The sequence below is a fragment of the Manacus vitellinus genome, unplaced genomic scaffold (genome assembly GCF_001715985.3).
Source record: "Manacus vitellinus isolate BGI_N305 unplaced genomic scaffold, ASM171598v3 scaffold_22_pilon, whole genome shotgun sequence".
Taxonomy (NCBI): domain Eukaryota; kingdom Metazoa; phylum Chordata; class Aves; order Passeriformes; family Pipridae; genus Manacus; species Manacus vitellinus.
This window is the reverse complement of record NW_021939632.1, coordinates 12,849,227-13,071,373: the sequence shown is the minus strand read 5'-3', so window position 1 is coordinate 13,071,373 and position 222,147 is coordinate 12,849,227. Positions and strand designations below refer to the sequence as shown.

The window sequence follows — 222,147 nt, the reverse complement described above, 5'->3', positions numbered from 1 at the left end:
CAGGGACTGACAAGTCAGTCCTGCCCCACTTCGGTTTCACTGTCACCTCCCTGCAAACTCCCCCCAGGTAGCCACAGTGCATACCCAAAGGGCAGCTCAGCAGCAAGAATGAACCTGCCAGGATTGAGCTTCTCACATAAATTACTAACACAGCCATGTCTGCAGGATTTCTTTGGCTCCTGATAGTTTAGGGCAGGAATTCTTTCGCCCACAGACACAGAAAGGATGAGAGTCCTTACCTCAATGTTCCTAAGCAAATGGCTCTGCAGAGATGCAGGATGCTGACCTGGGCTCGCTGGCAGCTGCGGTGCCCTCCCCTTGCTGGATGCTCTGTGAGGAAAGGAGGGAGAAGTTGGGCTGCAAGCTCCTGTGAGAATCGGTGTCATATATCAGGAGGGACCAGCAGACAAAGGCAAGGAGAAAGGCAAAGAAGAGTAATCGTGGATCCCCCTTCTCTGCACCCACCCACTCCTCTCCTCCTCCCCAGGCTTTGCATATGCATCCGAGGTTTATTCTCCCACAGCCATTTCCACAGGAACATGTACAGAAGAGGACTATTCTCACCCTAACACACTTCCCTACACACCAATGCAGTTCTGTTCATTCTCCTCTCCCATAACTACCACACACCTTTCACCCTCATACCTCTGCACATCTGCCATGTCTTGGCAAGGCAGCTTTTCGTACTGGGCATCATGTTTTCAACATCATCTTAGCAGTTTGTGTCTGTAGGATCCCTTTCAAACCTGAATGAATATCCTCATAATGAGGGATTCCTGCTAACTGCTGTAGCAAAAAGATATTTACTGTCCCATGGACTTAGCAAATTGAAATTTCAGTTCCTGGTGAAATTGCCCAGCATGAGATGGTCAAAAAAGGCAGACCAGTCTGAAATCCAGTTTCAGACTACAGTTTCTCCAGGTTTGTCTGTCACATCTGTCCTTTCGAAGACTGTAATAGGGAACAAAGACTGACACATAGTATGATGCCTTCAAAACTTAAGCTGAGTGGCTAAGGATCTGGAAGACTATCTCTTTTACCAGTAGTTGCATCTTGTCACCTAATTCTTCAAATATCCTCAGAAAGCTTTACATAATGAATTAATATATTAAACAAGTAGCTCTTTTTCACACAAATGCCTTTTTTCTTTTCTTGTGGACTCATCATTTTTCATCTACAGGCACACGAAGAGGACCCAGTGCTAACTGCTGTCCTTTCCATCTTAAGTGTCCACCAGCTCAGCCCACTTATCACAGTCACAGCCAAGGTAGCTGAGGGGAGTGTGGGGAAAGGATACAGCGTTGGTTCCAATTTAGATAGGTGAGAGGGACTGGTAGGACAATGCAGCTGGATGCTGAAGCCATTTGCTGTGGTTCTAACCCTGTTTTCTATTTTCCATCTTTGCTAGTAATTAGTGCTAAATTGGTGAACTAGGATGGCTGAATGCAACTCTACATATTGTATGACTGCTGATCCTTACCTAAGCTGAAACTAGCTCAGCTACAGCTACTTGTGCTATAGTTACAGCTAAGAAAGAATCTTCCTTCAAGGCTGGAAAGAATTGATGTTTATTCTGTTGAACCACTTTTATTTTTCTGTCCTTACACTGTCATATTAAGATTTTGATTAAGACAAGGAATGAAAAGGCAATTTCTTGCCCTTTGGGGAATACAAATAATATGGTGTTTAACTGAAATAGGTATAATAAATCTCCCATAGCCCCTAAATCTTACCGAGGAAAAAAAAATCTAATTTCAGCAAGAAAAAGCATGTTATCTATGGCTGGGATTGTATGCCTCCAAAAAGCAAAACATTGTCATTCTTTCATTTTCACTCCTAATTCCTACCTTAAAACATAGCTGGCAAATAATTTTGTAATTAAGTAACTATTCTTGTATGTTTAGTAGCAAGATCTTGGCTTCAGGATATTTCCTCTTATTAATGAGTAATGCTTACCTTCAGGACAAATTTTTCTCTTTTTTTTTTCTTGGCCAGGTGCAACTTTAAAAGTTTAGTGAGGCCTCCACATTTTTATACCTGTTTGCGTGGGATACATGATGTTATTCTATCCAGAATTCCAAGTATGTGACATAACACACAGCACACTTCTAGACTTGCAGTCCTCTGAAGTTGTGATGTTCTCAATAACTGCACTGTTCTTATAGTGACAGTTTATCAAAACCTAGATGATACCAATGTAAAATATATATGCATTGATGCATCTGAGATAACTCTTAAAAATAACAGCAAACTTTCTTGCCTCATTTACAGCAAACTTTACCAAGTGCTTATTTAATATTTTAATGGCTTTACACTGTATTTTTAACGTAGAATAGATGCCTTAGAAGGTATGGTTAGGAACATTCATGCTGTAGTTTAAATGTTATAAATTTACTGCTGGAATTCAATTTTTTTTGTAAAGGAGTAAAAAAAGTATTTTATTTTAAGGAATCTAGACATTGTATACTTCAGCACACAATTTACATTTCCATTCAACTAATATTTAAACATACTTAAGTATCTTTGCTGTCCCTGGGAGATGACACTACAGGTTTCTGTACTTACTTAACTAAGTTGGGCCCAGCTACCCTAGCTCATATATGCTTCCAACATGACAGTAGTTGGCATTAAGACTGGTAATCTTTGCAGGAATCAAAGACTGAAATGAATATAAAGGCTATGTTACAGTTGCCCCAACTGAAGCTGAGGTCACAGATGTTGCTGCATATTCAGATCTTTGCATTTTTTCCATCACTGTTTGAAATCCAAGAGTTCTCAGCTGTCTGATCTCAGTATTTCAGTCAGAGAAATCAGATCTAGTGTTCTTTTCAAAGAATAAAGGGGTATATGAGAGCTGTTTAAAACCACATCTAAATAGGCTATACTCAGTCAAAGGGAATTCCTTATCATTTTAGAGTCATGAGGAGAGGTATCCTGAAGAAAGATCTGCAAGATCTCTTTGCAAGTGAGTGTGTTTAAGCACTACTAAGAAAGGAAACAAAGGTGATATTTACACCCCTTTGTCAGTGCCATTACCATTACATAGGTGGTGACAGCTTCAGAGCTACATGAGGTTGCAAGGTCACTTTGAAGGGACACTGAGTGAAGAACTGGGGCTTAGATGCCAGTTGCTGTGGTGTAGCATGACCTCTTGAGTCAGCAACAGCCCTCACTATCACTTCCCAATGGCCAGAAGTAGCAGCAAGCCTGACTGTTCCAAACTTCTTTCCTGGTGCTCTCTTTGTCTGTCCCTCCCCTCTGTATATGAGTATCTCTCCTACAGCCTCGTCTGGCTCAACTGTGACCTCTTCATCGACTGTTCAGCAAAATTCAGTATATCATTGAGAAGCCTTGAGTAATTTCTCTTAAGATGGATTAACTAGTCTCTTCTAGCATGATATCATGTCACTAGAATGTGAGAGAGCCCTGACTACTCCTTCAGCTGTCCAACAAATCTACAACAGCACTGGAGATGGAGTAATCACGTTTTGCATAGCTAGCAAAATACCATCTGAATATTTCTCTATGCTAAAGCAATACAGAACCACCAAGGAGGCCAGTTTGTGGGAGCAGCATTAAGCAGACAGACCATGCCTTCAATTTTCCTCTGCTCTGATGGTAATTTTTTGGTCCCAAATAGCTTGACATGGTGCTCCTGAAATGTATTTGCATTTTTTTTGCCACCTCAGTGTGAATAATTCACATATCAAGTCTGCTGTGAACTGTTAAAAATGTGCACATTTCACACAAGCTTCTTCTAGTGTTTCATGGCCTCAAGATAGTCTTGACCATTTAACCTGACTGCATCATGGTGTAATGGTATTTCAAGAGTATTTATTTCATTATACTATACATGTCAGTACATGACCAAAGTGCCCAGAAGAAACAAAAACCTACCTGACTCGAACTCATAAAATAATGAAAGCACACCATTTACAATATTTTGAATCCTGATATTAATGAGCAATGTTATAAAGAATGTGGTTCACATGTAAGTTGTATCACATGTGTGAGTTTTAGGAAAAACAGTTCAAAAGTTCAAATACTCAAAGTAATCGAACAAGAAAATTTAAAACCATCAAAACTTAACTTCACTCGGGATTGTATCTGAAGAAGGATAAAATAAAATAAAAACCTGTATTTCACCTTTTGATTGCAAAATGTATTCCAGTGAACTTGACAGGATTCAGGCTGGATAGTTTGCTAAGTATGGTAAGTCTTGACAAGGTGACTTCTGTTTGTCAACTGTTGAGGCTACAGTTTAAAAAATTTTTTAATATGGACCTATGTTCTTCCACAAAACCTGATGGTTGGTTCTATATGAAAAATTATCCCTTAATGACACAATCTTATAAAAACTGAGAATGAAATAGTGATGTATGTCACAGTAGTTGTGGAACTATTGATTCCAGCAAAGAGTTTTGTCTTTGCTTTTTGGTACAGATCTTGAGCATGTAGTCTGAAAAGAGTGATCAAAGCAGATCAGGTTTATTGTGTTTTCATCTAAAGTCACTGTCACAGAAAGTGCTGTAGCAAGGACTTTGATGGCAAAGACTTAGTCTTTGTGTAGCTCCCAACAGATTTTAAAGATTCTTGGATATTGGAGTATAAACTTGTCTCTTTTTTTTTTGCAGCTAGTGTGAACATGGCTCTCCATATCTCCGTTTTCTAATACTGCTCTTCTGCAACATTTTTCAGGAGGTGCAACAAGAAAAAAACAAAGCATAAAAGAGAGCAGACTGTCTTCAGTACTTTCCCATATTAACTCTAGACAATACAGCCAAAAACTCGGTCTGAGCATTTTGATGGTAAGTAAATATTCATAATCTGCATGCAATAGCAACCAATATCAAAACTTTTGTTTTAAGATATTTGCTTACTTCTGCTTTTATTCTGATAGTTCTCCTTTCATTTTCAGTTTCCCTCACTAAGAGGTATTTTCCACCTTACAACCTAAGTATGTAAACACATCTATACACGAGTAACAGTTATTTTCAAAAGTATTCATAGCATTTAGACTAACAAGGGAATGAAAGCATACAAAGAAACAGTACAGCTACAGTTTTAACACACCAAATATCTGACTTAACATTTGATGGTATTGAACATTTAACTGGATCAGAATACTCTGAAAATTAAAACTAAACTAAATCTTAAAGATTTGATTTGCTACATTAGTGCCAATGAAAACCTACTTTGACAAGTACACTGTATTTTGAATTTACTGTTACATCTCAGTTACTTCTTATTGTACAGTTTACTTTGCATAACAATTTTCTTCCGCTTGTCTGATTTTCATGATGATAACTGTAATTAGCAATACAAAACTCTTTCACACTATTCCTCTTTAAATACAGTAATTACGTTTTTCAGGAGTGGAAACTCATATATTTTGAGGAAGTTGCAGTAAAGAACCTAACACATTTTGAGAAGATATTGTCTGATAACTGTAGGAGGAATTACTCTGCTGGAAATACAATTAGCAAGTTAAAGCATGTTGCTGTATATAGTACACAGCATTTTGCAAATGACAGAAGTTTGGTAGAAAAAGTCATGTTCCATGTAATTCTAAAGTCATAATCCTTTTCGTATTGGGAATAAGTTTTGTCTTTTGGAGAGGTGATTACTTATAGCGTTATAAAAAGACATGCATTTATATTACAACCATTGTTGTCAGTATAACTCTAAACTTGTGTAAACATTAGCATTTGCATCTTTTGACCTATGGATTTTTAAACTGCTTAAAATATGCATTAGACTACTTCCACAAAAAAATTACTTCTCTTGGTGTTAGATTGAAATTCAGTGGGTAGAACCTGTGTATTAATACTGCAGTTACTACATAATCCCTTGAATCTAATGCCATACTTACAGTTTGTAATCCTTGTAAAAAGGATTATGTGGAAATACATAAAATAGATGTCCCTTTCTGAGGTAGTTAACCTACCATAGTGTTTTAGTATCAAAACATCTTTCTCCTCTCCTTTTGGTATTATCATCTATTAACAGAAATGATTAGGGAGGTGGGACTAGATTCTCTAAATTTGTTAAAGCTTGCAGTATTCTTAACTTGTTAAATGCTTGTGCATAGTGCTACAGAACATATGACTTATTAGGGGCTCTTAAGACAACAAGTAAGTTTATATATAGTGTGAGTTTTCAGTTTTCAATTATTTTTGTCTTATGTATGCTATTGAGGAACTGAGGCTTTTCATGTGTTTTTCAGAAGAGAAGGCTGATGGTCTTGAGTGGAATCTCAGTCCTTAAAAAATAAGGCTGGCATAAAAAAAAATCTGTTAAAAGATATGGCCACGGGGTGTCAGCCTTGACTCACGTATGAACACTGCATGGGCATTGCTGACTGCAGAGGTTTGCTGAGATGACTGATAGAGCAAGGCTATTATAATATCAGTATTGTGGCTAACAGCCTTCTTTAAAACTTCAGGAAATTGAGGTCATGTAGGAGTAACAGTGCTATCACTATAGCCACTTTGGTTCAAAAAGAGACCAAAACATATAATCTGGTGGGTTTATAGCTTTGTTTTCCTGTTGAGTGGTCTGTTTGACCATTGCACATTACTTGTGGATCAGAAATATGAGGATGGGAATAGCTATTTATCCTCCTTTCTGGCTTGTAATGAAGTGTGGGTTACTGGAGGTGTCCCTGAAGTAGAGAAAACGGGGGCTTGAGTAAGATTTCTTGTGTGAATAGCCTTGCCTGTTGGAATGACTGAATAACTGTTTGTTAGTTAACCTAGCCTGCTTAGTATATGGCTACACTTTCCCTTTATATAAGAACTTAGTCCTTTTCAGAGTTATTGTCATGTGACAGACCTTCAGCCTTCTTTTCTGAAAACTACTTGAAAAGGTTCAGTTGTTCTTCACTGCAGAAAATAAAGTGGGGTTTTTTTAATTATGGCATTTCTACGCTCTCTCCACAAAGATATTTTTAACTGAGCTTTGGATACTGCATGCACAATAAATGTCTAAGGCTATATTACATTTCCTTATGTTAGCCATATCTTCACCTGACAGACATGGAAACAAAAAAATTACTTAGAGAACATCAAATAGTAGTAAATCAGTTTTGCCAAGCTCTGTTTGTGAATGGGGCTCAGACTATTAGTGATTCAGCTAAAATGAAAATACTGATTCAAAATATTTTGTAATGCTTTCATTGTTAAAATTAATTCAGTTTTGGATCATCTCAGAGTATGAAGACTTTCAGAAAGCAGTAATCAAATTCAAGCAAATGTGTAAAGATGTACTATACTAGTTAAACAAAATTCATTTAAGAAGCTTTCCAAAGTGAGCAAATTACAAGCTCATCTTTTCTGTCTTTTTTGAGATCAGAAAGTAGCCCAAAAGTCTGCTCCTTCCTCCACTTCTTTTGATTACCTGCATTTATTGCTTGTATTTTCAGGAAGTTTTTTTCCCTAATGAATCTGCTTTTCAAGAGGGAGGTGATAGTGCTGACAAAGCTGACATAACTGGGAAAGAATTTTCCTTGTGGTTAAAAAGCTTCTTAGAGCTGTATTTCTTATATTCCTGGGATTGAATGTTGAACTGAGATAACCTCAAATGCATGCTAGCTGAATATTAGAACATTGAAGTACCTACCATCTGTGAGGAGGATCCTGAAGCATCTTCATCACGTCTTTAATGTTCTAACTGGGCAGTTTTTTACATGGACATGTCAACTGAAGATATGTATTTTACAGATTAGTAGCTTTTTTTTTGTGGAGCATCTCTAATTGCTTCACCTTGGTTTGTAGATGTGCTGGGAGCACTGTGTGACAGAACTACTCCAAATACAGTTCGAAACTTGCTTCCATGAGTTATGTAATGACAACTACCATATGCCTATAGAGGCTGCTGAATTCTGGGATGACAGTTCTAAACTGTAACTGGGAACTGGGAGATGATGGATGATGCAGTAAGATTAGGCTGAAGAGAACAGCAGTACTTTTTCTTCTGCATGCTCATAAAGCCTGACCTAGACAAAGCAGCAACCACTTACACAACCAACCTGCCCGTTACTTGTAGTGTGGTGTAAAAACAGTGGATCTTAGACCTTTTTGCCTTCTTGGCTTGAGAATCTCTTGAGAACTCTGGTCTGGAGTTGAACTTTTTACCTCACTCTAAATATATGAAATTCTAGTGGAAGGATTTTAAAGTAATTTGGGAAAAAAAAAAGGGAGGTTTCCTGAAATGTAAATGCTTGCTCCTGGTTCTGACTGTTGTATACTGTGGCATAGTTCAGAGTTACCTTGCCAAATGTAAGCAGGAGGAATTTGCAGATTTTACAAGGATTTTGGTGCAAGATTCTTTGAGTATTGTGTGTTTCTTTGCTACAGTCTTCACTGTGTCAGGTGTTTGGTTCATCTCAACCCTGCTGGTTACTATCAAGAGGAAGATAAAGTCAAAAATGAAGAAGTCCTTTTTCAAAGAATGAGATGTTAAGTGTACTGAATGCATTACTATTTTATTTGCTTTTAGAAGTCATTCGTGCCACAGACTCTCCTGAATAGACCATCACAGTTGATATGTGTTTGCCAGGTCTGTTAAATGTCACCTCAGAGATGAGGAAAAATTTCTCCCCCTCCCTTTAAACTCTTTTAGCCAGGGGCAGCTCAAATAAAGATCACTTCAAAGGCAAAGCTTGGCTTGTAATTTTTTTTTTTACTTGGCATTGCAGTGGCAGTAGATAGTAGCCCTAATTTTACTGTCACAGTTAAATGTTATGACTATGCCTGGTCCTTTTCATATTTGTGCCTATCAGGAGTGTCTCTTGTAAAGATGCTGGAATTCCAGTAGCTTAAAATTGGTGTTATAGAAATGGGATCATTTTCCATGCACAATAAGAGCTCTAAGGCTGAAAAAGCATGTGACTTGACATCCCTTATCTTCAGCTGCAATTCCTTGCAGGAGTGCTTAGATAAGATTAAAAGAACCAGGCTTCCTACCAACCATCTCCCACTTTTTCACCTGAAGAAATTTGCTGAGAAAAGGAGCAGACTCTAGCTGCAGAATTTGAGTAATTCTAACATATCACAACACAGATGCAAATTCAAGGAGAATAGGGCTCATTTCTGCAAATGTATGTGTGAAACTGAGCACTTTTTTGATGTTGCATTTGAGTTGATAGAAAAAATTCTGTTGACTCCTTTTTGTCATTTATTCTCTGTGGAAAATTGTGTCAACCAAATATTAAAAGAGCTGCAAACCAAAATCTGAGAGGATTCTTCCAGATAGTTTAAATAAACCAAAACTAAATTCAACAGACTATTTTTTTTTTAGAGCTGTGAACTTCAGTAGTCCGAAAATGTAAACTATAATGTTCCCCAGAATATTTTATTATCTTGTAAGGTAAACCTGCCAAAGGGATGTTTAGTGTATTCAAATTGCTTATGGGTATTGGTGTTTATTTTTGGGCTATCCCTCTGTGACCGGATTCTAAAATGAGCAATGAGTTACGTGGATGCTACAAGGGCAATAGCGTGTGATGAAGTCCCCAAAAATATTGAACTCTTTTATATAGAAAGCTCAATACCTACTGTCAACTGATTTTTGTGCTTCTGCAAGCATGTATGCCAGCAGTGTATCAAAAATCTCACAAATGCATTATTCCTGTAGGTGTTTAAATCACAGGCAAAGCTTCTGTTTGGGAATCTGACATGAGAGTCTCTATGCGATATATAGTATGTTCAGACTGAGCACATCTGAGAGAGTGGGCTGTGGTGGAGACACTTGAAGATGCACCCACATTTTTTCTTCTTCCTTACTTCTCTCCCCAAATAATCTACAATAACACTGGATTAGTTCTATGCTCTTTTCTGTAGAATTTACTTGTATGCTGAGTCAACATCGTATTTGTCTACTCTTGTTCTTCACAAATACAAAACTAATCAAACCCAATGAAGCTATTTTCAATTAAACTGCATGAAATATAGGCATGTTCCTGAATTGTTTGTAGCCATAATGCACATAATAAAGTCTCCTTACAGCTGAACCCTGCTCAGCAACTGGGTAGGGAAATGCCAAGGAAGAGAGGTAGCAAGAAGAAGGAAGGGGAAAAGAACCTCTGATTCCCATAGTCCCTGTAAATTGTACCAATTATCTTGTATCTTGGAGCCTGCTTTTCTATTACTGATTTGATACCAGAATTAAATCTTAGTGTGTGGACTGGATTTTCCTACCCTGCTTATTTGGTTTTTAGACACTGGTAATAATTCTTTAAAATATAGTGCCGGCTTTTGAAATTTTGGAAGCAATAGATGGAACTTAGCTAGCTAGCAATTGCTATGATAGCAGAATGGTTTTATCATAAATCTGCATAAGTAGGTTGCAAGCATGAGTTAATATATTACTGTGTTTTCTACATTAGGAGATAGCATTTAAATTTTGTATTTAGAATTTGCATGTCCACACATAAAAACCAAGGTTTAAATTAATATCTAGACTACATAAAAATAATGGAAATAATGGGTTCCAGTGCAGTTATTCTTCAGACTTTAGTAATAAAACAATTATGAGAATAACTTTACATGCTCATTTGATAGTGGCATCCAAAGGTTCAATTAGACTGAAGAATTAACTGAATGGAACAGTGTAAAAAATATGATTAGGCTCCTAGATAGTAGGTTTTAATGAAAATATTACTTGAAATATCCTTATGTCCTCTACATTTAGAAACAGTGAAACATGAGCAGGGATGATAGATTCTTTAGCCTGATTTTGGGAATGTGACCCATGAGAAACTACCTTTTGCTATGGGAAAAAAAAAAAGGCGTGTCCTGCAGCATATAATTGAGGGCATGGAGTGCAGTTGTGTCCCTGTAGAAACTGCTCAGTTGTGACAGGTTTTGTAATCTCAAAAATAATAATGGTTCTCTTTGGTATTCTAGAATATGGAAAATCCTGTATTCTTATATTCTAGCCCTTAAATGAATCCCAGAGAGAATGATATTTTGAATAGCTTTCTTCTAATGTAACCTTATACTGTTAAAACCTAAGGGGCAAACTAAAATGAAAAACTGCCCACAAATCCCTGGTCTTTCACTGTGTTTAACTCAGGATGAGCGTGAGATGATGACAGGTGGTTTTAAAGTACCTTTTGTCCTTTCCTAATCCTGGTTTATGGGGATTTAAACATCACAGGCATAGTAAGTAGTCAATGAACTGCTCTATCTCATGCATAGTTTTCCTGGGATCACTGTGAACTAGGAAAATATACAGGGTGTACTGTCGTACCTTCATCCCTTCCTGGTATGCACTCTAGTTGTGTGCCTGAGTAAGATCTGCTCTGGTGACCCTAAACCATATTCAGTTTGTATGGGTTTTTTTATACTGATAAGTTAGTTCAAACCAGCAGCTTCACAGCTGTAAATCTGACCTTGCATCTCGTACTGCAACTTGATCACTATGTCAGTTTTCATAAGCAGTAATTGTTTTGCTATAAGAAGACTAGTAAGAACTACTGCTTATATTTATTACATTAGTTTTGTTTGCGTTCCTCATTGCTCTCTCTTGTTTCTTAATATTTAAAGAATCAGATTAATACCTGCAAGGAAATATTAGGAAGACCAGAAAATACTAGCAAGGAAGGAAAAGGAAATGTCCATGTAGAAGAATATATGATCCATACTAAGGTAAGTGCAGGTATAGCAACAGAAATAAATAAAGGGAAGAGCAAGATTTGGGTTTAATGTTCTCTTTCATCAAAAAGACTTTTGTGCAGAAATGGAAGAGTGCTGGCACTAATAGTGTACATAATTTGAATCTCTGCTGATTGTAGTCAGTGCTTCAATATTTGAAACTGTTATAGTGTGATGACATTTGGAAAAGTTGGATGACAGTAAAACATAAGAAGAGTTTCATGTAATTTTGAATGTGTTCTGTAAGTTTTATTGCAGCTCATTTATCTGGGTTGATTTAAAATATGAAAAAGCTCATCTAAAGATAATGTATTACTACGCTCATGAGACTTGTCAAAGCCCAAGCAAGATGGAATCAACAGTGACTACTGGCAATGAGGTGCATAAAGGAACAGATATGACTAAATCATATTACAAGGATGGTGTGGGATGCCTTTGTTGATTACAGAAGATGTAAATCTTTGTCTTGAATTTTCACTAGGTTTCTTTGATTGCTGGATATAAAGAGAGAGATGTATTTCTGCTGGAAAAGGTAAATATGGATCAGCACACTTTCTATTCAGTAGTCTTCACTTTGGTTATCTCTTAGTATCATTTTCTGCCTGTTAGATGATGGCAGCTTTTTAAATGAGAACTTCACCATTCATATATATGTGCCTTTCCTCTTTGTGTTCAATCACTTCATTATGCTCAAAAGGTAACAAACCTTGAAGACCACTCAGAAACAATAGCTCATAAAAATTCAGGGGACTGATTGTCTGAAAAGTTGACTGGAAAAACTAACTATTGACTACAGTAGGTCCTGCCTTTATCTAGGACAACTAGAAACCTAATTTGTAAAGTCAGGCATGAGTTTTTGTCATCTTTTATTGAAGAACGCCCTCTTTTCTTCCTGCAGTAGATCCAGACATCTTGTGTTTCATTTGAATAATGGCTATGGGTAGCTGTTCACTGATTGCTGATGAATCTTAACTGAAACTACTGAACTTTGGACTTTTGCCTCTAAAGTCTAATGGAACCTCAGTTTAACCTAATGTCTGATTTTTTTAAAAGATCTAGAAGAAATCTTTTCAACTGTGACCTGTGGAAATAATCTGAACACTTTGGGAATGGAAGACACTCATATCTATTTCATCACCCATCAGCTTTTCACAAGTAGATGGCCATTGTAATATATCAGGAGTGCTGAGTCCCTACTCCCCTTTTTCCATTGTGCAATAATTAACTGGGTATCCAGCTTCATAAATCAAAGGTCTAAAATTTGAGGCTTGTCCTTTTAATTATTTCTGGAGTTTTGACTACAACACTACAATATGAATAAAACATTACTTTCAGGTCAGTATGAGGTTTCAAGCTAATGGCTTTCAAATTAATGAAACAACTTCTTCTACTGTACCTAATCAGCCACAGAGGATTATGGGGACCTAGGGCACTTTCATTAGTATCTCTTAAAATGCCTGACACAAAGTGACATAGCTTCAGTTTTTCAAGAAGGCTAAGCATTAAACAGTCATTTTTAAGGAACAAAATAAATTTTAATATCTAGGGGATGTGGTATGTAACTTTAATAGCTTGTGGCTCTGGCTTACAATGACACTTAAGCACAATTGTTTATCCTAAAGAAGAAAAAAAGAGCAATGAACAACCCCTTCAAAGCCTTTTAAGACATCAGTAATTACAATGGGTATATTGCTTAGCTGTTCTCATACATATTTTTCAAACTTACAAACTACTGTCCCAGTGAAAATTTAGGCAAAATGAGTAAAGAATGTGTTCTAGTTTCTTGAATATGCCCTTCATTTTATAGTACTGTGCAGCTGCACTAGAAACACCAGTGTTGCATATCTGAAATTTCTTAAAGTCACTTTTCTTACAAGAAAAGTAACTCTCATGTTGCTTTTAATTTGAGATCTCATCCTGCATGATGCTGATCACCATGTATTCAAAACAGTAAAACAGCAGGAGGTACCCTTTACTGTGCTGAGGTCCTTAGAAGTACACTAATCAGGAAAAATCTTAAATCTTGGAACTTCCAAATGCAAACAGGAATGCATAGAGGAAGGAGGAATTCAGTTAGCCATCTTGCAAAACACAAGTCATGACATCAAGCTGCTTTTCAATGGCAAACTTTGACCTCACAATTTTGTATTCTGTGAAGTGACTATAAAAATAACATTATATACTCTCCTCGTGGTAGCTCAGGTGGACCTAACTTCTCCAGGCACGCTATCCTGTTCCTCCAGGGTAGTAAGGTGCAATCTGTTGAGATGTTGGTACAGCAGTACAGTCAGAGTGAGGGTGTTGTGCCCCCACTGCCATTTGCAGCTCTTTGGCTGTGGGACTGTGCTGTGAAGCAGGCACGGCCAGCGCTCTCCTGAAGGGACAAAAGGGAGTGTGAATGGCAATGCTGCAGCTCTGAGAGAAAGTGGATAAAGGGGGAAGGGTGGACTGCTCAAGCCAGTCACCCTGCTTAACAAAGTTTGTGCTCACTGAACTGTCCTATATCTCATTCCTGCGAACAAGTCCCCCAAGGAGGAGAGAGGTGGGGTTTTTTAATTATTGTAATCCTTTTGACCTCATGCATTCATGAGTTTGGTCTCTTCTTGTCAAAGTAGTTTTGCAGGTTGGCCGAATCAGGTACTATTTTCAAAGCAAATATTTTGAGTATTGTTCCTTAGCAATCAGGTAAGAATTGCCAAAGTGTGGCTTATCTTGAGCTATCATTTTCTTCATATTTTTCCATTTAATTTAACATTAAAAATACATTTATACTATACAAATCAATACACTGTAACTTTGTTCTTAGAAAGATTGTGTTTCATATGCCTATTGATGTCTAGTCCTCCTGTCCAATGAGCATTCAGGCTTCTTCACAAAATCCAGTTAGACCATATTTTCAACTTTAGACAGCGTTTAATCACTGATGTTCTGTAATACATATCAAAACTGAAAATCTGTCACCTGCAGTCCCTGTACTGCTAAACTATGTTCTCATTTGTTTATTCTTATTACCCTGGATTTGGCTTGGGATTCTAATTAATACTACTGATATGAAAGCTTATTATTTAGCTTTCCTCAGGTGCTTTGATTCACTGCTCTCATGATCTCTCGGGTGTTTCATTATAGCTGTTGGCGGAATGAAACCTAACAGTTTTTAGTATGTAAGAGTCACACTTACGAAAGTGTTTGTCCTGAACAGATCTGATATGTTATTAACAGGAAAGTATGTAAATGAAAATAGTAAAAGGGACTCAGAGTTATTGCAGCCTATCCTATTTCCCTTGTTAGTACCCTAAAAAGTTTTTAGAACAGGAGTCATTTGGAAAAGTCTCTTTACCTCCCGTTCCTTTTCAAGTACAAATTCCTTCTGTTGCTTCCTTGCAGGGCAGAAATGGCATTGAAGGGCAAGTGAATTGGGCAAAAGTGAGGACCTTTGTTCCTCAGAGACAGACAAAGGGCCAAAGAAATCTGTTTGCATTAAGGCAAGTACCAAGATCTTGGGTAATTAGAGATATAGTTAGGGTAAAGCACACTTTCCTGTACTTTGTGACTGTGTCAGAATGGGGCACAGGGACTTACAGGCTGGACCAGACAGTGCTGACCAAAGGGTTCAGAGGACAACTGGAAGCTGTTTAATATTTTTTCACTTTCTTCTGCCTTCCAGGTAAATGAACTCTCTCATCTCTATATGATTACTGTTAAACTCCACCACAGGCCCATTTCTGCAGGCAAAATACACCTGGGGGTTGTTTGGGAGCGTCTTTACTGGCTGTCTCTCTACTGGTCTTACTTGTTCAGTGGCAGTCACCAAAAAAAGCACGTGGTTCCCATGCACTGCTTCTTGTTCCAGGATGCACTAATAGAATTCCAGGTTGAAAGAGAGAAATTGTAATGTGGCACTAACCAGAAGACCTTGAGGAAATTTTTGGCCACAGTGTCAGCTGCATTGTGCAATCCTGACTCTGTGATTTCTGTTCTGGACCAATTCACATCTCCTCAGTTTAATGTTTCTCACATTCATGTGGTCTGGGGATCCACCTTTGATCCAGTCTTCTGGAATTCTGTGCTCTAGTTATGAATAGGCATTAGATGTTTGGGAACTATATGAACTAAGACTCTCTTTTTCTTAGTTTGAGATTAGGTGGGTTTGGTTTGTTCTTTAAATCCTTGGAAGAAATTACCTTCCTGGCAAATAATTTCCATTGTTTTAGATACTGTGAAATGTGATGTGGCTTATATGAGAAACTTGGTGAACTCAGTGCTATTGTCTGTTTTTCTTTGTTGTAGAGTTGAAATTAATATTGGTTCCTTGTACAAGATGTAACTCAGTCCCTGAAAATGTGATTTTCCTGTTTATGGAAACTTCTGCTCACAACATATGTATTTGGAAAGATTAAGTGGTGAAATGCAAATACACATTGCTACTGTGGTTACCCATGAAAAAAACTAAGTCTGTTCTGCCTGAAGTCTGATGGTTTTGATGCAAACTGAAGTGGGCCTTAGGTGAAGGAAATGTCTCAAGAGTAGTACCTCTAAAGAGACCCTCCTACCATTAATAGCTTCTTAATAATGGAAGCCTCTAACACACACACACACATACACACACACCCCTAAAGCGTTGCTTTCTGTAAAACTAAGGTTCAGTTAAAGAAATAGGACACTTTAGATTGTAGAGTAGCAAAGATGGATGAAATCTGAATAATTACTGCAGTTGGGTACTTATATTATTACCCAGGCAGAGAGACTGTCCTTAGTTTAAATTTGTATGACTTGTCATTACCAGTCTTCCCTCAAAAAATGAGCATGTTTAGTATGTTTAAAATGTAGCCTTGCTTTAGTATGATTACACAAAAATAACAAAAAAAGCTTGTCATCATAAAAGCATAGGATTTAATAATTAAACTTAAATGTTAAATTGGAAACACAGCTTGTAACTTAAAATATTTTCTTTGTGGAAACACCTGGGTTTATCCACAGACAGATTGACCACAAGATTACTGAACGCCAACGGCAATTACAGCTTTATTGGATAATGCACTGGGCAGATCCTTAGCCTCTGTAAACTGTCCCAAGAAGTTCAGAAGAGACAAATTTACAGGTGCAAATCTGACCCACAGTTTCTTTAACTGAGTGTATATATTTTTTTTCTTTTCTAACTATCAGCTTTGTATCTTTACCTAGTCATACATCAACCCTGATGTTTCTGTCTGTCTGGTAAGAATTGCATGAGTTTGGACACTGACTTGAGCTGAACTTTGGTCAAAAATGAAGCCTTTTAAATTTTAACTTCCTTGCTTAGTGTGATCTTTAATATTTAAGCAGTGCAGTTGTTAGTTCTAAATTACACCTTTAACTGCTTTTCTGAGTGCTTGCTTACAGCAAAACCCAGGCAAGCAAAGACATTGCAAACTATATTTTAAATTAAGAGTAGAGTTTAGTGAACAACTGCATTGCCTGTGTTTTCTCCCTCTAACTTTCTAACAGATATACTCTGCATCTTCTTAAACATGCAATAATTGACTGAAAATCCCTCAGTCTAGTTCACTCAGAAACAATCAGCTGCCATTTTAGTCAACAGGAAGCTGACAGGGAGAAGCGCATTGCACCCACATGGGCAATTTTGGATATATTTATGGGAAAGCTTTGAGGAGTTTTGATTCTATCTTGCAGCTCTAGTCTTGGAGAAGTCCTATTTACTGGTGTCCAGCAGGACAGAGTCCCTTTAGTTGGATAACGAGGTGCCACGGTAAAGTGAGTGGAGAAAATTTTAGATGAAGTTAACAGAGAACACCATTGTCCTGTACTGGCTCCTTCATTACTATCATTCTTCAGCAGTAAAGCATCTGGGCTGATCTGTTCATTTGTCTCTGAATGCAAATTTTGTCTTCTGAGTGCAAAGAATAATGGGTGGGAAGGGCTTGATCCACTGTCTCAGTACAGGGCTTCCCCTCACTATCAACAGCATCTCCAGCATTCCTTTTTGAGAATCCCTCTTGCCTACCATCCTGTGGGAAGTACAGATGAGTAGAAATGGTGATAGTGAATGAGGCAGGAGCAAACCTTTGGCTGCCAACTGTTTGGGAGTGAAACATAGGGAGGTGCCTCCCAAAGCTTGTATCCAGGTCACCTAAAACCTACGGTGGTGGAAGACTGCACACAGCTCCCAGTCTGGGGTTGCAGCTCCCAAGTGCTGTTTGCCCTGTCTGCGTGTTGCTGGGGTGTGAACTGATTTAAACAATTTCTCTTATAATTAAGAACGGTCAATCTGTATGTTGGCTTTACAGGCACCCATCTGTACAGAGCAGATCTGCTTGCTACCCTCAGAGGATCCCTTCCTTCCCTCCCCATCGGCCTTGTTGGGGGATTAAAGCAGCAGTGGCCCCATACACAAACGCAGCTGGTTCCGTTTGGTCAGCCTGAGCCTTGCTGTGAAACCACGACAAGAATTCCAGTAAGTTGGCAACACTGAAACACAAAGAAAACAACAATAGGAAAAGTCCTTCCGTGCAGAAAGGAATGTTTCAAGCACTGTTCCCCTACAGTGAAAGGAGAGAGGGTGGGAGGGAGGAGAGAGATTTGAAGAGGGCATGTCTCCCCCTCCCCCGGCAGCTCTGGATCTTGTGATGGAGAGATCTTATCCTCTCTTTGTGATTCAGAGGTGCCAGGAAGCTAATTGAATATTCTGATCTGCCCCCAGTGTTTCTTGTGGCTTGACCCCGGTGCTGTGTCGTACCACTACACCAAACAGCCCTGAACCTGCATAAATCACAACCTTGCAAAAGCCTGTGCTCCACATCTTCTCTCCCCACCCCCCCTTTTCCATCTTGATAGATAGAAAACCTTTACGGAAAGGTTTAGAGGGATTAGCGTCCTACAGGACCTGGAGAAAAATCACAGTCTGCTAATAAGCAGCAACATGTTCCTTTGCAACTTTTGCAGGAACAATACAAGCACCTCTACCCCTTAATTGAAACTGCCATCCATGGCAAAAAGAAGAAGAGTTAAGCTTTGAAATATTGCTTAAGTTCTGTTGCAGCATCAGCAAACAGCCATTGCAGTATAATGAGCATAGCATAATGTTCATGCAGATGATATATGGTTTCTATAATGGTGATGTTATTGAAATTAACCTGACAAAGCCTCTTGCAAGACAAGTAGACCCATTCTTCTCCCATGGTATGTATGTATGCACAGTAGTCATTGTTGACATGCATGTGTATGTGTGCACACATGCAGAGAAGGGAACAGCTCGGCATAATTAAATGTTCTACATGGAAAACTATTTCTGACTAATATAAAACAAAATAATGATTTAACTTCACACAGCTTATATATGATGCTTCTGATCCCACAAGCAAAGCCTCCAAAATGTTTGTCCTTTTACCAAGGCTGCATTCCAGCCTGAAGTATTAGGGTATCTTTATCTTTCCCCTGTGATCCTACACACTGCTCTACCCTTGTTAAGAGGGTATATGGTTCCTGAAATGGCAGCAGTAAAACACAGGCAGACATTTCATGTGTGCTGCACACACTGTTGGAGATTTCGAACTTGAGTAGGGTGTCTCCAGCTGATATCTTAAGAATTCACAGCCAAAGCACTTTACTAAACTGATTTCATCAGCTAAGAAAGTGCAGAAGTAAGTTTCATCCCTACAGTTTTCCTTTCACAGTATTTATGTGAGGAGTACTAAATTCTTAGCTTTACCCCTGCATTGATGAGTAGGTGTTGTGACGTTTTTCAGAGTTATCAAAACTACTTTTCTTGTTTGGAGCGTGCCTTTGGGACGCTAAAACCTGGGACATATTTAACTTTCTGTCTGCAATTCCCCGACCTACTCAAACTACTTGAGTACTCAAAACACAGTGTAGCACCAATGGACTCTGATACAAAGTCTACAAAGTGCAGGGACTTGGAAGCATCTTGCCTATCCTGCAAAGTGTGGAAGGAGGGGCAGAGGCAGCCTGTGGCTGCAGGGCCTGGAGCAGTGCCTGATTCCCTCATGCTAGTTCCGGGGCCGCCGGGTATAAAGAGCTTTATCCAATGTCTGGAGGGTGGGAGTTTATAGAAAACGCGATGTCTCAACAGGCGAACACGCCTTTCTCCTGGAACTAGCGGGATAAGAAAAAGACACCAGGCTCCTTGTGTTGCTGCTGTGCAGATCAGCACCCCGACCCCGGAGTCGAGGAGCCAGCTTCTGAGGAAGCTGGAGCATCCCAGCCCAGATGGGACCTCACCATCGGATGGATGGAAGAGCAGCAACTGCTTGCAAACTGCTCATATTATTCACTGCATGCATAATGCGGGGCAGTTGCCAAGGTAAGCGCTATGCTCCAGACTCTCCGGAATGGGACTTGCACCGCAAGGAGCACATCCCTCTCCGGGGACTTCTATGAGAAAAAACAAAAGTGCCTGAAAGTAGAGGGTTAACGGGCGCTGACTCAAGGAGTTCTTTCTAATAGCTAGGGAAGACAGCTGGCTCTTTCCAGGAGTCATTTGATGGAGTCGGTTTCTTAAGAATACCACAAGCGCCACCGGCTCCTTACCTTCACTTTATCTTGGTTTTAAATTACCCCAGGATGCTTTCTCTGATTGTTTTTCTGGTTTGTACAAACTTTTTTTTTTCTGATCGTACAAGACAGCAACACACAAATAGGGCTAAATTTGGAGGTGCAGCTCAGACATTGCAACTTCACTGTATAAACTCGCAGTTTTCCAGAGATGCAAGCGGGCAGTTTTTCCTGTAGCGAGTACTGCTTATGGGCTGTGGATGAGGCAAAAAATCCCCCCGCCCCAGACTTTTTGCATTTTTTCCTTGTGATCTTTGTGCCCTTCTTGCTACTGGAGTATGGGTGATTTTGCAGAGCAGAGTTCACCTGCATTCCAAGAGCTGGTTTGGTGACCACTAAAGTTGTACCTAGAGTTGTTTTTGATGAGTGCACAGGCTGCGGCACTTGCACGTAGACAGGTTGGGCTGGGGGGTGGGGGGCGGGCTATGCATGGACACGCTTGTGTACGTGTGGTATATGCAGTCATTTACAGAAGGCTATAAGAAAGAAACAGATGCTTAGTCTGGAGCACAATAAGCTCCCCTCAGTCGGTCTCAGACGCAGATTTGAAGTTGAGAGAGGGAGAACTTTTTCTCTGGGCTTTACTGTTGCTAGGCGACATCGAGGAGCATGTGACGGGCAGAGCAGGCTGAGTGCTGCTCCTGTGGTACTAATCTGGCTGCTAGGGATGGAGTAGCTGTGTCCCCAGGTCCTCTCTCCGGCCTGTGACTGCAGCCCATCTTCCTGCCTTCCCCTTCTTCCCGCACTTTAATTGCCTTGCAGTGCCAATCAAGCCTGTCTTGTTGGATAGAGTGGCTGAAGTGCATTTCCTCCACCCTGTGTATTGACCTGCAGTCCTGCTGGTTCTGTGTGTCTCTGTGTATTACGTGTGTTCAAATTGTTAATCTGCTTTCCTTGCTCAACTCTTAGTTTAAGCTCCTTAGACAGAATCAACCAAGTAATTATACTGCAACTGCTGCTAGCAGCTCCCACTTCTGAGCAGGGAAATAAGAGATAGCTAATGTGCAGCAGGAGACCTGCAAAAACTCTGGCCAAGGAGGTCACACTGGGCAGAGTTAATCCTATGCACTGTTTTACATTGGATAGAATGGAGGCTGCAGTGTAGATTAAAACTTTATTTCTTTGCTGTACAGTTGCTTGCGATTGTTCAGGACGTGGCTGGTAAATGACATGACAGAATAAGCAGAGAGAAGATTTGAACTAGTATCCATAGGTAGTGGAAGTACAGAAGTTTTTTACTTTTATAATGTCTCCCTGTTCCCCTGTCCCTTCCCCCTGCCTTCACAGTAGAATAACTGTTGAAATGAAGCAGTGTAAATGATAGTGCTTTTCCTTGATTTACCTAATTCTGATTTTACTGGAATTGAACATACAGCTTATAAACTGAGTAAAAATGCTGCTTCTCATTATTGCTAGGAGTACAGAGTCTGGTTCTGCAACCTTTGTAAGTCTTGTTGCCTGTGGGGTAATTGTTCTCAGAAAAAAATTGCTTCTGGAATCTCAAAAACTGGTTAAGTGAGGGTAGTGTCAAGCAGGAGCATCATGGGACTATGGTTAATGTTTGTTCTGAGGAATATCAAAGTGCTTCACACTCATAGTCATAAATTAGAGACAATGGATGGATGTTGTAGGTCAGCACTTTTGCAGAGAGCAAATGAGATCATTAGGGCAACTTCACATTTGAACCATGAGTTCTTTAATGTTACTGCAAAGCATACTAGATCTACATACTCATGCAATATTCTACATAGTATCTGTTACCTTGTCTAACGTGGAAGGCCTGCTGTACTTTTTTTTGATGAGTGAATATTTTTTTGTTAATGGTTAAACATCAGAGGTACTGTTATTTTAGTTTCTTTATAAAATCATTAATATATACAATAATATATAATTAATAGAAATATGCTTTTCTTTATAAAAAGAAGCTTTCTTTCTAGACACAAAGTATGAATAACATTCTTCACAAATTTAATATAGTTAGTATTTCTGTAACCTGTATAATTCAGAATACTTAAATTTCGTTCATTGCTTTTTGGTGTCCCTCAGGTCCTGATTACCTGCTTTCAACTGAGATGATGTAAATCTTCCAGAAAATAAATGTATTAGTATTAAAATCATATTAATTATTTAATAAAGGACATTGGTGTTAATTTTTGTCACAAATTCTGTTAAATTAGTGCAAGTTACAAAACAGCGCCAGCATCATCTTTTCCAGACTTGCATGTACTTACACTGAAATTCTGGCTTTGCTGCAATTTATTGCAAAATACCAAATTGCTATGTAAAGGCCAGGATTCCACTGTATTGTGTAGTTTACAATCTTTACATTGCTATTTGCATCTCCTCTCTTTCTGGCGGATACTTCTGAGGATCTTTTTATTTCTTTAGCATGCTTCATGTATAGAATCATAGATGATAAATTCACTTTACTTTGAATTACATGAGATCAGTGATTGCTTAGCCATGCTGTGTATTTTCCTTGCTCATAATCATAATCATGGAAACTTTCAAATTCTGGGAAATGCAATTGGAAATGCAAGCATTTCTATTAATGGTCTTTCTCACTACATATATGGAAATTTTTTTGAATTGTACATTCTCTATTAAGAGGCCAGAAGATCATAGCTCTGTTGACTTCTAGTGCTTATTTTTTTGCTTCTCTTTTCAATAACTCATAGTTTATGATTTTTTTAAAGGTTTCTGTTATTGATTTTTCTTGGGGGTTTTTTGTTTATTTGTTTTCTTTTAGGAAAGCTGATTAGCTGTTCTGTATGCATCCTGGCAAAATGTGACTTGTCCAGAAACTTTGCTGTAACATGAAAGTTAGTGTATCAAATTTGATTTGCATCCTAAATCTCCGCAATGATAAATCATCAGCTTAATGCATCCCAGACCAATATGAGTAAAATTTGTTACCATTATAAGGTCTCTGTTAGTCTGAGAATGAAGGCTATTCTAAGAATGAATGCATATGGTGTGATATCTCAGAGATCACCATGAACATTTGCACGAAGTGGGACAGGCCAGAAAGGAACAGGTATGATAAAACTCGAGTAGAGAAGAGGTACAGCAACTCTTTCTAGAATGGCATGGAGAAACATACTTTTCTATCAGGCATTGTAGTAGTTTAATTTCCAAATTAATAATTCAGTGGTTTTTAGACATTGTCTTCACTCAAATCTATTTAGTTTGTCTGTAGGATGATGTACAGTGACGTTGCTGTAGGCGACAGGCCACAGTCAGCATTCATACTTCCTTGTACAGCACTGAGCACAGTTAAATGACAGAGAAGCCTGTCTGTTAGATTCCACCCCTGCCAAGACCTAGTGTTTGAAGACCTTGAGTGAGACTTTCCTTGGAGACTGAGGATTTGGAAATAATGAGCAGGGAAAAAGGATGGCAAGAAAAACGAATATTGCAATGCAGTCATACAATTGAAAGGGTATTGTGCATGACCTGTGGGCTGCAGTGTTCATAATCCTGCACTAGTGCAATTTTCTTGGTTTGTCTTGGAGATGTTCTCACACAAAATCAAGAGCAAAAATCCCACTGAGTGTCCATCTACCTGGCTTTAAACTGGTTTATTTCTTGGGGTCTGACAGTTTAAAAGTACCTATCAGTGAAACACATTATAGTCTTCTCGCGTTTTAATTCATGAGTATTTCTGTGCTCTAACAGGTTTGGGTTTTTTTTTTTTTGGTTCCTTTTAATGAATAGCCCACTTGTAGTACATCTCTTGAATTTTCTTAATAATTTACCCTTTTTCTGTATTCTATTCAGTGAAGCATATCAGGTATTTGCAAAGTAATCAGCTAAAGCAAAGAATTAAGCAAACCACAGAATTTTAGTTAAAAATTGAAAGCAGTAATTGGATGACACCTGGTTAGATTTAGGTTCTATGCCAAATGCTAGGATTACAGTAGATAATTAAGCTTACAGGAGTGAAGGCAAATAGAGACAGAGCATCTAAGGAGATTTTAACTAAGATAAATGTGTGATGTGTACGATGCTTCTATTTGCCTGTAAGACAAATCAAAACCTTCTTTCATATATTGAGCTGATTGGAAATTTGAGCAATGAAATCCTACTTTAATCCAGATTTACTTGCCATGTGTTTTGCAGGAAATGAGCAAAGATTCATTTGGGGGAAAGGTAGAATGCAATTTCATTAAAGCCTTTTAATTCTTTTCCTTTTGGGCTTCCTGGACTGACATGAAATCAGTCATACTATTTGGAGCCTTTCCCTTCCGTATACCTTCTTGCACTCTTAGATTATTGCCAGATCAAAGTCTAGTGGTATTTGGGTTTTTTAACTTCTCATTCTTTAGCACTGAACCTGGAGATTTTTCTGTCAATATATATATTTTTTTTAAAATCTGAATACTCTTATTTTTAATTGAGCTGTAAGCAGGCACATTGTAGAGGAAGTTCAATTTATCTTTATGAATATTGGATCAAAATCTGTTTAGTCTTCCTACAATACTTATTTTTAGGTCTGAGAGGTTGTGATAACTTTTCAGATAGACAAATATGTAACTTGAATCATATTGTACTATCACTTTTTTAAGCTGGAGTTGTCTCTTCTTTTCCAGAGCTCTTCTTAAAACATACTGGAACCATATAGGACTTTGGATGCTTCAAAGGAAATTACACTTTCTAGAAGTTGTCATTGTTGACACTAAAGGTCCCTTCTAATTAATGATTGACAGGTTGACTTCTATTTAAAGAGAAGTGGATGTTTTTATTCCACTGCGGCTAATCAGTGATGATAATCAGATAATTTGCCAGTTTCTTTTTAGTAACTTATGCTGAATGTGGCAGATAAAGCACAAAGATACTTTTAAAGTTATTTAAAATTAATGTGCTTCTTTATATAATTTCATGACAACACATTATTCTTAAAATTTCTTGAGCTGTTTCTAGATGAAGGAATAATAAGTTTTCTTTTGAATCAACCCAGTGTGACTCCTTTAATTTAAAAGAAACTACCCTGAGTTGTACTGGTCTAAGACAGAAAATAGGATTCAGGAAGACTAAACATCTCTTTTAATAGCTTGGTATTATTTTAGATCAATTTTGAAGTCCACTTTATTATGATAATGTTAATTTTATTAATCAGTTTTTGCTTCCATATGTCAGTGCACTTTTAGAACAGTTTAAGACAACGGAGTTTCATTAGTATGCATAGAAATGCCTAATGGAATGGATAGCCTTTAGTGGATTCCTTAAGCTTTTACTGTTGGTTTCAAGGCTTTTAATGTTTTCTTTGTTTTGCAAAGCTTAAAGTGGATTAGAGATCAAGGATCACTGTTACAAGTTTTGGTTTGGATTAATGAAATGACATATAAAAGTTGACTGAAATTGTCCTACTTCTGTGACCTGTTTTATTTTATATTTTTAACATGAATAAATTGCCTTTGTTTTACAATCAAGAAGTCAGATCTTCAGCAAAAGGGCACTGTTTACAGCAGCAGTGTGTCAACCCAATTATTTCCTTGCACAAGCAGGTCATGATACTACACCCTGCTGAGTTGAGTCAGAGAATGGGGGTCCATTCCAACTGGGACTCCCTTTGATGGGGATTACAAGGTCATTCTTTTGTGGAGCAAGAAGATTGGGGGTTTCGTTGTCTTCTGTGGCATCTCTTTAAAAAAAAAAGGCATAGTCCACAAGATATCTGAGGAACTGATACATTCATTGATGTATTTAGGATCTAGGTAATGGTTTTTATCTTTATAAACCATGGTGCACATTTATCAACTCAGATAAATATACCATATAAAGTTTAGTTTATTTTGAGGAAGTATAAGACCTGCAGAACTGGAGTAGAGACATACATCAATAATCCTCCTCAGATACGTCCCGAAGAATGGGGGCATAATTTGCTATGTAAAGTTCCTGTCATTCAACACCAGTGGGAGACCCCATTTAGATCTGATCAAGCCCTTTGCCATCTAAGGGCACAGTTCTGAGAAGTGATGAGCCAAGTGAACAGTTCAGTGCTGCTTGAAGTAGGATGCCCCACTATCCTTCCCTCTCTTCTCTGATATCCCATACCCATGTTGCTGCCAACCTAGAGTTTTTGGTGTGTGCTTTGTGCTAGCGTGCCACTGCTCATCAGACCTTCTCTGAGGTGCTTTCACTTAGAAACCTGAGGGAAAACTAAACCAGACCTAGGGAATTAGGTGATTTCCTAGTGGCTTAGTGATTTTGAGCAGCATGCAGGTAGTAGTGGGGGGGATAGTTACTGGACTTTGGAAAAGAAAGAATAAGAAGGAGAGCACAAGTGAAAGAAAGAGAGGTGTTGGAAAGAGGGAGAGAAAGAGACACTGGATTCTCCTGTGATAAGTCAGTGAATTGTCTCTGCTAGCCATGCAACCACTGCCTACTGCTACTGCTACAAACTTAAAGGCAGTGCTTGGCTAGCATGCTGGTATCAAGAGTGGTCCATCAGGGCTGTAGTGAACAAGTGTAAGTGCTGCCAGAAACCCTTTTGTAAAGTTGTCTAGTGTAAACAGATGGCTTGGCTTGAGTGGGACTGCTCACATGTTCACTTTTGAGCAGGATTGTAGGGCTGTTCTCAACCTGCAATGCAATAAATGAACTGGATGATAACCAACGACATGGAATGCTGCTGCAGTTTTTGTTGGCCTTCTAGCTGTGTTATTAAAAATAACTTTTACTACTGCAAGGCCTAGTGGTTTTTAAAACCATTTCGTATGAAAGAAACAAGCTCGAGTTTATGTCTGAAATGAGTGACAAAGTCTGTGGTATCTTCCATAAAAATATTTGAACTGTTTGTATTACCTTTGCAGTTTTTAATTTTCTGCATGAATTCAGCCACAGAACACACTTTAAAGCCTTGCTGAAACTGGGTGCAATACTTTTAAACTTGTTGGCCTATTTAACTTTTTCTAATAGGAGACTTAAATCCTAAGAAATTTCATGAGGCAGTAGAGGGAGAGAGAGAGACCCAAATTACCACCCTGCTAAATGAAAAATCTTGTCATTAAACATTCTGTATGGAGACACTGACTCTCTGGCCAGCAATATAACAGGCATGGTTGCAATCTTCTAGCAGTTGTGAAAGACCTATGGAAAACTATTGCTATGAGGAAGGGATTACAATTTCAAGGCTGCAGACCTGCAGGCAAATGCCTGCAGTTCTCTGAGCAATGCTATTTGTATGTTGTGTGCTACCACTGCCATACTTGGGAGACAATGTATACCTTTCCTGTTGTTTTATGTACTTCCTTTTGAATGTAAGGACATAATGGGCAGTAGACAGTGTGCAGTAGTTGTATGTGCTTGTGTTTCCAGGGACATGGCAAGTGTAGGGCTTATGGAACTACACAAGCTAGAGCAGTTCTTCCCTACTATTCACCTCTTTGCCTGGAATGCTGCTTAGTGTAACTAGCTAATATAATGAAGGCAATTACTTAAAATATTATGCCTAGCAGCCACCAATGAAAGAAAGTAACAGCAGAATCAAGCATCCTTAAAAAAATCCAAATGGATGAGTAAATCTGATAGAGAGTTTGGATGGTTAGAGAAGATCTGACTAAAATGCTTCCATTGGTGTTGGGGAAGCAATAATGTTTCAGTGGGAGATGGTATTTCTTGTAGCTGTCCTCCTTTGATGAATTAAAGGATTTTGTCATTTTAATGTGACACATTCATTAATATTACTATTTGTGTAAAAGGATTTTTAAAGTTATTTTAAAATAGAAAACTGTAAAGAAAATATACTACACTTAGAAATGAAATAGGCAAAGGATGATTTAGTTATTACTGTTCATTTTCAGGTCTATTAAGATAAAGCTGCATTTTGTGTGAGCATATTGGACAACAGTGTTGTTTCAGTTCAGGTGATCTTGACAGGGGGTTTGGAACTAGATGATCTTTAATGTCCCTTCCAACCCAAACCATTCTGTGACTCTATGATTGTTCATTTACTCAGGCCTTCCTTAGCATATGGAATTTGCTTTTCAGGAAGCTTGATAAGGAGTGATCAGCCATTAGCTGCGAGCTGAAACAGTCTCACTACTGTATAAGGGAGAAATGTGAAGTGACAACACATCCAAAGAAATATATGTAGTTCCCAATGTCATGGGCAGTAGTAAGCAGCATTGGAATGTCTATCTAGGCACACTAGATGCTTACAGTATATAGTTTATCTGTTTACTATACTGAAACATCAGTTCTGCTTTTTTGAAAATGTTCTCACATTTTTAGCTTGCAACAAGTAACAGTCGCAATTTTTGAAGTACAAAATGATGACTAATGTCCTGTAAAGCTTTGGGACACAACTTGTCTTTTTTTTAAATCTAGAATCCTACTAATATGCTGGTGAAGAACTTTGTTGTGGATATGTGTTCTGTGGTGAGAAGACAGAAATAGCTTTCATTTTATGTGCTTACTGTATTTTATTATCTGTAAGGGAAAATGGTTTATTTTTTGCATGACAGGTTTCATTTTTCATTGAATAACTTGTGATATAATATTATAGTAAAGCTTATGATTTGGCAAAGTGCTATATGTTGCATAGCAATTTTCACTGTCATAAACTGCATTGGAAGGCTCTTACTGAGGCAAATTCTTACTGCTGCAATGACTCATCAGATTTCAGGAGTGCATGACTGAATTGAATGCAGGTCCTCATCTCAGCATGGGGTCTAATTTTGAGAAAAAACAGCACACTAGTTGGAAAATTTACTTAAAAAACAGTACAGCTCTCAAAATGAGTAGAACTTCCTGAGAAGTTTATCTGCATCTATTGGACTTTCTTAGTGATATGTACTGTACATGTTCTCTTTAAGTTGTTTAAGCACTTTTTTTTTCTATTTCCACACACTGTAGTTGTAAATACTTCCTAGTCTTGAAGATTTGCCTTGTTTGGTCATATTCCCCCCCTCCTTCTATTACCCAATTGTTATTCTACAGCAGCCTTGGGGCCATTAGCAAGATTCATTCTTATGAAAATGCTTGGGATGCTTCCTTCTGTGAGTAACTGAGGGTGTCTTTATTTCTACTGTGTTTGCTTGTTCTTCTTCCTTTTTATGTCATTTGGTCAATTAGAACAGATTTTTGCATATTTAGTATGCCATTCATGAAAAAGAAGCTTCTGAGATTTAGGAGAGCTCCTACAGTGTATGCTTCCCTGGAGTTCACAGGGCTTGCTTCACTTATGCAGCTAACACAATCACAACTGATTTGTGTGGATTAAGACACCTAATGCCAAGACAACTGGTTGAGGTTATCCAATTTAGTACAGAACATGTTCTTTACATGTAATGTGTCTGAAATACATTTTTATATTGAGAAAGCTACTGGAGGTACTGGTTCTCTTGAATTTGGCCATACAGATAAGGCCTTTACTAAATTCTCTAAGAAAGGAGTACAAATAGGTTTTATTAGTCTCATCCTGGAAAATACTTATATAAAGTTGAGATTAAAGAAAGTATCCAACAAAAATTAATGGCTGATCCTCAGTTATCACTGAAGTACAAGAAATTTGACAGTGACCTAAATGGAAGAAGGAACCTCGTCTGTTCTGTAAAAGGAATATTTACTTTATCAGTAGAAAGGAGTATCACCTCCTGTCTATTAGAATTAGCCCTTGCTTAAAGGGAATATTTCTCATTCCTGCCTTGTTCTAGGACTAAGAAGATAGTAATAGTTTATTTTTTGCTTTGAAAAAGTGTGTGAGTTGAAGCAAGATTATAAAGGACCAATTTTTATTGATTTGCTTATAGTACTGTAGGATGTAAAAGATGCATAGTATGGATATGTTCTGTTTGTCAGCACGTATGATAAATAAACTCTCATGGTTTTAAATTTAAGGAAGTTTATTTTTTTTACTTTTAGGGTCGGTGTGAATAATTTTAAAATATTAAATATCTTAACTTTTTTTTACTTTTTACAGAATGATTGGTTTTGAAGTGATAATGTAGAAACCATGCTTATTTTGTTCTGAGTACCAGAGTTTTAAGGAAAAAAAAATTAAAACAGATTTTTTTTCTCTAAGAGGTCCATACGTGGTTTATCAAAAAATTAGGAGCATTTTTTCTTTATTATTAGTTCAGGCTTATACTTTAAAAAAATAAAATTGAGTAGATTTATTAAAAAATAATTAGTAAACCATTTCTATTTTTATCAGGCTGTTTGCAGTTGTTGCTTTTTCAATTAATAAAGCTGAAGTAAGGTAGAGAGCGTGAGGATTATGAATATCTTTAACGTTGCTAGGAGGCATTTACAGTGTCATTCCTTTGAACTTGTTGTCTACAGGAGACTTCGACTCTTTTTATTTTGCAGGAAAGCTTTCCTGCTTAGTTTCAGTAGGTTAAAATCCTGAATTTCTTTAATTCTTGGATTTATGTTGAGGCATTAGCAGAAATTAATCTTTAGTCCTTTTATAACTGTATTATCTGAAAACAAATAGTTTAACATAAAGTACACTAATTTAAAGTATTTTTATGAAAGATTTTGCATGTGAGCATTACTAAAATGAGATTTGATGCTTTAGTTTTAACGATGGTTTTAGTTGACATGCAGACACAAAGCATAGACTATAATGTACATTTTCCTGGGTTTTGTTACTGCTTGGCAAGTAAAGGGAAACCATATAAATCTGCTGATGCTGCAAGGAAATGTGATATTTCTAAGTCCATATTGAAAGACAATATTTTCACTTTTGGTCTTGAATTTTAAGGTGCTTTTTATTATAAATCAGTAATTTAAAATGTAGGTATTGGATCTTGCCTATCAGAGTAGAACCCATTTATTACAGCTTCTGATACCTGTCATTCTGCTGAACACAGAATGTGGTTTACTCAAAACTAAGTCTAGCTAGTGTCAGTGAAGAACCAGATCTGTTGCTTCAAGTTCTGTCCTTTATCATTTCCACCACTGCCCCCTGACTCCCACCCCCAAATAATCTGAAATGTGCCTTGTTTCTTGTACTGTCTAATAAATGTACCAGCAACACAGAGTGTGCCTCTCATGTATGGTGCCTTTCTGGAGTGCTAACAGAGGGACAACAGGATATATGTTGGTGAGGGGAAGAACCAGGGCCATTTGGCCTCTTGGCATTGGGGCACCCAGGTGAGTTCAAGAGTCTGTCGTCTTTATGCTGCAAACTGTCTGGGTATGGCCCTTCTTTTTGTTACATCATTGTACAGCACAAGGCACAAAGAGTTCTTGAGCAGCTGTATTATTTACTAATAATAATCTCATTATATGCAATTGGATGACAATTCAGTAAAATAAATCCTACACTTCCCTATTAACATTGTGTTTCTGTCTCTCTGGCACTGCAGGTATTCTGCTACAGATTGTCCCTTGACTAGTCCCCTGTCTGCCTATTGATCTGTATACTAAGATCTTGCAGCCATGTGAAGTGGGTGCAGACACACATATGTACTGCCTTTTTGTTGATATTGTCAGTTAAAATTATTTGTCGAATATAACCTAGTTTAGAGACACATAGATACAAAAGACATTTTGTGTTGCAAGGTCTTGAAGACTGCAGATAAATCTTCTACTGCTTTCTGTAATAGCTATAAATGCTTATGTGGTCTTTTTTTGTAGATTGGAATAGTTTGTATTAAATAAAATGAAGTTTGAAGAGTGTAGAAAGATTGAAGGTTAAATATTGTCTCAAGGTATATGAAATTTAGCATAATTTTATCAGACTATTTTTTCTTATATTTTAAATAATATTTGTTCATTTGCCAATTGTAATTGCTAGCAGAATACTGCTTTTCAGTATCATAGGATATTATTATACAATAATAAGCTAAAGTTTTTCCTAAACTATGGGTTTTGTTTCTTTCTCCATTAGTGTGGGGGAACAGAGATGGAATTTACAGAGGTTCAGCTTCCCCTCCCTGAGCATTCCAAACACTTGTGCTGTTTGGCATGTAATTAAGCAAGGCAAAAATAGGATATCAAAGTGTATGGAGGGTGATTCTCCAGGATTCTTTTACCTGCAAGGCCATTGGAATGGGCTGCTCTGTTTGGGGGCTGAATGGGAGCAGAGAATACCCTTAGTTGGAAGACAGAAAGGGAGAAAAGAGAGCTTGTCACTTATTTTTCTCACTTACTTTTCTTTTTGTGAATTTTATGTGGAAGAGGTTTGTAATGCCCAGTTTGTTTGCATTTACTTGTTGAAAACCTGAAGATGTATTAAAAGTGGAACTGTTCAGTTGAAAAGATATTGCCTTGAAGAACATTACTCTTTTAAATTAAAAAGAAAAATCTGTAGAGGGAGTTGATTCCTAAAGTGTAAAGTAATTGCAGCAGTGTAAGTTTGATTTTTGAGTGGACAGTTTGAGAGTGGTACAATCTACCCTGGGCTTAATACATTCCTCATTACTTTAAATCCTTCATTCAGGCTTAACTGTTAAAGAAGTGTTAGCAGTTCTCAAAGGTATTGTGAGTACAAGGAAGGGAGAACGAATGAGGGGGGGTTTGGCCTATTCTGTGGAGTCAGAATGAACAGTCATGACCCTTAATCTGTGGATGACAAATGTAATTCAAAAGATTTGTAGTCAGAGTTAAAAGTGTGAGGGACTTCAAGGTTGAATGGGCAGGTAGAAAATGTGTGAAAAGAATAGAAAGGGCTAGAACTGTTCAGGAAGGAACTGCAAGGACTCTAAAGTAATGCAGAGTAGCAAAGAGTAAGGCTGTATTGGTTTCTACTGTAAGTCAAACATAACATTCTGGTTTTGATACAAGATGATTGAATTTAAGATATTTCTACAGAAACATTGGCACAAATGAAGCCCAGTGAAGGTTGAGAGGGTGTGGTGGACTGCCTTCCTATTGAAGACTGTAGCCCTATGGGTTAGAGCACTGTGCTGTGAAATGTATGAAGCTATTAACCTCTCTCTCTTCTGCTTGAGTTCCCTATGACTTGGAGTTCCCCGTGACACTGAGTAACATTCATTAGCTTCTAAAGGTTGACTGTCATCCTCTAATGGCAGTGGGGTTTGTCTTAGGCAGTGGTTTACCATAGGATACTTCATTCGTATGCAGGCAGCAATTGTTGCAGAACAGAAGGTGAATAGTGCTTGTATTGCATTATTTCCTTTGGTAAAAGATGCATTTACTTTTAATAAATTAAAAGTGAAAAAGATATTTTATTTAGTTTGTGTTTTGTTCAATCTTTGCTCTGGCAAAATCGCTATCATGTTACTTTATTCCAGTGGAAAATGACTACCTGACATAATCTTTGTTCAAGCAGCTTTCCCAGAGCCAGTAATGTAAGACCTTGTTTTACCTGAGCAACTTCTGAATCTTAAATATCCACTCAGAATCTCTTACAGAAGAATCCCAGACACAGAGAACAATGGAAAGTCTAGTGACACAATCAGCATAAAGTCCAAATATAGTAAGTGTAGGAAGAAGTTTAGAAATAAGGCTTTGGGCTATATTTTTGCAATGATGGTTCTGATCTTTGATTTGCATTTTTCAGTATTAGACTGGCTTATATTAAATATTATCTCATATATTTGTTATAGCCTTGGTGTCTTCCTGAATATTGAGCAGTCGAAACAGATCTTACCTTTCCAAATTATTTTTGTTGATGCCCAGAGATTCTTCATATATATTCTGGTGTCATTTTAAGGTCTGCCATGCATTTTAGCCTGTATTTTACTAATGCTTTAATGACAGTGAGAATTATGGTAATAGTAGAGCAACACCAAAAATTCAATCATTTCTGAAATTCAAACTTTCAAAAGTCACTCAAAATCTTTTCTATTAGCAAATTTTAAGCATGACAGTGAAGACTGATTATTTTATTGCTCCTTTTAAAACTCAATGGTTATTTCCTCCGGCAATCTTACTAACAGGATTCTGTTTGCCTAAAAGAAGTGTCTGGTTTTATCAGCATTTGTCAGAGTAAATCTGAATTCCCATGTAAATTAGGTCATTAGTATTAATTTTTATCAATATCTGACTGATAATTGAGCTGTCTTGCCATTAAAAAAAAACCCACAAAAACTCTTATGAAAAGGAAAACCTTCAAAAAAATTACTAATGACTAAATCTGGAGTGAATTGAGGCTTCAAATAACGTCCATAAACAAGCTAATATCCCTTGTCTTCTGACAGTCCCCACTCTTGCTGAAACCCAGGTGCTGCAGGCTCACGTTGCATAGCATATACCAAACCTGGTTATTGCTGACATGGTTATTTTTCTTTCATTCTGGGTATTTCTCCTGGGTATTAGTAGGAGTAATTTTGTAATCATGCATTCTTCTCCTGATTACTTTCTCCTTTATCAAAGTTAGAATTGTTTTTGACCACAGTTGAAGCATAAGCTTTTTAGAACCTTTGTGAGAAGTGCCCTTGATATTTTTACTTCTTTCATATTATTTGTTTTCAAAGATTATCTCTTTAATGAATTTACATAATTATCTGCTATGTCATTTTTTTTGTTCTGAAGATAATATAAAACAGTGGTAAGTATCAGTCTTTCATATTTTTATAGGTATTTCAGAGCTCTTTGCCTTCAGTTATAAGTAAGCGTAGAAGACAACACTGTAAAGCCTAATGCCATAATTAAATGAGTTATAACAGTTCTGCTGAAGAATTATATAATGGACATTGATACAGCACTTACTGTATGTAGGTGTGAGCAACTTAAACTATGATTCTGCAAAGTATTACAGAGTGTAGCAGAACTGTGTGATTCTCAGGTTTTGTGTTAACATTCACTTACCATTTCTCATACTGTACAAAGGCTGCTGTGTTTATAATGCTTTTAAAAAAGTTTATCAGTGTTATCTTCTCATTTTAATCACTAGAAGGGTATGTTTAACTACAGGAACTTAATACAAGATAGGCAAAATAAATTGCCAGTGTTGTACATAGTGCTTGAATTTTTTTAGCTAATTATTATTTAGAAATAATGTACAAATTACTCATATTGATTGCTTATAAGCATGTGTTTATTTAAAAATTCTAATCATGTGGATGCAGATTTAATTCTCTATTGTAACTTCTTAAGTAAGTGACTATGAATATTCCAGTAGTTTTGAAAACAATAATATATTAAATATACAAGCAGATTTAGTGTTTGCTTTGCTTAGTAATTGCAATTGATAAATGGTGGTTTATGTGTTGTGTTTATTAGAGCTTTAACTGCTAATCTTATATGAAAATATTGCTTTGTAGGGCAAAATTCAGGGAGAGGGCCTGGGATTCCAGAGTGAACTTGTACATTCCTTCAGGGCATTTTTGCAAGGGAGGTTGTTGTGTTTTAAAGGTAGTTGATAAGAGACCTGCACCACCAACCCCAGACCTGCACCACCAACCACCATCATGCATTAGTCTATAGAAGGTATTTGGGTGAACATACTCCTGTACCACTCCGTACCACCATTTATCCAAGTGAAATTTTTGACCATTTGCAGGATACATTATAAATCAGGATGTCACTACCAGACAATCAGATTTGAACATTCCTTGCATAAAGTAGCTTGCCTATATCCCTTAGGAATACATCACTTAACTGTGTTTATGTGACAGTGTTGATATGCCTGGTTTTACATGAAAGTTAGGGTAGTGTGTTATTTATGTCATCACAAATTCATGAAGTAGGTGGTTGTGCTTTATATATACTGAGGTTATCTTCTCTGGACAAATCATTCAGAATAATTGAAAGATGTAGTTTTATCTTATGGCTGTTAATTAAATCAGGAAACAGGACTTTTTTTTCTTCAGAGTTGGACTTTGCTACTACCTCAGGTTTTTTCAGTGTTCCCTTCTCTGAGGTGCTGACAACAGATTAACATGAAACAGAGCCGCTGTTGAACCTAATTATGTTATAGCTCATTGTTTTGGGGACCTATAAAACTGTTCACTCCCTTTTTATGAGGCCATAGTCACAATGAAAGGCCATAAACAGTGCCTTTTCTCTTTCCTATGGGACTGGAGATTTCATTAGTTGACTAATAAAGGCCTGATCGAGCTGCATTTACACCTGGGAATGAATGATTCTTTATCAGGTCTTAATCCTTAGTAGATCAAGCAGGAGGGAATGACAGCAGGACAGCTTTTGATCAGCCATAAATGGCTGAAAGCTTAATTTTTTAAAAATTATTTGCTATTCAGATCTTGACTGGAGACATGCTTCCTTGTTTTTCAGAGAAAAGATTTTAAATATGTGGACATTGTTAAAAAACAAAACAAACCTGAGATCTTTCTACACTTTGAAGCATTTACTGCTGAAACAAGATTTCCACATTAGCTAAAAGGATTATTATCATTATTATTATTTTAAAATCCTCATAGACTTTGGAGACCACTAATGTTTAACATGTTTAGTCCTTAGAAATAACATGCAAAATGATTCCCTACCTTTATTTAAAGTCTATACTGCTTGGGAATTTAACATTGATACATTCCTGCTAAATAGGTTTTTATAATGTAGGTGCTCTTCTGAGAGTTGTTTAGGTTAATTTTCCTTTTTTAAAATTGTTTTTGTTTTTTTTTGTATAATATAAAAATATAAAAATTATTGAAATTTTCTAACAATTTAGTTGGGAATGTCCTGTAATGTTTAGAGATGGTTATTTACTTTTTTTGTTTGACTGAGTGTATAGAGATCTTTTTTACCTATGTACTTTTTAATAGTTTTTGTATTATTGTAATATCATTTTCTCTCCTTTCTGTGCCACAAAGCAGTGGATAGATGACAGTTGTTTAGCAGGAATGAACGTCACTGTCTGTGTTGATGTGCCTGTGCTGCTAACCTGCTCGTTCCTCTGGTTTACCACAGGCTGTGAGCGGGGGCAGTTTCGCTGTGGGAATGGCCGCTGTATTCCCGCGGATTGGAGGTGTGATGGGGCCAGAGACTGCTCGGATGACACAGATGAAGCTGGTTGCCGTAAGTGAAACAAATACAGAGCAACTGTTTTGTAATATAATTATTAAGATCCCAATGTACATGGGGTACAAGAATGAATATTGAAGAGGGAGAAAACTCGTCTTGAGATACTGCAGGATCTCTTTGAGTCATATGTAATGAGTTTATTTGCTTTGGTAGTCAGAAAATCAAGTACTGCTCAGCTTCTAACATGACTTAATCTTTTCTTAAAAATCTGACTGTCCAATAATGCAATTTCATTTTGTGACTAACGTTCTAAGTAGATGTAGAAATGTATTGTATTCTATTACTGCAGTAATCCTGAATATTGCATGTGTACACAGCTATATCAGCATCGCTTGTGGTCCAAATCTTTGGATTTTTCAAGCCCTGGAAAACAAACTCTGCCTACTGCACCTGAAGTAGAGTTGTGCTTAGCTGTCCAGAGTTGGCTGTGCTGTGCCAGCAGCTCAGGGACAGTTGTATTCATATGGACTGTAATATCCATGCACAAAGATTCTCTCAAGCTAAATGGAAAAGTGTGAGGATGAAGAATTTTCTTCCACAGTCTGTTTTCAGGAACTCACCTGCATTTTACCTTCTTGGATACAGTTTTTTTTTAGGTCTTGTGTGTTGGTGCAGTTATCAGCCCACTTACAGTTTTTGCCCCTCAGCTGATGGGGAGTAAGAAAGACTACTTTATGTCAGTTCTTTTCACATTGTATTATTTTTTTACTGCTTGACCCATATAATAATTGGAGGTCATTGACATGGCTTGGCAGTCTGATTTGTTGCATAGCACTTTAGTTAGCCTAAAAAAAGCAGTGCAGTTCTGGGTGAAGAATGCCTTTAAACTGAATGGTGTTGTCCTATAGCCTTTTTTTTTTCTTTCTAGCTGTTTCAACTAGACATAATATTATGTATCAACTTAGTTCTGAGCTGCAACTGAAAAGAAGTCACTGGGCTTTGAAAAAGGAGTAGATAAAATTCATCTTGACTTTGTGAAAGATAAAAAAAAAACCCAAACAAAAAAACTAACAAAAATCAGGACCCTTACTACATTTGTCATAGTTATAAACATGAAATTTTTCTCGTTTTAATTCATGTGATGAATTAGGAAGACGAAAATTAAACTTTTCAATTTTTTTCAGTTAATTGTACTTCTAAAAACAGTATGTTAGTGTGCCATAGGTAGTAGGGCACATCAGGTGTAGCAAGATAGTTTTAAACTGTTTAAAACTGGTCTGAGATTAAAATAATATTAAAAGATTATTCTTTGGTTCCCAAAGCAGGAATTAAAAAAGTATGCAAGAAGTATATGTCTAGTATGTGATCTATTTTATCCCTCCAATTAGTTTACCTCTAATGTTATTTTGTTCTTTGCAACTCTAAATCTACAAATTTTCTCCCTTGATGCTTTAGTTACACTGGGAGTTGTGCTTACACATCATCCCATGAGCACAAAGTGTTTCTAGTTAACCTTGCACAACTGCAAAAACACAATCCTGAGAAAAAAAGATGGTTAAGACCAGGGTCCTGTCTACTGGACTGTGTTATGCTAGTGATTCTTCCCAGGGTTATTAACTAGGGACAGAGTAGGCTGTAATACAGTTTCAAACATTTATTTTGATCTTTCTCTTTGATGGGTTCCTTTTTGTTTGTCTATTTGAAAAGTACAGGGTGGAGCTGGGACAATAATTCAGATTGTTCTGACCTGGCCCTCACTCTTTCCTCATGAATTCACAGGGAAGAATCACAAGCTTGTCTTGAAAGGCCTTCTTCCTACCAGGGATAGAGCACCTGAGGTGGAGTGACAGCAATTGAACAGACCCGTGTGAGACTAGGGAGGCTAGTGGGACTCCATAGATTACTGAAAAAAAAAGGGGCTCTGCTGGAGGGCAGTTCAGAACCTGAACCTCTTTGGGGCCTGCCTTCTAGAGGAGCCTGGGTTTCTAGGAGAGGATATAAAGCTGAACATTCCCGTGCAGAAGTTCACTAAGCTGAGTTTTGCCTTTGAGCATCCTTTTGCTGGTCCCCTTTCCCCTCTTGGGTCTGTCTGTTTTCTTTGATCTGTTAAATGCTTCATGTGTTTTGTGGAACTTAAAGTTCATCAACACTTGAACTTTAAGCTTTCTTTTCTCTTATGCAATTATTTTCTCTGAAAGTGCCTTCCCAGGTGTCTGTGAAATGACTTTTTTTCTTTGCTTACACTAGCCCACCCTACCTGTGAGGGAAATCAGTTTCAGTGTCAGACTGATGGCGAATGTATTCCACAGTCATGGGTTTGTGATGATGAGGAGGACTGTGAAGATGGCTCAGATGAGCATCAACAATGTCGTAAGTATTTTAAGTTTTATGTTATACTAGCTTTGTGAAATAAGGTAATTTACATAGCATCACATTGAGAACATACACAAACAAGCCTGCTGGAAGTATTGAAGAGTCTCTCTAAAGTGTTTCTAGAAATTAAATGATCTGAAGTCTGAAGTAGATAGAATACAGAAAATACGTCCAAAAATACACCCCCAGATATTGAAATCTGAAAATTACTGATGTTTCAGTTAATTAAAAAAAGAAAAATAAACAGTGTATATTAGTTTTACACTTGATACAAAATTTAGTAGTTTTAAAAACAGTGAAATAGACATAATACTATGATGTCTGCTTTATCTGTTACCTAACAAAATTCACACTGGCATCTTAGAACTATATATAAAAAAACCTGAGAATGATTATTGCACCAAATTACATTCTCTGCATTATTGCATAAGATGGGGTGTTCTGAAGAACTGGTTTCCTGCTACTTCTAGTATTAGAATTTACTTTAATTGATGAGGATAAGATTAATTTATTTTCATTTTGATTCTATGTATAATTTTTTTATCATTTCTTTAAACTGAACAACTCTGGAGCAACTCACCAACCCCTGGGGAGGTTCAAAGTTTTAAGTTTGGAAGGATTTTGCTCACAGACTTGGTTTGTGCTTTTATATCTTGATACTTGTTCCCACTGAGGATGGAAAAATTTCGATGAAAGTTAACTGCCTTTTGCTCCTCTCTTCTTCTGAGAAGGTGTCAGCACAGCTGCTGGTTATGTTTTAACTAAGGAATCTGTAGATAGAAAATGCAAAATGAGCAAAAACTCTGACTTTTGAACGAGGTCACTGTAACATTGTTCTCCATGTACTAGTTAATCATGAGTGTTAGTAACTACACAGTGGCACTGTGCTGCTGCCATTTTTGAGTAATCTCCTGGTATTTGTCTTTGTTCTTCTAAAGGGACTTTTTATCTCTGTGTTTGGGAAACCTAGAGGAGCTTTTCCTCCTTGAAATATTAAAAATTTTTCCTGAGAAAACTAGCCGACAGCTCTGGAAGTCATATGTGCAGAATTAAAACAAATTGTTTTACTTTACTGTCTTGCTCTTGTTTTCCCTCATGACCCTAGTATCCCAGTAGCTGATCTTACTTTGAGAACACTGCTGGCAGAAGGCAGCATAGAGAGCCCCTGTAGAGCAGCAGATGCCCAAATGTCCGTGTATAGACTGGGATATGTTGAGATATAGCATGAGTTTGAAGGAAACATGTGCAGGTGGCAGAGGGAAGGAAAAGTTTGCTGTAAGTTTGCCCTTCAGCTATATCTTCACATATTCAATTACTTTGCCTAAAAAGAACTGAAAGTTTGATTTAACTGTAGTGGAATGAAGGTGGAATTGAACAATTTTACGTGGTTGCTTGTCACTGACACCTGTCATCATAAGACCGTCATAATCATTCTTGATCCTCTCTTAGTTATAAATGTAAACAATTTGTGCCTGTTGAGGCCCTGGCTGTATTAGAAAGCAGTGCCTTACCTTCAGCTCTGCTGTGTTTTATGGTGTGACATTCTGATTGACCAAATAACTTAGTTACTGACAGATTTTGACCCAGTAAATAAAATAATAGAGAAAACTTTAAATCATTGAGAATTAGTAATTTAATGTTTTTGGCAGAACAATTGTAGGGAGGTAATTTTTAACCTGGGGGTCAACCCCTTCAGTGAGAAAAGCAGTGAACTTGCTGACTTACAGAAGGCCTCACAGAGCTATCCTATCTGCCATGTACTTGTCAAATGTTCTTCAGTCTCCCTGAAATATCAGTACATGAGAGGAGAAAGTGCTGATATTTATGAGAAAGATTAAGAAGTTAAAGAGGAAGAAAGATAATGCTTTTCTTCATAAAAAGCCTTGGTTGATGGAAAAGACTGATGGAGTGCCTGTTTCTTGCAGCGGGAAGGACGTGCTCAAGTGAGCAGTTCACGTGTTCCAATGGACAGTGTGTCCCGAGCACATACTGGTGCGATCGAGTAGAGGACTGCATTGATGGAACAGATGAAAGAGCCTGCCGTGAGTGTTAATTCTTAGCATGAGATCTGGTTTCATCTCATCTCTCTGGCATTTTAATAAATTTGTAAGATTAAAGGGCCTGTTGATAGACAAGATGACCACAATATGCTTCTTGTTACAAGAGTTTCATTTCAGATTCTCTTGTGTATTGAAACTGGTGTAGTGATACAGATCCTTTATCGCAGAACTCAAATGCAAACTGCCACCACAGGATTGGGGCTTCTTGTTTCTCATCATTTGAAAGATAATTATTACTGCATTGGGAAAAAGTAACCATATTTAATTGACTTATAGCTTTGGGACATTCAGGGCTAACTTTGCCAAATTTTTTCATATTCTTTTTTCCTGCTTCTTGTGAAATCAGTAGTAGTTATAACCTGTGTAGAAAATCAGAATTTGACTCCAAATCATTTTTTTGAGGAACTTTCACCCTTTCAAAAGCATTTGTATTCTAGACTGCAGCTTCCTGTGGAGATAATTTGGTCATACTGTATTCAGACAAGTTGTTTATATTGTGCCAACAACATGTAGATGGACAAGTAGTTTTTTTGAATCTAACTTCCTCAGAATTGAGTTGGCCTAACTGGTGACAGTCTCCCTAGATCCTGGCCTAGATTAAATACTGATGGAAAGGAAAGCTGGCCACAGAATAGAGACCAGAAATGTTTTTGTCTAATATGTACACAGCAGTGTGTAACAACATATCTGTTCATTGTTAGTACTAAGGACAACATTCACACACCCTGAGTGACATCTAACACATAAGCTGCTATTCCAGCTGTTAGAATTTAGTGTGCCTTTGGGAAAAAGACATAACTGCGTAGTTCGCTCAGAACCAGACCCAGGATGGGAGGTGAGGAAAAGAGGATAGGATGCTAAGGGATGGATAAAGGAGCAAGAAATAAAATGTTGTTAAGGCTGAGCTTAGAGGAAAAAAGGTCATGTGCACATGCTGTATAAAGGAAAACTAGAGTATTGCATGGTCAGCCAACTGCTAGTGTGTTTTATCCCTGACTCACAAGTGACTAAAAGGTATACTATGTAGATTGAAAAGTGATTTAGAACTATATGATAGTCTGGAATAAAATGTTGCTGAGTCATCCAGCTTGGAATTTATTATGTGGTAGACCCACAGCCAGTTCTGAAGTCACCAACACAAATGCCTAAAAGATTCCAAGTACCCCATATCATTGCTGGAAGAATATCTTCTGTAGATTGGTATTTTTTCTCTCAAAGTTTAGAGGAAGAAAAGAGATGGGTAACTTTGTTTAACAAATCTATGACACATTAAAAAAAATCCTGAAGAAAAGATATTTTTTTAAAAAATGCAGTATCTGTGATAAGAAAGGGGAACTGCTGAACGTCTCTGAGAAACCTGTGAGTAGTCATTGAATAGAATGTGGAACACTCAGATGCCACAGTGTGATTGTTATAATGCAGTAAACCTATGGCAGGCTGGGAGTGGAGTCCTAAGGGTAATAGTTTTTAAGACTAGAAGCTGCTGTGATGTTTGAAAATTGAAGTGTGCATTTTATTTCATTCTCATCTAAGTAAATTAAAAAGGCAGTTAGGAAGGGGCCCTCTAGATATGTTAATAGTAGCACTCTACTCCTGTGTGGGAAACCCACTGCATCATTGCTGCATCAGCCAGTAGGCCCCGTGACTGTTGTGAAGACAGCATATTTAGCCCCAGGGAGAGGGACTGTCTCCTATCATTCAACAGCCTCTACTCTGGTTTATTAGGCTATGTGTTGACAGTCCCTCTAAGACAGAAGAATGACTGTGACTTGGAACACTGAGAGTAGCTGTGTTGGACTAGTTTAAAGAAATGTGACAGTGCTGAAGACAAGAAGATCAAGAAGAATGTAATGACAAGACCCTTGAGGAAGGCTGATTAATTTTATTACCTTTTTTTCTTTGCAAGGCCTGGAACTTTAAACAGAAGCCATAACATGGGATTAACAGTTTGGTGATTTTATGATTAACCGTACAGTAGGGATTAGTGTAAGTGTTCGATTTTTGCAGCAGATTCTAATACTTGCTTTGACTATTATTTTTCCCCACTGTTTAGTCCATTTCCTTTTCCACAGTATCTGATATAAACAAATATGAGGAATATTACTATTTTAACCTTTTCATTTGTCATTAGTTTTTCCTTATTTAATATGTACTAAAAGGTTTCATAAATACAAATGAATCATCTATGAAAAACAAAAGAAAAAAGCTATTTATAATTGATTGTTATTTCATGGAGCATAACAAAATGCAAATGTATGTCCATTTACTTATGCCTTGCACTCACTGATCTGTCCTGAAGCAGATTTAGATAGTAAAGAAGATAAAGTTTTGTTGCCGAATAGGTTACACTATTTAAGAAACTAGTCAAATGCAAAATGTCACCAATATAAAGTAACTCTGCAATTAAATGTGTAAAAAAATAGAACAAAGGAATTCAGAGCCCTAGTCCATTTTACTGCTAATAGGATTAACAGCAAGGGAAAACTGCCCATGCAGGGGCTAAGATAAACATCAGAACAATGTTTCAGCTACAGGTCATTTAATTAGTGCATTGAAGCTGTTTTAATTTCATAAAATTGTGGGGTTTAATTTTCTTTAAATACATGTATCAGGCTGTTTTTCTAGCTTTTTAAAATAGTCAGCAGCTAGCAAATATTTTAATTTTAAAACGTCAGAAACATAAAATGAAATGGGAGACTATTTGGGGTAGCAAATACTTTTTGGGAGTAAGTAGTCAAAACTGGTGTCATTTTTCTGTGTTACATACTTTATTTCTCTCAGTTTAAGGTAGAATTCTCTCTCCTGCCTCAGCTTCGTAGTTGAAAAATGAAAATCCCAGCCCTGTCCATTTTGCTTTGCTGTGACTGACAGAATAATGTATCCTTCCTGGATACAGCTCTGGCAGCTGAGCACTGCTCTGAGGCTGTAAGGGAGGAAGGGGAAGTATGTTAAAGACATGTTGTTTGAGGCTGATGGGCTGAGTGTGAGCCTAGAGACTCTATATTTTTGATTCTAATTTTCATGTTGAGTTGCTACCATAGGTCAACTGTTGAACCTGTTACTTTTTGCCTCTTGTTTGCTGTGCTAAATAGCTGTTGTGGTCAGGAAGTAGGCAGCCAGCTCTGGGATTAATTTGCAGAGATCAGGGTGAAAGTGAACAGAGATCAAGAACTGAAGAAATCATAGGGGATGTAGTCCAAGAAAGAAGAAAAAGGCCATGGCTTTTTTCCTACCGGGAAGTAGCAAAACTGGATTGTGGTAAGAAAGGCAACCAAAGACTAGAGTGTCAGGGATCAAAATCAGGAACTAAGGCCAGGAATGAGAGTCTAGTCTAGTCAGTCTGCCAGCTCTGAAAGCATCTCTGCTATGAACACTGCTTAGCATCATCTAGCTCACAGGATTCTTGGACTTGGAGTAAGTCCTCCTCCTGGTGTCTCCAATAGTCCGTGAGCTGTCTGGGCAATGTTTTGCCACCTGTAAGGTGGTGGGTGACTCATGGCAGTGAGTCAAAGGGATTTAATTAATTTTATTTTGTAAAATGTTTTGGAATGTTGCTGCAATAAAAGACACTTGTGAGTAGGAAATTGCCATTTATTATTATTTTTTTATTTCTCCTACTTGTAACATGGATTAGGATTACAGAAGGTTACACTTTTTGACTATGTGACAGAAATTAGCTTCTGCTGAATCAAAAACCATTTGCAACTGTTTCCTGTTGCTGTTTTCATATGGACTTATTTCCAGCTTGCAGAACAAAAGTGTTAGACAGAAAGCAAAATAATGTAGGTTTAGCAAGTCCTGTGACATAAGTTTCAAGCATCTTCCACGGGTCAATGGAAACATGCCATTTCAAAGGGATTTGCAGCTGTTGCCCCAAAACAGTTAAAAGGAACAAGGTGCCTCATCTGTCACTTGTGCTGGCGTTTGCCAGTTTGTGTTTTGCAACTGAAGTGCTGGCATGCCTGGGGAGACAAATTGTGTAGAAATATTTTGGCTAAGAAAGAGATGCCTGAGAGAAAGGGAGAGAAAGAAGAGCTCCTTTTCTTCCTGAGCATTGGGAATGAACATAGGGGAAAATAATTTCCTTCTGTTTTCACATATTGTCTTCTATAATTGTGATGACTAGGGAAACATTTTTTCTTTTTAGTTTTCTGTAAAATTATCCACAGGTTCTTGGGAGGAAAAGATAAAGGAAACAGTTTCATGTTGGAGGCTCTTGACCATTAAAACCAAGGTGAAAGAAAACAGTGTTTATGTTTTTTCTGTCCCTTCACTTTTAATGCCATGTTCAGTCTTATACTGTCTCCTTTCACTCTCTCCTCTTGTACAGCTGTATTCTCAGACCTCCTTGGGTGCAAACTACCTACCTTCTTGTCCTTTTAACTCAGAACCTTATCCTTCCTTTTTAGCTCTTTCCAATTCAACTGTCACCAACGCAGAAAAAAAGAAGTTCAGTTCCCTGGAAGAGAACCCTTTCAGGTCACTCACAGAGCACAGAGACTTTTTCCATGTGCCCCCTACAACAGAGGCAGTATCATCAGTTTCTCTGATTGGTGTCAGTTCTTGCATAGCAGTGGGTTTTTATACTCAAATAAATCAATCTTGAATTGGGTGCGTGCAGAGAAACCTTAGTTTAAACAAAAATTCAAGTAAAAGCTAGGAAATGTTTATTGTGCAAGCCCCAAAGCAGTGCCTAATGTAAGAGCTCCCCACTTAAATTCAAAATGTCATGATAATCAGTTTCCAGACTTTGTTTGCTAAAGAGCTTTTCATTAAGCTAAATTGTATAGGTCTTCTGGTTTAGAGTTCATCCTGTTCCTACCCTCCTCACTGCTAAGGTTCAGATTCTTTTTTTCCTTTTAAGAAGTTCCCATTTGGTGATAGGAGTAGAAGAACTAGGCTCATTCATTGCTGATACTTTCAAAATTTTGGACAGAAAGAAAGGGAGTTTAAGTTCAGTTTTTTTGCAGTTGAAGGACAGGCATTCCTTTGTTTTCAGATATCCTAGCAGTGTTATGAAGTTCTGTTTTGGCTTCCTTCAGTCTCTCAGCATCGACACCACAAACACAATGCCATAGGTGCATCTTGTGTGTGATTTCCATAGGGGCCTTAGCTAGACACCACTGGAAAGTGGTTTGCCCTCACAGAAACCAGCATTTCTTGCTTAATTCTTTTACTTTTGCTACTTCTCCTCACATAAAAATAACCCAGCTACTGTGGAACTGTCCTGATGGCACAGATGCTCCCGAAACCTGCAGTGCATTGGCTACAGCCTTTGGTGTAGCTCACAACTTTGCCATTATTCATGAGGATTAGTTCTTAATGCCCAAAATAATTAAAACCATTTTATTAAGATAATATGCTATAAGGTACAAAGAGTACAATGTACAATGCATAATGCAGTGAAAAATATCTTTCAGATCAGTGAGCAGGCCGTGATCAGAACTATAATTTACTAAGCACCATCTTTTGACAGAGAATTGGGAATGGGATTACCTGTACAGAATTTAAAAATTAAATTAATCTCCACTGGGCTTTTCAAAGAATATTCTTGCTTGTGCAAGTACAATTAAAATAAAGAATCTGTATGCCAAGTAGATTTGAAAAGAAAATAAGGAAAAAGAAGCTTTTGTTCACATTTTGGTAAAACACCAATTTAGTCAGAATGTATATTTTCAACTGTCTTCAAAACATCTTTATTTATTGTTCTGTTTGATATTTTTACAGTAATATGCATTTATACAATACACTAGATTATATAATATAATAAAGATTTTTCCAGGCTGAGGACATTGCCAGGCTTGTTGCTGGAGAGAAGATGTTGACAGTGTCTTCCTTCTTCTAAGGGAGTTTAGTATAGGCTTGAGAAAATCTCATTACTGACTAGATCCTTAGTTTGCCTGTGCATTCTTGAAGAAGCAGGTGCTTCAAGGCAATGGGTTCAGCTGTCTATTTGCTTGACATTTAGTCCATCAGAAACAGCATAGAGCATCACTGGAGGTATTTCTGTGGCATATGAAGAAAAATGGAGAAAATCACAAAGCTGTCCAATATAAATCCCTTAGAAGCTTTTCTGCTTCAGTGCAGTTACGAGCACATACCTTATATTCTTCTTTTTCTTCAATGTGCCCTGTAATACTAACAGTATTCTTGTACTGCCATAGCTATTTCCCCTGGGAACTAACACCAGAAGGCCACAGGTAGCATGTTTTGAATTCCAGGGGTATGAACGAAAATGTGCCTAGATGAGATCCTGCTCCATCTGCTTTATTAACTCTCAGGGAAGTAAAATGGGATAAGAATTCAAACTGAAAATCTAAAAGGTACAAAATGTAATTTGGCTCTTCTGTGTCTTGAGTTCATTTATCTTCTGTATAGAGACAAGGGTTCAATAAAACTCACTTCTAAAATCAGCAATTATTTGCTTTCATACTTGCCATTTGGCCAAAATAATTAATTGTTGTGTATATGGCAATGAGCTAAACTATGAGCTCATGTTCTCCCACTCAGCTCTACCATGTACCTATGCTTAGTTTGTTAGATAGTTCCACTGAACTCACTGACTGCTTGTATAAAGAGGTATTTTCAGAATTTGTTTCAGATAATCCCTTGTATTGGCCTGTAAGTCATCTACATAAGTAGAATATGAAAAAACTGAAAAATCATTATTTCTGCAGAATCTGTTTTCTTTTCTGAAGGAGAAAAGCAAGTAATAAAAAAGAGAGGTCCTAACATAGACCATGGACCTGGAAGTTTAGTATCCTTGGCTTATTTAGAACAAGTCCGTAAAAACCTGAAATATCTGAGTTTGAGAACTCATGACATTCTAAGTGGACCTAGGAACTGTAAATTTCTGGAATTCCTTTGCTATTTAAACACTTTTATAAAGATCAAGAAAGTGTAAAACAGAGGTACAAATAAATTAAACAAATGTTCACTGCTTGCTCTCTTGTTGTGTTGCATTGTTTTCTGTCATATTGTGAACTGTTTGCGTTGCAAATCTTTTTGGGATGTGGGAGGGCATCTAATTTTTCCCTTGTTGCTTGCAAGGTTTTGTAGCATCTGTCTAGAGGATATTTTTTGAATATCTGTTGGGGAAGAGAGTAAAGGGATTGTTAGTCAGTACTAGTACAGGAAGTTTTGTATTACCTTTTTGTTTTTCTTTAAATCAAGATATTCTGTTGACACTGAATGTGTATGACTCATTAGAGTCTAAGATTCATGCTAATACTAAAGGATTTTTATTGCAGACTACCCAAGATGCGAACAGTTATCATGTGCAAATGGAGCATGTTTTAATGCAAGCCAGCGATGTGATGGCAAAGTTGATTGCAGAGATTCTTCTGATGAAGCTAATTGCAGTAAGTACCGTGTGCAGAGTGATCCCAAACAAATATGCTTTATAGACCTCCTTTTAGAGTTAAAGACTGTAGTTTTCTGACAGATTTTCTTTATGTCTTTTTGTGCTAAAATGTCTTTCAGCCCATGGCTGTACCAGCACGCAGTTTCAGTGTGCTAATGGAGAATGCATCCCTCGAGCCTTCATCTGTGACCATGATGATGACTGTGGAGACAGGAGTGATGAAAACTCTTGCAGTATGTTTTGGGGTTTTTTTCAGTTTCTTTAACTGTTTTACTAAGAACTGGTTCAAGCAAATAGCAGGAAGTAGATTGCTTGGCTATACAGCCATCAAAAGCTAGTCACTCTTCTACAATGACTTTTTTGTATAGAAAGATCAAAATTGCAGTACTACTTTGATATACTTCTTTCAGGTTGTCTTTGCTGCTAAGTCCCTGGGTGTAAGGTTACTATTTGAATTTTCTGGATTCAGTGACAGTTTGCTTCTTCATACAGTTTCACTTCTTCATTCTGTTGTCATATTCTTAATTTCAGCATGACCCAGAGATAATTCCTTTGCTCTGAAATACCAATTAGCTGCAGCATGCTATTGTTTTTTGTCCAGATTGATTTGACTCTTAACATTTTTATTTTCTGATAAATGGAATGAATATTCTAGAATTATTCCTAGTGACTATAATGTACAACTTTATGGACTGATAACTGTACAGATACTTGTCCTTGAGATGTTCATGTGAGGTCTTCAATTGACTGCTCCATTTCTGGAAATTTCTTGCTCATTCTTTTCTTCACGATCAGGGTATCCTAAAATACTGCATCTCCAGCCAGAATCATGGCTGTACAGTTATCACTTGTGTGAGCTATATAGAAAGGTCCCTCACTGCTTATAGGATCTAAGTTAGTTTTCTATTTTGTGTTGCAGGAAGGTCACATGTTATCATGTAGTTACTCTGTGCTACCAAGGGCATCACACCAGTATAATCCCATGCCACCTGCCCCCCCCCATACTCCACCCAAAATATTTCTCTTTTATGTCTTTGGCAATGCTTGTCCTTTGGAGTACCCATAAATGTTTCTGAACTCTTAGAATAGAAGGCTTTGACATAAATGCTCTTTTTTTTTTTAACTGTGAAGGCATGCAGATATTTTACTTCCTGAAGTCTTGAGTATCATCATGTCCACTTTCAGGAACCTTGCTAATAAGGTGTTCTGCATCTAGTTGCACAATTAATTGATAAATTTAGCCTTCCCTTTTATTACTGTAAAGACTTAGAGCAGAATGAAGTTCCCACCTACAACTAGAACAAACCAACAGTGTTTGCAATATATACAAGATATGGAACTACCTCAGTTTTTCAGGAGGTATTATAAATGACTGTTCATTGCTGAGACAGTGTTGCTATTTTTAACCTTTTAGCCACTTAGAACAGTTACATTTTCTCATGTTTCTTTCCTTAGCTTATGCAACTTGCAGAGGCAACTTCTTCACTTGCCCGAGTGGCCGCTGCATTCATCAGAGCTGGATATGCGATGGAGATGATGACTGTGAAGATAATGAAGATGAAAGAGGATGTGGTACATGCTATTACTAACTTCTAATGGTATTTTCAGAGGAAGACCACACTAAGCTACATCCTTGACATTTTGACCAATCAAGATGTTCTCAATATAATTTATTTCTGTTAAAACCTTAGAATTATATCTTGTTTCTTCTTTTTTTTACTTATGCAGTATTTTTACTGCTGTGTGTGTGAGAATTATTGTTGTGATACTGAGTATGATACCAACTAAGTTTTTACATATAGCAATATCTCCTTTTTTACTTTTATGTATTCTCTTTTATATTTTGTTTTGGTCTTCCTATCTGTGGAGATTTTTCAGGTCATCCCTAAGGGGACATGAGGCATCTAATAACCAAAAGTAACTGATTGAAAATGAAAATAACTCAGTTCCTGCCAAGATTTTTTGTGTGAGAAACAGAAACTTTTTAATGAATGAATGTTCTTTTTCATTGGCTTTTTCTGTGATGAGCATTATTCTCTGTATCCAGACAGCATTTGTGTGTTTTGAAACCATAAAACTATAGTTCCACTTCTGGTGCAACAGTTAGTTTAAAGCTAAATGGTTTTACTGTTTCTAACAAAACAGAAAACTAAAGGGATTCATGTGTTGTCTGCACAAGTATTGTTTGCATGACAAGGAAGTATAGATGATGTTTCTTTATAGTCTTTCCCAGCTGTGTGCCAGAAACAGAAAATCAAGGAATAGAGAAGTTTTGCAAAGTTGTTAGAGAAGAAATTCTAAGTAATATTTGAAACATAATCTTCAATTACTCCTGTTTTTCTTTTCCATAGAAAGTGGTCGCCATGAGTGCTACCCAGGAGAGTGGGCTTGCCCTGGGTCAGGGCATTGCATTCCAATTGGAAAAGTGTGTGATGGGACTGCAGACTGCCCAGAAGGAGAGGATGAAACTAACATCACCGCAGGCAGACATTGCAGTATGTGTTAGAATCAAAAACATACACAGAACTGCAGAAACACCAGCATTGATATCTTTTTATATTCACCTTTTGTCTCCTAAAGAATACTGAAATTTTGGAAGCTTGCTATTTTCATTGACACTGTTCTGATTGGATGATCTGAAAGAGGCATATATGCTGCAAAAAACCCCATTCCTTTTGTAAAACAAAATTTCACAAATAAGGATTTTAACTCACTCTCCATATCCTAAAATATGTTCACAAAGACAGAGAAAGGTGTGCTATATGCCTTTTTTGTTTAAATATCTGTGGTTTTCCCTTTGTGTAAGTGAGAAGGAATGTTTTGTACTGATCAGAACACAGGATTGAATCAGTGTATCCTGAGCTTTGGCTAATTCACTTTAAAGATTAGAGTTTTCAAAAATATCTTCACCTGGGATGCCTGTTTCTCCAGTTGGTGGTACACTGGGTTTTTCTCTGTTGGAGGCAATGAGCATGCATAGTTCCTCTTAATTTCTTATGAACATTGAATCCCTCTGGGAATAAGGACCATGGTATTTTTGGTTTTTAATTTCTAGGAAGATGAAAATTCTTATTAACAAAATCATGCTTTTTGGAATAGGAGGGTTGAAAAAAATAGTAGCAAATTAAACTTTATTGTAAAAAAGCACTCTTGCTTTGCTCAGTGGTTTAGTAGCAACAGCAGATATGGGCTGCAAAGCAAGGTGTTTAACAGAAAAAAACTGAGGAAAAGGAAGATGAGAAAGAAGGAGGTGGAAGTCAGTCAGCAGTTGTTTTATAATCATAACTTGTTCACCTATTACTGAATTGTTTATTAAATAATAGTACAGAGAAAGGCAGAAATAGTGAAGGAAAAAGGAAGAGGGAGAGAGAGAGAAGGAAAGGATAAAGAAGCATTCATCCATGTACACAATCCAGCCAATATATTCTAATATATTGGAGTAATATAGATATTCTTCTTAATATAATATAGTAGGTTTTCTTCTGTATAAAAGAGTAAATGATGAGGTTATGTGCCAATAGATGGAGTTCAAAAATATGTTGTTCACAAGTAGGTCTTGTGGAACAAGGTATGATGCATTGCAGATGGCTTCCTCCGTGCACCTTTTTTACACAGCCCTTACCAGTGATGGTTCATATAAGATCGATGCTTGTGCTTTAACTCTGTTCTAAAACCTATTAAAACCATTATCTTATCTTCTGTCTTCCATGTCCTTGCCTGCATGTAAGTGTATGTGCTTTTATGGAACTTCAGACATAAGCTGTTCTTAACATTGTAGGCTCACTGCAGAAAAGACTATAGCTTTGTAACTGTTAGTGAGGCAGAAAGCTGTTCTACTGGTAATGTGTGTGTTTCTGAAATATTTCATTTCCTTTTCAGACGTATCCCGCTGCCCTGCTCTGAGTTGCCAGTATCGCTGTCACTCTTCTCCGTCAGGAGGGATGTGTTATTGCCCTGCAGGATATACAATAAGTAGCAATGACAGTCGTACTTGTATTGGTAAGTGAAGCACAGTGATTACAGATATTTTACAGTCATTACAGGTATCTTGTACCTTCTCACAGCTCATCGGGAAAGTCTGAATTCCAGGAAGGTGGATAAATTCTAAGTGGGTGGATGTACTGGCAAATAAAAAAATCTCAGGAGTCAGCAAAAGAATAAAAATCTTAGTAGTATAATGGCAGCATGGTGACACAGAAACAAACCAGAGAGATATCATGAAGATCTCTTTCACTTAGACCTTAAAGACATAGTGACAGCATGATTAGATTTCAAAAGATTAACTATTGGATGGCTGTTTTATTATCAAAATTTTTTACCAGTTTTTTAGTGGTTGGATAGGAAGAGTTTGTTTCTGCCTCACTCATTTGTGTTGTATGCCTGGAAAAACAGTTAGTGATGTCTAATTGTCTAATGATGTCTAATTGTTTGGTACTTTTGAAAAGTGGCTGTATATTAAGACAGTAGAACATTATACTTGAAAATAAAAAGGTGCTTTGCCTTTGGAAAGGCTGTATCTTCAATGGGATTTAAGTATATACATGATTTACATGAAAATGAAGACTATTTACAAGAATGTAAAGGTAAGTGAGGTGTTTTGGTATTGCATTTGTATTCTGCAGCTGCTGTAACTTGGTAGTACAAATGATTTATCTCAGTAGCTGGAAACAGAGTAACTTCAGAATCATGAAGGTTAGCACTGCCTAATAAAAGAAATGGGGTAAATACCCGTTATGGATTTTCAACCCAAGCTATGCTGTTTGTACTCTTTTAAGTATTCCAGATGCTCAACCTCTAATGAAATTTTTGTATTTTTGGGAATATTGAGTGACCTAGGGCTGTATAAGCTGCAATGGTAGAATAGTTGCTCTTTATAGAGACAAAGGAGTAAGGCATAAAATTCCCTCCATTCTTTCACTCTTATGTGGGAAGTACATGAAAGACACATTCCCAAACCTGGTGCAGTCTCAGGGAGTCTTCTGTTTTTCTTTACCCTGTAAACCTAGCTGTCTGATTCAGGCTTGTGAATCTGAGTCAATGTATTTTGGTTTGCTGAGATCTAGACATATATTTGTATTGGCAGCAAGACTTGGCATGGAGGAATGGCTGATGGTCAGTAGTGTGTAATTCCAGATCTTAATTTAAATCAAAATTATGAAACTATAGTGTTAATGAAGTGTATTACTTTTTGAAACTGTAATCTTTTCAGTTGTCTTTATTTGGTTCTGGATCACTACAGATTGAAGGTTTTTAACACATGGAAGCTGGAAAGCTACAGAGGACAACATTTTTTCAGTACCAAAATGTACTATCCAGGAAATATTTAATTTTCACTTATGTGTTAATCAGCATTTAAAACCAGAAGTTCAAATAGGAAGCATATTTAAGATCTCATTTTCACCTTTTTATTGGCTTAATGGTAGAATTACCAGTTTCCAGCAATGTAACATATTCTGTTCAGATTTTCAAGTGAAGTAGGGCAGACTTTTAGTGTCAAAACTGTGTGTTAAGTATTTTCAGAAATCTGAGTTTAAATAACCACTGATAGGATGAAACACTAGACAGTGTTCAGATCTGAATGCCTTTTTTTTATGAAAGTAATTTACATTTAAAAATCCTTGCTTTAAAAAAACGGCTAGTTAAATATTTCACAATTTTATACGTAAAAGATTCTGCAGCAACCCTGTAAATTCCTTGTAGAGCACATCTGTGAGTTCTTGCTGGGTCATCCTAGCTGTGCACTCTACTTGTATGGTATTTTGCGTGTCAAAATTAACTTCTTTGTACTTTTGCTGTCTGGTTCTGGTCCACAGCCAGCTTTTAATTGTAAATCAGACACCTGCTAGCATGGTACCAAGTCTGAGCTAATAAACACTGCCTTCTAGCAGGACTTACTGGCCTGAGCACTGCACTAACATAAAGGTAGGGCTCGCCTTCAGAGTGGGCTTAAATCCTACCGTGTGTGTGTGTGTGTGTGCAAAGTGTAGAGATCTGTTGCAGGAAGAATACTGCACAGACATGTTTTGTATTGTGAAAAGTAGACAATGATGTCCCTTCCAATGATTTTTCTCCCAAACAGATGTGGTTTGGGTTTTGTTGGTGGGTTGGTTGGTTTCTTTTCACAAGGGCAAGGGTGCACGTAGGTCCTCAGGCAGGAAACATCAGGGTTTTTGTTATCCAGAAATAAAAACATTGAAACATTGTGGAAAAACATACCAAATGTCTTCTTCCATGCTATAGTTCTGCAAATAGATATAAAGCAAGCAGAGAGGACAAATTTGCAGCTTCCTAATTATGACATCTGTTTTATACAGAGCATTGTTTATTAATATGCCTTATTCACTTGACAGATTTTGATGACTGTAAAATGTGGGGTGTCTGTGACCAGCTTTGTGAAGATCGTGTGGGACATCACCAGTGCCACTGTGTGGAAGGTTATTTCCTAGAGCATCATCGACATTGTCGGGCCAACACTTCAGGTTAGTGCAGAGCACTTCAAGTCTCCTGCTGTTGTTGAGCTAATAGATAGATAGGTAAATAGATAGGTGAAATGGGGCAGTTTTCATGGCTTTGCTATGCAACTGTGTTTAATTTTAACTTAACTCTGCCCTTAAGGACTTATGGTCAGGATAGCATTCAGAATATCAGCAAATACCAAAACTCTCCATGTCCTGGCATCTGTAGTCTTTTGTGGAGCTGACCCTCATCAGGGCTGCTTCTCCTCAGATCAACAAATGTCTTCTAGGCTCCATTGCTTTCTCAGCACTCCTGGCTTCTGCAGAGTTGGGAGATCATTGCCAGAGCCCACCTGAACTAAGAAAATCTTGTTCTGTGGGAGGCAGTTTCCTGACATGCTCTCTATGGAAGTCAGTGTGACCAAGAAATCAGGAAACCTTGTTTTTTCTGGAACTGCACCAGAAGGTGGTTTTGCTGAATGGTGAGATGAAGCACTTGCCTGTGACAGAAGCCATGCTCTTGGCTTCCAGTGTTCCAGAGCCTGAACTTGGCAAGAACTTTTGCCTCTTAGAGTGTGGTTCCCCATCAGCTGTAAGCAGCTGCTCCTGGCCTCCTGCTCTGTTCTGAAGGCACGCCCTGGGAAACCCTTCCTTTTGGAGATGTAATGTCCTAACAAGCTTTTGTGTGAGGCAGGTGTTCCTGCCTGCAGGAAATCAGTGGGAAGCTGAGTCCCTGATTGGCATAGCTGATTAGCAGCCTTGCTTCTTAGAAAACCATAAAGTGCTCAGTTCCCTCATCCTTTTTTCTTCAGCCACATCTGCAGAGCAGTCATCTCACAATTTTCCAAGTATATCCTCAAAAAACATTTGAGATAATGAAGCTTTTTGAGGTAATGAAATATGTCTGTATTAAAACATGCATGTCCCAGCACTTGGAATGATTGTTCTGCTTCCAGAAAAATTCAGTATGTTTCACAAGAAGCTTTCCATTCAAATTAATGTCTTTTGGGCGAGTGTGTTGAGTTTCTATCTTATTAATGGGAGAATTTCATACTTGCTCTAAATCAGTTCCACTGGATTCATTTTAGCTTTAGTAGAAATGGTCTTTAGCATTTAGATGCTTTGAATACGTGTTTGTGCCTGGTTTTCTCCAAGTGTAGAAACCAAAGGCAAATCACAGGAAGTTAGTACTCACATAGAAACATTTATACAGATTGTAGTCTGAGCATCCATTTAGACTTCTGTGTTCAGTGTGTGTGAACCAGTATGTATATATTTCAGTGCCCCTTTGCAAAGTATCATGCCTGCAGAATAGTCATATATTTGTCACCCCTGCTTTCAGCTGGTGTTGCATCAATTATTTTTTCCAATGGCCGTGATTTACTGATTGGAGATCTTCATGGAAGAAATTTTCGTACTTTGGTGCAGTCACAGAACCGTGGGGTTGCAGTTGGAGTGGACTTTCACTATTACCTGCACAGAATCTTTTGGACTGATACGGTGCAAGATAAGGTGGGTAGAAATTTCAAGAAGAATATATTTCTGTGTATCTGGAAGGAGAGAGCTACAAGAGGCAGAATGTGTTGATAGGCCCTCATTTTTGAGAGCCAAAGCTGGCTGTATTTTTGTTTTCTAACAAAAAAGCTCCTTGAAATGTTTTATGTTAATGACTGCATTTTTTCAACTATACTATTACATGTGACATATTAAACAAAGAATCCTATTATATGGGAATGTCTTGAGCAACTTTTAGTTTTACTTGAGACAGAGTCCAAAAAACTAATTAAGAGAAATAGTAGACATTCCTTCAAAACTGAACAAATTTTTCTTGGTAATTTTTTGAAACATGATCATTTAAAATGTAAAACCTGTGTGCCTTCCAAGATGATAAAAATCAGATTTCTTCATATACTTCAAATGGCACTGTAATTGAGCTTGGATAACAAATATTGACAGTATTTTGTGTAATGAGCCAATATTGTGTTACTTTTTTTTTTTAAGAGAAATTATTTCAGCTTCAAGATACAGTAGAGCAAAGCAACTTAAAAATAGTCTGGAGACTCTTGTGGAAGTTGGATGTCACCCTTGTTCTTTTTCTCTGTGCATAACTTATGGAAACCAGAAAAGTCCTAGGTCAAATGCTGAAACTCCACAATCTTCCACTCCATGTTGATTGTCATGCAGAGTGAGGGAGGATCCATGACCTAGCTTGTGCTGACACTATGAATGGATCAGTTTGGTGTCACTGTCATTATGCTGAATCTATACATAAGAAGTGTAGTAAAAGCTGTAGTTTATACTACAGTGCCATGCTGGTTCTGTTGGAAGGCACACTCCCTGCACATCTGTCAAGTAGGACAAGATTTGTATGCACAATTTTTGACTTGTTCACAATTCTGGCATTTTGATTTTCACTGTAGTAGGTTCCCATTGCTGCAGTTATGTTGCCAATGGCTGAATTAAGTCAGAGTCAAATCTGCACTTTCGTGAGACAGGAGATTTATATACTGTCCCTTGGTAAAAGGTATAAACAAAAGATAATATGGAGTTTCTCACTGTACACCCCAGATGCCAGGACTGCCTTTTATCTGCCCCAATATAGTTTAATCTTAATTAATTAATTACAATTAATCTAATTAAGTCCAAGCTAGTATATCCAGATGAAAACAACATTTAACATTTAGAATTTTCTTAAATGATGTATTTTTCTACCTGGTGTCTTAAAATAATAACATTATTAGGGCATTTTTGGTTGTCCTTTTTCAAGATTAAGATGTAAACTAAGCCAGAAAATTGTGGGTTGTGTTTTGTGTCATCTTTATCTCATTTAGTGTACTGCCTGATAACCTAATGCCCATAAGCTCTTTCATCAACAGGGTTTCCAAAGAACAGAATAGACTGTCAAGTGGCTGTCTAGATTATTGGTACCTGAATCTGAAGAATATTTTAAATTATACTATTTCAGCTCTTATTTTTCTTGCATATATTTACTTGTGGTAATCTGTGTTTTCATTTCAATGCATTCCACGCCTCATGCTGTTGTTTCAAAAAAATAACGATTTCTAGCTTTTCATGTTACCCAGTGTTATAATCACATGATTTGTGTATTTGTAACACTGTGTTTGGACTGTTTGCTTCATGTAGCTCTGAGCTTGCTGATAAAATAACAACACTGTTTCTTCTTGAGCATGATGCTGTTAAAATTAGCCTTAGGTAAAGGAGACCACAAGCTGAGACTTCTCCTTTCTATCAGGACAGAGAGCTTTCACTTTCTTTCTGCATTTTGCAATTTCCCCTTAATGGTTGGTGTAGTAAGAGCTCCCCCTCTTGTTTCTGGTCACTGTTGAGAGCTTTGCTAAAGCATGTTCATTTGTTGTCAGTCAATGAAAGTACTGGGTTTTTCTTGATCCCACAAAAGCAAGATGGACTTTCCTCTTTTTTTTTTTTTTTTGAGGTTTGTTTTTTGTTTTGTTTTAAATCCAGCAATTAGGCACATTTGCTAAAGCACAAGGCTGCTTTAGTCTGTTACCTTGGCAATTTTGCAGAAATGCTAGTTGAAGGCAAGCTTTTTCTGTAATTCTTGGATTGTTTTCCAAATTTTTGCTAAAAACTCTAAGCTAAAGGGTAGCTTAGTGGGTAACTTGGTTGTAGCTGGTGGCCAATTATGGATCTATGCTCAATGTGATGATAAAGGACAAGTACCATGTGCCTTGTCATTAGCAAAATATCATGTGGGCACTGACAATATTTGTATTGTTTTCAGGTTTTTTCTATTAATATTGATGGCTCTGATTTCCAAGAAGTATTAAATGTTTCAGTTGACACTCCTGAAAACCTAGCAGTGGATTGGGTTAACAATAAACTATACGTGGTTGAGACCAGTGTGAACAGAATAGATATGGTTAACTTGGATGGAACAAACCGTGTGACTCTTATTGCTGAAAATCTTGGAAATCCTAGAGGAATAGCACTTGATCCAACTGTTGGGTAAGTGATACTTGCCAGGTAATGGTAAAGGGTGTCAGAAATTCCTTTATACCCATGCAAAAGGAGGACAACTAAGAACAACAAAGTGATCTTTTTAGAATCAGATATAAAATATTTTAAATATTTGCATTGTATCCTAACCTGTTCTACACCTTAAGTTATGAGAGAGCTCTGCACTGCTTTTATTGGAATCTGTTTCATGGCTGGAGTTGTACATGGACGAGCAGCCCTGAAAATGGGAACTGTGGAATTGCCCTGCAGAGGAGCAGAAATTATCCTGAGATTTCTGTTGTAATACCATCCATAGACCTCCAACTATATTAAATAAAGAGGTGGAATGAAGCCAGGAAAGTTAGAGTCTCCTAACTCATGCACTTCGAAAGTGTATGTGAGCCATGAAAATGTGGATCCTCAGAAAATGGGAAGAGGAATTTCATGTGACTTGTAGTCTGGGCTGCTGCTTTCATAATGCATCTACTTGGTTCATTTCTGGCAATAAACTTAAGTATGTAATTTAATAAGGAAACAAACAGTATTTCTGAGGTCTTTGGGGTGAAAGCATGTTTCTTTCTGGATTTATTCTTTAAAAGAAAATGTAAATTACTTCTTGTGTAGAAGGTACAAAGTACGTTTTCATAGTATGCCAGCTGAGAAACAAGCTCTGTCCCGAAAGGGTACTGGTTTTAAATTCCATGTAAAACGTTGGAGTTTCTTGTAAAATCTCCAGGAAACATGTCACACTTTTCTTTTTTCTTTTTTCTCCCCTCTATAGTTACCTGTTTTTCTCAGACTGGGACAGTCTTTCTGGTGATCCAAAAGTGGAGAGGGCCTTCATGGATGGCACAAATCGTCAGGATTTGATAAAAACAAAATTAGGCTGGCCTGCTGGAATAACTTTGGATATTGTGTCAAAGAGACTTTACTGGGTTGACAGCCGGTTTGATTACATTGAGACTGTAACTTATGATGGACTTCAAAGGTAGGATCAATATTGTTTCTTGGAGGTTACAGATATACTGATCATTTTGTATCCAGTTCAAAGAAAGAGTTGTCTAACAAAATGAGATACACAAAGGAGGAAAATTACAACATGAAGAATGTGATACACCTTCATCTCTGTGGTGTTATGCTTCTTCTAGACAGTCCTTAATTCATGATTCATTGCCTTTTTTCTACCTTGAATACCCTTGCACTTATTTTATAATGTGCATTTACAGTCCACCACTGCAATACACATTTTTAGAGCATTTACTTTTTACTATTTTTTCAATTATATTAATTGTCTTCCATCATAATTTCTTTGCATTTTTTTATGAATGAATTTATCTGAAATATTCCACACCAAAACACCAATTTATGGCTATTAAATGCTCTTCTTACATTTTATAAATCTTTGCTGTCAAAAATTAAGTCATCACTCCCTTATTGTGGTGCTGGGGAGTCTAAATCACAGCATGCAAGAAGGGAGTTCTTGAACTTTTATGGGACTGTGTCATACAGTGTAGTGTTTAGAAGCCTACTTATCTCTGCATCTGTGATTAGTGTCAGTTATTCGAAGAGAAGAAAAAAAATGTCCTCTTTTGCATACCTTCTGTATACTGACTTGAAACACAGTCCCCTGTTCACTTGGCAGGTTTATTGTTCAATGTATTTTTTTCACTTACAAAATGATAATGTTGTTATCTTTTCATCTTTACTAGGGTTTGTAAGATATATTTAGTAAAATAGATAAGACATGTTTAGTAAAATCTCTGGGTTTTGGTGATAAAAACTTATCCCTCACAGCAATACCAAAAATTGTGTAGGTGTTGTGTAAGTGGGCAAGAGGCGATGGCATAGTCTGTGAAAAATGTTAAAATAGATCTTACTGTCCACTTGTATCAAATCTTACATGTCTACAGCATGAACCTAAATCACCCAGGAAACTGTTAGAGTAGTGCTGTGGAGTTAGTCTGATTTCATAGGGCTTTCTTCATGACTCTATGAAAATAAAAATGTGGTGTCATTTTTATGTGTTGTGTGAGGACTTACATGTCTGTTTTTATCTCCTAATATTTGTCCAGAAAAATATTGTCACAATATCTTTCATAGAATAAATACAATTTATTAGCATTTGGTTTTCATTGGTTTTGCATGGGTGAGTAATTAAATCCAAAGGAAGTTGTTTGGTTTGTTTGTTTGTGGTTTTGTTGTTGTTGATTTTAGCTGGTTGCTTCGGTTTTTTTACTGCATACATAGGATTTTATTTTTGGCCAGTGGCTGTTGGGGTCATACATTTTTTACATTCAAGGTTTCTTGAATATTTCAAATTGCTACAGATGTCTTTGATTTCCTCTGTTTGGCCTCTTTCTCCAATTTTTTCTCTTTATGAATCTTTTTCTGCATTTGTGAGTCATCACCTTTATTCACTGTGTTTTCTTGGAATTTGCTACTACTTTTGCTGTATTGTCACTGCTGTATCCTTTATGTTTATGAATCCTGTATGTTTATCTTCATCTCTTCAGTTTATTTGGTATTTTTCATTTGTACTTTGGTAGCATCTCTGTTGAAACAAAAGCCAACGAATGAATTAAAAATATTGTATCTTTTCTTCTATTAATAATGTTATTTTCTAGATAATATCTTGTAAATAATTTTCAAATCAACTTCATAACAGGAGAACTGTAGCTCATGGAGGCTCACTGATTCCTCATCCATATGGAATCACTTTATTTGAACACAATGTTTATTTCACTGATTGGACCAAAATGGCAGTGGTGAAAGCTAACAAATTTTCGGAATCTAACCCTCAAGTGATCTACCAGTCTTCACTGAGACCTTATGGAGTGACAGTTTACCATGCTGCCAGGCAGCCATATGGTAAGACCAAAAGTAGATTATGAAGGGAGATATAGGAACTATGTTACTAAAAGTTGGTAAAAATTATAAGACTGTTATTTTGGTATAAAGAACTAATAACTACGATACATAAATTTCTGTTTTAAAACTGGGCTGATTTTTGTCACACAATGGTTTCATCCAGCTTCTGTAGCTAATGAACTGTCAAATGCAACATTTAAGAGTAGAGGGAGCTTGGAGTCATATTTGTTAGAGTCAAACTTGCAGTTTGATATCACTTGAGTGATATTGATGTTTGGGGCTTTTTTCCTCAACACTGCAAAGAATGCAGTGGGAAAGGCTATCAGTATTCAAGGAATTCTGTGAGATATAATTCTGAAATAGGTCTATATGCAGAAAACTGTAGCCCAAATTATAACCTTTTTACTGTGTACTGAGTGTCTCTGCACTGAGCTGAATACCTTGAATGATGGTTAACTCTGACATGATTTCAGTGCATTCCAGGCTAGAAATGATGAGGTGTGTTTTCCTTGTAATGTAACTCTCACATGGTCCACATGACTTATTGCGGATGTTGAAAAAAATCCTGAAAAATCAAGATAATCATGCAAGCGGGTTAATATAGGAAGTTATAAACCTATCTTGCTGTATTATTTTCCAGCAAGAAATCCTTGTGGAAGTAATAATGGAGGATGTGAACAGATCTGCATTCTCAGCCACAGAACAGATAATGATGGACTAGGTTATCGCTGTAGGTGTATTCTGGGCTTTGATCTACATGTAGATGGACGACACTGTGTTGGTAAGAAAATGCCTTGCAATTGTTGGAAATAGCACTATTCCATTAGATCTAGAATTATGTCTAGAACATCCTTCTTTTCTTCAATAGCTTTATGGGTTCAGTATCCTGAGGACTTCATGGTTTTTCACCAGAACTCTTTTTGACAGCATTAAATGTAATCATTTCTGCTGAGGTTCATTTTAAGCCACAGCAACTTAAACTCACCACCTTTAATGAGTATTTTAAGAGAGTTACGTACAGAATATGTGTAGACAGCTGTATGATAAAACTCTTTATCCTGAAATCAAGCATGAATGCTTGCTAATATGTAGCTTTTGCATTATTTTGAACACATGTGTTCAAAGCCTGCTTTCCTGTGCAGTAATGTGCTGATGAGGTTGGCCTTTTCCCTTTGAACACACATGGCAAGAATAAGAGATTTAGTTTTGGAGCTGTGGGTATCGATCAGTGATATTCTGCTTCCTGTTTGAGTGCAGATGGAGGCTTACTATGACTATTGGCAAATTAAGACAGATATGTTGTCTGTAGTTTATAGTTTTGCTATTTGACCATGTGTTTGTCTGGCTAGCCCAGGTATGGTCTGTTTGTATGGAGGCTCCACAAAGCCTGTGAGTTATTTTTTTATTGGTAACTGTAAAGAGGCGAGCACAGAAGATGATTTCTGCTTCCATAAGGGTAATGTTTGCTGTAAAAGTGTATTAGGACCACAGTAACAATGCAAGAGGAACACCTGACCACATCATGTAATATTCTGGTTTGGATTTTGTTTTTCTTCAATTTTTAGGTCTGTGAGTATTTAATCTCTGTTTTCCAATTCTTCTTTTTTCCTACTTGCAGGCTATTAGCATGGAAAACAAAGCTTGTGAATAAGTAAATACTGTGTCTGATCTTTTGCAGCTGTGCGGCAGTTTCTGCTGTTTTCATCCCAGATGGCAGTGAGGGGGATCCCTTTCAATCTCTCCAGCCAGGAAGATGTGATCATACCTGTAACAGGGAGCCCTTCATACTTTGTTGGAATTGACTTCTGTGCTCAGGATGACACCATTTTTTTTTCAGACACAAGTAAAGATGTGATCTATAAACAGAAAACTGATGGTTCAGGTGAGAAACATACTTGGGAATTGTAGAGTAATTGTGGTAAGAAGAGTAGAAAATTTGTCTTTCTGAAGAGAAGCTTGAGAAGTCACATTGTGAGATAAACAGACAAATCTCAGTGCCAACCCAGTAACCTGGAAAATGTTTCTCCAAAATGTTTGTACAACTCATATTAGGCTTTTTGAAGTCTTCTGTTCTTTGACAAAGTTGCTGGATGTGTTTGGGAATTAACTATTTGTAGCACTTCTCACAACTAATTTTTACCCTCACCAGCCTGTTTATGCAAACAAGTATGCCTTTCAGTAGTATGAAACTCAGTTTCTATTTTCATTTCTCTGTCTGGAGAGCAGGATGTTTTTTATGACATTGTAATATAGAAAAAGAACATTATGTTTGTGAGACTTCTGGAAATCCTATTTGTGCTAGTGTTTCTCTCCTGTTTATAATGATCATCAAATATATATTAAATCAGCATATAGTCTTCTGAGCTTGCTTGCTGCCTTGGCTCAGGGTAATGGTAGACTGCAACTGACCTTTGGTTTACTATGCAAAGAGTAGGTAAAGTCTGGCTGTTGAGCAAGATGTCCTTACTGCATTGACCTTACTGACCTCTGACCTTCATTCATAAAGCTCCTCTCAGTGTAAACTTAGTGACAGATTTTTCTCTCATCTTTGGCTAGTCCGTATTTCCCCTCTTTTGTGCTCCTGAACATACACCTTCTTTATGTGGAACAAAGGGCACCCCTTCCTCCCCTTTTTTATTGTTTTTTATACTAAGTAGCACCGAGGCGACATTTTTATGAAAGGGAGCCACAAGTTTTGTCAATAGAATACTGCATTCATGTTATTTCCTCTGTTCCTAAACATTTACAATCATCACATGTGTTAAAAATTCTAGGAAGAGAGATCTTAACTGCTAATAGAGTGGAAAGTGTTGAAGATTTGGCCTTTGACTGGATCTCTAAGAATCTGTACTGGACAGACCCTCGATACAGGAGCATTAGTGTTATGAGGCTGGCAGATAAATCTAGGAGAGCTATTGTTCAGAATTTAAATAATCCTCGATCAATAGTGGTTCATCCTGTTGTTGGGTAAGTTTAGCTTTGATTCTCATTTTAACCTATATGTACAAATTTATGTTTTAAGCAGAATAGGTGAGATTAGATTTATATCTGATTCTGGATTTCTGTTCTTTTCAAAATACCATCTCTTTTCAGTTGTCTTGTCTTTTTTTTTGTTTGTTTTATTCCAGCCTAGGATTCAGCACCCAGAGGAAGGGGCAAGGTGAGGCAGATTCCACATGACAGAAGCACTCAAAAGCACCAATTTTTTTCCTTATCCTTTTGTTCATTGATAAACAGGCAAAAGAACTTTGTTTCTTTGTATCACTCAGATTAGAAAGCTATTTCTCATAGTTAAAAGATAAACTTTTCTAAATTATTTTTAATATATTTTCAATTCCCTTGTACTGCTAATATTGGTACCGTAATTTTATCTGTCTGAATTTCTTTATTTGAAATATATTAGATACTACTGGCTGTATTTGATACAAATGATAAAAATGAAGCCCTACTTTTCTTTGATGGAAATGCTTACCTTCAAAGTCTGTACTCTGTGTTATTTGCCAATGCCAAAACAGTGTTTCTTTCACAGCATTGTTTGGCTTCCTAATGCCATACTACTGAATTTCTTAATTCCTGGATGTTGGTTTTTCATGAGTAACCAAATACACTATTTTGGAAGTAAGCTCATAAAAACAGTGTTGAACTTAAATCCATGGGTATCCCAACGTTTTTTGTGTGCTGCTTTGTGAAGTTATTTAACACTAGCTTCAACTCCTTGGCTATAGGCATAAATCAAATGGATCAGGAGAAAATTCTGTGTAATATTCATGCATACTTTTAAGTTTTATCTCTAAGATGTGTTTTTCTTGATTCTTTTTCCCTATCAGTACTTAAATGAGAACCTTAACAATTTTAACCAACTTATGAATAATTAAATATCTAAAGGGACAAACCACTTCCAAAGATTCTGAAAGTTGTATAATTAGGATAAATATTAATTGTTGGTACCACTGACAATTGAGGAGAGGGAGAGGGTCAACATACAAATGTACTTTTTTTAGGTATATGAAGGATGTGGTACAAAGCAAAATGTTAATGCTGTTCAAATGTTTTCTCTTGTTTAATCACATTACATAGTTTGTTTTATGTGTCTTTTGACATGTGTCCTTTCAGGTATATATTCTGGACAGATTGGTTCCGTCCTGCAAAAATCATGAGGGCCTGGAGTGATGGATCCCATGCCTTGCCAATTGTGAATACAACGCTAGGCTGGCCTAACGGCCTAGCCATTGACTGGAGGTAAGGGCAACACTGAAGGCAGAGGAGCTTTTTGAGCAAACATTTTCTTCCTTTAAACTGTTAGGGATTAAAAATAAAGGAATTGTGTCAGGTTGCATGCACTGGCACTTTGTACTGAAGACCTGAACTTTCCATTGTTTGAAAAGCCTTAAAATGTAAGGTTTTCTCAGAATTCCTCCTCATACACCCCAATAACTTCTTGTCAGGTTTAAGATTATTATTTGAGAAAATATTAGAGCTTCCCAAGTGACATAATACCATTTGAAGAAATATGACATCTTCATTATTTTTAGCTCTCTAAGGCTGTACTGGGTGGATGCTTTTTTTGATAAAATTGAGCACAGCACCTTTGATGGGCTGGACAGACGGACTCTTGAACATATTACTCAGATGACTCACCCATTTGGCCTTACTATTTTTGGAGGTAAGTCTAGCATTGAAAAATATTATCTATTATTATCACAGACTTTTTTTTCATATGGTGATCTGTGAGTATGTGAGATAAAATAACATAGCCTTTGTAATACTGCTTTTCCTAAAGAGGCATTGTTGAAGTTTCTATTAAAAATATGTATTTAGTACTTCTTGCTTCTTTTTAGAACTGGTTTTATGTATATCTGTGTAGAAATAATTTGAGGTAGGTCAGTCAACTCATTTAGAGCAACAAGTCAGATATGCTGTACTAATTATAGCTTCCAAGGTGGGCTACTTATGCTAGACAAAGTAAATTACAACTCTAGGGATGGTAAAAAATTTCAGGATTTTAATAATTGTATGTAGAGTTTATCACTGAATGTCAGTATATGTCTCCTTTGGTTTTGTATAAAAATATTTTCAAAGATACTCTAAAATTTTCTGGAAAGTAGTTGTAATGAATACTTTTGAAATTGTCTTGGAATTTGAAATGTCAGTTGAGTTTGTTGTATTTCAATTTCAGTGAAATCTGAGAAGGTTTGATTTTTCTAAGTTCTGTCTGCCTATGACTGAAAGGCTGACTTTGACTGCATTAGAGTGATAAAAGTCCTTTTTTCTTTTTCATGAAACAGTTATGAAAAATGGTTAAATTTATATAAAAAGTCTTCCAGGGTTTTTCTCATTATGTTTGATCTTTTATGTTATATTGCTCTATAATATGTTGAACATTTCTCAAAACAGGTTATGCCTATTTCAGTGATTGGAGACTTGGTGGAATAGTTCGAGTGAGGAAGTCTGATGGAGGTGAAATGACTATTATTAGGAGGGGCATTAGTAACATTATGCATGTTAAAGCCTACGACGCTCATTCCCAGATAGGTGAGCTCTTTTGTTGTACAGATGAAAGACGTGGAATAGGGAATAAGAAACAGAATATCAGGACAGCAGATTTCCACTTTCAATTCTAGAAATGGCTTTACTGAATCGTAAGGGACATACAGGGGAGGCAGCATAGGCATTTGCAATCACACGTTGGATATTTCACTGTTTTGTGACTATTCAGTTTTCCTCCACCACCTCTGTTACTTTACTTAATAACCTTGTAAAACGAAATTATGATTCTGTTGTGTTTTGTGTAATTGTATCACCAATTACAACTTTGCATTTTTTTTTTCTGGTAGAAGTTTCAGTTAAACTAGTCTATTTATTTTGAGGAATTGGGTAAATGTTTATTAATCAAATTACTATCCTTCAGGCGATTACTATGCTTAAATATCTAATTTTTTTCTTATTTTCACTACTGAAATCAATGCAATTGCATGATCTAAACCAAGGATTTGGTATTGTAGTTAATTTAGTAAAGCACCCAATGCCTTTGTCAAACATACATACCATGTACTAAGGCTCACTGACAATTTGGTATCCAAAGACTGGGTCAGGTCTCCCAACCTTGGTCAGACAGATCTTCTCATTTGTGGTAGTCTACTTGTTTCCAGACAGTTGCTGAAAATTGTCAGAAAATTGGATGAAATTGAATAGTGTGTTCTTATCTTCCATAAGCATTTGTGTCAGTGAAGAGTGTACAGAATGGGACACTTCTTATTTGTTACTACTACTATTGTTACTACTGTCCATGAACCTGACCCTGTTTTGTGGTGTATGCAAAACCAGGATTTGCTACAGCATCTTTTCTTACAGTGACTATGCACTTTTAATAGTTCCCAAGCTGTTACCATCAGTGTGTACATTGATCTTCTCTATGACTTTTTAAGGCTCTAACTACTGTAATAGAGGAACAAATCCCAATGGAGACTGCAGCCATTTCTGCTTCCCAGTACCAAATTTTCAGAGAGTTTGTGGTTGTCCCTATGGCATGAAGCTGGCTTCAAATCAGCTGACATGTGTTGAAGATCCATCCAATGAGCCACCCACTTTGCAGTGTGGCTCCTACTCATTTTCCTGTGGTAATGGAAGATGTGTGCCACAATACTATCAGTGTGATGGTGTTGATGACTGCCACGATAACAGTGATGAACAAAACTGTGGTTCTTCAAGTAAGTAATCCCTGTAATTTGCAGTTAGTGTTCATTATTTGCAGTTCAGGAACTTTGAGACAGTATGGCTTTGTTGGAATAAACCCCAATTTTTTAGGGTTGCGTCTGTGAATAAATCCTGAAATCTACCTGGGAGATTAGTTAATTTGGAAATTATTTGGAATAATTAGTTACTTTGGAAATTATATCACAGTATTACAGGATTCAATACTAGCTACCTAAACAATGCATGAAAATATTCAGATCTCACTAGTTCTCAAAATTCAATTTACAGTGTAAAAAAAGTTTATCTTCTAAATAAAAAAAGTTGTCCTTAGTCTTAGTTTTTTGTAAATTTTGAAAGATATTGGAATATCACATGCTTGCCTTATTGTGATGCGTGGGGAGAAACAAACTGTCTTCAGAAGGTGAAGAGAATAAAAAATAACACTGTAAGGAATATAACAAAACCATATGCATTGCCTAACCTTCCTCTAAGATTAAAGTGACACCTTTCATTTCACTTAACATCTGAATAGAAATTTTCTGTTTTTCGTTATATTTGGGCACTGCTGAACTATTTGTTACATCTGGAACTTTTATAATGAAGGGAATTAAATGCACATTGGTTCATTTCCTGATTTTACTGTGAAGTGTCTCACACAAAATATTTATTGATCAAGTAAATTGAGAGAACAATTGGATAATTAGAGTTGATAAGATACTGAAGATATTTATGAATCTTTTATGACATAGCTGGTATTTCTTTCTTCAGAGTGTTAATTCTTCTAAATCACAAACAAGAAAGTGGGACACAGTAATAAAATGTGCTCCTTAATGCAAGGGATTAGCTAGTATGACTAAGGTATAAACTCTTTCTTATTAGTGGGCTATTTAGAATAACTAGAATGTCTTTTGGGGAAAAGGAAAGTATAAAGCCAATGGCTCCTTGAAGAATTTACTTTTCTTGTTCTTTAAATTGTTTCGAAGGGCTTAACATTTTAATTTTCTTATTACTTCTTGCAGTTTATAAAAAGTTTGTAAGTATTCTGTCCAGTTCTGCGTCATGTTGCATAACAGACATTTTAATTCTAAGCACTGTGCATTTTAGAATTTGATGCATGTTTTAGACATTCTATAAGTATACTGAATGTCCTGATTGCTCTGTCAGGAATGGCAAGTTTTGGAGATCTTTATAAAAGTGTCTTCCTTGTTTTGTTTTGTTTTGTTTTTTTTAAGACAATACTTGTGCTTCATCAGCTTTTACCTGTTCCAGTGGACAGTGTATTCCAGGTCGCTGGCATTGCGATAAACATAATGACTGTTTTGATGGCAGTGATGAATTGCATTGTCCTACACAAGGACCCTCTTCATGCCCTGGAACGCAGTTCACCTGTGATAATAAAAGATGTATTCCAAGAATCTGGCTTTGTGATACTGATAATGACTGTGGTGATGGCTCAGATGAAAAAAACTGCAGTGAGTATCGTGACTGTCTCTTGTTTTTATAAACAACTGTGTATATTGACATAGATATGTCTGTTGGTGTAAGGATGATAAATGAAATTGGGAAGAAAGAACTAATATTTAAATTAGACTAATATTTTGTAGTCCAGAGGATGTGGAAAACTTGTCTAATTTGAACTACCAGAGCCAAGTAGAATGCAGAAATGTAATTCAGAAAACTAGAAAGGTGCAAATGTGATAGTCACAATCACGGTGCCACATAATGTCATCCACTGTAATTTGCAGAAAAAGCAGCTAAAGCTTAGATGTTCTGAACGCTTACTTCATGAGTGATCTCAGTAATGACTAATGGTGTAGTCAGCTAATCTAGGCTGGAAGTTTTTACCAGCAGTAAGATATTAGGTTTTTCATATACTTCCTTTAGCATTATTTACCACTAAGTGGAATGTTCTGTTTATTTTTTATGAGTCTGAGCCTACATACGAATGGACCCGTTATTAATATATAAGTGCTTGTAATTTATGATTGCTAGTTGCTGCATTATATGCTGCAAGTTAGTGATAAAGTTTTTCTACTGTTTCAGTATTGTGCTGATCTCAAAAGAGAAATAAAACACATCTGCATGTATTGTCATTATTAACAGCTTTTGCAGGTACTTGTGAACCCAGGCAATTTCAGTGTCCAGACCATCGCTGTATTGACCCGTTCTATGTCTGCGATGGAGACAAAGATTGTATAGATGGTGCTGATGAGCATGACTGCAGTAAGTGTAACTTTATTTGTTGAATGCCTCTTTATTGTTTCCTCACTCTTGCCCCCTGAGGAGTCTGATGGTGACCTCATATTACCAGCTCCAACACAGGAGAATGCATAATAAGCCTATCCATAAATTAACCCTGTTTGTAATGCTTGCTTTAGCATGTTAGTAAACCCTTTGATCTCTAGGCTGGTTGTGGATGGTTGAAATCTGTTTCCTCTGTTTTCTGTAAATACCAAAGTCACGGCATTTTCTGTGTCTCAGGGAAATTATGGTCTTCAGTGGAACTGATACCATATCAGACTTGTGCACCTGTAGGTAAACTTGGTGCAGTCTAGCTCTGTAAAATAAATAAATAAATAACATCAATATTCTTTGATTTTGCAGTATATAACTGCAGTGCCACAGAGTTTAAATGTCTAAGTGGAGACCAATGTATCAGCACTTACTACCAGTGTGATGGTGTTTTTGACTGTAATGATCACTCAGATGAGACTGATTGCCGTAAGTATATTGATGCTGAAAGAAAGACTTCAGTTATTAGGTGATGCTTCTGGAGATTTCCTTTATCTGCTATATTGAGTACTATCCTTAAAATCTCAATTTTTTTTTAGGGAAACCTGTCTATAAATCACTTTCCTGAGCAGAAATTTCAAACACAGTAGGTTCCTGCTCAAGAGTATCATAAAATCATAGAGTTGCTTGGGTTGGAAGGGACCTTAAAGATCATCTAGTTCCAACTCCCCTTCTGTGGGCAGGGATACCTTCCACTCGACCAAGTTGCTCAAAACCCCATCCGACATGGCCTTGAACACTTCCACGGATGGGGCATCCACAGCTTCTCTGGGCAACCTCTTACAGTGCCTCACCATCCTCACAGTATTTATTCCCAGTATCTAATATAAACACACTCTCTGTCAGAACACATATGTGCTTGTTCAAAATATAACAATAGTTAAATTGCCTTGTTTACCACATTATAAAGTAGGAGTTAAATTGCTCAGATATTGAATTGTCATGTAAACTGATTAACTGTGACTCTGTGACCTGATCTAAAAGCAACACAGTTCTTAATAGTATTGTAAGTAATGTAAGAAATTAACTGAACATAGTGATTTTGCTTCTTTGTCAAAAATGGAAACAGCTTCTGAACTGTTGAATGTCCCTGTTTTAGCTACAAGACCACCAGGGATGTGCCACCAGAATGAATTCCAATGTCAATCAGATGGCAGTTGCATTCCTGATAACTGGGAATGCGATGGTCATCTCGATTGTGCAGACGGCTCAGATGAACACCACAGATGTCCTGCCAGAACATGTCCTCCATCTCTTTTCCGCTGTGATAATGGCAACTGTGTCTATCGGGCGTGGATCTGTGATGGTGATAATGACTGCAGGGATATGAGCGATGAGAGAGATTGTCCTACTCAGCCTTTTCGATGTCCCAGCTGGCAGTGGCAATGTCCAGGTCACAGTATCTGTGTGAATCTGAGCAAAGTGTGTGATAATTCTGCTGATTGTCCCAATGGAGCTGATGAATCCCCACTGTGCAGTAAGTTACTGTTCAGGCATCTACTATAGTCTGCTATGTGTTATGGCTTCAGAAAGAAATGGAATATTCAGCATGCTTTATTTAGTGTTGCAGTGTTTCTATCAGAAATGTAAACACGCTGTAATTAGAGCTCAGATTACTCAGTGGAACTTGCTTGCAATGAAGGAGACCACAATGATTGATGAATTCATTAGCTATGTCCAATCATGTGCTCTGAATTCCAGTGTGACTTCTACTGACTTTAAGTATAGGATTTTATACAACTACATTGGAATGAGCTTTGTGTTCCTGAACACATTCACTAAAGCATAGTATGCTTTAAATGCAGATGAAATGTGATTCAGTCCTTAAAATTCTCTTTTAAATTTCTAACTTCAAGAATCATGAAAAAAATCTAGAAGCTCATGTGTAGCCAGAATTTGTATTTATGTTGATTATGAGTTGATTAAAACATAATCTTTTTCTTTCTTTCCTTCTTTCTTCTTTCTCTTTAATCAATGCACATTCTCAGATGAACCCCAGCCAGGTATGATTATAAACGATTTTAAATTATTATTTATTTATACAATTTTAGGTTTGGAGTGGCACAGTAAATTTTTGTGTATTTCTAGCTATTTTTGTAAAATTTGTTGAAATGGTTGGACAGCATTCATTTGACTGGATTCGATAGTACATGTTTTGTTGGTACCTGCTTTTATGTGCATTGTGTGTGTTACATTTTGCGTGAGGGTGGCAGTCCAGTCTCACACTGCATAACTGATGGTTCTGCAGTCATGTTTTAGCAGCAGTCTTAGGCCAGTAATGCAATTGTAAAGAACTAAATTTAGCATAAGAAGCTTTTGTTGACTCTTTACTTGTTTCGTTTCTCAACCCAATTTTAGATCAGGAGAGCTGCTCTGACAATAATGCTGGCTGCACTCATGAATGTATTCAAGGACCCTTTGGAGCTCAGTGTACCTGTCCTATTGGATACCAGCTTGCAAATGACTCCAAGACCTGTGAAGATATTGATGAATGTGACCCTCCAGGCTTTTGTAGTCAGCACTGTTACAATGAGAGAGGGTCTTTCAGGTGTTACTGTGATGAAGGATACATTCTAGAAACCAATGGGAGGACATGTAAAGCAGCAGGTGAGGAACATTGAGGTCAATCTAAAAAATGACAACAGGGTCTGGAAACTGTCCAGCTTTGCCATTTTAATGTTGTTTTCTTTTAAAAGAGCTATTGTAAACAGCCACTTAGAGTTGTTCTTGGCAGATGACCTTGAGTATTAAAGCTGTCAGCTGAGGAGTTAAATGGAAAATATTATTTCCTTGAGATAATATATTTAAATTAACAGCGTAATTTTTAATCCTGGAATCATCAAAAATAATATTCTGGAGAAAATCAGTGTCAGACACCTGTAAGCCTGAGGTTAAAGTTTGTAAAAACCTCTGTAAAGTTTGATGCTCACAAAATGTTTAAATCCCAGTGTTTCACAAGCCTTACCTAGTGCCTGCGCTGCACTTCGCTCATTTCGAAAGACCAAACATCACTGATACAGCCTTGCTGCCAGTTGTTCTCTGTCTCTTACGTAGCATAGTGGCAGTATGTAGGAGTTATGTACCCAGTGGAATTTGTCACCACAGGTTTCCTGATTTAGGGGTGTACTCAGGTCGTGGAAGACACTTGAATTTTACCTGCGTGTAAGTTTGGCCCTTACTAATAGGGAATTTCTCATAGTTTGCTGTCTTTAGGGTTGCTGCTCTTCAGCGGTTTTTCAGCATCTTATCAGTGTAAGCAGCTGCACAGCAGTCTGTGGCTTTCCTGTAATGTTTCTTGTTCCCATGCAGTCTAAAGGAGGGGAAAAAAGAGCAGGCAGGTTACAGAGGAGGAAGAGCCAGGCTACATAGATTAACTTGTGGTACAAAAAACTTTAGGGGGTTGAATCAGGAGTGGGACATAAGAGAGGTTTATGGAGAAATGAGTGTTGGATGTCAGCAGCAAACTGGTTAGACAATGGGGAAGAAGACCTGAGGTCCAGATATGAGCCTAGAAAAGAAGTCTGTAGAAAGAGTGATGGAGAAAGGATGGAGAAAAGCCAAGGTAGATTAAAAAGTCAGGATGGACAGACTGGGTATGATAATATATCTTGGCCTGTGAATTGATTTGAATTTTTCCTTTCAATATGTATATATTGATGCTATAAAGTCATGTAAAATTATTCAGTGTTTCTTTTTCTCACAGAATTACTGTCGAATAGCTTATTGTTTTATTTTAATTTCTATTCCTTCGACAGAGTCTGGGAATCTTCTTTTGCTGGTGGCAAGTCGTAACCAAATCGTTGTGGATAACATCACTTCTCAGTCACACAGCATTTATTCTCTGGTTCGGGATGGGACCAATATTGTGGCTATTGATTTTGATTCAATCACAGATCGTATCTTTTGGTCTGATACAACACAGGATAAAATTTGGAGTGCTTATCAAAATGGGACTGACAGAAAAATAGTAAGTTTTGCTGAGTTTTTCTTTTCTTTTGTGTAGAGAAAATTAAGACAATGTTTCTTCATTTAACAAAGGGGAAGAGGAAAATCCAAACATAGTAAGAAGAGAGGTAACATAGACAAATTGAAACAACTTTGTAGATGCTAAGCCTACATTTCCTACAGCTTTTTGAAAAAGAAAACTGAATGCTTTCAAGAAGCCCTTTTTAACATCAAACTATGAGCTGATTTTCCTATTAGTAAATGATAACTTCTTCAATAGACCTTAGGAAGTTAGTAGGAGTGTTTGGATTTATGCTTTGCCAGCACTTTGAGTATGTACATCGTGACTCATTCTGCATATTAGACCTGGAAAATGTTGGAGATTTGGTTCCCCATTTTCCATATCTATAGAACCGTGAAGGGTAAAAATTTATCAACTTCCCCCCTCCTCCTTTTTTTGTTATTAAACAGGTGTTTGACAGTGGTGTCACCGTGACTGAAAGTATAGCAGTAGATTGGATAGGTCGTAACCTTTACTGGACAGACTTTGTTCTGGAAACAATTGAAGTCTCTAAACTGGATGGGAGCCACAGGACTGTGCTGCTCAGTGAAAATATAACAAACCCAAGGGGACTAGTGTTAGATCCCAGAACTGAGTAAGATTTTTTTTTTTATGTTTTGTTCTGAAAAGATTAATATTTTGTGATACAACTATTACAATTTGAGATCTACCCAAATTGTATTGTAATTTTAAATTATAAGCAGAAGAGAAAACTTAAAGCAATTTTTAGAAATAGTGTGTTTGCAGAGTTGATTTAATATTTAAAGTTATGCGGTAATTATTGGTGATCTGTTACTCTCTTTCACTGTGACAAGATGGCTTTTTTCCTATAAAAGATTTTCCTACATTTTCTTCCTAGTTAAGAAATGTTAATTCAAAATTATGATGTATCATTTCACTTAGTGGTATAGCACAAACTTATATGTGATTTAATGTCATATGCTTCCCTTCATAGCCCCAAGTCTAAAATAATTATCTATGTTGTATTAATGTTATCACAGAAGTACCTTCCCATTTCAGACATCAGGTGGCATAGAGTTAATGAAATGTGATGATTTGAACTGTCCATGGGCAAACTTTTACTTTTTTTTACAGTCTTCAGTGCCTTGAACTCTGTTTACTGCCAGCCACTTGGGGCTCTTCATTTTTAGTGCTGTTAACATTGTCACTAACATTATAAAAGTACAAACCTGTATCAAATTATTATATAGCAACCAGAGAATCAGATTATAATCAACAGTGAAAAACAGTGACACCGGTAGCTTCTGTATGCTGCTATTACTGACAAATGGAAACAGCAGTAGAAGTGTTAAAAGAATTTTTACAGCAGGAATTACGGTAGTATCTCAAGTAAGCACATTGGTGAAATAAATAATTTCAGTATCATTGTGTAGGACTGTTCTTAAAAAGGTTATTTCTATTTTTGATCTAGTGAGTCTTCATGTAACATTTCTCAATAGGCAGCTAGATTTTTTCACAGACTGGTAACCACACGTTACTTTTTTCAGTGCTCATGTAATGTTCTGGACTGACTGGGGCCAAAACCCTCGGATCGAAAAATCCAGCATGGATGGCAAAATGCGCACAGTGATTATTAATAATAAAATCTACTGGCCCAATGGACTTTCCATTGATTACCCAAATAGACTTCTCTATTTTGCTGATGCTTATCTTGATTATATTGATTTTTGTGATTACAATGGACACAACAGACGACAGGTGGTTGCAAGCGATCTGGTAAGACATTAAAGAGAAACTGCTATTTAGATCATTCTTATCTGTTCTGTCTGCACACATGAAGTCTGAAGGTGACATCTGGCACTGCTTCTACCAGGTGGTGCATTTGCTGTAGGCAAATGTACAAAAAGCCTGAAAGAACTTTTCCCAGTCACTTTTTGTGAGTGATTATTGGTACTGTTCTTGGCAGTACTGAAGGATTTTGTGCTACCAGGACTTGCTGTGTGCAGCATCTTCATGAAGGCCATCCCTCTTACTGGCTATCTCTCAATGAAGTGCTGCTGGCAGCTTGTAGCCCCATCTCTGTACCAACACAGTGGTTCACATGTTCAGTTGGTACACAGAAACTTGTATAAATAACCACATGGATGTTTTTAAGAATTGAGCCTCGGGGCTTTTACTGTTGACTGGAGAGACAATTTGTATGAAATGGAAGCCAAAGCAATCTTTCCACCCCTAGTTTAGCTGAAATTTAGATAAACCACCTTCTCTGACCCTCTGGTAAATTTTAGGGGAGCGTATCAGGGATGCAAGTTCTTGAAATGTCTGTAACTCTCACTAGACATTTCCTATTGTGCTCCTGAAAATCTACAGTGGGGTCTTTACCTGTTGGTTCCCTGTGTTCTGCCCTGTAGTTAGACTACTGTGGTAATTCCTCATTCTATTCATCTCACAAGGTCCATATAGCATTTTAATTTTTAAAAAAAAATATATTTTCCCCATAATTAATGTCTTGTTTTCAGACAATAGATGGTATTTCATATTCTTTTGCTGAAAAATATCTTTTAGACATGGCTACTTAAATATTTATTTATTTATTTAAAAAACATGCTAGGCTCTGTTGTTACTTCATTGCAAGCTTTAAATATGCAAATCTCCAGAACTAAACTGATGAACAACCTTGCCTTTTTAGATATTGCAACATCCACATGCTCTAACTGTCTTTGAAGATTTTGTGTACTGGAGTGACCGCTATACTAACCGAGTAATTCGAGCCAATAAATGGCATGGAGGAAACCAGACAGTTATGATTTATAACATTCACCAGCCTTTAGGGCTTGTGGCAGTCCATCCTGTAAAGCAGCCTGATGGTAAGTTCATCAAAACAACTTCGGTAATTGCAGAAATAACATGCAGTACCATCATGCATTGGCACAGTGAGAATCAGCCTTGTCAGCAAATGGGCTGGGCTAAAACAAGCAAATAATTCAAACAATTGACTTGCAACTGGCCAAACTGGTATTAGGGAAAGTAACCACCTAGGCAGCATCTAAGGATAATGACTAACCAAAAAGAATAATAGGGAAATAGTATGTGTCATCTTTTTGCAGTTTGTTCTGAATGTTTTTGTAAGACAAATGGAGCATTTTTGGAAAGTATTTTAATTGTAAAAATTTCTGTGTTTGACATACTGGACTCAATTTCTTGTGTGTTAATAATACAATTATTTTTGAAAAGATGACTGTCATCAACCTTCTCTGAAAGTACTTCTGCATTATTTTACTCAATGAAATAATCATAAATACTCAATAATCATAAATAAACCCCTTCATTGCGTTAAGTATTCCCTCTAAGATCTTATGCAGGGGATCTTTTGCAGCTGAAAGGATGTAAAAAAATTTTTTTTTCTTTCTGTTAGGTAGAGATATCCTTCAAATCAGACTTTTCCTCATTTCATGGCATGACTTGAAGTGTGCGAAATATATTGATATGAATATTGTCTTTCAGCTTTTGTTATATTTCTTGTGTATGAGGTGTTTCCAATTAATAAATATTACAATGGCTTACTTTTTTTTTGCCTTGAAACACACCCCCATACCAGGGAGGGTAGAGACTTGCATTTGAGTAAGGCACTAGTAATTTCAGTGCTGTATTTGTTTTGGAACAAAACCTTCCTCAGTCATGTTTAGAGCTAAAGCCACTTAGCATTCTCACTGCAAATTGTTCATTTACCAGAGAGTACCATTAATTTATGGATCATAGTTATGGTTTAAGAGGTTTTATTTTACAACCCAAGGTTTAAAAACCTTTCTATCGCTGGTGGAGAAATTTCTTTCTTTTTCTTTGTTGCTTTAAGTTAGTACATTTTATGATTTTTCATTTTAAATTATTCTGTTGTACTTTATGTGACCAGACAGAGAAGGGAATAAATCACTTGCAGAATAGCAAAACATGCTGATGCTTACAAATGAAGAAATAGTTATTTGCAGATTGAAATTCCAGATGCAGTATTAAAACTGTCACCCACTTTCCTTTTTTGTAAATCGTTGGATCTTACACCAACCGGCGTTTAGTTTCATAATACTGATGAGGTGAATAATTTTCTTACAATTTGATTTCTGAGTTTATGCTATGGTTTTATTGTCATGCTAATTTGTTTTCAGTTCCTGTTAGTTTTTATTTTAGGAACAATTGCACAATTTCCTGGAACTTCCAAGCTTCTTAAAATAAGGTCTCCTGCAATTGCTAAGGATATACTCAAAATCTGATTTTTGTTTTCTTATGAAGATGGCTCATCCTGAAAAATCCTCTTTAGCAGCAAGTTTGTGGAAGTGATCTAGGTTGAATTTTAGTGTATAGTAATAATAGCAGCCAGGAGAGATCCTCTTCGCCGTCTTTTTTTTTTGGCATTTTACAACTTAAACTGGCAGTTTCAAAGCGATCCAAGAAATTTGGCATTGAACTCCCACTGTCTTTGAACAAGACATACCAACTATTTTCTCTTTGGTTTCTCCAAGAAGTCTCAGTAAATAATTTAAAACCCCCATCTAGAAAGGTTATAATAATCAAGGACTGAAAATCTCGTAGGCCTCCTGGTGCAGTTAAAAAAAGTCTGAAATGGAGTTTGAAAGATTTTCTATGATGCATAAAATTTGAAAAGACCACTATGATAATAGTCCTTATTTTACATGGAAAATTGTATCCTGTTATGAGTGTATTATATAGCTTGTGGTTCTTGGACATTATTTCATTTTTTTAATTTTAAAGAAATAGCAAAATTTAGTGCTGAGTTGATATTACCAGGAGCAATGAGATAGAATATTCTTTCCAGTCACTCCTATTGTTACAGTTGCTAATAGTTCCTTTTTAAATTTTAGGTATTAATTCCTGTGCATCGTCCCCCTGTAGCCACCTCTGCTTGCTTTCTTCATCTGGACCGCTTTTTTTTTCCTGTACTTGTCCCTCAGGATGGATCCTTTCTCCTGATAACAGGAACTGCATGAGAGGTAGGGCAGTAATAATGAAAGACCCAAATGCTGTCAAGTATATCTCTCTCTTAGGCAAAAAGCATACTTCAGTGGGCTACTGCTCATGAAATCAAAGTTTGGGGCCACTTCAGGCAGCCTTCATTTAGGACACATGTAATGTACTTGGCCTAAAGGTTTGGAGACAGGTTTGGGAAACATCTGAGTCAGAGATTCAGGTGCTTCATTTGGGGAAAATCGATGAACTCAATTTTCTTATAAGCACTTTAAAGAAGCCACATTTTAAAATTTCTCACCACATTGAATGTTTTGCTGTTGGAATACATCTGGAAGGAATTTATTATCAGTTAAAAATGAAAACATACTCTGGCAGATCGTTGTGTTCATTATAAGTATTCAGCTCAGAAACATGTTTTTAAGAGTTGTAATTGTAAGAATGTTGAGATGCAGGACTAGAGGGGACTCCCTTGGTTACTCAAGTTTGTTTCCTTCTTGCCCTTGACCTCGTGTCATATGTCCTCTTTCACCAGTCAAGCTCTAGTTTTAGATTAATGTGGGTTCTTGCCAGAAATTCACTGAACTTCACAATTTGGTATTTGGAAACCTGATTTTTTTTGTTCAAATGTAATATCTTCCCAGTTTACTCCCATTTCTGATGCCATTTTTGTCCTTCAGGATAAGTAGCATTAGTAGTTCTCCTTTAGCATTGGTATGTGTTTTGTTGTGTATATTTGAAGTGGCTATCCTATTCTTTCTCAACCTTATTTTGCTAAGAAGTAAGTTATGATCTTTTGGTTTCCTCTAATCAGGAGAGATGTTCTCCCTGTTTCTTATAACTCTCTTCAGCCTATCTGAACTAATGCATTTTGAAATTCATATCAGAATTTCTCATTTTGAGCTTTTTCCCCTCCCCTGTTTAAAATATTGGTGTGCCAAATGCAGAAGGTCTAGAAACACAGCCTAAAATTACGTGTACATACATGCGATGCAGCTGTAACAGAACTAACCTTTACAAACAAAATGTGGTGTCAAAATGTTCTACTGAACTTTCTTTGAATAGTCCACAATGATTTGGAAAAATTATTTAGCCTGTTCATTTAAAAAGAAAATTCAAAGCACTGACAGGCAACTTGTGACTAGAAATTTAACCACATTGCTGCTGTCAGATGAAGCATTCATTATTAATTTTTTCATCGTTGTACAGATATCAAGTGTACTGGTGTCTCCCTGTATAGGGAAGCTTCAAATCATTGAAATTTAAGTAGAAATTATCTTTGGGAGAAGCTAACATTAGAAATGTCTGTCCATCAAAAAATCCTTTTCTTTTAAAACTATCTAAATGTTAAAGGCCATATCATGCTCTTTTCCTGCTCGTTACTTAGCTGTATGTTCTTGAAGGGGTTGTATTGCATTCATATTTTTCTGAACAGCAGCAAGGGAGTTACCAATTTATATGATCTGAAATGAAGTGCAAATTTGAAGAGGGTTTCTTTTAGAAATCTGCACTCGTTTTGTTATGTGTGGGTTTATAGAGAGATCATAATGAAAGAAATGGAACATGGCAGGGATGAAGCACATGCACATGTAGAGGTTGACCCAAATCTGCCACTGAATTGAACTATTGACAGTTGTTTACTTCTTGCATGTTGTAAATTTCCCTTTGTCTGCTTAGGTACAGTTGTGTCCCTTTTAAAAATTACATAATTGTTCAATATAAACTGTGTAAGAAAGAGACAGAAGTATCCTTCTGTAAAGCACAGTTCTTTTAAACTATACGGGATTATTTTATTCTTTTTAGATGGAATTTATACAGTTAAAACAGTATGTAGAAAACATCTACAGATGTGGGGAATTAAAAAAAAGGATATTTGCTGAAGGTCAGTACATCAGCAAAAGTTAAAAAATATATATTGGGTTTTTTAATGGTAAAATATTTTAATCATTGCTAATGACTAATGTCCCTGCTGATAGCAGGAGGCTTGGAACTAGATGATCTTTAAGGTCACTTCCAACCCAGGCCATTTCATGATTACATGGGAGTAGGCAATTTTATTTCTTTTCTAATTTTTACTGTTGTCCTTATCCTTGCTGTCATTGTTTACTTTATTAGACCAAAACAGTCTTTCAGAAGAGAGGTTAAACTGCACTGCATGCATTTGATTGCCCAGTGTCTCTACAAACAATGATATTGCTGGTCTCTGCCTACTTAGTTTGCATATTAAACACTACTAACTTCATGTGGATGGAAAGGCATTTATTCTAGGATTGTACCATTTTTTAGCTTTATATAAGATGAAGAAATCTTGCCTTTGCACTTTTAAACAGCATTTCAGGTTGATTTTAAAGATGGTAATGTAGCAAGCTGCCTTGGAAACAAAGAAGTAACTTTGTGTATATTAAAATATTATATTAAAATGGTACATGTGCATATTTCATATAATACATGAATTTTATATAGATTATAATTTGTCATGTACATTGTTTAAAAATTGCAGAAGTTATATTAATGTCTATCTGATGAAGCTACACAGGTTTTTAAATCTCTACAGCTCAGCAAATTTGCTCTATTGTCCATCTTAAAAGTGAGGAATAATCAGATTGTATAGATTTACATAGGTGTAAAACTCAAAGCAGTAAATCAAATTTGACAAATACTTCCAGCAGCCAGAGAGAAGTATGGAGAATAATTTTTGAGATGTGCAGTGATGCTGTGATTTGTGGGTTTTCATGTCAAAATTTTCACTGCAAAATTTATATAAATATTGCAATTAAGCAGCCAGTGAAGAAAATCCAATCCAAACAAACAAGTCTTTGGTCTGTTATAAAAGAGGAAATGGGTTATTACTACAGCAACCCATTTTCCTTCTAAATGGTAACTTGTGCCTATGGGGAGAAGAGGCTAGAATTTGTTCTCCAAAGACAAAGGACAAGGAAGAGGGGAATCAGCGTTCAGAACATTCTCTTCCCCTACTCCTTAGCAGATGAGAAGTGCAGTTACTGACTCTCACTCTACAGCTCTCCAATGCATTTTCTCAGATTACCTACCTAGCTGCCCGTTGTTAATAAGATATAAGCATGACAGCACAAGTTTACCGGAAAGTAAATATACTATAAGGGAGTATGTCTACTGCCTTAGAGATAAAACAGGAAAAAACACAACACTGCAGTTATATTTAATAATGAAAATCAGCAGTTGCTGCAGTGACATTATTTTATGCTTGTGAGTCCTGCTTAATAGCCATTAGAACCCATCACAGGCAGGTCCTGCAGAATCTCAGAGCTTTGCCTGGCTGGTTCCCATCAGGTCATGCACAATCATCAGAGCTTTGTCCTGATGGTTCCCATTCTCAGAGATTTGTAAAAGCTGCTTAGAGCAGCTGCATTGATGTCCTTCTTCCCTTGGCTAGCAGTGAGTGATCCTGCTTTATTTACTTCCTTCCTCTCAGAATTTGCATTGTGATTGCCCAGTGCTGAAACTTTAAATGTTACAACAATTTCAGTAATTGATAACCTCGCTCCTAGTGAGGGATCAAACTTCTAGGTAAGTGGTTTCAAAGCACCACTGGTAAAATTGAACCCTTCTCAGCACCAGGGAACTTCTGTGTGGGAGTGGGAAAGCATATTATAATGACATTTTCTTGAGCAGAAGCAACTCTGAGTTACACTGTATGTTTTCACAGTTGAACACCCTTTCCTTATTGCTGTAAGAGATAATATAATTTATGGAATTTCTCTGAACCCTGAGGAGAAGACAAATGATGCTATGGTTCCAATAGCAGGAGTTCAAAATGGTGTTGATGTTGACTTTGATGACTCTGAGCAGATGATTTATTGGGTTGAAAATCCGGTAAGTTAGTATTTGGGTTCCAAATGTGCATTAAATTAAGACTTCTTATTTTTAAAAAGTGTTTTGGACTGCAATATATTAGCATTGCTGATAATTTTTGATAAAAATAATAGAAAAGAATGCAATGGTGGGGTTTTTAGGTTTTTGGTTTAGTTTGGTTTTTTTCCCCACTAGGACAAAATAAAGACACTTCATCTCTCTTATAAAGTAGTTCTTATCTTTGGCAGCAGAAACATTTGATTAATGTTTTTTCTGGCTCAGAGACATGAACAGGAAATATTGGAAAGCACTGACAGACCCACACTCTCAGCCCTGCTGTACTATAGTCCATTCTCTCTCCTCTCTCTTGACTTAGGACTTAATTCTGCGAACACGGCCACAGCACTTCTCCATGGAAGTAGTACACTGGACACAGTGGCACTTAATATTAGAATGAATGTGTATGCATCTGATCTGAGCACTTAATGAAGTAACATAGTAGAGAGGCACCTTTTCCTTTAAACAGAAAATTGTTGCAAAGTCACAACAATTTCCAGGTAGCACATATGAGGCTTATAGATCTAAAAAATAATTTGAACTAATTTTTAATAGTTGATTATAATTGTTTGATGAAGTGTTTTTATTGCTGGTCCTGAACAAGGAAATTATATGTGTTCCCTAAGCCTAATTTGCCACTTAAAAAAAAAAAAAATCCAAATTTTTGCAGGATGGACACTTAAAAAGAAAAAAATCTATGGTAGTCTGGGAAACAGATGAGAGAGGATGCTACTGATTCAACAGTACGTGTTAAGTCTTGGAAGCATAAAAACAATTCTTTTTTTCAAGAAAAACAGTGCTTAGGTCCTGGAGAAGTATGATGGTAGATAAGGAGATTTATATAATTATATAATTCACACAAACCTGTAATGTTTCATCCACACCCAATTTTTGTGGTTTTTTTTCCCAACTTGTTTTCTTTACATTTTGCATCTTTGAAGTAAATATAATTTTAAAAACTTCTAATTAATAAGCCTATTCCATGTCGCTCATAAAGAAACCACAATTTATTTAATTATTTATTCTTTTAAAGTTAGAATATTTAGTTCCAATGAAGTATTTGAATAGACCTATTTAAGCAAACTTTTGCCCAAGAAACTAGGTAAATACTCAGGAATCTATTTCATTCTTCCTGCAGTCTGAAAAAATGTTTCTGACAGACCTCAGCCAGCACATACAGCTGACATATACAAAAGCCTTTTCAGTTCTGTAGGAGGTCAAGGGCTGATACATCCATTACCAGCGCTGGCAAGTGAAATGCCAGGTGCCTTTGCAGGCTGAGTGTGGGTATGTGCTCTGTTTTAGTTAGGTCTTGACAAAGCCTGACAAATGTGTGACTGTATCCCTGACCTGCGGACCTCAGGCTTCTGTTGCTCCCAAACAGTGCCGAGACACCTGTGTCAGTCATGGCTCACTCTGAGAAAAAGATGTTTCTCTGTTTTCCAATGACAGAAGCATATTTGCCTACTTTCTTAATTGTCCATTACCACAGGGCCTCTTCCTTAGCACCACATTTTGCCTCCATCTATTGCATGTTTGGCTTTTCCTGGGGTTTGTCTACACTTGCATAGTTTGTTGCTGTAATTTCAGGGCCAGTGTTGGCAGTATTTGAAGCTGTAGTTAGAGTTCAAGTGAACATCCAGCTTGTTCACTCTTTCTGAAGCAAACTCAGGAAACAGAGATAAAAATAGGAGTGCCCTGCTATTCTACTTGTAAACACTTAAGTTTTTTTTCTTTAGCCATCATATTCCATAGATTGTTAATTGTAAATGTCAATAATAGGCAGGATAACTGTCTTTAAAGTGCCTATCATATTAGACACTGTTGTAAACATCCAACATCCATCAGACTCTCACAGTAGGGTTTATAGAGTACCAAAAATTATCCTGTTTTCCTACTTTTTTTCTGAAGGCCTAGGGATTCAAGGGCAGGATAATTTGCAAATAGCATTATATTGTTTGGATTCAGCAAGCAGCACACTGCTGGTGTCTAAGAAATTTTAGTTATTTAAGTCAACAGTGAGTTTGGCCTGGAGCTCAGTTTTTTACCATCTGAGGTGCTGATTCCTTTCTGAAGCACCATTTTCAATTCTGCACTGAGATATTTAGGCAGTAGGCTGATATCATGGTAACAAAGCAATTAAGATTATACATGGACCGTATGATCACTGGGTCCTTTTCCTAAAGTTGTTTCTACCTTGTTCCTGTTCTAAGTGGCAACTGCAACCTGTTGTCCATTTTTTACTCCTGGATCTGCTGTATTTCTGCCTCTACCTCCTCCCTCCTTGAACTGGGCTAGCATTAGAAAAGATTGCAATATAGAATAAGTACTCATATAGTTGGAATAGAACAGTGGTTTCTGCTCTTGACATTATTTCACTTTTGTTATCTTTTTTTCCAAGGGTGAAATTCACAGAGTGAGGTCAGATGGAACCAACAGGTCAGTTTTTGCTCCAGCAGCTGTTATTGGTTCTCCTGTTGGTCTGGCACTGGACTGGATATCTGCAAACCTGTATTACAGTAACCCAGGGACACAGTCAATTGAGGTAATTATTTAAGAGGGACAATTGGAAAGCAAGAACCTAGATTTTTCACTGCTATGTATACAGGTTTAAAATAGTAATATTTATTTAATGAAAAGATGAAATTAGATTTATTTTAAAGTGCAATCAGTCTGTAGAAAAATACTTTATAAACTTGAAAGATAAAGTTAAATTTGGGCGTAGTCAAAGAGATACAAAGCAGGAAAATTTATTTGTGCATACATCTATTCTCTTTTTTTTTTCCTTCAACTCATTAGGCTTCTAGCGTTTGACACACCTCTCTGATGACTAGAGTTGCTGTTGTTACATTCTCACTTCAAATCAGTGATCCCAATGCAGTGCCTCTGATAGTAAAGGAATGTTGTCATTGAATGCAGTAAGGTCTATTCCCAAATGCTTTGATAGCATATTAGGTAGCTTTCTGGAGACTAACAATCTCATGGTATGTGAAGGATAAAATTGCCTTTTAGTGTAGGGAAATAGAGGATAAGTAATATATAATGCAATAATGACTGTGAATAAGCCCAGTCATTAGTGTCCTTGTCCCAAAATATAAATACGTACTATTAAATTAAACAGCAGCTAATTTGAGCTAATGAAATGGGATACATCCTAAATCAGCATTTCATCAACCCCTTCAGGCTGTAATACTTTGAAGATATTATGGAAACTGAAAAATGAACTATTTTCATACCTAGGATACTTGTTAACATAGACAGGTTCAGAGCTGCAAGCAGCTCATTCGAGGGATGCACGTAAGAAAAGGGAGATTTTAGAGTAGAGAAAGTTTGAGAAAGTCTTCTGCAATTTCAACTCCCTGTTGATTTAGGCTTCCTTCCTGTAATTTGAAAATATACCGTAAATTCTGTATTACATGCTCTTATGAGTTCAATGTTTGCATAGGTCCTGAAGCTGCATGGTGACATAATGTACAGGAAAACACTGATTACCAATGATGGCACCCCTCTGGGAGCTGGCACACCAATTGGTTTGGCAGTTGATCCAGCAAGAGGGTAAATTTCCAAACCTACTGTTGTCTTTGCTCATTAGTGTATTCTCTGTATTTTTCTTAATTTTTAGGGTCTTCAAATTTCATCCTGGATTTGACATGGTTTTGCTTTTTTTCATGTTTGTACAGAATTTATTTACTCTTTTTAAGCTCTATACAATAATTGCATAGCTTCATAAATTGTTGTGTAGATGTTCATTCTCCTTAATTTACCATATGTTTGTATGGTAACATTTTTTAGTTAAAAAGAATCTCAGGATATTATGACTGTGAAAAAATCTCAGAAAAGTGGGACTCTGGTCCACTGATCTCCCTTATCAGCTTGCTAACAAATGTGGTAATGTCTGTTATAGGAGGCTGTACTGGACAGACCAAGGAACTGACAGTGGAGTTCCAGCAAAGATTGCCAGTGCAAACATGGATGGATCGGGCATACAAACACTATTCACTGGCAACCTGGACCATGTAGAGTTCCTTACCATTGACATTAAGGAACGAAGGTTGTACTGGGCTGTCACAAGCACAGGAGTGGTAGGAGATATTTTTTTATAATAACTTTTTTATCTGTCTCTGCATCTGTGATTCACATGAGTGATTCAGTTACTTCAGTTTTCTCTTGTAACTGGGAGTTGCGGGGCCAGGCAAAATTCGAATAAGTGTTTTATTAAATACCATTACAAGTATATGATCATAAATCATATACTGCTGGCCCTTTCCTTCTTACCTTGTACATAGAGATTTCATGCATAAGAGATTTTAGTAACATGTGTTGCATTTAGTTTTATGTAACATTTTAGTTTTATTATAACATTGAACTTTTATTATAAAAAATGTAATCCTTATCTTAATCTTTGAATTGATTTCACAGATTGAGAGAGGCAATGTGGATGGTACAAATCGTGTGACCCTGGTGGTTCATCTTTCTCATCCGTGGGGAATTGCTGTGTATGATACATTTCTGTACTATACTGACCGAGATTATGAAGTTATTGAACGAGTTGACAAATCCACTGGTGCAAACAAAGTAGTACTGAGAGATAATGTCCCAAGACTGAAAGGCCTGCGGGTGTATTACCGAGACAGTGAGTATTTGCAAGAGAGATATTTCAGGATATTCAACTTGTGAAAACTCAAACTTCCCTTAGAGATAGAATGTATGCCTTTTCAAAGGAAATGCTTTGATTTAGCTTTCAGGAAAAGTGTCAGAAGCATTTTGCCTGGTTTTGGTAAAGAGATGGTCCATCATCTAGTTAAAGCATCTATTGGGTTATGTAATTTTACTAAAATATTACCAATGTAGTGTTGACTAAATAAGAAATTTTGTTACTTTAGCTTCAAATCTGTTTTATCTGCTTCTTGACCCCATTGATCTTAGATGACAAGAAACCAGCAAATCTATTTGCTAACACATCTGTGCTAAAATGAAAAATGATTAAGATCTTTATTTTTGTCATCTGATTGTTAATACTGTACAAATGTATGAATTTGGATATATATCTGTGGGTGTTTGGGATGATACAGTTCAGATTTTTATGTCTTGCCATCTGTGTCTTTCACAGATTCTGCTGGTTCCTCAAATGGCTGCAGTAATAATATTGGAGTTTGCCAGCAGCTTTGCTTGCCTGTACCTCATGGATTATTCTCCTGTGCCTGTGCTACTGGCTTTCAGCTAAATCCTGATAACAGAACCTGTTCCCCATACAGTTCATTTGTAATTGTATCTATGCTTTCTGCAATTAAAGGATTTAGTTTAGAGACATCAGATCACTCTGAAGCCATGGTACCACTGGCAGGAAGAGGTATGTGAATATTGTAATAGGAAAAAATCTTGTAATGCCTAGTATTTTGGCGTTTCTTTCTGGCATAACACATTTTAAATAAGTTAGCTTATATAAAAAATATTAATTTTTACTTTTCAAAATATTTCAGGACGAAATGCACTTCATGTGGATGTTCACATGCCTTCTGGTTTCATTTACTGGTGTGACTTCAGTAGCACAGTTTCTTCTCAGAATGCAATACGTAAAATTAAACCGGATGGTTCTTACTTTAGAAATGTTGTTACAAATGGAATAGGACGAAATGGGATCCGTGGCATTGCAATTGACTGGGTAGCAGGTAAGCACAGCTGAATTTAGGAGAATGTTACTCTTTATAGATTGTAAAATTTTAAGACTAACATAAACAGATCCTAATGGAACTATTTTGAATGGAAGTACCATGGTTCTAATTTGTGTCTCTATGGACTGATTTGAAAACAAGAGGAAGTAATGAATGGCTCTTATTTTTTTATAGATGTGTAAAGATGAAAGTTTATCAGAATAAATGTATGGAGTCTTTTCTCTCATAAGGATTTCATATTTGTCTTAGGTCTTTCTTCTTGTCTGTACATTTGTAAGTTGCTGTTATCCAGTGTACTACCATTGTGAAAAACATGTACCAGAGAAGAGTGCACAAAACTTGTCTGAAGACATTGTAAATAAGAAAGGACTTTTCGTCTACCCTCAGATTGCTGTGTATAAATACTGTAAATTATAATGAAAAGTAAAAAAAGCAGAAGATATACTTTGTCTTTGAACTTTAATTTCCCCACTTTCATTTCTTGTTTCTATTTAAACATATTAGAGATTAATTCAAATATTAACTCTTCAGAAAGTATTAATCAAACATTACTACCTTGATTTTATATGTATATGTACTGTATATATGTTTTGCAAAAGTTCTTCAGTTGATTGATAGGCTTGTTGGGATGAGCTTCAGGACAACTATCTTCTATAAACACTTAATTTAGTTACTGTATACAATCCTGTGTCATAACATGGATTTCATAGTTGTGTGTTGTAAAAGGTAAAAATATATATATTTATATATATATATATATATAAGTACACCTAAATGACAACTTTAGTTAATGCACTTTGGTCTTTTACCACTGATACCCTTGGCAATCCATTAGGATTTAGAAATTATTTGACTGCTGTCAGTTTGGGTGTTGTCTTTCTAATTCCTCAAATTGTAGGCAAGTACTTTATGTTTCCAACTACTAAGATATTTATGATGGCTATTCATTTTATGGTTTACTATTTTTTTAGCAGCTTGTGTTTCTCAGGTATTGATGTTAATATTAACTTTCTTTTTTTTTTTTTTAATATACAGGAAATCTTTATTTTACAAATGCATTCCTGACGGAGACTTTTATTGAAGTTTTGCGCTTAAACACAACTTATCGTCGTGTGCTGCTTAAAACTTCTATAGATATGCCAAGGCACATAGTAGTTGACCCAAAAAACAGATATCTGTTCTGGGCAGACTATGGGCAAAATCCAAAGATAGAACGTGCATTTCTTGACTGCACCAACAGAACAGTTCTTGTGTCTGAGGGCATTGTCACACCTCGTGGGTTGGCCATAGATCACAGCAATGGCTATGTTTACTGGGTGGATGATTCCCTAGATATGATTGCAAGAATTCAGCCCGATGGTGGTGATGTTGAAATCGTACGCTATGGCAGCCGCTATCCAACTCCATATGGTATCACTGTCTTTGGCAGTTCTATGATCTGGGTGGATCGAAACCTGAAAAAAGTCTTCCAAGCCAGCAAGGAACCAGGCAATACTGATCAGCCAACAGTAATAAGAGATAACATTAATTGGCTAAGGGATGTTACGATTTACAACAGTAATTTCCAGTCACGTTCACCCCTTGATGTCAACAACAATCCTTGTTTGGACAACAATGGAGGTTGTTCTCACCTCTGTTTTGCCATCCCTTACGTGCAGACACCTAAATGTGGTTGTGCCTTTGGAACACTAGGCAGTGATGGCAAGAGATGTTCCATTTCAACTGATGATTACCTGATTTTTGCTCTTGAGAATGCCCTCAGAAGTATCCACCTGGATCCCGAAAATCACAGTCCTCCCTTCCGCACAGTCAACGTGTTAAGAACTGCTGTGGCCCTGGATTTTGACAGCATAAACAACCGAATATATTTTACACAAAGTTTTCCTTCAGGGACAGGAAGAATCAGTTATGTTAATATTTACTCAGGAATTGGCTCTCCAACAGTAGTTGCATCTGGTAAGTGCACTGAAATGTGATACAAGGTAATTAGGTGTTAAAAAAATAGACTGCAGCACCTAGAATTAGCTAAGGAGGTACTTTTGTGCTGATGGTCAAGGTAGACTATTTAGTTAAAATGTCTAATGAAATGTACCTTTTGCTTCCTCATTTTTTCCTCTCCTGAGAGTCTTATTTCATCTTGATCACAATGAAATGGAAATATAAAACTGGATAGATATTATTCTGTATATAAAATGATAAGTAATAAATTAAAATGATGTATAGTAAATTAATATTATGAAGTGAAGGAGGATTCCTGCTACTTGGAGAATAGCAATCAAAACTTATGTTTATGTAAGGAAAAGGTGTTTGTAACCCTACGGCATACACAGGACTGCCTGAGTGTTAAGTATTACTACTTGGGTTTTTTAAATGGACAAATTTGCTCTGGCACCAGTGGCATTTCAAAGAAGTCTTTGATGTTGCCAAATTATAATAGATGAAGGGTGTTGCAGTATCTAGGAAATCATACTGAGCTGTGTGTGTTTGCTTGCATGTGTCTAAGACCTGGGGACTCCAGATGGCATAGCGTTTGACTGGATCAACAACAGAGTTTATTACAGTGACTACCTCAATCAGACTATCAGCTCCATGTCTGTGGATGGATCGAATCACACAGTGATTGCCCGGGTGCCACGACCCAGAGCTGTTGTATTAGATCCCTGCAGAGGGTATGTGCTATTCTTTATTTTGACTGCAGGTGAAACTACAATTTAGACTTTGACAAAGACTACCAGACACTTCCTGTAACCCTAACCCTTAGCCTTTTATTGCTGTATTCCCTGAATGCTTCAGAAGAATTCTTGTTTCAATATCAAAACATTTCCTGAGAGGCTGGGGGCATTACTGTATTATACTGTACTTCTAATTTTGTTATTAAATATGATGTATTTAAAATTAAGAAAGATAAGAAAGGGATTAATTGACTTCACTGGATTCACATAAGAGCTTGAAAAAATTTTCTGAAGTTCACTTCAGCAGACCCCAGTTATCCCTGCTAGAAGAATCCCCTGTCAGTGTGTCCCAAAAGAGAGGAAGAAGTTCTTTTCCAGTTGTTTTGCACTGCACACTTCAGTGAGGGACACCAGGGTGGAAATATCCTGGAGCAGATAAGAGCTTTGTGAGTTTTATTTGCTGAAAATATAATCATGTTATTGACAGGTATATGTACTGGACTGACTGGAGTTCAAATGCAAAGATAGAGCGAGCTACACTTGGAGGAAACTTCAGAACACCTATTGTAAGCACCAATTTGGTATGGCCAAATGGGCTTACCCTGGACTATGAAGAACAGCAGCTGTACTGGGCTGATGCAAATCTGTATGTATTAATAACACACTTGTTGGTTTACATGTGGTTAATTTTTTAATAGCTCTATTATTTATTTTTCCTCATTTTTAAATTGTTTTTTGGCATTTCAATTGAATTTGGTACTTGACAGTATAGAATGTTAAGAGTTACTTAATAGCAATGCTATGTCAGGTTTTGATATTGATGTGAAACTACTGTGCAATAAGAAGTTTCGTTACGCCATAGTGTAGATTTAGTCCTCTGCTTTATGCATTTGTACCTGCTGGCAGTTTGTTTATCATACATGCAATTCAGGACTTCTGTAGGTATCTTCTCTAGCAAATACAGTCCCAGTACACATTTTACATTATTCATGGTTAATGCCTGTCACCTGTGGAATTTGGCCTGATGTTCTTGCTGTTGCCTACCAGACAGACCTCTACCCTTGAATTTATGCCATCAGAATTTCTTCCGTCATCGGGGGAGTTTTTAAAAATTATTTAATTTTCTGTCCATTAAATTCACTTGTAGTCTCAGAGAGATCACTGCAGCAGTCATACCTTTCCTCTCTGGCTCCTTCAGCATAGCAATTCTTTTTCAGACTTCTCTTTTGCTGTGTCAGAAGAGTGTTGTCTGTAATGGAGTAACTTCTATGACCTGTGCCCTTCTGGGAAGAAGGTGTTATTTGGATTCATCTATGTGCAGCAGGGCAAAGCACTTGTAATGGGATGTCTGTTTTAAGGGGAATGCAGGATGTTAAATGAAACATATGCTTTTCTGCTTCAAACTCTAGTTAATGGAGGTGGGGCAGCATAATAGCACCTTAGATATTGGTGAACCTTACTGAATTGCTGGACTAATTAGGGCATGGATTTATACATAAGTTAAAAGACTTTTTTCTTTTAAGATGTAATAATTTCTTTGTTATTGTAGGCAGAAGATTGAGAGGTGCACTCTCACTGGTACAAATCGTGAGGTAATTGTTAGCACTGCTCTGCATCCATTTGCAATGACACTGTTTGATCAGCACATATATTGGACAGACTGGAACACACGAAGCATTTATCGAGCTAATAAGTACGATGGTTCAGATCAGATTGTAATGATCATGAATCTTCCACAAAGACCGATGGATATTCATGTCTGGGCAAAAAGTAAGCAGCAGCAGTGTACCAACCCTTGCAACCAGTTCAATGGTGGCTGCAGTCATATCTGTGCACCAGGTAAGCTGTTATGCTTGATGACTGTAAGCTATTACTATTCCCTGTATAGAGTTTATACTATAGCAGTTTTAATCACATGGGAACAGCTGAAATAATTCTTAGTGTTCCCAAATTTTTAATATTTATTTTATTTATAAATGCAATCAAAATGATTGCCATTTAAGACAATGGTATTTTACCAACACACCTAAGGGTTGTGTCTGAGAATCCTCACACACAAAAATTATGGGTTTCTGTAATTCAAACCAAAGCATTCTTTTCTGGGGTTTGAACTTTTCTTTCTTCTTGGTTGAGACACGAAGTGAGTGCTGTAGGATATGCTTACCTTAGGAATATATATTCATACACTGTATACTGATCAGATACTTCCTACAACATGTTTAAAAAATCTTTATGGTCACTATTTCTTTATTACATATGTGTTATAGAGCTGTTTCATATGTTGTAAATTTTTGAGAGTTATGATCCTTGACTTCGAAAAACTCATTCAGGGCCTGTTTTCATCTGTAGCATCTTAAATGCCTTTACAAATCTGTCTTGCCTGAAAACAACTCAAACTTCTCATTGATTTTCAGAAGCACAGTTTGTCTAGTGCAAGCAGTTTTGAACAGCTGTTTTGATTTTGAGAAAAAAAGTCTCAGTGGGTATAGCTGTGATAATTGAAAGCATCACATGCCATCTTGCTGCCACCAAAAAGCTATTTGGACAACAAGCAAGTACTAAGACACTCCAAATTCCAATCTCAGTTCCTCTGAGGAACTCTGAAATAACTTTTGTGGGATTTAATGAGTTTGCATATGCTTAAGTAAGATAAAAGCCTGGCTAAGTCACCACAGTACTATCTAAGCAAAGAGGTCATACAGGAATTGTGAAGATTTCTTTGCCTTTTCCAGTGCTACAACTATGAATGCTTTAATAGAATCCTATATAAAAAAATCAATGTTAAGTTTGTTTCAATTTTTTTGTCCTTTTTTTAAACTGTCAAACATAAATTTAGGTCCAGCTGGTGCAGAATGTCAGTGCCCCTCTGAAGGTCGCTGGTATTTAGCAAATAACAACAAGCACTGTGTTGTGGATAATGGTACCAGGTGTGATCCTGGTTTCTTCACATGCCTCAATGGACAGTGTATCTCAGAGCGATGGAAATGTGACAATGACTATGACTGTGTTGATGGCAGTGATGAGTTGGAAAGTGTGTGTGGTAAGCATTTAAAATAACTGCATTAGAAAGTGGTTGTATAGTCTGTCTTGCCTGTTCTGTATTCTATGTCAGTTTTGTGGCTTTATGATCATGGATCTTATGGCTGTAGTTTGGAAACAATCCCTTGCTTGCTCATGGGTTTGAGGTCCGAATAACTAGTGATTTGCTTTAGAATCCAAAAGCACTGTAGTGTGGAATTTTTATCATGTGTAGCCAATTTCTACTTTTTTAATTCAAATATGTATTTTACTTTTCATGCAGTCCGTTTTGCAGCTGTGTTTGCCCTGGCAGGTAAAAATATTGTGATTTTACTTGTTACTTTGTCAGAGTTTAGATTATGTTTTATCCACATTTTTTTTTATTGTAATTTTCTGCAGCTTTCCATACTTGTCAGCCAACAGCATTTACCTGTGGCAATGGGCGGTGTGTACCCTACCACTACCGCTGCGATCACTACAACGACTGCGGAGATAACAGCGACGAGCTTGGCTGCTTGTTCCGAACCTGTGACTCCCACACGGAGTTCACTTGCAATAATGGAAGGTGCATAGCTCTTCAGTATGTCTGCAATGGAGTAAACAACTGTTATGATAATGGCACATCAGATGAGAGAAATTGCCGTAAGTTTAGCCCTATTACCTACTGCCTGTTTGAGTCTGGCTCTCTAAACGAAGGAAGAGGGAAATGTGGCTTTGTGTGAAGAATTGTGACAAAATCAGCAAATAGGACAAAAGATTTCTTTATTTTTATTGCAGATGATGCTTTGTGTTATTTGAAGCAAATAGAATTGTTAAAAGATATTCTGGAATACATAATATTTTATACATATATAAAATATTATTACATAATAAATGTCGCTTTCGGAGTCTGCCTTAATGCAACAAATGCTCATGCAGTGCTTAATGTTAAGTTTTGTGTGTGATCAATCCACCATGGATTTCACAAGTATTTTTTCAGATAAATTAAATGCAGGGTTTATATTTTAGCAGGATTAGACTGGAATTTGACAATGGGCTTTGTGTCATGCTATATTAATTATACTAGATTTAATCATCAGGAGTGTATATCATGACTCCGTAATGGCACAGTTTAAAACTATATGCCTTATGGGTCTCAAAAAGATATCAGTCGTGTTTGCTTTCCTTAAGATGTAAACTGTGATTAACTCAATATTGACTACTATTGCAGTTCCTCAAAATAATCATATCTATACACTAAGATTAAAATCTTTAGTGGAAAATTTGTATTTGGAGTTGAAGAAATTAATGAAAATGTCTTTAGAGAATTTTTTTTCCATTTTGTGTGTGCACTGATTTTGTTTATATTATTTGTGACAATTTTATTTTTGATCTCAGAGAAATTTGAATATTTGAAATTCCTGGTCTATTAGTCATTTGTAGTTGGTCTGATGATTCATAGCATACCAACTGGTTGCAAATGCAGGCATTACAGTGCGAATACATGTCAGTTTTTGTTCCCTCACCTACAAGTATTGGCACGTAGTATTGGCATTTTTGGATCATATTTTTGTCAGGACTTCTGCAATAAAAGCAATGATCTAACTGTTCCCATATAGCATGAGCAGAATGAGTGATGCACTTTTGAAAGTGAGTGATGTGGGACTCTAACAATGTTAGGTATCTCTGAATGAGATGCAGCATAACAGTATTTTAAAAAGCTCTAAAGAACTTTTGCTTTTTTTTCTTCCCTCCTTAAAGCGGAACGTACTTGCCAGTCTGGTTTTACAAAATGCCAAAGCACAAATATTTGCATTCCTCGTACGTATTTGTGTGATGGTGATAATGACTGTGGAGATATGAGTGATGAAAGCCCTACTCACTGTGGTAAGTTAACAGGGCCTTCCTTACTTAAGTAATTTATTCTACTGCTCTTTCCTTTTGACATAACTCACACTGTTCTCAAAATATCTCTTTTTGTAATACTGAAGTTAATGCGTTGCCCTCTTATCTCTCAATTATCTAAATCATGATTTTATCTAATAAAAAAGGTGATAAATTTTTGCAGCATTTTCATAAAGCGTTTGAGAGGTTTTTCTTTTTGCTTATTCTGATCTGTATTCTTTATGGTTTTACATGGTGTTTTGACACTTAAGTATTATAGTGAGCTGTCTTTTCTAAAACTTTAGCATTGGAATATTTTTTCTTCTAAACAAATGAAATTGATACAGTCTCAAATGTAGTTTCTTTTAGCCCTTTCATGTGGTTATGAACGATTCTTTAACATATGATTCGTTGTTCATTGGAGCTTCCAGTTAGTGTACAGAAATATCTAGTTTTCCATCTGCCTTAATTACAAACCAGCTCAACTTTTCTAAGACATTTATATTAGGTAGTAGTTAGGCAGTACTTTTTCCATATGAAATGTTTTGGATCAATTTATGACACATAATGGATATTTTCAGATAATGATTTGGTTTTAGTATTGCCTGAGTATTTTTGCTTTCACTCATTTTCCTAAAGTTACATGCCTTGAACTAGCTATGCCACAATTTTTCTAAAATATGAGTTCAATTTCTGTAGCCAGAACATGGCCACTTTTATCTATGGGCCCCAACGTGTCAAAGATATGTGGCAATAGTGAGTTTGTGCTGGTCGTAAAAGATGTACTTTGTCCCTTCTACTGTTAATGTTCCTGGGGAATTACTTAAATTGACAATTATTGAAGAGCAAGAAAGAGGGAGAGAAAGAGAATGAGAGGCAAAGAAACCCCAAGGCATTAATGAGCAATAGTTAATTGTCTTTGATTTCCATCATCAAAGGCACAGGGAAGAGCAAGTTAAAAGGCCAGACTGTCCTTTTGGTATTCTGAACCCGTCAGAGGGTACAGGAGAGTATCAGTAACAACTGAAGAAATTATGAAACCCATTATATATGCCAGGATTGAGGGGCTCAGCCAGAGTGCAGGAAGAATATTTGTAGCATGCTTAGCTGGAACTACTCAATGTTATGGTTTGTTCTTCACTGCCATTAAGAAAAGATTCCTACCAGCAGGTGAAGAAAAATTGGTGGGAGAAAAATGAAAACATTATCTACCATGAGATATTACTTCCTTAGTGTACATTTTGATTTACTGTAAACTGCTGAGTCTGCTACACCTGGTTTGAGCACTGGAAAAATAAGTATATTGGACTGTGGTCATTTTCCTGCGCACAAATCTCAAGTATAAATATAAAACATATTGCTGCATGCAATCCTATTTCCAAGGCAAATTCTGTCTACTTATTAGCTGATATGTATATCCAAGGAGAGAAGTAAACCCATTTTTTTGCATACAAATATCAAGCTACTTTGTACTATGAACTCTTTACAGATAGGCTGAGAAAAGACATCCTTCCTAGCATACTTTTTTCTCTTTCCTTTTTGGGGACTGTAGTATTTTTTTGCATAAAATGGACTCCAGAGCAACTTAAAACAAGTTGGAAAGGTAACAGAAAAAAAGAAATAATACATAGGTTTTTTCTTCCAGTCTCACTGACTTGCACGAATAATGAGTTTCGCTGTACATCGGGACGTTGTATTCCTGCTCATTGGTACTGTGATCAAGGAATAGACTGTGCTGATGGCTCTGATGAACCTGCCTCTTGTGGTAAGTCTGCACTCAGAGGGTACAACTTGAGGGGTTATAGCAAATCAGTAGTTTCTCTTGTAGGCAGTAGCTTGAATCCAGACTGGGTGGAAAATAAGTATCTTCTGGGCTTTATTCACTGATTAAATAATCTGAGTCACTGAATATTTTGATCCTTAAAGCTGTGTATGGAATATGAAGGCTTTTAATTGCAACAATTGATTACTTGTAGTGTGATTACTCTTACTATGTAACCTCCTGTCTCTGTAACAGACTGTGATAGCAGTGAATCAAGTGGCAAAAAGAAGCAAGTATTTTGATATTGTTTTGGATGTAAAAACAGATGTCATGCTGTACAGAAAGTGTGCATGCAGTATTGCATTTGGGGAAAAAAGGAATGTGGGAAGCAGAGGTGAATAGTGTTGACACAATATATGACTGTCTCAGTATTACAGTAAACGAATCCTGTATGTACAATAGAAACTGTTAGGAATAAGCAGAGGAGTGGGGTAGGAGGTGAAAAAAAAGGATGCTAATCTCCAGGGAGGAAGAGAAAGGGCTGACTGAAGTCACTGAGAAGTGATATTACAAGATCATTATTATTCTCATTGTAAAAGTAAGCATAACAGAAGGTAGAATAGATTATTCTATTTTTTAAGCAGGGTTGGTAGTTCACTTTGCACGTTGCTGGAGTTGCACCTTTAGCTTAAGAAAAAGTCTTCAGATTGTACCTTAACTGTTTGACGCCTAAGCTTCTCCCTTACATTTCACTCTCATAAGCTTCTCTCTAAAATACACTCCTCAGTAGATTTTCATGGCAGTTCAGATTGGTTTAACAAGCAAGGTGATTGTGTTCATTTTTAAGTGCCCCAGTTGCGGACTTGTTCAAGTGACCAGTTCAGATGTGATGATGGCAGATGTATCCCAGGAACTTGGATCTGTGATGGTGATAATGACTGTGGGGATATGAGTGATGAGGATCAAAGACATAATTGTGGTAGGTGGTTAATGCAAATAGATACTGCACTTTATTTGTCCTGTGGGCGTTTTTTAGAAAACAGCCAACCCCCAAACTCTCACCCACTACCAGTTTTTCTGCCCACAAAGGTGCACATTAAGCATGAGGTACAATCTTTCTGTACCTTAATTTTCATTATATTGAATTGAAATTGAATATTTTACAGGTAAAAAAACCCCCCAAAAAACACTGTTATAATTTTGCGATTACTCTTCTTTGAATTGATGTGTTCAAATAGAGATACAATTAACCTGCATTGTGTGTATGATCAGGGCAGCAATAGCAGCTTCAGTGGAGATATTCCCTGATGGTCATGTACTGCATCTTCTGCATATTAATAACCACATAGTTTTGGCATAATATCTTTAAAATCTAGTTAGCAAAATAAATATGTCTGTTTAGAGAGTGAACAAAGGGAAGGAGGTTCACCAAGCCTCGTCCTGCTTCTTGATACTTTTGACAGCAGCTGGATACACTTTCAATCCTTGCCCTTATTAACTGCAATGATGCTCACTCTGTTTGCTCCCTGGAGAACAAAATACCTTGAAGAAAACAGGGAATAGAGGCCCTAGGCATAATACCTGTTCAGCTCCCAGAAAATGTGGCCAGATACATGAAAATCTTGTACTGAGAAGCTGATAAGATCCAGATTTCTGCACGTCAGCATTCCCTAAGGAATGCTTTGGCTCCCAGTCAGCTTCCATGAAGAGTAATGCACAGTTTTGTACACGAGAAGGTGCAGTGATATCTATCTGTGCATGTGCAGCAGAGCATGGCTGTGTTATGGATTATGGGTGGATATCCAGGCTGTTTGGGGGGGGGGGGGGGGGGGGGACACACACAGAGTGTAACTTGGTTAGTGGACATGCTTTTCCTTCAGCAAACCGCAACTGCACAGCAGCAGAGTTCACATGTGCCAACAATCGGCCCCCACTCAGGAGGTGCATCCCTCGGGCTTGGGTCTGTGATGGTGATGCTGACTGCAGTGATGCTTTTGATGAACACCAGAACTGCACACGAAGATCTTGCACAGAAAATGAGTTCACCTGTACTAATGGCTTGTGCATCCGTAATACGTACAGGTTTGTAACTCCCTGGGCAGCTGTATAAATTCTCAAAATTTGCTTCGTGTGAAGCAGCTAATTCAACCTTTTTTTTCCACATCATTTAGTTCTAAGTACATCTACATATTGTAGTGAAACTGTTTATCTGCTCTTCATTCATGCATTAGCTTTGACTTGAAAATGCTCCAGAATTTTCTATGTTAATATCCCCAGTGCTCACCACTAGCATTTAATACTTTTTTCTGTGGCTAGTAACATATCCTGGGGTGACTCTGTCCAGCCTGTTATGCATACAGGGAATACAAGCAGGACTCACAGGATCAGACTATATAATATGACCCCGGTTTCTGAAAGTCTCTTCTGTTGGAGCCAAAATATACACCTTCTATATCACACCTTCTTTGGAAACCGGGACAGTGTATCCACCCATCTGCCCTAGCGACAGTGATTGCCTTCTTATATTTGAAGAAAGTGTTCTTCTTCAGGTGTGATAGGCGGAATGACTGTGGTGACAGCAGTGATGAAAGGGGATGCATCTATGAACCATGTCAACAGCACCAGTTCACTTGTCAGAATGGGCGCTGCATTTCCAAAGCCTACCTCTGTGATGGGGATAATGACTGTGGTGATGAATCTGATGAGCTGGAACATCTCTGTAATACACCAGAAGCGACCTGCTCTCCCCACCATTTTAAATGTGACAATGGAAACTGCATTGAAATGGTTAAAGTCTGCAATCGGTTGGATGATTGCTTAGATAACAGTGATGAAAAAGGATGTGGTATGTATAGATTTATTTGTACTGTCTAATTTAATATACATAAGCAGCTTTAAAAAAATGAACTCGTAAGACAATTTCTTCATTACAATTGTGTCTATCCCATGGCTGTCTCTCAGAAATGAAAATTATAAGAAATGTATATATTTAATTTTGGTTTTGTTTTATTTAAGTCATACTTATTATGTGCTGTTTTAACAGACTGTGACAATGAGCTCATTATATGAACTACATATAGTTCATTCGTTGTTATGTATTACCCTTACTTTTCCAAAATATGCCATTCAGAAGTCCATGCTTGGTACTCAGGGTGTTTTGTGACAGACCTCAAAGATGATAGAATAATTTCGTATTTGATTAACTTGTTTTCCTTTTTCCTTTATTACAGCAGCCCACATTCACATTCAGCATTTCAGGGGGTAGCAGGGAGAGAGAGACAGAGTACATTGGAAAGTGACTGCCCTAGTACTCCATCCAGTTCCTTGAATAGAACTCCTTTCCTTTCCCAGGTATAAATGAATGCAGTGACCCTTCAATCAGTGGATGTGATCACGACTGTACAGACACACAGACAAGTTTCTACTGTTCTTGTCATCCTGGATACAAACTTATGTCTGATAAACGGACTTGTGATGATATTGATGAGTGCAATGAAACTCCATCAGTATGTAGCCAGATTTGTGAGAACACAGCTGGCTCCTACATCTGTAAGTGTGCCCCAGGCTATATCCGGGAGCCTGATGGAAAAAGTTGCCGGCAAAATAGTAATATCTCCCCATACCTTATTTTTAGCAACCGTTACTATCTGAGAAATCTCACAGCAGATGGCCAGTCTTACTCTCTCATTTTGCAAGGACTGAGAAATGTGGTGGCACTGGACTTTGACAGGGTGGAAAAGAGGTTATACTGGATTGATGTGGGGAGGAGTGTCATTGAACGAATGTTCCTAAATGGAACAAATAAGGAGACAGTGATAAGTGATGGTGTGCCCAACGGGGAAGGTATCGCTGTTGACTGGGTTGGCAGGTAAGAAAATATGTTTTCTATCTTTCTGGGCTCCTAAGGAAATGATGTGTGAAGGAGTTTATCTTAAGGTTTTTCTCCACTTCATATGAAATTTCTGATGAGTCCTGAAATCGTTTTGGATTGTGAATGCAGTGCACACCACTGCGCTGAAATTGTTTATCAGGGTTTAATACGTAACACTTTTCTTTCATTACTCTCATCTAGTATACTGAGGTTATATCAGACTTGCTCTCTCATCAATCAGTCCTTTGCTAGCAGTTGTTGGGGTTGGGATGCAGGATTCTCTCTTTGCATAACCAAAGTGTTATATCAGGTAACTAGGTTCCAGTTAAGTGAGGAATAACAAACATTAATGAAATTTACCTGCTGTACCAATGTGAAGAGCATATTTCTTTTGCTCTTGAAAAATGTACCTTTAACTGATAAACGACGTGATCCACATCATTTGCTGACAGGAGACCAGTATGAGAGTGAGGGATTTGGAAAGCACTTTGCATTATGGCAAATTTTTAATTGCCTGCTATGGGTCAAAACATAGTCTAATTGACTGCCACAGAAACTCTGTCCTTATATGGTGCCCTCTCTGACAGTGTTCTTGGCTGTGTTTCATCATGTCTTGCTTTCTGAGTGCAGTACTATAAGCATAAAAAGTGCATCAGACTGCAAAACAATGAGAATCATTCAAAAAGTCACTTTGGAACTTCTATGAGAGTGTTTATATAAATATGTTGATATTTTTAAACCACTTTGTCTCTAAACCTAATGATAATTAATGTTGCCAACAGCCTCAAATGCTTTATGATTCATGGATAGATGAGGAAGGAAAAAGCTAATTTTAGCTGAAGTGGTTCTACTGTTTCATTCTAATACAGCTGTTGAATTACTTCAGCTATAATTAGCTATGTTTTAGTTTAGTTGGTTTTTGTTTAGGTGTTTCAGAAAGGCTGAAGGACAGTACAATGGTTGAATTTTTCTGCTTGTTTTCAATGCAGAGAGAGGATTGGAGGATGCCATGAGATGCAGGTTGGGGAAGACTACTTTGTCCTCCTCCCTGGTGGGAATGGCACTGCTTAGGGTGGTGTAGGCAGGGATTATATCTGTCAGGCTATTTCTAGAATGACCCTGTGGATGCTGGAGCTGACCAGCTCTGCAAAGAATTTCAAAGTTCCCTGTTGCAGGTCTAAGTGAATTAAATGCTTTGTTTTGATGCAGGCTTTTTAAAATCATCACTTTTGCTTGTATGATTTCTTTGCTTACAGCTGTGTATATTCCTAGGCAAAGTAATAGAAGTGTTAAAAAATTCTAGGTGAAGTTTAAATTAGGGTGTCAGATTACTTAGGAATTTTCTACCTGTTTGATGAGAGCAGAGGTGGAAGAATGGAACAATGATGTTTCTCTCCAGTATTTTACACCCCTGGTCACAATCCATTACACTGCATGTCTGTTTTCCTGCTCCTGGCCCTTGTTGGTAGGACAGAAAGGGAAGAGGGGTTTAGGAATTTATAGGTAGATGGTGTATTATTACTCAACTAGGCAACTGCAAGTTTGAATTGGGCAGTAACAATCATGGTTACAGGAACAGCCAGAGTGAAAAGGGCAGCCTGGAGCATGGTGTAGAAGAGATGTCAGTGGAGTACGCATTCCTTTACAGTGGATATATTTTTTCTAGGAGAAAAAACCTGAAATTTAAATATTCTGTGAAGCAAAATAAAAAATATAATTAAATAATATTAAATAACTCTGAAACTTAATTTCAGAAAATTGTACTGGGTGGATGCCTACAAAGATTGTCTCTATGTCTCTGAACTTGATGGAAGATTCCGGAAAAAACTGGTGGATCGGTGTGTGGATGCCAACAACACTTTCTGCTTTCAGTACCCCAGAGGAATTGTTGTTCATCCAAAATATGGGTATGACATTTCAAGAGTACTTTTCCTTTCTTTTGCAAATAATCCTACACTGTTCTGAAAATCTGAAGTAAATTTTGCTTGCTTGCATTTGGATTTGCATGGCGTTAGTTCTTAGTTGCAGCTTAATAGCTAGCCTGTTCGTAGGTATATATGCAGGGCACTGTGGAATTTGGTTCCATATGGAACCAAATAGCAAGTTTTGATTGCAATGCTAAAAAAGGTTGCTAAATGTGTGTGTGATTTGGCAGATATTGGGTCTGACAGTTGCATTCTTTGAAGGCAATTATGATTGCACAATTGTCTGCTGTAGCAATTCAAGTAATGAATATATTAGCTTTCTTCTTCCTTAATCTCTGCTTTAATTCTGTGACAGGAAATACTATATTTGAGACTTGGCTTCTAATATTGATTTCAAAATATTTTTACTACAATTCTGACTATAAGTATTCATTTGAACAGACAGGTTTACTGGACAGACTTTGCCGATCGAGCCTATATTGGACGAGCCGGCATGGATGGCAAGGAGAAGACTGTGATTATCTCTACAAAGTTAGAGTGGCCCAATGGACTTACCATAGACTACACCAATGACAAGCTCTACTGGGCAGATGCTCATCTAGATTATATTGAGTATGTACACAGAAAAGGTTAAAACAACTGAATAATTGCTCATGTCAGATTTTGGTGGGAGCATTTATTGGTGCTGTAAGCATCATATATATTAAAATGTCTGGAGTAGTAGGTGATAAGTATCATTAGAAGACACAGTAGCCTAGTTGCTTTATTCGCATCCTAGATTCCACTGGAAGTGGTCCAAAAAGTATAGTGAAAAGGTTTACACTCTGTACTCAAATATGCAACTTCTCTGTATGTAGTATACAGGCTGAACCAAAGCAAAATTGAGTATAAAATACCTGTTTTTTTATTCTCTTATTTCTGCCTATAGATAAGAGATGAGCTGTAACTACACTAGTTATGTGCTAATAAAATAGTATACAAACTATTAGAAGATGTCTGAATGTCCCTAGGTATGACATGGAATTTCCTGTTAGCACATGGGATTTTTTTGCTAATCAAGAAAAATCTATTATTTGCTTCTAGTATTAGAGAATTAAATATCAGTAAAAATGAGTAATAGTATTCTGACTGTTTCAATGTCATGACATTGAAATACTTTGAAAACAATAATTTGTATTTATGTTAGTGTTTATATTTGTATTCATATTTCCACCTACATTTATATTTATATTTACTTTTATTCTTCTCTACATTAATTCTTCTGACAGCCTTTTCTACGATGAAGTGTTAAAATGTCTTTTAATGCATATTAATTATATGTATGTTTCTCTCTTTTTCTCTCTTGTATTTCATAATTTCCCCATATAGCAAGGTGATAGTAAAAATGTAAAATCTTATCAAAGACAGCTTATCAGAGGAGGCTCTAAATAAGAAAGATATATAAAATTTAGGAATATAGGAAGCCTATTATTGTCTTAAGTGTTCCGTTATTAACAGTCTGAATCATCCAGGCAAGCTAGTCTCGTGTGACAAAAATAATTTGCTATAAGGCAGTAAATGTGCAAAATTTCATTGGACTAGCCAGTGCGCTTCTGTGGGAAATATACATTTCAGTGGATGTTGCTCTATTCCATTTATTTGCCTAAAATAGCCTGTTTTACTTTCCTCCATGTATTAAAATGAATTTGCTGAGGACGGTGCTCTGTCATTACTGCATAAAGTAGCTTGAATTCTACATTGCATGATTCTGGTCACCAATGATGAAGTACCATAAGCATACATAATAAAGATGGGAAGATGTTTTAGCATTTATCTGAATGTTTTGCACATATTTTTCTTTGTGGAGGTACTCTGACCTGGATGGACATCATCGTCACACAGTATATGATGGGACTTTACCTCATCCATTTGCAATAACAATTTTTGAAGACACAATATATTGGACTGACTGGAACACAAGGACAGTTGAAAAGGGAAATAAATATGATGGATCAGACAGGACTGTTCTTGTGAACACCACACACAGGCCATTTGACATCCATGTTTACCATCCATACAGACAGCCATTTGGTGAGAAAACAGAATTAGATTTACATTTAGAGGGTCAGCTGTATTCAGAGACTAGTTGTAAAGGGTCCTGAGTGCACCCAGCTTTTACCTTTGCTGAGGGGAATAAAATGCACAGAGTGAATGTAGGCATCTACTTTACATTTATAAATTGCCCTTTCTTTGAAAAGCAATGAATGGAAGTGCCTAATCGTTATATTATTTTCTAAAATATCATGGCTTAATAACATACATTTCCTGCATATGATATCACATGTATTTCTCTCAATAAGTGCCTACTTATCTAGGTTTTGCTTTTCAGTCTCTCACATTTAAAGTTTCAGAACAGTGTTAGAGGAATCTATTGTAGATTGAGACCTTTGTGTTCTGGAAGTTACAAATTATGGTAATATTTTTCTTCTGTTTTACCAGTTAATAATCCTTGTGGCACCAATAATGGTGGCTGTTCCCATCTTTGTCTAATAAAAGCTGGTGGTCAGGGTTACTCCTGTGAATGTCCCGATAACTTCATGATAATACGGTTTGGTGATACAGCCCACTGCCTTCCTATGTGCTCCAGCACCCAGTTTCTCTGTGCAGACACTGAGAGGTAAGTCCACAGCTCACTGTTGCTTTTTCAAAGTCTTTTTAAGGATGGATGTATTTTAGAGTTTAGTCTCTTCAAAAGGACATGAAATTAGGGATTCTGTCTGCTCTTACTATGAGTTTTTGATGTGCTTACAAAGACAACACCAAGACAAGACAGGTTTACATTTCGGAAAAGACTTCTAGACTGGTTGCTTAAGTAGTACTTTTTTACTTTTCTTGATGTTATATGGCATTACTAATGTAGCAAAGTTTTGGTTATTAGAAACATGTACCTCCAGATACAGCTTCCTGTTGAATTAAAAAATCTGCAACCTTGTCTTTTTTTTTTTATACATCTTTTGCAATGTATCTGCTTCTGCCAAATATATGCTGTCTGCCTGTGGCTCAGGAAAGCCATTTAGCTGATGTGAGGGGACATTTCCAACACTTCTCTGAGACAGCAGTGGAGGGAGAGGAATGGTGATACAACAGCTCTTGTGCTAATGTATCACTCTGATCCTGTGAGGCAGGTGTGCTTATTTGAAGCAGTGTTACAATGATAATCCCTGGTGAATTTCTTGTGCTAAAGTTCAAGTGAATTACTGAAATGCTACACCATTAAAAATACAGTTGAAGAGCGATCTAAAAGGCATGAGAGAGTATGAGCACAAATATACATAAAAATCAAATCCCTATTAATTTTTTGTGAAATTCCTCCTAGAGGCCTGCCAGTATCCTCTGGTTATCATCTGTTTCTGGTGACAGTATTATGGCATATTTTATTAGCATTTGGCATATGAAACAGAAAAAATTAAGTTCAAGATGTTTTGGACATTTCAAGAAATACTGAGACAAGGCTGTATTTTGTGCTGTAAAAGGATAGTTGTATATCTATAAAGCCATATCCTCAACAAAGAAAACTGTTTTCTCTTTGTAGGTGTATTCCTATCTGGTGGAAATGTGATGGACAGAGGGACTGTCGAGATGGCTCCGATGAGCCCCCAACCTGTCCGCACCGCTACTGTCCTGTTGGGCAGTTCCAGTGTAATGATGGGAACTGCACAAGTTCACATTTCTTGTGCAATACCCAGCCAGATTGCCATGACGGATCAGATGAAGATCCTGTACTTTGTGGTATGTTCCAACTAATAAATTTAAGTGTTTTGCCAGTATAAAATGAGTAAACAACATAAAAATTTCAGAATCGTTATCGCTTGTTTAAAGATGAAAAAGTGAGATAAATATAGTCTTTTTAGTCTTGCACCTGCTAGAGCAATTCACCTCAGTGCAAGCAGGATAAAGAAGAGCAAAAATATACTGTATCGAAACATAAACATTTTCTATACTTTTAAGACAGATTTACGCTGTTGTAAGTTACGATCTGAGGTATAAAATATTAGAAACAGGACTCACTTTGTTTTGTTCTAAGTAAAGCCATGGTGAATAAGAGGAATTTAAGGCTTTCTAATGTCCAGGTCAATCTAACAGGTGTGCTAGTTTTCCCTGTATTTTAGCACTTAGTGTGATGGGACAAAATTACTGCACCCTCTGCATTGTACAAAATGCAGTGCAATGTGGGAAGATTTGTTTTAGAAAGCTGTATGTGATGGCAGTATTATAGAAATGTAGCATAATTATGCTTATGAAATAATGTTATTTCCTTAAAAACCTATGCTGTTCCACATACTTATGTCTAATTTAAAAAAGCACATCCTTAGTTCTCTTTTTGTACATGACGTGGTTCTGACAGTTGCAAGCTTAGTAATAAAAAGTGGAGGGGGAAGCAGTGTGGTTGTATAATTGATAGTTTGTCATTGATAGATAATTGATAGTTTAGTCATTGCCTTCCATTAGCAAAGTGTTTCTAAAAATGACCAAATTAAATGAAATGTCAATTTTACCTGAGTTGCAAAAGCTAAGCTCTTAAGTATGCCACACAGGAATTAAAAAAGTAGGAATGTGGCAGCTGTGTAATGCAGTGATTTTAACATAGTGGGTACAATAAAAATCATTTTAGGTCTATGTAGTTCCTTCTGCTCATTGTCTTGTGCATGGCAATAGAATCCCTTGGTCTAGAACATGTATGGAAATTATAAGACACTGTTTTCTCTGGAACAGTTTGGCAGTATATGTTAAAAAAGTAGTAGTGTAGTACAGTGAGACATACAAAGTCTGAAAGTAGAGGTCAGTGTTGACTCCTGTTTTCATAGACCTTCAGAGCTCCCCTAGTTTGCCAGCACTGCTGACATCAGCTTTCAGTGCTTTGCTTTTTGGGAACAGAGACTACACCTTTGCAGGCTGTGGAGCTGGTATTAGTGTGGTCTGCTGCTATCTTTTCTGACCTGTTCGTTCATAGAGGAACAGGCTCATCAGGCAGTGGGCATCCAAGTTCATAGAATGGCCAGAGCCACAATGCTGCTTATCTCCTCTGTGAAGTGACTGATGGCCCCTGCCTCAATCATGTTGAATGCTGGGTTTATTCCCCTCTGCTTTAGGAGAAGGTAGTATCTGTCTTGCTCCTAGAAAAATTTAGAATCTTGGTGAGCTGTTCTAAAGATGCCTGAGAAAAATGTGACGTGACATTAGAAATGTCTACCTTAACTGGGCAAGTAAATGGGATGTTTTAAATTTTTACTGGCTTTCTTTTTAACTTTTGGTGTAAACATGATAGTGACTCAATAGATATCACAGCAGCAGACCATTCCTATAACTTTTGGTATCCTAACAGCTGATTTGTATTCTCCCAGCTAATCACCAGTGTGAAACTCATCAGTGGCAGTGTGCCAATAAGCGATGTATCCCAGAAGCCTGGCAGTGTGACAGAGAGGATGACTGTGGTGACAACTCAGATGAAGATAGTACTCACTGTGCAAGTAGAACCTGTCCTCCAGGCCAATTTAAATGTGACAATGGCCGCTGCATCCCGCTGTCCTGGAAGTGTGATGTGGATGATGATTGTGGTGATAACTCTGATGAGCCATTCCACGAATGCAGTAAGCACACAGCTGTGGGCCATTCACTTAGGAGTTGGACCTGATGATCCTTGTGGGTCCCTTCCAACTCAGAATAATCTGTGAACTCTGAGTGCACCAAAAGCAGAGTAAACCACATTACTTGATTTTCCTGAGACTGAAAGTTTATTGGAAAGGAATTTTCTGCAAGCTAATTGCATACATGTAGTAAAGAGTTAGAAAACACTCTGTGTGATAGCATTTGTGTGATAGAAATTATCACAAACTGTGTGATAATTTCCTATTTACTCATTCTGGAAGAAGATAAATCTTATTTATGCTGGTCAGACTATCAAAAACTAGCAGCATCTCACTTTGACTGTCTTGATGCCAGGATTTTCCAATGTGCTCTAGCATGTCTCTCTGAACCACTGACCATCTTGAAGAACTTGTGACCAAGTTTTGCCACCTGAGGACAAGCCACCTCCTCTAGCTTCCAGATTTGGGGCTATTGCCATTGTTACCAGATCTAAATAGTCAGGGGAAAAGACTATGTGTGTGCTTTGAACCTCTGATGGGTTTGTAGCATATGCAGAATACAAGCAGCATAGATTGGAGAAGATAGTAAAATCAATACATTTAATGCTTTTTCTTTTACAACACTGAAGTTAGCAGAGAGCTCTTTTTAGTTGAAAAAATTGACTATAACTCAAAACAGGTTTTGAAAGGCAGAATAGCAAGGACAGTTTAATGGCTAAGTAACTCAACTAACATTGACAAATGCCTCTTTCAGTGGGACCTGCCTATCGATGTGACAATCACACACAATTCAGCTGTAGAAGCAACTACCGTTGCATACCATTGTGGGCAGTGTGCAATGGGAATGATGACTGCAGAGACAACAGTGATGAACAAGGCTGTGGTGAGTTTGGAGAAGGTCATTTCAACATAACTTTGTACCTAAAATATTTATCCAATTTGCAAACACCTTGATTTTCTGAAAGTCTTCAATAATAATGTACCTGGGCCTCTTTTGTTTGGTATCACTTAATTGCTCTGCTAGTTATTTGTCTTCAGGTGAAATTCTCTGTGCAGCAATGCATTGTGCAGCTCACATGTTTATGAGCTCTGAAGATCATGATTTAATTATTTTGCCTGATACGTCATCAAATGAAAAAGAAATACTGGTGCATGAGCTGAACTATTAAAAGTATTAAAACTGCCAGTGTTTTCTACATTTATGTAACTTACCTCCTGTGCTGGTGAAACCATCAGTGTGGGAAATATAACAGTACCTTTTGGATTTGTGTTGAAACCACTCACTTATACAGTTATACACAAAGATCACTGGATCACTGTAGCAGAATCAGAAAACACTTGAAAATGTAGCACACCATGATGTCAAGATGCCCTCCTTTGACAGTACTGAGTTTCTCTTTGTGCTTCCGTCTCAGTTCGATGTAATTTCAGCCATTTCTTAATCACTTCTCTATTACTTGGCCCAGTTTGTGGTGCAGAGATTTCTGTCTACTTCAGTTATAATCTGTGCACATTCTGTCTTATCCAAAGACTGTGCTAATGTGTGCTGTTTTGTTGGCAAACTGTCTACATTACAGAGGAGATGACTTGCAATCCTTTTGGAGATTTCCGTTGTGACAATCATCGATGTATCCCACTGCGCTGGAAGTGTGATGGAGAGAATGACTGTGGAGATAACTCTGATGAGCACAACTGCAGTGAGTTCTTTTTCAGCTGTAATGACACAGTCCTGCTTTTGACTTAACTATCCTTGTATTTCTGATGAGAATAAGGCAGACAGCTCTCAACTGCAACCATTCTGTTATTTTACACTGTAGCCTTTTATTTGCTGATACTGCACTGATATCACAAGGATGCATCCTGGTTACATAAAAACAGTGATAAATCCAGTCATCACAATAACACAAATTCCTGTTTTCCACTGTGACATTTGAATTCTGTCCTATATGCAAATGTAGTATTATATAGTTTCTTAAACAATGACAGTGGATTTTTTTTTTCGAATTTGTATTAAAAACTCCTGTATAATTCTGTGATGAAACAAAGTCCACAATGAATTTCCTTTTTTCTAAGTCAAGGGGGACATAGAATGTGTAACATATTTAAAGAGTATTGGAGGAGAACGCTGTTTTAACATCATTTAGTTTTAAGGATTTTACCACATTATCTGCCCACATTACATTTGTCTGGTTTAGTGAGACAAGTGTGGATGTTTAACTGTGCATCTGGGAAACTTTTCATATTTGTGTATTCGTTTTAAATGAAGGTCCTCGCGAATGCACAGAAAGTGAATACCGGTGTGACAATCTGCGCTGCATCCCTTCCCGGTGGATCTGTGACCACGATGATGACTGTGAAGACAATTCAGATGAACGTGACTGTGGTGTGTACTCTCTTACATATTCATACCCTCGTTTCTAGTGTGATAAATTATTCTGCCAAATAATCTTTTATGGGAAGCATCTTTAATGAAGTAATGTTCACCAGATCACTTTAGTCCTTCCACCAAAAGTAGAGGATACTACAGTTTTAGTGGTCTGGAGTTTTGCAGCATTTTTTAGAATGTTGTTTTCAAAAACAACATCTGGATTTGGAGAAGAAGACATATCAAAAGTTACTTCTGAATCTTTTCAGAGCTGAGGACCTGCCACCCAGGTTATTTCCAGTGTGATAGTGGACACTGTGTTGCAGAACGCTTCAGATGTGATGGAAATGCAGACTGCCTTGATTTCTCTGATGAAGCAACTTGTCGTGAGTTTCAAACTTTGCAGTTGGTGCTCATTGTGCTCACTTCCAAAAAGATTTGCACTTTTGTCTATCTTTAAGTGAGATGACTCCTTAGAGGTATAGAATTATGCAGCATTCAACGATGTCAGTAAAAATTCAGGATAAGTATAATATTTTGAATCAGCTTTTTGATATAATAATAGGTTGCCCTCTCTTATACTAGTTGTAAACACATTCCTAATGGTAGGAAATGAATGTGTTTACAAGGTCCAGGAGAAGATACATGTGTGATCAAATTAAAATTTTTGACCATCCCATGGACACTGCAAGATCCAAACTGTTTCAGTTGTACCAAATTCTAATAAGGTTCTGTAATGAGATTTTTCTTTATAATACCCAAATTTCTGTAAAGTTTCCCAAAGTATCAGTGAAGCCAAGGAAATAAAATACTTCTCCATTTCTGTTTTCCTTCTGTATATTAATCTACTGTGAAAAAATATCTGTAGCTTGCATGGAGCTCCAGCTCCATCTGTTAAACCAGAAAGTACTGTTCACAGTTGGAATGAAAATATCACCTCTCTGCTCTATCTGCATTGACTGACATCAGCTTTTTAGGTGATACTGAAGTATTGGTTCTGACTTATATATTCACATGATTTTAGGCTTCAATACTTGAGAGAACTCTATGTTGGTATCATGGCACTTCTGTGCATCTTTACATTTTAACACGGGTGCTTCAAGTAAGAAGGGGCATCTGCACACTACTATCTGTATTTTTCTGATGGTAACAGCATCCTGGAATGTACATCACAATAGTTGTCTTTCAGAACCTGAGTTACGCAACATTTGGCTGTTCTTAAAGGGAGGAAAAAGTGTATGAGAAGCCCTTGAAAGAGCAAGGGTATGGTTTATTTATATAGGTTGGTAGAATCATATTGTTTTCTTTCCTTTAGTTCAGTTTCTTTCACAGTTTTTACAGAATCTGGGTGGGGTTTTTTTCTATACCAACATGAGTCCTTTTGGAATTGGATATCTTAGGTACTTTTTCAGTCATTCACATTTTGTGCCAGTGATGTTAGTTACCTTTATTACTGAACTAGATTTGTCAGGAACAAATTCATGTAGCATTTGTTAAGTTAAAATTTATTTTCAAAAACTTCTGTAACTTATGTTGTTTCACTATTTATTTAAACCTGAGTTAATTACATTATTGCTACCAAGAAGTCCTCAGTCCTTGCAGTCTGTTGTTGCTGTACATCTTTGCAGTGCCTCATGTAGTATCTCCTATTATGGAGAGAGGGGTTTTTAAAAATAACATAGGACTGGGCTGAATATTTTTCAGGAAAACATAACATTTTTATTGTAAATGCAAATGTCATAATCATTTTCCTTTCTTCAGCAACACGGTACCCTAATGGTACATACTGTCCGCCCATGCTGTTTGAATGTAAAAACCACGTCTGTATCCAGCCATACTGGAAATGTGATGGTGATAATGACTGTGGAGATGACTCTGACGAAGAACTTCACCTTTGCTGTAAGAGAGAGAAATTATACTAAAATGAACAATACGCTGAATAAATCTACCTACAATAGACAGAACAATTAAAAAATAAATTTTGATTTTTCGGGATGAGAACTTCATATGCAAGTTCACTTCATCCTCCAACAATGTGTTTCTCACTGCTTTGCAGATATTTGTATATGTGGTTATAAAAGTAGGGAGAAGCATAGCAAAGAGATAAGGACACAGCATTTTGCAGTTGGTTATCTAAAATAAGAACATCAATTTGAAATTAAAGATTAATTCAGATGATGTATATTCTCAAAGGTGCTGAGCTTTTAAAGCTATTGGTATTGTCACGGTGTCTTTGTAAGTATGGTTGAGAAGTCCTGACTTCAGCTCTAACAATTAGTTATTGGAAGTGCTACTTGAACAGGTTTTGTCAGTTGTACACTATATAGCCACTAATAGCATGTTGGATTTTCAGTCACTATACTTCATGAACAAATCTAGAAACTTCAGTGTTATATGTAGTAGAGAATATGCCTTTGGCCAAAGATGATGTACTGTCTTCTGACAAAAAAATGTGTAATATCCTAACATACAGTCACCAAAAGAAAATATCCTTTTGGGTCTGAATGCCTTCTCACCTTTTGAAATATACAAAGCATATAAATGTTACCAGATAAAAGTGACTGAAATAATTTGTGTCTCAATGGCATCAAGTATCAAAGTGTGATTGACTTGATCTCTGATTTCAGTGGATATTGCTTGTGAATCTCCGTTCCGCTTCCGATGTGAAAACAATCGCTGTATATACAGTCATGAGCTGTGCAACCAGGAGGATGACTGTGGAGATGGAAGTGATGAGAAAGAGGAACACTGTATGTTTACACAAAATTGAGCATCAAATTCAGTAATTGTGATGTGATTAATATTTAATACCAAAGAAATGTCAAAATTAAACATAAACTATGAAAGCAGTGGTATGAAATAATTTAAACTATGGTTATTGGTACTAAGTACTTATGGGTCTCTGTACAAGTAGCAAAAATCTGCAAACATTTGTCTGAAAAGTAAAGATAATGATTTTCAAAACAATATTGTATTTTAATATGAGCCAGCAGCTAAATTTTATCATCTTACTATGAACTCCACTTAAAATGAGGAAGAAGAAAAAGTCTGGCTGTATCATAAAATTAGGATGGGATGGATAAAATAAAGGAATGGCTACTTCTGAATTTGTGGCACTGTTGTGCACATATTAATAGTGTTGATATTTAGGTCCACACTCTGCAGAAGCTCTGTTAATATTCAATTGGTTTTTGCCCTCAGATATCTTATGTAGTTCTCATTGACTATGTTGATTTTTACATTATCAAGTTTAATCATATTCTTAGTTGGTTAATGATATTATTTGCTGACTTTATGGCACAAAATTCTAGAAGTTAATAGATTACTAGTATCTCAGTAGTCTCTTGAAGTCTCCAGTAGATGTATGAAGTATATCACTAAAGGATATTAATAGGCTTGCATTATTTAAAAGAAAGTTTAATCAACTATTAAAAAGAAGAATTTTCCTTCTGTCTTTTTAATAAAATAGTGGAACTTCTTTCAGTTCAGGAATGTGACTAGAAGTCAGGAGGTTTATGTCCTTGTTATGGTTTTAGCTTTACTACAGCCTTTCAAAGTCACTCTAATCATTGTTTTACCAGATTGTATCAGCTTCCCCATTAGCAATGTGGAATAGTGCTGTCTCTTGGTACTTTGTAGCTGAAACTGTGACAGAGAAAAGTTTCTCTTCTTGGCTGTAGGTAGAGAACCGACACCAAGACCGTGTACAACTGAAGAATTCAAATGCAATAATGGAAATTGCATTCCTCTGCATTATGTCTGTGACAATTATGATGACTGTGGAGACCATTTTGATGAAATGGGCTGCAGTAAGTAATAATATCAGTAGAACATAAAATTGCAATGCTATTGAAATAAAAATTTCTGAAACTGATAACAATACATCTTCTTGAACAGCATACTAAGAAGTATTCCTTTTTAATTAGCCTATGTGAATTATTTAATTTTTTTTTTTTTGATTAGCCTGTGCTAGGATTACCCAATGATAATATTTTCTGGTTTTAATCTTTTTCTATTTTCATTCTTTCATTATTTTAATTCATTCTGGTTTAATTCTTTTTTGTTTTCATTATTTTGTACATGACTGTACAAAAATATGTAAATGTGGCACTTAGGGCCATGGTTTAGTGGGGCTTAGCAGTGTTAGGTTTATGGTACAACTTGGTGATCTTAAAGGTCTTTTCCAACCTAGATGGTTGTATGATTCTATGAAAATCAGTTCTCTGAACAGTCTTTTTTAGGCTTAGGGTATTTATGTATCACCAAAAAAAAAGGAGTTTATCTTTTTTTTTGATCTTGTTTTAAAATGAATTATATTACAGAGGCAAGAACATCCAGCTGTTTCAATCATAATTGCAATAGGCCAACCTGTGGAATTATTCATGGGAGACTCTGAACTGCTATACATTGCTCTAGCCCTGTTAAAAGTATATTGAGATGCTATTTCCTTTTTAAAGACATAACCACAGAATTCTATAAGGACAGGCAGTCATTGGCCTGACTGCCTTCTTGAATGCCCTGTACAGCTTTTATTAACTGTGTATTATAAATTTACTAGCAACCATTTAGACGCAAAAGCTTTGACTTGAGCTTTGAAGGAAGAGAGATTATTCCATGGAATCTGGAAACAAAAACTCCTAACTTTTTATATCAATGTGCACAACGAAAATATGAGCATGTACTTGCAATTTCAATTTGTCAGGCTGTGATGGCTTCAAGTGAAAGTGTGCCAAATGCTGCATGGGTGATTTGCAATCCAGCAGACTTGCAGAACACAAATAACTTGGAAACCTATAGCACAGTCTATTTTGAAGCAGCTGGTTTTTCTGTTTCACTTACCATCCCAATGGTCTTTAGGTAATGTAACCTAATGCAATGACTTGAGGAAAATATAAAAGTATAAATGCTGTGAAACAGACACCTTCTGGCAGTCAGCACTGTACTGTTTGGGGGTGGATGTGAATGCAGGTCAGATGGTAACATTCAGAGCCTTCCCAACTTCAAATACCTGCTGTAGAAAAAACACTATATATATGTGTATATGTGTACAAGTAATTTATGCTTCTACACATATATGTGAAATTGAGCTGTTTAAACTTAAATTAGTCAGCAGTGGAATGTGAATGTATAAAGGAGATAATCAGCTTAATGTAATGTTTTTGCTGTACATCTGTATCTTTTCTTCATGATCTGTCATTGAACATATTATTTATCTTTTCTGCTTATATAACAGATACTCAAAGTATTCAGTAAAAATACTCAAGTATTTTGTGCATATATACAGTATGTCAGAATCAATAGAATTCTACATGTACTTTGGGAAGAGTATCATTTTCATTATCTGTTACAGACTATCTATTATCGCTGACTTGGCTTTTCCATTATAGGCATGTTTGAAAGGGCAGTGCATTCTGTGCAATGACCCGTGCTGACTTTAGGTTAGGTATGGCATGAACAAGAAATTCTGCAGTTGCTGCAGATTGGTGGTAATGTAGAATGTAATTTCTGTTATGGAAGGTGAGCTTTAATGATTATGGCTCTTTATCCTGACCCTGTTCACTGCTTCTTAGTTGACAGCCCTCTTGACCAGTGGTTACCATTCTCTTCTAATTTTAGTTAGAAAAAAGGAAAGAAAGCTAACTTTGTCTACTTGAAAACTATTTTCAATTACAGTAAAAATTGTTATACCTTCCCCATATCACTTCATTTTTTGGTTATAATTGCATAATATACTTTCTTTTTTTTTTTCCCAGATCCTGGAACAGAGCGAACTTGTGCGGAAAATATCTGTGAACATAATTGTACCAACCTGAATGAAGGAGGCTTTATCTGTTCCTGTAGGCCAGGGTACAAGGCCAGTGAAACTAACCGAAACTCCTGTGATGGTATTTTCAATCTTATAAATGTCTTCTCACTGATAAGTGTTCTGTGACCTGTCACTTCGTGATTCTATTGTGACCATCCATTTTCACATCCTAACAGCGTTTTTATACATTTAGCAGATGTTTCCTGAAAAGTTTTGCTGCTGAATCATGTTTTCTAACACAAAGGCCTCATTCAACAAAGAACTGGCTCCACAGTTCAGACTTGTTTTAAGCTTTTGGTGGCTGTAGATACATGTTTTTGCTCTACAGCATATAGGTTCTGTCCTATCTTTGCAATCCAAGGGACAGAAATTTGATGGAGTTTGATCCAGATGCCTCCTAAACACCTCCGGGGATGGTGACTCCACAACCTCCCTGGGCAACCTATTCCAGTGCCTGACCCACCCTAACAGTAAAAATTTTCTAATATCTAATCTGAGTCTCTCCTGTCTCAGCTTAAGGCCATTTATTCTCCTCTCTCAGTTTAAGGCCATTTGCTCTGGTCCTCTCACTGCAGGTATGTAGAGGAGACCGGCTCCCACCCCACTACAACTTCCTCTCAGGTGGTTGTGGAGAGTGATGAGGTCCCCCCTGAGCCTCCTTCAGGCTAAACAAGAAAGAAAGCTCTAGGAATCTTTTCTCTACTTGTGTTTAGATATCAACGAGTGTGAGATCTTTGGAACATGCACCCAGGACTGCAAGAATTCCAAAGGAAGCTATGAATGTTTCTGTGCAGATGGCTTCAGGTCTGTGGGTGATCAACAAGGGAAGCAGTGTGCAGCTAATGGTATGTTAACTGATAGCAAGATTACTACCTGTAAAGAACAAGTGGAATATAGCAACTTAATGAGTATAATCCTCTCTTTTATAGGAAGGGGATAATGAAAACCAATCCTTTTTCTGTAAGATAGTAGCATCTGTGTGTTCCAACTATTGCATAATCAGGAAAAAAAGTGCTCATCTCTCCTTCCACTTGTAAACATTGCAAATAATACCTTGATTTGGATACCTGCCTTCCTTTCTCCTGAAGTTTTCTGCAGACAAAAACCGGTTATCCTGTGGTTGTCATCAGAAGGAAATTAATGTTGCCTGTTCCTGAAGTTAAGGTTTTCTCAACAAAATAATGCACCAGAAAAAATTGCATTAAGCTGGTACAAATCAAAGGCAGTTTGATGACAGATTGCCATTCATTGTTCATGGATTGATGCACACAAATAGAAGGACTTTGGCCAATGTTTAACATCAATCGTTGGCTTTTTATCATACCTCAGTGCAATGACTACAGTGTGTGGCAGTCTTTGAATAGGTAGAGTTGATTCAGAAAATAATAGTAATAGAATAGTAATAATAAAAATAAAGAGGTGATAGGAAAAAAGTGACAATGTTATATAAAACAGAAACAATACTGTATTTAGAAAAGTATTTAGACTTTAACAGCTTTAACAGATAAATGATAGAAATATGGTGTGCCTAGTGAAATAGTAAAATCTTCAGAACATACTGCCTGTGACCAAACCTGCATGCTACTGGAGATTTTGAAACTTAAAAATTATTTGTATTATGAAAAATGCTATGAGAAAACAATGTCTCCAGCTTTCCTGTCCGGGGGCCTAATTCAGCAAATATTTACTGCTGAGCATGAGGCTGGAAATGCAAAAGGACATTTGCACCTGAGTTTCTGCCTGGCTGCCTCTTTATATGCCTGTGTCAGAAATCTAGTTCTTTGAAACCTTCCTTCATAGGATTTATTCAGGAAACATCTAGGCACACCAGGTTTTCAAGGCCAAATGATGGAAGATAATATGGTTGTAGCTGGTTACATAATGAAATTTGTTGTGCCTGAAGTTCTACTTCTATGTATGCCTGGAATTCTGCCACGCTTTGCAGTACAAACTCACAGCCCTCATAAGTGAGGGCCTGGCGGGACATTATTAGGCTAACTCCAAATTAAACTGTGGGCAGGAGAACATTCATCTGAATATGGAGACATTAAGATTTAAAGACTTTCAGGTAGAACAACTCAAGACAGGTCATGTCATAGGGTACTGGCACTTTATTTGTACTTTCAAAATTGTTTCCTGTACTTAGAGGGAGGAAAGTGGAAGCGCATAGTGTGTAGTGGCAATCTATTTTTGAAATGTAAAGTGATGATATGCCAACAATGTAATGTTTAAGAATTTTTAAGGAATAATCCCTTAATGATTATCTCTGCAAAAGATCTATGGTGAAAAGAATAATACTATCCTCACTGTTAAGCATTTCAATAGCTTTTAATAAATTTTGCAAAGCCAAGAAGTTTGAATAGCTCTGAAGCTTTAGAAGTGGCCTTGTGTTCTTCTTGTCCAGATAGGACTTGTGAAAATCCCAGTTTAGGCTTGACTAGAAGTGACTTTCTTCTGCTTCTTCTAAAATGAGAAATACATGAAAATAAATTCATGATCATTTCCCAGGTAATCCTCCATTGTTACTGCTGCCGGATAATGTGCGGATTCGAAGGTACAATATCTCATCAGAACAGTACTCTGACTATATCGATAATCAGGAGCGCATCCAAGCTCTGGATTATGATTGGGACCCTGAAGGGATAGGCCTGAGTGAGTATGTTAATACTCAACCATGCAGTGGTTGGTTTAAAAAGATGCATTTCTGCAGTGTAGGTGTTTGATTTACACTGGAAGTCAAAATTAAATTAGATTAACTGGCCAGGTCTTGGTTGAATCTACCCCTCCCCTCTACTCATTCTGCAACATCAGTGTGGTTTCCTTTGATGATTTAATTTAGTTTAGATACATTTTGCTCTGGTTTTCCTTTCGTTTCAGTGTGAGTTTAGCTATGAAATTGTAGCTCTTTAGGATTATGCTGCAACAGAGGATTATTATAAATTAACCCCTTCTTTTCTTTTACCTTTTCAAATCCCCAAACCTTGCTCAAGTCTTGCCAGAACTAATCCTTATACTAAGCAGGAATGGCTACTAGATCCCTGTATTAGCTTATATTTTTTGGCTCTTCCTCAGGTTCTCTTTCTTTGCCATTTTCCCAGGGCCACTGTCCTGGACCATACTTGCTCCTTAGGTTATGAGACTCTAAATTACTCTCAAAATCATATGTAAAGGCTTCAGAACTAATATCCTTTACTGTTGAAAAATGTGATACATAATATTTCTTGGTAATCTAGATCAAGATGACTTTAGATGTGGATCTTATATTTGATGGATGGCTTAAAACTTTACACACTAACACAACGTAATTTAAATGAAGGAACGACTCTGTTATTCATAAATAAATGGGTCTGGTAACTTCACATAAGAGCCTCAGAAAGATTAGAATTTTCAACAAATATGGAATTAACTAGACATTTGTCATCTTTTTTGAAGGTATTGTGTACTTCAGCATTCTGGGACAGGGTTCTGAGTTTGGAGCCATCAAACGTGCTTATCTGCCCACATTTGACAGCAGTAGGAACAATCCTACAAAGGAAGTTGACTTAAATCTCAAATACATAGTTAGTCCTGATGGGTTGGCTGTTGACTGGGTTGGAAGGTAAGTACACTGAAAAGCTAGAAAAATGCTGTACATTTAATGTGTCAAGGATTTGATTGGGCAGTGCAAAATCCACTTTTTTCTTCCTTATGAACTGTCTCCAAAGATGTCTAGTGTGAAGGTAGTTCAGTAAGGTGTCCTTGCCCAGGCAGCAGGTTAATAGGTCCCATGCATGCAGCTGACTGCATCACATATTTTCTGAGGAAACTTGCCTTACTCTACAACTGGCAGATCAGTTGTGCAGCAGTAAAGTGCTCATACATCAGCCTTCATGTCAGATGGATTCTTCTTCAATGACTTAGGTAAGCTCCAGGGAACAAGCTTTTTCTGCTCTTGGAAGGGAAACCTCCCCAATCCACAATGTAATTTATCTTTGCTCCTTTCTTACCAACCTTGTACTATATGAGCAACCCCAAAACAGAAACAGCTCTGAAGTTTGATGAATAGATGTGTTTCCTCAGAAAGTAGTTACATTTTTGTAATCGTGTTCTTATACAGAGCTTTTCTCCATTTTATTGGCTGTGGATTTTTTTAGGCTAAAGCATGGTAATTTTTTTAACTTAATCATAGAAATATTAGATCACTTCTTATATTTACTACCTCGGGAAAGAGCTGGGAGAAAGTTAGGCATGACTTTTGGGAGTTTGACTCTGATGTTGATGGCATCATTTATTTGCAATGTAACTTTTAAAGGATGTGGTGGACAGACATAGCTGAAGTTCATTTGCTATAATGTTGAGAGGATCCTGATGCTTGTAGATAGGCACTATGAAATGTAGTCTGCGTAGTCTATGATTCTGTTTGAAGCTGAATGGACACACATGAGTCAAGCTTCTGAACGCTGTTGCCAGATTTTGGATGTCCCTGGTATAAATCATGATAGCAAAAAAGAAGTGAAAAATTCGCTCTTTTCTTCCAGCAGTTTTAAAATGTGAGAAAGATATATTAAGGTCTGGGATAGTCTTCAGAGTATTTTGCTGTTTGCATCATCAGCTGGAGGCCACCTAGAAAACCAAATGTCTCTGAGGGCAAAAGGGAGTATCTGAGTTTCTATTCATAAATCTAAATGGTCATGAGAGCAAGGATAAAGGGTATCTATCACCCTGGTGAGGCTGGCACCTTCAGCACTTCAAACATAGTGTTACACTGATTTCAGATCATGTTGAAACTTATTTTAAAAACCACATTTAATTTTCTGCACATATTCCCAAGCCAGTTATCAGATAATTTATTCAATCAGGAGGCACTGTGTGATTAGTGAGTGCATAATAATGTTTATTATCTAGGCTCAAAAATATAATAAAGCCATGATGATAAAGATAAACAAAATTCAAGGAAGATTAGACTGAGTGCCCTGTTTATTAGGACTAAAAGCATTTGCATCTGATGCGGTACCAATTTATTTATTAGTATCTTTGTCATAAGACAAAAATCTAGAGAGGAGCTGTGAACTAATAAGCCGGACACCTTCAGAGCTGCTGCAAAAATTACATGGTAAATAAATTTTTACTGGTAATGAACCTCATCGTCCTGGAGAGCAGAGTCTTTAAACATGCTTATTAGGCACCTCTTCTGCTTAAAAGTAACAATAAAAGTTTTCAGTATCCCTTCAGTGAAGATTATTTGACAGGTAACAGAAGCAGCTGCAGAAACTTTGTCAGAGGGAAAAACTGGTGAACCAATAGATCTCTTTTGCTAAACTCACCTGTATTTAGGGCCTGTATATTCCAAACTGAACAAGTTTGGATGTAATCAGTGCAGTTTCATTATATGAATTTTGCTTGGGTTATATATATTGTTTCTTCTTAAATTTTTTTTTTATTCCTCTTCCAAGTGTAAACTATTTACTTTTGGAATGTTTTGTGTCTTACATAATTCAGACATCTTTACTGGACTGATGCAGGGACTAATCGCATAGAGGTGGCAAAATTAGATGGACGGTACAGAAAATGGCTTATTTTTTCTCTGTTGGATCAACCAGCAGCTATCGCTGTCAATCCAAAACGTGGGTAAGTATTACAGGACTTAAAAGAATTGTTTTCAGTGCTATTCAAACCCAAAACCTTCTGCAATAGTAATTTTTCCAGGAAAGACTAAGGGAATATTCTCTGGAATTTTTCTTTAATAATGTTGTGAAGTTTGCATGGGAAAGTGTTTTGGGTTAGATTTCACGTGGATACTTGAGTTGGTGACAAGGCCAGGCAGTTCAAATGAGAATCTGTGTGTGCCCACCAAATTTCTCTGTTACTCCTGAAATAGGGAAATAGATGGGAATGTCTCTTTACCACCTCCAAGCAATACAGACATAGGCTCCTTTGCAGGGGAAAGGAATGTAAATGCACTGCTACATTCAACAGCTGTGCTTGCTACAACTAGTATTATGTGATGGATTAGGACATACTGTGATATGTGCTTCTCTCAGTTGGGGTAAAGCAGCATGGCTTCCTGAAGTTGCCTGGATGCTGCAGCTCTGTTGTGACTGATGGATGTTCTTTTGGTATTTATCTTCTCTACTTAAAACAAGCTTGTTCAGTGAACTCTCTGTGACCTTCCCAAAAACATCTGCAAAACATAGGGTGCTGAACAGCTTTTTGTTCCACAACTGATCTTTTCCATGAGACTCCAAAGGATATTCATGGCAACCAAATTCTGAACTATATTAAATTCTGGTTCTGTCCTTTCAGGCTCATGTATTGGACTGATTGGGGAAGGCAGCCGAAGATTGAATGTGCTTGGATGGATGGACAACAAAGACAAACCCTGATCTCTGAAGACCTTGGCTGGCCAACAGGTCTTTCTATTGATTATTTGAACAATGATAGGATCTACTGGAGTGATTCTAAAGAAAATATTATTGAATCTATGAGACCTGATGGGACAGACAGAACCATTGTCTTACATGGAGGTAAGAACTTACTATGCAATTAATGTAATAGTAACCAAGATGTGTGCTAACAGGCACTTGGGCTTCACAAGGGGGACTAGATTTGGGAGCTTTTTGAAGAGTAAGTCTTGGTAGTGTTTTCTTCTTTGTAGAGGGATAAGTGGCACACCAGGTTCAGAGCTCATGATTCCTGGTAACTAGACTCCCTGAGGGTTATTTACATGACCCTAATAGAAGACAATGTGGAAAATCGGCTTCTTGCTTTTTTAAAGTATATAATTCAGTAGTCTGCAGGAACAGTGATGTGAAGAGGTCAGGCACATAAGGTTGTAAATATATAGCTGCAAATGTCTTAAAATGAAATGATGAGATAATATATTTAAGCTGAAGAACAGCAGTTTTGTCACTCCTGCTGGAGATTTGCTTGCTGATGGTCTATTGTTTGGTTCCTTTGAGAAGTAGGCAGTCCATACAGCCTTGATGTCTTTGAAGGCCATTTATATTGGATAGCTAAAGAACGAGGAGAAGTCTGGAAGAAAGATAAATTTGGAAATGGAGAAAAAGTGAAAGTGCTGACTGTGAATCCCTGGCTTACTCAAGTGCGCATCTATCACCAGCACAGATACAACCAGTCAGGTGGGTAATCAGGATCCCAGTGAGCCTTGCTTTGCTCTGAGATCAAGGTTGGTATCGATGTATTCAAAGAGCTTATTAATCTTCTGGTAATGTGTCTATCAGTATGTGATAATACTAGTTTATGAAAATCTAAAAATTAAATAGAGGCTGGCAAGTATTTTCTGCCCATGCAAAATTAAATCAACAGTGGAACACCACACGCTGCTCTTTCAAGTCCCTTAGTTCTAAGTTATGACCTTGTCCTTTCTCTTTTTCCTCTCCATCTTGGAGTTGTCATAGAGATGGCAGTTACAATATGCATTTATCCTGGCAAAGGGCTGGCTGTTTAATACTGCCTCCAAGGGGGATATTTCAGCTTTGACATGGGTTGTGGGCAGAATGGAAGCTTCAGGTAAAGTTTATCAGGACACCCTCCCATTGAATCACAAGGCTCAGAAAGGACCCCCTTTCTTTCTAAACTCCTTCTCAGAAAGGAGTCTAGGTGTGGCTGCTCCAATCCTTATCCTGGACTTGTCAATGGTTTATGTGTAAAGGATTATATAGGCATAATTGAGCCTTTACATGACTTCATCCTGCAGGATTTAGGATGGCAAACCAAATATGAATAAAATATTTATTTAAATTGATGATAATAGTTATAATGATTATAATAAAATAATTTAATCAGAATTATTTACTATACAGTATAGGTAGTCATAACTATAACTACTAGTATAGAACACTATTTATTAAAATAATAATTTCAAAGCTAGATTAATAATTATAAAGTAGAGCTTGATGTTGCTTATCCATACCAATGACCATGGATAAAAGTCTTTTCACTCAGCCTTGAGTAGTAACTTGGAAGGACCTCTCCACTCAAAGGAGGGATCTCCACACACACTCCTAGAAGGAGTACATTGGAAGACCCTGCTGTTAAAAAGTGGAACTGTGTCTTTATAGTACAAAGTGATTGACTGTCAGTCATGTATTTCTAGACTAGCTATGCCAGCTCAGCAGCCTTTAGTTAAGTTATCAGTACTGTAACTTTTCAGTTCCTTTATCAGTAACTTTGCCATATCCACACCATTGTTTTTCACAGCCTCAGAAGGTTTAATTTTGGGATTTGTTGAGTCAGGTTGGTTTTAGCATTCTTCAGCACCAAAAGCAGTGTAAACCCTCTTCTCCATCGATCACTGATAACTTTTGCAAAGTAAAGTGTGAAGTGTTTTACCCCTACTTAGGCAGGGTGTCCTGCTATAGCATGTCCACAATAATCACAGAGGAGAATGTCCAGAGGAGCATCCAGCATACCCCTCATTAAAGGCATTCTAGCTTTCACAATCAGAAAGCTCCTGGTTGCTTGGGGATATTTCAGTGTCTTCTTGGTGCTGCACTGGCTCCCAACAGTCATTGTCTCTCCCTTAAGAATGTAAGAAAAGGCAGAGAGAAGGTTTTGGTACAAATGTGATATTTGGACATCAGTTCTTTTAAAAACTGGATCCGGACTTGTTTAGATTTTTGGTGTGTGTTGTTGACACTACTGACAATGGAATTGCCCTACCTCACCTCTGGATTATGCTGCATTGCTCTTCAAATGTCTTTATCACTTTTCCAGTGCCTAATCCTTGTAAAGATGTCTGCAGCCATCTCTGCTTGCTGAGACCAGGAGGGTACACCTGCTCGTGTCCTCAAGGAACTCGGTTCATAGAAGGCAGCAGCACAGAGTGTGATGCAGGTAGAATAATTTCTCAAACTGGATATGAAAGCAAAAGAAGCTTTTCTTTAGGAATGCACATGCATTACTGAATTAGAAATATGGAAGGATGATCTAATAGATACTGGTAAGTCAGGACATCTGGCTTTTATTCTCAGTCATCACTGATTTGTGGTCATCTTGTGCATTTCCTTTAATCTCTTTGCATGTCATTTGTAAAATGGATATAGGTATATTACTCCAGCCACACCAGACCCAGCTACAAAATTGGTCATGGTTTCTGATTTTTGTTTTGAAATTCCAAAATATTTTCTTTTTTTTTTCTTTTTTTTAAATGCACTTATTTCAGAACTAAGAATTTCTTACAACTTATTCTTAACAATTTTATTTACTATTTGGTAAAAGGTATTGTTTAATCAGTATAATAGAATATAATAGAAACTTAAAGCTTACAAAACTCAGAGTTTGGACAGAGATAACTTCTAGATAATTAGCATACTCTGGAAAGCCTTTTAAGAACTAGAATTTTGTGCTTGGTTGTTGCATTGCAGCAAAGCTCTCACAGTGCTTCTAGGAGCACCAATCAAATGGAACTTCTCAGCCTTTACTGAGAAGAAAGAGCATAACACTGCAGGATTTCTATTTCTCTCTGGCTGAGAGTCTGCATTCTTAGCTTACAGTGATGTGGGTGGTAGCCAGATGTCCTTGTACTTGTCTTTGCAACATCTTTAATATATTACGATTTATAACATTATGTCTGGCATCTTTCCTGTGGTTAATATTCTCTGAATTATATTCTTTTTGCACTCAAAGAGAAAATGTCATAACTTTTTACACTACCTTACCTCTAAATTACATTTTCTTAAAAATTGTTAATGCTTTTTCCTATTACCACATGATGTGAGCTGCAGAAAGAGGAGCTAATTATATGTAATAATGCATGGAAGTATGCAGTATGTGTTTAAATTAGGGATCAATAACACTGTTGATTGCATTTGCTAATTGCTGTTTATTGCTCTGAGGACACTGATATTCTTTGCTGAAACTTATTTACATAAAACATATAGGAATTAAGAAAACTGTGCCTGTGTACTGACCAAACATAGCTTTTCTATATACATTTGGTTTATTTGGTCCTTTCTTCATATTGCAGCTGCTGAGAAACAGCCTGTAAAACCTCTGCATTTGCCTTTTTTGTACTCCATTTACTTAGAGTTTCACCTCTAAGGAACATTGTAGCAACAGACTTCCTCTACCTCTGGCTGATAAAAATTTTGGTACAAAACTGTTATGATCTAACTTATCCATGTAAGATAGATTGCCAAAGTCCATCCTTAATTTATAGCCTATATTGATGGCTAAGATCCAGAGCTTTTTCTGTATTAACTGCACTTTTCTGAGAGCATATCCTGAACCCTTACTGAAGGCTAATACTATTTTTTTTTCACTTGATTCATCATTAGAATAATGCTCCTCCTGTATGTGCATTTCCATTCCATGCTTTCCCTTATAAGTAAATGCATTCCCGTGTGGCCTTTTCTGTGCAACATCTGGCAGGCTGGATGGACAAAACAGATAAAGCATTGCTGCTTTCTGAATGGAGAAGTTTGAAGGGTGGTGGTGGGCTGTATTGTAGGAGCAAAATAAAGGGAACTCTCAAGTTGACTATGCCTACTTTCTGCTGAGTAAGTTGTTATTTTCTGAGAACAGGTTTTACTTCAATTTAAATAAGCTGTTTTGGTGGAAAAAATAGAGATAAGAGCAACAAACACATGTGCTATTGAAAACAAAAGTTCTGAAAAATAGCCAGTGAGTTTGCATATGCAAGTTCTGTAGAGAAAAATAAAATGATCTATTGGTAGTACTTATTTTGTTGAGGATGTCTTGCCAATGCATGTGTGGCTTTTGGCTTTTGCAGCTATTGAATCCCCTCCCACAATGCCACCAGCTTGCAGGTGCATGAATGGAGGAACTTGCTATATAGATGAAAGCAGTCTCCCAAAATGCAAGTAAGTCCGTATGTTGTTAGGGTAGTCCTGGGTCAGATTGTGCTGATTTAATGTCACAAAACACTTAACTCTTTGAAATGCGTTGGACACACTTCAGAACATGTCATACATCTGCCGGAGCATGTTTGTAACAACCACGGAAAAACACACATACATAAAAATATCGACAAATAAGTAATGTAAATGCATCAGTTTGTGGAAAAAATCCCCAAGACACCAAGTCCAAAAACCCAAAGGAAGGCAAACCACTGCAGATTCTAATAAAATGCTATACCAAAAAACTATAACAATGGACAAGTACTGCTCAGTAAATGTAGCTTGGAACAGCCAGCAGGTGCCACCAATGCTCCACTGAAACCAAATCTTTTGACTTCAGTGCCTGGTTTTCTGACTCAGCACTTTTTATTTCCACTTTTAATTCTGTCAATATAGCAGACATACTGTATTTGCAGTCAGTGAAATATATAATTACTGAACATGGAGTTAAAATCTATGGCATGTAGAATATAATAATAAAACTGATATCCTAAACTTCATAAAAGCTATTCGGTCAGTGGTCCTTCTTACGTTTACAGATGTTCTTATGGATACACTGGGAATTATTGTGAAATAGGATTGTCAAAAGGAGTCCCTCCTGGAACAAGTAAGATTCAAGTATATATTACCCTTGATATTTGAGCTAAAGAATGTATAATATCTCACCATGATACCTGTTCAGGGTCAAGCTTCTAATTCTCTGGGCCCTTTTTTGCACTGAACTATGCTTGCTTGAATGTTTGCTTATTCCTCTGTCTTTGATAGCAGCAGTAGCAGTGTTGCTGACAGTCATACTGATCATAATAATTGGAGTGTTAGCGGTTGGAGGCTTTTTTAACTACAGACGAACAGGCTCCCTTTTACCAGCGCTTCCCAAACTACCAAGGTATGTTTTGAAGGCTTTCAGAGCTGGAATGTGTATGAACTGAAAATGTATGTTTGTTTCTAAATATTTCTGAAAAATCCGGTTTGTTTGCTGTGTGCCCATTCTGGTGGAATATAGGAAGTGCAGTGTTGCAGCAGTTCCAGTAGATTTTCGATTCAAGCAATATCATAGCTGATCATTATTGTGTTGTAAAACACTTCTACATTCTAAATTTACTTTTAAATAATGATCAATATAGAAGACTGTTTACCAGACCTGGAACTAGATATTCAGTAAAAAAGATACAAAAGACCATAGTTACATGTTTTGCTTTTTAAAAAAACTTCGTCAGAAGAAGATTCTGGCAAAGAGACTTTTAACATAGAAAACCTGAGCTCATCTGCAACACTGTATTCATCTGTTTAAAAGTATGGTGCATGTGTAGTGAACTTCCAGCTGTTTCCAATGCCTGAGACAATATCTACTCTGCTGACAGTCATACTGTCCAGTGAAAACCAGCTTTGTGAAATATTTGATGTTTTAAATCAAAGGAAGATGAAGAAAATATATTTTAAATTATTTGATTTTTTAAAAAACCTGTTGAACTAATAAAGGAATCCAAATTCTGGTACCCTTGCTAGCTTGCTTATAGCCAGCAAAAATTACTCAGAAGAACAAGTAGAAAAATCTGTATTATAAGCCTTCTTTCTGTGTAACGTCTTCTTTCTTTATTTTGTTTTGGTTTGTTTGGGGTTTTTTTGTAGTTTAAGCAGTCTTGTAAAATCTAATGAAAATGGCAATGGGGTAACTTTCCGATCTGGAGCAGATGTGAGCATGGACATAGGAGTCTCTGGCTTTGGGGGAGATTCTGCTATAGACAGAGCAATGCAAATGGTAAGGTTTAGTTCTCAAATAATTTCTTTAATTTGTGTCCTCTTATTGTAATTATTGGCTGATAGAGGGGAACCTTTTATGTAAAAATGACAGTGAAATGATACATGTATTCTAGAAAAAGATGTGAACAATGATCGATAGTTTCCTGAAATAGATTTGAAGGCAAGGACAAATGAAAGATGTTCTTCAAAATAATGTGACTTTTCCCAAGATTTATATGGTAGAAATTAAGTCAATTACCCCCTCTTCTCTTTCAGCATATTCATGGAATATGCAGGGAATGAATAGAGAAATGACAGCATTGTGACAGAGAATTTTTTGAGGGCCTTTGTCTTCCACAGAACATGTTAAAATGTCTGGTTTTCAAATACAGATGGTATGTTAGAAAATTCAGAGGTAAAACTCAAGTCTAACCACAGGATTCACTAGTTTGTGTGGCAAGTTCTAAATTTAGCAGTTTTTTAATTTATGAAGTTTAAACAAATCATGTTTAATAGTTATGGGGACATCATAAAGTGTAACTCTACTTCATACATGTTTTGTTAAGGACATCTGAGAAATAGCAGATCCTTGTGTTTTATAAACTGTATAGTTTTTCACTGGAAAAAGTATTCCCATGTTTACCATAAGAAGAACATTGTACTAAAGATTTTTACTTGTAGGAAACAGATCAGAGGTATGCTTGAATAGTAAGCACTTGCTGTAAAGTATGCTCTGGAAACTCCATAAACTTTTAAATTACAAACCTAACTGATGGTAAATTAATATGAAATGAGACAGCTAGAGAAGATAAGCTCATAATATACATATATGACCTTTGTCTAGATGAAGAAACACAGTCTTTGTTAAAACTAGGCAGCTTGTGTAAGGAAACAACCATATGAATGTTTTGGTAAATAGTACTTTGCATTTTCTGGCCTAACATTGATGTACTGAAGTTCAACCAATGCAGTTTATACATTGCCAATAACATGTCTGGATACAGACTATTTCTACTTAAGTAGCATTAATTCTCCCTATGTATTCAGAGTAAACAAAAAATTGTGTAGTTCACTGAGAGAATTCAAAGGGACTGGTGTACTGAAGTGAAGAACTGTGAGATGTGCCTCCTAAAATTTTAACGTCATATATGCATGAGTAGATGTTAGAGGGATGTTTTTCAGTGTGGCTGTTTTAGCAGAGCTTGGCCAATTTGAGGGAGCTGACAAGAGTTTACTGTGTAGTAAAAACGTATACTCTGATAGCATAAAGCATGAATTCTTGTGGCATGGAGCAGGGGTTTGTAAAAATGAGGCAGGTTTAAGAAACTGGCTGATGGAACTATTCCTGTCTTATTCCTTGCTAGTTCTTTGGTGGGGCTGTAACAAGAAGGAGGACAAATGAGTCTGGGTGGGGTTTTGTTTTCATTACCCTTCTACCTGTTGATTCATAGCTGGCTAGCCCTGAATGGCACTAATTAAGAGGATGTGCTTACTACTTTGTCTCAAAAACTATAGCAATCTTCTTGCTGGGACAAAATGCATGAATTTCATTCTAATAAGCTACTGCTTATTAGTTTGTATGTCATTTTGAAGTCTCTAAATTAAAATATTTATTTTGTGATTATGCTTCTTTTGATATCTCTTCTCTGTTGAAGGTGTGATTTGTGAGTCATCTTTCCTCATCATAAAATACTTTGAGTCAAGTATTGAAATGTGGGGGTTTTTTTTGTCCAGCTAGGAAATGGGATAATATTGGAACAACCAGTGGTCCAGGGTGCTAAGTCAGGGAGCAAAATAATGGATGGTAAACTGATGTTATGATTTTAACAGACGCTAGGTTTTGTCTAAGCCTATATGAAAGTAAACATGTGTTGTTCCCCAAGATGAAAAATTTGACTATAAATGAATTCCTAGGAGGATGGAAGTGTTTATTGCACTGCAGTAGTTGTTGCTTTTCTTTTCTTTCATAGAATGAAAACTTTGCAGTGGAATCAGGGAAACAGCCGATCACATTTGAAAATCCGATGTATACAACCAGAGACGGCGGAGCCAGCACAGCTGGTGCAGTTACAGTTGTTCGACCAACACTTGTAAGAGAAACTTAGGCTTGACTTTCACCTTTCATTTTCCTTTATGACCTTCTTTTCTTCTTTGAAGAATGTTGATTCTCCTTCTTCTCCTACAGGTAGCAGCAGCTGGCAGTGAGGAAAATGAAAATTTTGAAAATCCTGTGTATGCCTCTGTGATATCTACTACTCCGAAGGAAACCCCTCAGAGTACAGATGCACCTCAGGTAAGAAATAGAGATACTCTAAGGCTACCTTGTTTGTTTTCTGCTCCAGATCAGCAAAACTGAATTGATCTCTTTAAATAATGCCATGGGCTTGGCACATCATCTGCATCAAGTCCACCTAACTGTACTATATTTACAAGATTTACAACAGCTGGTCAGGAACAGTTCGATAAGAGAAAAGCATCACAGGGTTGCCTAAAGCACACAATAAGGGTCTATTTAGATTAAACCCCCTCTTCTTCCTGGCCTACATAGCTATTTTAAAGTGAACAGATTGGAATAGAGAGGGTTTTTTCACTGTTTGTTGTACTATATTTTGAGGGCAGGTACTTGTAATTTTATCCATATTTAAAAGAGCTAGCAAGGACATTTAAGACACTTGTTCTGTGTGTTCTTGCGGGACATTTCAGCAATCAAGATCGAAGTATTGCCTCATCTAGATTATTACTGATTCATGGAAGATACATTTTTGTATCTTAAAATCCATCTGAATGAGCTGGTGGTGGCTTGTTTACAGGACTGTTTTCATACATTGTGCCCTAAAGGCACCTCTGATGAGCTTTGAAATGACAACTGTCAACCTGTTGTAGTTTCACGTCCCTCTTGTGTTGTTTTCAAGACAGTTTTTCTTCTTTGATGTACATGTCTGGAATGATAGACTTCCATGAATTAATTTAGTCATTTTTATTGCCTAGTCTTGTGTGAATGCTGCTTTAGGTAAGGTAACAATAACTGGTTATGTAGCAGAAAAGAAAGTTGGGTCCTATGCTTAGAATTACAACATGGTAATGTAAGAACATCCAGCTGAAATCACTGCTTTAGCAGTCAGTGCAAATGAAATCCAACAACTATAATGGCAGTTTCCAGAGAAATTGTCAGAAAAAATGTGTGAAGTTCTAATAATTTTTATGTTTCAGGAATCAAAGTGGCGTTTCTTCAAGAGAAAAATGAAACAAAACACTAATTTTGAAAACCCAATATATGCAGAGGTATTGTTTAATATTGAATAATTCTATTTTCCAGATAACATGTTGGTAGACTTCGTTCTTGCTCTCATAGAATAAAGATTATGGGTAGATTCTGCTGCTATGTAAAACAGCACAGAAATTCCAGTCCAGGTTAGGGTAGGACTAAAGTAATTGTGAGAAAAGTTACTAAGCCTCCTGCAAAATGAGATGTTGAGCAGGCTCAGCTAGGCAGCACAGCTGCATTCCCCACTTCCCTGCATTCCCAGCCCGAACATTGTGGTCTGCTCCTGCTCTGAGATCTCAGGGACTGGTTTCAGCTTGTTGGTGCATTCTGGCACAGATCCAGGACCCAGCACAATTGGGAGGCTGTTCTTCTGCACCAGGAGTGAAGTGTCTATTTCTGTCCTCTCAGTCCTGGCTTCAGCACTGCACAAAAATTCAATAGCTCTGTGCACTGCAGCCTTGTTTCTACAACAGCATTATTTTCTTACCCATATGGTTGGGTGAGACAGTTCTTTTCAGATAGTGTGCCAACAGGTGGTATGTGTGCTGAAGGAATTCCCCCCGGGCTTGGGTGTGAAGTTTTGGAGTTCTACTGACTTGAACCAGTAATTCCAGCCCTTTTCATCTTACAGCTTAAAATTTCCAAATAGCCTAAGTGACTTAAGAACCTCCTTCCAAAAGTCACATGACTTAAAACTGTCTGCCTTATGTGAAGAATTTAGGTTTCTAATGCTTGAACAATGTGAGAGAGTTCAGAAAGCTGGAGATTCATTTCCCCAATGAATGTAGCACTTAGAAACAGCATCTACACTCATGCATGTGCATAAAGATATATCAAACTACTCCTGACTCTAAGCATTAAAGTAGAAGTTCCAGAGTGACTTGGAATATTGTATTTACTTAGCTGTAGTACCTGAGGTGAATTTAGCATTTGATTTTGTTACAGGTGGTGATTTGAAGAAATAACTTACACTGACAGTGTAACGTCAGTGACAGTGAAATTTGACTTTAGGAATATTTATTTAACTTTTCTGAAAATTAAGGTTGGATATATGATGCGTTAGAATATAAACTTGGATTTTATGATTATTGTTTCAGATGGAAAAGGAACGGCAACAGGACACAGAAAATATCCCTACCCCTTCTCCTTCACTGCCTCCCAAGATTATTCTGAAGAGAGACCAACCATTAGCTTACACAGCAACAGAGGATACATTTAAAGACACCGCTAATCTTGTTAAAGAGGACTCTGTGGTATAACTAGGTAACTGATTTAGGGAAAATTAGACACATCCATTTGCACATATATTTTTTATAAACAGAAGAGTAAGGTTCACATTCAAATGCTTTATAAAAATATACACATCTCTTAGCCACTAGCTGGAGATGTACATTGAAACTATGCCTTGTTTTTTGACAAATGCCAATTTCTATTTTTGTGAACAATTATCATGATGTACTATATGTATATCTTTGCACTGAAGCTGTCTGAAAGTAATGTTATAAATATATTGTACATTTGTAAATTTTTCTGATTATGTTGTTCAGTGATGTTGCTAGTAGAAATTTGTATGGAATTGGTCATATATTTAGGGATAAATTAATTATATAAGTGCTTAAAACTAAAAAAAGAACCAAACAAGGCAAATATAGGAACATTACTGATATACAGGGTATTTAGAGTATACCTTTTGTAACAGCACCTTTTAAAACTTCTCCTGGTGCTCTGGGCATCTTTACCACCCTTTTATATACTACTGTATGTAAAAAAGGATGTCTCTGTTTATCTTGTGTCAAACAAAAGATGGGAGAGTCAATACAGCATCATTATGCTGAATAGTTACCTGTGGAAAATGTTGTTCTTACAATATTTTAACTGCCTGAGATAATTTCCTCTCGATCTATAAGGCACATACTTTTCTCCTAGGTTCCAATTAACACCATTCCATTAATAGTCTTCCTAAAAAGATTGGATGTATTTAGATTTTAGTGCCATGACTACTTAATGAGATTTTTCTCTTGCTCATCAATGGAATAGCTCTGTTCTTGGCTGGAGTCTGTGGAAGTAATTTGTGCTACTAAATGAAGTAGCTAGATTTCTGTAATGGCTTATTTCCAAACAGCAAAATATGAAAGATACTGGTTCATTTAAGAAATTATTCAGGTGTTTTTTTTTTTAATGTGAAAATTTAATTTTATTGACTATTTATTTCCTAAGGTGGACATGAATAGAAAGGGAAACAATTTCTACTAGTGCAGTCTTTGTAGTTATCTGGTTGTTTCTATAACCTTCCATCAGAACATACTGTTGATCTTAGTAGCTCTTCTATTAATTAGCCAGGATAGTTCCCACAACATGAACCATTTGAGGAAACCTAATTACAGGAACATATTCTTCAGTACTCCTGGCTAGGTACTCATATAAAAGATTCCTAAAGTTATAATAATTGAGACTTCTGCTATTTGATTGTTTTATATCTAAATTCTCAAAATATATACTATTTCTAACTAGAATGCTTGTAATTACTTTGTAACATACTTTGATTAGAAAAGACAACTGTAAAATGATGCTGCTGAATAAATCTAATAAATTTATTATTTTATCACATTCTTATTCCATAATTCGTTTCAAGGCTCTATGTACTTTTTCCAGTTGAGGAGACTTCAGTGCACTCTGAGATGGAAACACCAGTGCTTCAGATCAAGTCAAATAGGAATAGGGCTTCATACTTCACACAACTGTCTAAAGTTCGTGATATAAGATGTCTTGGTACTGACATCTCTGTAAGTGTGAAAACTGCCCCATTACACTCATTCAATAAACTGGCCCTTGAAACAGGAAACTCTTACTATTGAGAGAGATACTGACTTCAAGGTAGTATGGATGTAAGTAATTAAAATGTTCAATTAATTTTCATATCTGAGGTCAGAATTTGATGCTTTGATTTTTTTTTTTTTTTAGCTTTAAGCAAATGATGTGTTTTTTTAAAGGCATATTTTAATATCTGAATGCTTTAATGTAGAAAATTCCTTGGAGTCTGCAGCACAACAGACACATCTGTAAGGATGTCTTTGAGAAACAGGTTGCTGTTCTTAAGGAAAGACTTCACAATGTTTTTTTAAAGGTAGAAGGCAGGGCTGACATTTCCACAAGTCTTACCTGCAGTTGCATACCACAAGAAAAAGTAGCATAAGTTTTGGGAATAGAAATAGTTTTTGTCAACAGAAAACTCTGGAACCACTCTTAGAGAAAACTGCTACTATGTCAGCCATGTCAGAGATGTGTTTTTCCCCTGTACTAATCATAACTTTTCAGATGTGGATGAAAGCCATCCCTGAATTACTGTGTAGGTAAGGATTATGTAGGTTTAACACACCTGATGGTGAAGGATTCCTAAACTTCAGCTGGGACTCTTCCTCTCAGTAGCATAGCACACTGTACCCTTCTGTTTATGTAAAATTTAGGTTTTGGTGCTTCGTTCAACAGAAGCTTTAGATTCCACTCCTAGCTTCATTTTTCACTTGTATTCCTTGTCCCTTAGAAGGACAGTCCCTGCTTGAATTCTTGAATTCTGAACTCTTTCTTTTGCAAAGAAGGCTGATTTTTAGAGATCTCAGCAACTCTCTGTAATCTGCAGCTACAGGACTGCTAGGTTATGCCATTCAGTTTTTTCATGTACATTCTCTTTATAGCTGTCAGGCCAGATATTAATCAGGTATTTATCATTAAATGAAGTAAAATAAAGCCATTTACCAGAGAATAGAACCTCATTGAAATGCTTAAAGGTTGCTAACACTTTTTACGTTCTGTCCTTTTCTTGCACATGTACAAACCTACACACGTGCCCCCTCTTACATGCAGTGATGAAACTTCTTATGTTTGGAGTTCTGACCTGCACAAGGTATTTTTCTGAGCTTAATTGAATTGCACATTAATGATTAATCACCAGCACAGCACTTTAGCAAATAAAACCTTTACCCCTTCAATTTTAATATCTTTAGGGACACCAGTTTGTGAACCTCTGGCCAACAGCTTAGCAGATAGAAATAGTGTACAAGAGGCACAGGAACCTCAGCTAACATTCTGCCATTCTGAACACACTCTTTGCACACTTGGAAGAATTTACCATAGCATACACTAATGACCTGTTTCATCTGATAAGTGAAATAATAATACTTTTAATTTGCAGAGCACACTGAGGGTGAAAGAAATGTGAAAGCATATTATTTTTAGTATTTTCCTCATAAACTATACTAATATTAGGAAGAAGTTTAAAATACATGTTTGGATATGCTGTTTGGATAGTACAGTGGAATTTTGATTTTCCCCATAGTTGCATATCTGTAAAAAAGTTTGTGTTTTTGTTCTACACAATTGAATAATCAGGTGATTAGACGTGGTCAAACACTGTAATTGTAATTTTTGGAATATATTGCATTAGCTGGGCTTTGTTATTGTTTGACTTCATGTCTTGTGCTTAGAAGCTTTTGAAGATTATCAACTCCTGAATATGACCATGAGCAAACTGCCAGTGAAGTAGATGACTAAATCTGACTAAATACATTCTGTAAGGTACATGTATGTGTTCTGAAAGACCATTGTTCTATTTCAAGATCACTAGCAGCCTATGTGTTGATGAAATCAATGTGAAAAACTGATTCTTCTAGTGATTTTATTTTCCTTATTTAAAATTTTTTTATTGTGTGAATAGTATCAACTAGCTTTGTAGCTGAATATTTTATGAATGCAGATTCTATAGAGGTGTCATTTCTGAGCATAAAAAATGGCCTTCAAAAACACACTGGATTTACAAGCTGACCTGTGAACTCAGAAATTTCAGGTAAGGAAGGGTGGGGGATGGAGAAAGTGTCGTCTGAAAGGAATTTAAACAGTCTAGTAACTGGTAAAGAGGACATCTGATTTTGACAGAATTAGTATTTATTTGTGCAGAACTGATACTGTTTTAATACTAGACATTAATTAGAACTCCAGGAACTGATCTCCCGCTATCTGCTGGAGCTGGAAACATCATACGCAACAGCATGTCAGATAAACAGCTTGGGGCATAGGAGAGAAACAGCCAAAAGAACTTTGCATCCCATCCAGCTCTGTATCGTGTCCTTGGGTACTTTGCTATCAGGGCATGTTCCATGCATTTTATGACACTAGAAATATCATGGTCACACAGTCTTCTGACTGAAGATCTTTGTGCTTTTACATCTGGAAAGAAGAAAATAAACCTGAAAGCATTTATACACAACATTCTCTGTGAGAGTATTCTTTGTATTCAAAGGTCTGGCTACAGCTTCAGGCTTGCTTTAAACTACTGGCTCAAGTGCTGGGAGCAGCATAGCTACAGCGGAGCAGAGACCAGAAAGGCTGCAAAACACCCAGGAACCCAGTAAGTACAAACCTCCCTGACCCATATTGTGAGCCAGATGTTCTGTACAGTAAGTGCAGTGTGACACAGCACAACTTTTCAGACCAATTAGCATGTGGGCATAGCAATTCATTCCCACTTGGGATCCTACCTCTTAAGTATTGAGGGACTAAGGAAGGTAGTGTGACCTCACATCTCACCAATCTATGTGTGAACTAATGGCTCAGGCCTCATCTAACATACATGTAGTCCAGAACAGTCCATGAGGGGTCCTTGATGAGCGTTAACAAAGTCCAGAAAATATTCACAGAATCACACATAGGTTGAAGTTGAAAGGGACCTCTGGTACCAAGCCCACCTGCTCAAGCTGGGTTACCTGGACCAGGTTGCCCAGGATCATGTCCAGATGGCTTTTGAATATCTCGAAAGACTGGGGACTCTGTCACCTCCCTGGGCAACCTGTGCCAGTCCTTGGTCATCCTCACTCCAAAAATATGATCCCTGATCAGCAGGAACATCCTGTGTGTCCGTGTGTGCCCATTGCCTCGAGTCCTATCCTGGATACCACTAAAAAGAGCTTGGCTCTGTTGTCTTTACAGCCTCAATTCAGGTATTTATACATGTTGATAATATCCCCCCTAAGCTTTCATACGATTTTTTTTCTACTTACATTCAACAAAGTATTCTTCTCCGTAGGAGTCCCTGATCTCAGGAGTCAGTCCATTCCAAAGTCTGAAGAGGCATTTCTCGGTGATATCTGAATTAACTACTCCTGCCTTAAAGAAACCATGCTCAACAACGCTTACTTTCACTCCAAAATGCTGCATCTCTATCCTGGAAGGATAAAAACTCCAATAACCACCCAATGATGGCATAACTATTAAACATAAGTGGTAAGTCTGTCACACAAATGAATATTCTTATCTTCAAATGTCAGAATTATTTTGAGATGTTCAAATTAGCCTCATAGCAGTGTTCCTGTCCTGCAAAACAACAGCTGGCAATTAAATGAGATTTAAAAAAAAAAAAAAGAGCGTCAAGTAGATTCACAGCTCTCTGTGTCGTTTATGTTGGACTGGTGAAAAGGATGCAGCAGCCAGCTGCATCTTAGTCATGTATTATCATACTAAAATTTTTGACTATTTCAAATACTGTTCCATTTTAGTTTACAGGAACAGATTATTAAAGTGTCTGGGAAAAAGTAAAAGTGAGTAAAAATTTTCAGTTGTATTAGAACTTTATTCTCCATCCTATGGTTAAATGATTAAATGTTAGTGCAATAAAGGTTAGTGTGTTTTCTTGTAGTGTAGTTCCCTCTATGTAATTCTGAGTTTCTGTACAACTCCTTTGAGGTGCAAATGGCCTCTTTGTCTTGCCGCACAGCTCAAGAGACCCAGGCAGCTGCATTCTAAAGTATACAAAGGAATGAACCACATGTACATTAGCCATTATTTTCTATTTCCTTGGGATATATACTTTCTTTATCTAAGTTCTCATAATGGTTTGAAACCAGCTTTTCTAGTCTTTGTGAAGACTTGACTCCCTGGGCTGGGCCTTAGCCTTCTGGAGGCAGTACAGCACAACTGGCTTCAGTGAAGGGTGCTCAGCTTAATTTTCTAAAGTTACAATACCTTTGGTAATGTGGTTGCTGTCTGGAATCACCCAGCTCAGATTGCTGTGAAGGTTAGAGCAAAAAGTCTGCAAGTACAACTTCCCCGGGAAACTTTGGGTGCCTGACCAGGATTTGCTTTCATGTAAGTAGTGGATTCACATGCCTGAAAGCTGCATGCTAACAACTTGGTTAGGATATGAAAATTTTTCCCAGTGCAGTTCCCTGATGGGTCTGTTCATAGTACTGGAGACTAAAATCCTAAACAAGTGACCAACATCCTCTTATTTTCCTTCTCCCCTTTAGGCAAGATTTCCAGAGAGAAATCAAGAGGGGCAAACATACAGTCACCCTTCCTCAGCACGTCTGGAATCTGTTATTGGATTCATGCATGTGTTTCTGGCTACTCACCGTAAAGTGTCAGAGAAAGCTTCCATGCCCCATTTGGACAGACTGTAGCCACCCCCTACAAAAGCCATGAGACCTTTGGCATTAATTAGATTGACAACTCTTCCCTCAGCTTTTTTCAGAAGTGGCAGAAGCTTGAGTGTGATTTCAGTCAATCCCAGCAGATTAACATCCAGCACTGAATGGAAGTCTTCAATCCTCAGCCAGTCAGTGGGTGCTACAGGAGCTGTTCCTTCAGCATTGCACACCAAGCCAAAAAGCCCTAAGAGGATTGCAAAACCATTTATTTCAGTATATGACAATATCTTACCCTGGAGTATCATATGGACATTGGAAAGCAAGCACACAGTCTGCAAAACCCTCAGTGACACGAATACAGTTGTCTGGGGTTTGCTTGTATGATCCACTCTCTATACCTGGTAAAATTTGCTGAAGGCCTTAGGCAGTGACTCTAAAAGAGCATGGATAAAGTATTCAAGGAAAACTACTTTGGCTGGAGATATAGGCCACCATACTGGACTTTACTGTCCAGATCCACTCAAGTATGTAGGCTCCTAATATGCATTTACGTTCTTGTGAAAATGGAAGAGTCTGCATAAAAGTGGAGAGACTAATTTTTCTGGTTTGGGGTCTAAAGGTCTGAGCCAGATGTGTAGAATTAGTCAATGCTTCTAAAGATACTGGCTTAACGCTGTGTATTGATAATACTGCTTTACTACCTTTATAAATTACTTGAGGAACTTAAGATAAATAGTGACGTTTCTAAGAGTTTGCTGAGGACAGCCTGTGCCTGAGGGGAGAGGCTGAAAGTCCAGCACTCAGCCTCCATAAAGAGTTTCACAGACTGAAGTGACAGTGTCAGCAGTGGTTGTCCTGACTGAGAACGTGTGGCTTTCCCCAAGCTGGAAGCAGGAGCCTGCTGGAGGAAGTAAGTGCTAATAATTTTGTTTACCTTGCTCTTAATCTTTGCATTCAAGAATGGTCTGGAGTATTCATGACAAGGTCAACGGTGTTTTACAAGCTTTGAGGAGAAAGTCCTACTGGTAGAAGATATATGTTTTGCTGGTTTAGGTAGTTAATTAATTTATAAACCTATTGAATATTTGGTATAACTGTGTTACAGCTGGTAGTTGCACTGGTGTGAATCCCCTTTTGTGGCCTTTAGCAATGTCTAGTCTGAGCTGTCAGTGCAGATAAAGAAACACATATTGCCTCAGTTGAATATATTTACCAGGCAGATCTGTTTAGCACCCTTTGCCAAAGCCACTTATTTTTTGACATGTTTCATAGGTATCCAAGGACAAACTCTTCCTCTTTTACACGACTGCTCAGAGGTGTATGATAGCAGTAGTGAGAGCTACCTATGTAACAACTCCAGGAAAACTGGCTGAAATTGAGTTTGTTACAGTCAGTGCAATTATTGTGTACAATGCAAGCATCAGATTTATTCAGCCATGCAAAAATATGCTCTTCTGCTTACTAGAGGAGGGCTGCAGAATCCCTGCACTGCCCGTGTTTAGTTGAGTGAGGTGATTTTATTGTCAAGAAAGTTCTTTTTGGTATCAGTTAGCACCTTCCTTCCACAGACATTCTTCAGCTGCACCAAAAAGAGTCTAAAAAACATACCTGGGAATGATCTGGTTTTAACAGACTGAGAGACAAGATTGTTAGGCACTCTGTTGGTGAAAGCAATGGGAAGCATTGCTGGAGGGAATCTCTCTGAACTGAGAAATGACAGAACTGAAAAGTGGATTTGTTTCATTAGTAAGATGAAAAATGCCTCTGCAGTGAGTGGAGAGGGAATGGAACTTTTAGCTAGACCAGATTTGGTTGTATTGAATAATTTTTCTGGGAAGTTGCCTTGCCACTTACCTTTGCCAGCTGTCTCTTCAGTCACAAACCCCACAGCCCTGGCAATGCTATTGGAGTCTGCTAAGTTCAGGTTCACTGTCTTCAGTGAGGGTGAAGAGCAGGACTGTAGCTCTTGGCCTCCTTTTTCTGTGGCACATGCAGCAATGACACAAAATCCCCTTTTGTCAAGCCATTTAGCCAGGGAGTTTCCAAGTCCAGTGTCACAGCCTGTTATGAAGACATGCTTTCCACTCAGGTTTCTCACTCTGTATCTGTCTCTGATGAGCCAGTAAATTATAAGAGAAAATATGGAAGCCAAAATTGCTATGTGCAGTGAGTCTGAAAATGAAAGCTACAAGCAAATAAGTTAATGATGTAGAAGTGCAATGAAGCAAATGTGCTTAGCCAACCCTTCAACTTCCTGAGACACAACTCCTGTAAGGGGCTTTGTTTCTGGCTGCAGCCCTTATATGTTGGGGGAGAGCAGGGGTAGAAGCTTTGGCACAATGTGATTGGGATCCATGAGTAATATGTGCCTTGGCAAAACCTTCCCTCTCTTTCTTTTCAATAGATTTCCACTGTTTTCATGCTTTGCTGACCAATCTTTCTAGTCAGCCCTGTCCTCTGAGGACATTTCAGACTGAAAGGTATGACTGCATCAGTTCTCTAAGTAGTGTCTGGGGTTTTTTGTGGGCATTGGTCATTATTTGTGCTGATACTGGAGAGAGTAATTCCTCTGGGAAAAAGGACAATTCTCTTTGACCACTTGTATGGTGCCACCCAGGCTGCTTTTCTAATCTGTAGCATGGAAGCAGAGTGACCCCAAGAACAACCAGAGAAGTGTAAGGTGTGGTGGTGGATCTGATGACTAATTTGTTGTGTGACTTGTGTTGTGTGATGATGAGTGATCTGCTCTCTACCCCATAGACAAGGTAGACTTCGAGGCATTGCTTGAGTCTTCTGTCACTCATTGCCTGTTTAACACTGATATACAGCACAGCAGAATATATTACATAGGAAGTGTGTTTGTATAAAGAAATGTAGAAATGCATGGAGATGTTGCCCTCAATAAAAAAAAGAGGCACTGAGGAAACACAAGTTTTCCTAACTGTTGGGGATGATATTGTTTGTTTATTCTGAAATTTTTTTATAAATGTAGAATGCAGTTCTTGCCATCTAAAATCTTCATAATTGATTACTAGTTTTCTTTTTGTATTTTTGGTTTGTACAAGAATTAAACTAAAATAATTAATTAAAGCAAATAAATCTGATAAGCACTTTCTGTTAAAGAGAAACTTTTTTTGCAGGTGCTAAGCAGCCACCTAGGCTCTAGTTACCTACATATTTGTAGAGGTGCAGACATCTCACCTTTAAAATGAGGGATTTTTAAAGGCTGTTTTTTACATAACATTCTTGCTATCTCAAGACAGGAATATTACAGGAGGACCAATGTATTAGGCCTATTTGGTAGACCCTGTCCATTGTTCTTATTCCTTCTGAGTTCATTTATTCTGATTCTAAACTTTGCTGTTACCTCACCAAGTAGGAATGGAAAGAATCTTAGAATCTGATAGTGAATGAATATTGAACTCTCATTAAATAATTAAGTCAGTCACATAGGATAACAAAGGATAACCAGTGACAACATTCATTGCTGCTTAATGATCTTATTTTATGTATTTGAACTTCTCAGTAGCCATCAATATGGACTCCTGAGTTACTGACTAATGCTTTCTGATTTTAAGAAGTTAAGCAAATATATACAGGTAAGAGTTTGCTTCTCCTTCCACTGCATCTACAGGAGGGTTTCCACTGAATTTTGGGGTGCTTGCACTGATTATTTTAGCAGCCCATCTCACTGTTGTTTTGCAGTTGATGTAATTGGCCTTCTAGCTCAGGTACTTCACTTAGACACTAGGCTTTTTTGCTGTGAATGCCCCTATTAAGTTTGACAAGGATTGCAGTGTTCCTGAATGTGTGCACTTGGGAATCATCTTTGTAATGTTCCATTCTGTTGGTGGCGTTTATTTTCTGAGAGGACTCAGAGTGTGCTCTGACAAAGTGCTGTTGAAACTATGTGAAAGCACTGAGGATAATTCAAGCTTCTGTGCTGTAAAATAAGGTCTGAAAACAGAATGTTGCAGCAGCTGATCATAGATACCTCCAGTCCATTTGCAGTGACGTACCAGGCAATGGCATTTCCTTTGATTGCTGATTTAGAATTTGGAGCAGAGCTAGACACAAAGAGAGGGAGGATTTACTATCAGCAGGCTTTGGTAACACCACACCTATAAATCACAGCAAGCTATTTGGCAAGCTAGTGCTGTGATATGTATAACTTTGGGACTGAATTTACCTTTGTGCCAATACAAAATGAAACAAAATAATTAGAGATTTGGGTAAAAGATTAATCTAACTGGAAACAGGAGCTGTAAGTCACATCTTCCTTCCTTGGCTGTGCTGTAGGGAGGAAGCAGCGGGCAGTGAACTTGCACTACTGGAAAGAAGGTTAAATTTGAAACTGGGCTCTGTGAAGAAGTCCTGGAGTGTCTGGCTAGGATGCCTACCTGCCTTCTGTAGGAAAAACAGCTGCGATTGCTCTGGTTGGTGTTAGCCACTGTGTTTAGGTAACAATAATTGCCACAGAAGATCTATAAGACAAAGGGCTCTAGGGGAGACAGCTGAGAGGGCAGCACTGTGTGTGGAATTTCCACTGCTCTTTTCTCTATCAGTCCTGGGCCAGTGTTACTAAGCCTGTAATTCCTAATGCCTAGTTTTCATGGAGTACTAGTGCTCCTTCTCTGGTAACACGTCAAAGTTCAGTCCTGAGCATCATGGTGAGTTTTGCTCTGCTGTAGCCTTGTGCCACCACATATTCTGCTAGATAATGTTATTGCTGCTGGAAGGAGTCTGTGGTCAGAACCAGGAGAAATAGTCTCAGTTAAAGTTTTCTTTTGAGAAAATCATCTAGTTCTGTGAATGTACAGTGTTATCAAAAATATTTCTTTTTTGCTAATTGTAAAGCACTAAAAAAGCCACTTGTCTTCCAGGGGCATATTGATTTCAAAATAGCTTCGTGTAGTGGCCAAGACTGTGTTTCCAGAGAAAATGTCAGCATGATTTTCTAGACTATTGATGTATCTTCGTAAATATTAAATTTTGATTAATAATGTAGCCAGTAAATAGCTGAAGGCAAATTCTACTTTCCATCAAAACTTTGATATTTGCCTGGCAAATTGAGAACTCTTGGGATAGAGCTTGGCTTCTTACTTCTAGACAAGTGCTGTTATAAAAGCAATTGATTTTAGAGAAAGTAGCATGACAGCATTGAGAGCCCTTTAAATTTTTAGATGACTGCAAAGTACAGCATTCCTCTGCTTCTCTGCACTACAGAAAACTGAAGCACATAGACCCTGTATTGAAGGACGGTGTTACCGGTTTACTCCTACAGCACGTTTGCTTTGGTAGTCATGCCAAAGAACCTCAGGGTGGGGCAAAGTTTGGGGTCTGGGTGTGTTTTGGATTCCTTCATCCGCCACTGTGCAGGCAGTGCAAACTTCCAGAAGTCACTGCTCTGCAGTGGGTGGAGTGGCCTGCCAGACATGCTGAGGAAAAACTGCCAAGGGGAAATTAAGGACTGTTGTTCTTCAGAATCAGCACTCATGTAGCACTGAGCAGAAGGTTTAGATGTTTCAGATAATGATCTGAGAGATCATCCAACAGCTCTCCAGAGCCTACAGAGCACAAACTTTACTAATCGTTCATCCTGACAGAACTAAAAGCCCCCTAGTCTTTAGTTAATGAATTGAAAAAATATGCCAGCACAAACACATCACATCTCCAGTCTTAGGTAAGCTATTCCTGATTGTGCAAGGCTTTGCACTTTCATTTCATGGTAAAGGAGTGCTTTTTCGTATGCTGGGTAAATATGTCAGTATATTCAGTTTGGCAGTCAACAGATAAATTAAGATCTTCATTAATATGTCACCTTAAAAGAAACACATCTCCAAACTCTCTTATACAGCATTTTGCAGGGAGATGAATGTAGTCTAGTACAGTAGGGGGCTGATTTTTCACCATAATTGTATCTTCCTTGTATGGCTTGCACTTCAGATGTTTACCACAGCACTGGTATAAGACCCAGGAAAACAAAACCTTTTAAACTCTTAGGTGACTGACCCAGTAATTGGAAATTGAAGTAAGGAAAGATTCCAGATGTTGGAAAGAGCATTCTGAGTTAGCATTTTGTTCGGACATTTTAGGTGCCTAGATAAGCAACAGTTGCTAAAATTACTTTAGAAAGGAAAGGACTGCATGTTCTCTTGTCTGTGCACTAGAAAAAAAAAAGCTTAATTTGTTCTCTTAGCTGCAACAGGTACTGCTCACTGTAACAATAAACACAAGTTCTACTCACATTCTGGGGAGACATCTGCAAGCTCAGTCTATACCTCCAGGTGCTCACAAGTTGCCTTCACCAGTCATTTCCAGTGTCAGAACATAGAAACAGCCCAAGTTGCTCATAAACTTCTGCACCAAGACCCGCATGGTGATAGTTTCCAAAAACATCTCACTGTAAATTCTGTGTCTGGTGGTACTTTCTAACTGGCATACATTGGCTGATGAGCAGGGCCCCTCTGCCTGCTATTGATAATGACTTCGTGCTGTGATGTGTCTACCTTAGTATTTGGTATTAATATATTCTATGCCTGCTTCTTCTACCAATGCTGTATAAGCATTACTGGCTATATATAGTGATTTGCAGAGCCTGGGGGACTGTTAAGACTCATTAAGGAGAACTAATCTACTGAGCTGGGAAGGAACTAATCTACTGGCTGATCTGTGCATTGTCTTGAAAGCAGCAGGAGTCTTTCCACTGACTTAACAGAGCTTGTTCTCATCTGCCTCATAGTCTTGTGAACAGGTTAGGTTCTGCTAGTCTTAGCAGAGCACACTGTGGTTTGCTTATTTACAGAAGTCATTGGCTTTTGTTGCTGGCATTTGAGTAAATGAGGCGTCTGGTCCCCCGAGAGCAAATGTCAGCAGAATCTGGTCCTCCATAGAGAAGTAATACTTTAGGCAGCTGATATTTTTCCTGCATTTCTAATTTAAATAACGTGTTTACAGCTAGTGTGCCCTATCCCAAATCCTGTTTGTATTTTCCTTCAAATGTTAACATTTCCAGTGCTGGTGTCTCACAGCACCTGAAGGTATACTAGTGGCCTGACAGGGATTGAATTAAACCAGCCAAACCAAAATGTCTAAAGATAAAGATCAGAGTAGGTGGTGTCATTTCATAGTTTGTTTCCCTAATCACTTTTGATTGAGTACTCTTGGTGGAGAAAGATGAAAAGCTTTAGCTTCTAGAAAGACTTGGTGTGAAGCAAGAAAGTCCAAGGATCAGAAGACAATGAGTCCCTGTTCAAGCAGGCTTGGCAAGTGTCTATCAAACAGGTTCAGAATGGCTGCTTCATCACTGGGGCTAACAGAAGCAAAGGGACTTGATCCTTATTTGATTACTAGGTAAATAAACAATAGTGACAGAAAAATACATTGAGCACATTGATTACATCAGCAAATAAAAGCTTTTCTGTTTGGGAGTTCACTCAAAAGTTACAAGCAAACGTGAATAATTAATCTTTAACTAAGATTTGAATAAATCTTCCCAGATGAAGTATTTTGTGTGGATAGTCATATTGTGATGCAGATGCATTTGAAAAGTAATTTTTCACATCACAGTTTTTCCAAAAGTCAGAATGTTTAGGAGATATAATGATACTTTGCAAGGCTTTCTCAGTGACAAATGTATTGCTTCTTTTGACACAAATGTCTGGACATTACCTCACCTTTCTGAAAATACTCCTCTCCATAGTTGCATTTTCGTATCAGGGAGAAACTTAATATCACCTCCTTTTCTTTCATAATCTTTGCTGGATTACTTAATGCTGTTTTGGACAGTCAGGGTTGAATGCAACAAACCTTAACTCCAGAAACTTTCATATCTCTCCTGCAAAGGTAGGATTTAATTGCATTAGACATTATTATTATTATTATTGTCACTACTACTATTTAAAGTGTTGGATTTTTTGCTGTACTAACATTTTTATTTCTGTCTTTATATGGCACTCCAGAACACAAATACTGTGAGGTTTATTTGTGGTTGGGAACTTTCAGCTTTTTATCCCTAAAGGAAAGAGGAGTGAACTATCTTACATGCTTCACAGAATGAGAATGTGCATGTGACTGCACAGTAGCTGACAGTGTATTTTAGATCTTGGTTCACCTTGCAGTAGCCCATTAATTATCTGACTTGTCTGAAAGATTGGCTGGCTGCCTTAATGCGAGTATGTAAAGCCAATTTGCGTGTATTAGGGAATCCCTTCTTTAAGGAAAACCTCTGGCTGATGGTACAGTTTCTTCTGGTCTCATCTGGTGGGTCTCAGTCCTGTGTGAGTGTCCTGATATCTAAAATGGCTCTATATATTTTTAGGCACACAAATTGCTCCCTGTTTGAGTTACAAGAAGCTGCCATGGTGGTCCCCAGAATTAGTTTGCTGTGTTATCTAGATCTCTCTAACAGTTGTGATAATTAAGAGAAAAGAGTTTGGATAACAAAGCTTAGACAAAAGTTGCTATCACACAATATCTAATGGTATGTATTTTTTCTGGGTGGGTAGCTGCAGGAAATTTCTAGATGCACTTAATGTTCCAAAGGCATCTCAGTTCCCTTGACTAGAGCTTCCTCTGCAATAAGGCCTCTGGGCACACCAAAATGGATTAGTTGTGAGCACAGAAGGGTACCAGCTACACTGCAATAATACTTGAGGACAGCTTGTGTATCCAGCAGGCTTTGCACCATTTTGAAAGTGGCAGAAGAAGTGTAAGTCTAAAGTGTATAATGTTTTCCAAATTTATACCAAGAACCAGGATTATAAATCAGCTGCTATTCTGCATGTATACCAGTTTTTAGTTAGTATATGAGCCTTAGGAAAGAAAAAAGGTGGTTCTTCCTCATAGCGAGTGTTATACCTTAAACTGCCATTAAATCCTTTGAAAGGAAATTGGTCTCCACCACTAAATGCTAGGTGACCTACAACACTGGATACATTTACTATCCTTCTCTTTGCTTTTTTTGCATCTTTACTGCAACATATTTGCAGTCCAATTAGCTTCAATTGGTTCTCTAAAGTGCTCAGTATTCAAGTCTATAGGAGCGGATGGCCCCATAATCCCAGCATTACTGACAAGTCCCCAGTGACCTGCAGGGAAATTCAAGAAGGAAGTCAAGGGACAAATTTTAACCTAATGTGTTAGATTAATTGAAATGGGAGAGACTTCACAGAAAATCAGTGAGGGACCAAGAAGGCAATGATGTGAAGGAGGTGCTTGAGAATGTTCTGCAGTATTCAGCTTTATTCTCAGTGTCCAGGTTTTATCACCGTGCTTTCCATCACCCTTTGCATAGTCTTCACCCTGCCACAGCTTTTTGGGAAGGGGTGGTGTTGGCTTTTTGTGGAAGAAAAACACTAGATGGATTTGAAAAACATTTCTAAGCCCTCAAAAATGGGAGGGGAAAATAAAAAAATGTAAAACCAGCTCTCTTGTGTCAGCTGTTAGAGTTGTGTGAATGAATACTTTTGCTGGTCTGACCTTACTCATAGTTTTTTATGTGAGGAAAAAAATCACTTTTGGCCTGAAACCAATCACAATTTCAAATAAAAGAAATTTGGCAAGTTATAAGCAATTTTATGAAAAGATGAAAGGTGAAAAGGAGGTTGGAATTTAGCATTAAGTATAATTGGTACTATGGCAAATCGTAATAGACCAGATTTAAGACTCAAAGTTAGCAGAATCCAGCCCATAGGATTTTGGGCCTTTGTAAACTCAACTGCAATACTGCCCCTACTGAAATCAATTAGCATCACTAACAGCAGCAGTATCTTGTCTTGCACAACTTGTTGAGTCAGAGATATGTGGCTTTTCTATTTTTCAGATGATCTGCAAGCAGTGTTCAAAAATAGTTATATTCAGACTTATTCAGTAGAGTTCATATGTGATTTTTGCTTTTGATAGAATGAGTGATAACTTAGAAGTAATTTATTGCATGTATTTAAATTTTAAAACAAAACCACTTCACGCTTCTGAAGCAGAATTTATTTAATTTGTTCCCTAGTTGGGTAACACAGGATGGGAGGTGCTGAGCACTTGTGCCATAACCCATGTAGGCATGTTAGTGCAAACAGTCCCAATGAAGGTTCTGGGAACTGGATTTCTGTTCTGACAATGATGCATTGATAAGCCTGACTTTTTAAGCACATTGCCAAATATTTATCTACCACTAACTAGATGTTTAAAACATCCTTCTAGTGAGATTTTCTTCCATGAAAGGTGACAAACACACACTTGTCAGGTGTCAAGTAAAATAAGCTGTGAATGTAGCATGGTATTTTTAGAAAAACTCTACTACCTTTTTTCCCCTCTCTTGAGCAGAAATGAGAACTGGTAATATGTTATAAGAGTGAGATCGAGGCCAACAGGCAATGAAAGGTCAAGCAAGGCAACCAGGGCCCAGAACTTTTCCCGTTACTGTAGATAGTGTTTAGCAGTGCTACCTGGAAAAATGCTTTACTTTATTTTACTAAAACCTTTGGTTGTCAGTGCTGGACTCTCAAGAAGCCGGGTAGCAAGTACTGTCCCTTTGTCTCTCGAGAAATAAATTTGCACCAACTAGGCTGTGGGAGTTTGCCTGTGGTCCTTGAGCACAGGAAGAAGGATGGAGGTTGGAACCCTTCATCTGCTGGACTGAAGCTCAGGCAGTGTGAAAACATCAATACTGAAAAAATATGTTTGGGAAGAGCCTGCATATCTGGGATTATACTCCAATTGAATTAATAGTGAACTATTAATAGTAACTATTGATGATGGATGAAATTCTGCTTGGAGAAACAAGTTCAGTTACACTTCTTCATGAATGCTCATGGCTGAAAAACAGGAGATGCCTAATGCAATCGACTAAAAAAGTAATTCTGAATAGATTTAAAGGAGTACAGATCTTTTCAGAGATTGCTAACAGACAGTCCATCTCTGCAGAGCAAGATGCAATGAAGTTGCATTTACTATGGTCAAATTCTCCTCTGACAAATTAATTTAAAAGGAAATTGCAAACACATGACATGTTTTTAAAAATAATAATAGGGAAAAGATCACTGCTTTTATTTTCTTCTTGTATATCTGCATTCTGCTCTCACATGAGAGGTTAAATATATCTCCATTTTTATTGGAAGCCCTGTGGCTGTTCATGGTGCTTTATGTAAATATGTATGCTAGTGAAATGCAGCTTCTTGTGCTGGCTGGAAGTTACCCAGCGTGTTGCAAAGTTGCAATTGAGAGATGCTAGTTTTTGTTGCTTAACTTCCTCTGCAGCATCAGTATTGAATAAAGTATGAAGAAGTGATTAGGTAGCTGCCATCCCTGTGTAGTATTTCAGAGTTCTTTTAGGACAAGAAAATTTTCCCGTGGCTTATGTATGCATGCATAGCAGACCCAGCACAAAGGCAGGCTTTCCTTCTCTTGCAACACTTACTAAAATTACCATTCTCTTTATAATATCCCTTACTCTGCTGGGATTTTGCAGCCCTCCTGCACCTGCAGCTGACTAGCACTCTGGGTAGTCTGTGGCTGTTGCACATCAAAGCCAGGGCCAGTCTTGCTTCTGGAGGCCTCACGGAAATCTGCCCTCCTTGGCACAGAGGCAATGTTTTGCTGCCCTCCCACACCTACCTGTCCTGGGACCTCAGCCATGCCAGATGTACCTCATGCCTGCTAAAGTCTATACAGGTCTGGCCATGGAAGCAACCCAGGGGCCCAGGGTTGGAGAGACTTTGAGAACAGCCCCTCTAGAGAAAAAGGCAGACCTATGTTTCATCACACCCTACTATAAACTATAATTAGTAAATTAACCAGAACAGAGTCTTGGCTTGATATGCAATCTGGTCAATAAATACAAATAAAAGCCAATTTAGCTATACTGAAGGAAAAGACCTGTTTTTGCCATGGCAACAGGCATGTGGGACTTTATGTCAAATTAATAAAAGTGCTGAAATTACAAGGTTTTCAGTTAGTTTCTAACTCCAGCCTGCCAGGGAGACTGGCAGGTTCAGTGCCCATCCACAGTGGTCCAACTTTGCAATGTAAACATCTGCCTACAATTTTTTATAGGAGCCACAAACCAAAACTAAAAAAAAAACAAACCAAAAACAAGCCAAAGGGCTCATCAAGAAAAACGTATTTTTCTGTAGTTTCTAGGAGGGAGAGTGATATGAGTGATCAGAAGCACCAAAGGTGTTTGTTTTGTGGCATTCAAGAGTGATTGGGAAAAATGAGGCACAGGGGAGAGGCAGGCCCAGATGGACATGCCAGCTTCTGACAAGAACAGACGAGGTGGGGCTGGTTGCTCAGAGGGTGGGGCAAGCACTCTGAAAAATGTCTTTTTGAAAGATTTATTTTAACACGGTAAATCACTTAATTTGGATAGAAAAGTTATAATTTGCATTTAAAATTTATAGTGGGTTTTTTTGGAAGTGTTGTTGCTATCTCTGCTATTTTTACTTGCAGAAGGATTTGGAATTTAGAAGAAATCCTTACTACTTGCCAGACTTGGGTAGGATCAATGGGATAATAAGTGCATGTCCTGCTTCTGGTAATTTCCAAGAGCAGATGGTGAGAGGCTAAGTATAGAAACAAGACAAGTTGCTAGAGGTAGGTGGGTCCCTTGCTGCCTACATCCTGGCCTTCCTGCTGCACCCACTCCAGGAAGTATTTTCTGGTTTCAGTATAGCATATTTTTGTGACCAAGAAATAAACATACTATGACTTGGTGTCTCTGATGGTGATTTAGACCACGAGAGAAGAAATTAGTTTGTTTCCTTCTTTGAACCAACCTCCTACCTGGAGGTGTCTGCTCCCATTAGTCAACGACTTAGAGTTTTTACAAGACAAAGTCACGTTCACAGAAACATCCCCATTGTGCCCTTAGGTACTTTCCTGATTTCACTGTAAGGGAAGAGTCTGCTATTCCCCATTTCAGTATGAATAAATGTAGTTTGATTGAGAAAAAAAAAAAAGGAAATGGATTTGTTATCAATGTACAACTTTCTGTTTGCAGTAAAAATGATAAAAGCCATCAAAAGAAGAAGTCTTGCTCCTAAGTGTAAAAAAGAGGTTTCCTTGTAGAACCCTTGCTAAAGATCTTTGGAAAGGACAAAAGGAAACAAAGTACAAGAGGACGTGAGGAGATGGAGTGGATTTGGCTAATTTTTCCATTAGCAGCTATAAAAGATGAAGATGACTGTGTGGGAGTGGGACCAGAACTGAGTGCTTTATATTCTCCCTTTTGATATACACAGATTTGGGTGATTTTTCACCAGAGATTTGTTTTTATGGCTGATGTCAGAATTTATCAATCTTCAGGATTTTTTTTTAAGGATGATTTGAAAGAAGCAGAGGTTTACAAGGGAGCAGAGCCCTTCAAAAGGGTTGTAGTAGCTTATGGTCTTAGCTCAAATTCATCACTGCCGTAACCTGCTTCATTAGCAGTTTGGAACACGCTCTGCATACACTTTCTGAATGCTTAGATGAGCGAAGTTTTTAAGTGAGAAGACCGAAGTAATTTATGTAAAGCTAAAATTGCATTCTGTCTTTGGCAAACCAGATCTTTTCTGGAGGTGCTGGATAACTTTGTGTGCAAGTGCAAGTGAACTCTGCTCAAGTACTTTGAAAAGCAAAGGCCTTGAACTACCTTTGGCCAACTTGCTCCTCAAGAAGCTGTCAAAGGTGAATAAATCTGCTCCACCATTTAAATTTCTTTCAGCCTTTCCATTTCCGTGCCCTGCACTGCAATTAACTTGTTTTCTTTTCCTCTGGCTCTATGCTGTGGTGGTGCAGATGATTATCACTGTGACGTTATCTCAGATAGTGTTATTCTCAAAGCTATGCTTTGTTCATTGGGACAGATGGTGGGAAGAGACACCAGTTTTGCATTTAGTTATGCTGTCACTGTGAACACAATAATGATGCTGAACAAGGAAAACTGGAGTTCTGGTTAACATTTAATCGTGATGCACTTTTGGGCATGAGGCTTTATCATGGAAAGTTTGAGGGTGCAGATGACTCAAGCAGAGCTGACAGTCACTATGACTAAAACACTGTCTTTCTATCTTGTCCTATCAGTCAAGGCCCTCTGCAGCAAGAACTGAATTCAGAGAGGAACTAAACCCTGCCTACCATTTGCCTCTAAACTCTGTGGTATTATTGTCTGAGGTCACAGCATTGTCCTCATCAGTGTCCCTTATTGAAAAGTCCGTGGAGGGCTCATCTCCAACTAGAATTCACTACTACTCAGGCTGTAAAATCTTAATTTCAAAGGAAAAATTGTAAAAAATTAGAAGCCATGGGAAGAAAGGCAAGCTGTGGGTTAGAAAACAAAGCTTTTGAGTAAGTTTTTAATGTGAATTTGGCTTAATTTCTGAACCAATTGTTGTGTTATTCAGCTGGTGTTGTTATTTATAGTAGGGATAATAGTGTACAAAATTATTGCCTGGCAAATAAAGTAATTTGATACTAATGCTGATAAAATAATGCTATAATAATTCATTGTGAGTTGTTTTCCAGAGAATGTCTGGTCTCCTCAAGTATAATTGCTTTCCAAGTGCCCTGACTTTATGTTGTGAGATTGCATTAGTCAAATTTAAACACTCCATTGGATGTCAATGAACTGTGAACATTGTGACCGTGTGGTTATTGACCCAGGTGCAAATAGCCAATGCCCAATTTAAAAATTCAGTTCTGACAAATGGGTTAGAATAATGAAAATATGCTGGGAAATGGTTGGGAGCTTCACTGACTGAGCAGGGTCCTTGCAATTTGTCTGTGATTTTATGATTTTTCACAGACACGGGTGAGTAACAAATCTATTAATATTTCAGAGTTGACTGATGAAACTTCCTGAACTGAAAAGTACATGTATTTTTTATTTTTGGGACAATTTAAGCTAAATGCTGCATTCTCTTTGCAAGTTAGTGGGTTTTTTTGGTTTGTGGTTTTTTTTGTTTTGGTTGGTTTGTTTGTTTGTTTGTTTGTTTGTTTTGTTTGTTTTTTTTAGTTTTGGAGGTTTTGTTTTAATAGAACTGTTTGAAGAACAAGACATTCAAGTTTTATTTTGAAGCAAAACGTCTTTCTGCTTATATGCTATTATTTATATCTGAGGAACCTAGGTTTAAAGAAACATGAAGAACAGTGCTTGCAGGGAGGGCCAATTTTCACTGTTTTTCTCTCTCTCCCTTCTTCCCCTTTATATTAAATAAAGATCTTAATCTGAATAAAGAGATTATTTGAAATAGATTGTAGTGGGCTTTGGATGAGGTCCTAATGTTGCTTCATTCACAGGATATATTCCTTTGTTAACATTTTTTAAGTATTACTTATTTAAATCTAGATTTTGAGTTCCTGGAAGATTTTTGTTTATCAAAAATCCAGCAGCCAAACTGTATTGGGCTAGGTTAAGATGCTATTTCACTTCAGTGCAGTTTCTGAGGTATTCTCTGCTCCTAGGTTGTATTTTGCACACACATAGGTAGATAAAATAATCTAATGCCTTATACTATCATTTTAAATGCAGACATCAGCAACAGTATTTTTCAATATGTTCTAAGTGATCCCCAGTTAAACATTCAGACACTGAGGAAGGTTATTTTAATAATTTAATACAGTATCCTTATCTGCTATACTAATCTGTTTCAGTAAGCTAATTAATGATGCCTACCAGAGAGGATAGTATTTGATGTGTTGAGCTTTAGTAAAAATAGGAAAAATATGTTTCCTTTCAAAAATGTGGGACAGTCATAATTTTATTGGAAAAGTGACATAATTCCAGAAAATTTAGCTCTAGCAAGTCTTTATAACTAGAATTCTTTTTCAAGTCTATCAATTATTGGGTTTTTTCCCCACTATTCCTGTTTAAAACTATGTCAGCATTTGGGCTTAAAAAATCAGTTGCAAAATACATTTCATAGTGTTAAAATACAGAGTAGAATAATAGTAGCAGAGTCAAAAAACAAGTAGCTGGAAAAGGACAGGCAGAGAGTGACTTTGCTTTGCTTTACTTTTGAGCCTTCATCGCTTTATAGTATGACATTATCTTTCTGAAGCAGAACTGTAGTGAGGTGGCTTTTTAACCACTTCATGGCTTTTCACTGGGATCCACACTCAGTAGGATGGTTCAAGTGGTTTATATCATTTAATTTAAGTAGATTTATACTTCTGTGAGTCATGAAGTATTTTAAAGCTCTGAAAAGTGTTTGTAAATACCACCCTTAGAGTTTGGATTTCTTTTGATAGCAGAACAGGTAGGAACATTGCTTCTTTACTCCAGAAGAACACGTATTCAAAATCCAGGTGACATTTCCCATTATACTAATTTCAGTGCAAAGTCAGCAGTTTGTGTAGTAGCTCAGCTACTACAGTAACATCACTTGGGTGCTAAGCAGTGTGAAGCAGTCAGTACTAGATAGAGCTGCAAATGATGCCTTCACGTTTAATAACAAATTGCTACTAAAATTACCGTTGTGACAAACTATTTTGTTGCAGTAGAAAATATGAGAATATGGTTGCAGTTGGTATCTGCTGGGTATTATTAATTCAGCAAATAATGCTTAACTACTTGATCAAAAAATTTGAAAAGCTTTAACAAAGATACAAATATTGTGATTTGCATATTTTTCATACACTAATGGCTTTCTGAGCAATCTATTAATTCGTGTTTTCTTTAACTGTGTCCTTCATAAAAACATATACTTAAAGTAAAAAAAACCTGGCTAACCTTAGGGCAATTGCATATTTAAGTTGCATTTTCCTTAAAATCACATCACTGTGAAAGGCTTCCCTGTCTGTACTACCACTGTCAAACTTCCCTGTAAACAGAAAAAAAAGGCTTTGTTTTCAGATCTCCAGCTTCAACCACACAACTGAATTGACATGTAAAAATAAATTCTTTTGAGAATGTGATCATTTTGACAAAATTACCAAAAATGAGCTGGCTGAGAAACTTTTTCTTAAGAAAATTCTAGAACTTTAGGGTGATTTGAACAGGTTTCGGGGAGCTTCTGTTTGAAACTATTTCAATTAATCCAACACAGCAAAAGGCAGAAGGGAGGAGAATAAATTCTGTGTTTTTACTAAAAAAGTGAGTGAAAATTCTTCTGCCACTTGGAAAAAATTATCACTCTCCAGTGAAAACATAATCTCAAGGGACTTGAAACTCTCAGGAGAGTATACTTGCTCTTTTGGGAAACCTACCTTTATTTCAATATAAACTGAATAATGTAATCTGGAAATTAAGCCATTCTTCCATATGTTTGATACAAACTCAGCTGAAGTGAAATTTAATGAATTGTATAAGATCCCATGTGAAGCAGTGATATGTTGATGATGTTTTCCTTTATTTCTGGTCAGAAGCAGAAAGAGAACTTGGAAATTTGCACATGGTAGAGACTGCAACTTAGGAAGTACCATAACTTGTTCAGCTCATTTGCCATCTGTCTCAGAGAATGGAGAAATTATGACTAAAATTGTAAATTTTTCATTTGTATGTGGGGATTAATTAAAAGCTTCTGTGATTTTATGTTCTAAGCAACTATTTTAGTCCTGGCCAGACATTTTGCTATTGCAGTAGTTCTTTGGCTTTACAAATTTACTTAAGAAGAGAATTTGGGTCACAATTTAGGGAGTCACAAAATGTGAGGGGGTCAGAATTTACTGACAAGCAGATGAGTAGATTGTCTCTTCCGAAACTTTTAGACAAGAAAAACTACACCCATAGAGTAGTGATCAATGAACCAGTGTCCAAATGAATGGGTGTGCTAAATGAAGTTCTGCAGAGGTCTGCATTTTTAATGGTATAATCCAGTAATATTGATAATAATGTGGATTACACAATGGAGAATATGCTTGTTAAATTCAATCATGACTGTTCTGTCATGACTTTTCATGTATGTTCTGCATATATTCCTGAAGAATGGCACTAGAAGTCAAAATCCCCTTAATAAACAGGTAAAATGGGCTGAAGGATGTAAGGTGCAATTAAATATGAGCAATATCAGGCAGGATTAATCAAATGTGAAAACCTAGTTTGGAAAGCAACTGACTGTAGCAAATCGTTTGCAAAAATTTAGTGTCTATGGAGGACTACATGAATGCGAATCAACAATGTGATAGTTTTGTTAAAAACCCAAATGTCATACTGGGTTGTGTGAACAGGAACATAATCCATTACATGGGAAATAATCTTTGTCCAATATTGGTAAGACTGGTGCTGTAGTGCTCTTATGCACTCATCACTCCATTAAAGATGTACTAGAATCCAGAGGAGACCAGTGGAAATTATCAGATGTTTAAGAAATATACCCTACCAAGGGAAATTGAATGACTTGCTTTCTTTATCTGAAGAGGGTGACTTTCTAGTATTATTAAAATAAATACAGCCTACTTACAAAGTGAAAAGGAATATTATGTTTCATCTCCCTGGTGCACAAGAAGTAAGATATTCAGATTATACATTAGGAAAAAAATATGTTAGCAAGAAGGATACTGAAGCACTAATTGTCAGGGGAGTGCTTCAGACATCTTCGATCATTAAAGTTAGTTAAGATTAGTTAGAATAATTGAATTTTGCATTAGATGCTTAGAATTATTCCAGAGAGTTTGGTCTTTCCAGTGTGACTTAGTGATGTATTAGTGATGTGCCAAGGGATGTACACATAAAATTCAAAGGAAAAGGGTAAAAAGAGTTGGAGTTGGGAGTCAGCGGTTCTTGAAAACCAAATTGGAGAGAAAAGAATAAAAAAGGAAAGGTTGGGCGATTATGGGAAGTGAAATTATTAAAAGTTACATATGCACCCTGAACCACTGGACTAGATCCTTATGTTGCTCCACTTTGATCTAAAAATGAATTTATTTCCTTCATCCTTGGGTAATTTCAAAGCCAATCTGCTTCTCAATCCTTCCCACTTATAAGGAACTGCCTGGCTGTAGCTAATCACACAGCTATTGCCAATATGAAGGATTTTGGTAGTTTTAATGCTATTAAAAGGAAATAAGTGGTTCCTTTAGAGGGCTCAATAGGTAGAAACTCAGCTGGCTGGGAAGTCAGGTGGTGTAACACAAGTAATCTATGGAAATGCGTCTTTTACACAGAAGTTTTGCTATCCGAACGCATTGCAATATGCCTGAAATGAGAGGTTGTGAGAGGTTTATACAGAAGTATAATCATGCAAATGTTGATGTTTGAAAACTGGAAGAAGATATTGTAACTATGTTTTGGGACACATTACGTTAAACAAAGATGTGGATGAGATGACTTTGGTTGTGAAAGGGCATGTTTTGGGGAGGGCTTCTGCAGCGCTTTTCCCTGGGCGCCATCTTGGATGCCAGGCCTAACTACTGGCAGATTTTGCCTCACAGAAGTGCTTCTTTAACAAAAAAGTACTAACTTCGTCTTCTTATTTCTTCTCATGTATGACATCTATTCAGCATGTCAGTGTGAATAGTTAGGAATAAAACTGTCCAGAGGAGCAGGTCTGGTAGCCAAGAGCTGTGGGAGTGCTGCTGTGGTGGTGAGGATGCAGGTGTCAGTGTGGCTCTGGGGCCTCCCCCCAGCCACCCTTGTCCCCAGCTGTCCCCTGTCATGGTCCTGCTGGCTGCTGACACCTGGGACAGCACAAGGCAGGGGAGGTCTCCTGCCTGCTGCTCCCTTATAAGTGAGGCAGGACCTGTCATGTTAATATCTCACTCTATTGCCTACAGATGTCACCCACACAAAGGCAGTAGTTTATTTAACAGAGCCATTAATGGGGACAGGGCTCTTTGCAGTGGCTGACAAGCCCCAGGAACAGCTCTGCTCAAGGCAGGAGGCACTGAAGCCTGTCAGAGGCTTTGCACTCTGGGGTGAGTTGAGCCCTCTTCTCTGAGGTGTTTTTCTGCTCTGTAGTTTCACTGAGTCTGTCACAGCTGTTCTGTTATAACTTGTGCTGTAATCAGTGCTGTAATCCCAGACATTGTCCTGAGATCATGAGGGCAAAACTGAGGTAAGTAGAACTTTAACATAATATTGTTTTATGTTTGCAGACAAATGTATGCTGATATTCTTCCTCTCCCTCCCACCATCTCTTTTCAGGGCTTCTGATTGAAGTAAATAATCATCATGTCTGACCCAGTTGTTCTGCGTAGCATCAAGAGATTGGGAGAGGATAACTATGCTTTCGACTTGGATGGTAAATGTAAGAAGTTTATTCTTCAGTCACCTCCTTATTTTATAAAGCATGTGAAATAGATGGTGGGTGACCTAAGTGAAGCAAATAGTCTACAGAATACAAAGAAAACTGTCTGTGGAATAAATATAGAGTTATGTGGTATCTGCTGTTATGGGTATGCTGCCTGCAAAACAACTTTTCTGTAAAAAACTATGTATAAAAATCCCTACTCATGGACAATATTTACATATCAGCTAACAATTTCAAGGTATCTACATCAGTTTTTATGCTCAGCTCTTTGGTGTACAAGTAAAAGACTTTTACTGTGAAAAAGAAAAAGGTGCTGTCTTCCATAGTTTCTTTCAGCAAACACTTTTATTTGTAGTCATACTTATAATAGGCATAATTCTTATAAACTAATGGTAAGTGAAGATCTGCATTCCTTTTTTTCATCAGAGCTTGTCCTCCAGTTTTCCATTTTTCCTTTGCAATGTCCATTTTACCAGTCTAAATGCAGCGTGAGTCAAGGAGAAACATGAAGAGAAACTGCTAAATATTTTCAGCTCTGTTTATATGACTTGAGAAAAGCCATCAAAAAAGAGAGTGTTAAATATTTATACAGATTGTAAAGTTCAAAGGAAAACAAAACAGTAGCCCACAGTGAAAGATAAATTGCAATGAATGGCAATGTACTTGCTCCTCACATAGAGTAAAAAGTGTTCTCAAAAGCATTCCAGTACTCAAATATCACCAGATTCCCTAAGCATATATGCATTTTGTATGTATGACAGCTGCAGCCTAGTCCTGGAAGTGTTTAAACTTTCATTAAAAACATATGTGAGTGAAAAGCTTAAAACCATGCATGAAATAGCTTGTGTTCTAAAGGAGGGCCTTACTGGGATTTACAAATGTCACAATCAACCCCAATTTCACCTGCTTCGTCATCAAAATAAGTGTTCTTGAGTCAGCTCTGAACAAAACAGCTTGGGGAGGAGGGATGCTTTCTTAGCTTGGGTTATCTTTTAAATATTCAGATGTGTTGTTAGAACAATCAAGCTGGATAGTAATAGAGAGCATGCAGTTTTATTTCCCTTGAAATACTTTATGACAGATCACCTCCAGGAAACTGAAGACTCATGTTGAAAGACAGTGCCTCTCTGCTGGAACTATTTTTCACCAACAAAAATAAAACAAAGCAAATCATACTAGAATGAGATAAAGTGATTTTTTTCCCCTTCCTAGACAACAGTTCAGGTTTAAGACAGTCCAGCCTCAGCGTTTTTCATTCCTTGGGAACCATACAGCTGCCTTTTGTTAAAACTTGCAGCACACAGCATAATTCTTCACATAACCAAGTAGATAATGAAATTTCACAAAATAAGATACTTTTACAAGACCCTATGGCTGATTTTTAATAAGAGGGCCCTCTTCAAGCCTCTCTTTCTCCTGTATAACAGCAGTGTCCCAGTTATAACTTGATCTGCGGTGTCTGTTGCTATTTTGAAAACTTCATAGCTGAAGTCTGTATTTCAAATCTATTATCATTCATTGCTTGGGTTTGGGATTTCCTTCCAATTTTTATCAGTAATAGGATGTCTCATAGGACTGCTGTGGGTGTAACAGTAGAGTCTGAATACATTTAGAGTATTCAGTCTGAGCTTAGACTAAGCCTTGATTGTGGTTATCTTTGTAGAGATTGAGTTATACCTGCAAACATAAAAGCAGCTGTTCCATTAGAAGACACTACATGTGCAGTTTTTTGCTATGACATTAGAAACTGAACAAGAGTTTCATGTGCAGAAGGTGTTATGTTCCCAGCTTCTGTCACTCTGTGTTAGCCAGATAATTTCTTTGGTTTTTAACAATCCTCATCAAATATCTTTCTGGCATGTTAGATTCTGCAGCTCATTTTGAAGTCTCCAACATAGCAGCAGCAACGTCAGCTTCATGATTGTAAAAAGACCCAATGTGAATGTTTTCTGAAATATTGTGTTCTCTCCCCAGTGTATATTGATACCCCAGCACACTGCTCTGCACCTTACTGGAATGAGCAGCTGTCTGTGTGCTTGTAGCACTGCAGATCTCCCCACTCACCTCACCTGCTGTGTTTTGTTTTTAAACCCTCTCACTTAGGCTGCTAACTAGCAGCAGTTTCAATGCAAGGGGCAATGTGGATTCCAATATGGGTGTCGAGGTGGGCAGGAACGATGAGGAAAAGGGAGTGAATAGGTTGAGGGGATATATGCTGCTTCTGGGACAGAAAACTGTTCATCTCTTCCGGCCACTTACTTTGAACTCCCAGTTTGCTTAGATTTATCTTGCTGGTTTGTAGAGTTGGTTTTTTGTCTGCTTGTTTATTTTACATACTTGTTGCTGTTACTTGTGAGATTTTGACAAAAGACTTTCTACTGGGACCATAACTATTCCTCTTTTTACAATTGGGGTGTTTTTTTGCCCTATCAAGTGAGTTTGCCTCCGATTTCTTAGTTTTTTTGTTACCATTTCCAAGTGACAAAGGGAGCAGAATAAAACCAATAGACTGCTTGTTAAGCAACATAAAGTTGTCTTATTAACCCCAAAAAGGAGATGTAATCAGCTATTCCCTCAGTTACAAACTCAGACTGTTTCCATCTAACATTGTGTTCTTGGCAAATGCAAAACCCTGGAGGTAATGGAAAAACCTTCTTTCCCTAGGTAGAAAAATCATAGAGGCAAAATTTGTGGTTGGGTTGCAGTGACTTTCTTTGCACCCTCTGTGAATTGTGAAGCAAAGTTGCTTGGTGTTTACTCTGTGAGACGGACCTGTACATGCTCAGTGATGTGTCACTAGATGTGAAGAAAGGAAAGCAGTGCTTGAAAAGCAAACCATGGTTCTGAACCTGATGCTGAGCTGGCAAATGCATCATAAATTAACAAAGTACATATGCTAAAGTGCCCTTAGATTATCCAAATTGTGATGTAGATATAAAACTAGCTCTTTATTCATTGTCATCTCAAGTGATGTACAGTAAATCTTTTCTACATCAGACCTTATGATGACATTTTTTAGGGCCCCTGACAACACAAGCTGTACTTCAGGTATGATGTCTTTCACAACATCTTTTGAAAGGAAGCTAAATCCAGACCTTTTCTGGGGACCAAGGAGTTGCTCTACAGCATAATTATGTCTTGCAGTATAATTCCATTTCTCTAAGCTGTGGTTCCCTAGACAATGCCCCAAGAGTAGACATCAGTGTAACAGGTTCATCGTACCCTCCAGGGCCACAACTGCCCCTCTTACACAGGATTTGCAGTCTCTAAGTTGTTAGAAGGCAAGACTGAAGAGCTACCAATCTTGCTTTCAGGAAGCATGCATGGAGTGACATTAGAGTAGTATTCCTTGATGAGACCATTCCCAAGAGAACCAGTTGAATATTAGCAAACAGTTTGCAATGAAAAGGAGTTAAGTTTTGACAAATGTCCTGAATAATGTATTTAGTGTAAACCATATCCCTGGTTTCTATATGTATTAGTGGGAATATGATGTTTATAACCTAGGAATGATCAGGTCCCATGGGGTTCTAGGGTTTGTATTTCACATGTCTACAGAAGATTATGTACTTTAACAATAATTATTAACTAGACTGTGCATTTATTTTTCCCTTACAGGTAACAGCTTGAAGAAATCAGAGTAAGTCGTGTACACGAACGGAACAATCAATATTTCTAGGAATATTCAAAGAAGTTAATGTCATCGGATCAAATTGGCACACTGACAAAATATATGACTTTTTTTTTGAAAAAGCTGTTCTCTTGCAGCTGAACTGCCTTATTTGATACAACTGAAACAGGTAGACCAAAGCAGTCTTGGAAACCTTTAGAAACAAAAACGCCAGCAAAATATGGTGTTCCTTTTGAAAGTGTTTTTGATATTCAAATTTATCTTTCTTCAGTGCTTTTAGCTTGAGAAATAAGCTTTTCAGGAATTTTAATCAATCTTGATTAATTTCTCTTAAAGCTTAACTGTGAGGTTTTAAAACAAAAGAAATTTGCTCACTTCATTTGAGCTCAGATATTAAGATTTAAATGTAGAATTCTGGATAGTTAAAATATGAAATGATTTAGAGAATTTGACCTTCAGCTATAATCAGAGATCCAAATGGGATTAAGACCCTGCTCTTTTCTAGACCTTTGGACAACTCTGTGGCAGGCTGGACAATGGGTGCTATAATTTGAGCCAGCTCTTTCTGACACAGCGTACATGGTCTGAGAGCTACTTCTAAAATGTAGAAGCTAGAGCAGCTCTTAATTTTTGTCTTTATCAGGTTGCCCATCTAAGAGAGCACCAAGCCAGTATTCAAGGTCTACCGTGTGTTCCCACTTATCTTCAAACCCAACTTCTGTTGGACTTTTACACATAACACACATATGGTCTTACATACCTGAAGGAAAGCTTCCTTCAGGCTTTCCAGGATCTGGTTTCTAAAAACAGTTTATGACAAATATAGCTTGAATTAATTTGTTTCACTAAAAACCAAATAAAACCAAATGAAACAAATAAAACCCAACCCCACCACAAATAGAATATCCCTACTCATTCATCACTGAATGTACACACCTGATGATGACTACTTGCTATGTATGGATCCCATCCATAACAGTACAACCAGTCCTTTTGATTTAACTGATTATACAAAATGTGAGCACCGAGGAAAAAAATCAACCCAACTATGATAGGATAAGAGATTCTATTGCACTATGGCAATATGAACATACAGGACTTTTGTCTCTCTTAAAGAAAGGATTAGCCAACAATTTGGATGGTAGATTTTTCTCTCACTGACCTCAGAGAACCCACATTAAAGCAACAGTATTTTGAGGAACTGTTTATAAAACAAAGTATAAACCTGGGGAAAATGTCTCAACAAAATGTAATTTCAGAGAAGTAACCAAGAGACTAAAAGTAATAATGTAAAATCTTATCCTTTTTGCCAGGAATTTCTATATATATGAAGAACCTTTTATAGAGAAGAAAAGTGAAAAGTGAGTTAAGTTCAATTCTTTATATTTGCGTATAGAACAAAATATGTTCTAAAATATAAGTTAATAATTTTATGTTTTCTGTTCTGAAAGGTCATCAAAGAAGAAAGAAAACAGTGTTCGTGTTGGCTTCTTTCAGCTGGTAACGAAAGCAATGGCTATAAATATTTGATGTGTATTGTGCTGCAGAATAAGGGACAGTAACCAGTATGGTTGTTTTGGGGAATAGCTGTGACTAAGCCAAACTTTTAAGGATTAAATCTTTTTGCCTGAAATCCTGCCAATAAATTCAATGGGAATTTAATAGAACCCTTTGTCATCTTGTCAGTTTGGTATTGATAATCGATGTTTATGTCAAAATTGCCTATTAAAAACATTATATTAAATCTACAGGTAGATACGTGGAAATGAGGTAAGATGCAAAACAGAGATCTAGGTGACCTTGGTTCATTCTTATTTCTGCCAAAAATTTACTGTGTGATATTTGGCAGATAATTTAGCTCCCTTGTAATTGCTCCATGTGTATTAGAAGATTTGGTAGCTATAGAAACTTGTGGATGCACAATAACATATAGTATGTCTAGCCTTTGATGTAATTCCATAGGGTGCACATATATTTTAAATTTAATGTAGTGAAGAGATGTCCAACCCTGCAGCTGCAGCATGCAGCTAAGAGGTCTTATTACTTCTGTTTTGGTCATAGTCTGGGCAATTAGCCTGTAATGTGTCCAGACTAATATGGTCCTGACTGTAAAACTAGGCTAGTGCAGTTACATTCATTGTACTGTACCTGGCTAAGTATCTCAACTTCTAGTTGGGTGGAGAGAACAGTCTGTCCACAGAGAAGGCTATTCTTTCAAGCAGAGAGGTTTGAATGCCGTAGGCAGTTTTACAGAGATATTTAAAGTGCAGTGGGTTAACACAGTATGTTTGCCTCAGATGTGCTGAGAGACCAGATACCACATATCTGTGCATTTTCTGTGTGGAGTTTTTTTTAAACAAGGGAATTCCTGGATTTCTTATGAGCAAGGTTTGCAGAACAGTGGTAGTGTTACAGGTTTGGTTTTTTGGTGGTTTTTTTTTTTTTTTTTTTGAAAGACCTTTTATTTATTTCTCTTTTGTGTTAACTGCTTTTCACTGTATCTTGTCTTTGCCCTAAGGTCCCTTTTCCATATGTGCTTCAAATTTCCACCCTTTCTTCTCTTAGATACATTGTAGCACCTAGAGAACCTGGATAGGTTCTTCAATAGGCTATGATTTCTCTTTACTCTCCTATTTCAAAATGTACAGCATTTTAAACTGATATTCTATATGGACAGTTTAAACTATATATTTGTGCCTGACTTCAACCAGAGAATCAAACTTCAAAAAATCATGAAAAAGGTAACTTAAATCACTGTATCTTTGCCAAGTGACCAGCTACACGTGGGCACACTCTTAGCCCATAGCAAATGTAAGGTAATAGGATTTAGCTCAGTCTCTTTTTTTGCTGCATACTATGTCATATTTCTGTACATTTCTCCCAGATTAAAAGCCAATGCATAACTGCCTGGCTCAGCCAACAGGCTTTAGAATATTAACTATGAGAACTTGCTCTCGGATGTTTAGTTGAATTTTCACCAAAGCACCTCAGACTTTTGAGAAACTCTAACTCTGTTTGGAGGCTCTGCATAATGCTCCAAGGCTTTCTCCTCCCTTCCCTCTCCCTCTATGAATTATAGTTACTATTCTTAATCTCTTAGCTAATTTCTGCAATGATGGTAATGTGGAACAACACTGAGCTCTTAATGTTACATGATAATACATTCATTCACATGTTAAAATGGAGCTCAATAATTTATGAGGCTGTAATCACAGATGCGATTAGATTAGATTGGAGAGATTTGTCTTCTTTTTGTGTTGAAGATAATTCTGAAGTTTAAAGAGAATGTTTTTTTATCTGATCCACCTAATTAATGATTTATCAGTAAACAAGCAGTATGAAGACTGCCTCTCAGCAGAGACCATATTTTTTCTTCTCTCTTTAGTTTCGATTTGCTTCATCTACCGAGATTTTAATGATGGTCGTTGGTAGTTTCTGTGCTATTGTTCATGGAATAGCCCAACCAGCTGTGTTGCTTGTGTTTGGTGCAATGGCAGACACATTTATTGAGTATGACATTGAAATGCAAGAGCTTAAAGACCCAAACAAGACATGTGTAAATAACACCATAGTGTGGATTAATGGTACTATTCATCAGAATGAAAAGAATGTCACAGTAAGATGTGGGTAAGTAATGAATGTATTTGTTTCTTTTCCATTGTTATTATAGTTTGTCAGAGAATGCCTTGCTACTGAGGGTCCTGTTCAGCCTTTAAATCTTACATTTTCTATTCATAAGGCAAAAAAGGGGCATGGTTCTTATTACAGAGCCCTATTACTGAGCTGGAGATATTATCTAGAGGGAAAGAAGGTCAGCTTGGGTCTTGATCTTTCAGCTACAGATGTCAGCAAGAATATTCTTTGATTATGATTGTTCTGATAACAGATATACATATTATATATCTGAATTCATTAATCTATTTTACTGATTACACTATAGATTATAATGACTTCTGGTCATTCTGGTTAGGACTATAGGTTAGGACCTATAATGCCTGATGACTTCTGAGCAAGTTAGTTGACTCTTGTCATTGAGAGAAATGAGCATTTCTAGAACACAATTCATTAGCTTATGGTGGATTTCTGAGGCAGGTCAGATGAACCACCATATAAGACAGCCTGTTTCTTTCCATGAACTATAATAAATGGAGTCTAGATGATTCATTCAGATACACATCTGTCAAAGCCAAGTTTGACCCTGTAACCTCTCCTAAAAGTCATTTTTCAGTGCATCATTCCAAGAGTTTTCTAATCTTTGAGTCACACTTAATTAGATATTTAATTAGAATTAAAAGTCACTTTCTAAAGGTCTTTGAAATTCACAGCACATGGAAGTGATTCACATACCTAGATAGAGGTGACTGGGGCCAAATTACTTGCTCCAGTCTGTCCAAGCCCTTCTCCACAGAGCAGCTCTCAATCCAGCCCCAGCCCCACGTGTATTTATGCTTGAGATTGCCCTCTCACATTTGGCCTTGTTGAACTTCATGAGGTTCCCACGGTCCCACCTCTCAAGCCTGTCAAGGTCCATCTGGATGGCATCCCTTCCCTCCTGTATGTCCATCACACCCCACAGCTTGGTGTCACCAGGAAACTTGCTGAAGGTGCCCTCAATCCCACTGTCCATGTCACTGACAAAGATCTGAAGCAGCCCTGGTCCCAATACCAACCCCTAAGGAATGCCACTCATCACAGGTCTCCACTTTGACATTGAGCTGTTGACTGCAGCTCTTTGAGTGTGACCATCCAGCCAATTACTCATCCACCAAGTGGTCTATCTGCGTTCTCTCCAGCTTAGAGACAAGGGGGTCATGTGGGATAGCATCAAATGCTTTGCACAAGTCTGGGTAGATGATGTCAGTCTCTCTTCCCTCAGCCACCAAAGCTGTAACCCTATCATAGAAGGCCACCAAATCTGTCAGGCAGGAGTTGCCCTTAGTGAAGACATGTTGGCTGTCACCAGCCACCTCCTTATTTATCATGTGCCTTGGCACAATTTCTAGGAGGATCTGTTTCATGATCTTGATTAAACATGAAAAATCGTACTGGATATCTGTGTCAGGCAGCTGAGTTGCTTCCATGATTGTTTTTTGCAAGAGATCAAGTCAGATTCATAGTGTTCCCTTTTGGCTTAAAAGTTCTGTGTGCGAAATTTTGGGTAAATGGAGTAGAATTTGCTGTCTGCAGGATGTTTTTAAAAATTTGTCTAAAAGAATAGCCTAAATGCAAAAGCAGCAATTCAATGCCCTTCACTGATATTATGAGTAATTTAACACTCCTACTTGAGTAACAAAAACAAATAATCATTTCAGATTAGAAACTTATATTTGAAGTAATATTTGAATTGACTTTAGCAGCCCTCATTTCTCCCCATGTTGAAATCTGAGTGTTATTAGCTGGTATAATGGCACAAAGCAAGCACATTCAACATCTAATGAAAACTTGTTTTGCAGTTTTTCTCTGAAACCCCTGCTCACCTGTGCTCTTTTGGAGCATGCAGTCTGGGGGGTTTCCCAGAGACTGCAGGATGGCAGAGCATTTTCTGGTCCCTGCCAGCTCTCTGGCCCTGTGCAACAGGCAGAGCAAGGAATCCAGCCCCTGATAGGGATAGCCTCTGTTAGCAAAACAAGTTGATTTGCTGGCTGACCTGACTCTAACCTGAGGGCACACCAGACTAGAAATCAAATTTAAAACAGTATTGCTAACTTTTTTTTCCCCCCTTTTTTTTTCAGGCTGCTGGATATTGAACAAGAAATGACCAGATTTGCAGGATACTATGCAGGAATTGGTTGTGCCATACTCGTGTTAGGATACCTCCAAGTCAGTATTCTTTTTTCTATTTTGATTTCAAAGTTTAAATCACTAAATAATGAAGTTTATGTTAATTATATTCCTTTTAACTGCTAGCTACCTATTTGAGCAGAACAGATGCTTTCAGTTCACATTCTATCGTCTGAAATATGTTAGCTCTGTCAGTCTGAGAGCTCCTTGGATTAGTGCTTGCATACCTTTGCAAAAGGATAAGTTTTACCCACACCACAAGCAATACTTGCTCAAGTGTGGCTGCTATGGAATCCACATACCCTCCTACAACAGCAGCTGAAGGGCATGCAGATTCCAAGCAGGCATCTCAACTGTACTGAGCCCTGTGTTTCTATAATAGAGATGTTACAGAGCAATACTTGTGTAAAACTGGTGTTGGAGAAGAATCACACCCTATGTGTTCTGTAGTAATGGTTCAGTCCTTATGACTGAGATGAGTCACAAGCTCAGACGACTCCTGCATAGGGTCCCCTGCTTTGGAAGCTTTTTATAATAACAAAAATCACTTGTCATTCTCCTTCCTGAGAACTATTCCAGAGTTTTGCTGAGGTAGGATGGCTGCCATCCCTGTACTACTTGCAGTTGTAGATGGAAAAAAGTTTGTCCATATGACATTCACATAACAGCATAAATAATTTACCTTGCCTCTTCTCTCATCTTACTAGAACTGTGACAAATGCTTGATCCACAGGCTATATAAAATTGCTGGATTATTTAAAGATCAAAACAACTAGCATGTCTATGTAGCCAGAATGTATTTTACCTGAATAGTAATTTTATCAATAGCCAAATTGCTCTATCCCATTTTATCCAAATTGCATTTTCCCATTTGTTGGGAGTAAAAGGACTTTTTACTGCATTTTATCAACCACTTTATGCTTTTCCCAGATCTGCTTTTGGGTTATGTCTGCAGCTCGTCAGATACAGAAAATCAGGAAAGCTTATTTCAGGAAAATAATGCGAATGGATATAGGCTGGTTTGACTGTACATCTGTAGGAGAACTGAACACCCGAATTTCTGAGTAAGTAATCTAGAAAAAAAATGTATGCTATAGAAAACATTTTGTAATTCCTTCCAAACACCACAGAGTGCCAAAAATCAGGCATTTGACAAACAACTTTTAATACAAATACAGCTATGTTCCTGGGAGTAGCAACCAGATGGATTATCTCCCCCGTCTTTGAACTGAGTGCCATAACTGTTAAGCCACAATTATTTCCCTTTTGTGCCTTGTCTGTCAGTAAATGTGGGGGGGGGGTTAGATGGGTTTTGGGGTAGGGTTTTTTTTTCCTGTTTGTCTTCTCCTGCCTTCTCCTTCTGTGCCCAGTCCTTTCAGAATGATCTATAATTTGGCTGTCAGTGCACACTCCCTGAGTCTGAAGACAGTGATCTGAACCCTCTCTCACTTCTCAGAAAGGAAAATCACATTAGAGGCATGACTTTGCTTTTGTTGGATTTTAAAAGGAAAGAGTGAGCCTTGCTTAATCTTCTGCTAAAGAAGATACAAACTCTTACCTTTAGATATGGACACAAGGCAGTTAGAGAAACCATCTCATCCTGGGTAAACATTTAGCCCTGAAAAAAACAGAGTTTAAGGCTTGCTCCTTAGTAGTTCCTGTTTACAGGCTGCAGGCAGGGTGGATATGCTGACTGCAGATGGCTCTTCTCAGTTGTGCCTGCGTAATAGTCACATTTGCAGAAGATTTTTCTGTAGCTGAAGGGGATTTTATTTGCCTTTACTCACCGGTATATATTACTTTCTGTGGTGTTCTTTTCATGAAGAATAAATGGCAAGCTTATGTTGCTGTGAAGAATCTCTTCGGAAAAAGTAGGAACTAAGCATGTATTTGTCTAATAAATAACGCAGTTCCCTTGGTTTTGAACAACATTGTCCTGTGACCTGCAGAAAGCTTCTTGACTGCAAAACCATTTGCCAGAAGAAATACAAACATGATTCTTCTACTCAACACTCTTACATTTTTCAACAGAGGACTGTAATTTCACTTGATGTATCAATGAGCTTACAACTTTGCACTTTAAATCTCAGTAGTACTGAGCTACTGTTTATTCCAGGAGTTCCTAGTTCTTCTAATCTCAGAGATGAGGTAGTAGCCAAGAGTGTTTTGCTTGAATACATTTTTTCTGTGTTGGCAAAGCCTAAGAGAGAACAAATGAACTCTGCAGCTGCCTAGGAGTTGAATGATACCAACTGCTGCACCACTATCCTCCATGTGATAGAACTGTCATGTTTTCCCACTGCCTCCAGTGTTAAAGTAGCCCTCCTTGATTTTCCCACTCTCTCATTTAGAGAATAAACTACCTTAGAGAATGGAGGGAGGAACTGGGAGGTGGTGGAAGGTGTAACTAGAAGAGAGTTAGAACCCTCTTCCCCTTTCCTGTCCCCTTGGCAAGGTGGTAGGGTACATTCTCAGTGCCCCATGATGTGAGGAATGCTATATCAGCTATGCTGTTTTTCCATTATCAGACAGCTGCATCCAACTGGGATGTCTCTGCCCTGTCCTTCGAATCAGCGTGGGCAGAGTAGTAAGAGCCAGCCAGTAGTAAGAGCCAGTGAATAAGTCAGCTGTTGGGGCAACTTTTCTTGGGAAAGGATGCCATCACCTCTGCAGTATTCATGTCTAAAAGCCTTCTGCCATTGCAAAGGCTTTCTCACTGTAGCCCAGGGTCTTTGTAAGGGTTGATGGTGAAAGAATAGGGATGAGGAAGGGCCTTCTCCAGGGAAAAGCAACTAAGCCAAATGCAGCCAGGACCTGTAACACAAACGAAAGGTATGCTCCCCAATTGTCTGTTGATTTTTGTTGTTGTTTCATTTTTTTCCAGTGATGTTAACAAAATTAATGAGGCTATTGCTGACCAAGCAGCAATCTTTATCCAGCGCATAACCACTTTTGTGTGTGGATTCCTACTGGGATTTGTCAGTGGCTGGAAATTGACCTTGGTTATCATTGCAGTCAGCCCTTTGCTTGGGCTTGGAGCGGCTATCTATGGCTTGGTAAGTGAATTGGGAAAGGTTCATTTTGAGGAATAATAGGCAGGGAAGATCATGCCATGGAGCTGTGAGGATTGGTAAAGTCTATTACACCCCTTTAAAGTCAAGAGAGGCAGATTATGGTCACAGCAGCACTGGACAGGAGGGGAAGGAAAGGGTGTGTGGAGGGGAGGTGGGCTTTGCTCCCACTGTTGTTTTCCCAGAATGACATATCCTGCTTCTAAGATGGGAGTATAAGCACACCTTCTTGTGGGTCCTGTGGATAGATATTATCATTGCTGAGATCAGAACCTGGCCTTTACCTTCTCTCTATTACTGCACACCTGGTTTAGATGGTTACAAGACATGGGACTTAATTTCTCTATGTAAATTGGCAGCTTTTGAGAACAATCAAGTTTCAGAAACCTAAAATAGTTGAAAATAACTGCTCAAAATTACCTCAAGCTGTCCTTGCTCCTGGAAGCTGCTGCACCTTCTCCCTGTTGTTCCTGTTCTGCTTCTCCATCCACTTCCTACAAACTTCCTGTTACTGTGCAGAAAAAGGACAGGGAAAAGGGAAACTGCCCTCTCACCTCCTCTACCACACCCATCAGGGCTGGATAGTTCCTGCTCCTCCTTTGCATTCTTGTTGGGCTCAGCCCTCTGGGAATCTAATTTCTTTCGCTTCAGGAAGAGCTTGTATCATTTTTCTATCAAACCTCTAATATAACCTTGACTAATGTCTTGTCTTCCAGCTCTCCTTTAGCGTCTTGTGCTGGCTGCAAGTAGATGACATGAATAATGACTCAGTGTGAAGTGGGAGAGCAGAATCCTGGCAGGGAATGAAAAAAAAAAACCAAATGCTTTTCCTTCATTTGCAATACCTTTCCGAGCTCATTCCCCTTTATGTCTGTAATTTTCCCCCTTTCCACTGTTAATTCTCTGTACCCATCTCTTTCCTTTCACAGACCTACTGTTAAGTGTTTCTTCCTTACCAGCCTTTCCAGACCAAGTCTTTGCTTTTTACCATGATGAAAACAGACCCAAGGTTAATCTAGACTGGTTTCTTATCTCCAAAAGTGGCTAATAGATGCATGGAGTAGGGTATTGGAAGAGGGAAAGTAAATAATGACACTTTACACTTTCTAATGTTATCTCATTCTCAAACCAATGTGGTGTCTTTGTGTAGAATTGTACATGACTACATTTTCATCCATTTTTTTGAGTTTAAGTAAGCTTTTGGCATCCAGTGTGCTCTGGGCTGCTGTGCAGGAGCCTGCTTGCTGTCAGCCCGAGAAACAAAGCACAGTTTTGGGCAACATCTGTTTCCATCTTCCCCCATCACTACAGTTACCTCTTCTTTCTGAAGCTAGGGTCTGCCACAGTGGCTGAAGGGCCACTTAAGCTCCCCCTTCCTCCCCCTATGCACAAACCCTGAGTCTGCAATCTGCTTAAGCACAGTTAGCAGCAGAGAGAGAGGCAGGGAGGGAAAGCAGGTGTTGCCAGCTGCTTTTTCTAGCTACCTGGGGCAGAGAGCTGTTGCAAAACCTATGCTACAAAGGTATGTGCCCTAGTACTAGAAGACACGAGTGTTCGAGTGTGCAGCGTGCCTAATAAAAGCCTGCTTGGAGTGCAGGAGGTGACCTTGTGCAGAGCAGACAGCACAGTGTGACAGCCACCATTGCTTATCACTGACCTTCTCTGTACCTGCAGTTCAGGTGTAACCAGCACTTCTCATGCTTTTGTAGGCTGTGGCAAAACTAACAGGACGAGAATTAAAGGCTTATGCAAAAGCTGGAGCTGTGGCTGATGAAGTGCTCTCATCCATCAGAACAGTGGCTGCTTTTGGTGGGGAGAAGAAAGAAGTTGAAAGGTTTGTTTGAACAAACTGCAAGATCTCTGATGTTTTTCTCCTGAAGTAATGAAATGCTGTAATGCATGTCAGATTCACGCCCATTATATTCTCTATATTCTACAGCTATGGCTATCTGTTAGCTTTGAGATGCATATGCATGTTATGTTTCAGAAATTTAGGTTTCAAGTAACATTTGAAAGATTAGTTTTATAACTCAGTTTATCCATGAAATAAAACTTCAGCAATGCTCCCTTCAATTCATTCCTACTTGTAGGAACATACTGTCAAATTTTCCCCTAAACATTGCCTGATATATCACTTTCACAGCACATCTGAAAAATTTAGGTACTTCCAAGCTAAGTAAGAGAACTAGTTTCAGCAAGACATGATTTGATGATGTTAAACTGTGAATTTCTCTTAAATTCTGTGAAAGCATAACATGACTGTAGGATGTGCTCTGAAGTGTTGGCTGAATTGTCAAATCAGCTCCAAATCCCCTGGTGAGGTATCTGCAATGAGTGTGGCTTTTCTTGTGCTTGTTACACTTAGAACATAGAAGGATTTCATGATTTGGGAGCATTGCTGGTTTCAGCTGTGATCTCACTTCAGACTGATTCTGTATCAACCTTATGTGTACACTCTGCTGTCACCAAAGATGCCTCATTTTGTTGGTCTTTGCTCATTTTGAAATTTCTGTCAAATTGATTTAATTCCCTTTTGTTTTTCTCTCTTTCTACAGATATGATAAGAATCTGGTGTTTGCTCAGCACTGGGGAATTCGAAAAGGAATAATAATGGGATTATTCACTGGTTATATGTGGTGTATAATTTTCCTAAGTTATGCATTAGCCTTTTGGTATGGTTCTAAACTTGTCCTTGAAGAAGAAGAGTATTCACCTGGCACTCTTCTGCAGGTACCCATTTTAGCTTGATGCAACTTTTCTGGACTGTTCTTTAAAACAGTAATTCTGAAACACGTATTCGTAGTGTTCTGGTATCTGGTGACTCAGTGGTAACAAACACTATGTATGTCTTCTAGAGATCATTACTCAATATACGTATGAAAGTATATGACACAATTGGATAAGATTTAAAAAAAAATCCATGTTTATTTCAAAGATTTTAAATACTACCTATTGTAATCAGAATAATGCTTTCATTTGAGAGCCCGCTACACAATTGTCAGAGGCCTGAAACTAGCTTTTCCATTTTCTGAGTCAGCATGTGTCTTCTGGGATGATGGCTTCTCTGAAGAACTTTGTAATAAAAACCCCTTTGTGATAAAGAGAAACCTAAGCAAAGAAAGTTTTGTCAAATCTAACCTCTCTCTCTTGAACACTTTCTGTTCCTTTGAAAAAAAAATTTCTGTTGCTTTGTTGTTACAAAGGACATGTAAACATGTATGTGGATAACAACACACATGGCTGTGGCTCCTGCAGTGTATGTAAAAAACCATGGCACTTGTGCATCCATTTCTGCACAGCAGATGCTCTAGACACTGATGGCCTAAATGCAACAAAACCAACATCCACAGATATTTTAGTTATTTGCTTTGAGCTAGGACTGCCCAAATGGCAGACTCTAGTCTAAACCCAGAGCAAACTTTTCCCAAACTTTGGTAAGTCCTGGGTATTCCGATGAGACATCTATTTTCACTCCTTCTCTGCCTCTTGTGCAGCTCTCAACCACCAGCAGCATGCAGTGCAAAGCTTCCTGCTAAGAGTTTGGCGAATTACTCTGCAAACATTGTTAACTTGAGTAATTCTGTTCAAGCAGGATGTCCCTCACAGGAAATTGTTTGCACCTGCTCTTGACGTGAGTAGTTGATACGAGGTAGTGCTGTGAAAAACAAAGTGAGCAATTTCCTTGTCTTGCACATGATAACTGGTGTTCAGTGCTCCCAAATGACAAATGGCAAACGGTGGGGAGCTACCCTGTAGCTGAAAAATTGTAGCTGTCAATGGAGAGACTCTCCCTTCTGCTCCCCTTCCTCTGAGTTTCCAGCAATCTTTTTTCTATTTGATGTTTTCTACCATACACTCCTAGTCTGATAGGGTGCAGGAGGGAAGGATTTGTAGATACAAAACATATAAATATGCTTTTCCTGATTTCTCAAAAAGTGTTGTCCACCAGCCATACTGCATTCAGATACACTAAGCATTGCCTTCCTTTCCTCTTCTGTCAGATGTACAGAACCTGCTCCCTTATGTTCATGATGGACTCTGACATGCATAAAACCTGCTTGCTTTGGGACTCATTCACACAAAAAAATTACTTAGTAGTAAAGCTGAGTATGAATTTATGGCGTAATCTATACATCCCAGTGTAGATATTTGCAGTACACAGTGTACAATAGAGTCCTCCACTTTAGCTATGGGGTTATCCTCAGTAAACAGGAGAACTGAGTCCTGTGTACTGCTATTTCTTTCTCAGCAGTAGTGTTTCCTTATACACTTTGCCCCATTTATCCTGACTACCGTTTGTGTTGCATCCTAAAGGCCAGCTGAGTCCTTGATTGCTTCTTAGCAGAATTCCCAGGTCAAACTAGAGCAAAGGATTGCATATTATACATTACATTACATATTTCCTAATGTTCAGGGTGAATGTCCAAACTATCAGCCACAACAAAGCAAGAAAATGGACCAAAAGCCTGCACCAAAGACATTGTCCAAACATTTATAATCTGTTCTGCCAAACCACCTCTGTAACTGAAAAACTAAGAAGAAATAAAGCAGAGTAAATTCTAGGAAAAAATATTTCAAAAACTGTTCAAAATCATGCCCTGACATGGTAGCACTGGGAAAAATAAACTATACTTACTATACAGTGCAGTTCACTCCTTGTTGTAGGAACATATTGAATATATTTGCATATGTGGTGTATAAGTGGTAAATAAGCCTTCACCTTTTCATGTTCACTATCTTCCAGTGTCCTGTTCTTTGAAGATCCTCTCTCATATCAGAATTGCCAGCATTTTCAGTCTTAGACAATTCCTTTCTACATTTAAGAACCTTGATAAAAACTTCTTTGTAGGAAATGAAGCATTGGCAGCTCTTAGGAAATTTTGAACAAACATTTTTGGTATTTTGGTTGATATGCTACAGCTTCACTTGCTTCTGATCTGCAAGGCCAGACAACAAGCTGTGTGAATTCTTGAACTGAAGTGTCCTCTGATACTTGATACTCTGTTCAGCTGCCTTTATTGTCTGCCAGTCTTTCCAGGAAGAGTGGATGCTGTGGCTCATTTTCTCTCATGTTGTCCTAGGCTTAGGTAAAAAGGGGATCCTGGGGCTTTCAGAAGAGGGTCATTAGTAACTCTTCCTTTTGGTTCTTAGAAGAAGACTTGAAACAGTGAGCACATTGGGTGTGTGCTACCTGCAGAAACTGTCCACCTGCACTGATAGAATAATCTCAGCTCAGAATGTGGCTTATTCAGTGTTGGTAGCAACCCCTACAGTTCATTTCTTCATGAGATAGAGAAAAAAGTCTTCTTTGCAGCTGGTACCTCCTCCAGAAGTAAGTTTTTTGAGCATTGGACGAGACAGGAACTGCAGTATACAAACGTTGTAATACAATGTTTTAAGCTTCTTTCTCTTTTTGCTTACTGGTAAAAGACATTCCCAAAATAATCTACTTCCCACCGATGTTCAGTTCCAGTCCATGTTTCAAGGAACAGGCACCCAATCAAACTGAGATGGCTTAAAAATACATCACTGGCATGTCAGTGAATACCTGGATGCACGATTTGTTAGGACAGGGCAAATATAAGATAGAGTAATTTGCTTCGGCCTCAAAAAAAGTTGTGAAAAATAGTGAAAATACCTTCTAAAATGCATTTGTTTGCTTTCTTGTTGGCTAATAATGCTCATATAGTGAATCACCGCAGTTCAGCAGCTGCATGAGAATTCATCAAGCCACTATAGTTTGGTTTGCATGTCTAAACTATAAATTATAACAAAAATGTGATGTCGTATTTTGTTAATTTCTTTTTCCACTTCTTCAGGTTTTCTTTGGTGTTTTAGTAGGAGCATTAAATCTTGGCCAGGCATCTCCCTGTCTGGAAGCCTTTGCCACTGGTCGTGGGGCTGCAGCAGACATTTTTGAGACAATAGATAAAGTAAGTAATGCATTTCTAAGCTATGTTATTTTGTAGTGGAAAAATAATTAAATAAGCCTGAAGTGGTACTAGTTCTATCTACTGTGTAAAATAAGGAAAAATGAGTCCAATTAAAGAAAAATTGATTGTCCAATAGAAAGGTCTAGTGGCATGTGCACAGGCTCAAAGAATGTGTTGAACAGATTTCTTAAGTGGCCTGCTTCTGCATAATGAATTTTTACCTCAGTTACTGATGTTCTTTATTCCTATTTCTCATGCCATACAATTACTTAACGGTGCTGGCCGATGGAAAGTGTAGTACTGACAGGCAGTAATGGTCACTTTGCAATCAAACTTGCAGCAAGCATCTAGCTCCCAGCCTCCAGATGGCATCAAAAGGTGTGACTATTGGCATTAGTGGCAAGGGTGGCCTCTGTCACCTGTCCCAGAGCTACCCAAATGAGCACAGGCACAGGCACTGGTCATGCAGCAGTCATAAACCTTAATCACAATATTATCTAAACAGACAGATACTTGAAATAAGGTAGTATGAGAGAGCCTGAGACTCCATTGGCATTTTTTGATGGGGATTCCTTTCTATAGCTTTATAAATTTAGTTGTTGGAAAAGTACTGTTGATTTCTTAATAGTAGGTAGTATCTCTGTTCATTGACACGCTTTATCGTGTTAAAAACTGTAAACACATTAGAATGCTGCTTGTCTTTTACAGAGCACAAAAGGGTGTATAAAGCGGACTAGAGGGGCCGTGGCAATGATAATAGATTTTTTAGTAACCTTTCAAATTCCTGTAATAACAATAAAACATGCCTTATAAATGCATTTCATAAGCTAAAACTCTAAGATAAACTGAAAAAGAGATAAACAAGGTTACTGTTTTTCAGAGAAAAAAATGAAAAGCATAAAGAATTGCAACAGTAAGGATTAATCACAAAATTCAAGATAAGGCTGAGTCAGATAACCTTAGGGTAAAAAAAGCAAACCAAAGTGAGATTTCATCTGTCTAGAGAAAGAGTGACAAAATTAGATCCATCTACTTGGCGTGTTTGTAGGTTTGTGATTAGACAGTACAAGCACAGCTCTGCCCTGATACAGATTTTTTTCTGGCACTAAATTTACAGTCATGCTGAGGTTCCCATTTGCAGGATCAGTGAAACTTTACTTCATAGCTTAGTATCTGAATTTAAGTATGATATATTCCTTAAGAGGAACCAATCTTCTAGCTGTTCTTAACATCTTAGAGCATACATATTTCTCGTATTAATATTCCCTTCAATCTGTTAGGCCATTTAAAAAATCATGCACATTTCAATTATCAAATATTGGTGTTGCTGTAGTTTTAATTCATTCTCTGTATTCCATGCTTCAGAAGTCTGCCCTTAGAAAATTTTATTTCTTTGTAATTCCTCAAATTCCTCTTAGTTCTCTGCTTGTGTCTAACAGTCTGCAATACCCAAGGCCTGGCCAAAGGTATGCGAGACCCAAAGCACTTCACAGGAAAACTTCAGCATTCCAGCTCTTAGGACAGAATGTACTAGGATGATGTTTAGATGCAGAGTGGTGAGGTGTGCAGATTTTCAGCAATGAATTGGTTGTTGGGTGCTTTGAGAGAATGTTTATATGAACAGGGTTAGTGCCATTTTATTCCTGAGGAGCTGGCTAAATTAACTTAATCAAAATGACTCGCTCAGTCAGCTGCTCTGTTCCAGCAAAACCTAGCTGAGTGGTTGACTGTGGTATTTGCAGTCAGCCTAAAATGAGAAGAGGATGCATCCTTCTTGCCCATACTATCCACTGGGGACAACTCCCCCATCACTCTGGCTCTCAATCTCATGCCCCTTGCCTGCTGTCCCTGGGGCAGAGCCTGCAACTGGCTCTATGCAACCAAATGCTGCTCAAACAGAAGTGCTATGGCTTTGTATGGTATTGGGAATATTTATATACTGCAGCACTGTTGTCTATTTAACAGCAAATAAATAACATAATAAATTTTATCCTAGAAACCCACCATTGACTGCATGTCAGAAGATGGCTACAAGCTGGATAAAGTACGAGGTGAAATTGAATTTCATAATGTAACATTTCATTATCCCTCCAGACCAGACATAAAGGTAACTATTCATCATCCATCCTGTGAACACAATTATTGGAAACAATCAAAATATCCTGATTCTGCCTGCAATTTCTAGATTTTCAGTAGAGGTCATTTTCTAGAAGCCCAGATCCTTTGTTTAAAAGTCAACTGAATAATTCTTCTATTAAAGGGTTCTTCTCCTTACCATTCTGCTTATTTTGCCATTCTGATATATCCCTTGCCACATCAACATATTCCTAGACTCCTAGTAATTTCAGACAAATTCACTTGTGTACAGCTTCTTTTACAATCAATTGTGCACTTGTATCAATGTTTGCTAGAATAGAACACAAAGTAAAAAGCTGAATGGTGCAAGGAGATTTTATAAAACTCTTTGATTATCCTGGGGATGTGCCATGTTACCCATTAAAATGCTAAGAAAGGTACAGGAACATTGACTGTATAACCCATAATTTCTCTATTGCTGTGTGTGAATTGACAAATTCTTCTTGGAAAAGCATATTATTGGACAAGAAAATGAGTGCTATTGCTTCTAGAGACAGAAGTACATGAAGTATCAGATTTTTCTACAGAATCTCAGTCTGACATTCTTAATATTTATGCTTTACCAGGCCCTCACAGTACACACGCGGTGTTCTTTAAAGGGAATTTACTACCAAGTTCTCTAGTGGTATTAACTTGACTAGTTTTTAATGCTGAACAACAGTAACTAAAAAAGATCTAAATCTGCTTCCCTGTTGTGTAAATAAGTGCTCTGCATTTACAAACTCTTCAAGCAATGTAAAAATATGTGGGTTGCTTTATCCTTTTTCTTTATAATACTGTTCTGAATTTTGTAAAATTGCTTTGAATCTCCCTTTGAAGATACAGAGTATACTCATTTGGTTGTATGACTGTGAAAGAATTAGAATGGATAGATTCTGTTTCTGGTTTTTTTCCTCTCTAGATTTTGGATAACCTTAATATGGTTATTAAAGCAGGGGAGACAACAGCTTTTGTTGGAGCTAGTGGAGCTGGGAAAAGTACAACGATGCAGCTCATCCAGCGTTTCTATGACCCCACTGAAGGCATGGTGAGTGTACCAGCCTAGAATGTGTTTCTCCAGCCTTAGGAACTTGAGAGAATAGCATGGTTTCTTCTCCAAGGTGGAAAGGAAGACTCCTAACTCCCTTTTTGTTTCCTTCTTTTTAAAAAATTTATTTTTTAAATGAGCAAAATATCTTCCTGTGCATTTCTTTTATTTAAATGTATAAAAGACAAAGAACTGATTTTTTTGTAAACATATAATGATCATTTTCATGATTACTTTTCACCTGGTTTTATTTCTGAGGCCAAGCAAAAATGGAAATGAAATCAAAGAGCACAATTCCTAGAGCCAATGCTACTGACACTGCATTGCCTTCTTCTGTGTATGCAAGCTGATTTTTATGCAGGTCATGGAAACAAAGCATCACAAGCCCTTCATTTCCAGTGTGTCTTTCTTTGTCTCTGAACTGGAGGGGATAATTTCCCTGACTTTTTTTTCTTAAATTTGTGTCTGTGTTTTAATTGGCTTCTGCAGATTACCCTGGATGGCCATGACATTCGTTCCCTGAATATCCAGTGGCTGCGCTCACAGATTGGCATTGTTGAACAAGAGCCGGTGCTCTTCGCCACCACAATAGCAGAGAACATCCGCTATGGTCGGGATGAGGCTACCATGGAAGACATAATCAAAGCAGCCAAACAGGCCAATGCTTACAATTTCATCATGGACTTACCACAGGTATGCTCTGCCTTGTAAAGTGTTTGGCACGATTTGATGAAAAAGTAGAGAATCCTTTTGTCCCTCCCCCTCTGCAGCAATCTGTGCTCAGGTGGAAGGGCAGAAGATTAATATACATAGTAGGCAGCAACCTTTCCTTTGACTGCAGTTAATTAGGTCTTATTATATGCATGTCTTCAAGTTAAAAACCCAACAAGCAGCAACCCTCCCCCCCAAAAAAACAACCTCGAGCAGGATTAGTTCCTCAGGAATCATATGCACAACACTCAATATCACAGTAATAATCATAGCACGATTTAAAAATACGTATTTTTCATGGTATGTAGATTTGTTTCTGCTCAGGCCAAAAGCAACGTAGAGCCCAGCCTCTCAGTAGCCAGCATATGTTGTAGAAGTAGTCTGTACTGATGCTCACAACCTAATCTTGTACAAGCTTTGTAAACTAGCTGGAGGTTCCCTCTTCTCCAGTTCCTTCCCTTATGATGACAGGGCTTCAATAATTCCTCCTTACAAAGCCCATATTGAATAGTACTGGGCTGTCTACTTTTCTAGATTATTATTTTGCCAAGTAACTTCTCAGAATGACATGATACAACAGTGAATGTTATTGATGGGATTCAAGTACCATTAACAGTCCGTACATACTTTTTATCCTCCATCTATGCATCTCCAGGCTTCCAGGAGACTATTCATAGAAAGGCTCTTTAAAGGCCCATGTTTATTTCCTGGAAATGGAGGATTTAGCTCTAGGTAAATATAATTATCCTATCTCTCAATATGCCAGGCTTTACATGTTTGTTTAATTCACTACCTGAACCCAATGCCACCAGAATGTGATGTCCATGAATCACAGACACAGTGTCCGTGAGTCACAGGTCCTCAGCAGCCAAATCCAGGTCTGTGAAAAGTTTGCTTCTGAGTCATCTGAGGGAAAGTGGGTGGGTGATTCCTCTCCATTTCAGCTTTTGCTCATATAGTTGTTTTGAATTAAACCAGAACATTTCACCTTTTTACCAGTGCATACTTTTGGCTTGGGGTTGGAAGCTCAGTGCAGGCAAAATGATGTTGTACTTTATGAAGAAAATTATTTCACCAGTTGTCCTTTGAATATTTGCTCTAACAATGGTTTTGTCTTTCAAAGACAATAATTTTTTTAAAGTCTACTCCAGGGACAAATCTGAGAGACATTTTACCAATATCTTCACCAGAAGCTTAACAGACTTTTTGGTTATCTGTTTCATTTTCACGTTTCTCCTTCACACAGAAATTTGACACTCATGTTGGAGAGGGTGGAAGCCAGATGAGTGGAGGTCAAAAACAGAGGATAGCTATTGCTCGAGCTTTGGTGCGAAACCCCAAAATCCTGCTACTGGATATGGCTACGTCAGCACTTGATAATGAAAGTGAAGCTATTGTCCAAGAAGCACTTCATAAGGTTTGCTATAGTATGGCAAAAATTGGACTTGAAAGGACAGAAATTATTTTTAATGTACTCTGCAGAGAGTGTTGCTGAATTTCAACAAATAAGTGAGAAGCTCTGCTTAATAACTGTTCCGTATGCACAAGTAGAACCTTGATATTATTGACAGAGAATAATTTTTGCTTACTTTGGGACATTAACAGAAATCTATAGCTCTGCTCCGTGGGCTATGGATGGAGCTTAAGTCAAAGTCAGCTGGAACTACTCCTGTTAATTTGAGTAGACTTTAGATTCCATGGCTCATGTTCCAAGCGTTTCCATGTGCTGTGTTTCCCGCCAGGCTCGCCTTGGCCGCACAGCGATCTCGATAGCTCACCGCCTGTCGACCGTCAAAGCCGCCGATGTCATCGTGGGGTTTGAGCACGGAAGGGCTGTAGAGCGAGGAACTCATGAGGAACTGTTGAAGAGGAAAGGGGTTTATTTTATGTTGGTGACCTTGCAAAGCAAAGGAGACCCAGCACCTACTACAGAAGAAACAGAAACTAAATTAGGTAAAAATCCAGATATTTTAATTTTTTTTTTTTTATAAGGACTAGTTGTTTCTTTTTTTTCTTCTACTTTTATGGCTGAATTTTATCATTCATAGAAGTAACACATTGACAGTCCTGGCCAAAGTGTTTTTGCTGCATATGCACTGAATGACCTTTCTAATATAGATCTACCCTGAAATAGTCCTGACCTTCAATACCCATCATTTTATAGCTCCACTGTGTGCCAGTGGTCCAGTCCTGCTGCATTTGAAATTCAAGCAAATTACAGAGTATGCTGAAACCACTTTATTTGTTTTGCTAGAGGCAGATTTGAATCAAAGCTTCTGGAAATTAAGGTCTAATAGAATGATCTCTTGTATTTTTGTGAAATGTCATACGTTGGATATGATTATCTTAAAATAAGAGAGAAATTACGGAGTTCGAACAGAGAAAAAGCCTTTGGCAGTCACATCTCAAGTGAGATGGTCCTTGGGCTATAATTTGGTTAAATTCATCCTGTTGAATACAAATATAAACCTTGTGATACATGTAGGTTGAGTAGCGTGGTTGTATTACATTCTTTGCCTTCTACAAGGTATTCCATTTATGACTTGGAGACACTGCACTTTTTTGTAGAGCCACAGTGAACTTAGGTTGTATTCAATTTTAGCACTAACTGGAGAGCTCTATATACTATATTTTGCAGCAGCAGAGGATGATGTGGTTGAGCCAACTCTTGAGAAAGTCCAGTCGTTCAGCAGAGGAAGCTATCGGGCCAGTTTGAGGTGAGTCTTAAAAATGGTTGTAAATCTCAGTGTGTTTCCAGATCTCTGTGCTTCATCCTGCTATTCCAAAATACCAGTAGTGCTAATAAATGACTTTTCTGTGTGCTGCGTAAAAGAGGGTTGAAGGACTGCAAGCATTTTACTGAGATAGAGTTCATTTGGAAAGAAATAGCTTGAGTATTAATGTTACTGATTGAAGTCCATGGATAAATAGCAAGGCTCTTAATTTTGCTCCTCTTTCTATCCATAGTACTTTCTCTCCAATTTTGATTTACTTTGTTAATGTTCTGTTTTTATTATTGCTAACATGCAGCCACATTTGTAACATCTAATGCACTTGCAGTCCAGTCCTTTGAAAAATGACTTGCTGTGCAATTACTTGGGAGATCAATGCAATCTACAAGGACATTTTTATTATGGCTTCTGCTTGATGGAAGTTAAAGCATTTTCCAAGCCAGACTGCCTTGTAGTTAGACACTTATTATTTCTTTCAGGCAAGCCCATGTCAGACATATACAAATGAATACATGTCCTACATTACAGAGTTATGTTTTATCAGAGGTAGAGATGAGTTGTTTCAATATCCTGTTTTTCTGGACTGAATTACTGGTAGTGGTAATGGTGGTTTGAATTGGTGTCTTAACTTGTGCAAATATAGTAGGACACACTGTAGTTTTACTCAACAAATACAGAGTGTGTGGTATATCTAAGACAATGTCTGAGTGGTGTGAGTGGAATATGATTTTGAAAAGTATTTGCCCCTGTTGTGAGATTTTTTTCCTCAAGAAGTTGAAAGATCATAGAAAAGAAAGAAAAGGTCTGTGGGATTCTGACTAATTACTTCAGTGCATCCTGATTTAGTTGATATAAGAACTGTACCTGCTTTGCAAGCAAGTATTGTGTTACTGAGCTGTGAAGAACAGACTATTTGTGTCCTCTTTGCAGAGCTTCACTTCGGGAGCGCTCGAGATCTCAGCTCTCTAATCTGGTCCCTGAGCCTCCATTATCTATAGGAGGAGATCATGCAGAGTCTACGTATCTTACTTCTTATGGAGAAGATGATGGAAAAGCAAGAAAGGTCAGGTTCAATAGCTTGTTAGGAAATTTTCAACCAATCAGATTATATCCCTTGGTAATGATCACCTATAGATAGGTGTCTGTGTTGTAGGAGTTGGTGGCAGGTATGTTTTCCTGGCTTGATCCTCTTCTCTGCTTAAACAAAACCACAGCTTCAATTCTTATTTCTGTGTAAACCCTAGGCTGCATTTTGATGTCTGTTATGCTTATTGGTCCATACAAAATTTCCAACAGAGCATGACTTATTGGTAAATTGATACATGTTGTAGATTTAGTTGAGAAACATATTCATAAAAGCTGAATTAACTGACAAAAAGCAAACTGCTCAGTCTGTGAAATGTACCAGCCACTCAGTGATACAAATGGCACTGCTTCTTGTTCAATAAAGAGTAAATTCACTTTCATCTCAAAATCATCCAGAGACTTCAGCAGAGAGACCCCCTCACTGCAACTAACCCAGAGTCCTTTTGCTGTCAGTGTCCTCCTGCAATCAACTGGCATAGAAAATGAAGGCAGCAGGCCTTAAAATTACACAGAATATGTAGGAATATACACAGTGGGTTTCCAAATTGCTTATGAAGCTCTCTGCACCAATTTTCTTGGCTGTGGTTCAGTGCAGAGAGCAGCAGTGGGAAGTCACTCTTCTTGCTATTGCTAAGCCAATTCTGTGGATAAATAGAGTGCTTTAGTGCTGTCACTGTGTCACTAGCTCAGAAGCAAGAGAAAATACAAGATGCTTGCTTCCACCCACTCCTCCTTGCCTCCTTTCCAACAGAGATGTCTTCACAGTGTCTCTTTTGTCTGGGCATTTCTAGTCATATGAACTGAGGGACATGAGCAGGGCTGAGCACGTAAGTGTTACAAACATTCTGCAAATATCAAACTGCAGGACAAGTTATAATTTGATGATGAATATTCTGCATTTACTGGGCATAATTATGGGAATTCAACATATAGTCCGAGGATGTTTCACAGAAGGGAGTCATACTTAGCGTGTATAAAGCCTGAATCCAGCTATCACTGTGAGATCTCTCGTTTTAATTATATCACATACCTCTTAATTTGAGGCAGAGTCTGATCAGTGTGTTCATCCACAATACTTAAAAAGTAATATTTAAGAAGATTTAATGAGTGACACAAAAAGCTGCTTGTGAGGAAGAAGTTTAGGTTTTGCACCACATCTCATCTGGAGGTAGATAAAAGGAAACATCCTGAGTTTCAGTGGCAGAATATCTTAAACTGGTTGCAAATAACCTCTTCAGTTGGAATCATTAGAGCTCCACAAGGCATGAATCTCTCTCTTTTTCTCCAGAGGCAGTAAAGGTAGTCATTTATGTAACCCTCTTGTGACTCATCAGGCCTACAAAAGAACTCCAGAGAGCAGCTGTCTTTTCCCCTCCTGTACAAAGCTAGAGCAGCTGTTTGGGCATGAGATGGTCATTTAACAAACTAGGCTAACTATTTGATCTCACTGTCAAAGGGAGAGCATCACTGGGGGAATGCATTCACTTCATAAATCCAACCTGTTTTTTAGGAATCTGTTGTGGAGGAAGACGCCAAGCCTGTATCATTTACCAGAATTTTGAAATACAATGCCTCCGAATGGCCATACCTGGTGCTTGGATCTCTGGCAGCAGCTATGAATGGAGCAGTCAATCCACTCTATGCTTTGTTATTCAGTCAGATTCTTGGGGTATGTTATAGTAACATTTTAATGTGTATTTTAGCTCTGAAGCAGAGAATGAGAAAGGCTGCAAGAAAAAGCAATCCATGGCGAACACAAGCAAAGTCCAACATCTGTGTTTTAGTATTAATAAATTTAAAATATTTCTGCCCGGTGTCAAGGCAGTCAGGCAGATGGAATATGCATCTGCTTTTAAATCTGTCTGAATATCTGCAATGTTGTTGTGTCAAACATGTGAACTTGTACTCTGGGACAAATAGGCTGGGGAATCCCCACAGTTATTAAGTAAAAGGATACATTAAGCTGAGTCTGCCCTAAAAGTTTTCAGAAATTAATCCCAAAAGTCAATGAAGAAGTGGATAATCCTGGATATGTACCTTTTGAACAAATTTCTCAGTAGTTTCTTCTTACTTGTGCTTTCGTTCTCCTTGTGGAATTGTCTCAGAGTATGGGAAATGAATCCTTTCCAGTGAAACTCAACCAGAAGATATGCTCTGACTGCAACAAGCAGAAATAGTTCAGACAAACAGCTTCAGATAGATACACTGACCTACATATCAACTGCTCTGACTGAAAGGAAATGCTAAAGGATGGCTACTTAGATTTGGACCCGTACTTCAGCAGCAACCAATAACATTGGCAGGTGTTGAAAAAGAACAGATATTAAGAGTGAGAGAAGACCGCTGTGGAGGCTGGTGCTGAATGGGGTGAAGGGGCTATAATTTAAGCACTAATGCTTTTTCTCAAGTGCTCAGCAGTAAGTGAATGGCTTGTATCCACACTCTGGAAGTAAAAGACACTTGGTTCCTCTTGGAGCCTACTTATGGTAATTATAGTGTCTGTTAATGTTGTGCAGGAAGTCATGCTGAGCTGTAATTACTTACCCAGACTTTATTTTGTACAGCCCAATAAAGTTGCAATGGCATAGACCAGAGAGGAGGTAAGATGCTGCTGTACTGTTGCTTTGCTGCTATGCTATTTATTTCATGACAATTCTCTGGTTATCAGTGTTTAGAGTAAGTGGTGATTGGTTAGTTATAACTGGGGATGGGCCACAAGTAATAGTAGTGTTTGCAGACACTGAGTATAGTAAACTTGTTGTTCAACAGGAGAAAACCCCATTATGTTTTAACCCAGGGTCACCCTAGAAAAATAAGGAATGATGCCTTTGCAGTGGATGAGGGAGAGCTCTGTGTTCTGGCTTTGGTTCTAGGGTGGGCTTCTGCACTTGGCAACAGGGAGTCAAGAACAAACTTCACACACAGAAAAACTAACACTTCTAATATAATGCCACCATTTTTTTTTTCAAAGACCTTCTCCATTCTTGATGAAGAAGAACAAAATACCCAGATCAATGGTGTCTGTGTGCTCTTTGTCTTGGTGGGAGTTCTTTCATTTTTCACACAGTTTCTACAGGTAATAGCAGTCTAACATACTTAAATTTTGTTTCTGAACCCTTTACTCTGTGGGTATCTCTTTCTTACAGTATTTATATTTGTTCTCATGCACCCCAGGGATACACCTTTGCCAAGTCTGGTGAGCTGCTTACAAGGCGCTTAAGGAAAATTGGCTTCCAGGCTATGCTGGGGCAAGACATTGGCTGGTTTGATGACCGGAAGAACAGCCCTGGGGCTTTGACTACAAGACTTGCAACAGATGCCTCACAGGTCCAAGGGGTAAGACCTGGTAGCTTATGAATTATTTTACTGTTAAGCACTGATTAAAGACCTGTTTTGGCACATTGTTAACAGAAATTATCTAGAGTGGAACCAGCCAGGTCAATGTAGAACAGTCCTTGGTCAGCCAATTAAGCTATTTCTATTTATCATAGACTGTCAGTGTGGAACTATTATAGTGGTATTTCCTAAAAGCACCAATAGGCTCACAATTTACAACCCATTATTCCTGTCTGGATTTTTTTTTTTCTGGAAATGAATTAGCTTTTTGCCACAATGCTTCAGTGTTTATTTCCAAAACATGTCAAACTAGTATTTTAGTGACATTGATTACTAACCATGTTTTCCAGTGTTCAGCATGGCATTGTGTACGTTGCGGAAGTTTCAATTTAAACTGACAGCCCACTTGAAAAAACAGTTTGCAGTACTGGCTGATGTTCCAGCCAGGAATTCTGCAGCCAGTTTCAGTGTTTGGGAAAATGAAACACTAACTTCATGCATAGTGTTCCTTAGTGGATGAAGGTTAAATCATATTGAGCTATAGCTGTTACATATATATCCTATCTGGATTGATCCTTTGATAGGTGGGAGTCAGATGCCATTTTACCTGGCTCCAACGCGAGCAATTTTCTAGAAAGAAAGAAAGAGATGTACAGATTTCTTTGTTACAAAAACTGTCCTGTTTCAGCTTGACTGAACATGGTAGGTTAGTTTTGAAAAACTGTTAATGGGGGTTTTAATAATTTAAAAAACAAATGAGAGAAGAGGTTTCCAAAACCCCTGTCAGCAGCAATTTCTACAGAATCAGAGAAACTAACTGCAAATCTTACAGGCACTTACAGGGCATATTTTAATTGAAATAAATAAACCTGTAAAACACTGAGTGAACTGTATAATAGCCTCCTAATGGATAGCTTTGTTCAAAGCATATGCAGAGCAGTGGGAAGAGCAGTGGGGCACAGCCATCCACTCCACAGCTTGGGATGGGGGAACAGAGCTACCTGGGCAGCAGTGCCCTCCACCTTTCCCTGACTGACAGAGCTTGCTGCAGGTCAGAGAACAGATGGTAAAGCATTTTGTGCTGCAAGTTCACATCCTGCAAATGGATTTGACTGAAAGTCATCAAGGATATCAAATGTACATTTTTATTCTAATACATGGCAGCATAGCTCCTATCTAAGGCTGCTGTTTACTGCTATGAAAGTAGTAAACAAATCAAATTTATTAAAAAGAATGGTGTTGTTGAAGTGCATAAGGAGAAGATGAATGCATTCAATAAAGGTGATGTCAAAGCTATATTTAAAATTTTTCCTTAATAAAGGAAAGATAGGCAGAAATGCAGCTTTGTTTCATGCTTTTTAAGTGATGTTTCTTACTGATTTTAGCACAGCTGAGGCTTTGTTGCTAATAACTAAGTTACAAAAGGGTCCTGTTTATTATTTATATATAGATGGTAAATGTGAGGGCTAAACAGTGTATTCAGATGAGTGATTCCTCAGGGAACCAAGGGAACTAATTTCAATAATTAGATTATCTCTCTTACAATCAGTAGAAACAATATTCTGAACTCTCAATGGAAAATTTGGTGGATGAAAGGAATATTGAGCATTTGAAGGCTTCCTGTTGATACAATTAATTGGAAACAGACTATCCAAACTGGCTAAATTTCAGTGCACTCAGCAGCTCTTAGTGCCTTATGATATTTTAATGTAATTTAGAGTTTTCTAAAGTTTTATAGGAAAATTTATTTTAAGATTGTTGAAGTTACTACTGGAGTATAAGTCAGTCATCTCTGTTTCTTTTCTTCGAAGGCAACTGGATCACAGATAGGAATGATTGTCAATTCCTTTACTAACGTTGGTGTGGCCATGATCATTTCTTTCTACTTCAGCTGGAAACTGACCTTAGTTATATTGTGTTTCCTGCCATTTTTGGCCTTATCTGGAGCTGTGCAGGCTAAAATGCTGACAGGATTTGCCTCACAGGACAAGAAAGCACTGGAAGCTACTGGACGGGTAATGCTGTTTAAAAGACTAATTCATATTTGCAGTCATGAGTAGTTGAAAAATCAGTCATTTGGGATCCTCAGTAATTCAGATGTAAACTGGCAATGTTTTGCAAATAAGGTGCAATATTTCAGCTTGTCAAACCACTGAAACGCTGTTGAGAACTCCCTAACTGCAAAAGCAGTTCCTGCATGGAGTGTGACTGACCTTTCAGAAATGATTGGACTGAAGTGGTAGACACAGATCTCTCAGCAGTTTGGTTCACCTTTCCTAATGTTAGGAATAACAGTGTTCCTAAAAACATTTTTCCTTTTGCAGATGTCGCATTTATTCACATTATGTGAAATAAATCACAAGTGAGAGCACGTGCCTGATTCCCTCAGTGCACTTACAGTAAGTCAGCTCCAGTGGAGCACGCAGAACATTGCTATTGAGGATGTCAGTAGATAACTGCTTGTAGGAAAGGTTCTTTTTAGGCTGGCTGATATTTGGGCCAGTCTGTATCATGTTTGAATGAATTTATATATTGCAATAGTGTCCTGTGTTCATGAAAGAATCATGCATTTGTGAAAGCACACTCAACTTTTTCCAAGCAAAAATTTGGAGCTTTTACCTGTTTTTTTTCTTTTTCTCCTCCAGATTGCCAGTGAAGCTGTCTCTAACATCAGGACTGTAGCTGGGATAGGGAAAGAGAAAATGTTTATCAACAATTTTGAGAAGCACCTGAATATGCCCTATAGAGCTGCAATCAAAAAAGCACACGTTTATGGGCTCTGCTTTGGCTTTGCCCAGAGCATAGTGTTCATTGCCAACTCTGTCTCCTACAGATACGGGGGGTTTCTAGTTGACTCTGAAGGACTCCATTACAGCTTTGTGTTCAGGTGAGAGTCTGCTTGGAGCCACAAATGGGTCTCCAGAAGTGCTGGGCTTGGTCTAGTGTTCAGTTCCCTGATGGCTTCCCAAGAATGACCATGTCCCCCTTCCCCCCAGGGTGATCTCTGCTATAGTCACCAGTGGAACTGCTTTGGGGAAAGCTTCTTCCTATACCCCAAACTATGCCAAAGCCAAAACATCTGCTGCACGCTTTTTTCAACTGGTCGATCGGCTTCCTAAAATCAGTGTTTACAGTGAAAAAGGGGAAAAATGGGTAAGAGTGGAGATGAGTAATTTGTGATGTCATTCAGCTCAATATAAGCATGGAAGTTGCACTAATGATTCAGGAGTCAGTGAGGATCACTGCTTTACAAGAAGGTTATGCTGGCTGTATAATTGTTACTTGTCTTTGCTCTTTTAGAAGCAGTGAGCTCTGTACTAGGCAGCAAGAGTAATATAAAGTGGGCTATTAGGAATTTGGCATGTAAAATACCTGTACATTGGAATGGAACAGATTTGGATGACTCACAGAATAACAAGTTTTTATTTCCTGCTCTACAGTTCATGCACAAACCTGACTATCACTGGCTTACAAAGGAGGCTTTTTCCATTCACATCAAACTGGTGGGGGTGTTCATGAGGAGGCGAAGCATCACTGAGTCAGACTAAATGAAAATGCTCAATTTCCAGTGAATTGAAAAGTCAGACCCAGAAAATTCAAATTGTTTATTTTATACAGAGTGTCTGTATTAAAATTAAAAACTTACCCATTTGCAAGGCAATCCCATCAGTTGATTGCTCTGACCAGTGCCATGTGGGGAAGTACAAGCAGAGAAATAGTGTTATGACATGCTTAATGTCTAGGACAGCTACTCCAGTGTGGTTTTTATCCCTTTTCCTCAGCTAATTTCACAAGCGCGAATGTCATATTTTAAACAAGAGATGCCAGAATGGTATCTGAGGAAGACTTATTTTGTACCTTACAACTTTCAGTTTTGAGCTTTAGGTCATTGTAACATCTTTCTCTTTTTTTCACCAGGAGGATTTCAAGGGAAGTGTTGAATTTCTTAATTGTAAATTCACATACCCTTCTCGGCCTGATATTCAGGTTCTGAAAGGACTCTCTATCGCTGTTAAGCCTGGACAGACTTTAGCTTTTGTTGGAAGTAGTGGTTGTGGTAAGAGCACCAGTGTCCAGCTTCTGGAGCGTTTCTATGACCCTGACAAAGGAAGTGTGGTAAGCAAAGAAAACATGGTTTCTGTGCTGTTGTTTTCAGCAGTGCTCCAGGGGCCTTCTGCCTGTGTCCTCCTGTGCAGCCTAGCAGTGGTGGTGTGTATATGTGCAGGTTGGGGCTTTGGCTCCTTCTCAAACAGATATGGACTGTTTGGACAGTTCCCAAATATCATCTCAGATGTATTCAGGCAAGATAAGAGAACTACAAGCCTCAGGTGCACTCTTATGCATTATGTACCCCATAGGCTTTTGCCTTTGCAGCTCCTTTATGAAACATACAATGTGTGCTGTATATTGTGGGAGTACAAGCAAAAATCAAGTCTAAATGGAGCAACAAAGAGCCTAGAACATCCCTAAATATGCAGCCTCTTTGCAGGTTGAATTTGTCTAGATTTAACTTGATTACTGATAGCTTAGTAAGCTTTTATATGTTTTCCTAATGTAAATACCCATCTAGATTGATTTCTCTTTCTTTGGAAAAAATCCTTGTGGTGATCTCAGTGTCAGGAAGGCAATAAAGCATGTGCCTAACCTCAAGCAATTAGATAGTTCACTATAACTTAATATTGAGCAAATGGTCTAGCATTTGGCTGAATGAAAGCCATAACACAAAATACACATCATGCACAAAAGACAAATATAAGCAATTCTTCTAATCAGTTTAAATCAGTTGTGTTTGCATTTTAATAATATAGTTCAATCATTTAGTTTTGCTATAAACTATTTAGGTGTAGCAGGCTGTTGTTTCCTAATGATGTTTCAAGTTTTCTCCCATTTCCTTATAGTTAATAGATGGACATGACTCTAAGAACATAAATGTACAGTTTCTTAGATCAAAAATTGGAATAGTGTCACAGGAGCCCGTGCTATTTGACTGCAGCATTGCTGATAATATCAAATATGGCAGTAACACAAAAGAGGCGACCATGGAAAAAGTCATAGAAGCAGCCCAGAAGGCTCAACTGCATGATTTTGTCATGTCCTTGCCTAATGTAAGTACCTGCGAGGCCTTGGCTGTGGAACTACAGACAGGTTGTTCAGTGCTCGCTGCAGTGGGGGTTGCTCCAAACCCAGTTAAAGTTGCTACACACGTACACCTTTTATGTCCTTTTACAGCTGTAGGAACAAAGAGGGTGCCATAACCATGCCTTATGTTCCTGAGACTGTGGTTGTGAGGTGCTACTGGCTTTTTACACAGTAGGCAAATATATAAATCCTGTTCTCAGCTGTAAGAGATTTGCCTTGTGACTAGGGCGTGATATTTAGAAAAAAAGTATTTGAAGCTGGCTGCTTATGTTCACTTAAGAAGTATTTAAGTGCACTGAAATCATATTAACATAAATCAAAAGAACATTAAAGGTGTGGATACAATTTAGGCACCCAAACAAAACAAGCTCCGAAATCACTCTTAGCATCTTCTCCCGAGTCTGGGGCAGGGGATTTCTTTTTGCCTCAGACAAATCAGCCAGCATCTTGCTATCACAGTTTTCTTCCAGGCTCATCACTGTGTTGCCTGGGCCTCTGAGCACGTGCAGGCAAAGCATGGCTTGGAAACCTCTCCTCAAACAAGTGTAGCACTGCACAGTGTTTCTGCATCCCTGGCTTCTGTAAGGAGGAGGCAGCTGTGGTCAGCATTCTTACCTCTCTCCTCCTGCTCTTCCTTCAGGCTGTGTACTGCTGTGTTGGCTTACAAGTGAATAAAATCTTCCTTTTGTATGTTTTTCAGAAATATGAAACTAATGTTGGGGCACAAGGATCCCAGCTGTCTCGTGGGCAAAAGCAACGCATTGCCATAGCGAGGGCCATTATCCGAGATCCTAAAATTCTATTACTGGATGAAGCTACCTCTGCCTTGGACACGGAAAGCGAAAAGGTAGATGTGCAGTGATGAGCAATAGGGGAAAGTTAATACAATGGCTTATGGTGTACAAAGCCTTTCTGTCCTATAGAGACATCCCAACATACTCCACTACAGGACCGCACGTTATTCCGTATTGTGAATTCAGCACTTCCATCTTTAATGATCTTTCCAAAAGATGCAGGAGGCACAGCTATAAAAAAAAGCAGTCAGCTCCAAGGGCTCCTAAACTGTCCATAAGAGGCAGCACTTTTTCAGAAATGTGGGCACTAATTGCCTGGGTTTCAAAGCATTCAGATGAGAATAGTTCATAAATGTAACTGTACATTAAAAAACAACCAAAATAAAAATGTATTTATGCATACAAATCATAATCCTGACTAGCCAATAAAAACAGCAGTGAGGGGCCTAAGAACTTGGGCGATAATTTGTGTAGCTTGGTTACTTGCAGAGATTAGAGAAAGGGTGGAATTTAAAACCATATCCACACTGAGCTGACAGTTAGCACATTACCTGAGTAAAAGCCTTCATTAATTTCTACTGCTGTCTGTGTTTACCTGTTCCTCCTTTGTACTGCTTGTGAACAGACTTCATGACCCAGCTAAGCACACCAGTATCATAACCTTTGATTTAGCCTTATTCACTTGTCACTTTTAAAAGCCAATTTATCTGAAGCAATTGGGTTCCTGCAGCTCTGAGCCCTGATTTGGTTTGCATATTTTCACTCTGACACTTTGTTGCCTTTAGACTGTGCAGGCAGCGCTGGATAAGGCCAGAGAAGGGAGGACCTGCATCGTCATTGCCCACCGCTTGTCCACCATCCAGAACGCCGACATCATTGCGGTGATGTCCCAGGGACTCGTCATTGAAAGGGGCACTCATGATGAACTGATGGCCATGGAGGGAGCCTATTGGAAACTTGTTACTACTGGAGCCCCTATTAGCTGAATTACTGTGATTCTAAATTAGAAAGATTTCTGTAAACAAACTCTTTATGGTAGGTATGTGTATGTTGGTGCTCCATTTGCTACGAAGTGCTCTACAACACTGAAGGTATGTAGCTCTGCATCAAGCACATTTGTCCAGCACATGCAGGGGACTAGGCACAGGCTAATGCATTCAGGAAGTAAATTAGCCCACTGATAGGGGAAAGCAAGCCTGAAAACGGGAAGGATCTTTTCTGATGATCTGTGGAATTGCCACTAGCTGCAGTCAGACGGCACAGTCCTGTCATGCCTCAACTAGCAATCAAGGAAGACTCTGCTCCAGTGTTCTGGAAACTGCCCCTTCTCTAGGTAAGCTGAATGAGTGAAAACAATCCCAGGAATGATGCTGTACATATGAAGGGATCACATCTCTCCTAATGTTCAGTCTGCAGAGGATTACAGCAGATCCCTTTCCTGTGGGTACAGAACCCCCACCCTTTCACCCCGTACCACACAGGTCAGCTGTGCTGAGGAGGAGGCTGCACTCCCCCATGTGTGGCCACAGCACTGACACCACGGTGCCCCTTCAACAAAACCAGGAAGTACTTACAAAGAAGGCAGCTCCACAAAAGTAAGGAAAGCAATCAAGGCGAGGAACAGAAGGTGGTGAGGATCATTTACTAGCCCACCACTCTCCACCTAGCACTCACCATTCTAATCAAAGCTCTCAAATAGATTTTTGAATAGGAATACATGCTTTGGATAAATTAATGTAAAATCCTGTTAATCATCAGTTATTTAAACCAGTTCTTTTTTTTTTTTTGGAAGGCAAGACAATAATGTGTATTTTTATAGAAATCATAATCAGTAAAGGTGGAAAACCCCCCATAATTAGCTCTTTGTTTGCATTAAATACAGTTGATAAACACCAACAATGCATTCAGATATGACAAAAGTCAAAAAGGAGCTTCTTTTGGCAGAAGCTTGTATCTATCACAGTTTATTACAAGATCTACTGCAGGTTTCTCTGAAATATGAGTTATTGTCTGCAGCACAACAGCACTCTTTGCTTTAGTGACTAGGATCTTGGAGACAAAGCAGATAGACTGAAAGTATAAATTACAGTTCCAACATTTAAATATTGATTTTGAATAATAGAGTATTAACCAGAAAAGTCATTCTCCATGTCCTAAAATCTGCAGGGCAGGGGGCGGTTTCACTCACTTTATAAAAAAATCACACCACTTTTTATAAAACTACGTAACAGTATCAGTAATTGAATAGAGCTGTAAGGACGAAAATTTTATTAGGATACATCCCTTAATTCCAGGCAGCAAAACCCAATTTCAACTTTTGTACAAATCCATTAATAGAATTGCTGCCAAAGTCCCTACTGAACTCACACAGCTGGCACTGAAATGGCTATTTTCTCAAGTCTGTATTTTAAACCTTAACTAGAAATTAAAAAAAAGCTGCATTATTTGCTTTAATAGTTTCAGCCTTTTTATGTTTCAGAGCAATAATTAGTTTGATGGCTTAGGACTGAAAATATCGTCAGAGTATCAATATAAATATCAGTATGAATAAGCTACTGACATACCTATATGATATTTAATTTATATTAGTATTTAAGGCCATGGAAAAATAATGACTCTTTATTAAAAACTACCATGACTACGTGTACTTATTTCATACGTCTTTTGCCTAAAAGGACCAAATTAAACCAATGAATTGTATTTTTTCACTTGCTCTTGTGCTTTAGCACTTCTCTTACCCTTCAGACAGGCACATGAATATCTTGCACCAGCTAACAGGTATTTCTGGGTAACTGGATCATGTCTGTGACAAGGGTCTGCTGTGCAGGACAGAGCTGCAGAGAAGGCCAGCTCAAGAACACTAGCCCCTGCCTGTCATCCCCTTGCAGGAGCACAGGGACACAGCCCCACCTAGGTGGCACTGCTACTGCTCTTCATTGTAACATCATCCTGTTTTCAAGGAGCTAGGAAATATCGAGAGCTAAGTGTTGGGAAGTGTGCTGGTACTTCCCAGAAGCATGCAGGCACTCACAGCACACACAAACAGTTGCACATTCCTGAGTGCCAGCTCCTGCCACTTAATTTCTGTGTGCTACTGACAACCAGTTGATTATAAAGACCTTTGGTACCTGTGCAAAGGGATTAAATTTCAAGTGGAGCTACACAGTATGTCTGGGCATGAGCAACAAGCCTTGATGGACTGCTCGGTGCAGAGCTGGACTGGTCGTGCCGCTGTAGCTGCCTCACAGCAAGATGTCCCAGCCCTGGAACTTGGTGACAAGTCCCTGAGCCAACCCAAAGGCATTTGCCAACCCAAAGGCATTTGCTTACATCTTTCAAGCCTGAATTGTTAGTCTTGACAGTAGATGGTGTCATTTGCTGTCTTCTGCAGAAATGCCAGTTGTCATTCTACATTTATGGTTGTGTCTATCCCAACAGAGGCACCAAGATTCTTTGCCAGGGCCAGGAAGCAGAGACCCTCATGTGGTAGAGAAGCTTAACAATGTGATGTCTACCCATAACTCCCAGCTTAAAGTTGCCAACATTGCCACTAAATCCAAATGCTGTTGTGAAAGCATCCCCTACTGCTGGCCAGAAGGAGCCAGAAATAGAAGGACAGCTAGACCAACCTGCTAGTGTTCTGTGATGCCTCTGTAGGTCACCTCACTGGTAGGGAATAACAAAGCACAGAGCAACTTAACACAGCTGATCTTTGTCTTGGCTGTCTTTGTTCTTGGTTATTTGTTTCTAGTCCCATTAGTTTAGTAATTTTGCTTAAGGAATTACAGTTATAGAAAAGACTGGTTTCAGGTCAGCTGCTGCAGGAAAGAGTTCAGAGATCCAGTACAGAAGATATGAGGAGATACACAAAGTAGAATACTCCTCAAACTGTTAAAACCAGATGACTCATTTTTTTAAGTCAAGGTAGTCTTACTAGGCTCTTAGATAAGGATGCCTGTTTCAGATTTGCTGCCGTAATTTGTATAATGTTTATTCCTAAAGGCCAGTACAAAACTATTCACTTTGTTTACCCAAATTAAATAAGATTCTTTCAGTTTGAATTATCCCACACCTAATTGGAAGTCTGGAAACAACATCATGTTTACATCTTCTAAGCCTTATTTTTTTCAGATCATACATACACAGCCCTCATTACTCATCTTATGGCCTTGTATACTAAGGCTATGTATAAACAGCTTGTATACTAAGTATTATGAGATGGTATCAGCAAAATATTGCTTAAAAATTGTGTACTGAAAGGGAATATACAACAGTAGATCCCAAATAATGAGTAAAAATGGAAAGTACCCACCTTTGCCTATTTAGAACATCCATTTTATATAGCAAACATATTAAACATACGAGCTACTTGTGTGCTTAGGTAAACAAAGCTGACAAGAATATAAAGTTGTAATGACAGTCTGCAACCACATTTTCATGATTTACACAACTACTAACAGTGATTCAGGCTTGTGTCTCTTGATCTGAGAGAATTAGCAGAGAGCTATCTTTGCAATATAGGAGCATGAACAACATTCTTGAGGTCATATACTGAGATAATTTCATCATTGACAACTTTCAAAGGTGTGATCTGTATCATTCATGATTTATGTGACAACTTTGAAAAAGTAAGAATGACAAAACCCATATAGTAATGCAAAAATATATTCTGCAGAGTATAATGGAAATAAACTTTTTTTTTCTCATCTGACTAAATCGGAAGCTGTTTTGCTCAGGAAGCTCAATAAGTTAAATGTAAAGCCTTGCTTATAACTACGCTGACCTTTTTCACAGTGCCTGGGTACAGCCGCACAGTCCAGTCGTAGGTGGTGTGATACTGTCACACCATTATGTAGCAGTTTAACACACAGTATCTATATATAAAAAATTAAATACCGAGTATCACTATGTACAACTGATGCTTGAAGCATCATCTAGCTAGAGATGGAGAGAACTTAAAGACCACCATATAGCTAAATAAAACTAGTTGATTATACTTTAAAACTTTGTTATGACCCAGAGTATTGGGTCATTTCTAACCATACTGCAGTGTGATTGCAATATTTCTAGGAATCAGCAACTAATATTTATGAGCTGCCAAAATCATTCTAGAGCGTACTGATTTTGGATGTACTGGTTACTTACCAGGAGCACATCAAAGATGCAGTAGCATCCCTTTGGTTAAAATGAGTTAGCAAAACTGCCTTTGTGGAAGGTTCTTGAACAGCTCATATCCATCCCCACATTGCTAATCATTTTGAACCTTTACTTAATTAAGTTTCTTTTCAGTTGTCTTCATTAATGAGTGGACACAGTATGGAACCAAGGCAACTACAGTCAGAGGCATAGCTGCACTCTTACAGAAGGAGAGAATGTAGAACAAATACTCAGTATGAGTAGGTATCTTAATGAAATTATACAGCTGCAGTGTAGCTAAAGAAGCAGCTATACACAATATGCGAAAACTTAGCTTGCAGCTATTTTTACCTTTGCAGCTTGTGACGAACATTTCAGAATTAATTCCAAGACCTAAACCAAAGAGTGCCCCTAAATTCCTCACCAGTCCAGCAAATGGAGTTGTGTCAATGTTTATCCAGTCTGGGTTGGCACACCACTTCTTGGCCTTCGGAACAGACCATAACAAGTCAATATCAAGAAGTTTGAGGGATAGATAAAACCCAAGGGCAAAGATGAAAAGAAACAAGTTTGTCTTGATGTACATTCTCAAGCTCGCAGTCTGAATAGCAGGGGTATGCTCAAATGCTTCTGCCACAAGAATGCCTGCGGATTAGAAACTCAGTGTTACAGGGAACAACACACTTGTACTTTGAAGAAGCACTTTCTACAGTGTGCCTGTAGAATTTGACTTTTGAAGACAGAAGAATATGTCTTTCATATCTATGTGTATATATACACATACACACACACAATTTACCACTTCTGTAGTACATTACAAAACCTTTTCTCCCACTCAAAACTGCCAATTTAGAAAAAAGAAGTTAAATACCAAGCACTACATGGTTTTGATATGAGGCATACCTTAAGGCCTGACTGCATCTCCCAGATGACAACCTATCAAATATTAGATGTAAACTGGAACATTCCTTTTCCAAAAGAGTCCCTCACTCAAAGACTGGCTCCAGCAATGCAGAATTCAACACCAGTTCCCACACAGGCTTTGAGTGTTGAAGGAAAAGACACAGAACACACTTATCTTCTCTCGTACTCATTTTATCCTGGTTGTGAAGAGGGAAAGCTGTTAGCCAGGGCTACCCAGGCTGCACTGCATCCATGAAAGAGAACAGGAGCAGGCAGCCCCTGCTCAATGCTTTGGTCACCCTCCATAAAATCAGATAGATTCTAGAGAGATTATTCATAGTTTGAACTCCCTGAATACCAATTTGCAACACGCTTAAGTAACTCTGAAAAATGTACTTCAGCTTCTTAAATCACCCTGGGGAGTTTTACTGCTGATTCACCTTTTTCTCTATTTTGCCCCAGGTCTCTGACCCCATACTTGTCCACATTGCACACATGCTAGTTTGCACCTGGTCACCATTTGAAGTGACCCAAATACCTTCCTCCTGAGATGAAAGGTCAGAGCCATGTAGGAACAACTTCCTCTCTGATCTCTTCCACGCAGGCAGCACAGTCAAAGATTGGATGCAGCCAGTACAAACCAGTCAGAGCTAGTCTGAGGCATGTGGATATAACACAGTCAGCATCCACTGGCAAGTGGACAAAGGCTCACTCCCTTCACTCTGTGAATTACAAAGGCAGCAGGCACATTCTAACCTTGCAAATTTTACCTTTAGACTTTTATCAAATCCTTGACCTTCCAGAGAGTGGAGAGCACCACTGGGGCTGCAAGATGAGTAGCACTACGAAAAATCTCTTGTCTTTTCTCATACTTCTTTTTTTTGAGATTTTACAAATATGTTAAAAAGAAAAAAAAACCATTACCAGCAAATACTCCAAGAATAACTTGATGAGGAAAATGTGTTGCTATGAATACTCTTGAAATGCACACACTGATCTGGATAATCCAAAAAATACTCCAGAGGAATGACCATGTCAGTCTAAGAGAGAAAGGGAAAATGGTTAAAAATGAAGACAAACTATTTCACCTACTAATTTATCCCAAGCCCCATCATGTCAGGCTCATATTTTTACCAGCCAGAGATTTACCAAGTAGAGCAGTTTAGAATCAGATGATTAAAACCTGGAAGTCAGTACTAAAACATTATCAAGAGTGGTTACAGGAAGAGACCCCAGCAGTTTCAGGTCCAAGACACCACTGTGGCTTTAGTGATGAAAGTCATGCATAGTAGGTTAAATTAGCACTAGTACCCTGAGCTTATTTCTCATCATGAAGTCATACCTAAATGTAAAAGTTCAGTTATTTCATGATAAAATTTACATAGTGTGGGAACAACCTTGTCGGGTTGACAGCAATTATGAGACTTTTCCGCAGAGCTGAGTAACACATTACAGTGAACTATGTCAACATTATGTGCATTTGCTTTAAAATGGGCTAAGAAGGATGACCATCAAAGCAGTAAATTTATTTTCTAACCCAAAGATCCAATAAATAATGACAATTAATAGAATCAAAAATTTCCAATACTGAACAGGTGACACAACCTTTAGTAGGAGCTGATTTAGAGATATTGTATGCAATTATGGTAATTTAATAAATAAGAACCTATACAAATGGCTAAATCCTCTTCATATACTTTTTCTTTAGCTGAGGCAGATCATAATAAAGGGCTGCTATTTTTTTTACAAACTGGATAGAACAGACTATGAATATTTGTTTAAATTAAGTCCATTAAAAACATAACATGTATATAAAGAATTATCTTTATGAGTTAGAGGAATGGAAAGACACTGACCTGTGAAGGGTAACAGCTAATTTATCTTTCCATCTAACTGTGTAGCTAAGTGCTGCAGTGACCATTACATACCAGACGCAGGATGATCCCATGGCATGTCCAGATGGGCTTCCTAGTAAAAACAAAAAGGAAATATTCCCCTTAAGAATGATGACTGTAGCATTTGTCATATAGAAAATGTCAACTGGCAGTTACTCAGGCACCCAATCATTTAAAAAGGAAATGGCTAACAAAGGCTGAAAGAATGTCAACTGCTTCACAAAATTTAATTTTCTCAATATGAACTTCTCATCTATAGGGAAGCCATATTTGTCTGAAATCAAGTAGGTAACAGCTTAACTATCTTATATTAGTGTGGGGTGGAATCTTGATTGGAAAACACAGTATTTTCCCATTATTTAGATTTGGATTGTGATTTAAAAAAAAAAAGGCATCTAGGACTCTCTTAGGACTGTAGCATGGAATGTAGAAGTTATATATGAGGATCAGATGAGAAAGGGTTTGAATGGGCCTCCTCATAACTAAAGGGAGCAAGAGAGCTTTAGCTCTTTGTAACATTCTAAACTAAAGTAACAGTGTAACTTTAGATGACCCTTCCAAACTGCCTTTTATCTGCTTCTGCAATTATCATGATGTGAAAAATTGAGATCTGTGTCTCATTAATAATATCACAATCCAGATAATTAAAATTTTGGGTAGTTCTGTAATAAATTTAGAAATGTATCTCAAGCATGATGGAAGAACTGTGTCTTTATACTTTAGTTTGATTTATGTTATAAATTTTAAGGTGTCATACATATCAACTAGCTTGAAAATAGAGTATCAGTGAAATTGGCACATGAAATGATACTGTAACATATCCAACCAATTGCTATACCAACAGTCTGTAACAGGGAACACACTCTTATGTAGAGATCAAACAGTAATTTCCTTTTAGTCCAGGTTATAATAATATAAATGTAATTTGTTTAAATTTAACAAGTCAGATTTTAATTTTACTGGAAACAATATGAAGCCTCAGAAAAGTTCCTACAACTGTGAAAATCACCAAAAAACAAACTATGCTGGCATGATGCAAGGGAAATGATTCCTAAAATTACTTGGCCACTTCTTTTCCCCTGTTCACCAAGTTTACATTCAACAAAATAAAATAGGGAAAGAGAGAAAATTAGATCACTGAAATCTGTCAATCCTGTATTTCTACAGCTTGGCTTTCTGTGGAGACAAAGTGAAGTAAAAGGGACAGGGTTATTTCACTGTCAGAAGAAATAATTTTGGGTCCAGAAAGTGTTATGATCCAGAACTATATAGCAGTGTGTAGAGCAATAGGATATTTCAGTGAAGTAGCAAAACAGGAATGCCTAGGACAAGCACTATGATTTCTGACTCCCTGCACTCCTTTTTGCTATTCTGCTTGCCAGCATCTTTAGAGTCACTCTACCAGCTCTTTTGTTAATTGCCTAACAGATGTGCACTCCTAAACCTCACAACGGAACAAATGTCACTGATAAGGAAATCATAATGTTGTCTGTCAGCATTGGGAAAGCTCCTCTGTCTTGTCATTTAGGAAAATGTCATCTAGGAATAATGTTTCATAGTTCATCTGCAAATTACCTACTAGAAACAGCATAAGCTCCACTTTAAGGTTTATGTTCTCAAAGCCTTAAATATATCAGAAAAAAAAATGGCAATAGGGTTTTATTTCAGCTGGTTCCAGAAGTACAAACCAAATTCAAGTCCTGCTTGCCATGTAGTCATATAAACAGTTCCCACAGCTTTCCCTCTTGCTGAGCTGTGAGAGTCTGGGGTTCAGGGTATCCTAGCAATATTTGGATCTGCTTTTCTCATGTCTGTGGTTGCTCCTCTACTCTTTTAATATAACTTGCATATTTTAAAAGTGTGTGAAGTACCATGTAAGCTCATGCAACGACTGTGTGCTCTTAACAGCTGCACTGACTGCACCTCCTCTTGTTAATGAGGAGCAGGTCAGTGACAGATATTGTCAATGGTTCAGGGCAAATGTGGAGGTGGGGAAAATGTGGTCGTAAGGTAAGTGCAAAGAAAGAATCAATATGACAGTTGTATCCACTGAACAGAAATAGGAATGACTTGTTACTTCAGGAAGAAAGTAACAAGAAGGAAGATCTGGTTCAATTAATAGAATGAAACACACTGACTGGCTCCTTAGCCAGGGCTTGGAACTACATGGTACCAAATGGGCTCAGTTAAAAGGCTTTTGAAAAGATCTGAAGTACTTTAATCCTTTGGGTTAGGTCTCAAATGAATTCACTTGAAGGAGACTGCAGATCACATATACACCAGGCATTATTTAACCTTGCCTCATACAAAGGCTTAAACTTCTTGTTCACAATTACAATGGAACGTAATGGAGGATATTGTTAACAAATTCAGCTATGCAAACTGCTTTAAAGCTTGCAGAGGCATTGATGAGGTGCAAAGCACATTAATTTCCACAGTCAGTATTTTCTCGCACAATGAATTAAACTAAATTCAGTCAGTCAGCTCAAAGCAAATTCATCTTATTTCACATATTAGGGTTGCACAAGTTCATTTGACTTCAGGAGTATTGCATTTGAGTTCCACAGAAAAGACAATGAGACATAAAAAAGTGAAAATACACAGAGAAAGTACATTTTAAAAATAATTTTCCCCCATATATTTGTATATATACATGTTTAGTGTCAGTGTCTGGTTCTGGGAAGAGGGGCTACCTTTTCCACTCATGATACATTACATCAACAATTATTGATACTATTGTTATTTACACTGAACCACCTACTAGTTTTTGGGGTTTGAATATTTCTTGCAATAGTGCACTAGCTCTCAAACTCAACAGCCCTGTGCTCTATTTTGGAACATATTAAACAATGTATTTCACAAGTTTTGTGAAAATTCCTTTCCAATAACTACTAGTAGTTATTTTTAAAGTAAATCCCCCTCCCTTGCACTATTTAAAGGCAATGAAGTAAACATTTTGTCATACAGCAATCAAACACCAGTCACATTGTATTTCTTCCTTTTTTGGTGCTATTTTATATATGAACTCTGAGGTTTGTATATTATATAAGACCTTCATAAGTCACATCCTCTCTCCCTCAAAGCCACTATACCTATTAAATGTACCAATGTAATCTCCAACATTTCTTACCTGGTCCAGTTTCACACGTTATAGGAAACTGTTCAAGGCATGGGCTGGATTGATTAGGATAAATCATTGTTTCTTGCACCCACCAGTATGGGCGATGGCCAAATAAAATCCTGACAAAAAATAAAATAAAATAAAGCAGAAACTCAATGAAAATATTTTTATGTAAGAAGGCCTCAGCAAAACATGAATATGAAGAGCTATATTGCCAAAACTATTCTATAATAGTTCTACAGGTTTTTCTCATCTTACCATGATGTCATTTCAAACATATCTTAAATACCTGCATTGTGAATTCCCCTTTTATAATAACGGGAAAGTCTACTACTACGTTATTCACAGAAAGTTTTCTAACCTCGAGGCACATATAGTAACTATCATTAAAAATTTTAAAATAAATCCAACTTCTTACCATTTAAATATGAGGTTGAACCAATCACCAATGACTGCCACCCATATCATTTTAGTACCAACCACTTGGTTGAGCTGAAACCAAAGAGGAAAATAAATTGAGAATATATTCCGCGGATCACCAACATGTGACATAAAATTAAGGAAATCCTGGTAAGCCCTGTAGTCCCTCTGTAAATGCTGAATGATAAGCACGCCATTGCTATGGAGGAGATCCATCTTAATGGATTAAACTGTACTTGAAATATAGTAAAGTTCCTTTAATCTTAAGTTTCTAGTAACAGAGAATGAGAACCGTGGAGGGGAGCTATTAAAAAGTGAGAGAAGGTGATTGACGTTGCCTTTATATTATATTGGTGTGGTGTACCCAGCCATTCTTGAAACACGTGGCTCCAAAACTCCGGGAAAGCACATGAGTCTCTTAGCCCTGGAAAGCTTTTCTGTTTGCAAATTTTAATTAAAGGAAGCTAAGTGAAGTACATGCTGAGCAGCAGCAAATTGTGGGGAAAGTTTTGTGGAAACACAGTGTATAACTTATGTAATCCTTCATATGAACAGTTGGAACATGTTTGCTTAAATTTTTTCACAGTTCATTTCTCTGCAGGATGGACATTAGTAATGTGTGTACTTCATTAAGTGTTGCCTGTATAAAGGATAGAAAGAATACACAAATAACTGATCTTTGCAGAACTGTCATTAAAGCTGTACATTTCACTTTGAAATAGAACTTGGCTACCATGCTGCTACTAATACTTTGACAACACATTTTTCAGTCACAGAAAATACAACCAGCATCCATACATCAGTGGGGCTGTTGAGCTATATAGATTTATTTTTAAAGCAGCAATATTCTTAAAACACTGAAAAACAACTGTTTCCTTCACACTAGAGGCCTGTTAATCCAGGGCACAATGCAGATGAAGCTTAGTCTTCGAGTCATCATTTGGTACCACCATTCTTGTGCATTGCTTACACGATGCAAGCCCTACACAGCTTTTCCAGAAGGAGCTGCAGCCCCACTTCTGACTGCCCAGCCCTGCAGAAATGAGACCTGCTTTGCAAACCAGAGCAAGGTTGGGAACAGATGATTATGAGTATTTTCCTGAAGCATTCCCAAGTGAAGCACAGGGCAACATCCCGGGCAAACAGCCAAGAGGAAACAGATTCTGCCACATAGCAGGATTTTAAAAGATTACAACAGATAATATATTAGCACATCAGATTTATCAATATTAGTACTAATAAGTGTAGAACGGGAAAAGATTATGTTAATTTGTGAGGTGGCTAGATGAAAACACTTTTTCCACTAGATATTAAATGGATATTAAAAGCCTGATGATACCATCTTCTGATATTATCAGAGCAGCAAGAGGAAAATTTCAAGCTCTTTATCAGGCTCTAATATTCCAGCATATTCATATCTTCTATCAAAGATTATGTATTTGAAACAATTAGAATCTGAAGACAAAAGCAGCTCTATATATGCACTGCACACTTCCCCTACTGCTCTCTCAATGGCACTTCAAGTTAAACTGCAGAAGTTGTGGAGACAAAGATATGAACTACTTAACTGGTTGTGCTGAAGAAGGACTTAATGGCTTACCAGGGCTTTATGATGTGTCCTCGGGGAAGTCACATGGAAACATCAAGTAGGTTCAACAAATAAGGCATGACAATTAAATGGACTTAGAAGACCTCTCCTCCTGACACAATCTCACATTTACTTTACTCCCATTTACTTTACCTATTAATAGTCTGGTTTTAGAAACTTTTTAGCAGTTTTAAATCCTATACGTTTATTGCTACCAGTTGCATTGAGCTTAATAGAAAACCTTAAAGTTAAAAACAGATTTAAAATTCTATGCACTGTTTCTGAATTACTACAGTATTTTTCTCTGCATTGACTGAATTACTCACTTCAACTGGTATCATCTAATTTCAAGGAAAACTGTTCCAAAAGCAAAATTTAAGGATATTTCAACAATAAATATTTCCTAGCTTTTTAGCTGAAAATATTTGAGGTTTGTTTCTTGCTAACCCTTATAGATTATTGCTTTTCACAGTGTACAGCAAAGCAACTGTCATATAAAAGAACAGATGGAATTAATTTTCCCTCTCCCAGTTCTTTTCCAAGATTGTACTTGTTCAGAAACATCTCTCGCAAATAACTCTTTATACCTTATTACTGAAGAAAATGTCCTTTGGCTACATTTTTTTACTGCAAAAGTATCTTGCCTTTAAAGATAAGTAAGACTTACAATAACAACAATAAAAATCACTCTTTTATACATGTCTGAGGTTAGCATGGAAAACTGTGGAGAATCTAAGTTTTTCCTCTCTTTTTCAATCTAGTTTAGAAACAATAATTAACTGTAAATGTGAGTGTAAATGTCAAGTCAGTTGGTAGATGAATAACAACAATCTTTCTTTTAGTACTTAACCTCATCATAGTTGCTGGTTTTAACTAAGTTGAAATAACTATTGTTCTATAAGAAAAAATATTTTGCAGTAAGTCAGTCAGTTTCCATCAAGTCCTTTAAATAGTGTCTACCAAGTAATAACCAACCCTTTATGGTACCTCTTTCATGGCACCACTGTTACTCAATAGTATCAGAAAAGTTGCCTCTCTGACACAGGATGTGCGGGACCACTGCAATAACTTTTTGCATGTTTGTTTTATTTACAAATACAAACTCACCCACCCATGTTATCTATCCACTGGGATACGATGCATCTGCTCAGGCTGAACTCTTCTTTAGACAGAACCACTCAGGCACACTTTGGTTCCCCAAAAAACTTTGTCAATATAATGTTTGAAGTTATATCTTGGCCTTGTTTCAGTAAAGTAACCTCTTTTAGTCTACATATTGAAGGCCTCCTGATAATAGTTTTCAAGATTTTCCTGCTGATTCTTATGCTGCTGATTATCTTTCTGCTTAGGTAGAAGATAAACACCTTAGACCTAATGAAGACTAACAGCTAACAGCAAACAATAAAAAGCTTTCGTTTTCTCCTATATTCTTTCTGAGAGTTTCAGAAGCTCCTGCATTCTCACCTTAGAGATACTAGAGGAGTCATGTTTACAAAGAATGTTTAAAAAACAGCAACAAATCCACAATCTGCAAGACAGAAAGCAGGGAGTTTTTGGAATAGGTAAGCAGGTTTCTGTGAAAGAGACAGTTTTCATTGTACCTGGAAGCACTCATGATCCTGCTCCATCCAAGAGGCATCAACAACTGACATGCCAGTCATCTCTTGTCCTGCCTGTAGTACTTCACAACCAATGAAAGTCTGAGACACTAAAGACTTTCCAAGCTCTAATAACCAGAAAAGATGGCAAAACATGTCTTGAAATACTATATTTAATAACTTGTTTAAACTAACAGAGAAATATTTCCTTCATAAACTTTGCCCTGGTCATTTTCTATGCAAAGACCTGCAAAATGCTTCTGTAATGCACTTAGTACTTCAAAGTCACTTGAGATAATATACGAAATAAAGCTATCTGCTGTAGTTTAGCATGTGGAACTGCAAGGAAAACTAGTGATCTATACAAAATGGTCAGAAAGTGTATGCAATTACCTTTTTTGTCCTGTTTTGATATTGCAGAACCAAAGTTTGGCCTTCACATGATCAAATTAGTTCCTAGTACAAAGCAAAAAACCTTTAAAATGCCATCTGCTCATATAAAGAGTTTTTAATTTATTGATAATTTCTCAATTTATTTTATTTTCCAAGACATAAAAAACTAGAGACTTTATATGTTCTTGGTAATAACGTAGAAACAAGAATCATGCTGATGATCCATTGGAGGGAGGATAAAATGTTTACAGTTCCCTTGCACCTACATATTAGAGCAAATATTACATAACTGTTATCAGATGTTGTTAAGTAAATGTTTGCAAGAGAAGGAAAAGCCATCAAAGCAAACATTCTTTGAAATCTGTTAATGGAGGCCTATGTGCTGGGCCTAACTTTCTAGTACATTATGCTTAGTTAATTGAACAATAGCATTAATTTCCACATCAGTGTTTCCATTGGCGCTAGACCAGCTACAAGAATTAATGAGTAATCTACTAAATTCACCAGCAGACACTATATACAACAGCTGACAGCTATTTTCCTAAGTATAAATATTTTCTAAGTGGAACACTGAGAAGATACATCTTAATTTTTTAATTAGGAAGAGAAGAATATTTCAAGAAGCTCTTTCCCTTCCTTCTCCCAGATTTATACTTGGCTACGTAATCATTTTTGAAACAGCCCAACTTCAGTATATTTAAGTGTAAAGCAGATAAGAAACAGAGGTCTATTAGTTTTAGGACTAATGCTGAGGAAACTGTGAAATCTAGAGAAGAGGTGTCCAAGTCAAGTGAGACAGGAATACAATGGGATAGAAGTGCTTATACAAGTTTATACAAGAGTAACACAACTAATAGTTGGTGGTCTCACCTCAGCCTTTGCTTTGGGTCTGGTGGGGGGAAGGCAGTAAGTAATTCTTTCAGAGCAATTCTCAACGCTTTAATAAGTTGACATTATTCTGAGACTATCTAAATAGCACCGGCAAAAAGTAAAGCTAGGAGAAAATAATTAGCTGTGGTAACAAAATGATCAAAAGTAGCGTTTATGATAAACTGAAGGCTGCTATCTGGGATCACAAATTAGTGCTTATCAAGAGCTAAAAGGGAATATAAAGAACTGGAGAAAAATCAGGCACCGTGTTATAAGGAGCACATTCGCTATGACAGAGGCTTATGCAAGTGTTTGCCCGGGCAGCGCTACTGTGTGGTGGGTTTGTTCGCATCGAAGAGGTGCAGGTCGGACTCCTCTCACTGCCGTCTACCTTAAGAGATAAATTGTTATCCACACTCGACAGAATTCAGGCCTGGGGAATTAAAAGGCAATTCAGGAGCCTCACAAAACTTAGGACCGTGTTCTGTGAGTAAAACAGACACTGGAAACAACTTGCGGCTTCAGAGGAGCGAAAGGGAACCGTCCCGCTCCCCAGAGCGAGCCCGATTTGTTCAGTACGGAGCAGGCTGTCCCCCCGCCCCGGCCCCCCGGGCAACCTGGCCGCAGGTCAGGAAACGCGTTTATCCCCACAGGCTTTCCCCGGGCAAGGCCCGCGACCCGCGGCAGCTCGCGGCTGCCGGCTCGCGGCTCCCGCTCCCGTTGCCGGCCCCGCTCCCCGCTCCGCGGCTCCCGCTCCCGGCTCCCGGCTTCCCGGCTCCCGGCTCCCGGCTCTCCCGGCTCCCCGCTCCCGGCTCCCGGCTCCCCGCTCCCGGCTCCCGGCTCCCGGCGCCCGCTCCCGGCTCCCGCTCCGCCCCTCAGGCGGCCCCGCCCCCGCGCGCGGCGTTACCGCAGCGACGGCGTGGGGGGCCTCGCGGGGCTGGGCCAATGAGCGGCGCGGTTGTTGCGGGCGGGCCGCGCGACCGTTGGCGGCGGGAAGGCGGCGCGGTTTGAACGCGGTGGGTCTGGCGGGGGTTCGGGGGGGCCAGAGCAGGGGAGCGCCCGGTCCGACCCCTGGCCCAGGCTGCCGGCGTGGGGAGCCGGCCCCGGCCCCGGCTCGGTGCCAGCGCGCGGTGGACGGCGAAGGGGCGGGGGCGCCCCGGCTGCAGCGGCCGCGGTGCCGCCGGAACCCTGGCGGGGCCTCCCCTAGCGCAGCATCTGAGCGCCGGGAGAGGAGCGAGGGGAACGCGGCTCCCGCTGAGCCAGTGGTGACAAAAAAAAACGACTTGCGGGAAGAGGTTTCAACAACAAGGCAAGGGGACCAAAGCAGCTCCGAGGGTTTATTCCGTGAGTTACACCCGCTGGCACTGCCTCCCGTGTCCTGACGCTGTGTCTGTTCACTGACAGGTGTGTTACAGCACCATGGCTAATGCAAAGACAGAAGATGAAATAACTCTCTTTGAAAGAGATATGAAAGAGTTTTGGATCGAGTTTAAAAGCGTTTATGGCACTGAACAGATCAATCAGACTTTAACGCTGAGAGATTCATGCAAGGGGTCTATAGACGTGCTTTCAGGTAAAAAGGCTCTATGTTCCTTTTATCTCTATGTTTTGCAAGTTATCATCAAACTTCTTCAGATAACTGAAGTAACTTTCCATTACAGCGAAATGGTCCAAGAAGCTGAAAGAAGGAGACCTGATGATTGACAAAATTCAGGAGTATAACAATGGTACAGTATGGTGTTTTATTTATTGTCTGACATTTCTAAAATTACCTAAATACAGCTAAATAGTATATTTAATTCACATTTTAAAAGGTAAATAATAACATCAGAATGAAGATAGAATTAAAACCAAACATATTTGGTTGGTTACAGGATGTAAATTTCAATTCAAAAGAAATTTGTTGAAAAACTTCATTGATAGTGCAAAAAGATAAGTCAGTTTTCTCCATAGTGATTTTGGTGCTTAAGTATTTAAAACAACAAAGTACCAAAACTTGCTGACTTCAATAGAAAAAGTAAATTAAATTGCTTAGTAAAGTTAAATATTGTGAGGTTACTTATGTCTTTTCCATATTAGTAAGAGAACACTGTCAGCTCATCAGTTCAGGGTCAACTTCTCTGAATTTTGTAGTTAAACTTCAGAATATCAGGTAAATATTATTGTAACTTTACTATCAGTCAGTGTGTCCATTCTTTGCTTTCTGTCAAATTATTTGTGGAGAGGATCCACTGTCTTCAGGCTGTGAAGATGTATACAGTGCTGGCACCAGAAAACATCACATCTGATTGAAGTATCACAGCTCCCTACTTTGTAGCTTCTCTTAGGAGTAACTTTCACTCTAAACTTTATTTGATACTCTTAGTGTAATTATGCTGACTTCTCTTTGCAGCTGAGATAGAATGCATTTCACAACATTTTATTCAAATAAATCATCTCAAATTACTTAAGTATTAAATAGCAGGGGCCTACTTAATCAACTGTATGTGTTCATGTTTTCTTGCCTCCTTTCAGAGATTCTCCAGCAGAGCAAATGTATATCAGAAAAGGAAGAGCAGTTGGCAGAAATTAAGCTAAATCAAGAAGAAGAGCAACAGAAGAACTTGACTGACAGCATCCAAGAGTTAAAAGAAGAGTTGGTGAAGCAAATGGAACGTAAGTAAGCAATGGATAATAAGGAAATTTTTTTAATTGAAGGAGGAGTTGTTTTCAACACTTGTTCTTTAGGGATTTCCTACTGTTCTAAATATTTTTCATGTGCTTGTTTTGCCTTTGATACTTATGGTGGATTTTAAAATTCTAGTAATGTCTTCTAAAGACAAAGCTGTCAAGGAGAAAATGGAACGACTGTGCAAGTCTAAAGTGTTGTTTGAGGAGTGTCTTGGATTGGAGATACGCAGAATTCACGGTAAGTTGCTGTGGTTTCTTTATTTCCCGTGTGCACTGATCCAATGTGGTCAGTGCTGGATTGTGCAGTGAAGAACCAGCATACACACCTGATGAATTGTCTGAGCCCAGGCATTACCATTGTTTCTCAAATGGCAAAATATGTTGAAATGCATTTGTCTTTCAAAGAGACCAGGGTTCCCTAATTTATAAATGTTCTAAGAATATTAATTGAAACTAACTTCATATTGTGATTTTTAGTTTTCATTGTGACTCTCCAGCAGAGTTTAATGGTGTTAATTAATTCTGCTTGTGTTTATTTTAGATGAACAATTACAGTTTATATTCAGACACATTGACCACAAAGATCCTGACAAGCCATACACGTTTACCCTTTCCATAAATGAACAAGGAGATTATGAAGGTATGTGAATTTTGAATATGTACACAAGAGGACTGAATCTGATGCCTCTATTTGAAAAAAGTGGAGAGGAGCAAAGTGCAGTTTAGTTGTAACCTTTATCTTCCAGTTTTTGAGTGAAAAATATTGCAATGGTGATATAGTTTCTTTAATTATGTTTGTCTTGTTAACTTACATGAAAATATAACTGCTTATCTTCACTCTCCATTTTGGAGATGCTGTTTACTTCTTATCAAGCAAAGCAGGAGAAAGAGGATATACAGAGATAAGGATGCTTCATTTTGTAGTTTGTTTATGCTAGAGTCAGTGTCTATGCTGACAGGCATATTTCAGCTTCATTTGAGAAACCTAGAGGGCAGAGAAACCCTTATAGGGTGACATAGGTAAAAGAATAAAACTTGAAATCCAGCAATCTGGATTTCTGTAAGGATACAGCATTTCAGATCTTAAAGCTTGTTTTGCAATATGGATCTTACTTCAGTTATGAAGAATTTAAGTGCTGTGCTGCAGAGTGTCTAGATAGATGCTATTGGGGCTTTTAGGTATGGACTGAATAGATTTCTGGTTTTACTAATTCAAATTTAAACTTTTGAAGTTAAACCTACATCACATACTGGGTTACATCAGTTTACAATCTGCCTGCTGGCAGAGCAACAAAACTATTTAGAAATGTGTTTCAGTTTTTGACCAGGCTATGGATTACTTGGAATTGCTGTAACAATTCACGTAGGAGCACAGCACTGAGTGGGAAGTCAGGAAATCAAAAAACCTGTTGTGTTTTTTGAGGCTTTGTCCTTGCTGACAGAAAATGAGGCTACTCAAAAATAATACTTGTGGAAGCTAAAACATAAAAAGATAACAAACTACATTAGTATTTCAGAAGCATGCGAAAACACCAATTTTTTTTTTTTAATAAGTCTCATCTTTTGGAAATTTTTGTCATTTTAGTGACTTCCTGTACTCCTACTCTGGACTGTATAGCAGAGTTCCAGCTCAAAGTGAGAGAAACTAACAATTTTCCTGCATTTGTTGCCAACATCAGAAAAGCTTTCACTGCTTTATCGTATAAACAGTCTGCATAAAACTAGCTCAGACCTCTCTTTCTAGCTGTAGAGCACTCTTGTTTCCTTTCTGTATTGTGAAACTGTGTATTTATCCCTGTCTTACTCTGTTTTCTAAATAAAGAAAAATAATGAAAACAGTATTGTAGTCTGCTGTCATCTAGAGACATTTTGGATCATTCTTCAAACAACAGTATAGTAACTGCTCCCTTAACTGAATGCCTCCAGACATGTAAGTTTTGATCCAGCAGCAAGTGGTTTAAAGATGTGATGATCTCTATTTAGCCACCCCAGGAAGATATGCAAAATAAAGTACCTTCTGGAGTTTCTCTCCTTCTTTTCCAAAAACATTGATGAGTCTTTCAGGTTTCTGTGGTTGTAAAGTGTTTTCCTTATTGCAAAATATTTAAATGGACAGCTGCAACAAGAAAGAGCTTCATTTGGTAATTTAACATAGTTCAAATAAAATCTTACTAAATTCAGTCCAAGAAATTCTAGTGAAGTAAAAGACTACTTGAATTGAAAACTAGTATGTGAGACCTGGCCATTTAGGCATGTTTAAATGTGGAGATGCTGATAAGATACTCTTACTATTTCCTGGTCAGATGTGAACTGTGTTTTAATTCATTTGGTTTGTCTAGACTTAATGGTACAGCTTGATGGATACACCACAGACTACACCCTCAATCTTCTGAGTGCAACTTAAGAAAAAAAGTTGGATCCTCTTGGATCCAGCAGAGAGATGATCTTCCATTTCTTCTTCCCTATAAGGCATAATTTGCTATTTTCTAAATAATGCATCATTTTCCTTGGTATGCCCTGTTGATTTTTTTTCTTTTGCTATAGCCAGTTATACACAAAACTAGCAGTAAGGAGGGTAAAGGTGCCAGCTGATTACACTGCAATTTTAGAACAGAATGGCAGCAGAGATTAGTAAGTGCTTTTATAATGACATCTCTAATTAAACAAATCCTCAATTTCTGCTTTGTCCATAAACCCTGTGCGCTCTCTGAGAATTCTGTAACCGACAATGGGACAGACAGAGACACAGGCTGGGAGCCTGCCTTCAGGGGTCTTGTTCATTGCAGATTTGCTTCCTTTTATTTAAATAAAGGAATATTTAAATAGCAGGTATTTATTTCAATTACTTGCTTCTACCACCAAAAGCATGCTGTAGGCACTTTATGTAGGTCAATGTAGGCACTTTTTGTAGTCAGGAGTTAAAAAAAAATGCATTGAGCCACCTCTGCACTTCCCACTTCTATCTTCTCTCCCAGGCATGATGGGTGCTGTTGGCAACCCTTCCTTGTACAGAAGTTCTTGCCTTCCATGTCAGAAAGCATATCCCTTCTCACTAATGGCATTGCTCTCGTATCCAGAATGACTATTAATTTTGAAGCGTACTCCTGCCCTTCTTTACCTGTCTGTGCCAAGCAACTCCTACTGCTCTGAACTTCAGGATGCTCAACCAACTATTTTACAGCTGTTGTATGAAGGCACAAAGACTGACAGAACACAACCATCTCATTTTCATAATTTCAAATGGAGCTGTTTATTCATTAAGGGTGTACTTATTGCTCAGATATTCTGTAGCATATCTGATTTGATCATCAATTTCACAGGAGAAAGAAATTGAAACACACCTTGAGTAACAAAGACAAATGCTCAAACTGTGTGCCATATTTTTTTATTTTCCAGCCCAGGCATGAATAGTTGGTGAAAAAATGAATTGTCAAGATTACTATGCACAGAGCATAAAATATGGGACAACTACTGTATTGGAATATACATTCATAGAAATAATTTCCTAAAAAATATGATGTGCCTGGCTGTAAATGTTCTGTGCATATGCCTAAAGCAAGAAGTAAAAGTTTGAAATATTTATTGTGTGTAATATAAACCTTTACAACTCCTTTTGGAGTGTGAATAATATACCTGATTATATTTGGCAAGGCAAATCAGATGCAGATCTTACTTCCACTAAAACATAACCAGCCATTCCAAAAGTGGGTAAAGGCTAGGAAAGTGTATACAAAAGTTTATTTGCTTATTAAAAAAGAGGAAGTAAAACTGGCTTGTGACTCCCATGAAACAGCCTTTATGGTAGCAGAAGATGTGTCTTAAGATTTTAAAACCTTTGTGGCTTTAATAAATGTACTTGGTGCTTATAGGATTTCACACACCTGGATCTGAGGTAATTTGGAATTTTCTATTTGTTATGAAACTGTATAATATAGTGATATCCAATAGGACAAATAGGATAATACAATATAATACTGACTCAACAGACCCCAGTGTACTGGTCATGTTCCAGCTGTGTTATATTACTGTCTTCTTTAATGGTTCAATAAACTGAATTTATTCAGTGCCTTGAAATGGTCTAAATTATTTGTGTCGTTATAATACTCTAACATTGCTGTGAACTCATTTGTGAGTGATTTATAACTTTTTACAAGCCCTGCTGAACATGATCTAACAGACATGCACACAGAAATCAGTTCCACAGGGAGATTACTGTACATATTTTAACTGTATGAATAAACAATACTAAATAATTATGGTAATGCTCTTACCTTTTTGAAAGCAATAGTTGCAATCTAATTACATCAGGCGTTGCTGCTAAAATAACATTGTATTCCTGAAGGGTTGGGAGGAATGGCTCTGATTGCCAGACAGTGAGACTCCATTCTTTTCATCCTTATTATCCCTAATCACTCTGAGAACTACACACAAAGAACCCTTTAGAATCTTGAGCTTATAAACAAGTTGTTGCAACAGAAGCAATGGCAATGAAGCCTGATTTCCTATAGTTCTGGTTTTGTCCTTAAACAGTGCCATTCTCTTCACTGCAATATCCTAGCTCTTCGGAGTCTATGGATGGGAGCCATAGAACCACTCCTGAGTTATGCTAGTTTAGCCTCTGCTTGGCTGCTGCTAAAGCCACAGGACACTGGTTGCACCCTGCCTCCCCTTCTTCTAGTGGTTCTCTCCTTTACTTGGCTCCTGAGTTTAAGTACATTATAAGATCAGGTATAGCTGCAACACAATCTCCTTTTCAAATTTGGACTAATTGAGCAACAGGTCCAAAAGTTGTTAGGGAGACTGACAGACTGTGCTAAAAATAGCGTTTAATCACAGAAGTGTGTGGTATTTTTTATATGACATTATATATAATATATATTTAAAGTAGCTATGCACTGAAATAATGAATTGAAAGAAGATGCAATTAGAGTCAATTTGATTTTCTTCCTCTTCAGTCACAGCATGTTGAACAATGCAAATTGCTACTGACTCACCTGTTTTGTGACTGATGGATAACTATGTGGAAGGATGCTCTTTGACTTGTCTCAATGGATTATTTTGCACTGGCTACTGATCACGAGCTCGGTTCTTCACTATCCAGTATCTTCCACATCACAGCTACAGCTGGAATAACTGGCTGGGCAGAGAAACACGTGTGATGAACAAACAGCAGCTGTGCATCATTGTTGTTTGATTTAGAAGTATGCTACACTTACTTTATACTGATGGCAATTCTCATAAAGGAATCCAGGCATTTAACAGCAGGCTGCACACATTAACTTTTTGGCTAAGTGAGGAGTAGGTTGCAGAGATAGAGGGGTGACCTCGTGGGTGGTGTACTAGCTGTCTAAGTTAAAGCACAATACATTAATGTAAATGCTTACCTCATAGGTTAAAACCAGGCAAACTACTAATAGTTAAGTTTCCAAATGAAGCTAACAAGAAATAAATTTGCTTGTCTAACTCCATGTCTGACACAACCCCATTAATGGAAAGACAATGCAGCAAATTGGTAGTTCTGTTTTTTTTATATTAGTTGTACCAGCATGACTAACTGGCCTGTATTTTCCTATACTTGGTGCAAAGGCAGGCAAGCCACCTGATAAAATCATGTTTCTAAAGGAAAGAGGGAAAAGCAAACAGATTTGGTCTACTGTAAGGGTAGAGGTCTGAAAGATTCAGGTTCCTTGGCAAAATCAAGAGCTGCAGCTTTCTCCTTAGGAGAACCACTATACCAGAGTGGCCCTCTTCTATCACTTCCAGAAGAGGTTATTAAGTGGTGCTTTGCTGACTGACAGTTTAGCCCAAAACATCTGAATGAATATTTATTTCTAAGAAACTCTGTCCACCTAGACTGAAAAAAGACAGCTTTTCCACAGCAGGTTAAGCTGGACATTCAGGAATTATTAACATGCAAAATTTTAATACTGAAATGCTAGGAAAATGTCTTTTTTAAAAAATAAAATATTTTAATTTGTATAGAGAGAACTTGTCCTTCTAACACTTCCTGTTACAAACAGTTTCATACCAGAAGTAATATAAAATAATGCAGTGATGAACTCAGCAAGACACACTTGGATCTGCCCGAAAAGTGCTGGAGTCTGCAGTGTGGGGAACAATCTTTGAGCTAAAACAAAGGAAAATATTGTTTGCATCTCACAGAAAAGAGAAGAAAA

The 222,147-nt window shown here is 37.7% G+C and overlaps 5 protein-coding genes across 10 annotated transcripts; 3 read left to right on the top strand and 2 right to left on the bottom strand.

Annotated features, from left to right (window-relative positions):
* Positions 1-19,764: 19,764 nt before the first annotated feature.
* LRP2 (LDL receptor related protein 2) lies at positions 19,765-137,030 on the top strand. 2 transcript variants are annotated; one of them, XM_018072612.2, is made up of 79 exons: positions 19,765-19,974; positions 37,014-37,121; positions 39,315-39,437; positions 41,366-41,482; positions 48,751-48,861; positions 48,983-49,096; positions 50,319-50,435; positions 51,215-51,358; positions 52,743-52,862; positions 55,214-55,342; positions 56,661-56,830; positions 59,082-59,305; positions 60,078-60,284; positions 61,962-62,164; positions 62,805-62,945; positions 63,843-64,046; positions 64,939-65,131; positions 66,278-66,403; positions 66,697-66,827; positions 67,559-67,696; positions 68,590-68,871; positions 70,090-70,329; positions 70,961-71,080; positions 71,462-71,578; positions 72,249-72,626; positions 73,508-73,756; positions 74,905-75,116; positions 75,566-75,750; positions 76,664-76,892; positions 77,806-77,983; positions 79,991-80,119; positions 83,779-83,945; positions 86,383-86,526; positions 87,427-87,536; positions 87,886-88,063; positions 88,401-88,614; positions 89,092-89,331; positions 89,462-89,650; positions 90,689-91,609; positions 92,157-92,322; positions 92,813-92,971; positions 93,875-94,164; positions 95,162-95,365; positions 95,743-95,985; positions 97,084-97,209; positions 98,852-98,971; positions 99,816-99,947; positions 100,849-101,050; positions 101,518-101,813; positions 102,320-102,836; positions 104,594-104,746; positions 105,206-105,376; positions 106,611-106,834; positions 107,243-107,420; positions 108,336-108,532; positions 110,146-110,391; positions 111,143-111,271; positions 111,966-112,085; positions 112,655-112,771; positions 113,023-113,139; positions 114,515-114,652; positions 115,381-115,503; positions 116,434-116,562; positions 118,507-118,638; positions 119,273-119,404; positions 121,068-121,211; positions 121,992-122,157; positions 124,038-124,166; positions 124,842-125,062; positions 125,501-125,677; positions 127,275-127,394; positions 129,292-129,382; positions 129,958-130,025; positions 130,184-130,304; positions 131,048-131,177; positions 133,129-133,248; positions 133,344-133,451; positions 134,369-134,440; positions 135,521-137,030. In XM_018072612.2, the coding sequence occupies exons 1-79, from the start codon at positions 19,881-19,883 to the stop codon at positions 135,680-135,682; spliced, it is 13,986 nt and encodes a 4,661-aa protein (XP_017928101.1). In that variant the 5' UTR covers positions 19,765-19,880; the 3' UTR covers positions 135,683-137,030. The 2 variants fall into 2 exon arrangements, with proteins under 2 accessions (XP_017928101.1, XP_025750851.1); XM_025895066.2 differs by lacking the exons at positions 19,765-19,974; positions 37,014-37,121; positions 39,315-39,437; ... (1 more) ...; positions 48,751-48,861; positions 48,983-49,096 and adding an exon at positions 50,173-50,222 and having other exon boundaries at positions 125,498-125,677.
* A 2,362-nt stretch (positions 137,031-139,392) lies between these two features.
* DHRS9 (dehydrogenase/reductase 9) lies at positions 139,393-153,469 on the bottom strand. Its single transcript, XM_018072473.2, has 6 exons — positions 153,285-153,469; positions 148,086-148,140; positions 143,693-144,023; positions 141,824-142,082; positions 140,474-140,637; positions 139,393-139,643 (listed from the first exon to the last, which is right to left on the bottom strand). The coding sequence occupies exons 1-6, from the start codon at positions 153,467-153,469 to the stop codon at positions 139,393-139,395; spliced, it is 1,245 nt and encodes a 414-aa protein (XP_017927962.1).
* A 3,025-nt stretch (positions 153,470-156,494) lies between these two features.
* Positions 156,495-200,049, top strand: ABCB11 (ATP binding cassette subfamily B member 11). Of its 3 annotated transcripts, XM_018072578.2 has the most exons (30): positions 161,134-161,203; positions 161,525-161,665; positions 161,895-161,997; positions 165,619-165,640; positions 166,945-166,992; positions 167,083-167,131; positions 169,017-169,258; positions 171,364-171,451; positions 172,343-172,476; positions 174,297-174,468; positions 176,193-176,317; positions 177,039-177,213; positions 180,303-180,416; positions 182,413-182,523; positions 183,454-183,579; positions 184,069-184,272; positions 185,537-185,707; positions 186,033-186,243; positions 186,932-187,007; positions 187,953-188,085; positions 189,619-189,777; positions 191,080-191,184; positions 191,283-191,444; positions 193,256-193,459; positions 194,090-194,331; positions 194,441-194,597; positions 195,363-195,560; positions 196,343-196,549; positions 197,284-197,430; positions 198,163-200,049. In XM_018072578.2, the coding sequence occupies exons 3-30, from the start codon at positions 161,922-161,924 to the stop codon at positions 198,361-198,363; spliced, it is 4,059 nt and encodes a 1,352-aa protein (XP_017928067.1). In that variant the 5' UTR covers positions 161,134-161,203; positions 161,525-161,665; positions 161,895-161,921; the 3' UTR covers positions 198,364-200,049. The 3 variants fall into 3 exon arrangements, with proteins under 3 accessions (XP_017928069.1, XP_017928068.1, XP_017928067.1); XM_018072580.2 differs by lacking the exons at positions 161,134-161,203; positions 161,525-161,665 and adding an exon at positions 156,495-156,623 and having other exon boundaries at positions 186,033-186,234; XM_018072579.2 differs by lacking the exons at positions 161,134-161,203; positions 161,525-161,665 and adding an exon at positions 156,495-156,623 and having other exon boundaries at positions 186,033-186,234; positions 186,929-187,007.
* Positions 200,050-200,060: 11 nt separating this feature from the next.
* G6PC2 (glucose-6-phosphatase catalytic subunit 2) lies at positions 200,061-209,257 on the bottom strand. Of its 2 annotated transcripts, XR_001920645.2 has the most exons (6): positions 208,851-209,257; positions 208,442-208,551; positions 205,273-205,384; positions 204,341-204,456; positions 203,417-203,613; positions 203,044-203,158 (listed from the first exon to the last, which is right to left on the bottom strand). XR_001920645.2 is itself a non-coding variant. In XM_008931008.3 (5 exons), the coding sequence occupies exons 1-5, from the start codon at positions 209,066-209,068 to the stop codon at positions 202,647-202,649; spliced, it is 1,068 nt and encodes a 355-aa protein (XP_008929256.1). In that variant the 5' UTR covers positions 209,069-209,257; the 3' UTR covers positions 200,061-202,646. The 2 variants fall into 2 exon arrangements, 1 of the variants encoding a protein (XP_008929256.1); XM_008931008.3 differs by lacking the exon at positions 203,417-203,613 and having other exon boundaries at positions 200,061-203,158.
* A 5,015-nt stretch (positions 209,258-214,272) lies between these two features.
* SPC25 (SPC25 component of NDC80 kinetochore complex) lies at positions 214,273-217,810 on the top strand. Of its 2 annotated transcripts, none has more exons than XM_018072486.2 (7): positions 214,273-214,317; positions 214,706-214,874; positions 214,963-215,028; positions 215,816-215,956; positions 216,105-216,209; positions 216,513-216,611; positions 217,557-217,810. In XM_018072486.2, the coding sequence occupies exons 2-7, from the start codon at positions 214,721-214,723 to the stop codon at positions 217,688-217,690; spliced, it is 699 nt and encodes a 232-aa protein (XP_017927975.1). In that variant the 5' UTR covers positions 214,273-214,317; positions 214,706-214,720; the 3' UTR covers positions 217,691-217,810. The 2 variants fall into 2 exon arrangements, with proteins under 2 accessions (XP_017927975.1, XP_017927973.1); XM_018072484.1 differs by lacking the exon at positions 214,273-214,317 and adding an exon at positions 214,443-214,610.
* Positions 217,811-222,147: the final 4,337 nt, after the last annotated feature.

Coding starts and splice junctions, on each gene's coding strand:
- DHRS9 (XM_018072473.2), bottom strand. CDS start 153,469: ATGGCTGAGGTCCCAGGACAGGTAGGTGTGGGAGGGCAGCAAAACATT. Junction 148,141..153,284: donor GGCTGCAAAATCCCAGCAGA/GTAAGGGATATT, acceptor TGACTGGTGAAG/GCAACTTGTGAGCACCTGGA. Junction 139,644..140,473: donor AGAAGAATACTTTGTTGAAT/GTAAGTAGAAAA, acceptor TCTTCTTTCCAG/ATGTAAAAGCACAAAGATCT.
- SPC25 (XM_018072486.2), top strand. CDS start 214,721: ATGGCTAATGCAAAGACAGAAGATGAAATAACTCTCTTTGAAAGAGAT. Junction 214,875..214,962: donor GTCTATAGACGTGCTTTCAG/GTAAAAAGGCTC, acceptor TTTCCATTACAG/CGAAATGGTCCAAGAAGCTG. Junction 215,029..215,815: donor AATTCAGGAGTATAACAATG/GTACAGTATGGT, acceptor GCCTCCTTTCAG/AGATTCTCCAGCAGAGCAAA.
- G6PC2 (XM_008931008.3), bottom strand. CDS start 209,068: ATGGATCTCCTCCATAGCAATGGCGTGCTTATCATTCAGCATTTACAG. Junction 208,552..208,850: donor TTCAACCTCATATTTAAATG/GTAAGAAGTTGG, acceptor ATTTTTTGTCAG/GATTTTATTTGGCCATCGCC. Junction 204,457..205,272: donor TTAGCTGTTACCCTTCACAG/GTCAGTGTCTTT, acceptor TTTCTCTCTTAG/ACTGACATGGTCATTCCTCT.
- ABCB11 (XM_018072578.2), top strand. CDS start 161,922: ATGTCTGACCCAGTTGTTCTGCGTAGCATCAAGAGATTGGGAGAGGAT. Junction 193,460..194,089: donor CACTGGAAGCTACTGGACGG/GTAATGCTGTTT, acceptor TTTCTCCTCCAG/ATTGCCAGTGAAGCTGTCTC. Junction 194,332..194,440: donor CATTACAGCTTTGTGTTCAG/GTGAGAGTCTGC, acceptor CCTTCCCCCCAG/GGTGATCTCTGCTATAGTCA.
- LRP2 (XM_018072612.2), top strand. CDS start 19,881: ATGGGACCTCACCATCGGATGGATGGAAGAGCAGCAACTGCTTGCAAA. Junction 59,306..60,077: donor GCACTTGATCCAACTGTTGG/GTAAGTGATACT, acceptor TCCCCTCTATAG/TTACCTGTTTTTCTCAGACT. Junction 108,533..110,145: donor TGAAGATCCTGTACTTTGTG/GTATGTTCCAAC, acceptor GTATTCTCCCAG/CTAATCACCAGTGTGAAACT.